This window comes from Peromyscus californicus, unplaced genomic scaffold (assembly GCF_007827085.1).
Source record: "Peromyscus californicus insignis strain IS unplaced genomic scaffold, ASM782708v3 Scaffold_22__1_contigs__length_63687245, whole genome shotgun sequence".
In the NCBI taxonomy this organism is placed as follows: domain Eukaryota; kingdom Metazoa; phylum Chordata; class Mammalia; order Rodentia; family Cricetidae; genus Peromyscus; species Peromyscus californicus.
The window spans coordinates 16774208-17013194 of record NW_026294525.1 but is presented as its reverse complement, the minus strand read 5'-3'; the positions used below and the strand labels follow the sequence as shown (position 1 = coordinate 17013194).

General features: G+C 42.6%; 7 protein-coding genes and 1 long non-coding RNA gene across 16 annotated transcripts; 2 read left to right on the top strand and 6 right to left on the bottom strand.

Moving 5' to 3' along the window:
* Positions 1–15913: 15913 nt before the first annotated feature.
* Positions 15914–49566, bottom strand: Ppil4 (peptidylprolyl isomerase like 4). 2 transcript variants are annotated; one of them, XM_052750989.1, is made up of 13 exons: positions 49434–49566; positions 45970–46037; positions 45820–45884; positions 44475–44592; positions 43836–43978; positions 42587–42683; positions 41548–41664; positions 37885–38009; positions 34920–34986; positions 30975–31086; positions 27919–28015; positions 24186–24333; positions 15914–17785 (listed from the first exon to the last, which is right to left on the bottom strand). In XM_052750989.1, the coding sequence occupies exons 1-13, from the start codon at positions 49501–49503 to the stop codon at positions 17534–17536; spliced, it is 1479 nt and encodes a 492-aa protein (XP_052606949.1). In that variant the 5' UTR covers positions 49504–49566; the 3' UTR covers positions 15914–17533. The 2 variants fall into 2 exon arrangements, with proteins under 2 accessions (XP_052606949.1, XP_052606950.1); XM_052750990.1 differs by lacking the exon at positions 49434–49566 and adding an exon at positions 47625–49203.
* Positions 49567–59367: 9801 nt separating this feature from the next.
* On the bottom strand, positions 59368–59995 carry LOC128118400 (uncharacterized). The gene is made up of 2 exons (XR_008221186.1): positions 59890–59995; positions 59368–59593 (listed from the first exon to the last, which is right to left on the bottom strand). It is a non-coding gene; the product is annotated as an uncharacterized LOC128118400 (long non-coding RNA).
* Ginm1 (glycosylated integral membrane protein 1) lies at positions 59890–75475 on the top strand. The gene is made up of 8 exons (XM_052750991.1): positions 59890–60035; positions 64145–64204; positions 65600–65696; positions 68277–68428; positions 69206–69362; positions 70500–70630; positions 72682–72845; positions 74806–75475. Exons 1-8 carry the CDS (start codon positions 59922–59924, stop codon positions 74915–74917), a joined length of 987 nt encoding a protein of 328 aa, XP_052606951.1. The 5' UTR covers positions 59890–59921; the 3' UTR covers positions 74918–75475.
* Positions 75476–76849: 1374 nt separating this feature from the next.
* Positions 76850–110586, bottom strand: Katna1 (katanin catalytic subunit A1). Its single transcript, XM_052750987.1, has 11 exons — positions 110394–110586; positions 101186–101360; positions 98751–98908; positions 96821–97001; positions 90615–90736; positions 87672–87777; positions 86052–86210; positions 80431–80557; positions 79151–79285; positions 78667–78793; positions 76850–77210 (listed from the first exon to the last, which is right to left on the bottom strand). The coding sequence occupies exons 2-11, from the start codon at positions 101351–101353 to the stop codon at positions 77012–77014; spliced, it is 1482 nt and encodes a 493-aa protein (XP_052606947.1). The 5' UTR covers positions 101354–101360; positions 110394–110586; the 3' UTR covers positions 76850–77011.
* Positions 110587–118681: 8095 nt separating this feature from the next.
* Positions 118682–154425, bottom strand: Lats1 (large tumor suppressor kinase 1). Of its 3 annotated transcripts, none has more exons than XM_052750979.1 (8): positions 154235–154401; positions 145671–146152; positions 137700–137847; positions 130898–132411; positions 127793–128375; positions 123304–123486; positions 122990–123096; positions 118682–120941 (listed from the first exon to the last, which is right to left on the bottom strand). In XM_052750979.1, the coding sequence occupies exons 2-8, from the start codon at positions 146016–146018 to the stop codon at positions 120432–120434; spliced, it is 3393 nt and encodes a 1130-aa protein (XP_052606939.1). In that variant the 5' UTR covers positions 146019–146152; positions 154235–154401; the 3' UTR covers positions 118682–120431. The 3 variants fall into 3 exon arrangements, 2 of the variants coding, with proteins under 2 accessions (XP_052606939.1, XP_052606940.1); XM_052750980.1 differs by lacking the exon at positions 154235–154401 and adding an exon at positions 153880–154228; XR_008221185.1 differs by lacking the exons at positions 118682–120941; positions 122990–123096; positions 123304–123486 and adding an exon at positions 129701–129763 and having other exon boundaries at positions 128315–128375; positions 154235–154425.
* A 2273-nt stretch (positions 154426–156698) lies between these two features.
* On the bottom strand, positions 156699–170729 carry Nup43 (nucleoporin 43). Of its 4 annotated transcripts, none has more exons than XM_052750984.1 (9): positions 169943–170729; positions 169032–169132; positions 166806–166928; positions 165597–165674; positions 163615–163795; positions 162099–162234; positions 160811–160962; positions 159221–159343; positions 156699–157026 (listed from the first exon to the last, which is right to left on the bottom strand). In XM_052750984.1, the coding sequence occupies exons 2-9, from the start codon at positions 169092–169094 to the stop codon at positions 156797–156799; spliced, it is 1086 nt and encodes a 361-aa protein (XP_052606944.1). In that variant the 5' UTR covers positions 169095–169132; positions 169943–170729; the 3' UTR covers positions 156699–156796. The 4 variants fall into 4 exon arrangements, with proteins under 4 accessions (XP_052606944.1, XP_052606942.1, XP_052606941.1 ...); XM_052750982.1 differs by having other exon boundaries at positions 170143–170729; XM_052750981.1 differs by having other exon boundaries at positions 170184–170729.
* A 395-nt stretch (positions 170730–171124) lies between these two features.
* Pcmt1 (protein-L-isoaspartate (D-aspartate) O-methyltransferase) lies at positions 171125–206374 on the top strand. Of its 2 annotated transcripts, none has more exons than XM_052750985.1 (8): positions 171125–171479; positions 185597–185701; positions 187111–187142; positions 192514–192618; positions 195850–195970; positions 196605–196690; positions 198304–198473; positions 203212–206374. In XM_052750985.1, exons 1-8 carry the CDS (start codon positions 171251–171253, stop codon positions 203222–203224), a joined length of 861 nt encoding a protein of 286 aa, XP_052606945.1. In that variant the 5' UTR covers positions 171125–171250; the 3' UTR covers positions 203225–206374. The 2 variants fall into 2 exon arrangements, with proteins under 2 accessions (XP_052606945.1, XP_052606946.1); XM_052750986.1 differs by having other exon boundaries at positions 198304–198520.
* A 3850-nt stretch (positions 206375–210224) lies between these two features.
* Positions 210225–238150, bottom strand: Lrp11 (LDL receptor related protein 11). 2 transcript variants are annotated; one of them, XM_052750977.1, is made up of 7 exons: positions 237473–238150; positions 231970–232127; positions 229801–229942; positions 226291–226416; positions 224418–224621; positions 219040–219135; positions 210225–212194 (listed from the first exon to the last, which is right to left on the bottom strand). In XM_052750977.1, the coding sequence occupies exons 1-7, from the start codon at positions 238029–238031 to the stop codon at positions 212040–212042; spliced, it is 1440 nt and encodes a 479-aa protein (XP_052606937.1). In that variant the 5' UTR covers positions 238032–238150; the 3' UTR covers positions 210225–212039. The 2 variants fall into 2 exon arrangements, with proteins under 2 accessions (XP_052606937.1, XP_052606938.1); XM_052750978.1 differs by lacking the exon at positions 219040–219135.
* Positions 238151–238987: the final 837 nt, after the last annotated feature.

The following is a 238987-nucleotide window of genomic DNA, read 5'->3' as shown; positions in this document are numbered from 1 at the left end:
AGGGGGAAATGGGAATATTCAGGACACCCTGGGTCTCTGTACTACTCACAAAAAAAACTTGACTTCGAAAATGTCTTAAAAGGTAGAAATAGGCCGGGCGGTGGTGGCGCACGCCTTTAATCCCAGCACTCGGGAGGCAGAGGCAGGCGGATCTCTGTGAGTTCGAGGCCAGCCTGGTCTACAGCGCGAGATCCAGGAAAGGCGCAAAGCTACACAGAGAAACCCTGTCTCGAAAAACCAAAAAAAAAAAAAAAGGTAGAAATAAACTTGAAGCCATAATTACTGTGAAAGATTCAAACAGTGCAGAAGTAGAGGGAAGGTACAACACACGGCCCACACCCCAGTGCCTCTTGTGCTGACCCTGTGTCTGCGTCTCTCCAGGGCTGTCTCTGTGCACCTACTTGCATATTAAAGGAGGATTGTTTCTGGTTTGTTTTTGCATACACGATGCCATGCTGGACGTATTGCTGGTCATCAGCTTGCTTTTCTCCTTTAAAACACATCTCGGGCATCTTTTTCAGGCAGTTTCCGGGATCTGCCCACTGTTTATCCAGCATCAAATTGGATGGCGAATGAATGAATGAATGAATGAATGAATGGTATTCTTTAGGGTTAACCATAGGCCAAATGGTAGAAATTTAGTTGTCTTCTATTTGTCTCTGTTAGAGATCCTGCTCACTGGAGATTCTTGCACATCTTCCTTTCACCCCACCCCCACTTCCCAATGCTGTGAATTCTTCACCTATAGATGCCATACTCCCGTATGAATCCCTTACAGCATGTGTGTTTCTGGGCTAGCCTCCCACCCTGACTTCACACACTTCCGCAGACCTTCCCATGCAAGGCGGGAAAACGGACAGAGCTAACAAGGCCAGAGCCCGCGGGGTGCAGAGCATTTCAAACACAACCTTCTAGACATGGAGGCCTCTGCTGCTTCCCCTTCCCCCCACCCCTCCGCCATGCTCACCTCCCACTCCGCCTCTGGCCAAGCTCATCTGGCTTGGACCCAGTCTTGTATTTTTAACACAAATCTGACCATATTTCCTCTGCTTAAAAGAACGCTCTACCACAGTCCTTAGAGACTACAGAAGAGATGTCAAGTTCCTGGGCATGCAGAAAAGGTGTGTCACCCTGCGACTCTGACCTCAGCCACCCCACCACCTACCAGTGCCTCACCTAGTCCTTAGAGCGAAATGAATCTCTTCCTCATGTCTAAATATTCCAGGATGCTCTCACACACATGCTTTTCTCCTTTGGGGGTTTGCCAAACTTTAAATTTCAATTCACACGCCACTCAGAGGGATCCTCCTGGAGTCTACAGACCTAAAGAGAGCTCGGTCATGCCACCTACCACAACACACCACCTTTGGGATCGTTGCACATGAATTATCATTTATTTTTCTCAAGAAACTCAAGTGTTTAACCTGTCTGCCTCAGGGCCACCATCACTTAGTGTGGTACCTGGTAGAGCTGAGGAGTTGGATAGATTTTTTTTTTTTTTAAGTGGACGGTCTAAGCTGGAGTTTTCCTCTTTTCCCATGTTTTTCCTTGAGTTTTAAGTCTTGAAGAGCAGCATCCTCCAGAGGCCCCAAAAGAGACATCCCATCATCCCCTTTGAGTCCGCACTTCCGTATCCAGTGGGTCGTTAGTTCCGTCTCCTGGACGTTTTGCACGCCCACCCTGCCCTTTACACTTACAGTGACATTGCTCCATCCTCTCTCTCACCCACTCCTCCATGGAGCAAACTTCCTGATTGCCTTCTTCACACTGGTTCCCCAGAAACCAAACAAACCACAATCTAATCTCGACTCGCTCATAATCTACTCTGGAGAACAGACCAAAAGAATGTCAAAAGTGATAAGTCATAAATCCCAAATAAGCCCAATTGGTTGCTTAGAGGTTTAGCTTTTTTGTTCTTTTTTATATTGTGTGTGTGTGTGTGTGTGTGTGTGTGTGTGTGTGTGTGCCCGAGTGCTCATGTGGCGGTCAGAGGACCACTTGTAAGATCCTATTCTCTCCTCCCACCAGCGTGGGTCCTGAGGATGGAACAGGATGCAGGCTCCCAGCAAGGTCTCTCACTTGCTGCATCATCTCACTAGCCCACAACGACTGTTTTGATTAGGAAAAAAAAAATGTGCTTTGGGAAGCTGGAAAGATGGCTCAATAGTTAAGAGCACTTGCTGTCCTTGTAAAGGACCTGAGTCGGGTTCCCAGCAGCCGCAGGGAGGCTCACAACCATCTGTAACTGCAGCTCCAGGCAATCCGGTGCCTTCTTCTGGCCTCTGCAGGCACCAGGCACACCACACTCAGTGCATAGACGTACATGCAGTTTGCCCCACCCCACCCAACTACACTAATGCCCAGCCACTGCTTAAAGACTCTTTAGCTGAGGAGTTTGATAGATTTTTTTTTTAATGGATAGTCTAAGGTCTAAGCTGGAGTTTTCCTCTTTTCTCCAAACTCCCCATCCCTCCGTCTTACACAGAGGAAGGGTCAAAACTCATCCACATGAGCGTCAGGGCCTCACGGTCAGCCCTGTTCTACCTCCCATCTCTTAACTACGAGTCCCTGGTCCAGCCTCACCGTCTCTCTGTGTCCACTGAGCAGTCCTCTCTCAGGACCTTTGTCCTCCAGGGCTGGGGTCCACCTTTGGAGCAAACTTCACATAGAAAGAGGGCACTCACCAGCCTGACGTGTCACCTCACACGGGGATGGGGGTGTCACTCACTGACCCACAAGACTCCTCCTCTACCTGAGACATCTGTTCCCTCCACAGGCTAAGCCTATTATATTTTCTGGAAGCTTCCAAATTGTGATGCTCCATCAGCACCCCACCCCTCACTGCTCATGCAAGCACCTCTACACTTATTTCGGGGTGGGGGTGGGGTGCTAAGAACAGAAAGATAGCAACAGAAATAAAAGCATACGTGTTCCCACTGTGGCTTTTCGTGGTTTCCATATCATTTTTATGAACTCCCCATTCAACTTCCTGTTTCTCTTGGTGGGAAGACAGTTTAGAGGTGCACATTCTCCTTTCAGGGTTGAGGAAAACTGAGGCTGCCTATCTAGTAAACGGCAGAGAGGGACTGACAGTCAGTACGTTCCAGAAATAACTTGCTATTTTTGAGTCATGTGCTCAGGCCGGGGGGGGGGGGGGGTGCCAGCATCTTACCATTGCAGAAATGGAACGGTTAAAATGTTAAAATTGTAGCCGAGTGGCTTCCCTTCCGTCTCAAAGGAACAGCTCTGTGAAGAGTCCCAAATTTATTTTACAACTGCTGCTGCCGGGTGAGACAAAAGCAAGAACGTCTGGAATGAGAAGACTTGCGTCCGAAGGGGTGAGTAGGCAGCTGGCCATGTGAGGGCCTTCCCTCAGGCTGCTTCTCTCCACGGAGTCAGCATGTCGTGGCCCAGAGAGCCTTTTCTGAGAAGACTCTCAGAAGGTATGTGTGCCACCAGACAGCTGTTTTTATACAAAACTAACGGAGAATTCACCTGCTTCAGAAAATAATTTCCCCTCGGGACCCTAACAGCAACTTTAGTTCCTTTTAAAACAAATGTCTTCTAAATAAGGGAGGAACCAGGGGTAGGGCCCTGCTCTCAGGAGGCACCCCTCCACTCCGATGGGACGATCTTCGTGCTGTTAACACCCGGCTGCTTAAGTGTGACCTTCCTATTTTTAAAACCTGAGAGTCTGAACGACCTCATCTCAGTTTTTCTTCCTCAACCTTGACTGGAAGTCACAGACAGCCCAGAAGATTAGTAACCAAATCTTCCAGATTTCATCATGAGACCTTGCGATGGTCAGCATCCATCTCTCCCTCAGGACTGAGGGTGGAGGCAACTACCCTGTGGGAAGACCCCTTCTAGAAGCAGCAAACCCAGGTTGAAGACCGCCAAGCCGAAGGCCTGTAGCCTCTGCTTGGAAGGGCATCTGGGGAGTGGAGGAGAGGAAGAGAAGAGAAGGTGAGGGGTAAAGACACCAGAGAAACAGCAGCCTCCACGTGCACAGAACTGTCTAACTATGAGGTGCTCCCCCCACACTGTCTGCAAGAGCCCCAACCTCCTTTTGAGGTGGGAAATGCTAGCCCATTCCTCATGTGGCAGTTTCTGTGTGGAAACTGAGGGAAAAGGCCTTTGGTGACTTGCCCAGGGTCCCAGAGTGACTCAGTGGGAGACCAGCCCGCCAAGGGAAGTGCTATTTGTCTCCCAGGCCACAGAGCACCCTCCAGTGGCCACCTGCAGCGCACACCCACAGCATGGAGCCCCCAAACTACTCCTTCAGCCCCCTGTCCTGACCCCCAAGGCCACTTGAATGGAATTTAAACCACAGTAGTGAGGAGAACGTCAGCCTGGCCCCAGCTCTCAACAACTTCGTGAAAAACTGTGGTGGGTCAGCGTCGGATCTCCAGGCCCTCGGTAGAACTAGCTGTCAGTCGGATTCTTTTTGTTTTGTGTGGTTTTTGTCAGTTAGAGTTTGAGGAAGTCATAGAGAACCTAAGATTTCGTCCCACAGGACTGATTTCTTCTTCCTTTTTCTTTTTTCTAACCTACGCACCTCTGACTTTTTAAAGAGAATTTGTAATTTAAAACATATACAGTTGAGTGGTGGCTGCTTGCCTGGCATGCACAAGGCCCTGTTTTAACCACTTCTAAGCTCACGGTCCTGTCCTGGTGAGTCGTTCACACGTTGGAGAACTGTTCACACCACCCATCTCTAGAGCTCTTCATCCTGCGAAATTCATTCTTCTCGCTGCCCCAGTTAGCAGCCGCCGTTCCACCAGAAGTGGAGTGTTCGAGGCCGTCCTCACTCACACACCACTCTCTAACATGCCCTTCTCCCATGCCCTTGACTGAAGTCTGTACTGTGCCTGCCACGTTAACCGATAGCAGGGCCCGCACACTCACCGGCAGGGTGTGTCCCTGCGGTTGGTTCTCACAGCAGACACTGCCCAGCAGCAGCCTTGAGCCTTCACATTGAAGGGGAGCGCTCAGTCCCTCAGGAGTTCCTGGAGTCCGAGGGGGACAGAAAACCCAGGCCACACCCCTGCTCGAAGCTGATCCATGCCTACGCTCCACTTCCTGCCCAAGTCACGTTCAGCTGCAAAAGGTACCTACACTTCATGTTAAAAATAAAAGAAAGAAAGCAGCCCGAGGTAGTAGGAAGTCAGCGCACCTCTGCCTGAGTCAACCAATCAAAGTGCAGCCGTCACGCAAAACAAACTCTTCTGAGGGCTGCAGCAGGAGCCTCCTCCTGGGAGAGCTGGGAGTCCCGGGAGAAAAAGGAGAATCTGAGGGTGTGCTAAGTTCCTATTCCTGGTGGCTAGGAATCCCATCTGCTTGAAGATGCTCCTAGGGGGAAGCAGGTGCTCCGTTAAAGGAGACCACAGCCTGCAAGAGGGAAGTGTTACCACAACGGAGAGAACAGAGATCGTTACCAGTTGCCCACGGAACTTGGGCTTGGAGAAGAATTCTGCCCTTGATTCACAAAGCCAGAAGTCCCAACAAGTAGTGAATTCCTTTGGGGTAGGGGGAGCAGGGGGCGTGGCTCTCTTCACCGCTGTCCTGCATGGAATGGATGACTGCTTCCCTAACTGGGGAGACGTCTGAGCCCAGACCTCTACAGCACAGCAGTCCGCTGCTCCGCAGCGAGCAGACGCCCCATTTTGTTTCCTGAATCTGGGGTGTTTCAGAGCAATGCAAGCAAACTGTACAGCAGCCCACCAGACGACATCCCTAACAGTGACGTTCAAGGACACAGCCAGGGAGACAAGCTGAGCTTAGAACACAAGAGCTGGTACTGGGGAAGTAAGGCGGCCTGTCTTTCACCCAAGTGAGTGATGGAGATTAGAACCCAGGTCCCCGATTTTGTACAGCAAACACCCTCACCCACGAGTCATCGCTCCAGCCCTTTATTTATAATGTTTTTTGAAATGCAGCCTTTGTATGTATCCGAGGTTGGCCTTGAACACGCTATGGCCAGGCTGGCCTTGAATTCAGTCCTTCTCCCTTGGCCTCCCCAGTGCTGAGATTAAAGGTGTGAAATACCTTGCCCAGCCTCGAAAGCTAATTATTCTCTTCAATACAAGACAACAGGTCATCGACGCTTTGGGGTGATTATCAAGATGGGCCCAGGATGTGGGATATAAAATCTTGGTTTGTGAGCCATTAAGACGGCTTAGCAGGTAAAGGCACCTGAGGCCGGGACTGATAACCTGAGTTTGACTCCTTCGACCCACATGTGGAAGGAGAGAACCCACTCCTGCAAGCCGTCCTCTGACCCCCACACTTGTGTCCTGACACATGTGTACCCACATACACCCATACACACATACACATGCACACACACACATATGCACATACACACAAATAAATAAGCAAAAGTAATAGACGTTTTAATAAGAAACCTGATTTGTGTCCATTCCTGAGTCAATAGCATTTCTGCAGAGGATGGGACCAAGTGAGAACCAAATTATTTCTCCAAAAAAAGATGGTTGTGGGTGACAAGATCGCTCAACAGGTATGCCAAGTTGATGACTTGAGTTCTATCCACAGGACCAACCAAATGGAAGGCGAGAACCGGCTCCTTCAAGCTGTCCTCTGACCCCCACACTTGTGTCCTGTCACGTGTGTACCCACATACACACATATACACATACACATGCACACACACACACAAACATATGCATGCACGTACACACACTACATTTTAATTTTTTTTTTGAGTGGACAGTGCCTGGGAAGGACACTAAGCTTATCTGACCTCCTCCACACGTGTATGTGCACACTCTCACACAGATGCACATACACGCACAAAAATGTTGGCGTCTGTTCAGTGGTCAGACTAGAATGTGATTGGTGGAGACTTCGGTGTCTTAATTCCTGGAGTCATCATAGAAAACTCGATTCTCAGTTGTCTTTGTTAAGGAGCCACCATCCTACGGTCCCTTTCCAGCATCTGATCTAGAGAAAGCTCGGCTGCGTTTGCCCACAGCGGCACATTTCAGCTGCCGTGACTGTAGGTAGGGCTGAGAAAGAAGTCGGTCTCGCTTAGGCGACTTGTTACCCACTGGAAGGAGAAACAGTTACAGTGTCACCCACTCCAAACTGAGTTCTGCCTAGAAGAGGAAGGGGCAGGGCAGCAGCTTGCGTGGGAAGAGGCCCCAGACTCCTTCTGCAGCCCCATAAGAACCTATCAAACAAGAAAAAAAGAGAGAGGACCGCAGTCTCGAAGTGGTCTGGAAGCCAACACCCCACAAATGCTCTTGAGTCCTGAGCAGAGCAGGGTGGCAAGGCCTCCTTCCTTTTCCTCTTCTGCCTGGTCTACCCCAAGGCTACTTCTGCCTTTTCAAAGCCTTTTTGGTGACACTGGGGTCTGTGCCATCAGGAAGTGGCCCAGAAGGGCGTAGGCGTGTGGGGATAGATCCTCACCACAGAGGGAGGACAACGTGCAGGTAGGTATCATGCACACGGAGCCCTCGAAGCGCAGGACGCTCGAGGGCCAGAAATGCTGCCTCCCTCCATCTACAGCACCAGCCAACACCAGTCTATGCCGATGTTTCCTGAGTGAGCTAAAACTGTATAGCGCAGTGGGGACAAAGTCATGCACCGACTTGGCCAGAAAGAGTTCCTCTCAGCCTTCCATTCATGTGTTCACCAGAGGCAGGCAGGTGTCCCCATTCTCCAGATCCTGCCAGCACGGGGGTTTCCGAGCCATTCTGCTTTTTGCCAAACCCATATGTAAGGCAGGGTTTGCCAAGGCCATTTCAGCTTTTTGCCCCGGGCTGCTAGGATTGCCCACACAGTGGCCCATTTTCCTATGGTGTTCCCTTTTCTTTTTGGTTTGTATTATCTTCCATGTATTGAGGCTTTGGGTGTTTTGTGTATGTCATAAGTATTTGTTCAATTTTATGTGTAACTTTTAACTTTGTTTATAATGTTTTGAGGTCCACAGACACTTATTTTTCAGTAATGTATTGGTTTTTCCTTCATAATCTATGCTGTTTGACTCTTGTTTAAAAAAACAACTCACTTTATCCTGGGGTTGAAAAGACATTTTCTCTCAAACTGTAATTTTTTAAAAAAAGATGTATTTATTTATTATGTATACAGTGTTCTTCCTGCATGTATGTCTCCACACCAGAAGAGGGCACCAGATCTCATTATAGATGGTTGTGAGCCACCATGTGGTTGCTGGGAATTGAACTCAGGACCTCTGAAAGAGTAGCCAGTGTACTTAACCTCTGAGCCATCTCTCTAGCCCCCTGTAATAGTTTTTACCATTACATTTTTGGGGTGTGTGTGTGTGTGTGTGTGTGTGTGTGTGTGTGTGTATGCATGCCAGAGTAACACCTATGGAAGTCAGAGGACAACTTGTAGAAACTCTTCTCTCCTACCACATGGGTCTCAGGATTCAAACTCACTCAGATGTCGGGCTCGGCAGCAGGCACGTTTACCAGCTGAGCCGTCCTCCTACCCCTGTTTTTTGTTATTTAAGTAAGACTTTTAGCCATAATCTAAAGTTTATTTTGATGAATGTTCTGAGGAAGAATCTGGCTCAACTTACGTAGTTTGGGGTCATGAACTTGAAGCCAGACAGACCCACTCTGCAATTTATCGGCTTTGTAACCTCAAGCCAATGAACTAACACCTATGCTTCGCTTTCCTTCCGTGTAAATGGAGCAGTAATCTGACCACCTAATGAAGACATCGGGAGAATGAATTAGCACATGCAGGGCTGGGGCTGCAGCTCAGTGGTAGAGTGCTAGCCTACCTGTGCAAGATCCCAGGTTCAATCCTTAGCGTCACACAATAAAGACGCTTTTAAACATGCTTTCAAAATAAACACGGGTACTTGCAACAGCATCTGATCTCTGTTCAACGCCCAGTCAATGGCTGTTATCATTTGACTACAAATTCGTTCATTCTTTTTGTGTGCATGTGGTTTGATAATCAAACCTCAGCCTCCCTCCCTTCCCAATTCAAAAGCTTTAACTGATTGACAGTCTCCCCATGTAGCTTAGACTAGCCTTGAACTCATGATCCTTGTGCTTCAACCCTGTGTTTTAATATTTATTACGTGTGTGTGTGTGTGTGTGTGTGTGTGTGTGTGTGTGTGTGTGTACATGCATGCCATGCCATGTGAGTGGGTCAGAGGATAACTTTTGGCCATCAGTTCTCTCCTTCCTCCTTGCTAAGGATCTTTTTTGTTGTTTCTGCTGTTTACTACATACGCCAGGCTAGCTGGCCAGCAATTCCAGGCTATTCTCCTGTCTCCGCCTCCCATCTCCACTGTAGGAGTGCTGGGATTACAGATGTGAGCCACCACATCTGGATTTTTATGAGGGCTCCAGGGATCAAACTCAGGTTGTCAGACTTGCATGGCAGGCCCTTTTCCCAGCAGCCCTCTTTTGGTTTTTTTTTTTTTTTTTTTTTTTTTTTTTTTTTTTTTTTTTTTTTTTTTGTGGTTTTTCGAGACAGGGTTTCTCTGTGTAGCTTTGCGCCTTTCCTGGAACTCGCTTTGGTGACCAGGCTGGCCTCGAACTCACAGAGATCCGCCTGGCTCTGCCTCCCGAGTGCTGGGATTAAAGGCATGCGCCACCACCGCCCGGCCCTCTTTTGGTTTTTTGAGATCTGTGTATCCCAGTCTGGTCCCCTCCTGCCTCAGCATCCTAGACCCAGAGACCGTGAGTGTCTGACACCACACCTGACTCAAATAGAACTTTTTAATGGAGACTGGATTACTCCTTCCAACTGCGGCAAAGCCCAACACCTAGAAAACACTGACAAGTTGCAGAGACATCAGAACAGGGTGTTATGGAACACACCTTTAAACCCAGCACTCAGGAGGCAGAGGCAGGAAGGAGACTGTGAGGCAGAGGCTGGTAGGTCTACATGTCGAGTTCCAGGCCAGCTAGTGCTACAAAGTAAGACCAGGTTTCTAAAGCAAAACGACTTTGCGGAGACTAGCAAAACTACTCTCCCAGTCAACAGTAGGAATGTGTGTGCTCATCACACACAGGTTGAGGCATAGGAGAGATGGCTGAGCTGTTTAGAGTAGCTGTTGCTTAGGCAGATGACCTGGGTTCAATTCCTACTGCCTGTATGGCAGCTCACACAATCTGATGCTCTTTTCTGACCCCCATGAGCACCAGACATGCACATACTGAACATACACACATACCTACCTACCTACATACATACATGCAGGCAAAACATTCAGACATATACAATAAAAAATTAATTCAATTATTAATTACTATGTACTGTCACACACAGGCTGTTTGGTTAAGGTTTAGAAAAATTTTTTTTTCTTTCTTCCCCACCCTTGAAGACAGAGTTTCTCTGTGTAGCCCTGGCTGTCCTGGAACTCACTATGTAGACCAGGTTGGCCTCAAACTCAGAGATCCTCCTGCCTCTGCCTCCTGAGGGAAGAAAATCATTTCTAGGCCATCATGAAGCCACAACTTGAGAAAACAAATGGCCTCTTCCAGTGAGGGACTGTTGGACAGACCCTAATGTGGGAAGGTCTGGCCTTCCAAAGATCAGCCAGCCTTTCTCAGGACTATAGGCCTCCTGAGCAAAATAGGGCAGAAGGGATGCTCCTCCAGGGCCCTCTCTACTTTCCCCTTTCTAAGATCTCAGCTACTGAATCCATGGTCCTACTGTACAGTGTCTGATGTACCCAGAGCTCACTCAGTGCCTTGTTTGGTCTTGCAGGCATTCTCCTCAAGAGATTGTGACTACGTAACCCAAATAAGTTAGCATTTGAGAACCATACCTACAGTGGGAGTAATGCATAGCTTTAACATACCGCTGTTGACTCTGGAAGTCCTGCCTTTCCCAGAAGCCATAGTTCTCAAAGAGCCCCAAGGGAAATGTGAGGTGACCCATGCCAGTACTCCATATATTCCTAGGAAAAGATGCTATGAACAAAAAGATACAAGGACTGTGGGCCACTAATACAGGAACTGAGATGAGCACAGAGAATTATGGGGGATGTTGCACATGCAACATGAAGCCTTGACAACCTGGACCAATGACATCGCCTAGTAAGTGGCCATATCTGAACACCGGCCACATTGTTTAGAAACATAGGCTCCAAGGCTCACCTCAGCATCCTTTGCTGATCTGATGGCCAAAATGCTACAGAAGCTCTTCTTGAGCTCCACACCACCTCACCCCACAAGAAGGTCCCAAGTTACCATGCCCCTCTCCCCCACCCCATCCCAAGACACATTCAAGTCCTAACTTCCTATATCTGTGAACACTATTTGGAAAGAGTCTTTGTAAGTCATCCAGGTAAGATGCTGCCATGTGGTCTTGAGTGGGCCCTGAATGCAATGGCCACCATCTTTATAAGAAAAGGGAGAGAGACTGGGTGGTGGTAGTGGTGCATGCCTTTAATCCCAGCACTCGGGAGGCATAGGCAGCTGGATCTCTCTGTAAGTTTGAAGCCAGTCTGGTCTACAGAGTGAGTTCCAGGCCAGCCAGGACTACACAAAGAAACCCTGTCTCGAAAAACAAACAAAAATAAAGAAAAGAAAGGAGAGAGGGAGATTCAGAGGTGCAGGGTAAAGGCCATGTGGAGACAGGCTGAGCTTAGAGTGATGCAGCCATTAAGCCAAGAACACACCAGAAGCCAGCAAGCAGCAAGGATCATTAGCACCTTCAAGGGAGCATGGCCCCAACTATACCTTGAAATCGGGACTTGTAGCCTACAGGACTGAGAGAAGAAGAAGTTTCTGTTCTTTTCAGTAGCCTACAGGACTGAGAGAGAAGTTTCTGTTCTTTTCAGTCATTTGGTTTGTAACCATGTGCTATGGCAGGTCTAGAAAGTGCACACACCTTTCAGTTCCCCAGAGAGCATCCCATGGCATTTACTCACCTCAGAGCAGCTCCCACTACAGATGGGAAGCCCTGTGCAGGCCTGTGGCGTGACTCCAGTGCCTGAAGCTTTAGCAGCTACTGTGTGTGTGTTGCAATACCACTTGTAGATGGTATGCATAGAGGCTGTGCAGTGGGCATGAGATTTAACACAGGCTCCACAACAAAGCTAGTTTCGTGGTAAAAACCATCACATTATTTCCCATAAGCATGTGGGGGGGAAAGGCTATGTATGAATCTGTGCTTTTGATTTGTGAGTGGTAGATAATTATCAATGTAATAGTGAAACATCCTTCATGAAGTTAAAAATATCTACTGCCATCTGATGAGATTACAGTAACAGCAAGGCTCTCTACCACATGCCATGTGTGTAGAGATGAGCTGGACAGGGTGACTGCCCCTAAGACAGTATGAGAGGTGATCCACTAAGGGAATGGAGACCACATTAACTAGGGGGCTCCATTGATCCTGCTCCCACCATATCAGAGAAGTTTTACCCAAACCACATCCATCTGTAGCCATTCCAGACACTTGAACTGTTCTCTGCAGTTAACAGTGGTTAAGTAGCAGGGTTTTTTACTGGTGGGATGCCCCTTCCGTGTTGGAGCACTCCTTCAACGTGGGTCTCAAATGCAGGCCTCCACTTATGTAGCACCTCCTCTGGGAAGGCTACTTGGATTAAATTTGCTTTGGGGTTGCATGTGGCACAGATATGGGGTGAATTACATTCAAAGGGCTGTGGTACCAACCCGCTGCAGAACCTATATCCAGCTCCCATTTTCCTCAGCTCTACTGTGCCGCTTTCTTCCTTAGAACATACTCGTGTTTTTCTACTGCCTGCAAATCAAATTCAGGCTTCCTGGCTCTTGGCTCTTCTCTTTACCATCCTCCGCTTTGGTCAGACCATCATCTTGTGCTTCCTTAGCTTTCTGCTCCTCCGATCGGCACAGGCCTTTGCTTCTGACTCAACCTTCCCGACTGGAAACCCAAGCCTGTCCACCACACCACGCACCAAGGAAACAGTCCAACACTGTTTTCAGGAACTGGGGGTCACTGTGGTTGTGTTCTGGAGTCCCAGCAGCCGAGCAGCATGCTCCAACTTCTCTTTTTGTACAAACTCTTGCTAGTATGTTACCTCATGTGAAATCCTTTGTGTCAGCTTCCCAGCAATCCAAAGTAAATACCAGCAATACAGGGTGAAAAAAAATCATTGCATTTATTTATTTATTTATTTATTTATTGTGTGTGTGTGTGTGTGTGTGTGTGTGTGTGTGTGTGTGTGTGTGGTTGCTCATGTGTCAGTGTGCTTATGGAAATCGGAGGACAACATGTGAGGCCCAGGGCTCAAATTCAGGCTTGGTGGCAAGTGCCTTTACCCGATGAGCCACTTGACAGCCCTAGGGATATCATTTTTAAATTGCACAATGAAAACACTCAACAGCTCACCCATCTGCCTACTCAGTGAACAAGGAATAGACAAGGAGGCAAAACATAAAATTGCTAACTCTTGGCAGTGCTCAGTCCTGGGTGGGTAAAACAGGTAGCAATAAAGATCGACCCATCAGCAAGAATAACTGGTGTTATTTGCTTTGAAAAGGAGAGAGTTTTAAAAATGAAGGGGATCTCCACATGCTCATCTAACAGGAAACACAAGCTTCTCTCAAATTTCCCATCAAAGCATGGTCTCCTAGCAACAGCCACTGAAAGGTAAAGCTTTCAAGATTTCGATTTTACTATCTGTTATGTATTCTTTGTGACTCAATCTTCAAGGGTATGAAATGTCAAACTTGAGATTAAATTTCCACTAACCGAAATGCAATTTATTAAAGGAATTTGTCCAATCGTTGAAACAACAAGAAGGTTCTCACTCAGTCTACTAAAGAACTATTAAAATTCTGGCCAAAATCTTTGAAAATTTAACTGGTAAAAGATTAAAAGCTGAAAGTGAAGTTACATTAATGAGCAATTTGGGGTTTAAAGTAACTATTTTAATACAAAATCTACTTGCTGATCAATCTTTTTTTTTTTCCTTGCAAACGTCAATGGAAATATCACCCAAGACTGGTTCGCCTACTGTGGTGAGAGGCGAAGGTTCTCAGCAGGCACAAGGCCCTCAGTTCAATGCCAGCATGAAAGGAAAACAGTTGAGTTCACCTAAAATCTACAGAAGCCAAGTCTGAGACAGGAAATATGGCCACTTCAGCTATATAAGTGGTAGTAACATAAACCCAAGCCTGCCAAGGTACTTCACAAATGCTGATCAGAAGTCACAATTAATTAAAACCACCTGGTGAGGCTGTGTGCAGCGGTGCACACCCTTAATGCTAGCACTCAGAAGGCAGAGACAGGCAGATCTCTATTAATTCAAGGCCAAAGGCCTGGTCTATAGTGAGTGCCAGGCCAGTCAAGGATACAAAGTAAGACTGTCTCAAACAAACAAACAAACAAAAATCACCTGGTGAAGTAGCTGGGAACTGGGCTCAGTTGGTAGAGGGCTTGCCACACAAAATGGGCATGGTGATACACATTTATAATCCCAGCTCTCTGGAGGTTGGCACAGGAGGATCAGTTATACTCAGCCATGCAGAGTTCAAAGCTAGGCTGGGTTACAAATGATTCTTGTCTCCATAAATTAAAAAAAAAAAAAGCTGGAGAGATAACTCAGCAGTTAAGAGCTGGCTGCTCTTCCAGAGGACCTGGGTTCAATTCCCAGCACCCACATGGCAGTTCACAACTGCCTGTACCTCCTGTTCCAGAGGATCTGACACCCTTACACAGACATACATGCAAGCAAAACACCAATGCATATAAAATAAAATTATTTAAAAATAACAATAAAAGTAATCACCTGGTGAAAACCACAGCTTCTCAAAGGAAATCCTTGTATATTATCTTTGGGAATGTGAATTATTACAGCCACTGCGGAACACAGCAGAGATTTTTGGGAGGAAACTCCTTGAAGATAGTACTGCTATGATCCAGCAATCTAACAGGTTTAAATTGGTATGCTGAAGGGCTGTCTGTGCTCCTAGCTTGCTGCCACATTAGTTACAACAGTTCAGACATAGATCTATTTAGCTAACACTATAACATACAGAGAAAATATGTCATATATACATAACAGGCCAATACTGTTTATCCTTTAGGAGGGAAACTCACTTGCAACAACATGGATGAATTGGGAAGACATTAACACTGAGTGATATAAGCCAGGCACAGAAAGATAAATTCTATGTGACCTCATTTTTATGGGAGGGGAGTCTATAAAAGTCGAATTCAAGAATGAAACGACTGGCAGGACAATGTGGTTTGAATAAAAATGGCCCCCATAGGCCCATAAGGAGTGGCACTATCAGGAAGTGTGGCCTTGTTGGAGGAAGTGTGTCACTGGGGGTGGGCTTTGAGGTCTCAGATGCTCAAGCCAGGCCCAGTGTAGCACTCTTTCTTCCTGCTGCCTGCTGATTCAGATGTAGAACTCTTGGTTCCTTCTCCAGCACCATGTCTACCTGCATGCCACCATGCTTCCCACCACGGCAATAATGGACTAAACCTCTGAATTGTACACCAGTTCTAATTAAATGCTTTCCATAATAAGAGTTGCCATGGGGGGGCTGGAGAGATGGCTCAGTGGTTAAGAGCACTGACTGCTCTTCCAGAGGTCCTGAGTTCAATTCCCAGCAACCACATGGTGGCTCACAACCACTTGCAGTTAGATCTGGTGCCCTCTTCTGGCCTGCAAGGACACATGCAGACAGAACACTGTATACATAATAAATAAATAAACGTTAAAAAAAAAAAAAAGAGTTGCCATGGTCACGGTATTTCTTCACAGCAACAGAACATTGACTAAGACAAGGAATAAAGGAGATTTGGGTCAAAGAGTGTGTGTTTTTTCCTAGATGAAAGGGAGAAATGTCTGAGAAGTACTGTAGAGAGTGCAAGCTACAGTTAATAATAATGGAGATTTCAAAATCCCTGAGAGCAGACTTTGGTCAGAGGAAAGAAAAAAAAAAAAAGTGAGCTAATAAATGTTTGTAAATGGATTTACTTGTCCCAGAATATGAACATATATAAAAACATATTACACACCCATAAGTATATAAAATTACTGTCAAATGTGTAGGAAAATAAAACAGCTTCTCATAATTTGCAATAAAGGATCTTTTTTCCTTGAAATGTTTGGTGCATACATTGTTACCATTTCAATATTCCAGAGCTATTAAATCAAGTCTCAGTTGTCAGTAGGTGACTTCACACTGTTCCCAGCTTGTCTTTTGCTCATTTTTCCAGATCACATTTTAGAATCATCTGTGAGCTGGGCAGTGGTGGCGCACGCCTTTAATCCCAGCACTCGGGAGGCAGAGGCAGGCAGATCTCTGTGAGTTCGAGGCCAGCCTGGTCTACAGAGTGAGTTCCAGGACAGGCTCCAAAACTACACAGAGAAACCCTGTCTCAAAAAACAAAACAAAACAAAAAACCAAAACCCAAAACCAAAACAAAACAACAAAGAATCATCTGTGCAAGCAATACTTACAGTTGTCTATAGAGGATAGCTCTGTTTATTCATCTCTGTGTTTATGTGCATGCACAATTTTGTACATGTATGTAGAGGTGAGAGGTCAAAGTCAGGTGTCTTCCTCAAGCATAGTTCTTGAGACAAGGTTTCTCACTAACCCTAGAGCTTCACCTGTTCTTGCCTCCCCAGTGCTGGGATCTAAGCATGCACTGTCGGCCTGGTTATGTGGTCCTGAGGATTTGAACTCAGTCTTATGCCTGTGAAGCAAACACTACCAATGGAGCCATCTCCCTGTCAGGATGCTAGCCTCTTATGTAACTAAGCCTCTTCTATTGGTGGTCAAGAATATGCACAACACTGAAGCAACAACCGCTTCAAGCTGCATATGGACCGATATTCTCTGGTGGCTACCCCTTCTCCCATACAAATCCACATACCAGGTAAATTAAGCAATTACAATTATAAATGCATTGAAAACTCAAACCATATGGCCAGACAGTGCCAGGCCCAGATGAAGATGTTTACAGTGGCATTGCTTAGATAGCAAAAAACAACAAACAACTCAAAAGCCCGTCAACAGAGCAACAGATCAACTGCATCATATTCATTAAAACTACGTAACAATACAAATGAATCAACTCTTTAAAAAGTCACAGAAATAAACATACATTGTGTCATTTATATAAAATTCAAAACCATATAAGATTAACAGCAGGGCAAACACAACTCAGAATGATAATCCCTGGAGGGAGAAAGGACACATGGAACTTCCACAGCAAGGGACACTTTATCTCTTACACTCTGGCGGGTGCACAACTATGTTTTATGTTTTATATACAAGTTTATGGACTTCTGTGGTATGAAATGCTTCATTTAAAAAGAGTGAAAATATGAAAGATGTTAAATATGAATACTACCGTGTATGCATAACAATAAAATTTGTATAAAAAGTACACACAGAAAACGCCCCGCTCTCTCTCAGTGCCCCACACCATCAGTGTTAACCTGAAGGCTAAACTGCTAACATGGAAACGCAGTTAGCTGTGCCAGCAGGAACTCTGAGAGCGTCTGTGAGTGCTCCAGTCAGGCAGGAGCAGACCTGCTAGCCATCTGCCTCCTCCTCTGCCCTGTTCATCTGTACTTAGATTTTTCTTTGTCTTTGGACTTCTTTGGACTTCTGCTTCGGTCTCTCTTTCTACTCCTTTCCCTTTCATAAGGATCTGTTTGGTACTTGGGTTTGTGGCTGTTACTATAGTGACCGTCCCTTTCTCGAGATCGGCTACGACTGCGGTTCTGACGTCGGTCTCTTTTTTCACTCTTCTGTTTCTCCCAACAGCTTTCTTCATCTTCATAGTGGCCAAAACCCATTTCCCTGTAGATATCCTGTCAAAGAAATGCAGTTTTAAAGTCAATCAGTAAAATAATCATCTATGAGCACTGTCAATTGATGAAGCCTAGAAAAATATGCCATTAGCAAGCCGATGAAACAACTCAGATTAATTTGATTTTTATTTTCTGTGCCCAGGTGTTTCATCTGTATGTATGTCTGTGAGAGTGTTAGATCTCCTGGAATTGGCGTTACAGTCACAGACAGTTGTGAGCAGCCATATGGTGCTAGAAATTGAGACCCACTTTGCCTACCCAACAGGCAAGCTGCAGTTAAATACTACTCAGCTTCCTGTAACCTAGTAAAACCCAAACTTCAACAATACAAAACCACCTATGGAATTAAGGTATAAGAGGAAAAAATTAAACAGATGATTCTCTGAACTGAATAGCAACAACGTGAAGAAGCCAGTTAGAGCACCTTAGGAAACTGGACTCTGCCAGCAAACAGCAGCACACAGGAACATCTGAGCTACACCCACAACCTAACCTGTGCTCAAGTTTCGGTTAGTAATTATGTCTTCAGACTAAAACAGAAAACATCCATGCTGAGCTTTCTTATAAAGAAGAAGAAATTAATACAGGTATACTGTCAAATCAAAATATAAAACCCAAAAAACTTACTTTAATGTCCTTATGGGGAAAAGGTTAGAAAATGATAATTCAGAATCTAACACTTTTATAGTTACAAACACTATTATTTTAAAACTTAAAGGGTGTGTGTGGGTGTCGGAGGACAACTGCCAGTAGCTGTTCTTTCCTCCACATTGCTGAGACGGAGTCTGCCCTCCTGTCACTTCTGCTAGGCTGGAGTAGTGTGTTCCCACACTGGTCCTTAAGCTTCTGGGAGACTTTCCTGTTTCTGCTTTCCATGTCAACACAGGGGTGAGGACATTACAGATATGTAGCCCCACAGCAAGTTTTTTCTTTTCTTTCTTTTTAAAGGGAGGTTCCCGGGACTGAACTCACGTCATTAGATTTGCATGGCAAGTGTTTTTTACCCGCTGAGCCATCTCCTCACCCCTTAAAATTCTTTTAAAACTGCTAACAGCATTTCTGCCTTTTTACTGCATGTCAAAAGAAAAAGACTGCCACTGTAAAGGTTTAAGTCACCAGAAAGTAGGGGATAGGGAGATGGCTCAGGATAAGGTGCCTACATACCATACAAGGGCCCGAGTTCAGATCCACAGCTCCCATATGAAAACTTAGACAAGGTGACCTGTGCCTGTAACCCCAGCACTGTGGGAGTAGTGACCAACAGATCCCTAGAGAGTCCTGGTCAGTGAGTTTAGCCAATCAGTGGGCTCTAAGCTCTGGTAGAGATGCTGTCTCAAAGAAAATAGTATGGAGGACAACAAACGAAGACACTTAACTAGAACCTCTGGCCTACACACACACACACACACACACACACACACACACACACACACACACACACACACTACACAGATATATACTTGCACACAAATATATGCACAAAAACATAAATACAAAATTTAAAATACCCCCCCCAAAGTAGGATAAAAAGGTTCCTAACACTGGGGAGGAGATGAGCTTAAAACATATCCAGTCTTTGCATTTCTTTAAACTTTAGGCTGAAGATGATACCCCAACATTGTGGTATCAGGTGACTGTCCAGGCAGCTGGCTGTTTCTGTCAACTCACATTTTTTTTGGAAGCCGCTTGCTTGCACTTCCTATTTTACTAGGCCATATTATTTCCTTCTTGGGTCTCTGAGGGAGTTGAAGATTAGATAAGATAGTTATAATTAGTTGAGATTAGATAGTTATAGTTTTCCTTGTTAAGAATTTCAGAGAAGAAACTCACTAAAGAGGTGTAAGTGTATAAATCTGAAAGACATTGTAAGACAGTTCTCTGTTAGTAATACAAGTTAGGATAAAAAGTGAATCAGGTACATTTTGGACTTACCAAAATAGGATAGATAATGGAATATTTTCTCTGAGTTGTCAAATGCAAATGGATTAGACACTGTTGAGGTATTTATTGCTTGTATATATTGTATATAGTTATTGTACTTATTGTATATAGTTTTTATATTAGTTATAACTTTTTCCTTTTTATTAGAATAAAAAGGGGAAATGTGGTGACACTTTATTTGTGCTCAAATGTGATATTTTATTTGTATGTTATTAAATAAAGTTGCCTGGAGATCATCTCAAACACAACATTTATCTCAGACCTGGATTCACAGAAGATCATAATCACAGGTTTGAACACCCATAGCTAAAAGCAACATGGGCTTTGAAGGCTTTAGTAGAAAACATGTTAAACATCCATAGGAATGTGATATGATGACTATTTTAAAAGACTGGGGTGATCTAGAACTAAATTAACAGAAATTAAAAGAAAGGAGGTAGGCTATGGAGATGGCTTAAAGGCAATGGCCTGTAAGCCTAGCAGTGTGGGATGGCAGAGACAGGAAGATTGCTCAGATTTGTTGGCTACCAGTCCAGCTGCAGGTCTGGAAAGAGGCCCTGACATAAAGGACTGGGTGGAGAGTGATGAAGCCTCCTTTAGCCTCCAGAGCATACACCCTGCGTACACACGCGTACAGGTACTAACACACACACACACACACACACACACACACACACACACACACACAGTAATTTTCGAGGGGGGAGGAGACACTCTGGTTAGATCACCTGGATACTGCATTACGGGTCAATCCTACTAGAACAACAACAGAATTAGGAGAAGAAGAGGAGGAGGAGGAGGAATGTGTCCCTGGTAAAAACAGCAGCAGCAGACTAGACAGGACGAACATGTGATCTACACTATGGCTCCACTTTTACTACACGTGTCAACTAGAGGTCAGTAACAAGCATCTTCCTTTATAATTTCTCCATTGTGAAATGGGGATAAAGAGCTTACCTCACATTTTAAGGACAAAAAAATAGATTTTATTGTTTTTATTTTTATTTATTCATGTGAGGAACATTTGAAAGAATGGACAAAGATACAGTTTAAAATCTGTAGCAGGAACCAGGTGGTGGTGGCCCACGCCTTTAATCCCAGCACTGGGGAGGCAGAGGTAGGGGGATCTCTGTGAGGACAGCCTGGTCTACAGAGTGAGCTCCAGGACAGCTGATCTATACAGAGAAACCTGTCTTGTAAAACCAAAAATAAAATAAAATCTGTAGCATGTGGTGGTTTTGTGTTCCCCAAAATATTGTGTACCTTAATAAACTTATCTGGGGTCAGAGAACAGAACAGCCACTAGATATAGAGGCTAGAAAATGGTGGCGCTCACGCCTTTAATCCTAGCATTCCAGAGACAGAAATCCCTCTGGATCTCTGTGAGTTCAAGGCCACATTGGAAACAGTAACTCACGCCTTTAATCCCAGAAAGCAGCCTTTAATCCCAGGGAGTGGTGGTGGAAAGCAGAAAGGTTTATAAGGCGTGAGGACCAGAAACTAGAAGCATTTGCCTGGTTAAGCATTTTGGCTGGTTAAGCATTCAGGCTTCGCCTCAGGTTTGATTTTATTAATAAGAACTTTTAAGATTCCTGCTACAGTAGCAGGACATGAATGATGACAATATTTAAAAGAGCTAACAGGCTATAAAAAGGAGAAAGATTATGCCTCTGTTAGATGACACTGAGGGGTAGGAATGTAGCTATTCAGGAGTATATATCAAATATATATTTACTAAAATATTTTTTAACTCTAGGAAGATACTGAGGACCTGTATTGAAATCTCCAGCATTCACACAAAAGCCGGGTATGAAGTATAACTCTGTAACTCCAGTGCTGGGGATGAGGAAACAGAAGGATTTTGAGAGCCCCTCTAGCTAGCCAGTCTAGCCAAATGGCAATACCAACTTCAGTGAGAGACTGTCTGGAAAATAAGGTAGAAAGCTTACACAGGCAAGTGTGCTTAGACATTCACGCTAACATCCTCCTACACACACAAAGAGAGAGAGAGAGAGAGAGAGAGAGAGAGAGAGAGAGAGAGAGAACACTATTAAATGAAGACAATACATCATCACCGCTGGGCGATGGTGGTGCATGCCTTTAATCCCAGCACTGAGGAGGGAGAGGCAGGTGGATCTCTGTGAGTTCGAGGCCAACCTGTTCTACAAAGTGAGTTCTAGGACAGGCTCCAAAACTACACAGAGAAACCCTGCCTCAAAAAACAAAACAAAACAAAACAACAACAACAACAACAAAATCACCTACAAGAGAAAGAAAAAAGGGGATGGGATGGGGTTCAAATTACACTTTGAATGTGGACTATTCTGTAGGTTTTTCCTTCAAAAACAGCCAAAACCTCAGAGCCTCACTATATTGCTCAGCCTGGCTTCAAACTCTTGGCCTTCCTGCTCAGACTCCCAAGCATTACAACTGTAGATGTGTGCCACCACAGTGTTGTTAGATTTTATTTTTGAACCTTATTGTTTTAAGAACTACAAACCATTTAATCTCAGCACTTGGGAGGCAGAAGCAAAGGCAGGTGAGTTTGAAGCCAGCCTGGTTTACATAATGAGTTCTAGGCCAGTTAGGGCTACACAGTGAGATCCTGTCTCAAAACAAAGCAAGCCACAAAATAAAACTATAAACCAGAAAAATGTTTTGCGCAATCCATTAACCTGAAATGGAAACCGAGACAACCTGCCTGCAGTAGGAACCGGCTCATGCCCTAGCCACAGGAGAGCTACCGTCAGTGACTGTACAGCAGCAGCACCTTGACAGCGCCAGTGGAAGCAATGAGACCAGCCAGAACAGAAAATGTTTGCACACTTGCCCACATTCATTGTAACAGCCTGTCCGTCTGGGAAGCATTATCTCCTTTGTCAAAGAAGGAAACTGTGACTCGAAGTTAACGTGCCAAGGTCACATCAACGGCAAGCAGTACAGAGATGTCCCTCTTAACCCTCGGAACGGCAGCGCCTTCACTCTGCTCACCCTAACCCGTCTCTCCATCTCTGTCTCTTGCTTTGCACGTTCACACCCCCGTGTTCCCTGCCTTCTCACCTCAGTCTACTGAAATCGTTCTCACTCACCAGGATCATCCCAAATGACCGACATGAGGTAAAATAAAAGCAGGGGCAATGATGGAATGGCTTTTTTTTTTTTTTTTAATTTAACAAAGAGCCAAAACAGGCTAGAAATCATTTCTTTTCATTACCATTGTTTTAGGAAATGTGCTGTTCAGGACAGTTTTGAGGTGATGTTTAATTATGAGTGCTATTTCTATTTTATATCTACAGTATAGACAGGACATAACCTCAGCCATAAAGTGTGATGTCCTATGTAGTAAATGGATGCAACCAGAAAGTCATATTCAGCAAATTAAGTCAGTCTCAGAAAGACAAACTGCGTAAGCTTTCTTTCATTTGTGGCTCTACATTTTATACAGTCATGTACATATAGATTAAATACAGGAGTGAAACTGTCTAGGCCCCAGGGGACACAGGGACTAATGGGAAAGGAGTGGAAGGAATATTCACAACAGAAAATATGTACATTTAAGAAGATTTAAATTGAAATTAAGAGGCTGGAGAGACTGTGCCTCAGATAGGAGTGCTGAGTGTACACTCAAAAGGAACTGTGTTCAAGTCCCCGGAACCACATAAAGGTCACAAGCCTGTAACCATGGCGCTATGAGGAACAGAGACAGGAGGACTGCTGGGGATTGTTGGCTGCCAGCCTAGCTCCAGGTTCAGTGAGACCCTGTCTCAAGGGAGTAAGATGGAGAGGGATACAACAGGACACCAAGTGTCCTCCTCTGACTTCCCTGCATGCATAGCCCATGTACATACACTACACATAAATATACATACACAGAGTTTTTTAACTTAAAGTTTTAAAGTGCTGAGGGGCTGACAGATGGCTCCGCATTGAAGAGCATTTACTGCTCTTTCAGGGGACCCATGTTCGGTTCCCATCACCCACATAACGCTGGCTCATAAGTGCCTGCAACTCCAGCTCCAGGAGATCCAATACTCTCTTCTGACCTCCAATGGCAAGCACTATGTATTTAACAGACATGCGTAAATTAAATAATAATAATAATAATAAACCTTTTAAAGTGTTGACAAATTAAGCTAGTAACTGAGAAGCAATTTTCAACATAGCCAAATTTGTTTTTTGTTTTATTTTTATGAAAATAAGTATCCATAGGTAAGGAGATCACTCTTGGTTAAAGTGTGGAAATACATAATAGCTGAAATTATTCTGAAAACACTATTGCCATCCTGTGGGATACATTCTTTAAAGTTAAAGCCCATTATCTTGGGTGCCCATTCTATAGCTCAGAGCAGGGAATTACTGTTCAAAACTACCCCTTACTCCTAAATTACACCACCAATATGCACTGTACAAAAGGACAGGATACTGATTTCTCCATGTGTAAGCCCGAGGTCAGAAATACCTGATTAGGATTTTTGATTGGCATGTATTCTTCATCTTCCTTTTCTTCAGAGCAGTGACGTGTTTTCTTTTTGTGTTTTTTACTTGCGTGTGAGTGGCTTGATTTAGAGTCTTCTGCCTGCTCATCTAGTATAAGATCATATTTTGCACTGAAGCATTAAATTAAGGAAAATAGAATAAATAATGGAAGCAACTTAAGAAATATGGTAAACAGAGGAGGCCATAAAGCCAACTGTAACTTAAAGCAAATAACATCCCAAAGCACAGAATACCTTTTTAAAAAATACATTTCTAAAACAAGTAACACAGTCTTCATTACAGTCAAGAGAAATGGAAGAGATCCTGGCATCAGCCAGCTAATAACCACCAGGCAAAAATTATAAGTAGGATAGAAATAAAAATATATTTGTTAATAGTATAAAACAACAACCTAATTTAGAAATTGAGGGATGTTATCAACTAGAAAAACTAAAGGTATCATGAGCCCCAATGGCAGACGCTCTTTAGATAGAAGGGACACCGCATGACTCTTCTCAGGTCAGTTAGGGAGAACCCAGCAGTAAACAGTCACGATGCGGAAAGCCTTGTAAGAATTCATAGCAACTAAAACGAAGTTCCATGAAAACAGATACACGTATTAGAACCATTTTTAATTATCAGAAAATGAGAACAATATTTAATAATATATAATAAAATACATTTTAGTATCATAGCATGATGTACTATAAAAGGAGTTACTAATAATTATTTTTAAAGGCTAGGAAGGCCTATATGAAAATTAAAAGTGAAAAAAAGCTTAAGTCAAAATACTGTATGGTTGATCCCAGGACTTAGGAGACAAAGCTGGCAGATTTCTGTGAGTTTGCGTATGTAGTAAATTCCAGGGCAGCAGAGCTACATAGTGAGACTCTGTCTCAAAACAAACAAGCAAACTAAACCACAGACAGGAGGGACGGCTCAGTAGTTCAGAGTCCTAGCTGCTCTTCTAGAGGACCTGTGTTCTGTCCCAGCACCCCTGTCAACTGGATTACAACTGCCTATAGCTCTAGCTCCAGAGATCCGACACCCTCTCTGGTCTCTTCAGGTACCCACGTTCACACATGCACATACCTATCCATAGCCACACACACATAACACATAATTTTAAAAAATAACTTTTAAAAAAAACTTCATAAACATTAATACTTGTAATCCCAGCTACTCAGAAAGCTGAGGCAAAGAAAGATTAGTCTGAGACTAGGCCAGGGTTCAAAGCAGGCCCTGCCTAGGGAAAGAGTGGGACCCTGCATACATAATAGAGTCATTTTAACTTCAAACTCTGTGAAAGATAAAGGCTTGAAAGGCAAAAATATAAAAAGCACCATTTGTGTATGTGACAGAAGTGAGCAAATCTTTTCTAATTTCATAAAAAATGGTACTTAAATTTTAATTTTAATTGGAGCCAAGGGTGTAGCTCTGCGGTAGCAAGCTTGCCATCATGCAGAAAGCCCTGGGTTTGATCCTAGCACAATAATAATAATAATAATAATAGTAATAATAATAATAACAATGTTTTAAATCAGAAATAATCAATTTCTCTAATGTAATATAAAGCTTTAGAATAAAAGAAAGCATAAACTGGGCATGGTGGCCCATGCCTTTAATCTGAGCACTTGGGAGGCAGAGGCAGGCAGATCTCTGTGAGTTTGAAACCACCTTGGTCTATATAGTAAGCTCTGGTCTATATAGTGAGCCCTAGGACAGCTATATAGTGAGACCCTGTCTCAAAAAATAAACTAAGAGAAGGCATAAACCTAGTGTACAAATAATCTCTAAACTGCTCTCTGAAGGTTGACTTCTGGAGTGTGGGGAATATGAGGAAGCCTAGCACAAAGTGTTATTTTAGTTACATCTGGGACTAGAGTCAACATGGACATGTCCTTTAAGGACCAGAATCTAATGTCTGTTTCCTTTTTTTAATGTTTGTTTTCATAGTGGCACAGCTTAGGCTTTCCCTGTACATATCCCACATACACATACAATCAAAAAGTTAACAATATCCTTTCTAGCTTTCCACAAGACAGCCAAAGATGGACCGCCAGTCCCGTTATTACTTCATTATCTACAATTTCTTTACTCTTTTATATTATGTCTGATTATTTCCAGTGTTCTTCAAACTAAAGGTCATAATTCAACGATGAGATGTAGAATTTATGGTTCATAACTCACAATTTTGGAAGTCACACAGAATAAGAAATAAAGAATAGCACCTTAAAAAATACTGTTAGTTGGGGTGTAGCCCAGTGGTAGAGAGATTGTCTCGTATGTGCAAAGTCCTGGTTCAATCCCCAGCACTGTCAGAAAAAAAAAGACAAAACTTGTGAGATCTTGTTTCTGTTGTGTGTGAGGGGCATGTGTATGAAAAGGAGGATATATGATTGCACTAGGTAAGATGTACACTTGATTTTTTTAAGATGAGGTTCTCTGTAAGTCACCAAGCCTAATCCTGAACTAGGCTCAAACAATCCTGTCTGAACTTCATGCATGCACCCCACCCTCCTAAACTTTCTAAATGATGGGTAAAGAAAATAGTAGCAAGGGTTGGAGTAAGCGCAATTAGTAGAGTGGTTGCCTAGCATTCATTAAAATATTTTGGTGCTACAAACTTTAAAATAATACATTGACTTCCTTATAGTCAGAACAACCTCCATGGTAAACACCTCTGCGCTCTGCTCTGTAGCTACATTTCCTTTATTTGTCCTCTACACTCCCCTTCTTAGTGGTTAGCCTAAACTTAACCTCACAGATGTCCAGGTAACATTTGCACATATTCATCTATGCCTTTTATGATTCTAAGCTTTAATCACATGCCTTCTAATATCCTTCTTTAAGGACCGACCTCAGCTTGTTGGTCTGGCTGCCTGCAAAGCCTCTTAGGTTGATGCTGTCAGCTCTCTTCAGACTCTAACACATCACAATGTTTTGTGCAGACAGGCAACACAATTTAAAGCATGAATATCTAAAGGCCAACCTGATACTCATCTCTGCTTGATGAATACTTGGAGAAGACATGCCTACGTAACACAGGAAAAGAGAACTCCTTTCCATCAACAGAAACTAGGAAACAAAGATGCCATTTACCAGACAGGATTGCCAAAGAAATGACCTTTGCAATGTGTAGAGTGATAGATTTATAATGGGAAAATCAGTCAAACAAATAAAAATGACATAATGCGAACAGTATGTTTCACTGCTTTTTAACTTGTCTCAACGTAAAACTTGGAAAAACCTGAATTACATGGTCAAGTCAATAGATTTGTTTTTAATCCTGTAAATGTCAACTCTTGCACTGAACAGGAAGGAGACGTAAACAAAGTTTTAGCAAATCTTTGTTGCTAAAATGACAAGGTATTATGCAGAAAAAAAAGCAATCTAATTATGTGACAAAGAACTACAAGATTTTGTTATCTAGCTAAGGAAATTAAACACAGGAGAAGGAATAACACAAAACATTAGTATATATAAAAATAACAAATTTACCTGAAGATCATTTGAGAACACTGGGTAAGTAGGAAGGTATTTAATGTAAGAGTAGGAGGTAAAATATTTAGGCTTAAGTTTCTTTCAAACCTAACTTTCTCCATAATACCAAGTATAATGAAAAAGCCAAGTCTACAGGAGACACTGGAAAGTTGTGACCTTCACAAATGATCCACACAGTGGAAGAATGTGCACACGATTCTTGTAAAGGATACTCCTGTTTGGGCTTTACTTTTTCTTTCAGAACCAAATTGGATGGTTTATCCTGTTCCTTTTCATACTCTTTGAAATCACTCTTGGTATATTTCCCACCTATTTATTAAGAGAGAAAAAGAATTAGTATCACATAAGAAACACTAACAAGCTTATAAATCACAAAGGGCTACACAAGGCACACATTGAGAAGCAGAAAAAGTGAAGAAGGACAAAAGAACACAGCAAACCTGTCTGCTGTTAGTTTAGTTCAAAGTGCATGTTCAATTTTCTCGGTGGTCATATGCTGCCATCTACAGACATATATGAATATTACAACATCCAAATCAAACACCCGTACTACACTGTTCAAGCAAACAGTGCATCAAGCCAGCAGCTAACACTACACCTAAACAGACATGTAATTTCCCCCATAAAACTGTAATTATAAGCCGGGCGGTGGTGGCGCACGCCTTTAATCCCAGCACTCGGGAGGCAGAGGCCGGCGGATCTCTGTGAGTTCGAGGCCAGCCTGGGCTACCAAGTGAGTTCCAGGAAAGGCGCAAAGCTACACAGAGAAACCCTGTCTCGAAAAACCAAAAAAAAAAAAAAAAAACTGTAATTATAATATGTAAAAAACACAAGCGGCCAGTCTGGCAAAGAATACAGGGATGGACACCATGCTAATTTCCACCATTACTTTATCAAGAGCAAGTCAAAAATCATTCTGGTGAGACTGGTGAGCCAAGCTGGAACAGGTTTCTCCTTCAACCGCAAGAGAAGCTGACTCTTCAGCATTACGATCCAACTGTGAACTAAAAAGTTCTCTTTGTGGAACAGAGGGAAGTCTATGCCCTCTAAGCAGTGGACTGAGAATGAATTTGATGTAGAAACGAGAAGACAAAGAGGGAGGCACTGGTTGGGAACCCTGCAGTGTATGCTGAGGAAACACAGCATGGCTTCTGGTGAGGTGAGGGCCGTTGCGAAAGTTCTTCATAGAGACCAGATATTTATCTGGGTTTTTATAGGCCTTAATAAAAAAAATCCAAAAACTCCATTCATTTTCACAAAGCACTCAAAAGAGCACCAAGCACGTATTTCACCAGCAGGGTGGGATCACAGGAGAAACGGAGAGCACAGGACCACGACCCAAGTCACTTCTCCTACCAGAGATCCCAGCTTCCAGGGGCCTTCCAGCTGCCAACTCAGGTAACTGATTTCTCCCTCTTCTAAAGCCTACCACCTGCCACCAAACAGTCCAACTTATTTCTTATTTTTAAAAGCAGTGAAATCATGGGAAACAAGTTACAAATGGTATAGAAAAAGTAATCTTGAGGCTGGAGTGATGGCTCCATGGTTAAGAGCACTGTTCTTGCAGAGGACCTGGGTTCAACTCCTAGAACCCCCACGATGGCTCATAACTCTCTGTAATTCCAGTTCCAGAAAATCTAATACTCTGGTCTCTGCTGGCACCAGGCATACACATGGTGCACATACATATGTACAGGCAAAATATTCAGACATATAAAATAGAAATAAATAAATCTTTTAACAAAGAAGAAAAGGTAATCTTCATTTGCCTGGTAAAATTTAGCATTACATGTGAATAACTACCAAAGGGAAACCTTTTTTATTGTTGCTGTTTTGTTTTTCTGAAACAGAGCCTTAACTATGTAGCCCTGGCTGGCCTGGAAGTGGCTATGTGAACTCATCTGGCCTCGAACTCACAAAGATCCACCTGCCTCTGCCTCCCCAACACTCAACTCTAAGTGAGATCTTTTAAAAACAGGGTTAAAAAATGATTTTTAAAACTCAGCTAGGAGCCGGGCGGTGGTGGCGCACGCCTTTAATCCCAGCACTCGGGAGGCAGAGGCAGGCGGATCTCTGTGAGTTCGAGGTCAGCCTGGTCTACAGAGTGAGATCCAGGAAAGGCGCAAAGCTACACAGAGAAACCTTGTCTTGAAAAACAAAAAACAAAAAACAAAACAAACAAAAAAAAAAACCTCAGCTAGGAATATAGTTCGACGACAGACACATACTTAACATCTGTGGGACTCCGATGCCCAATATTTGGCACATATGCACATGCACACACATACACAAAGTTCACAAGATAAAAACTTCACAGCTAGGGTGGGGAGTCAACACTTAGAATCTTAACTCAGAAGACTGAAGCAGAAGGACACTAAGTTTGAGGCAAACCTAGACTCCATAGCAAAACTATGTCTCAAAAAATTTTTAATTAAATTTAACTTAAAAATTTGAAACTAAAAAGATTTAATAATAAAATAAAAAATAAACTCTGATCCAGCATATAACAGATCCAAATTAAGTTTGGTATGCCTGTATCAGGGACTTACATGCAGATATACAGCAGATGTGAGAAATGCCACACATATATAGCCCATGGAGGAGCTCAGGCAGTAAATGACACACATTGAATGGAGGACTGAGCAGCCAATGAAAAGAGCAAACTAGCACATATACTCATATTAAATGAGCTCTGAAGATACATTATCAATGGGGACTCTAAGATACTGAGTAATGTAATCTGCATCCTTTGAACTCTCCTTTTTAAAATGAGGAGGAAAAAACATATGCATGTGTATACAAAGAATGGCTGTAGAAAGAACAGGCAACTGGTTACTTCTGGGAAGAGAAACTGGGTAGAAGAGGAGTGGAAGAGAATTTTATATAACAACAAAAACAAGAAACAAAACTTTTAAGAAGTTTGCATCTAAAAGAATCAAATTATCAAAAAAGTCATAATTATTTCAGAAATAGATCATGTCTTCAATGGGTAGTTTGAAATAGCTTACAATATAAGCAAATGCTAAAAAAAAAGATGTATTTTCATCCATCAACACATATATACACATTCTAGATAGTAGCTTTACAAAATCCTAAGTGACCTGAATTCTATTAACATTCCCCTTAATTAACAACACAAAATTAAAGCACTTATATGTACGTATACATACACACACACACACACACACACACACACACACACACACACACACACACACACAAATATCCCTGAGGCAGAATAGCAATAAAAGGAGATAAAACAACATACCTTTCCCTTTCCACTTAACCTTTGCAACAGACTGGCTAAAATCCACATGTATTCTCCTGTCATCTATAAGTACATTATCCATTTTGAAGAATGCTTTCTCACAATCTTCTTCCTATTAGTGATTACAAAAACTCAAGCATGAATGTTTACAGGAAAGATTTCTGCAACTAGAACAAATACTGTAAACACAAAAAGGCTGTTATTACTAAAATTAATATTCAAATATTTCTTATTTATCAGATATTAAATTCATTGCATCTACTATCTCAATTAACCTTGGTAATAACCTTTTGAAGCTCCATCTATTAATTATCTCCATTATCTCAATGAGAAAACAGAAGTTTAATGAGGTACAGTATAGAAGCAGCCAGTGGTCAGAACCATTATTTGAACTGAGGCAGTCTGACTGTAGTGGACACACATACATTTACCACCTGGGTGAAGCAAGTCTACAATGCTAGTTACTCAAAACTCAAAATTACTATACCCCCAAAGTGAACGTTGTCTTCATAAATTTGGTGTTAAAAGTAATTTAGCAGGGGTTGGGGATAGCTCAGAAGTAGGACACTTGCACAAAGAACAGGTAGGGGTGGGAGGGATCTCTAGAACCAAGCAAAAAACCTCTGGCAAGCCAGGCAGTGGTGGCACACACCTTTAATCCCTGCACTCGGGAGGCAGAAGCAAGTGGATCTCTGAGTCTGAGGCCAGCCTGGTCTACAGAGCTAGTTCCAGGACAGCTAGGGCTATACAGAGAAATCCTGTCTCGAAAAACCAGAAACCAAACCAAACCACAACCAAACCCTGGAAATTTGGCAGCAGTATCTGCACCTAATAGGGGACTATGACCATTCTCAAAATCAACTTAGCATGACTGGTCATTTGTTTCAATGCAGAAATATTTTTGTAATTGATTACAGAATGCTGGCCTAATGAAATACTCCATAATCAACAAACGGAATGTGAGTTCAAGCCAGCCAGGGCTACATAGTGAGACTCTATCTCAAAACAACAAAACCAACCAACCAACAAACAAAAAGTTAAAGGACTCACACTACAAGATGTCTAACATAAGCATGACACCAACACCTAGAACCAGACTTCAAACACATATGAATGAATGCCTGAACAAAAATGGTCCCACAGAGCTCTGGGAACAGGGAGACCTTTATGTTTAGTGGGGCTGAGTCACATGAGTAAGACAAATGAAATGCAGTGGAACACAGAGGGCACAGACAAATCACAGACCCCTACAGCAAACCCCTACCTCACAGCATGGTTTATGAAAACAGCAGAGAAGGACTGAAGAGACAGCTGGCTTAGTAGGTTCCCGCACTTGCTGCTTTTGTAGAGGACCTGTGTTTGGTTCCTAGCACCAATCAGCTCAGAATCACCCACAACTCCAGTTCCAGTGAGTCCAATGCCCTCTTCTGGCCTATAAGAACACTGGGCACACACGGTGCACATGCATACATACAGACAAAACACTCACATACATAAAACTAAATAAAGCTTAAAAAAGAGTATAGAGAATATCTTCAGGTCTTTAGAGTAAGCAGAATTTTTAGAGGCCATGTTGAGAAAATGTTGACAAATGAGGCTAAGTTAAAACTATTACTTTTGAGTTTATCAAATGACACCATTAAGAAAGGAAATGGCAGCCGGGCGGTGGTGGTGCACGCCTTTAATCCCAGCACTCGGGAGGCAGAGCCAGGCGGATCTTTGTGAGTTCGAGGCCAGCCTGATCTCCAAAGCGAGTTCCAGGAAAGGCGCAAAGCTACACAGAGAAACCCTGTCTCGAAAAACCAAAAAAAAAAAAAAAAAAAAAAAAAAAATTTATAAGAAAGGAAATGGCAGCCGGGCGGTGGTGGCGCACGTTTATTCCCAGCACTCGGGAGGCAGAGGCAGGTGGATCTTTGTGAGTTTGAGGCCAGCCTGGTCTACAGAGCGAGATCCAGGAAAAGGCGCAAAGCTACACAGAGAAACCCTGTCTCAAAAAACCAAAAACCAAAAAAAAAAAAAGAAAAAAAGAAAGGAAATGGCACACACACACAAGATAGGCCAGGCAGTGGTGGCACACACCTTTAATCCCAGTACTCAGGAGGCAGAGACAGGGGGATCTCTGAGTTCAAGGCCAGCAAGTTCCAGGATAGCCAGGGCTAGGCAGAGAAACCATGTCTCAGAAAAGAAAGAAAATGAGAAATCCACAGAACAAAAGATATGTATGTATGATATATTATATATATATAACATATTAAAAAGAGCTTGCATTCATAACATAAAGAGTTCCTGAAAGACAATAAAAGGCAAGATATGCAATAGGAAAGCAAGCAAGTTACCTTCTAATAAATAATCTTGATGGCACAAAAGTGGAGTGAAGGGCAGGCAAATCTTGCATATGTTCTTTGTTTTACGAGTACATTGGGCCAGTGAGATGGTTTAGCAGGTTAAAAGTGCTTGCCACACAAGCCTAACAACCCGAGTTTTATCCCTAGACCCCACAGAAAAAGCCCGATGTGGTGGCACTCATCTGTAATCCCAGCACCAATACAGCAAGATGGGAGGTAGAGGCAAGAGACTATTGGTAGCTTAGGGTCAGCTAGCCTCAAGTATGCAGCATGGCAGACAGAAATGAGACACCTTGCTTTAGAACAAGGTGGAAGACTAGAATCAACTCCCAAAAGTTGTCCTCTGACCTCCACATGCAGGCTGTGGTATGTGTGTATTCCCCCCCATACTAATATTAATAGCAACAACAATAAAATCTGGGATTTCAGATATTATTTTTTATATGTACATTTGTCTGACTGTATGTCTGTGCACTACTTGTGTAGAGTGACCGTTGAGGCCACAAGAGGGTGTTGGAGCTCCTTGGGTTGGAGTTACAGACAATTGTGAACTAAGATATAGGTGTTGGGAATCGAACCTAGATTCTTTGGAAGAACAACCAATGTTCTTAACCACTGAGCCATCTTTCCAGCTCCTAAAATTTGTTTTGTTTGTTTGTTTGAAGTATACATGAGCTGGGGAGATGTATCAGTGGATAAAAGCACTTGCTGAACAAGTATACAGGCCAGAGTTTGCCTCCTCAGCCATAGAAATGCCAGGTGGGTGTGGTGGACGACCTATCAGGAGGTGGAGATGGGCTCTCTGGAGCAAGCTAGTCCAGCCCAATCAGCAAGCCGTAGGCTTAGCAAGATCCTGCCCTAGTAAATGAAGTAGTGAGCAATCAGAGCAAGATACCCAGCATCAGCCTTCGGCTCCATACACACACACACACACACACACACACACACACACACACACACACACACACACACACACGCATATGCACACACATACAGAGGGACATCCAAATGGTAATGAACGTGAGGAGAGAACAAGTACTCAAGCAGGAAGTGTGAAACAAACCACAATAAAGCATTACTACAGAAGCTGGAGAGCAGGTCACCAGGGAGCTTCCTGCTTTTGCAGAGAACGGAGTTTGGTTGCCAGCACCCATGTTGGGTGTTCACTCTCTGCCCTAAAGCTGACCTGAACTATGTATCCATAGAAAATGACCTGCCTGCAGGAAATTGAAAGACAGAGCAGTCATCAGTCTCCATGCTACAAATGAAACATTACTTGTAAGCAATAATAATAGATGTCGATGAGAGAACAGTCAGATCGATGAAAAGTTTCCATTGTAAGCCCAAAGAAAAGCTCTCTTTTCTGCTGGCACCAATAAACCTTGACATAGAAAAGACCTTGCCTCAAAAAACAAACAAACAAACAAACAAAGACTACTCAAAAACAAAACAGCCAGGTGCAGTGGTGCACACCTCTAATCAGACACCCGGGAGGCTGAAGCAGTATGACATCAGCCAAGGCAGCACAACAAGAACCCATCCTCAGAAAATAAATAAACAAGAAAACAACAGAATCTGGTGTATTTCAACTATGACATACCTTTTCGAATTCAATAAAAGCATAACAGAGGGATTCTCCTGTTTTCCAATCTCGGATAACTTCACAACTGAAAAACAATTTTTTTTTTTGAAAAGTCACTTAAAAAAAAAAAAGAAACTATTTGCTCTAATTCTTTAGGCCAGAACAAAATAAGCCAGTTATTAAACTTAGGGATGGCTTCGAAGTTTTCAGTAACAACTCTATTTACACACACACACACACACACACACACACACACACACACACACACACACAGCTCATCCATCCAGTAAACTATTCCAAATACACAAACTAGGCTATAGTGGTGGAGGTGGGGGCAGGCTTCCTTTTAACAAGAATAAACTGCTAAGTTCTTTTAATTTTAAAATTATTTATTTTTACATTTCTGAGACAAGGTCTTCTTGTGTATCCCTGGTTGGCCCGGTACTCACTATAAAACCCAGGTAATCTCAAACTCACAGCCATCTTCCTGCCTCGACCCTCTATGTACTGAGATTAAAGGTGTACACTATCATGTCCAGAAAAATCTTTAAATCCTAAAGTCTTTTTTAGTCTAAACATAAAAGACTTAAAGAATGTTACATATATAAGTGCTTATTAGCTTACGCTTTTGAATTAGATACAAGGACCCACTATGTAGCCCTGGCTAGCCTGGAACTCATTATGTAGACCAGGCTGGCCTTGATCATAGAGATCTTCCTGCTGCTGTCTCCCAAGTGCTTAGATTAAAGGCATGAGTCACCACAATTTAGGCTTTGGGTTTTAAAGTAAACAAGGCTCAAACACTGTAAGTACAGTTATCATACAGAACTAATTCGTCAAACAATATCAAGGGAAAAAAATCAAGAAGGTAGAGTTGAAAGTGGCTGGCTTGTCTCTCCCCATGTATCATATGAACCATTTTTAGAAACATTAAATGAAAGGGCATCCTAAATGTAGAACATGTTAATCAGTTAGAAAATAGTCTCCTTTGACTAGCTTTGTATATTTTTGCATTAATAATACAGGAGAGGGGCCGTGAGATGGTTCAGAAAGTAAAGGCACTTGCTCCTGGAACTGATGACCTGAGTTCACTCCCTGGCACCCACATGGGAGAAGAGAACCATCTTAGCTGGGCAGTGGTGGCCCACACCTTTCATCTCAGCACTCGAGGGGCAGAGGCGGGTGGATCTCCAAGTTTGAGAACAGCCTGGTCTATAGATCAAGCTCCAGGACAGCCAAAGCTACACAGAGAAATCCTGTCTCAAAAAAAACGAAAGAAAGAGAGAGATTGAGAGAGAGAGAGAGAGAGAGAGAGAGAGAGAGAGAGAGAGAGAGAGAGAGAACCATCCCCTGCAAGCTGTATATATTTTCCAAAAAGCTAGTACTAGTTTATTTTTTAAATAATAATAATAACAACAATAATAATGGCTAGAGAGATGGCGCAATGGTTCAGAGCACTTGCCGCTCTGCCAGAGGCACCGAGCTCCCTCCCAGCACCACACTAGGTGAGACTCACAGCTATCTATAAGTCTACCTCCAGGATCTGTGCCCTCTTCTATCCTCCAAGGACACCTTTATACATGAGCATATATTCACACAGACACACACATACTTTTTAAAAATAATAATATTTTAAATTAAATACTCAATGATAAAAACTGATAATAATAACATAGGGGAAATTAACCAAAGAAAAAGATTTTAAGTGGGGTAGTCTGGTAGTTTATAAAGTGTTTGCCTTGAATGCATAGGGACCTGAGTGTGCAATGGTATGAGCTTGTAATCCCAGTACTAGAGAGGTGGAGACAGGAGACAGGTGGATCCCTAGGACTCAGTGTGGCCAGCCAGCGCAGCCTACTCGGTGAGCACCAGTCAGGAAGAAACACAGCCTCCAAAATAAAATTAAATAAATAAATAAATAAATAATAAATAATAGATAGATAAATGAATAAATAAGAATGTGGACAATGCTTGAGGAAAATACCCAAGGTTGTCCTCTGGCCTCTACACACCTACACATGCAAAATAAAAATAAAACCCACAACAAATCACAATTTTTTGCTTTTGAGGTGTGGTAATGTAAACTTGTAATCCCAACACTCATGAGTGTGGAAGATAGGCTTAAGGCCAGAGTAGGCTATGAGAGTGAACCCTGTCTTAAAAAACTTGTACACACACACACACACACACGGCTGGACACAAAGTGTACCTGATAAAGAGTTTGCCAAGTACACAAGAAGCCCTAGGCTCATTCCACAGAACCACAGAAATGGACTGTGGTAACCACCTATAATCCTAGTACTCAGAAGGTAGAGGCCGGAGGACCAGGAGTTCCATGTCATCCTTAGCTACATAATAAGTTTAGAAAATAAACACATAAAACTTGGAAATTTTAATACTGACATAGATTGCTAATAATTTTAGGAATTAATTTAAATAATATTTTAAATATTAAATAAGGCTGTTGAGAGTATTATACAAGTAGACAAATTGCTCAACTCATATTTTTTTGTGAAAACGTGTTAAGAATTGAAGAATCACTCAAACATTTAATTTGTGCGTATGTCTGAAAACACACTTTTCTTTCCTACTGTTGAAACACACATCTATAAAAATTACCAGTATGAGATTCACCAAAGGAGCTGCCTGAGGTTTTGCTTAACAGGCATGATGCCCTAGGTTTGATACTCAGCCCCACAAAAAAATAAAAACAAAAATTTTTAAGTTCACTCAAAATTGACAAACTCACCAAAAATGTGTAATTAGAAAACATCTGCTGAGTATGATGGCATGGGGCTTTAAGCCCCAGCACTGAGGAGGCAGAGGCAGGAGGATCTCTGTGAGTTCAAGTTCTGCATGGTCTATATAGAAATTGCTGGCCAGCCAGGTCTATAAATGAAACCCTGTTTCAAAAAGACAAAAAATAAAACAAACACCCACACCAATCAATTAATACCTAGATATTCCCAAATCCCGGGATTACCTTCTTATTGGTCCAAATCTTGAGAATATTATCTCCAGGTCCTCATCTGTGGTCACTGGATTCAATTTACACACAAACAACACATTTTCTGGAGGTTTAATATCTGCATCAGGTAGGTCTCCCACCTAAAGTTACAAAATAATCAAGCATACAAATCAATTCTTTTAGTTTCTATTCCAAATATTTTGTCCAAGTCCACAACACTGATTTCCTAGAACCATCTAAATTTACAACATGAACTATAGGTTCAGGGTTAAAAAAAAAAAAAATCTAAAAAACTTTCCAAGGGCTAGAAAGACGATTCATAGGGTAAAAGTGCCTGCCATCAGGCTCAATGACCTGCATTCAATTCCTAGGACTCAGATACGTTAGAATATGGTCCAAAAATGGAATGCATGAGATTTCTGAGTGTTTGTAAGAAAACTCCAAGAAACCAAAACAAGAGTCTTGTGACCTCAGTTTCTTCAAAAATGTGGAATTTGTTCTTGGATTGTACTCTCGTGCTCCTCCCAAGTGTAGTGGATAGGAGTGAGTTTACTTCAGATTATTCATTACAACTGGCTATTATTATTTGTTTATATGCCTACATGGAAAAACATAAGGCGGTGGTGGCGCACACCTTTAATCCTGATACTCAGAAGGCAGAGGCAGGCAGATCTCTGTGAGTTTGTGGCCAGCCTGGTCTACAGAGAGAGTTCCAGGACAATCATTGCTACACACAGAAACCCTGTCTCAAAAAAGGAAAGGAAAAAGAAAAACATGTTTTTGCTGCACATGCAGCTTGCCCTTGTAATTATACACCTTACTCTTGTGACTCCTCTTAACACTCAGAATATAAATTGTCTGATGCTCTGAATAAAGTTGACTTTATTCCACCTCATTTGCTGGCTCCATTCTCCAGGTTCTATCACCTTTAGAGAGGTAAACACTGATGGTGAAAAAAAACCAACTCCCAAAATTTGTCTCTTGACCTCCACATGCACATCATGACATGCATGTACACATACACAAAACACAAAACAAAATGTAATAATTTTTTTCAATTAAAGAAATCTGATATGATATTTTTCCTGGTATTAACAATACTAATAGCTAATGTTTTTACCTAACTTGATACTTACGAATCATTACTGCTAATTCTTCAAGCAATACCACAATTTCCATTCATTTATTTACTTTTCAAATTTATTTATATTTTAGACAGGATCTTACTGGAACTCAGATTGGACTCAAACTTGTGGTCCTCCTATCCCCACCTTCTGAGAACTGAGATTACAGGCCTGTACCACCATACCAAGCACAATTTCTACTTTAAAGGCAAGTACAGTGAAATCAAGAGTTACAGCTAGGATATGAATCCAGATCGATCCTGGCTTCAAAAGTCCCAAATTATCCCTATTTTCTCTTTTTTTAAGTATTTGATATATCATTTTTTAAAAAGATGTAAAGCATAAGTTCTGAAGCATAACAATACAAACCACTGGGGCTCAGTGGGTAAAAGCCCCTGCCACCCGATGAACTAAGTTGGATCCTCAGTGGAAGCAGAAAACCAACTCTGGCACATTGTCCTCTGACCCTCACACACACCCATACACAAAATAAAAACAATGCACTTTGAAATGAATGAATGAAATGAAATAAAAACTACCTGGCTAAGAACGAATGTACTCCCTGGTCCCGTTGTCCTTGCTTCTCTCACAAAGATCACTTTTTCTTTTTTTAAGATTTACTTATTTTTTGTTTACAGTGTTCTGCCTGCATATATGCTTGCAGGCCAGAAGAGGGCACCAGATCTCATTAAAGATGGTTGTGAGCCACCATGTGGTTGCTGGGAATTGAACTCAGGACCTCTGGAAGAGCAGCCAGTGCTCTTAACCTCTGAGCCATCTCACCAACCACACTCCCCCTTTTTTGTTTTTGTGGGGTTTTTTTGCTTTGTTTTGTTTTTTGAGACAGGGTTTCTCTGTGTAACAGCCCAGGCTGTCCTGGAACTCACAGAGCTCTGCCTGCCTCTGCCTTCCAAGTGCTGGAATTAAAGGTGTGTGCCACCAGCACCTGACAAGATCACCTTTTTTTTTTTTTCCTTTTTGGTTATTTCTTTTCATAGTCTAAGATGTTTACCACATACATCATTGAGCAATATATTATTTAGTTTCGTTTATTACTGAATTTTTGAAAAATATGATTATGTGGAATCTAGTCTTCGGTGATTTGTATACCTAATTTTTTTCATACTGCTTTTGAATATGGAACCACAATTTCTACATAGTTTTTTCCCTTAAAGTCCCAACCTATGCCTTTTTCTTTCTGCAAACTAAAGTCAAGGTCAAAGTCAGCTGCTGCACCACACAGAACACACTGTAGTGCACTTGCTGCACTTCCTACTAAAGAGCACAAAGGGCAGCAGTGAAGTAGAACCATGAGGATGGGAAATGTATTTCCCACAAGCACTTTGAGGGCAACAATATTCCCCTATATACATTTGAAAACCCTGAGATGATTATGTAAGAATTACCTACTGAATAAACACACCAAAAAGAAAATCTTGAAATGCAGAAACTGAAGAAGTTACAAAGCCATAAATCTGGACAACATTTCTGAAGCCTGTCAAAGGCAACAACAGTCTATTAACTACATCCAATGAGAAGTATCACAGTCAGGAATGGCGGCACACTCCGGGCTGGAGTCTATGCTACCTAGTAGGCTGATGAGCCTAGGAGACTGAGACTAGTCTGGGAAGCACAGTAAGACCCTGTTCAAAAAAAAAAAATCGTAACACAAAAGAGAAAAACCAAATCAATAAAAATCCATAAATGACAGAAAAACAAATAAGAAAGAAGTTAATGGGGAAAAACAGCTTGCAGGAGACTAGGGAGATGGCTCTGTGGTTAGGAACATGCACTGCTCTTTCAGAGAACCTAATTTTGGTTCCCAGAATGCACGTCAGGAGGCTCACAACCACCTGTAACTCCAGCTCCATGAACACTTGACACATCGGGCCTCCATGAGCACTTGTGCTAATACACACTCACATGCAAACACACATACACATAATTAACTGGGCTGATATAGCTAGCCAAAGAAATGTGATTCATTATAGGGAATTAAATGATTTATCAGCTCAAAATAAACTATTCTCTAATATACATAAAATGTAGTCTAATAAATAATGTTCAAAAATAATATAACTGAAATTCAATAAATATTTATAACTTAGATAGCCATCTCCTATTTTTTAAATTTCTATTTTTACATTTATTTGTGCACGTGTGTGTGTGTGAATGTGGGTGTGTGCATGCCATGGTGTACATACAGAGGTCAGAGGACAGCCTACAGAAGGTGGCTCCCTCCTTTCACCGTGTGTGTTCTGGTGATCCCACTAGGTTATCAGGCTTGTCAGCAAGCACCTTCAATTACCACCTCACCTAACCCCTCCCAGCTTTTAAAAAGACACTCAGTAATTTACGGAAAAACAACCAAACTGTTATTTTCATGTTATTGGGTCCTATCAAATGTAATCCAGGAAGAAAATCTCACTAAATTTTTACTAGTTTATTATCACAAAAGCAGATAAACTCCTAAGAATGTGTAATAGAAGTAACATAACATAAATGACGTAACGTGAGTTGCATAACAACTATTTGACCAAAATTATTATCTTACCATCTCTAGAAGAATAGCTTGAGTTTTAGCCTCTTTCTCGGCCTTTATTTCTTCGACTTCTTCAGCTGATCTTCCTTTGAAGTCATCAATTTCTTCATCTGCTCCTATTCGGCCACTCTGTAAAACAGAAGTTAAAGATCTGAGCATCACGGAAGATACCATGTTTTATTCTTAGCCTATCAAACATAACAGAATAGAAACTTATGAGCCTCTGGGAACTCATTTCAATTAATTCTAGAGTATTTGCCAGACTTGGCTTCTGACTGCAAAATCAAAAGAAATGTTTATATAAGTACTATTATCCAACTAAGTGTTCAGTAGAAAAGATACATAATTGTACAATTAAACACCAAACTCAACCATAAATTCAGCTTTAAGAAAGCCTTATGAACAACACCTTAAATTTATACTTTAAAATGCCTAAAAAACTATACAGTCCATATAAATGCCTGGGTCTAGCCTGGCTCCAGAATATCCCCACTTAAAAGGTATCTTATGGGGTTGGGGATTTAGCTCAGTGGTAGAACGCTTGCCTAGCAAGTGCAAGGCCCTGGGTTCGGTCCTCAGCTCTGGAAAAAAAAAAAAAAGTATCTTATAAGATGATCTTCAGTTTGACCTTGAGGCTATTCTCCTAGAGTTGGGTGATAGAAAACCTTCCCAAAGCACTGCTTATATGAGGTTTCAGAACTAAGACTTCTGGTAGAATAGAAACTAAAGACAGAAATTAAGGAAATAATGAAACAACTACAAAATAAGCATCTCTTTGGGCAAGAAAAGAATTCTACACTTGCTCTAGTATAATAGATAAACAAGATAAGGAATAGAAAGAAATGTTTAAATATACCTATACAAAAATGTGCTACTAGTTGGGTATGGTGAGAACTCCTTTAATCCCAGCATGTGGGAGGCAAAGGCTGTCGAATCTCTACGAACTTCAGGCCAACCTGGACTACACAGCAAAATACCAGGCCAGCCAAGGCTACATAGTGAGACTCTGTCTCAAAAGAAAGAAAACAAACAACACCAAGGTGCTACTTACATCTAATTGTTCCCTTGTAGGTTCTGGTGATCGATCAGGAATTAATAAATCAGGAGGGTCATCAAATGGATCATCTAAAATCACTGTATGATTTATCCTTACAAAACAAATTCAAGTCAAACGTTACATTTATTTTAGAATCCATACTTATTTTTTCACACATTTTAACATATAAGTACTTCTAATGTCCAAAGACTCAACGGTGAGTATTACTGACCTACAGTATAATTTTAAAATGAACTGCACTGTATTTCCTTCGATATTATTGCTCTGTATTACTTTATGACATAAATTAAGCTGGGCATGATGGCTGGCACCTGTAATCCCCAGAATTCAGGAGGTCAAGAGAAGAGAATCACAAGTCTGAGGCTAGCCTGAACTAGAAAGAAAGTTTCAGGTAAGCTGGGTTACAGAGTGAGACCCTGACTCAAAATACACACATGAAAAACTAAAGAGAGGAAAAAGAAAAAAATAAATTTCTAAAACTTGTTACTTGTGCCCGATTTTTTAATAATCCTCCTCTAAAAAAAAACTGAAACAAGGGCTGGAGAGATGGCCCAAGAGATTAAGAGCACTGGCCGAGGTCCTGAGTTCAATTCCCAGCAACCACATGGTGGCTCACAACCATCTGTAATTTGATCTGGTGCCCTCTTCTGGTGTGTAGGCAGAATACTGTATACATAATAAATAAATCTTTAAAAAAAAACAAAACTGAAACAAGAGTAATTCTTACCAATATAACAATCAGGACAAGAGAAAGAAAATAAAAGCTCCTTCTCACGAGGATTCTAATGATCTCATATTAATTCACACTTCAGAATTATTCTAGAACTAGTTGTGACAGTTAATTTCAATTGTCAACTTGACAGGATCTGACACCTGGAAAGGGAGTCTAGATTAAAGTGGTCTGTGGGAATGCCCGTGAGGGATTTTCTTTCTTTTTCTTTTTTTCTTTTTCTTCCGAGACAGGGTTTCTTTGTGTAGCCCTGGATGTCCTGGAACTCACTCTGTAGACCAGGCTGGCCTGGAACTCAGAGATCCACCTGGCTCTGCCTCCTGAGTGCTGAGATTAAAGGTGTGCCACCACCTCCAGGCTTTACGTTACTTTAGTCAAAGTATTTTATCACAAAAAAAATAGAAGAAACTAAGGTTTTAGTCCTATGTGGAGAAGTCTCATTCATGCCATTACATGATCAATATCACAGCGTTAAAACATTCTAATACGTTAAGATAGTAAAGGTAAACACACCTGATATCTTGATATGGTACAAAATCCTTGTCTACAAAGGTCTCATTGATTTTCTTAACTATGTCCATGCCTTCCGTCACTTCACCAAACACTGTATGAACACCATCAAGGTAATCTAGATTGTCTCCTGTAGTAATAAGAAACTAGACCGAAAGGCACATAATAAATATTTATATATATATATAACTCTGAAATCACGTATAACTCTAAGAACACACCAAGACTCTACATTTACTGTATCAATTCTTGCACACTTATTTCTAGAATTAAATAAAAAAGACTTTATATCGACAGGTGCACAGATGTCCCCTGATAAACAGAAGAGGTGTGGTGTGGCCCCATGTGCACAGTGCCTATGGAAGCCAGAAGAGGGCATCAGATGCCTTGGAACTGGCGTTTCAGAGCATTGTGGGTGCTAGGAATTGAACTGGGTCCTCTGGAAGAGCAGTTAGTGCTCTTAACCATTAAGCCATCTCTCTGGCCCCCCTTTTAATGTAGAAAAGAAATAATTTGGTATTTCCCCTAAAAAAATGTCCTTTAGTACATTCTCTCATTACTGAGTAACTTGAAAAGATAACTTCACAGGCTCCTTCCAGTTCTTCATGCCCAAGCAAAGCACATCTCCATCCAGGTCCTCACCTGAGATCCGTGCTGGTCGCTGCCATTGTTCACCATGGACACAGTGCCTTTCTTCTTGTGCTTGATCCTTGGCACTTTTTCTGCCTCAAAAAAGCTTGCTTGATCACCATACAGTTGTCTGAAAGTATACAATAGAGTTATAAAACTTACAAACTCTCAAAATGAAATGCAGATATTGTAACAGTGTAACTGTCTCTACAGATATCCCACTGTGATTCAAATACTCCTTTCTTCTTACAGGCATTCTGGGAACCTAGAGAACTACCTTAGAATATGAGCAATATTTTAACATGAAGATTGAACTACAGCAATTATACTTTGGTCTTATTTAAAAATAAAAGGTTGAGGCCAGGCGGTGGTGGTGCATGCATTTAATCCCAACACTCAGGAGGCAGAGGCAGGCAGATCTCTGTGAGTTCCAGGCCAGCCTGGTCTACATAGTGAGTTCGAGGCCAGCCTGGACTACAGAATGAGTTCTAGGATAGGCGCCAAAGCTACACAGAGAAACTTTGTCTCGGGGGGGGGGGGGGGGGGGGGGGGGGGAATCTTGAATCTGAGCCAAGACTAAGCTACATGGTGAGTTCCCTGCTACAGAATAAGACCCTATCTCAAAATCAATTTAGAAAATGGAGGCAAGAAGACCAGTTCAAGCCCATTCTCAGCTTGATAGAGATTGAGTTCAAGGTCAGCCTGGGCTACATGAAATCCTGTCTCTAAATACATACATATACACTGTCCTGGTTGGGGTTTTGTTCTGTTTTGTTTTATCAAGTTGACAGAAGCTAGAATTAAGAGTTATCAGGAAGAGGAACCTAAATTGAGAAAACAGCTCCATCAGATTGTCTGTAGGCAAGTGTATAGAACAGTTTCTTGATTAATGATGATGTCGGAGGGCCCAGCCCAGAGGGAGTCAGTGCCACCCCCAGCAAGTAGTTCCAGTTTGCATAGGAAAGCACACCAAGAAAGCTGTGAGGAACAAGCCAGTAAGAAGTGTTCCCTCAAGGCTTCTGCTTCAGTTCCCGCCGTAAGTTCCAGTCCTGACTTCCTTTACTAATGGAGAATTACGTGAGATAAATAAACCCTTTCCTTCCCAAGTTTGCTTTTTGATCATGGTGCTTTATCACAGCAATGGAAACTCTAACTAAAACATGTACAGCTGGAAATTGGTGGCGTACACCTTTAATTCCAGCACTCGGGAGGCAGAGGCAGGAGGATCTCTGTGAGTTGGAGGCCAGCAGGGCTACAGAGTGAGTTCCAGGAAAGGTGCAAAGCTACACGGAGAAATCCTGTCTCGAAAAACCAAAAAACCAAAAAAAAAAAAAAAACCATGTACATCAGAACTTACCCAAACACAGACTCTCCTCCACGGCCAGTTCCCGTAGGATCTCCTGTTTGTATGATAAAATCCCTCTATAACACACAGAATTATTTGTTAATTCACAGTTTGCTATACGTTTCCAATAACAAAGAGCATGACAAATATCTACCAACTCACCTGTACATTGTGAATAAGGCAATAATTGTAATACTTTATTTTGCACAACTTCAGAAAATTCAAGCAAGCTGAAAGAAAGTAAAAACTAAATTTATTATCAGAAAGCAAAGTTCAGTTTTAAACAAATTTGTAAAAGCACAATTAGTACAGTTTAATCTCTACATTCACATTTTTTTTTTTTTTTTTTTTTTTTTTTTTTGGTTTTTCGAGACAGGGTTTCTCTGTGTAGCTTTGCGCCTTTTCCTGGAACTCACTTGGTAGCCCAGGCTGGCCTCGAACTCACAGAGATCCGCCTGGCTCTGCCTCCCGAGTGCTGGGATTAAAGGCGTGCGCCACCACCGCCCGGCTACATTCACATTTTTATTAAAAGAAAAACAAAGGTTCTGGGGAGGCGGCTCACAGGTCAAGGTGCTTGCTGCCAAACCTGAAAACCTAAGTTCAGTTCCCAGAAACTACAGGTCAGAGAGAACAACTCCCAAAGTTGTCCTCTGACCTCTGTAAGCATGCTGTGGCACACACTCGTTTATATACAAACAATAAATAAATGTTAAAAGAAAAAGCCAAGTCCAAAGCCAAAAGAAGGGGCACTATGCCTTTATAAAAGTCAGCTTCTTTGAGGGTGTAGCTACTGGCATGTTTCCCATGCTGCAGTGGATGGTTCCACACCCATGCACATGTGGTAGTACCAGCTAGATATGAAGCTGGGAGGGGGACATATTAGAGGGATATGAAAGGAGTTGGAGAGGAAATGGGGATTTATATGCTCATATCTCACTGTATGGCATACATGGATGACAGTCAAAAACACAGAAAGAGTAACTAATACAGCCTTGGCAAGCTGTAAGCACACACATGTACAGAAAATAATAAGTAAAATGTATATTTTTTAAAAGATGAAAGAGAACTGGGCATGGTGGCACAGGCCTTTAACCCCAGCACTCAGGAGGCAAAGGCAGGCAGTTCTCTGAGTTTGAGGCTAACCTGGTCTACAGAGCGAGATCCAGGACAGCCAGGGCTACACAGGGAAACCCTGTCTTGAAAAACCAAAAAAGAAGGGGAAAAAAAGAGAAAGAAAGAAAGAAAGAAAGAAAGAAAGAAAGAAAGAAAGAAAGAAAGAGAGAGAGAGAAAGAGAGAGAGAAAAAGGAGAAGAAAAAAGAGAACTGGACTGGCAGAAAGTAAAAAAATGAGAAAGATGGGGGTGGGGGACATGCTCAGCGTCAGTGTTTAGCATGCAGGAGGGCCTGGGTTAGATTCTCAGACATGTACTACCATGCCTGGCCCCGGTAACACTTTTTTTCAGTTATTTTCTCTTATAGATACACACTAAAGTGATTTCAGATTAAATAAGTCCAGTCGGGGTAGGAGATCCTGTAAATGAAACAAACTTAGCTATGTGTTAACAACGAGTAATGAAGTTGTTCATGGGTACTTAAGATTTCATTTACTGATTATCTTCACTTTTGTTTGTTTAAATTCTTTTCTTTTCTTTTTTTAAGTCCCCCCTACCCTCAGCAGGGTTTCTCTGTATAGCCCTGGCTGTCCAGGAACTCACTCACTGGGATCAAAGATGTGCACCACCACGCCTGGCTTACTTAAAATTTTTCAGCAATTAAAAGTTTAAAAAAAATCAATCTGGACATGTGGATATGCTTACTATTGATTGATAAGTAAGTATACATGTAACTAGATGCCCAGTCACTCTTCTTCAAATATATACACACAAGTAGACATGTTTTTGGTGTCCCAAGCTTTCTTTGCAGAACTCCTGCGTGTTAACCATGTGTGATAACTCTGTCCCCTCTTCAGGAGTGCACAACTCTGGGGAAAGGGGTCCATTCATTATGTAAAGTGCCGCTCTACATGCAGAGTGTCAACGGAGCTCAAGGAAAAGAAAATGCAAAATCAAGAGACAAAATACAATTCCATAGAGCATCCTTGGAACCCTCAGATCCAGCCACCCTTACGCATCCAAGCTTATCACAGCAACAGAAGGCAACTGAGCACTTTGTTTAGGCTCTCTTGAGTTGAATTTCTATCTCTTGACTGAGTATTAAGTAAAAACAACACATTCCTATGCATTACTCACTGCACCAAACCACTAGTACATGTTCTCAGAGTGGCAGATAATGGAGATATTAAGGTACAGTTCCTACTCTCCTTGCGGCATATTACTGAAAGGAGACAGTCATGCACATAGTTCCAGGACAGTTAAGTATATGTTCTAATAAAATGAACACCATTGTGATTTATAAAACCATCGCAGGCAGAACAGTAGGAACAGATTAACTTTGATCTTCTGAGCGTTGCACAGAAGAGCTCGTGTTTTATCTGAGATCTGAAGAGTCAGGAAGTTCCCAGAAGGATAAGAGTGGGGAGCAACGTGGGCAGTGGCAACAGTAAGAAAATGGAAGACTGCAGGAGAAAGTGAAGTGTTTGTGGGTGGAGGGGAGAAACAGTTGAGCGTGGGAGAAGGTGTATGTGGCAGTTCCTTTCATTCTCTGCTAATCTCTGCATTCCGCAGGGGAAAGACAGTGATTGGAGCTAATCTCGCCTGGTTTCCCGATTCCCCCACTGAATACGGGCCCCACACAGCTGCCTATTATCATTCCAAGGCAAGTATATAATCCTTCAAATGCTGTGACCATCTGCAAGACACATAAGACTATTCAGGACCTGACCTACCAGTACCTAACCTGACTGGAAGTCGGTGGCAGCTGTTACATCCCACATACCAATTCATTCCAGCTATGCCAAATTTCTTGCTATTTCCAGAAAAATCTGCAAACTGCTAAGAAAACCTCAATTGCCACTCATCTCCGAAAAAGCTAGTTTTCTTCCTTGGCTTCTTCCCAACCCGACTAGGGAAGACTCGCTCACCTCTCTGTTTTCCATAGCAACGTACACATCCTCCTACTAGGACTCTTAAGTTAAAAGTGGAGCCCGCTTCGTTCTCCCTCCATGGAAAATCAGACTCTACAAGATGAGACGCCTAAACTCTAGCTGACCCCTGGCGCCTGGCTGGCTACCTACACCGGCAGACAGCAGGTGTCAAGTAACCAGGAGGGATGCCACGGCCACCCTCCCGAAAACCAGACGCACCCTGCCTGCTTTCATCATGACAAATGACACTCACTTAAATCAAGCCGTATTGAACTCTTTTCCGCTCAGGAGGAAAAAGAGAGCACAGCGGAGGGACGAGAGCCATGGGCATCACCCCACAAACCACAGTCCTTCGAGAAGGACCACAGGAAACGTACACACACACACACACACACACACACACACACACACACACACACACACACACACACACACACACACACACACACAATTTTTTTTGTTTTTTTTTTAGCCAAGGCCCGCTATGAAACAGAGCTCGAGCCCGAAACAGCGAAGGGAAGGGAACTTGGGCAGCGGGTTCGCGGCCCCGCCGCCGCCAGGGCGCGGAGGACGCAGGCCTCACCGCGCGGCCGCTCTTCGGTGTACAAGTCGATGACCACGTCGCCCAGAGTGGTCTCCAGAAGAACCGCCATGGCGCCGGCTTCTCCTCGCGAACAAACCCCCGGCAATGACAGGCGTAGCCAGCGCGCGGCTGCGCCTGACGTCACTAGCTGCGCGACGCGTGCGGCGTCATCCGCGAGCGCCGCCGCCCGTCTTGGAAGCGCAACTTCCGGCCACCAGCGGACCGCGTCGTTGCGCCCGGCTGCTGCCGGCTGCTGCCGGCTGTCGTCCGGCCTGCGGAGGCGTTTTGAAGGGTCTGCTTCGCCCTTGGTGACCCGTATAAAGGCCTGTCCCTCAAGAGGGCCATTCTATAGGGATATCGTATCCATCCGCGAGTAGGGAGGCCTCCAAACCCGCGGCGCGGCGCGGCGCGGTCTTCCCTCGCCCTTGTAAGAGGAGGGCCCGGGGGATTCCAGTCTCTAAGCTCTCCTTGCAAAACGCCAGGCCGCAGGCGACCTGTTGCTGCATGAAAAGGTGACTAACATGCTTTGGATTTTTTTTTTTAACCTACTCTTCTGTAGCTCAGGACTGTACATGGTTTAGCAGCACGGGGAGTTATTTTGGGCGACATATTAGAATGCAATAGGCATCTAATTTTTTTAAAGATTTATTTATTATGTTTACAGTGTTCTGCCTGCACCAGAAGAGGGCACCAGACCTCACTATAGATGGTTGTGAGCCACCATGTGGTTGCTGGGAATTGAATTCAGGACCTCTGGAAGAGCAGCCAGTGCTCTTAACCGCTGAGCCATCTCTCCAGCCCAGGCGTCAATTTTAAACTTTTTAATATTTACTTATAGAAAGGGTGCTTGTTCGAGAACATGAATGTGGTGGTCCTCTGACCACCGCCTTCCATCATGTGTTTCCTAGAAGTGGCTGTCAGATCATCAGGACCATCTGCCTAACCTTTAAATTTCTCCTTATTAATATTCTAACTAAGGAGACTTACCAGAACTAATGTTTTGGGACGCTGATAACATGCTTCCATAAGTTTATTACACTCTTTTCTACCCAAACATTTTTCACTTTTATGTCGTTTTAGTGTGTACTTGTGAAAATCAGAGACGTGATAAGATAGATCATAGGCATATCCAAGAAGGTGAGGAGAAAAGGCTTTTTAAAGGTAAACTTACAAAAATGCTTTTTAAAACAATTCCAGGACTAGAAGTTCACCAAGCGTGTGTATTTCCTTGGATTACAAGGAAATTAGGAAATAGAAGTAGCTAAAGAAAAATGAGTTTATTTACAGCCTGGTCCCATTTGGAAGGGTCTAATCCCAAACCCTGCACCTGTGTCCATTTTATAATTTAGAAAGTCATGGGAGAAGGGCTAGAACACATGTAGATTTAACTATGCAGGAGGTTAATCAGACACTGGATGTATTTATATATTCTGCTTATTAATGAAGTCATATTGAATAAATCTCTTTTCTCTGCTTTCACTATTATTTATCTCCTTCATTTAGTGTAATTTAGATGGATGATTGAGCCTTTCTTGTTTGAGCTGAAAGAAAACAGGCTTATTTTCTAATAGCAGTACAGCATTTGACTTGCATATGTGAGTCCTTTGTTTCAAACTCTTACCAAAACAGCTATTTAGATCTCTTTTGCACACACACACACACACACACACACACACACCATTGACTCCATAAGATGTCTAAAGCAAAATGAAAATACTGACATGTTAATGTCCTTTTCCTAAAGTCACAATGGATTCTTGGAACAACAGACCTTCTCAGAAGAGATACTCCTCAATGGAGGGCAATTATAGTAGCCAAGCCAACACAGGATAAAATTTTAAGAATAAGATTTAATTTTTCAGGCTTAGAAGATGATTCAGTTGCTAAAAACCTTGCCACCAAGGCTGACTACCTAAATTTGGACCTCTGAAACCCACAAGATAGAAGGAGAGAACTAACTCCCCAAATGCTACCCTCTGACCTCCATATACACATCATATCCACTCACACTCACATATATTTGTTTAAAGTGTCTTGGAGTCTGGAGAGATGATTTAATGCTTAGTAGCACTGGCTGCTCTTCCAAATGACCCAGTCCAACACCTAGCAAGAACATGGCTGCTTACAACCATCTGTAACTCCAGTCCAAGGGGTCGCACACCCACTTCTGGCCTCGAAGCATATTACATGCTCCTGGTTCACAGGCATACATGTAGGTGAAACACCCATACACATAAAATGAAAATAATTTTTAAAAAGTTTCTCAGGATGAAACATTAAGGACTTTATGGGGGAGGAGCTGGAGATGTAGCTCAGTTGATAGAATGCTTTCCTTGAGTGGATACAGGCCAGGGTAAGGTTTCTAGCACCATATAAACCAGGAATGATAATACATATCTGTAATCCTGGCACTCAAGTTGTGGAAGCAGGAGAATCAGTTCAAGATCATAGTCACTATGTAGCAAGTAGAAGCAAACCTTGGATGCATGAGGCCCCGCCTCAAAAACATTTGAATCAAATCTGCGCAGCATTCTGTGAGTGAAAACCTGGAAGGAACTAAAGTATACATAGGAACTTACATACAGACTCATATAGCAGCGTACAAGACGGCTACACAGAGGCAGGACCAACATTTGCAACCAGTGTCCTGAAGGAATTGGCAGAGGTGTGACAAGACCTGGGAATCCATCTGTGAAGCACTGCCCACGATTGATTGTCCTAAGGAAGACTCCCATTGCAGAGGAATGTCCAAGCTGTAAAACAGGATCCTAAGACTTGGGAATGGATTGCAAGAGAATCCAGATGACAGAGAGTCAATAATCAGGCCAGTCTTTTTATATTCCTAGATTTCAATCCAGCTTTCTCCCTCCACACCTACACTGTTTGATAGCCATGTCATTTCAGGATGCCAGCTCTGCCCCACTCTTTCTTGCCCTCACTCCTGCTCACATTTGTTCCTTATTTTCTTTTGCATTTATCCTCTCTCAATAGACATATTCTGGTCTGGTTTGCAGGGTGTCTGTTCCTCAGTCTCCAGAGAGACAGTGTTGTTTATGTTATCTGATAGCCTGTCTTTACCTCTTTCTTAGGTCTCCTTTTAGCCAAAAATCCTTGTCTTCCCCTGCTCTTTTTTTTTATTCTTAAAGATTTATTTATTTGGGGGCTGGAGAGATGGCTTAGTGGTTAAAAGCACCAGTTACTCTTTTATAGGACCCAGATTCGATTCCCAAGCACCCACATGGCAGTTCACAACTGTCTGTGATCTGGCACCCTTGCACAGACATACATGCAGGCAAAAATTTCAATGCACATAAAAAAATTTTTTAAATAAACCCCTTTTTTTAAAAAAAAAAAAAAAAAAGAGATTTAAGCTGGGTGGTGGTGGCGCACGCCTTTTATCCCAGCACTCAGGAGGCAGAGCCAGGCGGATATCTGTGAGTTTGAGGCCAGCCTGGGCTACTAAGTGAGTTCCAGGAAAAGGCACAAAGCTACACAGAGAAACCCTGTCTTGAAAAACCAAAAGAGAGAGAGAGAGAGAGAGAGAGAGAGAGAGAGAGAGAGAGAGAGAGAGAGAGAGAGAGAGAGAGATTTATTATGTATACAGTGTTCTGCCTGCATGCCAGAAGAGGGCACCAGATCTCATTACAGAGAATTGTGAGCCACCATGTGGTTGCTGGAAATTGAACTCAGGACCTCTGGAAGAACAGCCAGTGTTCTTAACTGCTGAGCCACCTCTCCAGCCCCCCCCCCCCACACTGCTCTTTTTTTTCCCTTGTAGTTCCCCCTACTATTTATGTTCTTTTCCTCTTCATTGTCTCTATCATCCCAATACTAATCACTAATCTTACTATATTTTTCTTTGTACTTTTTGCTCATACCTACGATAACTAATATGTTACTACACACAGTACTATCACTGTCTCTTTACTCCTTAAAATGATTAGTGCTTAAAGGATGATTGGTTTATACTTGACTATTTACCCCTCTGTTTTCATAGTGGGTCTACCCATGGATAGTGGTTGCTTTTGCATACAGCATTCTTTGTACAGAAGAGTACTGGGGACAGAGCCTGGTGCCGTGATTAACAGTCTAACAGTAGAAAACAACTTCTGAACTCTTCTACAACATCGTCTGCACCTGAACTACCTAACTGCTGATATTGCAAGTCTCTGTAGAGGGCACGAGGTTTTTGTGCTCACAGATAAGCACTAGGGAAACCAGGAATGTTAAGCTTGCATGCTCCTTTCTTCAATGGAAGGGATGTGTATACCTGTTTTTCACCCAGAAGGCTGTTAATAGCCTGGTGGTCTGTGCTATCTGTAGGGCCTGGCCACACAAAATCCCTCAGACTTGGTTTATCTCTCTTGCTAGACCTTTAGCTTTGTTTCTCAGTCAGGAGAACCCTCCTTAAGGGAGTTGGCACATGTGCTTTGTAGGCTGATGACCTCTACACATCTGTATGACTGAGACCAAATCAGATCCTAGGCACTTAAGCTGTAGAACCCATCTTTATGGTAGAGGTTGCATGTACTTTGCAAAAGAGTTTGAATGTAGTCACACCTTAAGTTTAGTGTACATGTGGACTTGAGATAATTGTTACCAGGAAACATTTTTCCCCAAGTTGCACTGTACTTAAAATATATTTAAAATAAACTGCCTGTTGTCAGACTCTAGAAATATGAACCAATGCCAGCTAACTAAGTCATGTTGAACCGGATTTCCTTGTCTCACTCAGTTTCTCTGCCAGCCATGGTGCTTGCAGAGACCTCCACAAGTCTCAGTGCAAAAACACAAGTAAAATAAAAAGACAGTATGACTTCTCTCAAATCTACCAATCGAGAATGTTCATATGCAATGGGAATGATTTAGTGGGAATTCTAAAGAACTCAATGGTGATGATACATGTGTTCACAGAAATGAATGAGGGCATGCATAATCTGAATGAATTCCAAGAGAATATATAGCTAAATGAGAAAAGGAAGTCACTGCAGGACATAAAAATGGAATTCGATTAAGAGAAATACTGAAAATGAGAAATTCAAGTCTTACCAATAAATGAATCACGGTGAAGACAGAATCAGCTTGTAGACAAGGTAGAGGAATTGGTATACTTATTCAAGGACAGCAATAAATATTTTTAAATGTATGAATGGCATATAAAAGGAAAAAATGGAAGCTATGAGTTACAGACATAAGAGAAATCCATCACAAAGATAATATAATTATATATATTTAATGTAATATATGTATAATAATTCAATATAATTATAGCAGAAAATTTCCCAAATCTAAGGAAAGAGACATAACCAAGCTCGAGGCTTACGGAACACCAAATAGAATCAGAAAAGAAATGACCACGTATTATGGTTAAAACACTGAATATACAAAACAAAGAAGGGGTATCAAGAGCCTATGAGAAAAAACCACCAGGGCACATATAAAAGCAAGCTCATTAGAATAATAGCTTAGTTTTCAACAGAAACATTAAAAGTCCAAAAGGTATGGAATGTATTTCAGGTTCTGAGAGACCATAGCTGCCAACCCAGACTACTATACCCAGGAAAACTATCTTATGGAGAACTATATAAAGAAGAAACAAGAACATTGCATGATAAAAGAAGACTAATGGAATTCACGACCACTAAGCCAGCTCTTCAGAGGATACTGAGAGAGAAACTCTTCAGTCTGTGTGGAATGATACACATTAAAGAGAAAACAGGAGGGAAAGTAAAAGATGCTACAGCAATAGATAAACAAATGAGGATTTTGGGAGCACACTTTATAAAGTCAGCTAAGTGACAGATTAATACGCTCCTGAACATTCATGGTTTCAGTTGCCCAATCAAAAAGACTAGCAGATGTGTATTTAAAAAAAAGAAAAAGGATCCCCTATATGCTGCCTCCAGGCACCACACCTCCATCAAGAATGGAGCTTATCTTAGGATGAAAGGACGAGGAAACGGTATTCAAAGCAAATGGAGTTAGGAAACAAGTAGACATTGCTATTCTAATATCTGACAAAATAAACTTTAAAACTATTTTTATAGTTTTAAAACTTGTCATCAAAGAGACAAAGGAAGTCACTTTGTACTGATTACAGGAACAATTGTTCTAGACATTACAGTTCTAAACAAATGCACTGAACACAGGTGAGCCCAAATTCATAAAGGGAACACTGCTAGATATAAACTCATAGACTATGAAAAACTGAGAAACATTGTGGTTATATGACATCATAGATCAAATGGGTTTAACAGATTAGAACATTCCATCCACATGATATAGGATGCACTTTCTCAGCAGCCTGTAGAACTTTCTCTTAAATAGAGAGGTCATATATTAGGGTACAAAGCAAGTTTGAACAAATACAGAAATATTGAAATAACTTTGTATTCTATTTGATTATAATGGAGTACAAGCTAGAAAGCAACAGAAACTACAGAAAATTTACAAAGTAGAAATGAAAACTATCCATTATGAGTGAGTGAGTTTCTGAAAAGAAAATTTTTAAAAATTTCTAATGTTGAATGAAAATGAGGATAGAACATACCAAAACCTATGGCATACAACAAAAGTAGCCTTAAGAGAACATCTGTTACTCCTGCAAGGCTCAGGACACTGGGGAGGAAGGGAACAGAAGGGATGTGAGAACTGGAGGAAGGAGTGAGGGAGCAGTGTGGAATGCTGTCTTCAGGCATGGCATGACCGTAGCATTGCTGAACTCACAGCAGCTGTGATTATTTGCTCGAGTTTGGGCCCATAAACACTGTCATAAAAGGGAAGGGTTCACAGGGCTCCTCCTTTCCCTGTGGATTTATCTATAGTTAATGATTGATGGGATAGACATTTTCTTCAGTAGTGTAACCAGTGGCAATGTCTCCATGCCCTTGTAAACAAACCCATGTTCATGTAAAAAACAAAACAAAAACCTAATAAAACTCATTGGAAAGAAAGAAACCAAGACAGTTCTTTTTAAAGTCTTGTTTTGTGTATGTCTGGGGGTCATTGTGTGCCATGACACACTTGTGTAGGCCAGGGGACAGTTTTGCAAAGACAGTTTGTTTCCTCCACCTTTTTTTTTTTTTTTTTTTTTTTTTTTTTTTTTTTTTTTTTTTTTTGGTTTTTCGAGACAGGGTTTCTCTGTGTAGCTTTGCGCCTTTCCTGGAACTCACTTTGGAGACCAGGCTGGCCTCGAACTCACAGAGATCCGCCTGGCTCTGCCTCCCGAGTGCTGGGATTAAAGGCGTGCGCCACCACCGCCCGGCGTTTCCTCCACCTTTACATGGATTCTGGGTACCAAACTCAAATCACCAGGCTTGGACAGCAAGTGCTTTGCCAGCTCAGCACTCTTGCTGGCCCTACAATATTATTTCTATTAGTCATTTATTTATGACTAATTTATGAATTAACAGGTTATCACGGGATCTAATAAAATTCACCTTTAATCTTAGCACTTGAGAGGCAGAGGCAAGCCAGCCTTGTCTACATAGAGAGTTCCAGGCCATCTAGAGCTACATAGTGAGACTCTCAAAAAACAAAAACTTTCATTTCTAAACAGTAAAAGCAGTTCTTAAATTACTCAGAAAAATGAAGTAAAATTTGTGGATAACTTTGAAAATTGTCTTAGATTGGGTTACTGTTGCTATGATGAAACACCATGACCAAAGCAAGTTGGAGAGGAAAGGCTTTTACTTGGCTTATGCTTCTGAAGCTATAGTCCGTTACTGAAGGGAGTTAGGGCAGGAATTCACACAGGGCAGGACCCTGGAGGCAAGAGCTGATGCAGAGGCCATGGAAGGGTACTGCTTACTGCCTTGCTCCTCATGGGCTGGGTCTTCCCCCATCAATCACTAAGAAAACTCCCTACAGACTTGACTACAGTCCCATCTTAGGGAATTATTTTCTTAAATGAGGTTCCCCCCTCTCAGTTGACTTTAGCTTGTGTCAAGTTGACATAATACTACCTCCCCCCACCAAAAAAAATTTTGCTTTCTTCCTTGTTTTCCCTCTTGGTCTCTCCTGGGAGTCTTTGGGACGTTCAAAACTATGTAGTTGGCTAACTCTGGAAAACACCAAGTAAAGTGTGTTGTATCAAAAGCCCTGTGACTCAGAAATTACAGTCAGACAGTAAGTCCCAGATTTCCCTTAGTTGTCAAGCTTGCTTTGCCTCACAGAAAATGATAGATTCAAATTTTGATTATGGAAATGGTGGGAACAACACTGAAATCAGTTGCTTAAGAAGCAGATGTATCCACATTTGGGTTGAAAGGGTATTATTAATTTTGGTCAAAGGGTATTATTAATGATCAATTAAAGATGTATTCTGTGTCTTACATACTTCGCTTTCTAAGCTATTAGATGTTTCAAATATTTTCTGCTTCAAAGATAAGAATGCATCAAATGTGCACAAAATCAGACTGGCTAGATAGTAGGTAAATTGAACCCTTGGAAGGGTTTTGTTCTCAAATAAATCCAGCTGACATGCGCTGACTCAGAAGAACAAAGTACATACTGCATTAATACTGATGGGTTCATTAGTAGTCATCTAAGCACTGCCACGTTAATTCTTGGTTTTGCATATTAATGTGAAGGTCAGGTGGATAGAGAGTGAGTAGAACTTTCAACAAGGTATGTTCAAAGTTGATGGGGTTGTTTGTTTTCTGGGGGGGATTGTTAACTCATAGTTGTGGTAGTTTTATTTTTTCAAATTATGTGATTTATATATGCATATAATAAAATGGGACCTAAAGGAAACCATGCCATAAAAATAGTCAAGTTGTTCGTTATCAAATAACACCTTTAATTATTAGGTCATTGTTTGTCCAAAGAATAGATGCCAGTTGAGAATCCCTGAGCTGGCTCCTTGCTTTAAAGTTTGGCTGCTCCTTCCTGGAGCTCATGCCACCAGTGGGGACAGTGAAAGAAAGAATGGACTGTCTAATAATAGGAAGAGCTCTGCTGCAGAACAGGCAGCCTTATCCCCTCTACTGCCTTGTCACACATGTGCTTTGGGACCTTTTGCATATATTCTACACCTCACATGTCTTTTTTCCGTGAACTCTGGATTCAGCCCCTCCCTGAAGTTCAGTGCGGTTAGGACAGAACTGTTTTCCGCCAAGCCTAGTGACCCGGCTTGGACCCCCATAGTCCACATGGAAGACGCTGAGACCCGGCCCCAGCATGTTGTCCTCTCACCTCCACAATGATAAAGGTAAAAAAAAATTTAGCTGGGCGGTGGTGGCGCACGCCTTTAATCCCAGCACTCGGGAGGCAGAGGCAGGCGGATCTCTGTGAGTTCGAGGCCAGCCTGGTCTACAGCGCGAGATCCAGGAAAGGCGCAAAGCTACACAGAGAAACCCTGTCTCGAAAAAACAAAAAAACAAAAAAAAAAAAATTTAAATATGGATTTGGAGAGATGGCTCGGCAGTTAAGACTTGCTGCTCTTACAGAAGACTCGGGTTTGATTTTTCAGCACCTACATGGTTGGTCACAACCCATTTACATAAAATTTTAAAAATTAACAGGTCCAAGAAAAGTCTACACCTTCATTTCATAGGTTAGGAAAATAATAGAGCGGGGTGTGGAGATATGTGCACTGGGCCTCAGTCGGGAGCATTTTCTGTCATCACCAACGGTACAGTGGACCATTTAAGGGGAGGGCCAGGTCCTCAATTCCGACCCACAACACGCCATCTGGAGGACTGAAATCTGTTTCCCAGCTCTAGTTCAAACTACTAATTAAGTGAGATACTTGGGAACATAAGGAGGCCCCCGTACTTCAAAACTATTTCAGAAATTCTTGTTTGTAGCCAAAGGTGGCAACCGCTAAATTAGCTTTTGGCTGTAATCTCAACACGCAGGAGGCAGAGGCAGGAGGATTATCGCAAGCTGGATGCCAGCCTGGTGTACATAACGAGTTCTAGGCCAGCCAGAATACCCCTTCCAAATGTTAAATGTTTTATTTTTCATTCATAACAGTTTATAACATACTACTTGTGTTTTCATTTTGTAAATATATGAACATACTGATGATACTAGTGAAAAAGTAACGGCGGGGTTGAGGAGGTGAGAGGGTGGCGCACTCCTGTAATTCCAGCACTCAGGAGGTGGTAGCAGCACGATCAGTAGTAGCACAAGGCCAGCCTAGGCTACATGAGATCCTGTTTCGAAAGAGAAAATAAGAACACCTCTTTACAAGTAATGGCACCGAAAAAAATCGCACTTGTTTTGTAGAATCACTTTCCAACGCCAAGCGTCCGAGAACTGTCCCCAAACTTGACTCCCGCTTTTGACGTGCAAAGGCGTGCGCAACTTCAGCAGCTCAGCGAGCCTTCCCCACTTGGCAGGAGTCCGCCCCCGCGGCCCCGCCCCTGACTCCGCCCCTGACTCCGCCCCTCCCTCCTCCGGCCCCGCCCCTGCCCGCGGCCCCGCCCCTCCCATTCCTCCACGCCCTCACCTCCCGCCGCCCGGCGCCCGGTGTTGTCCAAGATGGAGGGTGCCCTATCGGCGCCGCTGCCCGTCCGGCTGCTGCTGTTGGTGGCGCTGCCAGCCGTGGGGTGGCTGACCACCAGCGCGCCCAGGCCACCGTCCACAGCCCCGCAGGTAGGGCAGGGCGGGCGCAGCGGGACGCTCCTCCGCGGACCTCCGGGAGGCCGGTCGCGGTGGCGCTGTCCCCTCCCGTAGGCGGACAGGCCGGGGCCGGGCTGGACAGGGTCTGGGCACCCGGAGGCTAGAAGGGGAGGCTCTCCGGGATGCCGGGCGGGGTGGGCCGCCCGAAGGAGAACGCGAGGAAGGCGCGCAGGCGCCCTGGAGTGTGGGGCCAAGCCTACAGCCAGCGAACTTGAGATTCGTAGCGCTTCCCGAACTGTCGCGGTCCTGCCTGGCTTGGCTGCCGAAAGTTGCGCGATCGCCAGTGACCTCGGGTGTTTGTTATGGCTGCTTCCTGGGATAGAGCCCGGCCCTTGGGCCTGACGGCGTTTGTGCTGCCGGTTAGCAGCTTTCCTGGCCACCTGTGTCTGCTCCGCAGAGACCGGGAGGGGAGCGCCTTTCCCCGGCCGCCGGGCCACTCGGGCTGGCGATCGGGAGAGGCAGAAGACCTCGCGTTTCCCGGCGTGGCTTTTTATTGGATGTTAGTTGAGGGGTCCTCCCTGCGTCACGGGTCGGAGATGAGCCTCAGCATCCCCGGGGAACAGGATTCAGTCCCTCGGTGTCACAAGCCTTGCAGGTGACTGTACCTGGCTGACTCGGAGGACCATGGCACCCCATGTTTACTTTTGTTGCCGCGACATTTGCCTTTCTTCGTTTGTATAGTCGGAAGAAAGTTTGGAGAGTATAAAGTTCGAGTTTTCCCCAAATGACATGAAACTTACGAGTTTGAACACCTTACTATTTTGGTGGGAACACAGTAAATATAGAAGTGACTTACATGATAAATGCCACTTTTTATTTTTAAAAAATTTACTTGTTATGTGTGTATGATGTTGGATCGGGGACATATGCCACAGAAGTGGAGGTCAGAGGACAACCTTGTGGAGTCGGTGTTCCCCACGGTCATCCCGTTTTGCAATAAGTGCTTTTATAATAACCCTTGAGTCATCTGTCCAGTCCTTCATTTTACTTGTAATGTTTTAGAGTTATGCTATAACTCCTCTGGGTACAGAAATTTCAAACAAGCCTCAGGGTCAGTTTGGACACACTCTGGATATTTCGACTTAAACACACTTATATATGAGGTTGTACGTGAGCCACAGTTGCTTCTGGGTAAAAAGCAATGGTATGAACAAGCACCAGGAATAAATATGGGGTGGTTTTAAAGTTATGGAGGTATGGACTTACTTCCTCTCTTTGACAGTTTTGAAGATTCTTCATCATCACTTATGAACCTAAGAAGCATTTGGAACTTACCCACACAGTCAGAAAAAAAAAAAATCTTACCTGCAAGGTCAAGCCCACAGCATTGTGGGCTAGCTCCTAGTGACTTCACCATTTTCTCTCTCCCTTTCTAGGTCTTTCGGAAAGCAGGCAAAACACCCATGCACATAAAACAAAAATAAGGGTTAAAAAAACTTTTTTTAAGTTCTCAGAGGAAGAGCTGTGAGCTGGATCTGAATTTAATGTCAGATGAAAGTAAGAAATGGAATTCTCTTTTTTCAATGAAAGCATTCAAGAACATCAAAACAAATTGTGTGTATATGAATATATGCATATGAAATCATTCAAGAGTATCAAAAAAGATTGGTGTATGCATACATGCATTCATTCGTGCACAGATGCACCACACTCACAAGCGTATGCTTGTGTGTGTGCTAGAGATTGAGCCCAGGGTCTTGAACCTTCTTAGGCTCCACCATTGAGGTATGCCTCCATATCTGTAGGAAAAGAATTGAACTTGGTTTTTTTGAGGAAAAAAGCAAAGCAAAACACACCTGTGTCTTTCATCTTTTATAAACCATGATGTTGCTAAGCAAACGATAAGATATTTAATTCAGTAAGTAAATATACACTAAGTATGGTGTATATTTACTCTTGAAAAGCAGAAGCTGTAGAAGATTCTCAAACAAGGCTTTTTATGGGCTTGTAGAAGAATAATGGCTTCTGATTAGCAGATCCTCCCATGATGGGTGAGGGCACAGCCAGAGGAGCGGGAAGCACCTGGTAGAGCTCACCTGCGGTCAGGAAACAGGTGAAGACACAGGAAGAGGAGCGGGAAGCACCTGGTAGAGCACATCTGCATCAGGAAACAGGTGAAGACACAGGAAGAGTGGGAAGCACCTGGTAGAGCACACCTGCATCAGGAAACAGGTGAAGACACAGGAAGAGGAGCTGGAAGCACCTGGTAGAGCACACCTGCGGTCAGGAAACAGGTGAAGATACAGCCAGAGGAGTGGGAAGCACCTGGTAGAGCGCACCTGCATCAGGAAACAGGATAGCTGGTGTTCAGCTGGCTTTCTCCCAATTTATATTCAATCCAAAGTAGTCCATGATCTGGTCCTGCCCACACATTCAGGGTGGATCTTAAACCTCTGGAGATGCCCTTACAGACATACCCAGAGGTATGTCCCCCAGGCGGTTCTAAATCCAGTCAGCTTGACAGTGAAGATTAACTATCACATACTCTGTCTCAAAATAAATAGAAAAAGGGTTGGGGGAGGGGGGCAGTGTACGGTGGTGAGATGGCTCAGCCTTGTCATCATGCAGCCCCACTCCCAGATGAACTAGACCGATTGGCTACACCCCTACTCCTGATAGAAAAGCTTTCAGTTAACAGTGACAGGTCCCTGTGGACGGTAGTGCTTTCCTACAAAAATGCCATCAGTAGATTTAAGTATTTGGGTATTTGGGTAAATGGTTGTTGATCAGACCTTGAGCAAGAGCAAAAGTGCCAGCTGCAGACACTTACCCAAGAGGTGTGGCCAGGCGAGGTCAGAGTGGGTTCAATAAGAAAGCACGGGTATCCATGGGCAGTGGAATCCTTACATGGCCTTGTACATCAGTGACTGTTGCTGCACGCCTCTAGAGTGAGTGACTCTATTGCAAGATGAAGTCCCAGGTAAACTGTTCTGCTTCTGTAACGCCCAGAAAGAGATAAAGCTAAGCAGTGCATTGTTTAAAGAACACAGCCAATAAAACTGTAAAGGAAAGTGGGAAATAAGTAGTAGAAATCTTCTGTGGGGTAGGGGTAGTGGGCACGAGTAACATTCTCTGCCTAAACTCTCGCTCTCCGGGATCCAATGCCTTAAATAGCTGAGAGCGCCTGGACTCATATGCCCCACCACACCTAGTTTAAAGTAATAAAAATAAATTTAAAAATAATAACAGAAGAAATGGAAAAAGGACTGGTTATTCTCTGGGTGAAGGGCTCAGCAAGTAAAAGCACTGACCACTTGAGTTTGATCCCCAGAACCCAAAGGTGGAAGAAGAGAACCGACTTCCAAAAATTGTCCTCTGACCTCCATGCATAGACCGTGGCATATGTGTGCCTGCACTCGTGTGCACACATACAATAATAGCAATCAAATTTTTAAAGAACTGGGTTGTTGTTTTTGGTTGTCTTTACTCTTTTGGGGGGGGTCCGCCACCCAGTTTCCAAATGAATCACACACGGAGGCTTATTCTTACTTATGAATGCCTGGCCTTAGCTTGGCTTGTTTCTAGTCAGCTTTCCTTAACTTAAATTATCCCATCTACTTTGGGGGGGTGGTGGTTCAAGACAGGGTTTCTCTGTCCTGGAACTCACTCTGTAGACCAGGCTGGCCTCGAACTCACAGAGATCCACCTGCTTCTGCCTCTTGAGTCTGGGATTAAAGGTATGTGCCACCACCACCTGGCTCCTTCTACATTTTGCCTCTGGGCTTTTCCCATTCTCTTACTTCTGTAAATCTTACTCTTACTCTGTGGCTTGCTATGTAGGTGGGTGACTGGCCCCTGGAGTACTCTCCCTTCTCTGGCTACTTCTTTTTTCCTCCCAGATTTCTCCTTCTATATATTCTCTCTGCCTGCCAGCCCCACCTATCCTTTCTCCTGCCTTGCTATTGACTGTTCAGCGCTTTATTAGACCATCAGGTGTTTTAGACAGGCACAGTAACACAGCTTCACAGAGTTAAACAAATGCAACAGGAACAAAAGTATCACACCTTAAAATAATATTCTACAACAAGTTTATTTTCAATTTCTAAATGTGTATCTACCCAACCTATACATTTGTTTTGCAGGATGGCATCAGAATTAATGTAACTACCTTGAGAGACAATGGGGAGGTGTCTGAAGAACAGGTTTGTCTCCTTTTGACTATATTTTTAGTATAGCATTTAGCTAGGAATTTTTACTAATCGTATTGGTCCATTTTCTGTTATTACAGTGAAATGCCTGAAGAAATAGCTGTGCAAGGCTGTAACTGGCCTGGTTACCCACTTTGCTAATGAAGCTGGGAATGGCAGCTCATGCCTGTAATCCCAGCACTTTGGAGGCTGAGGCAGAGGCTTACCTCAAGTTAAAAATCAGCCCGGGCTTCTTAAGTAGTGAGACTGTCTTAAGAAACCAAAATCCAAGGACTGGGAAGATGACTCAGTGATTAAGAGCACTGGCTGCTCTTGCAGAGGACCTGTGTTTGATTCCCAGCACCCACATGGCAGCTCACAACTGTCTGTAATTCTTCAGTGATGGGGTCCTAAGGGGGATGAGAAGATAAAGAAGATAGAAGAGTTAGGGTCAGGAGGTCTTGCATAAGCTCTGTCTTATGCCAAGCAAGATTATTAAGAAGTACGGTATCTTGTATGTGGTTTTTAGGAGAGAAATGGGGCAATGTCTGCAAAAATCTCTGGGAAGAATCATCTGGAAGCTAATCAAGCAATGCTTCACAAGGGAACACAGGCTATTCAAGGGTGTCGGAGGGTGGGCCTGGGACTCATAACTGTAGCCCTTTGGGATAGGAAGAGTCGGGTTCTCGGACCGGAAGCCATAGATCTCACAAGGCCCTGGCCCCAGACCATTGCTAGGTCTGCCAAGCATGCTTGCAGTTTAGAGGAACACTGTTCCTTACATCTCCATACATCAGCCTAGCCTTCAACACAGAACTGCAGTTCCAGGGGACCTAGTACCCTCTTTGCCTCTTAGACACTACACACACACACACACACACACACACACATACTGTGCACAGACATACATGCAGGCAAAACATCCGTACAGATAAAATAAAAAGAAATAAATTTTTAAAAAGGAAACCAAGCAAAACCAAAGCCTGAGACAAAACCAAGAAGGCTCTTGTTGTTTGCTCTTCACTTAGTTGCAGAGGTTCAAGGGCATATTGCCGACATTGGTTTGTCTCTGGTCTCATGGCCAGTGGTGCCACAGTGATAGGAGCTCACACAAGAACAAAAGTGTGCATTCCAGATACAAAATGGGAGAGAGACTGGGGTCCCACGGGTCCTGTGAAGACACTGTCCCAGGGATTACATGTCTACCACTAAGGTTTGTATCTCAGAGATCCCCACCTGAACATCACCACACTGAGAGACCAAGCTTCCAATACACAAATCCTTGGGGACAAAAACTATCTAAACTATGACTCCTGCCACACACAGAGTTAGATAATATATTTTTGACATGAAGAGTTTGTTGTCGTTTATAAACCATTGGAATTAATGTATATGCTGCTTTATTTTAAGGTTGTTCTTAACATAACCTATGAGAATGGACAGGTATATATAAATGACTTACCTGTAAATAGTGGTGTAACCCGAATAAGCTGTCAGACTTTGATAGGTGAGTACTACTAATTGTTTCCAACATTGCTCTGTCTTTAATAATACTAAGTTAGTACTGGATGTGATAAAGTTCCTCTTTAAAGTAATAGATTATTTCTATAATAGTAACTAAGGCATTTAAACTATGTTGATTATTGATACACTGCTTGTTCCTTCATGAGACTGGCATATAGTTTCTGGTAGGTTAACAGTGTAAGAGTGGGCATAGATGTGGACTAGCAAGAGCTCAAATCCTGCAAATTCACAATTGCAGAAAATTAACAGATATTAATTGTATGTATGGGTCCTACTTTATTTCTTTTACTCATCTGTCAACAGAATGTTTCTTTTTTAAGATTCATTTATTTTTATGAGTATGGTGTTTTGTCTGCATGTATATCTGTGTACCACTTGTGTGCCTGGTGCCCAAGGAGGCCAGAAAGGGATGTTGGATCCCCTGGAACTGGAGTGCTAGGCAATTGTGAGCTGCCACGTGGGCCCTAAGAACTGATCCCAGGTCCACAGCAAGTGCTCTTAACTGCTAAGCTAGCTCTTCAGCCCTTTTTTCTTTTTAAACTTCAAGGCTTTTTTGTTATTTAAAAAATCAGATAATATTATGTTGGGATATACCGTTTTATTTGAATAAACTAAAGAATATGGGAGGTGTCAATGTTCTGTGGCTTGTGAGAAGCAGTGACTGGGCCCAGCTGGCGCTGAGGTGGGGAGTTAAGCGAGGGATTCATGCCTGGCAACAAGCATCATTGAGGGCATTCTTAGAAGGCTGACTACTGCCGGGAGGAAGTCAACATGGGGGGCTTTTGTTGTTTTTAATTTATTCAACATTAGCGATATGAGATTCGGGCACTAAAGAGTTACCACTCTGGTGTATTGAAAACTACACTTTTCCACTGTTGACTCTCTTATGTCCTAGGCTGTAGGCTTAGACATGCTGACCAGGCTGGGGCACCAGTGAGGAAACAGGCAATTGAAACACTGATTTATTAAACCAGGCACTATGGTAACCAAACTTGTGTTTCCCCAGTCCCAGCACTGGGGCGGCTGAAGTGGTAGAGTCACTGCGTCCTTGGGTTTGAAGCAGTCTGGACAACATAGTGAGGGAAGGTGCAAACCGCACGCCCCAGCTCAAAACATTTTTTAAGGTGCTGGAGCTATAGCTCTGTGGTAGGACATTTGCAGAGCAAGTAGACAGCCCTGGGTTCCACCCACAGCACCACAATAAGCATAATGAAACCAGTTAGACACTAAAACAGTATTTTAAAGTTATGAATGGTAAAGAACACGAGGGAGTTGCTCATGGTAAAGGAGTGGAGGCCATGATGAGGCGCCTCCCCGCAGGAGAGCTGTCTGCCAGTGCTGGAGCAGGGAGGGCATTAATCAGAGTTACACCACGGTGGCATATTCTGCGCTACTGTGAGCATGGTATGGCTGGAGCCTGAGGAGCAGACTATAACTGAGGATAGTTAAATGGCTAATGAATTGGGTATCAGCTGTTCTGGGGGAAAGGAATAGCCCTTTCGGGCTCACAATGAGTTTAAGCTACTGGATGTGCATTTAGAATGTATATCTGTGTGCTTCCTTGACAAATTAGTCCTTATATTTGAGAGGCAACAACTGCATGCTCATCTTGTAGCAAATTGATTGGTGTGTGTTGCTTTAAAAAAGTTTTAAAGGTTTATTTTATGTGTGTGCAGATGCCCGCAGAGGCTAGAAGGGAACATTTGTCCCCATTTGAGCCATGTTAAGCCACCTGCTGTGGGTGCTGGTTCTGAGCTCAGATCCTCTGATGGAGTAGTCAGCTCTTAATGGGTGCACCATCTCTCTAGCCCCTTCATATGCGTTTGTGGGACAGATTTGTTATGTGCTCAGGCTGGCCCCATGCTGCCGCAGCTGCCCAAGTGCTAGGATTATAGGCATGCACCACTATCCTGGCTGTTTTATTCTTTTAAATTTTGTCTTTAACTTTGAGACTTTCATCCATGTATACAATGAAATATGGTCATATTTTGCCCATCACCATGACGGAGGGATTGCAGACCCCTCTTACCCTCTTCCTACTCCTGTCCTCTCCAGCTGTAAAAAGTTACCCACTGGGTGCAAAGAATCAAGAACATTCCAAAAACAAAGAAAAGAAAACTCGAAAGTAAAGCCACACAGCTTGCATGGAGTCTTCTCTCCCTGGCTGGGTCTTAGGGGTGAATAAGTGACGCTGACTTATGTGAACGGGACTGACTGTCCTGTGGCTTGCTTTCCATCTGTGCTGTGTCGCTCTTCGCTGGCAGCCAACATGAAACCACAGCAGAGGCGCTGCCACGATAGCACGCGTGGCATATTCAGACCGCAGACCAGGAGGCATTTCCTTCTCTAATGAGTGGAAGCCACTGGACGGACTTGGCAGCTCATCCCTGCTTTTATAAACCTGAGACTGTTAAGGTCAAGGATGAAGGAAGCCAATAAAATGTGTTTGCTGCTGTCTTGTTCCAAGTAAATGTCATAGAAATGGTCAACTACAGTAACAGCTTTGGTGGTAACTTTGGTCCACAGTCTCACTGCTTTTTTTTTTTTTTTATTTTTTTAATAGTGAAGAGTGAAAATCTGGAAAATTTGGAAGAGAAAGAATATTTTGGAATTGTCACTGTAAGGATCTTAGTTCATGAGTGGCCTATGACGTCTGGTTCCAGTTCACAATTAATTGTTATTCAAGAAGAGGTGGTAGAGATTGATGGAAGACAAGTGAGACAATATGCTTGTTAATGGGGGTGAATTTGTGCTGTGTGTGCAGGTCTAAGTGGTTTTGTTTCTGACTTGATGAGGAAGAAGGTTCCTGTCTTAGGTACTTTTCTATTGCTGTGAAGAGACACTGTGACCAAGGCAACTTATAGAGGAAAACATTTAATTGGGTCTTGCTTAGTCAGTCCATTATCATCATGGTGGGGAGTGTGGCAGTAGGCAGACAGGCATGGTGCTGGAAAAGTAGGTGAGAGCTACACCCTGATCCGCAGGCAGAGAGAGAGAGAGAGACAGACAGACAAACAGACTGACTGACTGACTGACTGGGCCTCAGAGCTCACCCCCTGTGGCATACCTCCTTCAGCAAGGCCACACGTCCTAATCCTTCCCAAACAGTTCCACCAACTGGGGACCAATCATTCAAACAAATGAGCCTGTGGGGGCCATTCAAGCCACCACAGTGCCCTAGAATTGTCTGGATTTAATCATGTGGCATTTTTGTTGTTTTTGCATTTTACTTTCTTAAAAATCTCACATTCATATGTCACTTAAAATGTGATGAGCATCAGCACACAGAGAGAGTGAAGGGACTCGATTGTGTTCATGTTTCAGGGATGTGTGAATGAAGCTGCATTGAAGGTATAAATGCCTCACAGGGTGGGAGGGAGTAAGGAGCAACTGGCTGAATAGGACATGTCTTTTAGTTATGTCAAGGAGGAAGTTCACTTTTAAACTAGGGTGTTATTTAAAGTAAAAGGTACTTATTTTTTTTTCTCATAGGCTCAACAAAAGGATGTTACCGAAATTGACATTTTAGTTAAGAACCAGAGAATACTCAGACATTCAAACTTTTCCCTTCCTTTGGAAGAAAGCATGCTTTATTCTATTTCCCAAGACAGTGACATTTTGTTTACCCTTCCCAACTTTTCCAAAAAAGGTAATTTAAAAGACCATTATTTAAAATGTTAGTGAAATTATTTTGTCTTATATGCTTTTTCTTTTCTTTTTTTTTTTTTCAAGACAGGGTTTTTCTGTGTAGGCCTGGCTGTCTTGGAACTCACTCTGCAGACCAGGCTGGCCTGAAACTCAGAAAACCACCTGCCTCTGCCTCCTGAGTGCTGGTATTAAAGGTGTGCTCCAAGCTTACCTTATATACTTAAAAAATATTTTTATTTGTTTGTGTGTGTGTGTGTGTGTGTGTGTACACACCTCTGGAAGCCATAAAAGAGTCAGATCCCTGGAGCTAGAGTCACAAGATGGGTGCTGGGAACTGAACTCAGGTCCTCTGAAAGAGCGGCTGGCTCTCTTAACCAGGGCCAACCCTCCAGTCCTCTATGTGCTCTTAAGCATTTTTGTCATTACTTACAAATGCTGCTGTATATCTTTACTTATTTAATGTATTCAGATATAGGCTCCTTTAAGAAAGTACTTTGAGAGTGGGACCAAAGCTGAACTTTTACCTTTTTATTTTGTTGTGTTGTTTTTGAGATAGGGTTTCTCTGTAGCGCTGGCTGCTCAGGAACTCACTCTGTAGACCACTACACCTGGTAGAACTTCTACATTTTATTGTATTTCCCTCCTTCCTGTCTGTCTGTCTCTCTCCCTTTCTTTATTTCGACAGGGTCTTACCCTGTAGCCCAGCCTGGTCTGTAATGTGATAGGTAGACCAGGGTCGCCTTGAATTTGTGCTCCTCCTGCTTCACAAGTGCTGGGATTACAGGAGTGAGCACCATCCCTGGCAGAACTGAACACTTAGATTTTCTGTGTGACAGAACCATAACTTCTGTAGCCCTGTATAGTGGTCTGAGTACATTTCTTCTTCTGGTGTTAAATAAGTGAATAAGATTCTTGTTCTCTCATGGTGGAATATATGTTAGGATAGCAATCGCAGATATTATGGTGTGCTCTATTGTGAAATATATGTTAGGATAGCAATCGCAGATATTGTGGTGTGCTCTATTGGTGAAATATATGTTAGGATAGCAATCGCAGATATTATGGTGTGCTCTATTAGGGCTTGCAGAAGATGCCAGCATGCTGTTAGCATTTGATAACTTTGTTCCCTCTTCAATAGGAAGCATTAGTTCCTTGCAGACCACTAGCCATTACCTCATTGGGAATGTGGAAACCACTGTGGAGGGAAATGCTTTACCTGGCAAATTGCCCGAGACTCCCCTCAGAGCAGAGCCTCCATCTTCATACAAGGTAAATCTAATAATACTTAGTGCTATCTTTATGTGGTGTTACCATAGGAAGTTACGGTTATGGTGAAGAAGGTAAATGTCTCATTAAAATGAGGAGGAAACCATAAAGATTAAAATAGTGGACCACTTTCAATGATGGATGCATTACAGTTTTGTTTTTTGTTTGTTTGTTTTTCAGTTTGTAGCCTCGGCTGAGTTCAAACTCTTAATGATCTTCCTGTCTCCATCTCTGGGGTGCTGGTACTGTAGGTGTGAGTCACCACACCTGGCTCACTTGAGTTTTTTGGTTTTTTCTCTCTCTCTGTCGGTGTGCACCCACACTCACCAGAGGACAACCTTTGGGAGTTGGCCCCAGGAACCATACTCAGGTCATGAGGCTTGGCCACAAGTTACTCACTGAGCTACCTTGCTGGCCAGTATCTTAATCTTAATGTAGTATTCAAGGTGTTCCTATTTTCTTCTATAAACCTAATTTAATGATAGAGTCAGATCATGATTATCAAAGCCCAGGATTTCATTTGGTTGGGAGTCTTCAGTTCCACAGTTCATTCTCAAATCTCCATTCAGCTCCCACTTTGTAACACACAGGCGCAGTGTGCCCTCAAGATCCTCACAGTGATTGACTGTGGGTTAAATCTGATCTGCCGCTTACTAGTTATGTGACCTTGGGTCAGTTCTTAACCTCTAACCTATTTCTTAGGTTAACCTATGCTTAGGCTATCAGGTACTGTAAAATATTTCATCAAGGTGTTGTAAGGAATCAGATGGGTATTCCATGTGAAGCTACATTGATGTCTACTAAGAACATTTACATTACATCCATAGAAAGAGTTCTGAGAGTATCCTAATATGTCTGCTCCCAAATGTGCAAGGTGTGTGCAGGTAATTCTCACTGAAGGGCAGATTGCTGGTGTGGGGTTGCTGGAGTATGGATTAGTTGGGCACTTTGCACTGGGGTGCAGGGCGTTTACCCACCACCCCACAGCTCCCCAGAGATTTCGAGTGAGAGCAGCACTAAATATTCGATAGAAGAATTTAGATTGTGGAGATAAACAGATAGAAAATACAGGACAGCCTCCAGAGGGCCTGGAACCTATTCCAACAGGCCCTGACTGTCTCTGCCCCAGGGTATTTATAGAGATGCTAAGGGGCAGAGCAAAAAACCTCCCCCCAGCACAGCCAAGTGCAGACCATCTCAGACACTTGCACTCAGGCCTGTGGTCCAACCATGTGGACCTGCTGAGTAAAGCCTGCCACGGTGGACAGTGCTCACTAGTGTGTCAGCATTAATACTCCTTGACTGTAGACCTGCAGCAGTGGACAGTGCTCACTAGTGTGTCAGCATTGATACTCCCTTGACTTGTAGTTACACAGCCTGTGTCTTGGGAATATAATTTTTTTTTAAAGATTTATTTATTTATTATGTATACAGTGTTCTGTCTGCACATATCCCTACAGGCCAGAAGAGGGTGCCAGATCTCAATACGGATGGTTGTGAGCCACCATGTGGTTGCTGGGAATTGAACTCAGGAACTTTGGAAGAGCAAGCAGTGCTCTTAACCTCTGAGCCATCTCTCCAGCCCAGAATATAATTTTTTAAGATTGTAAAAAAATTTATTTCGGTACATTTTAAAATAAAATTTTGTTGTCATGTTATATGTGTCCTGTGGTCCCCCCACCCCATCACTGTAGAACTAGGGAAAGGCACTCCATTTTGAGCTTTTTACCCCAAACCAGGCTTCTTTGTTATTTACTTTTTTTCTTGAGTTAGCTTTGACACATACATAACACTGTTATAATAAAAACACATGTTGTTTCTGTCAACCCAAAGCCAAAACATTAAGAAATTCTACCAGGCATGGTGGCATACACCTTTAATCTCAGCACTTGGGAGGCAGAGACAGGCAGATTTCTAAGAGTTTGAGGCCAGCCTGGTCTACATAGTGAGTTCTAGGCAGCCAGGGCTCCATAGAGACCCCATCTCAAAAGCAAAGAGAAATTTTAAATTTTGTTTTATGGAACTGTCCTTTCTGATCCAAACCCTCCTTCCAGGTAATGTGCCAGTGGATGGAAAAGCTCCGGAAAGCTCTCTGTCGGTTCTGGGGCAGTGTGTTCCCAGTGTTCTTCATGTTTCTGAACGTCATGGTTGTCGGAGTTCTGGGAGCAACAGGAGTCATAACCGTGTTAAAGGTGCTTTTCCCAGTTTGTGAGAACAAGTAAGTATTTGGTTTTGAGACATTATTAATCTTAACTATTTAAAAGTAAGTTATAGCGCCAGGTGGTGGTGGTGCACGGCTTTAATCCCAGCACTCAGGAGGCAGGGGCAGGCAGATGTAGGTGAGTTCGAGGCCAAGCTTGGTCTATCTACAGAATGAGTTCTAGGACAGCCAAGGCTGCTACATAGATGGACTCTGTCTTGGGGTTAAAAAAAATTATATTCACTGTATTTTATAGTAGAAAGTATAAAATTAGGGTAAGACAGTGAAAGGAAAAAATAACTATTTTTAGCCCATTTTTCAATTTTAAGGGAATTAAAATACATCCATGTACTACTTGAGATCATAGTATTTTCAGAGATCCAACGATGACAAGGTGTGGCTAATTCTCCGTGGAGCAGAAATGACCAGGAACACTGGGAATACTGCTTGCATGGAGTCAGTAAAACCATTACCCACTGTCTCACCTCCAAAGCATCAGTTCAGTCAGTGTTAGGAGCCCAGCAGGGTCTTCACCACAGCACCACTCGGAACAGAGACAAAACACCAAATGCCCTCCCTCTGCTGCTTGTATGGGGCAGGGACTCATGCAGTCCAGGCTGGCCCCAAATTTGACCATGAAGCTGAGGATGGCTTTGGACTCCTGATCCTCCGACCTGCACGTCCCAAGTGCTGGGATTGCAGATGTGTGCCAGCAAGCCTGGGTGTCCTTGATTTCATTGGCTCTTTGTGGCCACTGGCAAACAGGTTCTTTCAGTCCACTCTACTCCTAATTATTCCTGACTCAGCTCTCACATGACAGGTCACAGAGTTAGTTTGCTGAATGGCCAGGGAAGGGTTAAAGTGGCCACAGAATTCTGAGGGCAAGAGGCAGAGAGCCTGTAGAGATGTGCTCACTGCCCACTGTCAGGTATTGGCACAGTCCATTAGCTGTTCAGACAATGGCTCTAGGCAGTGTCCTGGGAATAGCAGTGCCAGTAGGTCTTGTCGGTCAGGACCAGGAACATTGGTTACCTGTTAATCCTGATGGCCTGATGGCTGCTTAGTTTATGGGTGCTGCTATACTCCAGTCTTAAGTACCCGCTCTTTTTGTTGTTCAGCTTGGGTGTTTTAGATGGGTCTCCCTATATAGACCAGGCTGGCTTTGAACTCATGAATGACCCTCCAGCCTCTGCCTCCTGGGATTCTAGGTGTGTGCCACCGCCTCATACAGGACACAGGTGAGGGGATTGCGTCATCTGTGGATCTGGTGTGCTTGGTAACTGCACTGGCCTGGTGTCTCTAATGTCTGTAAGCCCATATGCTTCTCATTTGCTAAGTTAGGAGCTAGTCAACTTACTTCAGTCATTGGCCTTTGCCTCAAGCCTGTGCTCAAGGGCTGCTGGTGACTGAGTTGCAAGAGCAAGATGGAGTCAGTGTGTAAACAAGCTGTGGCATTATATAATAAAATGGCAGATGTTGTATACCATACAAAGTAACTGAGAGCAGCAGACAGTCTGAGCACCACTGTGCAGTCAGCTTGGTTTTAAGCCGAGCTCGGTTGCTGTTTTAATGGGAGAAACTTGGAAATGGTAATGGAAGATCTTGGGTTCACTATGAAAGCCTACTGTGTGGTCACAGATTTTAGTGACAAAAAGAAACATCTAAAGATTGAGGTTGTGCTTCAGTGGACAGCGACTAGAAAGGTGCCTGGGCTTTCCTCTTCACCAGCCTGTACCAGTCTAGGGTGATGACAGCTCTTGCCCTGAAGACTATGCTCTCCTTCCTGTAGGACCAGGCAGTGATCTCTTCCCTTCTAGTCCCTCAGTGTGTTTGGTTAAATAGAATTGGAGCCAAGAGTTGGTACAGCCTGTATAAACCATGAGAGGGAAGGTGGACTGTACTCTTGAAGTAGTGCTGTTATACACCAACCTTCTGGAGATGTGTGACCCTGGCAGTAACGACTTATCTTGTGTTGCAGAGGAATTCTTCAGGTGGATCAAATGAACGTTATGCCTGTAGCACCCATCATCTTATACCCAGAGGGCTCTGAGAAAACAGCAGAAAAACTCCAAGATAAAACATGTATTTAAAACGCCATCTCCAACCATGGACTCTGGATTGCTCTATTGTCTCCAGACTTGCCATTTGAATACCATTTTATTTAAATCATTAGTCAGTTTGTACATAGAAATTGCCAAATTCCTAAGACTGCCTGAAAACTGACCTTTACAGTGCCAAGTTAGAGTTCACCTCGCTCCACACACGAGCTGGCTGTTCAGAAGATGATTAAGGGAAAATTTAAGTGGAAAAGAAGATGTGACTGAAATAACCAGAAGGAAAAAAAACGGCGAGACCGAACACCACGTTGCCAGCAGCTCCAGGTGCCTTTGCTGCAGAAACTATTTGATTACTATTGTAAGGGTTGATAAGAAACACTTTATGAAAAATTCTACTTTAAAAGCTGAAGAACTTAACACTTTTTTTTTCTCAGTACAATGTGCCTTTATATCACACACAAGACTCAGTATGAAATCACCGAAGTGTATCATGGTCTGTGTCTGTGCCAAAACTGCTTACCCTGAATGCACCAGGACTTAAAAATAGTAGTGACATGTTCTCACTCTAAAATAAACTTTTTAAAAAAATAATTGCTTTATTTTTAATTAATGGGGGGGGGCAGCTATATGCATATGAGTACAAATGCCAGTTGAGGCCAAAAGAGGGCACTGGATCCTTACAGCTGGAGGTACAGAGTGGTGGTGAGCTGCCTGACATGGGCATTGGGAACCAAACTTAGGTGGTCTGCAAGAGCAGGAAGCATTTTAACCACAGTTACCTCTCCAGCCCTCCTTACCTTCCATTAATAAGATAAAAGTATAGCTGTTTGGGTTAAGTTTACCTAAGTGAGAATCACTCGCTATATAGTGGTGTGGTATAGCTCCTCTCATTCACATGACAAAGTGAAGCTCAGATCTTTCCAAGAAGCTATCATCATCATGGAATTAAAGAGTGTAGCCTCAGCCTTCTGGTTGTAAGGATAGTGCTGTTTATAAGCATGTTTCATCTCGTTATTGGTCACTCAGATTGGCCTATTTCAACGTTATCTAGTACACACATCTTACTCTGTGCGGTTTTTATTTTTTTTCCATTAAAAGTTTTGAAAGCCAGATATGGTAGAGCACATCTGTAATCCCAGTACTTAATGACAAGGAGGAAGATCTCGATAGGCCACATAGTGAGACTGTCTCAGGTTTTTGGTTATAACCCATTTTGGAAACATGGCCCAAGCTTGCTGTTTTGCTTTTTTTTTCTTCCTACAATAGTAGGGACTTGAACCAATAAACACCAGGAAAGCTCCAGGCCTACTGAGGAGAGAGAGGAGGCAGGAGGATGACAAGTGTGATAGTGAAGTTTAATCTTGCCTGGTTTTTGGTACTTTTTGTATGTAGTCCAGGCTGGTCTCAGACTCACCAAGTAGTTAAGCATGACCTCAATCTTGCATTCTCCTACATGCTGGAATTACAGGCAGGTAACACTATGCTTGGTTGTATGCAGAGCTGGAGATCAAACTTAAGGCTTAATGCATGCTAGGCAAGAACCCTAGCAATGAACTATATCCCTAGCCCTAGCTGGATTGTTTTAATTATGGGGTGTGTGTGTGTGTGTGTGTGTTTCTGGGTATGTGCACATCCATGCAAGTTCCAAGGATCCCAGAGGCACTGTATCCCCTTGAAACTACTCAACATGGGTGCTAGGAACTGAAATTAGGCTTTTGTGAGAACAGTATGCACTCCTAACCACTGAACCATCTCTCCAGCCCCAAGAGTCCTATTCTTACTCTGACAGAAAGGGAAAAGAAGCTACCAGGATACCGGATGAGAAGGAAGATACACTAGGTCTGGCTATGGTTTAGTTAGCTGCAAGTGTGTTTGCTAGCTTTCAGTTATTACCATACAACAGCAAAATGCAGTGGGGGAGAGGCTGTACTTAGCAGAAATCAGCAGTGCTAAATTAAAACAATGTGCAGCTGAAAAACATTGCCTTTATTCAGAACCAGAAAGAATTTAAAAATCACACCATTATGAAAGTTTAAAAAAATATAGCACTCAGTGCAATGAAATACTACATTTAATTATTTTTCAGTCTTAAGGCAGATTTCTCACAATTTACATGTGAGAAGTTAGTTAGCATGATCCAAACTCAACTATCCATTTCTCGTATCTTTCAATGTCTGCAGCTGATACTGACTTAGAAACTTTCTTTAAAGCCATCTCAAAATCCTCCATGGTGGTAGGCATATGCATTTCTTCTCTTGAAAGGTTTCGGATTTCTTCTGGAGTTAGACCCTCAATACGCCTTCTCATGGCCATCAAGGATGCATCCCTAGGTATTAAGTTTTTAAAAAGACCAAAGTGTTACTTTAATTGAATTTAAAAACTGTCAAATTCTCTAAGATCTTACCCACATTATATACATAACATTAATACTACATTGCAACTTACATTGGAAAACAAGGCCTGCTTTGAGTTGCTTTTTAGCATTGAAATCTTCCATAATGAAATAAGTATACTAATTAATTCAAGTAATAAATGGTGAATATACAGTTCAAGATAAAGTAAAAAGATATAATAAAGCAGCTTGCAATTGCATTTTCTTATGTGTTCAATAAAACACAGGTATTTGGGATCTGGAGAGATGGCTCAGAGGTTAAGAGCACTGGCTGTTCTTCCAGAGGTCCTGAGTTCAATTCCCCAGAACCACATGGTGGCTCATAACCATCTCTAGTGGGATCTGATGCCCTCTTCTGGCATAAAGTTGTACATTCAGATAGAGCACTTGCATTCTTAAAATAAATTAATCTTAAAAAAAAAAAATAGGTATTCACCATGAAGACAGAAAGGAATGTTAGCTAGAAAATTAAACATTTTCTCCATATAAGGGAAATCAGGCATGTTTTCCCTTTCCCTTCTATTACAGAAATTTAACATCAAGACAGTCTTTCATAAGCTGGGCAGTGGTGGCACACACATGGGAGGCAGAGGCAGGTAGATCTCTGAGTTCAAGGCCAGCCTGGTCTACAGAGTGAGTTCCAGGACAACCAGGGCTACACTCTTTGAGAAAAAGTTTCATGTAGCCCAGACTGACCTCAAACTGGCAGTGTAGCTAAGGATGATCTTGTACTTCTGATTGTCCTGCCTCCATGTCCTGAGTGCTAGGATTACAGTCCTGCACCACCACATCTAATGTGGTGCTGAGGACCAAGTCCAAGGCTTCGTGCAAGTCAAGAAAGTATTCTACCACCTAGGCCACACACCCAGCTCATGCAGTTTCTTACACATAATCTGACTCCCATAGTCGGAGTGATGTGCTCACTTCGAAATGTGGCAGCTAGTATAGTCAAGGCCCTGAGACTTAGATTAGGGCCATGCCTTGTTGAGCCAACTGGACAGAGTCTTACTCCAGTTACATTTAGGACATGGTGATTACATGTATGCATGACTACAAGACTACAGTATTACTGTGTCCTGTGAGTCATTTCCCATATAACACTGCAGGGAAGCAATGCTTCTTGAACGTAGAGCTTTCAAATAGACTGTGAATCATCAAATGCAAATATCTAGCCAACACCTGTTAACGCTAATTTAAAACCAACTTGTAACCATCAATATATTGCAGTGTAGAGTTGGGATTTTTGTAATGCCAGGGATCAAACTCAGGGCTTGCATGCTAGACCAACACTACAAATGAGCTCTATCTCCCAGCCAGGGTAGGTCATCTGCCTTAATATAAACACAACTGAAGTTTAGGCTTACAAAAACCGAGAGTGAGAGATACACACCTGCATACATTGGTAATGTCCGCCCCCGAGTAACCTTCCATGTTCTCTGCGATGCTTGCAAGGTTAACATCATCAGCCAGTTCCAGCTCTCGAAGACTTATTCTTAACAGTTCTTCCCTGCCTTTTGCTAATGGGAGAAACACAATTGAAAATTTACATTCAATGGGAACAGAATATTGTGTATTTTGCTCAAGCCTACTTTCTGGAACTTAGGCTGGCCTTGAATTCATCATCCTCCTGCCTCAGCCTAAAAGTACTAGGATTTAGGCATAAGCTACCATGTCCGCCTCAAGCCCACGAAGTATTAGAAATTGTTTTCCAATTCTTGGAGAAGCGTGCTTATCAAGTTTCCAAGGCTTCCAGGTTCTAGATGTAGCCAAACACATGAAAGAGCATGTATCTGCCTCCTCAAGGAAGGCTAGTATAAATTTTAAATTATAAAATCTACTTGATAACTGGAGCTCCCAGAAAAGAGTCATGATACCTGATGGTAAAGGAATGTAGATTCTTTTCTCAAGACGCCGTCTTAAAGCTTCATCTATATCCCAGGGAAAATTAGTAGCTGCCAGAACCATAACCATTTTGGAAGGGTCATCGTTTTCTGAAGCACCTCCAACACCTAAAAGGGTAGGGAGAATAAAAGTTACTGAGTGGGACTCATGAAATAAAGCTCAGTTCTTTTTTTTTTGTTTTTTTTTGTTTTTTTTGGTTTTCTGAGACAAGGTTTCTCTGTGTAGTTTTGGTGCCTGTCCTGAATCTCGCTCTGTAGACCAGGCTGACCTCGAACTCACAGAGATCCAACTGGCTCTGCCTCCCAAGTGCTGGGATTAAAGGAGTGCGCCACCACCCAGCAAAAGCTCAGTTCTGAACAGACTGAAATCTGTACATAATGATTCAGGGCAGTGCAGTCTCCCAGCCTCCCTAAGACTCATGTGAGTATGTGACCCAAGGAAAATGAAAGGTTTTGTAGTACACAAATATGTACAAATATGACCTACAAGAGATTTAATGAAAACACCAGCTCATTTAATCACTTAACAATTACTTAAAAAAGAAAAAGAAAAAAAAATCACTGGGCATGGGGGTGCATTCCTTAAATCTCAGCACTTGGAGGCAGAGGCAGGCAGATCTCTGTGAGTTTGAGGCCAGCCTGATCTATAGAGTCTCAGGACAGCCAAAACTCAGGGCAGCCAAAACTGTGTAGACACTGTCTCAAAAAAACAACAAAAACAAAAAACCCTATCAGGCTGGCGAGATACTTCAGTGGTTAAGAGCACTGGCTGCTTTTCCAGAGGACCTGAGTTCAATTCCCAGCACCACGTGGCAGCTCAATACTCCAGTTCCAGGGGTTGTGACACCCTTTTCTGGCCTCCTTTGGCACCAAGTATACACAAGACGCACAAACATACAATGAAAACAAACAGTCATATACATAAACTGTGAATACATTTTTAAAAAGTATTCCAAGTACATACATAACCTCTAAGGCCAATCTGTTTGCACTTTAAGTCCATTTGTTCTGTGGCTAAAAATAAAGAATTGATATACATGCCAAAGAGAGGTATGTGGATGCCATTATTTCTGACAGGTCACCCACTCAAGAATATCCATTGAATGCTACTGATCTCTATGCCCTGAACGCCTGCCCCTCATCCTTCTGGAGTTCTAACACGTACTGAATATGCTGGACTAGCACTACAAACAGCTTGACTGACTGGAAGAGCATACACAGCCAGCTCCCATCCCAAGTCGGTCTGTGCGTACCGTCCATTTGAACCAGCAGCTCAGCTTTCACCCTTCGGCTTGCCTCATGCTCTTCAGAAGTCCCTCGGCGACTACAAATGGAATCTATCTCATCAATAAATATGGTAGCTGGAGAGTAAAATCGAGCCTAAAGGAAGAAACCAAGCAATACCGGGTTTTAGCATTTTGATTTTTCTTATTTAAAAATAATATGAAGCTGGGATACACCCTAGTGATAGAGTGCTTACCTAGTATGCCTAAGGCCCAGTGTCACTGAAATAATCTATAGATTAGGAACTGGGAAACCTGAGGCTGAATGATGGCTTATGAGCACTTGCTGCTCTTGTAGTGAACCTGAGTTCAGTTTTCAGCTTGCAAATGGACAACTTACAACAACTCCTCTAACTCCAGTTACAGGGGATTTGACATCCTCTCTGGCCTTTCTGGCCAGCACACATGATACACAGGCATACACACAGGCACTCATACATACACAGAAAATAGAAAGAAACAAATCTACATACTACACCTTTCCTCTTGCCTAATGGAAGAAAGAAGGCATGGCATCCTATTTAAGTTAGTTTTAATTACATTTACTTGTGTGCGTGCACGTATGTATGGGTGTAGGTGAGCCTCAGAGCATATTTACATAAGGACAGCTTGCAGGTGTTCAATCTCTCTTTCCAGCACATGCGTCTCAGGGATCAAATTCAGGCCGACAGGCTTGGTGGCAAGCACCACTGAATCATCTTGCTGTCCCATCTTTTTTTCTTTTTTGGATACAGGAACTCATGATTCCCAGGTATCCCTGATTTGCTATCTAGCTGAAGATGACCTTAAGCCCATTTCTCCTGCTGGGATTTCAGATGCACACTGTCACAGGTCTAAAATATAGCTTCTAATGAAAACATAGACATCTTTTTCTCCAGTATAATTCTGGCTCCCTCTCAAAAAAAAAGTGTGCATGTGATAAATACAGTGTTATCCTGCACCCGAGTGATGATATGAACAACTGGTAGGTTCTAGGAAAAGCTTGGTTAAAACCATTCCCTTACATTACATTATAGTGTCTGACTAATAGAGAAATTCTAGTTAGATGGTTATTTTTTTTTTACATAAAAAAAATTCACGGGGCTGGAGAGATGGCTCAGTGGTTAAGAGCACTGACTGCTTTCCCAGAGGACCCAGGTTCAATTCCCAGCACCCACATGATAGTTCACAACTGTCTGTAACTCTAATTCCAGGGGATCTGATACCCTCACATAGATATACATGCAAGCAAAAACACTAACACACAAACACACAAAAAATAAAAACTAAAAAAAAATTTTTTTTAAAGGGGCTGGAGAGATGTCTCAACGGTTAAGAGCACTGGCTGTTCTTCTAGAAGACCTAAGTTCAATTCCCAGTACCTACATGGCAGCTTACAACTGCTTATAACTATCTCCAGGGTATTGGACATCCTCACACAGATATACATGCAGGCAAAACACCAATGCACATAAAAATAAAAATAAATAAGGTATCCAAAAAAAATTCACTTTTTACATGAAGTATATTTTAATGCTTCTAAGTAAACCATTAGAAGAGTCCATTTTTATTGTTGTGTTCTAAACACATCAATAAGAATTAGACTTCATTCTGTATGTTGTCACACCAAGCAAAAACCATCATTTCTGATTCTTCTCAAACACAGAGTCAAAGTGGTCTGCTTGAAGCAGAAGCCACAAGACACATGCCAAATTGGTTTTGCTTGGCTTGGGAGGACACTGTGAAGAAATTTTCGATGGACACCAACTGGTTGTGCCTTTTGGTAAGGGAAACCTCTGTCTGGTGTAATCACTGTTGGTAACATCCCACCATTACAAGAATCCAACCCAGGGACCATTCAGACACAGCTCATCACATCCCTCCTACTAACAGATGATGGCTTCAGGTACAAGCATGTGACTCAAGACCAAATGCTGATCCATGGACTTCTGCTTCAAGAACTGAAGTGAGGATGCATTTCTCTGGCTTATACGTCTTACCTCAGTCACCCCATGGGCCTGCCCAAAGTCAAAGCTAGCCACAGTGGAGTGCTGAGATCAGAAAGATCTCTAAGGATGTCTGAACTAAGGCTCTCAGTAGGCCTAATAACTTGGAAAGTAACTTTAAATAAGCCCTATAGAGCACACTTTCTGCTCAAGTTTAAAATAAAACAACAAACTAGACAATTACTTTTTTTTTTAATGTCATATGAAAAATCATGGACATTTTCATTAGACTTAAATGGTCTTATTTAAAATACAGGCCTTTAGGGGCTGAAGAGATGGCACAGCAGTTAGGAACGCTGGTTCTATTCAGTCACCCACAGGGCAGCTCACAACATTATCTACTCCAGTTCCGGGGATCTGATGGATTCTTCTTGCCTCGTTGGGCACCAGACATGCACATGGGTGCACATACACACTTGCAGGCAAAGCACCCATACACACAAAAGAAAAATATAGATTTTAACTTCCAGACAAATTCTCAACCAAAGAGAAGGAAAGTCTCACCCCACGCTCAGGAGTAGTTGGCCAACACCAATCGGACTCCATGTTTTTAGTGGCTTTCTTTTTTTTTTTTTAAAGAGAGAAAGAGGGAACTAGAGAGATGGATCAGTGGTTGAGGACACCGACTTTTCTTCTAGAAGACCTGGGTTCAATTCCTAGCACTTACATGGCTCAGAATAGTCTATAGCCCCAGTCCCAGGGAATGTGACATCCTCTTCTGGCCTCCTCAGGTACTGCATGCTCATGGTACATAGGACATGCATGCAGACAAAACACCCATAAAGGAGAAAATAGTTTAAGTTTTTTGAAATGAGAAAGAAAGAACACGAAATTGGGTGGGTGGGAAGGGGGGAAACCTAGAAATCTGGGAGGAGTTGGAAGACAGGAAAAAGTATAAAAATATACTGTATGAAAGCCTCAAAGAATAAATAATAGGCCTTGACTGAAGCATCAGAAGTTCAATGTCAGCCACCCAATGATACATGAGACCCTGTCTCAAAAAACTAAGTCAACTAATTAATTAGAACATAGGACTTAAGCACTGTACAACATTCACTCTGAGAGATTCTGGGGAAATGAGAACATGTTCAAAGAAGTACCATCTACCTGGCATGGTGGCACATGCCTATAATCTCATCATTCAGGAGATGAGGTAGGAGGATTGCTGTGAATTTTAAGCTAGCCAGAACAATATAGCCAAGACCCCATCTCTTAATACAAAATGAAGGAAAAAAACATCATCTCAAGCTGTAGGAGAGGCAGAAGTTTTAGGTTTTTGAGGAAGGGAGTCCATGTGAAATATGGTCCCTGACTCGGGATTACAAAAGAAGGAACTCCAAACTACAGGCACTGCCTTGTGACTCAGCCAATGTTCATTTGTCACTCAAGTAGCATACTCCTGTAGATGCAAAGGGATTTATTTAATGATGGTTAAGGTTCTCCCAGGCAGCTCCAGGAAGGCCAGTAAAGAACTGCTTTTTTGTATGCCTTTGTAAACCTCAGTAGGAAAACCACTGTGGGGCTACAAGTAGAGAGCAAACTCCAGGCCCTGGGTTTGGAGAAAAGAATGATGGAAGCCTCTTCCCACAGAATAAATTAGTTTACATCAGTAGAAAGCTCTATACTTAAAAGCATATCCAAAAGCTGGGAGGTGGTGACACATGCCTTTAATCTCAGCACCTGGGAGGCAGAGACTGATGGATTTCCGAGTTCAAGGCCAGCCTGGTCTACAAAGCGAGTTCCAGGACAGCCAGGACTACACAGAGAAATCCCGTCTCAGAGGGAAAAAATAAAATTAATTAAATATGTGTGTGTGTGTGTGTGTGTATGTATGTATGTATGTATGTATGTATGTGTCTCCCAATAATTTTTAAACAGATAATATCAAGCTCCAATGAGTTAAGATTTGTATTAAGCAACTTCCTTGTATCAGTTGACTTTCTGGTATCACAGAAGTGTGCATGTGTGCACGCGGGCATGAGTTTATGTGTGCAAAGGCATAAGTATGATAAATTTGGTGCCTCAGATGATTTGAGATGAGCAGGGCTATCCTCACTCTTCTGTAATCTCACTGCATTTTAATTTTTTAGTATTCACTTATTATTATTTATTATCTGGTGAGAGGATCTCACTATGTCACTCTGGTTTTTGTGGAATTCACTATGTAGACCAGGTTGGCCTCAAACTCATAGAGATCCATCTATTTCTGCCTCTTGAGTGCTAGGATTAAAGGCGTGCACCACCACACCTGGCTTCATAGTATTTTAAAGTAAGTATATGCCTTGATTTGTTGATGCATCGGGGGCCAACAGACATTGCAGAAATAAGAATTACCTCACAAATATAGAAGACAGCCTGTATCTCAAGGAAAAAATGGAATTTATCCAATGTGGAGACACGGAGTGATCACGGTGGCTGCTGTTTATCACCAGAGCAAAGAACTATCTTTATAATATCTTTAGATAAATGACTTTCAAAATGACAAATGAAAAGTGTATATTAGGCCAAGTGGTGGTGACACACGCCTTTAATCCCTGCACTCAGGAGGCAGAGGCAGAGAAATCTCTGAGATTGAGGCCAGCCTGGTCCAGGACAGCCAGGGCTACACAGAGAAAACCTGTCTCAAAAAACCAAAAAATAATAATAAAAAAAAATTGTACATTAAACAACCTTAATAAATACTCTGTCAAAAGAATGAAATATAGCAAAAAAAGAAAGAGAAAGAGAGGGTCTGGAGAGATGGCTCAGAGGTTAAGAGCACTGGCTGTTCTTCCAGAGGTCATGAGTTCAATTCCCAGCAACCACATGGTGGCTCACAACCATCTACAATGAGATCTGGCACCCTGTTCTGGTGCACAGGCAAAACACTGGTTAAGAGTTGTTACTGGACAACCGTTGTTAGACAATTGGAGTTTAGTTCCCTGAACCTACAAGAGGGCACTCCTAAAACAAACACCTGTAACTCAGCTACAGGAGATTCGGCACCCCTTCTGCCCTCCACACGCATCTGCACTCATGTACATAAACCCTCACACAGACAAACACAAATGCACACAATGAAAGTAAAATTAATCTTAAACTCAAGGTCATTGGCAGAGCAGACAGGTTGGAGGTGATCTAAGTTCCATGGCTGCTTAAGAGTCTATTTGGCTTGTTAAATATAGCACTTAATCAAGTCATAACTAAGCATGCTGTTTAACAAACGTAATTATGAAGCTGGCAAGATGGTTCCAGCAGATAAGAGCACTTGTTGCACAAGTGTGACCCTGGAACCCACATAAGGGTGGAGAGAACTACTCCACAAAACTGTCCTCTGATGTCCACTTGAGTGTGGTGGTATGCACTGTGGCCCATCACGAATATATGTGTGTGTGTGTGTGTGTGTGTGTATACAATAATAATAAAATTTAAAACAAACCAACTAACTAAAATTACTTTAGACTCTTACAGCACATTAGTAATGCTAACGCCATAGTGGACAGATGCTCAGGAACCAGCATATGTGGCTCCACCTCTGGAGGAAAGGAGATCAACGGAAACCCAAGTCACTCATATTTCCTATCTACGTAATGGAGAAAGCTCTGTGAGAGCTCTCTCAAACATTACCATTTCAAACAGAAGACGAACAAGCTTCTCAGACTCTCCTCTGTATTTGGAAGTCAGGGTTGATGAAGAGACATTGAAGAATGTTGTCTTGCATTCTGTAGCAACTGCTTTAGCAAGGAGGGTCTTTCCAGTGCCAGGTGGGCCAACCATCAGTACTCCCTGTAGGAGCGAACAGAGTACAATCAACAGCATAAGCAAAGACTTCACCGCCATTGCTACTTCCTCCCCGTTTTTGTCTTTTGAGGAGGATAAGCACAAACAGGGCCCTGACCTCCTGGGCTCCAGGCTCCTCCTGCTCTCCTCTGGAGTCGTGGGACTATCAGGGACACCTCCTGTCCTGTAGCTGCCCTTGTTCTAACAAATAATACTAAGTATCAAACTTCACTAAATTTATATGGGACACTGAGACAAAGAGCAAAGAGAAAAAGGAATGCTATTTCATAACAACGTTTTACTTATTTATTTTTTGATACAGGGTCTCATTCATTTAGCACTGGCTGGCCTGGAACTCACTATGTAGACCAGGCTGGCCTCACACTCACAGAGCTCCACCTATCTCTGTCTCCCAAGTGCTGGATTAAAAGTATATGCCAGGGGGTAGGCCGGAGAGGAAAGTGGTGGTGCGGAGTGGGAGGAGAGGAGGAGGGATGAGAAGAGGATCTGTGGTTGGTATGTAAAATGAATTTTAAAATGTTTTAAATAAAAACAGAAGTATGTGCCATCACTCCTGGCACAAAAGGGAAGACAGTCACAGTAAAAGTTTGGAATTTATTGGGCGATGGTGCCTCACGCCTTTAATCCTAGCCCTTGGGAGGCAGAGGCTGGCGGATCTCTGTGAGTTCGAGGCTAGCCTGGTCTACAGAGTTTCAGGACAGCCAGGGCTGTTACACAGAGAACCCTGTCTCGAAAAACCAAAAGTTTGGAACTCAGTTAAGAAAAAGGAAAACAAATAATTATTAATTTATTAATCATTACAAAAAGGTTAACTATTAATAATTCACATTTTAAAGAAGCAGATGTTTACTCTTAACCCACATTCTTTTAAACAGCTCCTTTTCATATCATCCCAGAATTTTCAAAAAATGCCATTATCAGATAAAAATATTTGTATGACAAATTATGCGATGCGACAAATGAAATGCGTTAGCCAGCTGGGTCATGTGTGCAAACAGAAGATCATTCTAAGTGTGCTATGTGTACTTTTTACTCTGAGAACCGTGCATTGGTTTGGTCAAAACAAAATTCTGAATAATACAACATAAACTTTTTCTTTTTTCCGAGATAGGGTCTTACTCTAATCCAGGTTGTCCTGGAACTCAGTATGTAGTCCAGGCTTACCTGCCTACATTTCCTGAGTGCTGGGATTACAGACTTGAGCTATTACACCTGGTTTAAAATTTTTCCTAGAGGCAGGTGGATCTTTGTGAGTTTGAGGCCAGCCTGGTCTACAGAGTGAGAACCAGGAAAGGCACAAAGCTACACAGAGAAACCCTTTCTCAAAAAACCAAAAGAAAAAAAAAATTTCTTTTCCTTATTCCACTTTTTCCAATATGAGTAAGTAATGGCTCATCATAGCAGCACTGCCATTTACTCAGACAATGCCTAAGGGTACAAACTTACTTTCCATGGTCTCCTAATGCCCTTAAAGAATTCTGGCATCCACATTGGTAACACCACTGCTTCCTTAAGCAACTTTTTAGCTTCTACTAAATCAGCAATATCATCCCTGAAAGAAAAGATACTTTATCAGCCAACCCTTAGATTATATATCCAATCCTATAATCATCACCCTGGAAACCATCATCTGCACAGGATTTTATGCCACAGACAAAATGCTCAGTCTTACACACCAATCAGTATACATAGAGGATAACCTTTGGTTTTAGTTCTTGGTAATAATGGTTTTCAGTTAAAATTAGGAGAGCATAGATCTCATTCATTCATTCTCTATGCTGCCAAGCTAGTGTAAAATTCGTGATGTGATATGACCTAAGTCAAGGTTAAAGCATTTCCTTAACTAAAAAGCTTGGAACCACACACATGTATGCTTGCATACACTTCACCACTTAAGCATTCTCTAATCCAAAATCCATTCAGATTAATTTCATCTAAAACTCACCAACTTTCTAAGAATAATGTATTTGCTTGCTTAAATAAATGTGGCTCAAGGCCCTAGTCTGGAAAAAAGAATGATGCAAGCCAGCACGTAGGAGGAAGCCTCTTCCCACAGAAGAAAGTCATTTAACTCTACACTTGAAAATATATCCAATAACCAGGCAGTAGTGGAGCACACCTTTAATCCTAGCACTCAAAGAGGCAGAGGCAGGTGGATCTCTGGGTTTGGTGCCATCCTGGTCTAAGAGCTAGTTCCACGACAGCCAGGGCTACACAAAGAAACCCTGTCTTGAAAAACAAAGGAAAACAATCAAACAAACAAAAATTAGAGGGGACTGGAGAAATGGGTCAGCAGTTAAGAGCATTGGCTGCTCTTCCAGAGGACCCAGGTTCAATTCCCAGCACCCACAAGGCAGCTCACAACTGTCTGTAACTCCAGTTCCAGGGAATCTGACACCCTCACATAGACACACATGCAGGCAAAACATCAACACACATAAAATAAAAGTAAATTATTTAAAAAAATGTGGATCTTGGTGAATTTTTGGATTTCTGATTTTTCATATTAGGGATGCTGAACATGCATTATCATTGACAGCAACTTATCGTATATCCCATAACTTGAATGGCTTAGAATGGCCATTAAAAAAAGAATACACAGGATATACAGCAAATACAGCTGCTATGCTTCCAACTTTACTAAGAGGCAGACACCAACGTTAAAAGAACATCAACAAGCCAGGTGGTGTTGGTGTAAGCCTTTAATCCCAGCACTCATGAGGCAGAGGCAGGTGGATCTCTGTGACTTCAAGGCCATCCTGGTCTATAGAGCAAGTTCCAGAACAGCCAGGGCTACACAGAAAAACCCAGTCTCGGAAAAACTAAATATATATATAACATCAACATCATTATGAAGTTCTCCCCAGTCACTAGAATACCTACCAGTACTACTAGTGTATGTAGCAATTTTATTATGAAAATATTTTTATTGATGAATATCAATTACAAGAAATTTTTAAATATTCTAAAAATACCTATTAATCATCTATATTTTAATTAAAAGTATGTGCCAGAATATAACTTGTGGAAAAGTGAGCTTTTATAACAAACTGTAAAAAGGTATACATCCTTTACTAGATATAAAGTTGAGAATATTGCACTAATAGCAAATAAAAGCAATATCTAACATAAGCTATAGACATAAACAAGACGTATTCATAAAAATCTCCACCTAGGGCTAGCCAGCTGGCTCAGTGTGTAAAGTGGTTACTGAACAGGACTGAGGACCTGATCCTCAGAACCCACAGAAACATGGGAGAGAACAGAGTTCACAAAGTTGTCCTCCGATCTCCAATCTGTGTGACAGCGCATGCTCCACCCCGTCACACACACACTATAATGATAGCTTTTTTGTTGGTGTTTTGGATTTTTTTGAGACAAGGTTTCTTTCTGTAGCCCTGGCTGTCCTGGAACTGCTCTATGGACCACACTGGCCTTGAACTCACAGAGCTCCACCTACCTCTGCTTCCTGGGTGCTGGGATTAGAGGCATGTGCCATCACCACCTAGCAATAATAAAAGTTTAAAACAACTAAATAAGCAACAAAAACAAAACCTCAACCTTTTCAACATTAGAAGAGAGCCCAAAAGATGAAATCTGTGTTCTTGGTCCCACTCTGTACATGACTTATTAATTTAAAATAATCTCAAGGAACTGGAGATATTCAGTTGGCAGAGAACTTGCCTCAAATTATGAGACCCTGTGTTCAATACCTAGTATCACACACACACACACACACACACACACACACACACACACACAGAGGCTGGAGAGATGGTTCAGTGGGTAAGGGCACTGGCTGCTCTCACAGAGTGCCAGGTTTGATTCCCAGCTGCCACAATGCAGCTCACAAGCATCTGTAACTCCTAGGAATATGATGCCTTCTTCTGTCCTTCAAAGTCACTGCACACATAGGGCACAGGCAAAACACCCATCCATATAAAATAATAAACTTAGAAATGCAAAATACAAATAAAAATACAAAAAACTCCAAACTAAAGTCTGGGTAATGTAGCTCAGTTGGTTTAATACTTGTCTAGCAAGCACAAGCCCTGGAGTCCTCACCATCACCATGTAAATTGGTCACGGTAATGTGTCTGTCATCTCAGAGCTCAGGTAAGAGAATGAAGTTCAATGCCATGATGGCTACACAGCCAGTTTGAAGCCAGTCTAATCTACAGGGAACCCTGTCTCACAACAAACAAAAATAAAAATCTCAAGACAACATACTGGTACAGCCTGAATGGAAATACAGTTGTTCATTGGATGTCTGCTTACACTGCATATCCTAGTCTGTCCTCAAAGCAGATCTTTAGCACATGCTCACATTTTCTCCATTTTCTGTTTCCAGAACTATCATCAGCTCAATTATCTTGTGATGTGACTTACCACCGAACATTGGGATTTTGAGAAATTATATCTCTTTCCAAAGCTTCCACTAAGTCCTTGTCATATCCAGTGCTATCAAATTTATTTGCCTCTGGTTCTGCAACTGCAGCAGGTGATTTGTTCTACATGAGGAGATAAAAAACATAAGAGCTTTTAATTGACCAAAAATTTATATTTTGTTTCTGTGAATCAGAAACAACAATCAGACCAAAGTGATTTTGTTTATTGAATGGTCTCCTGGTGTAAACCCAACATGAGTCAAACCTCTGAGCCTCCTGCTTCCCAAATCACGGGTATTACCACCACTAGCCAAGGAAAACCATCCTAATCAAAGTGGATTGTGGATTCCTTCCAGAAACCAAAGAGGCCACAAGGAAGTGATATAGCATTTTCTAAGTGCACAAAGAAAACCCAGAATCCTTCCAGCATAATATCCTCCAGAAATGAAGAAGATATCAAGGCATTCTCAGAAACAGGCACGGGAGCACATGCCTAGAATCCTAGCACTTGAGAATTAGAGACAAGGAGACTGTGAGATCACCTCACCAATTCAACCAAACCAAAACCACCTTCACTAAAACACAAAAACAAAAAACCAACCCTTAGATAAGAAAAAAACTAGTAGAACTTTATCAACCTTGAAACATGGACAAGTCAGGAAACAATACATGGAACTATGTAACTATGACAGGTTTTATTTCCCCTCGTTTTCTAATTACACTGGACAGCAAAAGCAAAAATTACAATAGTCTGATGTAGTTCTAAATTAATACAAAGAAATGTTTATAATTGTAAATAGGAAGAATAAAGAGATATAGAACACTTCTGTACTCAGAAGTCATAAAATGACTATCAGTAAATCACTTCACACACACACACACACACACACAAAATGTTAAAGAAAAAAAATCTCAAAGCATGTCCACTTAAAAAAAAATTACAGCTTCAAAAAGGGTTCAAACATGTGGCATATAAAGTAAGATAATCAATTCAGAACCTAAATAAGGAAATGGACAACATGATGAGAAATTCAATCAGGAATGTTCAACATGAAAATTGAGATTCTGAAAAAATAAATGTTAGAAATGAGTCATTTGTTAAAAACAACAAGCCAAATAGTAGTGGTGCATTCCTTTAATCCCAGTACTTGGGAGGCAGAGGCAGGTGGATCTCTGTGAGTTCAAGGCCAGTCTGATCTACAGCGTGAGATCCAGGGTAGCTACAGCTACACAGAGAGAACCTGTCTGGAAAAACAATACAAAACACACACACACACACACACACACACACACACACACACACACACACACACACATACACACACACACACACAAAAGCCACCACCAACAACCACTCACTGAAAGGAACACTCATAGATTAAATCAACCATAAGAATATCAGGGTAGAAGATAAAATGGATACTATTTTCAGACAACAACTACCACACACACAAAAATAAGCATGATCACAAGTTTGAAGAACTCTGGCACATGCTCAAAAACTAAAGGTAAAGACTCCATGGGACAGAATAAAAAGCTAAGCTAAGCTAAAGTGTAAGGTTATCTGGCTGAAGAGATGGTTTGTCCACTAATGGCTAAATCTCATTCATCACAAAAGTTAAAGGCATTGAAAAATCTCTTCAATGAAACTTCTCAGCACTAAGGAAAGATATGGCATTCAGAACCCCAAACAGATACGACCAGAAAGACTCTTTATAAGACATATTATTTACTATCTAAGCAAATATTTAAAACTACAGGACAAAGAAACAATATTAAAACGGGGGGGGGGGGGGGGGAGGCAGGAGAGGCAGAGGTGTTCCACCATACTTACAAAGGCAAACCCATCAGAACTCTCATCAGAAACCTAAAATGTAGGAAAGCATTGGACACACTTCAAGTACAGAAAACAACTGCCAGACCAAGATTATTATATCCACCACAGAGAGGTTTAAAATTTGATGGAGAAATAAAAATTTTCCATGATGAGTATGAATTAAAACAATTCGTGACCTCGAAGTCAGCATTACACAAAATACTTTAAGGAATCTTATACAGAGAGGAAGAAAAACAACCCCAACAGGAGCACAGGAAAGAGGGGTGCTGTGGAATATTATAACTAGGCAAAGATGTCTTACATTTATGCCGCAGAATATTACTTTAGCTGTGCAAAGGGGTGTTACTTTTCTTTATACTGCATTTGTTTAATTATGTAAAGAGGTGTTGCATCTGTTTCTCCTTGCCTGCCTAAGGCACCTGATTGGTCTAATAAAGAGCTGAACAGCCAATAGCTAGGCAGAGAAAGGATAGTCGAGGCTGGCAGGCAGAGAAAATAAATAGAAGGAGGAGTCTAGGCTTGAGAGAAAAAGGAACAAGAGAAGAAGAGAGAAAGAGAGGGAAAGGTCCAGTGCAAGAAGCCAGGCAGCCACCAGCCATCTACACACGAGAAGCAGTAAAAGTAAGATATTTAGAAGAAGGAAGAAAAGTAAAAAGCCCTGAGGCAAAAGATAGATAGATAAACTGTTGTGGAATATTAGTTGAAGATGTGTTACATTAGTTTATGCTGTGGAACATTTGTTTATTGATGTAAAGATGTGTTGCATTCTTTAATGTTGCATTGTTTAACTCTGTGAACCTGTGTTACTTTGCCTGTCTAAAACACCTGATGGTCTAATAAAGATCTGAATAGCTAATAGCTAGGCAGGAGAAAGGATAAGGCAGGGTTAGCAGACAGGGAGAATAAATAGGAGAAATCTGGGAAGAGAGATTGAAGAGTGAGAAAAGGAGGAGAGGAGACCACCAGGGTCCAGCCACCCAGCTACACAGCAAGCCATGGAGTAAGAAGTAAAGAGAGGTATACAGAATAGAGTAAGATAAAAGCCCAGAGGCAAAAGACAGGATAAATTTAAGTTAAGAAAAGCTGGCTAGAAACAAGCCAAGCTAAGGCCAGGCATTTATAAGTAAGAAAAAGTCTCTGTGTATTTATTTGGGATCTGGGTGGCAGGCCCCCCAAAAGAGTAAAGAGTAAAAAAAAACAACTACAAGAAACAGGTTAATTTAAGTTAAAAGAGCTAGTCAGAAACGAGCCTAAGCTAAGCTGAGTGTTCAAAAGTAATAAGAAATCTCTGTGTCATGATTTGGGAGCTGGCTGGTGGCCCAAAAAGAAAAAGCCTGGCACAGAATGAGTTTCACAAGGAACAGAATCAAATGTGTCTGTGATGGTCGATCTCCATAGTCGCCTGGATGGCACTTAGAATCGTCATGGAGACCACTTTCTGGGCATGCCTGTCTGGACTATGTTAATGAAGTGGGAAGGCCCACCCTACTGTGGGATAAAAAGAGACAGGGAGATGAGTGCTGGCACTCATCCTTCTCTGCTTCTGAGTGGTACACTCTAAACAGCAGCCTCACTCCTGCCTTCACGCCTTCCCCAATGATGGACCCTCCAAACTTCAAGCCAAAATAAAACACTTCTTCCCTTAAATTGCTTTTGTTACAACAAGGAAAGTAATTGACACAGGTACAGCTCTGTAAACCAGTGAACCGTAGGATGCATGGAGGTCAATATGAGCACTAACTGAATAAACCAGGAAGCAATCGACACAATGACAGCAATTGGCCAATATCTCAAAATAATGAATCTAAAAGTCAAGGGTTCCAGCTCTAATTAAAAGATGCAGACTAAGCCAGATGGTGCTGACACACACCTTTAATCCCAGCACTAAAAAGGCACAGACAGGCAGATCTCTGTGAGTTCGAGACCATCCTGGTCTACAGAGTGAGTTCCAGGACAGCCAGGGCTACACAGAGAAACCCTGTCTCAAAACAACAACAACAAAAAAGGATGCAGACTAGAAGACTGGATCAAAACACAAGATCCAACGACCTGTCTTCAAAAGATGCATGTCACTGGTAAAGACACACACACATACGGTAAGACACACACATACGGAAAGACACACACATACGGAAAGGCAAAGGTTAGAAACTATGAAGCAAGAAAGTGGAAGCAGAAAGCACTCAAGGGCAGAATTCTTGTCCTCAAAAAAGCAGACGTCAGAGAGAGAATGGTCATAAACTATTAATAAAGTGTAAAAAGATGGAATTAGAGACAGATATACATCAAATCCTAGCTTATCTATTTCATAAAAGAAACACTACTGAACATACAGGACCAGAGACACAGCAAGCGACTTCAATGCTTCACTCTCAGCAATGTACAGCTGAAGGAAAAAAAATAAAGAAACCTTAAAAAAAAAAAAAACCCTATGGTCACTGTGTGTATGTATGACATATTTGCATGTATGTCATGGTGTGCATGTGGAGGTCAAAGAACAATTCTGTTACGTCAGTTTTTTTCCTCCACCTTCTTATAGGTTCTGGGATCAAACTCAGGTTGTCAAGCTGTCAAGCTCTTCATCTGCTGAGCCATCTTTGCAGGCCCAAATAAAGAAATACTTTACATTTAGCTGGGTGTGGTAGTACACAGCTATAGCCCCAGCACTTGGGAGGTGGAGGCAGGAAGATCAGGAGTTCAAGGCCAGCCTAGGCTACATGAGACCCTTTCTCAATAACAAAACCACTACCACCACCAAAATCTTCATAGTTAAACTACATTGATCAAATGGTTAAACTACATTGATCTTAACAACAACAAGAAAACCACTCAACAACCGCAGCCTACAGAACTCTCAACAACACAGACACACTCCTGGCCGCAAGTCAAGTCATGACAATACAAGAGAATGAATACACTTCCTGTGTGTTCACAAATCGTAATGGAATAAAACAAGAGGTCAGTAACAAGAGAAACCACAGAAACTACAGATGGAAATCAAGCAATGCACCCCTAAGTGACCAGGGGGTCACTGAAGAAACCAAGGAGGAAATCCAAAAACTCCTGGAGGAACAGGGCGGTAAATGCACTTTAAGTCTAACAACTTGAGCTTGATTCCTTGGGATTCATGTGGAAGGAGAGAAGTGACTCTGACCTCTACATGTGTGCTACAGCACATGTACATGTACACACACACACACACACACACACACACACACACACACAATTTTTTTGAGAGGGAGTTCAGAGAGGGTCTCGTTATATAGTCTTGGCTGGCCTGAAACTCACTTTGTAGACCAGGCTGGCCTAGAACTCAGAAAGATCCACCAGCCTCTGCCTCCTGAGTGCTAGAATTAAAGGCATGTGCCACCATACCTGGCTTCAATTTTTTTTTAAAAGGACACACCCCCACACACAAAACCCAAATGACAACCAAATTTTTCCTGACTGGCGAAGGAAACCCAACATGTACAGCCAAGATTCTGTGGCAGCCACAGCAAACCAAGAAGCATGGTGTCCCCACTGTTTCAAATCCTGATTTCTAAGGTTAACAACTGACTCACTTAAAAACATTTTGTTTTGCCAGGCAGTGGAGGTGCACACCTTTGATCCCAACAGTCCAGAGGCAGGGGCAGGCAGATCTCTGTGAGTTCAAGGCCAGTCTGGTCTAAAAAGTGAGTTCCAGGACAGCAAGGACTGTTACACAGAGAAACCCTGTCTTGAAAAACAAAAACAAACAAACAAACAAACATTGTGTTTTGAGGGGGCTGGAGAGAACGCTCGGCAGTTAGGAGCACTGGCTTCTCTTCCAGAAGTTCTGAGCTCAATTCCCAGCACCCACATGGCCCTTACAACTGTAACTATAGTCCTATGGGATCCAGTGCTCTTTTCTGGTATGCAAATGAACATGCAGACAAAACATCCATATACATAAAACAATCTTCTAAAATTCTTGTCACTTGGGCTGGAGTGATGGCTCAGTGTTTAAGAGCACCGACTGCTTTTCCAAAGGACCTAGTTACATTCCCAGCACCCACATGGCAGCTCACAACTGTCTGTAACTCCAAGATCTTGACACCCTCACACAGACATACATGCAGGTAAAACACCAATGCAAACACAATAAAAATAAATAATTTTTAAAAAATTCTTGTCACTTTCTGTTGGTGTGCATGTGTTTATGTATGCCGCATGTGTTCAGCCGCCTGCAGAGACCAGAAGAGGGTGTGGGAGTCCCTGGAGATGGAGGTAGAGGAGGGTGTGAGCTCGCTGATGGAGGTGCTGGGAATCAAACTTAGGAAGAGCAGAACTTTAACCAGCAAGCCATCTCCCCAGCTCCAACTTTCACTTTTGAAGGCCATACCATTTACCTTTTCCTCTCTTCCTTTATTCTGCTCTTTCTTATCACGACTACGAACAGCTTTCCCCCGGTCATTGTGAAGATTCTGCGCAGATGGACGATGAGCTCTGACGACTGTGCCTGGCCGGTTACTTTGTGGTTTAGGGTCATTGTACTGAGTAGACTGGCGTTTCCGAGGTCCTGGTGAGGGTCTAAACAACACAAGGCCATGAAAACCTAAGGGAGCAGGGTACACGCCCAGCTAACGAAGAGAACTAAGGAAGTCAACACAGAAACTGAGCACATATCGGGATAACAAACTTCAGGATGCTGAAACCCAGGATCTACCATTTAAACCTGACATGGCTGCTATGGCCAATGACAAGAATGCAGTAATGTCGTATTTTAGAAACAACTAAGGAAGCAAAAGTCACTTATACTTAGGACATTACTGTACCACAAAGAGAATAAAAAAATTAAGCCTGATTGCTGGGAAGTGAAAAAAGAGCAGTTATCAGAGAACAGTGTTTTATCAGAAGAACCAAAACGCAGTGCAGATGCTAAGATTTCTTCTACCCAGAGCTACACATGCAATTCAGTGTGGTTTTACTTAGAATATATTATAATTCTTGTTGGTTAGCTGAAGGTTTTAATAATTTCCTCATTCTAAAAGACTAGGATGAAAGCTGGGTATGATGGTACATGCCCTTTAATCCCAGCATTTGAAAGACAGAGCATGTGGACCACTGTGAGTTAGAGGCCAGACATACATAGCAAGTCCAAGGGCAGGGCTACAAAGTAAGACCCTGTTCAAAAAAAAAAAAGAAAAGAAAATGAAAAAGAAAGAGAGAAAGAGAGAGGGAGTAAGAAAGAAAGAGGAAAGGAAAAGGTGGTGGTTGAAGAGATGGCTTAGCAGTTAAGAGCAGTTGCAGCAGCTCTTGTTGAGGACCTGGATTCTCAGTTCCCAGGATACACACAGCAGCTCACCACTGCCTGTGACTCCAGCTCCAGGATCCAATGCCCGCTTCTAGCCTCTGCAGGCACACAGGCACACATACACATACAGACAAAACATCCATACATACAAAATAGGTAAATAAAAATAAACCCCGGTGGAAATTACAAAAACTCATGGAAGGTGCCTCATGCTCATATGTAAGTAACTCCCTTGTTTCTTGATTTCAGTGGCAGAATTTAGACCTCCATATTTAGTGGCGCTTTATTTATGTGGATGAATAAAAGCATACAAAATCCAAAAAGAACAGAAGGAAAGGGCCTTATTCTTAAGTGCCTTAGGGTATACTTCAACACAAAGAAACTATGTTACCTAAAATCAATGCACCTTACTTGTTTGGTTTTTTTGTTTGTTTGCTTGTTGTTTTTGTTTTGTTTTGTTTTGTTGTTGTTTTCAAGATAGAGTTTCTCTGTGTAGCCCTGGCTGTCTTGGAACTCATTCTGTAGACCAGGCTGGCCTTGAACTCATGAGATCTGCCTGTCTCTGCCTCCCTAGTGCTGAGATTAAAGACACCACCACCACCTGGCACATTGTTGATTATTCATTTGCTGTCTATTGGTAGTAGAAAGCTGGGAGTAAATGCCAACGAGAGCCAAGCAGGCTCCAAAGCCTGCCAGTCTGAATCCCTCAATTTACATATGAAAAATCTGAGTTGCAAACAGCACACACAATTTTTCAGCAGCTACAAAGAGTGGGAAAGACTCCTGTTCCCAGATGTCCTCAGTATGTAAGCTGAGTCAGCTACTTTCAGCCCATGCACCCCTAGTTCTGACTAATTTCCACTTAAACATGATACACATTTAACAATTCTAAAAGGATATTTTAGTACAAACTTCCCGCACATCCCTCAACTGCACATCCCAGCAATCCATTCCATCTGATAGATATGGACCAAGGTTAAGGCTATCAGCTTCTGGGCTAGTCTTCTTAAAAAGTCTCCACTTACCTTCGTTCAACAGGTACAGGCAAGGACCACACTTCTCCTTCAGAAGCCGGAAGCTCGTGCTGTGCAGCTTTTAAAGGAGTGCTGTCCAGTTTAAAGCTCTCAAGTGTTTTCATGATATCCTTAACATGCTTAGCTTCCACATTTATTTCCTGCCAAACCTGGTTTCAAAGAAGAATATAACTGAGAATATGACTTAAAGAAAATTTTTTTAAATAATCACTGCCCAAACTAAATTTAGCAGCTTCCACTTTGATATGATAGTAAGAAAACTACATCAAACATCTTTATAAAATTACAATAATTAATTTTCTTGTTTCAATTGCAAAACTAACTCAAAGAATGATTAAAAATGGTAGCAAAGGGGCTGGAGAAGTGTCTCAGAGGGTAAGAGGCTGCTCTTCCAGGGGACCTGGGTTTCATTCTCAGAATCCACATGGCAGCTCACAGCCATATGTAACTCCAGTTCCAAGGGATCTGATGTCCTCTTCTGGCCTCCATGGGCAGTGAATTCACCTTGTGCACTGCCATACATGCAGGCAAAACACTTACACACATAAATAAAAATAAATATTTTAAAACAAATCCTGGCTAATTAAATTGATACCCACATAACTCTTATTCATACTGTATAACAACTGAAAGGTTAGCTGCAACTTTCAAGTTTAACAAAAACAAAACTTTTGCAAGTTGCCGTTTAATGATGGTTTTATGCTATTTAATTAACTGATTTTGGTGTTTTGTTTTGTTGGTTTTCCAAGACAAGGTTTCTCTAACAGTTCCGGATGTCCTGGAACTCGCTCTGTAGATGAGGCTGACCTCTGCCTCCCAACTGCTGGGATTAAAGGCCTGCACCACCACCACCCAGTAACTGATTTTGATTTTTAAACAAGGTTCCATTAGTATTGTACAGTGGCCTCAAAGTCACAATCCTCCTGCCTGAGCCTCCAACATGCTGGGATTTCAGGTGTGCATCACCATACTAGGCTTAGTTAACTTTTAAAACCACGATCAACTTCCATTATATGGGGTAATGGTCATCCAACACTCTGAATGCATTTAATACTACTGAGTGTTAACAGCATAAAGTTTTAATGTATTAAAATGTATTTTTAATGTATTAAAAACTTTATACTGAACTATACATTAAATGATATACATATATATGTGTGTGTGTGTATGTATGTATATTTTGTTTTTTGGGGTTTTTTTTTGTTTTGTTTTTTGAGACAGGGTTGCTCTGTATAACAGCTCTGGCTGTCCTGGAACTCACTCTGTAGACCAGGCTGGTCTCGAACTCACAGAGATCCGCCAGCCTCTGCCTCCCAAGTGCTGGGATTAAAGGCTTGATTTATATATTTTTAAAGTATGTTCCCCTCTTAGTAACATAAATATGGACAGTCAGATTTAAGGAAAAGTTCTTTTACAAAAAAAAGCTACTTCTCTCCAAGTGTTACAGAGAAATGTGGTACCGTATTAAAACAGCAGCCAGAAAGTAATATTTCACAACAAATTCAGTTCAAAGGACCACTAATTTCTGTAATGTTCTGTTATGACAGTTAAACTTTGGTAAATGCTGCCCTGGACTAGCTTTTATGAGTTCCATGGTTTCCAACTATATTTTCTTCCATCCTCAGTATCTAAAATTCTTTAAATGGGATTCAAATAGATCAGCTTTATGTAAAGTTTTATAGGAAATAAGGTTCTGCAAGAATTTGCTGTCATTTGCATTACAGCAATGTCATTATAAAATCAACTGCAGGGCTTGGGTTTAGTGCTGCAGGCATTATCCTAGGTCTGGACAGGTAGAGACAGGAGGATTGAGTATGAGGCCATCATAGTCCACACAGCAAATTCCAGGACAGCCAGGGCCACAGAGTTAGACCCTGTCTCCAAAAAAGGACAAAAGAAAAGAAAAGAAAAAGACTACTACTTAAGAACTATGCTTGAATTACAATAATGAATAATGAAGCAGAGGTCATAACCTTGTTGATGGTAAAAGAGCTGTTGCTCACAGTGATGGCTATTCTTGGATGTCAACTTGACTACATCTGGAGTTAACTAAAAACCAAGTCACTGGGCACACCTGTTGGGGACTTTTAGGTAACTGGATTATTTGAGGTGAGAAGACACACCCTAAATCTGGGCCGTACGTTCTTGTTGCAGCCTATATAAAGGACAAGGAAGAAAAGCTTTTGCTCTCGGCCTGCTTGGCCTTGGATCACTGGCATTAGAGCCTACTTACTCAGAACGCCAACGTATACTTTAGAACAGCTGTGAGTTTTGGCTCTAGCCTGGTCTACAGAGCTAGTTCTAGGACATCCAAGGCTATACAAAGAAACTTTGTCTCAAAAAAACCTATACTCTCTGATGCATGTACAGCACTCAAAGTCAACCTAAATTTTCTGAGTATTAAGCACAGCAGCCATGATTCTTACCTGTTGCCATTTCTGCTGGAGGTATGTATCTTTGACTGAGTACAGATACTTGTTCATTTGGTCAAGAACTCCCTGATAATAGACCATTGCAGAGTCATAGTTTCCCAGCAATGCATATTCACGAGCCAATTTTACATTCTCACTAATCATGAGAAGACTCATGCTCATATGTAAGCTAAGGAAAGAAACAAGAAACATTTTCATGTTATACATCTCTTCAAAGTTTCTTAAAAACATACTTCCCAGGACTCCTTTACTAAGGAAGTTTACAACAGCATCAGTGAGACCATTCAGTAGAAGACTGACCCAGCCTTAATCCAATGAACCCAAATAAAGGGGAAACAAGGAAACCAAGTCCACAAGGCTGTCCTGACCTCCATCTGCACATGTTCACACACCACAATGCACATCTGCCCCAACTCCGACAAAATAACAAACTTTTAATAATTCATTTATTTTATATGTATGAGTATTATGTCTGTATGTATGTCTATAAACCATATGTGTGCAGTGTGTGCAGAGACCAGAAGAAGGTGTTGATAGTCTGAGACTGGAGTTAGAGACAGTTGTGAGCCACATTGTGGGTGCTAAGAAATGAATCTAGGTCCTCTGGGAAAACAGCCAGTGCTCTTAACCACTGAGCCGTCTTTCCAGTCTGAACAAATAATTCTAAAAATTCAGTTTACAATAACACATGTGACATCATCTCCACATTGACTCCTACAGTTTCCATCCTTAAAGAAACATCTTGGGACTTGGAGATAATAGTTTAGCTCAGTGCTAGACTGCTTGCCTAGCATGCATAAGGCCCTTGGTTCAATGCTCAGTGCCACACAGATACATAAACAACAAAACAACTTGGGCTGGGGATAGAGTTTAGATGTAAAGCACACCCAAGGCAAGGCCTTGGCTTCAAATTACACTACCATCAAAAATAAAACTCATACGTACATACAAGCATGCATGATTTTAGTTCCCAAAGCTAAGACCCACCATAAAGGCTAGCTCAGACATTACTTCTTAGGTTGTCCACCTCAGCTCAAAATAAATGTTCACCATGTAGGCCCTCTGGCATTTTACTGGAATTTTCATCTCACGACAGTTATCTAGTTACTCTACATTTATCTCTACTAGACTAAGTTCTCTGAGAGCAAGATATACATGTGAAAGATGTAGAGCTGTATCTTCAGCACAGGACACATGTTTTCATAAACTCTGCACAAGTAATGCTCACTGCTAAGCATAGTTTTGGAAAAAATTACAAATAATCAGATAGCATATGTGTTTTGAAGTTAGAAAAACCTTGGTTAGAATTATTCCCCCCCCCCCCCACCCTGCCCCAAGACAGGGTTTTTCTGTGTAGCCCTAGCTGTCCTGGATCTCACTCTATAGACCAGGCTGGTCTCGAACTCAGAGATCCACCTGCCTCTGCCTCCTGAGTGAGTGCTGGGATTAAAGGTGTACACCACCACTACCCGGCTTCTTGTTCAAAATTCTAATTCTGCCATCTTGGTTAAGCCCTTAATATTTCTTCCAAGTCTCAATTGTTAAATTTTTAACTGGGATAGGAACTACTTCCAGGGGTTACAAAACTAATTAAAAAAATAAATAAATAACTAGGCAGGTGCGGTGGTGGATGCCTGTAATCCTAGTTACTTGGAAGCTGAAGCAGTAGCATCACAGGTTTGAAGGCAGCCTGGGATACACAGCAAGTTCAAAGTCAGCCTGATCAGCTCAGGTGGACCGTGGCTCTGAGCAAACATTGTAAAAAGGGAGTGGGTGCTGGGGATATAGCTCTACGGTGGAGCACGTGGCTAGCATGCAAGAGGTCCCGCACTCAATCCCCAGGACGAAATAAGTAAATAAAAATATGTAACTTGGTGCCTGCCAGGCATGACAGCTCAGGCTTCTAACTCCAGCACTTGGGGCACAAGCAAGGAGGACCCCGAGCTGGAAGCCTGGAATGGCTGGTCTTATTACTCAGCAGAAAAGTATGTCTTCAATAAAAGGTTCTGCACATGAGAACCCAAACTATCTGCATTTAGTACAATAGAGATATGTGGAGATGGACATAATTAAATCAGAAGTAGGCACTTGATAAATGTCAGCTTTGTTAATGGTGACAATGACCACTATTCTGTGAAGCACAGATAACAGTGAGGATGAATGCTGGAAGAATCTGCATGTTCTGAGAGGGCAATGATTTGGATGGGGGCAGTGGCCACAAGAACAGAGAAGCAAATCTGCACCACTGTGGGGAATGAGCAGCCGGCTGCTTGGGAGTCCCCTAGGCCACAGTGTCGGCACTTTAGGCTTGGGGGGACACAAAGGTGACCGTGAAGGAGAGGAGGAAAAGTGAGAGGAGGGAGAAGTAGGAGAAAAATGAAATGACTTTGTACTTCTTATGTACATCAGTAGAATATCCAAATGGAGCTCCCGGGCAGTAAAGGATAACTACAGGGTTAGAGCATGGCTCAGTGGGTAAGCACAGTGACTGACTGCTCTTGCACATGGTGGCTCACAACTGCCTCGAACTCCAGTTCAGGATTCCAACATCTTCTTGCCTCCATGGACACCTGCCTGCAGTGTATACATAAACTCACACAGGCACACACCTATATACATAAATAAAAATAAATTTATCTTTTTAAAAACATAAGCTGGGGGGTGGTAGCCCACGTCTAAAATCTCAGCACTCAGGAGACAGAGGGGGGCAGATCTCTGAATTTGAGGCCAGCCTGTTCTACAGAGTGAGTTCTAGGACAGCCAGGGCTACACCACAAAAAAACCCTGTCTTGAAAAACAAAAACAGCTGGGCATTGGTGGTACACGCCTTTAATCCCAGCACTTGGGAGGCAGAGCCAGGCAGATCTCTGTGAGTTCAAAGCCAGCCTGGTCTACATCTCAGAGATCCAGGACAGGCACCAAAACTACACAGAGAAACCCTGTCTTGAAAAACCAAAAGAAAAAAGAAAAACAAAAACAACAAAAAAGCAGGTTCAATAACACTAAACATGAGTATAGCTTTGAGGAGAGATGAACCCTCACAATTTGTGAGAATAAAGTTGCATACTCATTTTGGAGAACAATCAGGCAATACTTAGGGATTATCTTTTATATGTATAATGTATAATAGCCCTGTGTAGAAATGTTATAAAAGACTCCACAGAAAGCCTCACAAAGATTCATAAAGGGACTTGGTTCTGGATGTTAATGATAGAACTATTTGAATTATTAAGAAATTGGGAGGCAGGGAGAACATAATCAAAATATATTACGTGTATGTATGAAAATGTCAACCCGTATTATATATAATTCATATATTCAAATATAAAACACTATAAAAAAAAGTTGGAGACAATCTGTTCTGTTAGGAAACTATGGTAAAGAACATAGTAAATATATAGTACATGGGAGCAATGAACAACTTTATAAACAGCAACATGAATAGATCATCAAAAATAAAGGGCTGGGAAACAAAAATCTTAGACATAGAACAATGTCTAATTTGAATATCATTTGATTAAAGTAAAAATTACCTATGCTGCATAAACATTCATTTAAAAATATACATGCATAACTAAGAATGTATATGGAATGTACCAATCTAAAGAGGGTAAGGAGAGAAATGTGAATCGAAGAATCAGGTACGGGGGCACACACCTATAATCTAAAGAGGGTAAGGAGAGAAATGTGAATCGAAGAATCAGGTACAGGGGCACACACCTGTAATCTAAAGAGGGTAAGGAGAGAAATGTGAATCGAAGAATCAGGTACGGGGGCACACACCTGTAATCCTAGCACTTGGAAGGTCAAAGCCATTCTCAGTTGTATACTGAGCCTGAAGCCAGCCTAGGCTACATGAGACCTTAAATGTGTGCTTTTAAGTAAGCAAAATGATGCATCCTGGAATTAAACTGTGACTTCCATCCTACTCACCGTCTCTTGCTTATCTACTCAAAGGAAAACCAGCTATTAATTATGGGGCAAGGTCCTCTGTGAAGAGGCTCACACCACAAAGAAATGAGGGAGGTCCCAGAGCAGCAATTAGTGATGAACTGAGGTTCTCACACTAAGAACCCACATGGCCCTGAATCCAGTTAACAACCACATGAATTAGCTTGAATCCTCCTTTGGTTGTCTTGAGATGACTGCAGTCCTGGATGACATCTTCATTACAGCTTGGTGGAAGACTGAATCAGAGGCATCCACAAAGCCACACGTTCCTGACCCAGAGCAACTGTGAGGTAAGTGTGTGTTTTAACACTAAGCTATGCAGTAACTTATGAGTACATAACAATATAGGTTTGAATTGAGGTTAGGCCACCTAATCAGTAACTCAAGACCCAGCATCTAAGGTCCAAAAGAAAAAGAAAAAAATCCCACAACATAAATAACAACTGCTGGAAGTGGTAACCACTGACGTTTCACCTTAAGAAAACTCCATAGCAGAGACTCCACCTTTGTTACCTGCTATACCCTCAGCACCCAGGACATGCTTGGCACACAGATTTCAAAATACCTTTGAATATGATGACTGCTGCTAGTGTTGTCTTAACTACAAAACCCTTTTCCCTTGGTCTAGCTTCTGATCCCCAAGACTCACATTCCTTGACCCTCAGTTCAACCAACCAAGCTGGGACTACTATTTCATTCATTTTTTGAATTTTTATTTTATGTATTTGGGTGTTTTGCCTGGATGTATGTGCACCATGTGCATGCAGTGCCCACAGAGGACAGAGGAAGGCATGACAGTCCCTGACACGGAAGATGCAGAGGCTTGTAAGCAGCCATGTGGGTGTGGGAAATTGAACCTTGGGTCCTCTGGAAGAGTAGCCATCTCTCCAGGCAAATTTGATTCCTGCATGATTATTTCTGCTCTGAAACCATCTTTGCCCTACAGTGATGCCTAGTCTGGGCAGCAGCAGCAGAAGAGAGGAACCTGGCCTGCTCTGGAAGTGTGCAGCTGATCCCCATGGCCCTAGATAAGTCTCTCTGTTTGGGGGAGAGGGAGATCATGGTTCAGGGCTCAGTTACTCTTAGCCTTCTTCACCTGTATACTGTTTTGAATTTCTCTTTCTAGTCAGATAAAATTCCTTTCAAGCCAACTATTTTTCTTTCTTTTCCTAAGGGAGAGGGAGTGGCTGGGTTTCACACTAGCTCAGGTTGGCCTAGAACCCACATTAGTTCTCTTGCTCAGCCTCTCAAATGCTGAGATTACAGGTGTGAATTACCATGCCCAGCTTGATATTTTCTAACAGACAATAGAAAGTAAACCCAAGGCCACATTAACATATAATATGCAAAGTCCTTGGCTATCAAAGAAAACAATGTTTACACACATACTGCCAAAGCACCTTTATTTCACTAAATGTCAGACAAAAATCATCATTTTCTATTACTGCAGCAATGTCTAAGCCAGACTAGTTTTTGGTAATTTTTATATGCATTGGTGTTTTGCCTACATGTATGTCTGTGTGAGGATGTCAGATCCCCCTGGAATTGGAGTTAGAGACAGTTGTGAGCTGCCATGTGGGTTAGGAATTGAACTAACCCAGGTCCTCTGGAAGAGCAGTCAGTGCTCTTAACCACTGAGTCATCTCTCCAGCTCCCTAAGCCAGAATATTAACACTTGTATTTATGAAATTCTTCAATTTCCCTTATCATTGTTGAGATTCCACTGTAGGAGAAAAGAAACTGGGTTTATCTAGCAATAGTACCTGGCAGTATTTGAGGAGAAGAGTCTATGTAGAGGGAAAAAAGCTAATACACAACATTTTAATTAAATAGTTACTATTAATTGTAAATACTACCTACTGGTTCAAAAAAAAAAAGTTGCCTCAAGATTCACAATCTTAGTTGTTAGACAATCTGCTGTTTCCTCTCCCCTAAGCCCTTCCTTTAATTACCCAACATGCTCTGTTTTGTTTATAAGACTTGAGTATAACTGAGCCAATGACTAAATTCACTTATTCCAACTGAACAAGTTAAAACAGGAAATTTTAATTGAAGCATAAATTTAATTACATAAAAAAACTTAGTGCTGTTTTTAGGAAACTTAATATCTGACCGAGAACAGTTCCTCCACAGAGAGATAAAGTACTGTCTCATCCTCCCCCCCAACCCCCACACCCCCTACTTGTATGATTAGGAAAAAAAAAAAAAAAGGAAAGAAAGAAAGGAAAAAACAGCAACTAAAGAACTCCAGAAGATGCAACAAATCCAAACACTGAGCACTAAGATCTAGTCAACCAGCATGCAGCCATTTAATTTTTAGAGGTATGTTAGCCTGGGCTCTTCTGAGAACTGCCATTTTTACTGTAATGAACAAAGGTCAGTCATTCTAGAAACATTTAAGGAGCACCAGGTTGTAAGGAATCTCTTTGAAGATAAAGACAGAAGTAGACTGAATATCTGCAGTAGTGAATATAGAGGTCATCTATGGCTACAGAGCCAGCCTGGACTATATGACAGCCTGTTTCAAATATACACACAAAAATAAACAAATACTAACAAATACTAGCAATAAATTCTTTTTCAAAAATAAACAAAAACTAGAATAAAAAACTGAGTGCCACACACGTGTGGAGGTCAGAGGACAACCTTGTGGAGTGGATTCTCTTTTCACCCTTAGCTGGGTTCCAGGATTTGAACCCAGGTTGTCAGATTTGCCTGGCAAAGCATCCTCAAAGGCACTAGAGACAAACAAGCAATTTCAGGAAGTTTACCTCTGCATCCTGAGGCGTTAGTTATTGGCAGTGGATGGCTGCCAAAGAACTGTCATTAATAAAAACAACTGAGGATCTGAAGTTGGGGAGATGGGGGCACCAGGGGAAGCTGAGTTAGTGCTGGATGGGTATGACCAAAATACACTGTATAAATATATCGAATTTTTAAAGAATAAAAAAAATTTAAAAGAAAAAAGTGACCGAGTAACTGCCTGTAACTCCAGCTCCGTGGGATCTGATACCTTCTTCCTGACTCCTCAGGCACCTGTACTCATATGAGCCCATTCCCCAAGACACACACACATTTACACATAATTAAAAATAAAATCTTTTAAAAAGAAACAAATTAAAAATCAAAAACCTTATCCAGCATCCCTCTGAAGGCATTTGAATAAACCATGTAACTTTGTGTGTGTGTGTGTGTGTGTGTGTGTAACATGACTCGTGTGGAACTCAGAGGACAACCTTGGAGGCAATTCTCTCCTTCCACCCTTAGCTGGTTCCAGGCTTTGAACTCAGGTTGTAAGGCTTGCCTGACAAAGTACTTTCAAAGGTGCTACAGGCAGACAAGCAATTCCAGGAAGTTTCCGTCTGGAACATGAAAATAACTACATGATAATTTACATAGTCACTAATGACCATGAATAAGCACCAACACTGACAGACCCCGAAGAACAATTAAAGCATGGCATAGTTTTTTTAGCCTTTATAATCATCATATGATAACTACTCAAACATAATAAAGTTATCATTACTAAAATAAAAGACAAGCCTCTTCAGAAAAGAAAAATCCACTTTACAGGTATTGATACTTTCAGTTCATCATGAACAAAGTATAATAATTAGTAAGTGTAACAACTAAAATGTAACTTAAAAGCAACACTCAAGCCCTATCAAGAAACACCACAAACAAAATCCCTTCATCATATCATCTACATGGATCATACTGATTTGACATGCTAGCTTTTTTTCAGTCAAGTATAAAAACAAAACAAAAAAATATGCTGTATCAAACAGAAATACAATACAGTAAATTCAGCAAGATTCCCTAATCCTTCCTTAATATTTATCAGAATTTTGGTACCAGTTTCAAATTCAAATATAGAATACTTTGAGGATTTACACACACACACACACACACACACACACACACACACACACACACGTCTAACAGCTTTCTTGGATAATAAATGCCACAAAGGGTCACATAGCTTTTTGTGGTCTTTGAAGATTAAAAGTTGATCAACACTGACTTTTTTTTTTTAAGTATGATACAGATCACAAGTTGCCAGTGTCGGTAGGAGGCAGTTTCGCTCCTATTTCTTGGTATGAAAACTTACTAATTACTAAACCATCTGTTTCAGAAAAGACAACAGGATATTGAGACATTTAGGCCTCTAGTAACATGACAAGAATATTTCTTGACACCTGCTAGGTGCACACATTCTGAAATATCAATGTTTCCAGCAGGAACTAAATGGAAGGCACAAATGGGTACTTTCAAGAGGAAAGGGCATCACTGTTCTGTTGGGAGTTAATATAAAAGTACTAATGATTACTAAATAAAGGCTTGAATTGGGCGTGGTGAAGCTGACTGTAATCCCAGTACAAGGCAGAGGCATGGAGTATCAGTTTTGGCTACAAGAGACACTGTCTCAAAATAAACAAGGACTGGCAACAAGTCTATGTTTGTATGTAATTTTGCAGCCACATACTTAATGGAACAAATGTTTCGAGGGATACATTTTCTCTATAGCGCCAAACCCAAAAGGCCACAACCTCGTGAGAAGGGGATCTAAAATAAGAAATAACCAACTTCAAGCCTGGTGTGGTGGCGCACATTTTTAATCCCAGCACTAGGAGGCAGAAGGAGGTGGATGTATGAGTTCAAGCCAGTCTGGTCTACAGAGTTCTAGGACTGCCAGGGCTACAGAGAGAAACTGTCTCCAAATAAAAAATAAGTAAAAGAAAGATCTTTGTTTAGGTATCACACCTAAACAAAAAACAAATAACAACAACAACAACAACAAAACCGGTGAGTTAGCCCAGCTGGAAAAGGTTTGCCCAGCATGCCTGGCGACCGGAGTTCAACTCTGGGACCCCTGTAGGGGTGGATGGAAGGAACCGACTCCTCTCAGGCTGTCCTCGGACCTCCACTCGCGAGCCCACATCTACATCATACATACAGACTAGCAATACATTTTAAAACTAAAAATAAAGACAAACACAAAGGAGAAACTGAACAGAAATAAACAAACCACCAAAGATCAGTACAACACCCAACGTAACAAATGGTACGAAAAGAAGGTGAATCCCAACGTTCAAGCTCTGGAGATTTTACAGGGCGGAGGTTTCGGCGTGGGGGCGAGAAAGCTTCAAACGCGCTCCCCGGATCGGGTGGCGTCTGTACGGACAAGGGCCCGAGGTGGCATCACAAGGCTCCTGGGGCGGACCGGGCGCACTGCGGCCCGAGCACTCACCCGGGGCGGCCGAAGCTCCGGGACACGCTGCCCGCCGCGTGGCGGGGGACGAGGCCCGAGCCGCCGCGTCGCGCTCGCTCCTCGGTGCCGAGGCCCGCGGGCACCGCAGCTCCTGCTCGCGGCCAATTTGAAGTCAAGAGGCGGAAGGTCGGTCCACTTTCAGCGCCTGACCGCCTCTGTCAGTCCCGCACCCGCGGGGCCACGCCCCGGAAGTGAGGGCTCCACGGGCGTGCGCGCGCAGGCGGAACCTGAGAGGGGCGTGGCCGAGCACTGGGTGCGTCTGCGCAGTCTGCAGCAGCGCCGCCGCTAGGGAGGAGGAGTGGGCGTGGCGAAGGGCTTGGTGGGACCCCGCCTACTACAGAGCCTACCTTGTGGACCTTAGTATTTCTTCCCAGGGTTCGTTCACACGGTCTCCGCGTCGACTTTCACCAAGCTGCTCAGAGGTTAGGCAGTCAGGGGCTCTCTTACAGGTGAGTGTCAGTGGTCAAGCCATTCGCTTATGACAAGTCTTACTTTAGAACCCGGTACTTAGAATATGTAGGCTGGGACCCATGTCACCGTGGAACACGAATGTTCTCAAGACATGCTATGGGTGGAATTTTATTTCCTTGATTTTTTTTTTTTTTAGGGGGCTACCGTTTTAATATAATCATACAAATAAAGTTATGTTTCACGATTTGCAGATACATACATACTGGACAGTACTATGGGCAGAAAAAAACATGGACATATTTCCCTTTAGGGGTACATATAATTCACTTTCTAACATTAAAACATCCCAGCCAAGGGCCAGGAGTCGTGGTACATGACTTTCTTTCTTTCTTTCTTTCTTTTTTTTTTTTTTTTTTTTTTTGGTTTTTCGAGACAGGGTTTCTCTGTATAGCTTTGGTGCCTGTCCTTGATCTCGCTCTGTAGACCAGGCTGGCCTCGAACTCACAGAGATCCGCCTGGCTCTGCCTCCCGAGTGCTGGGACTAAAGGTGTGTGCCACCACTGCCCGGCTGTGTGTACATTTTTATACATAAAATGGGTGTTGTGATTTGCATTTATGTAAATTATACCTCAATGTTTTTTGTTGTTGTTTTGAGACAGGTCCCACTCTGTAGCCTAATCTAGCCTGAAACTTATTATGTAGCCCAAGTTGATCTCAGACTCATAGTTTCTCTGCTATCAGAGGCTCGATTAGAGGCGTGAACTTCCATGCCTGGCTTCAATGAAGATGTTTTGAATAGACAAACCACCAAAAATGGCTTGCAGTGATTACTTCTATTTATTTACTTGTACAAGTAAAAAAAAAAGAGTTATAGTTACTCTTAAATCACAGAGATTTCAAACTACTACTTCTCCTCCTCCTTCTCCTCCTCCTCCCTCTCCCTCCTCCTCCTCCTCCTTCTCCCTCTCCCTCCTCCTCCTCCCTCCTCTTCCTCCTCCCTCCTCCGTCCTCCTCCCTCCTCCTCCTCTCCCCTCCTCCTCCTCCTTCTCTTCCTCCCCCCTCCTCCTCCTCCCTCTCCCTCCTCCTGCTTCGGTAGGATCTCACTATTCAGCCCACGGTAACCTCAAACTCGATGGTAATCCTCTTTGCCTCAGCTTCCCTAGTGCTATCACACAATTTTCTTCTTACCTACTTTGTCCTTTGACCTTTGCAGTGCTGAGCCCAGCTCTGTACTGAGCTACATCCCTAGCTCTTCTTAGCTTCATCCAGATCACAGCTGGATGGATGCAATCACTGGATCCATGGAAGTAAAAAACAAAAAGTAAAGGGGATGTGTGTGTATCTTGTCTAGTTTTATGTCATCTTGACACAAGCTAGAGTCGTCTAAAAGGAGGGAACCTCAACTGAGAAAATGTGTCCATAGATCCATTTTCTTAATTAGTGATTGATGGGGAGGGCCCAGTCCATTGTGGTTGATGCTATCCCTGGGCTGGTGGTCCAGGGGTCTATAAGAAAGCAGGCTGAGAAAGCCATGGGGAACAAGCCAGTAAGCAGCACCCCTCCTTGTCCTGTGCATCAGCTCCTGTCTCCAGGTTCCTGCCCTGTTTGAGTTTCTGTCCTGACTTCCTTCAGTGATGGACTACAATGTGGAAGAGTAAACCAAATAAACCCTTTCCTCCCCAACTTGCTTTTGGTCATGGTGTTTCTTGACAGCAACAGTAACCCTAACTAGGACATGGGGTAGGGACATGGTGATGCAAAGGCTTTAATTCCAGCACTCTCAGGAGGCAGAGACAGAAGGATCCCTGTGAGTTGGAGGCCTGCCTGGTCTACATAGCAAGTTCCAGGACATCCAGGGTTATATAGAGATATGCTGTCTCAAAAAGTAGGAGGGAAAAAAAAAAGAAGGAAAAAAAAAAGAATTGCATAGCTTTTACCTAGATAGGATGTATGTCAGTTCTCTATGGTGATATATTGTGTACCCTAGTAAAACTGCCTGAAGATCAGAGGACAGAACAAGCCATTAGATTAAACATAGAAGCCAGGCAGTGGTGGAACACACCTTTAATCCCAGCACTGATGAGGATCTCTGTGAGTTCAAAGCCACCCTGGACTACATGAGATTGACTCAATCTAGGAGAGAAACAGAGACAGTCAGTGTTAGCACACATTTTTTTGTTTGTTTGTTTGTTTTTGTTTTTTCAAGACAGGGTTTCTCTGTGTAGTTTTGGTGCCTGTCCTGGATCTCATTCTGTAGACCAGGCTGGCCTCAAACTCACAGAGATCCCTGTGGCTCTGCCTCCCAAGTGCTGGGATTATAAATTTGGTAAATTTATGACTAAATTTCTTTTAAAATTAAAAAAGAAATAAACAGCCCTTGCTGATTTGGAACTCACTTTTTAGACCAGGCTAGCCTCAAACTCAGAGAGATCCTCCCGCCTCTGCCTCCTAAGTGCTGGTTTATTTCTTCACTTTGATGCACTATTATTCTACAGAGCAGAGAGGTGCATCAGCAAAGTTTAATAACTACTTAGATTTTGCTTTACTTTTTCTTTGCATTATAATTGTACAAGAAAGAACAAATGAATAAAATTCTTGTACTGCATAGTTATAAGCATGTTTTGGTTTTTTTTTTTTTTTTTTGGTTTTTTGAGACAGGGTTTCTCTGTGTAGCTTTGCGCCTTTTCCTGGATCTCGCTCTGTAGACCAGGCTGGCCTCATACTCACAAAGATCCACCTGCCTCTGCCTCCCGAGTGCTGGGATTAAAGGCGTGCGCCACCACCGCCTGGCTATAAGCATGGTTTTATTGCCTACCAACTCTAGATGTCAGTCAAGCTCACTGATTGTTTCTCCTCAGGAAGTCGTGTTTTATATTCCTGTATTTGTCAAGTAAGTTTAGGTTATACCATAGGAGTTGGAAATGTTATGTTGCAGAGATGTTATTTTTCTTTGATAAAGCAAGAAATTGACTTGGCCTGGCCCTTTCTGTCCTGGGCAGCACCTCAACTGCCAGTTCATCCCTTTTGTTCTTAAATGGGATAGTTGGGTTCTCCCTGTACATGTATGTGCTTCAAGAATCAGCCAGAAGTCAGGCATGGTGGTGCATGCTTGTACTCCTAGCACTTCTGCAACTGAGGCAGGAGAACTGAGTTTAGGCAAACATAGGCCAAATAGAATGACTGTCTTAAAAAAAAAAAAACTTTTACAGGTGAAGATGTCATCCGAATGGCCACTCATCGTGTGCCATTCATTTCCTCTAAGTGGCAGCTGGCCTGCAGAATCTGCTGGTCTTGGTTCTGACCCAGCATCTTCAGGTAGGTTTTCCCCCATGGAGTTTATAACTATCATGCATAACAGATGGATCTATTAGGAGCTGATGTGGTGATAACCAGAGACAAAGATCTGGAGTAATCTCTTACGCAGGCCATGTGGGTTATAAACTTGAAGGGCTAGAGTGAAGTCAGACTCGCTTGAGGTGGTTGTTAGTGACTCAGGAGCTGGCTGTGAGCTGGTGGAACGTGCCTAATCTCAGCATTCAGGAGGCTGAGGCAGCAGTATTACAAGTTTTCAACCAGCCTGCACCACTTCATAAGCTGCTATCTTTCAAAAAGAAAAACAAAATAAAGGCTGATAAGGGCTGTGGTGGTTTAACTGAGAATGGCCCCCATAGTCTCATACATTTGAATGTTTGCTTCCAGTTGGTGGATTGTTTGGGAAGGACTAGAAGGTGTGGCTATGTTGGAGGAGGTATGTCACAGGAGGTGGACTTTGGGGTTTCAAAAGCCCATGCCAGGCTCAGTCTCTCCTTTGCCTCCTGCCTGTGGATCAGGATGTAAGCTCTTAGCTACTGACCCAGCACCATGCCTACTTGCCTGCCACCTTCCTTCCATGATAGACATGGACTAACCCTCTGAAACTGTAAGCAAGACCCAATTAAATGCTTTTTTTCTAATAGTTGTCTTGTCATGGTGTCCCTTCACAGCAATAGAACAGTAAGACAAGGGCCTCAGTCATCTTAGTAACAATGAGGATGAAGATAATGAATTAGAGAAAATGAGATAAAAATAATTTATGATGAAATGCATGGGAGGGAGCCAGAGTACAAAATGTTCTTCTTAAATTGCTCTGCAAACTAGAGTATACACATTACGTGCTTTATTAGCTACAGTGTGGCTGGAATGGAATATGTATGTTATCTCTCATATAAAAGTTGATCAGCTCCCAGTAGACAACACTATTTCACACTATTTCTTAGGCTTTTGTTCATTTCATTCTACTCCTTGGTGATTTCATGGTTTTTATGGTTAAAGTAAACTCACCATTTTGTCCATGCTTCACCCTGTGGGAAGAGGGGAACAGCACGTAGAGAGTAGTGAATTTCAAACTTAGTGTGTAAAATCTGCTCACATAATGGTGGCCACATGTCACAAATATGTAAAAACAGAGCTTGTAGTGTGATAGCAGAGGCTATCTGTAAAAGCCAAATACTGGGAACAAGAAGAGCCTCTGTCATTATTGGCCTAAGATTGAGTCACTCATGAGTGTATTAGAATCCAGCTCAGACCTCCTCTCAGAGATACTGGCAGGCACCCTCCTGACACTCAATAAGCCCAGGGCTAGCAGACTTGCTGCACCAAGTACTACATTCAAGTACTGTTACATCAGTACCCACAGCTTCTTCCCTGACTACCTGAGAATCAGAGCCTGGCTTCAGGCTCTTGTTGTGAACTTCTCTGACCCTCAAAACATACAGGAGGCTCCATTTTCTTTGGAGACATCATGCTGTCTGTGGTATGGAGGCCTAAACTCTTCCTGGACTTCCATGCCATGCTTCTCCCCATCTGTCCATGGCCTAACTCCAATAAACTCCTTTATCCCCAGGAGTCTATCTCAGTGTTCTCTTGAACCCCCAGCTTCATTCAAAACCTAGCACAGAGGATCTTCTTATTCCTGTTGAGCAAACCAAACCCTCCCCAGTAGAAACATTCTAGAGTTACACCCAGATTGTGAATCCACGAAGATGTTGAGGATATCTGGGTATCAGAAAGAATGACGAAACACTGGATACTGGGGGCATGCCTCAAATAACCTGGCAACTTCTCTCACCCTTTCAGATATTGACAGATAGGAGAAAGAGAGTGTCACCAAAGGAAAGTATCTTCACAATGTGAAGTATGATGGGCCCACAAAGTACTAACACCAATCAGGAATATTGCATTTGGGCCAATCAGATGAATTTGGCCTCATGCATATCAAATACTAATTCATGAAGGGGTATAAACTAGTGGACAAAAGAAAACATCAATAATGGTAACAACTGAAATGTATCATGTTCAGCTGATTTGAGAGAACATCTAAGAATCTGATTAGTATTTCCTGTGATAAAGAATTATACTTTCACATTTAAAAATCTTAAAATGTATTTAAATGATACTAAAGGTAGAGTTTAATTAGGAAAAAGTTTTAGGATCTGGGTGAGGTGGCAAAAGTCTGTAATACTAGCACTCAGTAGGTGGAAACACGAAGATCAGAAGTTCAAAGCCATTCTGAGGTATATAAGTTCCAGACCAGCCTGAGTTGCATGAGAATTTGTCTCAAAACACCAAAAAGAACGGAAAAAAAAATTTAAATGGAATTACCAGGCTGGAAACTGGGTCAGAGGTTAAAAGCATTTGCTGCTGTTTCAGAGGACTGGAGTTGAGTTCCCAGCACCTGTAATCAGGCGGCTCAAAAACCACTTGTAACTCCAGCTCCAGGGGACCCAACACCCTTTTCTGGCCTCTCAGGGCACCCCTGAACATTGGAGGGTTAGAGGAAGGAAAAGGAGAAATGATAGATTGCAATTTCAAAAAATTTAAAATTATATAAACATAAAAAAGCTCTAAAAAAATTTAAAACATTAAAGATCGGGATGGTGAAACAGCTCAGCAGGAAGGGCCCTTGCCCCCAAGCCTGACAACCAATTCAGTCCTCAGGAAGCACATGGCTGGAGGAGGGAGCTGAGCTCAGCAAGTCCTCTGACCGCCACGTGAGTGCTGTGGCCTGCGCATACACACAACACACAAATGTTAAAGAAGAGAAAGGAAAGGAAAAGAGAAGGGAAAGGAAGCAGGGCTGGCAAGATTGCTTAGCGGGTAGTGGGTAAAGGCGCTCACCACCACGCCTGAAGACTGCTTAGCGGGTAGTGGGTAAAGGCGCTCACCACCACGCCTGAAGACACAGGTTAGATCTCAGCACCTACATGTCAAGAGAACTGACTCCTGAAACTTCTTGTCTTCTGCCCTCCATGTGTGCATCCACGCCCCCAACACACAATAAAATATAAGAGAAAATGAACATGATTTAGCTTCCACACATAATTGAAAGACTTGAATTTTGCTTTTTTTTTTTTATTATCCCAGCAAATGTTACACTAGTGGAAATGATTGGGAAAATACAAATAGATTCATTCAGACTGATTATTTGTTCTATTACATTCAGAAATATGCAAAACCGTTGTTATATTGCAAAGCTGTAATTCTTTTTTCTAGCAAAGAATTATTTATAAAATGGTAGTGTTGCCATTGATTCCACTTTAATACAAAATACTTATATACATAATACAATATAAAAGTAAACTGGGAAGTGCCCTCCACAAAGGAATATACTAAGGCACTTTATAAATATATCAATGTTGACCCAAATTACGTTTTATTTTAGATTAAAAAACAGACTGTTTCACTTTAAATATCAAAGGGATATTTTGTCTATTAAAGAAAAATTTCTAAAGTACCTTGGGTGACAGCAGCAGCATATCTAAAACTCCTCCCACTGTGTTTCTAATTTCTAACATATTATTAAGTCAGAATAAAACATTTCCACTCACAGTTTTGCACTTCTCAACAGCAGAAGGAAATAACTTTTTTAAAAAGTCAATCTCAAAGTGACTTCTTAGTCATACATTCTATAGTTTCTATTACAAATAGGAAGGTAGGTCAGATACAGCAACAGGGCCTGCCTCAGGACGTCACTGAATACACAACAGTATGTACAATACATAATTATAGAACGCATTTTATAAATACTATTGATCCACATTAAAGGGGCAAGTACAGAGACAGCCAGTTTTCTGGGACAGCATGGAGAACAGCGTCTTCACCTCACTGCAGTTGAGAGTGTCCAGGTTTTATACTGTTCTCATTGCTGCTCAGAAAGCACCAGCTTCTAGACTGGAAAAACTGGATGTAGTCAGGGAATAAAATAGCCAATATGAGTATCCAAAATATTAAAACTGTGGATAAAATACTAAAATCACAGATACCAATGCTTGTATACTACCTCCAGCAAACATTAGACGCTTATACTGTCAGAGACGTTCAGAAGGACACAGGATTTGTGGTCTTTATATTCTGAGGAAACATGGTCATGGAAGGGGAAAGACAGCACCTTTGTTTTCCTGCAGTATGAACATGATGAAGTTGATTTTCTACTGTATTGCACCATAATCCATAAGTAAAACCACTAAATGAAAATGTAAATCTGAGTGAGAAAGCCCAAAGAACAAAAGGGCTGTCTTACAAATGTGGGAACCAAGAAAAAATTCTTGAATAAGTATGTTTTGCATAGGAGTTTACAGATTATTCCAATGCCCATGATTTAAAGACTGTTTCATGATAGCACATTCTCTTACAACACCACCAGACATTTCAGTGCCCTCAAAAACAGTGTTTAGAACATGTCAGTGCTGTGCCAGCATTCACAGGGTCATCACATCGTGCTCTAGAAACCTTTCCAATGACAGATCATCATTGTTTTTACAAAATGTGCTCATCTGAGGACTGTGCAATAAATTAAGAGTTTTCAGTTTAATGTAGCAATTTACTTACAGGATGTAGGTCTTTAATCTGTTGTCTAAGGATTTTTTTTTTTTTTTAATCATATCCAGGGACCCCTGGAAGTGCATGCAACACTTTCTGTGTACGTGTTGATATGCACTTTTTCACTAGGGCTAGAGTTCACAAAGCCTCCATTTCAAAAGAACCAGGGACCCCAAAGGCTCACACTTACACTGCAACAGGTTCTAAACTGGACATGAAAGTGTAAGCTAATAACCTAATAATTTTTTCTTTCCTCAATTCAACCAAATAACTTTGACTTTAATTTTATTATACACATGGTTTCAAACAAATTATCTTTTACAAGAAAGCTAGATAGGTAAATATCATTCCTATCCACATTGAGTCTGATAAAGCAATTCATGTCAGTAAACTTAAAGAAAAGGAAATAATATACAAACTTTACTAGGGTCAGAATACAGCCCAATTCTTTCTAAAAGATGTTACTATGCATTTTGTTATGAAGCCACAATTCTTCCTTAGAACCTAAACATTATATAAATAGGCACATTAATCTTAAATAAATTAGGAAGTCTTCAATTTCTAAACCACTATGTATCTTCTTCTAATTAGGAATGGTCATCCCAATTAGGAGTTAATAATTCTTTTTTAACCAATTAATCTACTCTTAGGTATAATAGTGCCAATAGAAACATTTTCCTGTGCCAGTGACTTGCATTGTAGCACTGTTCTGAAAGAGGAAATCTACAGCATTGACGACACATCAAGATTAGTCGCTGTACAGCAAAGGTATGTCTGGGGGACAGCAGTGCTGGGGATTGAACCCAGGGCTTTGTGTATGTTAGGCAAGTGCTCTACCACTAAGTTATATCCCCAGCCCCTGTGAAAGTACTTTCTTAGTGAGTCCATACAAATAAACTCTAATCAACGTTTTACAAACTGAAACTAATTTCTTTGATTAGGAGATGGAAATTTTTCTTCTAATTTTAAGATAAAAATATTACAGATCTTAGTTTTCAGTATCTGAAAATTTGATTTATGGCAACTTTGTTCCCTTTTAAAACTGGAAGCAGCATTAATACCAATATGGAAACAAAACTAGTAGTGCCCTGACTTCTTTTAAAGTCCGTAACTGAGAGGAAATGCTAGGTTAAAGACTTTCGTGGAGGGAAGGGGTAAACTGCATTATTTCTAGTGAACTCATTTTTTTCTGCTCTGTATTTGTGATTCCAGGATATGACTTCCAGATTAGCATTAGCCTAGGTACACCTTCTGAAATGATAGCTTAATTTATTTAGCTTATTGTGAACTAAAACCAAAGTTACAGGGGAAATATGGATATGTTTCATATTTGGTTAAAGCAAGATAAAACTGTCTTTCAAAAACTCTTGAATTTTAAATTATTTAGCATATATACAAATAGATACCAGGCTTCTCTTTTTAGACAGAGCAGTATTTTTTAAGTACTTTAAGTACCAAGAACTGACTATAATACTCAGCTCATAATTTACTTTCCTTATAACAAAGTACCAAGAACTGACTATAATACTCAGCTCATAATTTACTTTCCTTATAACAATTTACTCTAAATTATTGAATTAAAAGGGTGGAATAAATTAACATTTTAAAACAATTTCCCATAATTTAGGAAAATAAAATATTGTACACAGAGCACACAAACTCTGTCACATTTGCATAATCTTCTCAAAACCTAAAAAACCCCTGCATTTCAGGTCTTTCTGCAAATTCTTACAATTATCTCCTAGTCTATTAAACATATACTAGATCATGGTTTTTTACATCTGAGCCTGCGTGTTGATCATCTTCATCAGACTGTTGCTCAGAGCCTTGTGAATTAATGTATTCATATTCAATAGGCTTTGGATAATTGTATGGGTAGCCATTGTCATCAAAAAACCTCCGAAAGGTAAACTCATAGAAAGCATGTTCGGGGTGCTTTCCGTTTTTATACCAGCCATTCAGAGTGTCATTGATATTTTCTTCCTCATTATCATCACTCCACAACTTATCAGGATCAACAGGGTCAAAATTGGACGTATCTGTTGGGTGTGTGATTTTGGGGATATAGGAAGCAGACTGCTGTCTCAGATCACTGGAGAAATCAATGGTTTTAAAGAATGGGTGAGCCTTTATTTCGTCAGCACCATTCTTGCCTAGGCGATCTTCTGGTCCTCGGCAGAGTTTGATGATGAGGTCAGAGGCTTCAGGACTCAGCTTAGCTTGAGGGGGAATGTGAAGAGAAGTTTGCCAGTTGATAACCTTTAGAGAAGAGTTTTTAAAAGTTAGGAAGGGAGAGATGAAAATCAACAATTGTCCCAAGTTTTATATCAAATATCTTACTGGACTACTTGTTTTTCTAAATAATTTTCATGATATTTTACCTTTTATAATAAATCACTGCTAGAAAATACACTTTCTCCTATCCTCACCTGTTGAGAAGACTCACAGTAAGGTTGTTTGTTTTGTTTTGTTTGAGTATTATTGTCTTTGTTTTTCGAGACAGGGTTTCTGTATGTAGCACTGGCTGTCCTAGAACTCACTCTGTAGACCAGGCCGACCTTGAAATCACACAGATCCGCCTGCCTCTGACTCCCAGTGCTGGGATTAAAGAAGGGTGCCACTAACACCTGGCTGTTTGTTTTATCTTTGATAAAAGGTCTCTCTAAGTAGCCTTGGCTATCCTGAAACTTGCTATGTATGATACTCTGAATGAAAACGGTCCCATAGACTCATAGGGACTGGCACTATTGGGAGGTGTGGCCTTGTTGGAGTAGGTGTGGTATTGTTGAAGAAAGTATGTCACTGGGAGTGGGCTTTGAGGTCTCAGAAGCTCAAGTCAAGCCTAGTGTCTCAGTCTCTTCCTGCTGCCTTTGGATCAAGATGTAGAACTCTCAGCCTCTCTCCAGCACCATGTCTGCGTGCATTCTGCCATGTTTCCCACCATGAAGATAATGGACTAAACCTCTAAACTGTAAGCCAGCCCCCAATTAAACATCTTCCTTTTTACAAGAGTTGCTTTGGTGATGGTGTCTCTTCACAGCAACAGAAACCCTAACTAAGGCACTATATAAACCAAGCTGACCTGGAACTCACAGAGATCTACCTCTGCTTCCCAAGTGTTGAGATTAAAGGTGTGTACCACCATGCTAAGTTTAAATAGGTTGACCATTCCTAATTCAAAAAATTCAAAATCTCAAATACTTTAAAACACAACATTTTGAGGGCTGGAGAGATGGTTCAGTGGTTAAGAGTACTGGCTGTTCTTCCAGAAGACTGGAGTCCAATTCCCAGCAACCACATGGCAGCTACAACTGTAACTACAAGAATCTAACACCTTTATATCAATGCACATAAGATAAAGTTAAATAAATTATTATTATTATTATTTTTTTTTTTTTGGTTTTTTCGAGACAGGGTTTCTCTGTGTGGTTTTGCGCCTTTCCTGGAACTCACTTGGTAGCCCAGGCTGGCCTCGAACTCACAGAGATCCGCCTGGCTCTGCCTCCCGAGTGCTGGGATTAAAGGCGTGCGCTACCACTGCCCAGCGTTAAATAAATTATTTAATAAAATAAATTAAAATAAAAACACAAAAACTCTTAGTGTTGATATGATGTTATAAGTAGAAAGCTCTACCCCGACCTGTGTTGATTGCACTCAAAAGGCATTCACAAGGAGCTGGGGATCCAACTCAGTGGAAGAGCACTAGTCTAGCCTATCAGAGGTCCTGGGCTTAAATCCTACCACTCCAAAAACAAACAAACAAAAACAAAAAAACCCAAAACAGACCAGGTGGTAGTGGCGCACACCTTTAATTCCAGCATTCGGGAGGCAGAGCCAGGTGGATCTCTGTGAGTTCGAGGCCAGCTTGGTCTACAGAGTGAGTTCCAAGACAATCTCCAAAGCTACACAGGGAAACCCTGTCTTGGAAAACAAAAACAAAAACAAACAAACAACAACAACAACAAAAAACCAGAACCATAAAGAAATAAAGGTACACTAAACTATTATATAAAATTACCTTCAGGCTGTTTGACATATAAATGAATTTCATGTTTAAACCTGTGATCTATTCCTATGAAATCTCAGTGTGTATATGCAGAGGCAGATATCTGAGGCCAGTTGGTCTACATGGCAAATTCTAGGCCAACTCAGGGCTACATATCAAGACCCTGTCTCAAACAAAATCTGACAGAATGTGAAATATTTCTTCCTCAAGTGTTTTGGACAAGATATATGAGTACTACAGCACATATAAAGATCTATGGTGTAAGAGCTGATGATTTTTTTGTGTAGGTCCTATAGCTTACCTTCATTTGTGTTTCTAATGGTGTTTGTGCCAAGAAAGGAGGTTGTCCCACCAACATTTCAAAAAGAATAACACCAACACTCCACCAATCACACAACTGTGTATATCCTAAGGGTACCAAAATTATATAGTTATTCACAAGAACACTTTTAAAAATGCTCAGAATACAAACAACATTAGCATTAAGTCAACAATTTATAGTATAAAATCAACCCTTTTATCTTAAACCTGAAAAGAAAGAAAGTATATGCTAGCGTAAATTTGGCTGATCTCAATGACTACTGAAATTATTTAGGAGACAAATAAATGCTTTACCTGTTCGTAGTAGTACTTCAGGTGCAATATAATTGGGAGTCCCAACCAAAGAATGTGCGAGACATCGCTGGTGCTGGCGTGCAGCTCTCCGTTCTAGTGGCTTTAGTCTGTCTCCACACCGACAGTTGGAGGGATCTCCCCATTCATTACTGAAATCCATGCTATCTTGCCGTGGATGATCCCCTGTACAATAAAAAGGAAAAAATTAAATGAAAGCAGCAAGGACAAAAGTAAACCTCAATCTGTTTAACCTCTGATATCATGATTAAGAGCTAATAATACTTTCCCTGGCCGGGTGGTGGTTGGTGCACACCTTTAGTTCCAGCACTCAGGAGGCAGAGCCAGGTGGATCTCTGTGAGTTCGAGACCAGCCTGGTCTACAGAGCGAGCTCCAGGACAGGCTCCAAAACTACACAGAGAAACCCTGTCTCGGAAGAAAAAAAAAAAAAAAAGAGAGAACACTTTCCCTGTAATAAATTAATGCACAAAAGATGCCAAGTCAATGGCAGCATTACTATTACTGACGAGGGCCTGTTTGCTGAGATATCCACAGGAGAAGATGTAAACTAAGAAACATTGAAGACTCAATAATTTACTCAACATTAAATGATAACAGTGTAAGTCATGAGTAGGTAGGAGACAGTATCACCTCATTCAAACTATTCTGTTATTTTTCTGAGGGTATTTTTAAATGCATCTGATCAATTTCATTCATTCAACAAAAGACAATAAATAAGATTCTTCACTCAGCTCCCACTCTGGCAGGGGAGAAGCACAACCGACATACACACATATACGAAACACAGTGATAATAAGGGTTGAGGTGCATCTCAGCTGTCAGGGTGCTTGCCGAGCCCTGGGCTCCATGGCCAGAACGGCAATGACTTGGATTGGTAGGATAGACCTGTAATCCCACCACAGCTTTGCTGGCCCCTTTTAATTATTCTTCTTTTTAAAATGTGTTCATTATGTGTACTCAGGTGGGCATGCGCACACGGCAAGTACAGAACCCGGCCCTGTCAGGTCTGCTCGGAGCTGGAGATGATACAGGCAGCTGTGATCCAGCTCGCATGGCTTCTGGAAACTGAACTCAGGTCCCGGCAAGAGCAGGCACCCTTGTCTCCAGCCTCCTTTCTTTCTTTCTTTTTTTTCTTTTTCAGACAGTGTCTCATTGTAACCCAGACTGGCCTTAAACTTGCTAGGTAGCAAGACTTTAATCCCAGCACTTGGGAGGCCTCTGTGAGTTCAAGGCCAGCCTGGTCTACACAGTGAGTTCCAGGACAACAGAGCTTGTCTCAAAACCAGAAGAGGACCCAGCAAGACAGCCAGTCCTCATGACCTGAGTTTAACCCCCAAGAACTATGTGAAGGGGAGAAGCAACTCCAGCAAGACCTCCGACTTCCACATACACAAAATAAGGGGCTGGTTTGGGTGTTTGTTGTTGTTTTTAAACCAAGAATTAAAAAAATTAAAGGGGGGGGGGTGTCCGCTCAGTTGGTAAAGTGACAGCTGTACAAGCTTAAGGACCTAACTTTGGATCCCTAACACCCCTGTAAAAGATAGGTGCTACAACCCTACCCCTGGGAAGGCAGAGACAGGTGGGTCCCTGGAACTAATGACTGACCAGCCAGCCTATCCAAATCCATGAGCTCCAGGTACAGTAAGAAACTTTGTCTCAAAAACAGGATTATTAAAAAAAATAAGATAAAATAAAATGGAGGGGCTGTTGAGATGCCTCAGATGGTAAAGGAGCTTGCCACTAAGCCTGATGACCTGATCTGGATCACTGGAACCTACATGGTAGAAGGATAGAACCAAGTCCCACAAGTTGTCCTCTGATCTTTAAACATCATGGCATGTACACACTGTGCCCACAGACACATATAATATATAAACATAAATGTAAAAATTAAACGATAGTAATCAAGGAAGACACCTTACACTGACCCATGCCCCTACATGTGCATATAACCACATGAACTGTACACACATCTGCCCACATACACATGAAAGAAAAAAATGATGATGATGATGATGATGGTACTGAGGGTGTACTTGGTGGTTGTCTCAGGGAGAGCACATGGTAAGCATGGAAGAGGCTCTGGGTGCCAGTCCCAAGCACCACACACACACAAAAGGAATGGCATGGATCTGCAGTCCCAGCTACACAGAAAGCAGAGGCAGGAAGATTACTTGAACCCAGGTATTCAAGACCAGTCTAGAGAACACAGGAAAGAAGACACGCTGACTATAGGACAGTCTCTATAGGTAAAGACAACAGAGGAGAGGACACAAGTGAGACGCAAGGGAAAACAATGAGAAAGTCACATTGCTAAAATAGAAATGGTTAAGACCTCAGTCCTATGAGAGTCAGGACAAGGCTTTCCACAAAGAAACAGCAACAGACGGCAGGCCAGGAGAGTCACTAAGGGAGAGATGCGAGGGCAACACACCGTTACAGTGAAAAGATATGGGAGAGTCTGAAGTAAGAGAACAAAACGACCTGATGAGATTAGAGAAAGCAGCTCCCACAGCCTGTGGGGCTGCAACAGGAGGAACGCTGCAGCTGTGCTCTGGAGAGCAGACTGCAGGACAACAGGAAGAGAGGCCAGCCAGGTGACTGCAGAAGCCTGGCTGAGCAGGCTAAGGATGCAGCTGCAGAGGGACTCAGCCACCTGGGCAGGTGCCAGTGCCACAGTGTTCCAGAGCTGAGGGTGGGATTAAGCTGACAGCTGTGGCATTCTCTGCTAAATTTCAACAGCTATCTGAAATCCATGTGGAAACAGAGAGGCCATTTCTAGAGAGACGTGAAATCATGAACATTTATAGGGTATTGAAAACTACTTACAGTACTGCAATTAACCTAACTGTAATAATCACCTGGGAAATTTCATTAAAATATAGTTCCCAATTTCCAGAGAACATTTTTTAATCAAGTCTGAACCAGAGCCTAGGAATTATACTTTTTAGGCGAGTCAAAGGTAATAAAGTTAAATGTGGGAGACCCTTAATTCCAGCCACTCAGTGTGCTGCTATACAAGAACATGCCTATAATCCCTGAACCTGGGAAGCTGAGGCAGGAGAACTGTGAGTTTGGAGTTCAAGACTGGCCTGTGTGCCAGGCGGATCTCTGTGGATTCAAGGCCAGTCTGGTTTACAAAGCAAGCCAGAGCTGTTACACAGAGAAACCCCCTTCTGGGGGGTGGGGTTGGGGGAGACTGGCCTGTGCTATATAGTGAAACCCTGCCTCAAAATTAAATAAATAGACAAGGAAGAAATCCATCTGTTTGTGTTCAGATACCCCAAAGGCTAACACTTACCTTAGAAGATGCTATAAGCACTAAATTAGAATATATGTAAAGCACCTTGGAGATAGTAAGTATTCAACAAACATTAGATGAACTTACACTTCCATTAGCGCTTGAAGGGCTCTTGGTGAGGCAGTGTGGTAGAAATAACATGGCCCTGTAATCAGACAAATCTGGGTTCAAAGCCTAGCCCTTACACTTAATTTCTGTCTGACCTTGGACAAGCTACTTCACCTAAGTCTCATATCTTCATTCGGCCTCACAGTGTCACATGATTAAATAGAATCATGTGCATGTGTTTAGGGTTAAATAGATTGTGGGACACTCATATATAGAACTCTAAATAGCAGTGAAAAATATATTCAGTAACATGGAGAAGTATATTTGTGAAAACAAATATATTCAGTAACATGGAGAAATCTCAAAAACAAAAGAAGTAAACAAAAAGAAAAAAGAGACACAAAAATACATATAGAATGATTAAAAAGTTTCAATAGTAGGAAAAATGAAGTAATATATTGTTGATGAATATAATACACAATGTATAGAATGTATCTATAGAATATGGTGTTCAGGCCTAGCAGTGTGGGCCGATAATCCCAGTACATAAGAAGCTGAAGGTTGAAGGATCCCAAGCTGAAGGCTTTCCTGAGCTACCACGTATAAGTTCCACTGAAGTCTGGGCAACCTAGTGAGATCTTGTTTCTGAATGAAAAGTACAAAATGGTGAGGCTCTAGGTCAGTGGTAGACTACGTGCCTGGCAGGCAGAGGCCTGGGAGACAGCAGCAGCAGCACCACCAAGAAAAGTGGAGGACGGACTCAAGTTCTAAATAATGGATGTCTCTGGAGGAAAGAAGGGAACAAACTACTAAGAGCATCTAACAACTACTGGTATCTTGGTGGACAGAGGCTTTAGTCAAAAATTAAAAACTGACACCTTTCAAAAGTGACAAAATTTTGTAATAGTTACTTTAAAAACTTTAATAATATTTAAAAATAAACTTTATATACTCTTTAACTTTATAGATGTAAGTATAAGAGATTTACCTAAATTTAATAAGAGAGATTAAAAACCAACCCATGTCTACTGGTCTCAACCAGGGTTGAAGCCATCTTAAGTTGTACTACATAAATAAATTGTATTATGGTGAGTTAAAATGGAATTTACACGCTCACTTACCACTCTGGTAGTACTTGGAATCATGTGTCCATCGGAAGCCAGTGCACAGACCAAAGTCAGTCAATTTAATATGGCCATCTCGGTCAATCAAAATGTTATCAGGTTTAATGTCTCTATGAATAAAACCCATTTTATGAACACTTTCAACTGCACAGGTAAGTTCTGCTATGTAGAATCGTGCCAGATTTTCTGGAAAAATGCCCATTCTAATTAATAGGCTCATCATATCACCCCCAGGAATGTAGTCCATCACAAAGTACAAATTGTCCTTATCCTGGAATGAGTAATACAAGCGAACCACCCATTCATTGTCAGCTTCAGCTAGAATATCTCTCTCGGCTTTAACGTGAGCAACTTGATTGCGAAGTAGAACGTCTTTCTTTCGCAGGGTTTTTGTTGCATACAAAGCTTTAGTGTCGACTTTTCTCGCTAGACAGACTTCACCAAACGCTCCTATTCCTAGTGTCTTTATCTTCACAAACATAGACTTGTCCATTTTAGCCCTTTTAAGACGAATATAGTTAGACTCTTTCTGGCAAAGCATCTTTCTCATTTGATCCTGGGCATCTTGAGACAATCCAACCTAGGTAAATAAACTAGAGGTTAAATAGGGAATTGTATTGAATAGTAAGAAATAGCTTAATAAAAAATTCAGGCATATTTTGAAAGTTAAATGCATAATGATTTTTAATAAAGCATGTTAGAATTCTAGAATGTATTTCAGAGAAAAATTAATGATCAAAGTCAAGCTTGAAAGCTAGTAAACAATACATGAGGTGAGTATGAGTGCACATTCAGCTGTGGAGAGCAAGTAGAAGAGGGTATCAACAGTCAGGCTTCTCTTCCTTCTAGAGCACTCACGGAACAGCTTCCCAATACACAATAAAGCAAATGTCTGTTAACATGCATTCTCAACTCTCTCCGTGCACAGTCCCAAATTATAGGACGAGACTGCCCTCACCAAATCATTTCTGTAGAATGTCTAGGCCTCAAATATCTTCCCCCTCATTTTATCTCTCTCAGAGAGAAATTTTTTCACTCCAGGTTCAATCATCCTTAAAAACAAACAGAAACAGATGGCTCAGCAGGTAAAGGCACCCGTGGCCAAGTCTTGATCCTTAGGACCCACAGGGTGGGTAGAACCAACCCGCCCATGTTGTCCTCTGACCTCTACATGTTCTCAGAGGCTTGTGCACACATGTGCACGAACACACACACACACACACACACACACACACACACACACACACACACACACACACACACACACAAATTAAAATGTAACTAAAAATTTTTTAAAGAAATAGACAAAAATCATGGTAATCTTTCTTTTTCTTTCTGACAGCATTAGCGAAAATGCAAAAGTGAATCTTTCAGATATTCTAAAATAGTTTTTAAAATTATTGTGATAAAGGGCATTATCCAAAAACAGATAGGGAACTAGAGAGATGGCTCAGCAGTTAGGAGCACTGACTGCTCTTCCAGAGGTCCTGAGTTCAATTCCCAGCAACCACATGGTAGCCCACAACCATCTTTAATGAGATCTGGTGCCCTCTTCTGGTGTACAGCAGAACACTATATACATAATAAATAAATAAATCTTACAAAAAACAAAACAAAACAAAACCAAAAAAAAAAAAAAAAACAGATAAACACAAAGCTCAGCTTCTAAGCAGCGACAGAATACCTGGACTTAGAAGGCAAGGAGTTTCTTTGGCTAATACAGAATTTACTAACTTTTAAAAGGACAAGACTTGGAAAAATAGAGGCTAATTTTAGAAATGCAAGACTAATCTCAATACAGCAACCTCATGCTTCTGTTAGGATGTGCACTTGCATGCAAAGTCTTTTCAGAGTGGTAGCATGCCAGATTTAGTACAGAACTCTTTCTCTTAAAATCTTACTTGCCTACACAGTAATGGAGGCTACAGAAGTCAGCAAAGCTTCCAACACCATGAAAGTTTAAGTCAGCTATTAGTGAAAGTGAAGAGGAAAAAGGAAAAATAAACTAAGAAAATACATAGACTTTAGTAAGAAATTCTAAGAACAATGTGAATAAAAGAATTTGTGGTATTTCTCATTTAACGTAATTATTTATAGTAAGAAAATACTGGTGGGGCAGTGGTGACACAAGCCTTTAACCCCAGCACTCAGAAGGCAGAGGCAGGTTGCTCTCTGTGAGTTCGAGGCCAGCCTGGTCTACAGAGTGAGTTCCAGGACAGTCAGGGCACAGAAAAACTGTCTCAAAACCTGCCCCCAGCCCCCCAAAAAGAAAATGTCCTACTGAACTAAAGTGAGACTTGGAAGTAATCATTTAAGAGCTCTTTCAGCATGAAAAGCAGCATAATCTTCTTACACTTTGAGCGGCAGATGTAAAAGGAGGGAGAATTTAAAGCTTTGCATTCCGAGCATATGATAAACCATGATAGTGAGGGCTCGACCATAGTACCTACCAACAATATCTATGTGGGATCTGAAGCGAGTGATCGGTACTCTGATCTCTCAAATGCATTCAACAATTTCAGCATATTTTCCTCAACATCATTAGAAGAGGAAAATAACTGCAAAGAGGTGATTTTGACACTTCCTTCTTTTACTTATTTTTTTTCTGGTGTGTGTGTGACATAGTCTTGCTACATAGCCTTGGCTGCCTTGGAACTAGCAATGCAGGCCTCTGCCTCCTGAGTGCTGGGATTAAAGGTGTGTGTCACCATACCTGGTGACTTTGACATTTTCTAATAATGTGTATATAAAGAATAAATATCAAATTCTCAGCTAAACAGCAATGATTTTTATGTGTACTGAAAACCCAGATATTTCTAGTTGACTTCTGTATGTTGTAAAATAATGTATAAAACCTAGAAATTAATTTATTTTAATTTCCATATCCAATATACTATAAATAATGTATTTTAAATTTACATAAGAACTTTATTATAGGAAATGCTGAACAAATCACTGAAATGCTACAATCAAAAACTTTCCCAAAGTTTACTCAAATTATTGGCAACACATTATATTTCTCTACAAGAATAATGGAGCATAATACTTGAAAATACCAAGGAAAGAGAAGATCAAGTATGAAAATCTTTTTACAAGTTTTACCCGCATCATTTCATTTTCTAACTGTTTCTTCCGATGCAGACGCTGCTGATGAGATTTCAGGACATTTTCCACGTGTTGCTCCATAAAGAATTTAAATGCCTGAGGGGAGTAACTCTGAATACGAGATTCTCTTCGTTCTTCATCTTTCTTGTTTTTCCTAACAGTGATAGGTGAAGTTGTAATCTGTTTCTTTTCTTTATCCCCACTATCAACATTTTCCAAACTTTTCTCATCATCATCGTCCTTGGGTAAGCTAGGCTGATCATCTTTGCATGGTTTACTTATTGACTCATATGGAGGGACAGATGGGTTTTGGTGTAGCAGATGTTTTGGATAAGGTGGTGGTGGACCTTGATAGCTTGGAGCTTCAGCAACGGGTGGAATGACAGGCACATTCGAAGCTGTACCCTCAGGAAAAGGGGTAGGCTGAACAGTCTGAATTGGCTGCGGCATCCAAGAAGGATGGGTAGGGGCTAAAGCAGTCTGCAGCTCTGGTTTCAAGACACGCATGCTTTTCACAGGCTGCTGAATAGGAGCTGGTGTGATCGCAGTGACTGTAGTGGCTGAAGGCTGAGAATTAGCAGAGTGACTTGGTCTACTTCCTAATGGGTTATTAAAAGAATTTGACCTCACTGGTATGTTAGGTTGCCATGTAGGAATTTCATGCCCACTGCTTGGGGATGATTGGACAGGAGCAGAAGACGACTGGGGCCAAGTTGTTGGTAGTCCAGGTACATTAATATTATAAAGCTCCATGTTATGACTGTTCCTGTTTGGCACCATCATTGATTGAGGAATATTTCCATTTGCATAGGATGGAGGAGCAGGAGATCCCCCTGTTTGTAAAGCAGAAGGGCTTTGTCCATTAGTTGAGGTGAGAGGGTATGGAGGTGGTGGCTGCCGATTCATAGCACCAGCAGGGACAACATTTTGGTGCATGATAAAATCGGTCTGACCACCACCATTCGGAACTCCAGGTCTCCCTGGTGGAAAGTTAAATTTGTTAGTACTTTGCATGATGATTGGTTGTCTGCCAACTGGAACAGAATTAATGCCTCTCTGTCCCTGGTTAGGAGGATTCATGGGAGAAGTGTTAAGAGGTGCTGGAGGGTAGCCCTCCTGCCATGCCCCAGGTGGAACAGGAGAGATTCGGGAGATTACATATTCCATGCTCCCAGAATAACGCTTTGTCTGAGAATTTGGTTCCCATGAGGGGGGAGGTGGAGTTGTGCCTCGTGGAGGGGGAGTCTGGCCTCTTGGAGGTGGTGGAGGAGTAACACTTCTAACTTGAGGTGGTGGTGGGGGATTCACTCTCTGTCCATTGCTTGGGTGAGCTTGAGTAAATGCTGTAATGCCGGATCCAGACAGGGGTCTTCCTACATCTGCCTGTGAGCTGGGGCTTTCAGAACGATAGACCACATTTTCTCCTAGAGGTGGGCCATGTCTCTGAGGAACTAAAGACTCTTTAGAACCTTTCCAGCTTTGTTTTCGATTAATTGAGTGTTGCACGTTTCCTATGATTATAAAAGAAAGAACAGTCATTTTTTAAACCTATCATTTTAAAATAATTTATCTCAGAATATTTATACTACTAAATGATACTCAAGTTTAAGAATTGTAAAAAAGGAGTAAGTCAAGAAATCAATCTTACACGTTGACTATAGTTGAAAACAATGTATTCTTGGGCCTGGAGAGATGGCTCAGTGGTTAAAAGTGCCCGCTGCTCTTACAGAGGACCTATGTTCAGTTATCACCACCCACAGGGCAGCTCACAATGGTAACTACAGCTCTAGGGGATCCAATACCCTCTTTTGAACTTCACAGGCACTAGATACATGGGTCCACATACATACATGCAAGTAAAACATTCATAACATAAATATAATAAAAACCCAAAACACTCTTGGGAACTGACCAAATAATTAATTGACTACCCAAAGGTTATGAATTAAAATTTCAGCAAGAGGTTTTACTTAAAAACATGTTTATTACTTTTTATTAATTTTATGTATGTACATGTGCCATAGCATGCATGTGTAAGCCAGAAAACAACTTGAGTCGGGGGCTGGTTCTCTTGCTCTTTTTTTTTTTTTTCTGAGAAGGAGAAGGCAGGGAGGAATGTTTTTGAGACATCCAGGCTGCAGGCTGACCTGGAACTTATAATGTACATACCAAGTTTGAGGCTAGCCAAGGCTACAGAGACCTTGTCTCTTTTTTTATTTTTTAACTTCATTTTTATATTAATCTTACCTTTTAAATTTATTATTATTACTATTATTAATTTTTTGAGACAGAGTTTCTCTGTATAGCCCTGGCTGCCATAGAACTCATTCTGTAGACCAAGCTGCCCTCTAACTCAGAGATCTGCCTGTCTCTGCCTCCTGAGTGCTGGGATTAAAGGTGTTCGTCACCACCTCCTGGCTATTTTTATTATTTTTAATTATATGTATGTGTCTGTGTACCTGAACGGAGATACCCTTGTAGGTCAGAGGCATCAAATCTACTGGAGCTGGACTTGTGAGCCACCTGACATGGGTGCTGGGAATTGAACTTGGGTCCTCTGCAAAAGCAGTACACAGTCCTTTTTTTCTTTTTCTAAAAATCTTGATATGGTAGTTTGAATGAAAATGGCCACCATCGGCTCATAAAAAGTGGTATTATTTTAAAGAATTAGGACATGTGGCCTTATTGGAGTAGGTGTGACCACAATGGAGGAAGTGTGTCCCTGGGGATGGGCTTTGAAATTTGAGAAGCTCAAGCCAGGCCCAGTGGCTCTCTCTTTTCCTTCTGCCTGCAGATGATGCAGATGTAGAACTCTTGGCTCCTTCTCCAGCACCATGTCTGCCTGTGTGCCGCCAAATTTCCTGCCATGTTTCCCGCCAAGACAATAATGAACTAAACCTCTGACCCTGTAAACCAGCTCAATTAAATTAAATGTTTCCTTTCTAAGAGTTGCCATGGTCATCGTGTCTCTTCACAGCAATAAGTCCTAACTAAGACACTCAACATGTTAATTTCTTTTTTATTCCTCCACCTCATAGTATACATTCTTAACCACTAGCCATCTCTCTAGCTGAAGACCTTATCTCAAAACAACAACAAAAAATTTTTAGGGGAGAAATCAAGTTTTGTTGCTGTTGTTCTTTTTTTTTTTTTTTTTTTTCCCCCCAAAACAAAACAAAACAAAAACCTGGGCCTCAAACTAGGGTTCTGTTTTGCTTTCAATTCCTTTTAAAAAGCTAGCTCTTCTGCAGTACTTCCTACCAACGGGGGCACATTTAGACTTTCTTATCTGATAAGTTCCTTCCTCTCCTCTTCCCTTCTTTCTCCTCCCAAATACTAGGGCCTGAACCCAGAGACTCACATTTTTTTGTTTTGCATTTTGAGACAAGGTCTTAAGAGGTGGCCTAAGTTAGCCTTGACTTTCACCAATCCTGCCTCTGTCTCTTGAGTGCTGGGATTCCAGACATGAGCCACCACGCTCAGCCTCATGCTGTCATTCATCTACAATTTCAGCATTAGATCTACCCTACGATGTCATCATCATATAATCTGAGCATCCATATGGATGAATATCCACTGCCTTCATCTCAGTTTCACCAACCCCAGAACTTTATAAATTATTAGGCTGATTGTGGTGGCACACATCTTTAATCCAAGTGCTTAGAAGCAGAGGCAGGTGGATCTCTATGAGTTCAAGGCCAACCTAGCCTACATACAGTTCCAGGCCAGCCAGGGCTACATGGTGAGACCCTGTGTCTCAATAATTCATGATTACCTAGATGGAAGAAACCTGAGTTCTTCCCCACAGACAGTTTGATTGGCACTGTTCTCATCAAGGTCCTCAGAAAAAGGACTGAGAGTTATGCACACTTTTGTTCCTCAGTCAGCTCCAGCTATAATTATGGATTACTTCAGGTGTTATGGGTCAAACTGTTAGGCCCTGCTCCACAATCACTGTGCTGAGGTCCTCCTGCTACTCCTGCCCCTGCCTATAACACACGGACATATTTTGCTAGAAAGATTAAATGAAAATTTTAGGTTAGGCTCCAAACAGTATCACCTGTGTCCTAAAAAGAGGAACTCTGAAGCTGGGGTAATGGTTTGTGCCTCTAATCCCAGCACTTGGGAAGCTAGAAGCTACTGCCAACTCGAGGCAGCCTGTGCTGTATACTGAGCTCTGGCCCAGCCTCAGCTACATAGCAAGATTATGTCTCAAAACAAGACAGCAAAATCAAACCAACCCCTTCCACACAGCCCCCACAAGGATCAGTTTCTTAGGGAGTTTTCCTCTGACCTTGATCTTCAACTTTTTCTTTTTTTCAAACAGGTTTGCTATGTAACATAGGCTGGCTTCCAGCTTATGAGTTGAGTCTCTGGGATTACAGATATGACCCACCATCCCCAGCTCTGATCTTTTTTTTTGTTGTTTTTGTTTTTGTTTTTTCGAGACAGGGTTTCTCTGTGTAGTTTTGGTGCCTGTTCTGGATCTCGTTCTGTAGACCGGGCTGGCCTCAAACTCACAGAGATCCACCTGGCTCTGCGTCCCGAGTGCTAGGATCAAATGCGTGCACTACCGCCACCCGGCCAGCTCTGATCTTGATTAAGGCAAAAATTCCTCTCGAAGGAGTCCAGTACCATGTAATTCTCCCCTCTTTACTCACATAACTATAATGCCATATGTATTGTGACTGTCTGCGCTATGATAGTAGAATATAAGTTTTATAAGTTGCCAGTAACACACTCAACTAACAGGAAAGTTCTCCAACAGTGGTTGATCAAAAACTGTGCTGAACAAAAGGAAAAATGAATAAAATCCTCTTATAACCCAATGGTAAAGAGAAATACATGATTGAAAACAATAAGTACAACATATATTTACTAGTATGTGCAAGGCCTCTAATTCAATTCCTAACAAAGAACCAACCTAAAAACCCCACAAAAACCATTGAACATGGGCTGAGGAGCCGGGGGTGGTGGTGGTGGTGGTGGTGGTGGTGGTGGTGGTGCACGCCTTTGATCCCAGCACTTAGGAGGCAGAGCCAGGTAAATCTCTGTGAGTTCGAGGCCAGCCTGGTCTACAGAGCAAGATCCAGGACAGGCACCAAAACTACACAGAGAAACCCTGTCTCGAAAAACAAAAAGAAAAGAAAAAAAATACAGATATTCTCACTGTAAAATGACAGAATACCACCCTTTTCTAGACAGCAGTATCTCTGAAAAACCTCAAAAATTGCCAAGTTCTTTGAAATTTACTGTTAGGAAGTTCAAAGCCTTAGATGCACAGGTTAAAAAAAGAAAAAAAAAAAAAAAAAAAGAGAGTGGGTACTTGGAGATACAGCACAGTGATAAATCATTTGCCTAGCATGCCTAAAGACCCGGGTTCAGTCTCTACCATCGGGCAGAAAAACAATGAAACAAGGAAATACCCCTGCAAGTGGGATAGTGGTTAAATAAATCATGCAGTGAGTCTCAATGGTGCTATTAAAATTTTGTAGGACTAGGAATGTAGCTCAGTGGTAGAATGAGTGCTTATCAAGTGTGAGGCCCTGGGTCCAACCCTTCCTAGCATCACTGAAATAATTTTTTTGTATACCATTTAGTAACAAAAAAAGTTATGCATTGTAGAATAAGTAAACAAGTAAGATTTAGTAAGAATGATGCTTTTTTTCTCTTTTCCTTTAAAAGTTTATTTCCTAAATAACAATCAACATATATACATATAGACCATTCAGATTTCCCATGGGAAGAAAATAATGTGGTTGAAAAAAAAAGATACTTATTTGCTTATTTATTTATCCTGATACAGGTTCTCACTATGTAGCGCTGGCTAGCCTGAAATTCCCACATACCATTATCCTAATTTGAGATTTGAAACTTCCCTTTATGGGACACTATGATGGCTAGTCTTGGTTGTTAACTTGACTACATCTGGAATCAACTAAAATGCAAGCAGCTGAGCACACCTGTGAGGGATTTTCTTGATTGGATCATTTGAGGTGGGAAGGCTCATCCTAAATTTGGGCCACACCTGGTGGCAGCTCACATATGAGGACATGGAAGAAGGAAGGTTTTGCTTTTTACCTGCTTGCCCTCAATCTTGCTGGCAAATTCATCTATTCTGTGGCAAAGGCATTCCTTTGCTATTAATAAAACCTACTTCTGTAGGACCCCAACAGAGACATGGACTGAACAACTACTGGATTCTTGGCCTTCCAATCAGGAGAGACAGCCAGACTTGTAAGCCACCCTAATTAATAAATACCATTCTAGGGGAACTAGAAAGATGGCTCAAGGGTTAAGAGTACTTGCTGATCTTGCAGAGGACCTGAGTTCAGTTCCCAGTACCCCATATGGTGGTTTACAATTGCCCCAGAGTCTAGACCTCACTGGGCACCAGGAATACATGCATAGTACACATACACATAAAAATAAAATTTAAATAAATCCCCTTTCATTCCTTTCAATTCTGTTCCTCTAGAAAACCTTTACTAACACAGATGCTAACAGCAGTGTCTGTCAGTCTCTCTCTCCATCATTCATTCTTTCTTCCTTCCTTCCTTGCTTCCTGTTTTTTGTTATGTTTGAGACAGGGCCTCCTGCAGTTCAAGCTGACTCTGAATTACTGATTCTTCAGCCTGCCTCCCTCTCCCAAACGGTGATATTACCAGGAGTACACCACCATGCCTGGCAATGTCAGCAATTTCTACGACCAAAGATTTGACATATTCAGGTGTTTTACAATATTCTGTAAAAGAAGAGACAAGAAACATACAAACAAAAAGCCCACACAATGAATCACCTGGTTTCATGCCGGCATTAATAGGTCTGGCAGCCGCTGCAGCCATCTGCTCTCGACGAGGATCTTGGTAACTCATCTTACTAATGAATTCAACAGCTGCTTCTATGCTTCTGTTATTAGTTTTCTGAAGAGCTTGAATAACCATGTCCTGATAAGAAATTTTATCAAAAAGAAACATAATATAAATATAATTAGCAGAAGGAAAGAATAGAGTAGTAAGCACAAGAGAAATTCCTAGTTATGAATAAAAGACAGTACCCCAAACCTAACAATTTTTTTCATTCTCATTTATTTTGTGTGCATGTGTGCACATGTGTGTGCACAAGAATGTTTATTTTTCTTTCTTTCTTTAAGACAGGAATTCACTATGTAACTCTGACTGGCCTAAAACTTGCTATGTAGACCAGGCTGGCCTAGAACTCATAGATCTGCCTGCCTCTGCCTCCTGAGTACTGGGATTAAAGGTGTGCACCACCACCACCTGGCTAAAGATTTTGTTTTTACTTTATTATTTTAAATTGTGTGTATATGTGTGTCTGAACGTGGATTTGTGCACATGAACGCAAGTGTCCTCTGAGGCTGGAAGAGGGAACTGGATTCCTCGGCACTGAAGTTATAGGTGGTTGTAAGCTACTTGATGTGTATGTGCTGAGAATCACACTTAGGTCCTCTGCAAAAGTGCTAGGACTAAAGGCTTTCACCATCATGTCTGGCAGATGTAACTTCTTAAGAGAATAAAAACTAGTAAGGAACTCCTTTACTGATTAGACATACTGGTAAAGGTACTTAATAAAACACTTTAATGATACAAAAGTCACTTCCAGAGTTTTAAAGTTTCAAATTATTTTTTTTTAATTGTTGTCTGGGTATGTGCATGATATGGGGGCAGGCATGTGCTATGACACACATGTGGAGGTCAGAGAACAACCTTGTGGATTCATTTTTCTCCTTTAAAAAAAGTTAAATAATTTATTTAAATTTATTTTATGTGTACTGGTGTGAAGGTGTCAGATCCCCTGGAACTGGAGTTACAGACAGTTGTGACCTGACATGTGGGTGCTGGGATTTGAACTCGGGTTCTCTGGAAGAACAGCCAGTGCTCTTAACCACTGAGCCATCTCTCCAGCCCTTCTCCTTTCTTTTTTTATGTGGGTTCTAGGGATTGAATTCAAGTTGCCAGGCCTGCATGGCAACACATTTATCTGCTTACCATCACTGGCCCATGTCCAGTATTTTTATTGCTTTTTTAAATATGATAATCCTTGTTTATGTAAGAATAAAAAATAATCAAAACCATATTGCTGGTTTTACTCCAAAAAAGTCCTACTAGAAGGAAGCAGCAGGTGTGCTACATAAAGATGAAAATATTAAGAAACATTTCTAAGATTTGAGGGTTTGTTTTGTTTCTTTAATAGTTTGAGATTTATGGGGCTATTATCACCAATTACAAAGAAGACACTAATAATAGGGTGTGGGGACTGACTAGCTGTCTCAGTAGGTAAAGGTGCCTGCTGACAAGCCTCATGACCTGATGACTCTCACCTCAAATAAAGGTGGGAACTGCTCCCTGCAAGTTGTCCTCTGACCGCCACACACTCCCCTTGGCATTCTTGTGCACACACACGCACACATGCACACAAAATAAATGAGAATGAAATATGACATCATTAGGTTTGGTAGAGACACAGCTCAGTGGTTAAGAGTACTGACTTCTAGAGAATTAGGGTTGGACTCCAAGTACCCACATGGTGGCTTACAGTTGTCTATAACGCAAGTCTCAAGGGAGTCCATGCCCCCTTCTGGCCTCCCCAGGCATTGCATGCATGTGGTACACAAACATATGTGCAAGCAAAACCATACACATAAACTAACAAATTTTTTAAATTAGGTTTACATTTTGAAGAAGTATATTTACAGGAAATATACAAATACTGGAAAAATGATAGAAAAAATATTTAGAGTAGCTATGATGAAGAATTTTAGGAGATTAGATACTAGCTGAAACAAATATACATTTATATTTTGTTGTTTTTTAATGTGTTTGTATGTCTGTGTACCACCTGTGTGCCTGGTGCCTGCAGAGGGCAGAAGAGGGTGTCAGATCCCCTGGAACTGGAGTTATAGATGGTTGTGAGCCCCCATGTGGGTGCAGGGAATCAAATCTGGGTTCTCTGGAGAGCAGCTAGTGCATTTAACCACTGAACCACCTCTCAATGATATTTGGAATCAGACTGGTCCAAGGTTGAGTTCCAGCAGCTCCCCTTCAGAATTGTGAGGACTTTTCTAAGTAGTTAATGCTTGAGAATCTCTACCTCCTCGAGTGTGACAGATTCATAGGACTGACCTAAGAGTTAAAAAAGAAAGCATGCAAAGGACGGGAGTGCAATGCCCGGGGCTCAGATGTTGGTAGTCCTCCTGCATTTCTTTAAAATTCACTATAAACATCAAGTATACACTAACATTCAGAAGGCATACAAAAGTACACTTTTCAAGAGGGAGGCAGCTACTTACCTGTTCTAAAATATTTAGTATTTCAAGTGAAAATAAAAATAGATTAGAGCCGGGCAGTGGTGGCACACGCCTTTAATCCCAGCACTCGGGAGGCAGAGGCAGGCAGATCTTTGTGATTTCGAGGCCAGCCTGGTCTATAGAGCGAGATCCAGGAAAGGCGCAAAGCTACACAGAGAAACCCTGTCTCGAAGAAAAAAAAAAAAAAAAAGATCAGAAAGATACTGGATGAACAGATTACTGATAGATGGTTTTCCCTTTTAGACTGGCTGGAAATGAATCTGAGCTAACCAAAGACAGGTGGTAGATACTTTTTAAAAAAAATTTATTTATAAATTATATTTTATGTATATGAGTGCATGAGTGCTCTGCATGTACACCTGCATGCCAGAAGAGAGCACCAGATCTCATTATAGATGGTTGTGAGCCATCATGTGGTTGCTGGGAATTGAACTCAGGACCTCTGGAAGAGCAGCAAGTGTTTTTAACCTCTGAGCCATCTCTCCAGCCCAGGTGAGAGATACTTGCTGCCCACCTGAGAGTAATCTCTCTTGAAAAGGGTACCAAGTTTTTCTTCCTTATTGGGAATTGTACCAAGAGCCTGATTCATTCTAGACAAGCACTCTTTTTTTTTTTTTTTTTTTTTTTTTTTTTTTTTTTTTTTTGGTTTTTCGAGACAGGGTTTCTCTGTGTAGTTTTGCGCCTTTCCTGGAACTCACTTGGTAGCCCAGGCTGGCCTCGAACTCACAGAGATCCGCCTGGCTCTGCCTCCCGAGTGCTGGGATTAAAGGCGTGCGCCACCACCGCCCGGCTAGACAAGCACTCTTAACACTAGGTGTCCCCAGTCCTCTTTTTACTTTTCTTTCTAGGGTGAGTTGAGAGTAACAGCTACAAACTCAAACTCACAGCAATCCTCTTGTCTAAGCTTCACAAGAACTGGGATTCAGGAATTCAGTTTTTCTTTTTCTTTTTTAACTTTTTGGGTCAGGCTTCAACAAGATGCCTAAGTTGGCTGTGAACATATTCTGTAGCCTGGCCCTGAACTTGTGATCATTCTATTTCAGCCTTCCAAGGTATGAGGATTACAGGCTTGTAAGTTACTGATCTTCATGGAGAATACGAGTTTCTGATATAAATCTGTTATGTGATTTGTGTACTGGTCCTTCTTGCATATTGATACCTAGGCATTAGAAGTGGTTCCTGTACTACAGCACACTGCCACCAAGTAAAACCCCAGGGACTCCTGAGAGTTCCAGGCTGACATCTTCAAGAGGTTGAGACAATGGCAATGATTTAAAATGAACCAGTTCTTTTAAAAAATTATCAATTACTTTATTTTCTGTGTATAGGTGTTTTGCCTGAATGTATGTATATGCACCAGTATGTGACTGGTGCCCCCAAAGCCCAGAAGAGGGTGTCAGAGCCCCTGCATCTGGAGTTACAGACCACTGTGAAGACCATGTAGGTGCTGGAAATTGAAACCAAATCCTCTGAAAGAGCAGCTAGCTCTTCTCTAACTGAGCTATCTCTCCACCCCAAATCACCATCATATTCAAAGCATTAATTGAATTTTATTGGATATTAATTGGGTTGAGCAACCAAGCTCAATCTCCAACTGAAACAAGGTATACTGTGGTCATGTTTTATGCCAGTCAGATTTTGCAAATTTGTAATGAGATACAAAGAAATTCTCTTACTTTAAATGAAAATTTAATTTATAAACTGGTTAAATCAAACAAACTGTAACTATGCTATTAACCATCATATTATGGTAGTACCATATCAGCTGGCAAGAAAACTGGCACCCAATATTGTGGGACTCCTATATTGTTAAATGTTCTAGAATTTCAGCCTATGGTTTTGGTGATTATTATCCTGACTTTTGTTTTTTTTTGTGAAAGGATCTCAAGTAGCCCATGGTAGCCTTAAACTGGATATAAACTGAGCATGACCTTGATCACCCCACTTCTACTACCCAAGTGCTGCCACCACAGGCACACATCCGACAGCCAGTTTTATTACACTGGTGAACAAAACAAGACTATTGCTGTGGTTTAAAAGACTGTCACAGAGTTGGGCAGCAGTGGTGTCATGTAGTGGGTACCCCACAAAGTAAACCTCCCTTTTAACTACGTGGAGTGGCCTTCATAATTTCACCAATAGTGCATGCCTTTAGTCTTTGCACTCAGGAGGCAGAGGCAGATAGATGGCTGTGAGTTCCAGGCCAGCCTGGTCTACAGAGCGAGTTCCTGGACTAGTTCCAAAGCTACACAGAGCAACCTTGTCTCGAAAAACCAAAATAAATAAATGAATGAATTCACATATGTAACAATGTCAGTATAGTGCTCAGTGCTGAAAATGGAGAATTAATGCCGGAGTGAAAAGAGGAGGCTGCTCTAACCGGCACCTTTAATACACATGCAATGTGATTTAACAAACAAACAAACAATCTCATAGCCGGGCGGTGGTGGCACACGCCTTTAATCCAGCACTTGGGAGATAAAGGCAGGCAGATCTCTGTGAGTTCGAGGCCAGCCTGGTTTACAAAGCAAGTTCCAAGACAGGCTCCAAAACTACAAAGAGAAACCCTGTCTCGAAAAAAAAAAAACCAAACCAAACCAAAACAAAACAAAACAAAATCATATAATTACGCTTCCATTTTCATGTTTGTAGGAAAAAATACTTTAGTGATTATATATTTATGTCCGCAAAATAAAATCAATACTATTTAACATTTACGCCTATCAAGAAATTAATATTGAAATATTTGAACTTTTAATTCAATAGTTACCAGAAACATTCTCAGAAAAGGAAGGAAGGAAGGGAGGGACGGAGGGAGGGAAATAGACGGATTGGGTATCATGGCACACACCTGTAATCCCATCACTTGGGAGACTGAGGCAAGAGTGATGAACCTGAGTTGAGGCTAGACTAAACAGAGTTCCACACTAACCTGAGCTTTACCAGACCCTGTCTAAAAACACAAAACTAAACAAACAAACAAACACAACAACTACAACAAAAACAGGCAACTAAACTGTGCTGGTTGGTTTTATGTCAACTTGACACAAGCTGAAGTAATTTGTGAAGAGGGGGAACCCCAAATGAAAAAATATTCCCACCAGATTGCCTGTGGCAAGCCTATGGGGCGTTTTCTTGATTGACATGAGAGGGCCTAGCTCACTGTAGGTGGTGTCACCCTTGAACAGATCCAGGGTGCTCTAAGAAAGCAAGCCGAGAAAGCTATGAGGAGCAAGTCAGTGAGCAGCACTCCTGCACAGCTTCTGTTCCAGTTCCTGCCCTGAGTTCCTGCCTTGGCTTTCTCAGTAATGGACTTATAAATTGTAAGACCCAGTAAGTTCTTTTCTACCCAAGTTGCTTTTAGTCGTGTCTTATCACAGCAAAAGAAACCCTAACTAAAATAGAAAATTGGTGCCAGGTTTGTGAGCTATTGCTGTGACAAGACCTGACCATGTTCTGGGGAGGACTGTGGGAAGACTGGAATTGTGGGTGAGAAAAGCCACTGAGTACTCAGAGCTTATGTACTGCTGTGGGAACCTGGAAGATAATGCTGGGGCTAAAAAAAAAAAAAAGAAATAGCTGTTCTTAAGAGACCAGCATTATTGAAGTAAAATGTTCTGGGCAGTGTTTCCTTGGGTAAGTACACAGAAGCTATGGTAGAGAGGGAGCCAAGGCTCTACCTTAGGCTTGCAGCCAAACTTGGTAATGTGTAAGTTTCCCAGGTAGTACTAGTTTTGAAGGCATGAAAAAGTGATGGAGATTAGCTGAGGCTTGGCACTGTGAGAAGGACCACTGCAAAGGCTCTAGGAGACCAGAGGATCATCTGGGATCCTACAAGCTAAGCACTTCTTTGTTTTTTTAATACTGCTCAACCTTGGTTTTGTTTTGATCTGACTGTAACTGTTCCCTGCCTCTTCTTTTTTGAAATAAAAAAGTATGTATCTTTGTTGTTGTTGCTGCTGTTTGCTTTCTGAGACAGCCTTTGCTGTCCTGGAATTCACTTTGTAGACCAGATTGGCCTCAGACTCATGGAGATCTGTCTGCCTCTGCCTCCTGAGTGCTGAGATTAAAGATGCACCACCACCACCCAGCTTATAACTTATTTTTTATTTTACAAGAGCTCACAGCTATCCCAGAACTTAAAACCCCAACTCAGTGTTCCTAGTGTTAGCATGAGTCACCATGCCTGGGTATGACTCTTGATTATTCACCATTAGTTACACTTTAAATAGCTGATTTTTAAAAATTTATTTATTTTATGTGTATGAGTATCTGGCACCGTGTATGTATCTGCACCATGTGCTTGAAGAGGCCAGAAAAGGGTATAGAATCCCCTTGAACTGGAGTTGTATAGATGGTTGTGAGCCCATGTGAGTGCTAGGAATCAAACATGGGTAGTGCTCTTAACCTGTGGGCCAAGTCTCCAGCTGTACATAGCTAATTTTTATCTAAAATGATTTCTGCTACCTAAAATATTCATTCACAAAGAATGTTGTTTTAGGAAACAATTTTTTTTAATAATCTAAACAAGGGGCTGGAGATGGTTTAGTGGTTAAAAGCACTGGCTGTTCTTCTAGAGGACCTGGGTTCAATACCCAGCACCCATATGGCAGCTCCCAACTATCTGTAACCCCAGTTCCAGGGAATCCAACAGCCTCACACAGACAAACATGCAGATAAAACACCAATGCACAAAAAATAAAAATAAATGTTAAAAAAATAATCTAAGCAAAATGTGATTAACTATGTTATGAAAAGGTCTCACAGGAGCTCTGGGATAGACAGTAAAGATTTGGCTTTGTAGTCAGGTGGTGGTGGCACATGTCTTTAATCCCAGTACTTGGGAAGCAGAGGCAGGCGGATCTGTGTGAGTTCAAGGCCACCGTGGTCTACAAAGCGAGTTCCAGGACAGACAGGGCTACACAGAGAAACCTTTCAAAACAAACAAGCAAAAACCAAAAGATTTGGCTTTGTTAGCCTTAACTAAAATTTAAAACTGGGCCTGAGTGACATGAATACACTACTTAGTTACTATAACTCTCTCTCCCTACAATGAATCTAGATTTCATAGACTTCCTTGGAGCTATCACTTTTCTAGCAAAAACTGAGATCACAATGTTCACATTTCAAACTACTCCCTTGCCTCTATCACTTGTGGCTTTCTTCAACTGTACCTCCACTCTGGCTTCACAACCTCATCTATAGAAATCCCAGGATTTAGGACTAGTGCAGAAGAAACTAAAGAAATAATTATACTGTTATATTAATCAGTAGGATTGTAAATATAGCATTCTTTGTTAATGGAACACACAAATTTGTATGCACAGTTGAGCCCTCTCAAAGGAAGACTTCCGTATGAGCTCTCCTGAAAGGTGTTTGCCTTACAGGGTAAGAAGAACCATTTGGTTGGTTTGTTTGTTTTTTGTCTTTAAACATTCTTACCTCATCAAAGCCAGCAGCCTGCAAATCCTGAAACATCTGTGGGTTGACTTCTGAAGGGCTCCGGGAAGAACTTGTTTCATTTGCGAATGGTAGCAGAGAGTTTCGAATTTCTTGCAAAGCTTTATGGTGTGTGCCAAATTTGGGTGGGTTTCTCACTTGCCTAGGATCTTCAGTCGACATCTTGTTCAGGTCATGCTCGGCCTTTGCAGCATCAGATGGTTTAGATAAATTCCTAAGGGATTCTCGGATCTCCTGCAGCATCTGTCGGCTGCTGCCAGGGTAGTTACTGGCAGGAAAGGTCTTAGGCCTCATCTGTCTGTACCCTTCTGGTTTTTCACCCCTCTTCATGAAAGCATCTATATGTGGTCCCCGTGAAGTACTTCTTCAGGAGCTAACCCACAGACTCAGAGATTCCTTCTGAGCAAAGGTGAAAGGGGACGTTCCCAGGAATGTTAAAGTCCTTTACAATCCAAGTGATGAACCTAAGAAAGAAAGTACATAAGTACAGCTACAGTGGTTGAGAAAGGAGCTCCTTGTATTTGGAGAAACCTCTGCTGCTATGAGAGCTGATAGCTCCCAGCTCAAGTTCAGACCTTGTAGGTCAAGGTCAAATCACTTCACTTCTCTGTGCCTATTTTCCTAGTTTCTAAAGTGGATTTACATTATTTCTTACTAGCAGTATTTGTGACCAATAAATAAATAAATAAATAAATCTTAAGACTGCTTTAATAAGTATAGAAAGCATATATAAATGTAAAGGATTACTAAGTGAACCTTAAACAACCTCCCTCTCCAATTTTAAGTCTTGGAAATTATTAGACTTTGGTGTAAGATTTACTTAGAAGAAAGGGTATCAGTGTTTTTAAAAGGTTTTCTATGACTTTTTCAGAAGATTTAAAACTTGTTTGAGTTTACTCCCCAAACTACAGGATGGGAATAAGGGTATCTATATATCCTAGAGATGAAACTCAGACCATCAAACCAGGCGGTGGTGGTGCATGACTGTAATCCCAACACTTCAGAGACAGAGGCAGGCAGATTTCTGGCATGTAGACGAGGCCAGGCTGGTCTACAGAGTGAGTTCCAGGACAGTTAGGTCTACACAGAGAAAACAAAACAAAAGAACAACCACCAAACCTCAGGCCATCAGGTTTGCGGTAACTGCCTTTACCTGCAGAGCTATTTTTCTGGCCCTTCGATTGTTTTTAATAAATGCATTGCAGCAGAGGTTGTATTCATGCACTACCTTCTGTCTTCCTGGGTAGCTCCAACCAAAGCCATGTCTCAGTTTTGAGCTAAGGCAGTTAAAGATTCAGATGCATTCCTTGCTTGAAGGATTTTAACAGGGTTCACTTTGAAATAGTGGGATTATAACATGGAGGAAAAGTGGGTCTCTAAATCACTACATTGAGTCCTAATGACTGCCACTGGACATGTGAATAAGACAGAAACCTCTGTTGGATTAAACCCTAAATATTCTCTTGTTACTAAAAAGCAGTATTGTTATAGCTTGAATATGACATGTCCCAGAGACTTCAGGAAGTGCATCCTAACTAAAGGAAGTAGGTCACTGGAGGTACATCCTTAAAGGACTATATTTTGTCTCAGATCCCTTTCTGACCTCCTTACTGACTGTCATGTGAGACGTTCTGCCATGCATGCCCACAACCTCCAAAACTATGAACCATAATAAGTTTTCCTACCTTAAATCATCTGAAGTAATTTGTTGCAGTGATCAAAAGTCTAAGAGAGGGGCTAGCCAGATGTCTCAGCAGGTAAAGATGTTTGTTGCCAAGCCTGATTACCTGGGTTCGATCTCTAGGATCCACTGTACAATAAGACAATCAATTCCCCAAAGTTGTCCTCTAACCTTCACATGTGTCATGGCATGTGTAAATGCACACATACACACAAATAAATGACATAGAAACATTTAAGTCTACTTACAATCGCTTCCGGGCCTTTTTGCTAAGATTACAGTATCTATCTTTCTAGATACTTACAGTATCTATCTGTCTTTATTAGTATAACATCTGACTCTTCCTCTGAGAACACTATTGCAGGTAGATTTTTGGAGCTGGGATATGGAACTGGCGCCGGATTCACACACCAACCTGATACTGCAGTCCCTCCAGGCAATCACCCCTTCAGGGGACTTCAAGACTCTTGTACTAAACACAATGGAGGCTCCCTTTGGAGCTAACACTCTTGAGGTCTTACTTTCTGTGTTGGAAGAGCATATATGCTGTGTAAGTAACCAAGAGTTTTTATACTCCACGAGCTGTTTTTTCCACCTGGGCTGTAAAGCACACACATACAAAAACCTACTTGTATGAAATTTAAAGTATTCTTAACATTTTTTTTTAATCTAACAGAAAAGTAGTATCAAAGAAGGGAGGTTATTGCTCTGACCAAATGGTTCAGAAACCTTTGGAATTGGTTTATAGGAAGAATTTTAAAAACTCTGGGGCTGTGGGCCAGAGGCTGCTGAATGATGCCTCTAGAACAGAGCTTCAATGGCAATTCTGGTGGGAGGGCAAAACCAAAACAGTAAGAGAAACACACGCAGGAACGGCTGTGCTCCGAGATTTCAGAATGGAACAGGAACTCTACTGAGAACTGAAGGAAAGGTCACCGTGTTGCACTCTGGCCAAGAACATGTCCTGAAGAATTTCCATTAAGCTGAACTGAAAGGTGATAGATAAATTTAAAGGAGAAAGTTTCCCTGGTACTCAGACTATGGCTTGGTTATTGCTGGCCGCCTTAACTGTGAACACTAGGAGGAAAAAGCAGAAGAGAAAATTTGAAAAAATGGGCAGTTTGGCCAGAAAAAGGAAATATTCAAAGTTTTAGACAAAGGATGGTATAGCTGTGAGAGAGCTGGCATTAAAAAGAAACCACTGAGCTAGGGACTGGTGGTGCACACCTTTAAACACCATGCTCAGGAGGCAGAGGCAGGCAGATCTCTGAGTACCAGGCCAGCCTGGTCTACAGAGTGAGTTCTAGGATAACCAAGCCTACACAAAGAAACTTTGTCTAAGGAAAGGAAAGGAAAGGCGAAAGGAAAGAGGAAATGAAAGGGAAAAGGAGAGGAAAAAAGGAAAGGAAAGGAGAGAGGAAGGAAGGAAGGAAAGAAAAGAAAAGAAAAGAAAAGAAAAGAAAAGAAAAGAAAAGAAAAGAAAAGAAAAGAAAAGAAAAAAGAAAGAGAGAAACCACAGGTCTGGAAAGATGAGTCAGTGGTCAAAAGCACCACTCTTCAGAGGACCAGTGTTCAATTCCCAGCATCCACTTGGCAGGTCACACTACCTGTAACTCCAGTTCCAGGGGATCCACTACCCACTTCTGGCCTTTGCCAGCAACAGGGATGCAAGTGGTACACAGACATACATACAAGGAGAATATCCAAACACATAAAGTATTTCTAAAAGAAAAAGAAATTACTGCTTTGGATCAGGATAGTAAGGAAGACGCTTTGAGAGCATCTCAGATACTGGCCAGACTCCACCCATCACAGGCTCAACATATGAAAGAGTAAGCTCATCTGATTTTCCATTAGGAAGACAGCACTTCTGGGGTGCTCTGCTTTCAGGGAGCAGCTTAGAAAGTTGTTTCCCTCAGACTCCTTTCACTGTTCTCAGTCACTCAGTCATTCACAGGCCTATGTAGCTATGTGCAGGATGGGCCCAGCTGGGAGTTGAGCTTGTAGAGGCCTTTGCAGCATTATTGAGAATTCAAGTTACAGGACTTTTAAAAGGAAAGCCTGAATATTAGGCAATGTGTTGCGGTGCCAAAGTTCTTGCAGGCAGCCTTTGAAAGAACAGTGCAAGAAATTGTTGAGGTGAAAGCCTAAACTACCAATTGGGATCCCAGGATGCTGGAAATGCCAGAAACATGGAACATATGTCAAGGAAAGCCAAAATCAGTAAATGAAGCTAGCCAAGAGATATTCCATGTCCAAATAGCAAAGCTATGGTGAAAGGGCTGTCTGCGCCCATGGTCACTCAACATTATGCTATCATGGACCCAGATGCCAGGGCTTAGTTTGGGGTCTTTGCTCCCAATCCTCCCTTTTGAAACAGATTTACTCTGGGTCACTATTAATTAGAAATATATAATTTGCTTTTTTATTTTCCAGGGGCTCACAATTATGAACTTGCCTTGAGCCTCAAGGAAGACTTTGGGTTTTTGAACAAGAGTAGAATTACTGGCACTATGAACATGCTTAGAAAACACAACTGACAGCATTTTGAAATGACCACAAGCCTTTGAGGCCTGGTGTGGGGAATGCCTCCAGAGGCTCACTTGTTAAAACCCAGGTGCCCAGTTGGTGACCCCTATTTTGGGAAGTTCCAGAAACATATGTAAAATAAGGACACTGGGCTGGGGATACACCTCAATGGTAGAGCAATTGCCTAGGATGCCCCAAACCCCAGGTTTGATCTACAATACCACAAAAAACCTGATTAAATTCTGATACTGTCAGCTCACCTTCCAGAAACGTACACCAATTTACAACTCCTTCAATGAAGTATGGCTAACATAGGCTGTATCAAATCTCAATTATCTTCATTACTATGACATATGAAAACTCAATAATCGTCAAAGAGAATTTTAAAAAGAACTCAAGGCAAAACAGCTTCCTACCCTAGAACTATCAAGGAACAATGGTGGCAGATTAGTCTTTCTAATGAACAGTCCATCATGTTACTTTCCTTTCCCACAGCCATCTACTGCTCCTTCCTTCAAGGACTCTTCCAACAGCTGTGGCTAAAGCAAAAGCTCTGGCAGCACACCGGTGGCCCAGGAGGAAGCTTAGCCCTCCCTCTGACCCCACTCCAGGGTCTCTGTGTAGCCCTGGCTGGCTGACCAGGCTAATTTCAAACTCAAAGATCTGCCTGTCTCGGCCTCCAGCTAGACTCTCAACTTTTAAACTGATTAGCAGTGTGACCCTGGGCAAGCTACTTAGTCTCTGTGCCTGTTTTTCATCTTCAAATGTAAGCAAAAATTGGATCCCTCTCATAGGGTTGTTACCGACATTAAATAAGCTCAATACCCATTTTCAACAACACCTGGCCAGCTCCCTTCAACAGCAGAGTCCTGAAAGCTGGGGGTCTTACTCTCACCTTTCTAAATCCACATTCCACCTATCCATCTCCAGACTTGTACCTCACAGTCTAACAAAGTCAACGATTGGCTCTCAGCTAACATACTTGGTGATTTTCTCCTTTAACATTCTTTCTCTCTTTTGTATTCTTGAGAGCCTCTGCCATACTTCTTCTAGAAATTATACTCGACTTCTAAGGCTTCATTCAAATGCCTCCCCTAACAGAAAAACTCTCCCAGAACCTGTTACTCCCTGAGCACAAGACACAGTTTTCCAAATATAATGTCTGTTCTTGTTATAGTCTTATTTTTCCTAGATCACAGATTCACAGAGGATTTGATGTCTTGACTTTATTTGTTTAATGGACAAAGAAACAAATCTAGAAGTAAAGTGCTCTGAATAAGATTGTCTTAATATTTATTTATTTATTTATTTATTATGTATACAGTGTTCTGTCAGCATTTTTGCCTGCATACCAGAAGAGGGCATCAGATTTCATTATAGATGGTTATGAGCTGATGCGTGGTTGCTGGGAATTGAAATCGGGACCTCTGGAAGAGCAGTCAATATTCTTAACCTCTGAGCCATCTCTCCAGTCCCAATAAGGTTATCTTGTAGTCAACTGGAGATAATGCTGGAATGGATCACACATACTCTAACCTAGCCCAAGGCACTTTTCATCACACCTATGTTTTAAGCTTTCTAGATCACACTCAAGCTTGAAAGGACAGTTAAAGTGCTTCAGAAGAAACAAAACTTCCATTAAAAAAAAATAAGGTGGGCGGTGGTGGCACATGCCTTGAATCCCAACACTCGGGAGGCAGAGGCAGGTGGATCTCTGTGAGTTCAAGGCCAGCCTGGTCTACGGAGTGAGTTCCAGGACAGCCAGGACTACACAGAGGAAACCCTGTCTTGAAAACAAAGCAAAACAAAAATTGGACCTTCTTCAAAAGTGTATTGTCTTGTCCATTAGGAAAAACAACAATAAAGAACAAAAAACAGATACAAATACACAGTAAGATTTCAAAGCTTTACATTGAAGCCAGATAAGGTGGCATACACCTTTAATCCTAGCACCCCAGAGGCCGATGAAGGAGGATCTCTGTGAATTCAAGGCCAGCCTAATCTACAGTGAGTTACAGGTCTGGCAGGGCTGTACAGTAAGAACCAGTCTCAGAAACAAACAAAATCCAAGTGTTAACTTGGGCTGGATAAAGTTTATAAAGACAACGCCTAAAACGCTTGTTGAATAAGGATATGTATTTTTCTTAGCAGCACAGTCTTTCTGCTTAGAGAGCTCTACTGACACATCCATCCACTGATATTACCTGATCAAAGGGCTAGGGAGACGGCTCAGTGGCTAAGAGCACTAGACAATCTTCCTGAGGACATGGGTTCCAATCCTAGCATCCATATTGGCAGACCATAATTGTCTGTAACCCAGTTACAAAGGATGCAACATCCTCTCCTGATCTCAGCAGACACTAGGCACAGACGGTGCACATACACACATGCAGGCAAAACATTCCCACACACATGAATACTTAGAAGAGGAGGAGGAGGAAGAAGAAAAGAGTTAACCGACCAAACGTGAAAACCCGGGGTAGGGGTGTAGGTTGGTTTGCAGAGCGCTGCTGGGCATGCACAAAGACAAGGGTTAGATACCCAGCACCACCTAAAACTAAGCTTGGTGTTATGATTGTAATCTCAGGAGAATCGTAAATTCAAGGACATCCTCAGCTACAGAGCAAATTCTAGGCCATCCTAGGCTACAGAGACCCTGTTTCAAAGACAAATAACAACAACAAAAAAAAAGGTGAAAACTGATGAGTGTGGTGACAAAAACCTAGGCAACCTAGTAAGATCCTGTCTCAAAGAAAAGAGGGTGGGGGTAGAGGGCCTCATAACCATCCATCTGTAAGTCCCTACAGACATACAGTGCTCGGTACCAGAAAAAAAATATGAAAAGAATCACATATTTGTACATTGATACTGAAAATGGTCACTTCTACTTTATAATATTATTAAACTTTTGTGGGGTAGAAAAGTCATCTAATCTAAATATCACATGTAAATGGAATTAAATAATCAGAGTAGGAAACATTCCAAGAGTATATGTATATAGAACAACAAAGACTAGCATGAAAAACAGAAACTTAAATGATGGAAATAAAGCCAGATATCATACACATAGCTTAGGAGAAGTTTTTTTTTTTTTTACTTTGAAGAGTCTCAAGACATATTCAGTCAATAATCAGGCACACAGAGAGAGTGCCTTTCCCAGCATGTGCCATGATCTAGGTTCTTGCAATAACAGCCTTTAAGAGAAACGCAAAGGCTCCTCTGACTGACTGCCTTAGGGAATCACCTGGCCCATATTACCTACCTGACTACTTAGTTAAGACAATGAAAACTGAAGGTGTCTTAGCAGTGAACCATACCTTTTTTTCCTCGTGGAGAAAAGCAAATTTAAAACATTCACGGGGCATGATGACACAGACTTTAATCCCAGAAGCAGGCAGGATCTTTTTGAGTTCAAGGTCAGCCTGATCTACATATCGAGTCTTAGGCTAATTAAGTACTTTATACTGTGACCCTGTCTTAAGAAAATTATGATAACCTTCAATAAATAATCCATGAACGTCTGTCAGCCTTCATGATGCCAGGCCTTCAGGCTAATTTCCAAACTTTGAGCGATACCATATTGTGTGAGCCTGTAACTTCTAGAGAATGCACATATTTTAAAAGTCACATTTACAGAAGTCGACAAATATTTTAACCTTGTTCCCTTAGAAAATAATCCTCATTTGCAGAAGTCGAAGTCGGGGTAAGTCACCTGCGAATCACTCTTTTCTTCGCTCCAAGCTCTCTTTTTCCCTCGATTGTCTTGCCTTCGTTTTCCACACTTATAAACACACACTGACTAAGTTGACACCGTCTCTCCCACCCCTTGCCACTAAGCGGTGACCTAACACATTGCAGCGGGCTGGAGCGAGTCCCAGGATTGCTTCCAGGTATACCCCGACCCCGAGGCCCGCTGCGAGGCAAAAGAAGCGTAGCCGGTCTGGTGCAACCTTCCGAGAAAAACAAAACAAAACACACCACCTTTCGCTTATCTGTCCTCTAAACCTGGGAGGGGCGAGGGGGGGTGGACAGCGTCGCCTCGGGCCCCCACCGGCCTCTTCCCAGCCGAACTCGCACCTCCGAGGCCGCAGTGCCCCGGGCTCTTCTTCCTGCGGCGCCGGGTGCGGCCAACCTTCATTTCCCCAGGGCAGGGCTCAGCTCGGGTCAGCGCAATCAGCCCAGTCAGGCCCGGACCCGGCCGGCTGAGCCCGCCGGTCCACAGCGGCCCCTGGACCCCCGCCAGCGGGGATGGGCGTGGGCCCCGACGGCCACCGCCCCGCCGACCAGGGCTCCGGAGAGGAGTGAGCCCCACCCGCAGCGCGGGCTCCGGACTTACCTGCAGGGGAGAGCGGGGCCCCTGGACAGCGGCCACGGGCCCGAGGGCCGGCGCCGCGGCGGCCCGGAGCCCTTCCCCGGAGGCCCCGAGGGTCGCCCGGGGTTCGGGATGGGGGCAGGGCGGGGACGCACGCCGGGGGAGCTGAGGCCGGCCAGCGCGGCCCGACGCGGGGTCGCGAGGACCTGGCTCTCCCCTCAGCACCAGGCCGTCGCCGCCGACGCCATTTTGCCTTCCACTCCGTGGAGCCGCCGCCGCCGCCGCCGCAGTCAGCCGCGGGTTTCCCGGATGTGGGCATTTCCCGGCGTCGCTTGCGCGGGGGCCGAGGACTGGGGGCTTCAGGCCGCCCCGCTGGGGCCGGGAGCGAGCGCGCCGGGCTCGTGGTCTCCCGCACGGCCGCTCGCCTGCTGCCCCGAGCCGGGGTGAGCGTCGCCTGCGGGCTCCAGTGGCCTGGAGAGTGGAGTCGGTCCCGGGACATGGCTCGGGCGCGACGCGGCGAGCGTGGGTTCCACCGGGAAAGGGCGGTGAGCGGCGCTCCGAGACCACGGACGTCTGGAGGCAAGAAGTGTGGGGCTTGAATAAAACCGGAGTCTTCGCGACCTTGGAGCGTTGTGTGTTTTTGGAATCAGCCAGATGGAGTTTTCTTGATACTGGACCTATGGATTAGCAGAGCTCGGTCACTCGGATCCGCTGGAGAGGTCGTTGTAGCCAGAAATGGAGTAACGGGGCCGTGTCAGAAGTTCTCTTATGAAATTGAATCTGCGGTCTGGGATGCATTAACTTTGGTCTTAGAATGTACTCTTCTCTTTTTGCAGGGATATGGTCCAGATAGGGGCTCTCTAGGCAATCTGGGATGGGCTGGAACTCGCATTCTCCTGCCTCACTTCCTTCCCGAGCATTGAGATTCTAAATGGTGCCAGCCAGCACTGACCCTTCTACCCCCTGTAAATACAAACACCTTCCCTAGTTCTGCCGCTAGGAAATACATGCAATTAGTATTTTTCAGATCATCTTTTGTGTGTTAAACTAAGAAGTAAAAACACTGACGTCCGTGCGTTGCCAGAAATCGAACAATGCTATCGATACAAGTGCCCTACCACTGAGCTGTCTTCACAACATTTTATAGTTTTCATTTTGAGACTGGGCCTCACTGAGTTATCCGGGCTAGCTTTGAACTCATGTTGTAGCCCAGACAAGCCTTTAAACTTGTGATCCCTCAGCTGCCTCCAGGGTAGCTGAGATAACAGGCCTGTTCCACAAAGCTCTGCTCTGCCTTTTTTCTGAGGTTAATTACTGGGTACTGTATCCAAAAGTTCAACTGTGAAACCTCAGATGATCAAATTTTGGAGGCCAGGGAAATGTTTAGTGTGGTTGCTGCCAATGCTTTAGATCTGTTGTCATAGTAAAATCCTTAGTGTGGCTTCAACCCCTGCAAATCGAGGTCCCCATTTTGTGCTTTGGTAGGTAGTTAAAATATTAAGAGGCACGTAAATTCAGTGGACCATGTCTGTTGATTTGAACGAACTATTAAAAAAAAATAAATAACCACGGAGCTGAAGCTGCTTCTTAAGAGGCTAAGTCACTGCTTTAAAGCAGAGTAGAGAGGCCCATAAAAAACCCTTGGGAAAGAAGCAGGGGAATGAGGAGTAGATGCCTGACCAAAGGCTGCAAAACCCAAACCACAGACCTCCAACCTGGAGTTGGAGCACATCATTACCAATTTTTTTTTTTTGCAATTTGATTATATGAAATTATTTCGTAAGTATTTTCAACCTTCAATTAATCAGAATAATTACCTTTGGAACACTTTCTATATTAGCACATTTTTTTAGATGTTAGAAAACTACGACTAAGTTTGAGAAATTGTAATTCTAGAATGTATATTGTTCACAATATATGATGTGAAAACATTTATTTTGGGCAGTAAATTTGGCTCATGTAAGCATGCATTGATAAGCTGGGGAATTCTTGGTATGTGATGCAGCTAGTTTTCAAGGGGAGAGGTCAACAGTTGACATCCTTTGAAATAGCTGAACCCCAAGCTGCCCTGTGTGCATAGCAACCCACCTTATCTGTTGGCTAGATAGTTTTTGAGTGTTTTCCTTGATTGTATATGCGGACGCTATGTGTCTGGCTCCTTCAGAAGTCAAAAGAGGATGACATCCCCTGGAACTGCAGTTAAAGATGGCTGAGTCACCATGTGGGTGCTGGGAATTGAACCTAGGTCCTCTGCAAGAGTATCAAGTGCTGTTACCCACTGAGCCATCTCTAGCTCTTGGCTACATGGTTAATTCACATACTTCTGCTTGGATTCTACATTGTTGTTTTTGTAGAACTGTTAAGTTAAATGAAGGCATGTGTTGAACCACACTGGTACCCCCTGATGTTCTACTTTCTGAAGATCAATCATTGATCAGAGTCTAATAGGCTTGGGGGAGGAGCCAGCCAATAAGCCAAAACTGGGCACTGCCCCATTAACAACAGTTTACTATTTCCTTGCAAATACCACACTTGCTTATGATAGAATTTACACACGATGGAATTGATAACTGGGTTTTTTCACTTTCATGAAAATAGTTGTCTGGTAACATAAATGGCTTCTGCATCAGTCCCACAAACAAGACAGGGACCTAAAACATCCAAACTGTTTACAGACAGAGTCCTGCTGGGAAGCAAGCTTGTGATTTCAATTCGGTCTTTGGCAGGATCTGTGCTGAGCCAGGAACTTATTAGAGACTGGTGAACACTGGCCTGGTTACTTATACTATGAGATAGGAAAGTACTGCTTCTTCCTCCTGTGAGAAGAAAAGAGGAAAAAAAACCATTAAGATGGCCTTATGAGACACCATGTCCAAGGCAACTTGTAATACAGAAATGTTTATTGGGGCTCAGGATCCACTGCGTTAGAATCCATGACTATCATGGAGGCATGGCACCAGGCAGGCAGAAATAGCCCTGAAGCATTAGCTGAATTTACATCCTGATGCACAGACAGTGACACTTGGGAATGGCCTTTGCTTTTGGAATCTCTGAGCCCACCCTCAGTGACATATCCTGTCCAACCAGGCCACACCTAATCTTTCCCAAACAGTTCTACCAACTGGGGACCAGTCATTCAAATACATGAGCCTATGGTGGCCATTCTCATTCAACCCACAAAGACTAACTTCCTATCACTAAACATAAAGCTTCTGTTGATACTACAAAAAGGTAGTAATTCCAATGAATCTAACTCCATTAAATCAGGGTTATGTGGGGACTGAATAAGCACAAGATGATAAAAAAAATTCTACTAATTCATCTTTTCTTGTTTTTTGTTCTTTGAGACGGGGTCTCTCTATATAGTCCTGGCTGTCCTGAACTACTTATGTAGACTAGGCTGGCCTCAAACGTTCAGAGATCTGCCTGAGTGCTGGGATTAAAGGAGTGCACCACCACACCCAGTTTCTATCAAGTCATCTTAAAATTTTTTATTACATTTATTATGTGTGCATGCATGATGCATGTAGCCACAACCAAAGGAGAAAGCAAAAGGAAAGATTTGTTTTAATTATGTGTATATGTATATAGATCATAGAGATCAGAAGGTATCTTGTAGGAATCTGTTCTCTCCTCCATCACATGGGTCCTGGGAATCAAACTCGGGTGTCAGTCTTGGTGGCAGTACCTTTACCACTAAGTCATTGCTCTAGCCACATGTCATCTTTTTGACTAAAAACTTATTCAGTGTTAGTAAATACTAAACATTTGAAGGGAAAATATGGATACCAAAGTTGTAGTCTTAAGTAAAACAAATTTAGTTGTTCCCCATTTTTCTGTTTATTATCTTAATGAAAAATCGCAGAGGGGTGCCATAAAGAACCAAAAATAAGGAAAAAAAAAGAACCCAAAGTGTACACAAAAATTTAAGTTCCTCACTTGGGAGGTGAAGGATCTCTGTGAGTTCAATGCCAGCCTGGGCTACATAGAGAGAACCAGTCTCAAAACCAACCAAACAAACAAAGGTAAAGTTCCTAGTTCAAATGAATGAATTTATAGGGGCCCAAGAGATGGCTCAGCTGTTAAGAACACATACTGTTCTTGATCTGGGTTCACTTCCCAGCACCTAAGACAGATGGCTCACAACCACCTATAACTCCAGCTTCAGGGGATCTGCATCCCTCTTCTGGTCTCTGCTGCCAGCTACACATATATACACATACATGAATGTAAACACACATAATATACAATTAAAACAAATCTTTCTTTTTGCTTTAGCCTTTGGTTATTTTATGTGTCTGGGTGTTTTGCCTGCATATATGTTGGTACACCATGTATGTGCCTGGTACATGGAGAAGAAGCCATTGGATCCCCTGGAATTACAGGGTCCTCTGGAAGAGCAGCCAGCGCTCTTAACTGCTGAATCCTCTCTTCAGCCTGCCCTCTTTGTTTTTTGTTTTTGTTTTGAGACAAGGTCCCATGTAGCCCAGGCTGGCCTCAAACTCAAGTCTGTAGCTTAGGATGGACTTAAACTGATCACCCTACCTGCCTCCACCTCTCAACTGCTGGGAGGTTCCACGAAGGCCTGTCTTGCCCTTTTCCTTGATCCTCCTGGTCTGCCTACCTCTCTACACAGAAAACTTTTGTGTATTTTTCAGAGTTGCTTTCTGTTTCATTCCACTGTGGTCAGTGCTTTTAACCAGCAAGACTATGCAAGCTAGAGAGATGGCCTCTGTGGGCACTGCACACATTGCAGATCCCCTGAAACTGGAATTACAGACATACATGCAGACAAAAGACTCATACATGTCAAATAAAAGTAAATCTAAAACACAAACAAAACAAGAGAATGTGAGCCAGTTTGGTGGCACATACCTTTGATTCTAGGACTCAGGAGGCAGAGGCAGGCAGATCTTTGTGAGTTTGAGGCCAGCCTGGTCTACAAAGCAAGAAAGATCCTGACTCAAGTTGAGATTTAAAAGATTCTGAAGCAGCACCCAGGAACTTTACCTTGGTGAAAGAGAGAAGACTTTTCGGGTCCATTTGTGGAGGCATCCCAATGCCAGAGGGATCCATCTTCAGAACAAGTAAACAGATGATCCGGGTTGGATGGGTGGAAGTGGACCTCCCACACTAAGAGACAGAGGGAATCGATTTTAATAGTCCATAAACGACTTAACAGTTACTCATATACAAGTACTGGCTTTTTTCCATCTGCACGTTATAGTCACCAAAAGATTACATTCTATCACTTTTTTACCTTTGAAGCCATTGATTTTCAACTGACTTAAAAGTTTATAGGCTCCCCAGCTCATTTGCACAGGAATAAGCTGCTCGATTTTTATCTATTAGTGTGATTCCAGCAGCTGGGAGACAGAGGTTTGCCTTGAACTCCTAATCCTGCTGCCTCTGCTTCCCAGCTGCTGGGATCACACATGCCTGGCTGACCATTTCTTAAACAGGGTCAAGCTGCAGTACTGGTTTGTTTCCTTTCTTGTATTTCTATTTGAGCAAAGGCCATAAGAGAGTGTCAGAACCTCTGGGACTAGAGTAATCATTAGAAGTTATAGCCGGGCAGCAGTGGTGCATGTCTTCAGTCCCAACACTCCGGAGGCAGAGCCAGAGGGATCTCTGTGAGTTTGAGGCCTGCCTGCTCTACAGAGCGAGATCCAGGACAGGCACTAAAACTACACAGAGAAACCCTGTCTCAAAAAAACAAAAAAGTTATGAGTCAGCATGTGGGTGCTGGGAATAGAACATGGGTTCTCTGGAAGAGTCATCTTTCCAACCCCTTGATTTTTTTGAATAATGAAATGATAAACAAAGAGTCCCGTTCTCAAAAAGCAAGTATGAAACAAAAGGATCAGTTGGAGCTTGGGATATAGCTCAGGGGCAGAGCAGAGCACTTTATGAGGTCCTGGCCAAGTCCCCAGTAATGAGGAGTGGGAATCTATTTTATCAGAGTGGTGGCTCATGGCTGTAATCTCAGCACTTAGGAAGCCGAGGCAGGAGGACTTGGTAAGGTGGAGTCCAGTCTGGGCTACACAGTAAGCACCAGGCTAACCTAACCTGGGTTACCCATCTCAAAACTCCACAAAACTAATTAATTAATGAGCAAATTAGCAAATGTGAAGTGATAATTTTATACAGAACAATCAGTAATCTGATAACATGCAATAGGACAGTTTGGCCCATTGATTCTATTTCTAAAAAAACAAACAAAAAAAAAACACTAAGAAAATCAGCTCAGTAAGATGGGTAGTAATAGTGCATGTGCCTTTAATCCCAGTGCTCAGGAGGCAGAGGCAGGCGGATCTCTGTGAGTTCAAGGCCAGTCTGGTTTACAGCGTGAGTTCTAGGACAGCCAGGGCTACACAAAGAAACCCTGTCTCAAAAAAACCAAAGGAGGGGAAAAAGCGCATGCAGTAATACTGCAGTTCTAGATATAAAACATTAAAGAGCTTAAACACAGAAAAGGAATACCTAGCTTATACCATGTAGATATTAAAAACTTTAATGTGAAATGATCCCTATGTATCATTATATGCTTATGTGAGTGACTCATCCAACAGAAACCTTCTGCATCTCCACAATACTTACTTTCAGCCTCATGAGCCTTAAGTAAAGATACGGGCATGGTGCCTTGTCTAACATCCCAAATACTCAACATCCCGTCCTGGCCACCAGTAGCTACAACATGCTGCTGGTTGGGATGTCTGTCAACACAGTGGAGCGGCACTCGGTCACCAGTCCTTTTAAAGAAGATAGGACAATATCAAAGATGTGCGAAAGGACAATTTATCTTTGCATAACAAGAAGCTTACTTTATGTGGCTGGAGATACTAAATCTTAGTGATGCCAAAAATTTTTAACTAAATTAAATATACTTATAAATAATAAAGTTTTAGAATTAAAGGCTACAATTACTCATTGTTCAATTTGGAAACACAGGAAGCAAAACAACAGAATGGTAAGATGTGTAAGAAAGATTTCCTTTGAAAAGTATGTGTCAAGCTGAAGAGCTGGCTCAGCAGTTACTCACAGGTGCTATCCAGAGACCTGAGTTCAATTCATTGCACCCGTATCACTGGCTCACAGTCACCTGGAACCCCAGCTCCAGCCCATAAACCTGTCCTTCGGGTACCTGCAATCATGTGTACATAGCCACACAGACACATACAGTTTAGCTAAAAATAAATTTAAAAATAAAAATATGTATAAATTACACCAACTGTTTTATGCCTATGCTCTTAATTTAAATTTTTAAAAAAGTCTGATACTGCATTTTAGTTTCTTGAGAGAGCAGCAAAGGTCACACATCTAGAAAGGGTGATTTCAGCTCTAAAAAAATTATCTTGAATTACATTTTCTTCTGAAATCACATCTACAGTGTATTTTACTCACTACCGATACAATCATTTGATAAACAGCAACAAGTTCTCTGTTCAACAGTATACACTTCAAATACATAAGGCTCTGAATCAATACAACAAACACTTGCTGAATTTAGGATGGCAGAATCAACTCCATCACGTTATCCTTGCTTTATCAAATGAATCATGCACCAGTGTCTCTGAAATGCATTGGAATGCAAAGCTGGGGGATGGGAACAAAATGGCTCAGCAGTTAAGAGCACAGGCTGCTCTTCAGAGGACTTGGGTTCAATTCCAGCACCCAGCAACACACAACCGTCTATAACTCCAGTGCCAGGGAGTCCAGTGCCCTCTTCTGGCCTCTGAGGCATGACATGCATGTGGTGTGCACATACACAAGCAAGACAAAACACCCATACACATAAAAATAAATTTAAAAAAATGCAAAGTTGACTGCAGCAACCAACCCAACATAACTCTGTATCACCCTACTGAAGTGACAAATCAAAACTTACAGTGATAGTATCTGACAGGGCTCACTTCCCTGCTGTCTGAAATCCCATATTTTTAGCTGTCCAATTGAGTTGACTGTAACGATCTCAGGAGTTCGAAGGAAGGTCACAGCATGCAGTGTACTGCTGTCCGCATTATCTGCACGTTTTAGAAATGGAAGCAGGTGTTAACAGGCCCCTTTTAGAACACTGGTTGAAACATTAGTTTCTAATGACTCAGCATACTTTTTAATGGAGAAATGTGGAGTAAAATACATGCCTAGATGTTCTCTTCCTCTCTCTGGTAGAGAGCATCACTCACAGGGCTGCTGTTTTCTAAATGCAGGGCTGATTTACCATTTTGTTTTTCTATTTCCTCTTAAGATTGCTATACTAAATTCTATCTTTTTTTTTTAATTTTATTTATTTATTTATTTATTTATTTATTTTTGCTTTTTCAAGACAGGGTTTCCTCTGTGTAGCTTTGGAGCCTGTCCTGGAACTCACTCTGTAGACCAGGCTGGCCTCAAACTCAGAGATCCACCTGGCTCTGCCTCCCAAGTGCTGGGATTAAAGGCGTGCACCACCACTGCCCAGCTTATTTTTTGGTTTTTCAAGACAGGGTTTCATTGTGTAACCTGGCTGTCCTGGAACTCAATCTGTAGACCAGGCTGGCCTTGAACTCACAGCCTCTGCCTCCTGGGTGCTGGGATTAAAAGCATGAGCCACCACAGCTTGGCTTTTTATAATGGTTTTTTTCTTGGATTTCCTGGAGTGTTTAGACCTGAGGCACACGATACATACTTCCAAACTTAACTTGTACCACTTCTGTACATTGCCAGCACGCAGCAGCCCTTAGCAATTAAGCAAGTGTTATAACTCAGAAATTAAACAATTAGAACAAAGAACACAAGAAACTGATGCCTGGGTGCAGTCCTTGGAGATTCTCATCTAAGAGGTCTAGAGTGGGACCAAGACTCTCCTCAGGCAAGTCTGAGGGAAGCAGCTAAGAACCAGACACCTCACTAGCCCAGGTCTAAACAGCCCCGGGAGTCTACCATTCCCTGCTGCTAAAGATACCTAACTTCTGTTGCTATGCATTCAACACTCTGCAATCTGATCCCAGTGTACCTTTCTAGCTTCACCTTTCACCTCTCCAATAACAAATATCTAATGTCAGCTCACCATATACTTTGTCATTTGCTATCTGGTTTATCCTGACTATCACCCTGACTATTACCATGCTATTCCCCCTTTTCTGGTGTATCATATTTTAGTATTGTTTATGGTACAGAATCAAGAATATATTAATTGCCACTTGCTCCACAATTATGTGATAATTCCTTCTAGCTAAAAACAAAACACCACCACTTAATAATATCTTTCTGCTCTTTTATCAGTTATTTACACTGGCCTTATCCACACACTGTCTTATAAAGGGACCCTGCCATGTGTATTTTCACACTCTTCAAACACTTAAAACCATGTTTACTTAGTCCAATTACTATGCAGTGGATAGAAGAAACAGGGTTGCTCTCACCTATCGTTCTTACGGCCTCCTTGTGATCGACTCTGAAGAGATTTATTCGCCCATCCTCTCCGACAGTGACAATCTCTGGGTTGTCACACACGATCCCTGTACATGGTGCACTGCCGTAGGAAGGACTGCCGGGACCTGTGTGGTGGTGAGCTGCCGGCCACTGCTGATTGACGGACAGGGTCTAGGCATCAGAGATGAGCACACTATTAACCAGAGCAAAGGTCTAAGGAATGAGCCCCTCTCCCCAGGAAGTTTTGTTTTTTTTTGAGACAGGACTTCCAAGTGTTTGGGATTATAAGTGAGCCACCATGCCTGCCTAATAACTATTTTTTGATTGTGTCTCATGTCCTTGTAGAAGAAAGAACAATTCTCCCTATTTCTTTGTATTTGAGCAAACTGATGTTTAGAAACTACTTCCATCAAATTTCTCTACATTCTAATTAGACTCACCACTTTATCGCAAACTAATGATTTTTGTTACCAGGTAGCAGAATGTTCAAATATTTTTTAAAAATTTATGGGGGCCGGGCGGTGATGGCGCACGCCTTTAATCCCAGCACTCGGGAGGCAGAGCCAGGCGGATCTCTGTGAGTTCGAGGCCAGCCTGGGCTACCAAGTGAGTTCCAGGAAAGGCGCAAAGCTACACAGAGAAACCCTGTCTCGAAAAACAAACAAACAAACAAACAAAAAAAAAAATTTATGGGAATAAAATAATATATAAGGGACTAACCTCTACATCTTTTTCTACATGTTTCCATTAAGAAAACGAATTACCCGGGCGTTGGTGCCACACGCCTTTAATCCCAGCACTCGGGAAGCAGAGGCAGAGGCAGGTGAATCCCTGTGAGTTCAAGGCCAGCCTGGTCTACAGAGTGAGTTCCATGACAGGCTCCAAACACTACACAGAGTAACCCTGTCTCAAAAAACCAAAGAGAGAAAATAAAAAAAAATAAAAAAAAAATAAAAAAAAAGGAAACGAATTAAAGCTGGGCATGATGGCACACACCTTTGATCCTTTGATCCCAACACTCAGGAAGCAGAGGCAGGTGGATCTCTTAGTTTAATGCCAGCCTGGTCTACATAGTGAATTCTAGACCAGCCTGATGTACATAGTGAGCTCCTGTCTCAAAAAACAAAAAAGCGCGCACGCCCCTGAATTTATGTGCACTACATATACGCAGATGCCTGCTCAGGCCAGAAGTGTACATTTGATTCTCTAGAGTTGGAGTTTTAAGCTATTGTAAGGCACCTGGTGTGGGTGCTGGGAATGGAACCAGAGTTCTCTCCAAGAGTAGTACAAAGTCTTAACTGCTGAGCTGCCTCCCCAGCAGCCACAAGAGAGAGGTCTTTAGGTAGTGGGTCCTCTCAAGACCTGGTTCTACCCATAAAAACAGCTGTCCCCACCCCCCTTTGTGGTTTTTAAGCTAGAAGCCGAGCATGCATACGTGCTTGCTTACTCACGTTCCCCATTCAACCCTGTAAAAGACCATCAGAGGTGCTGACAAAACACTAAGGAAAATTACCACCAGCAGATGTTAGAGTAATGAACACAGTTTATTTAAAGGATGTCCAATTTCCGTAGAAGCAAACGTAAGCATGATGCAGACTTCATCAAAAAGTAATATGGGGCTAGGGGTAAAGCTCAGTGTAAGAATGCATGCTTTGACCCTCACCAACCCCTAAAAAGTGGACAGTATCCTCTCCTATTGTGACTTTCTTTTAAGGTAAGGTTGTGCTGTGTTGTCCAGGCTAGTCTTGAGCTACTGTGATCAAAGAATTCATTTCTCTCAACCTCTGGAACCGTGGAAGCTCCAGGAGTGTGCCCATGACTGACTCCCTTCATGTTTAAACACTGTAAAACACTATGAACTCATTACACACAATCTTCTGTAAGCCTCCTCAGGAATAATTAAAATACAAATAAGTAAATAAAATACAAAAAGTAAACAAAAAAGTTCACTTTCCCAACGAAAGTTCTTTACCTGGTTATTTGGATGGTGAAGGAACACTGTTACACATCCCGTTGACGAAGCAGCTACAATTCTTTCCTGGTCAAAAAACTAAACAGAAAATTTCTGCATATTACTATAGATTTGGAAATATTAATGAGAAAAAAGTGCCTTACTTCAACTTGACTAACAGCAAATCCTGTAAGAATTTAAAGAAGCAAACAGCCTATAAACACTAAGCAAATGAGATGTGTTATATTTTTTATATAAATTAGGAGTATTTTCATGAAGGATGAATAGTTAAGTTTAAAATTCTACTCCATATTTTTAATTTTGGGCTGCAATGATAAAAGTTTAGAAATGTCTTATTCCTAAGCATAGGCAGCTTTTTACTGAGTAAAATGCATGGCATCTGAATTCATATAGAATTTCTTTTTGATGAGGGGGGAGGAGCTCTCTGTTGCCCACACACATTTTGAGCTCCTATTACTTCAGCTTCCTAAGGAACTGGGACTACAAGCATCTATCACCAGTCCAGCTTTGAAAATCTATTACTGGTCCTGAGATCTTTTTAAATAACGTAAGTTCTCTGAGTCTTAATAAACCTTGAACATGAAAACACTGATTTTTACTAAGTTGCTAAAGGAACCACAGAAGAACAATCCTGCACAGTATTTTTTATATATGTTCAAAAGATACCATTCTCATCTATCTGATAAGTGAGGTAGTGAACAGTACTTGAGGGCTGGGATACATACACTCACAGGTAGAGAGCACTTCCCTAGGACATGTGAGGTCCTGAGATCATCCTCATCACACACAACTCATGATAAAACGTGACTCACAGACATGTAATGCAAATTAACATACCTGTATAAAACTCACCAAACAGCGTTTGGCACGTAGATGGGCAAATACTATTGTCTTTGAGATAAGGTCTCACTACATAGCCCAGGCTGGCCTTGTGAGTCCCTCCTGCCTCTGCCTCCCATGGACTGGAATTAGAGGCTGGCACCCCCAGGCCAGGCTTGAGCAATTAATTTTAAAACTGAGTGACCTGAATTCACTTTCTTAGCCACACTTCTGTCACTAAGTGCCTGAACAATGATGTGGCAAATTACAATTCAGAGGTTAGTGTCCTGTGGACCAGGGGTGAGAGCAGACAAACTAGAAGGTGCTACATTACCTCTAAATGTATTCTCAAATTTCCAAAGTTAGCTTTGGGGGACAACTCAGATTTACCTGCAAATCCATGACATCACCATGATGTCTGATATCGCACAGCAATTGATGGTCTCCTTCAAACCCTCCGTCAGAATCCAAATTCCCAAAATCTCCAATAGACCATAGTGAGACGCAATTTTCCTGCAAAGCAGAAAGTTTTATCTTGGGGGTGACGAAAATGTCAACTCTAGGAAAGCAAAATTCAGACTGCCTTTCGGGCGACCTTGCTTCTTCAAAAGCATCTCAAGACAAACGACATGGTAAGAGCTGAAAAGATCAGAGATGTGGCCTGGTTCGGACGGTATGACTACACACTTGGGGGAGGGTTTAAAACCAGATCCGAGGCTCAGATACCCCACCAGGGCTCTCAGGTAAGCGGGCAGCCAAGCAGGAGACTGGCAAGCCAGAGGCTGCATTCGCGCGCCAGCGCGGGGGGCGTGGAGCAGAGCAGCCGCGGCCGCCCGGGACCGGGTACCTCATTGTCCCAAGAGCCCGTAGCGAAGGTCTCTGCGGTCTGCAGGCTCCCGGAAGGCACAGGCCGCCAGCGGGTTTTGCTAATTTTCTGAGACACGAACTTAGCATAAATTTCCTCCATGCTGAAATCTACTAGAAGGTTCAGCAGAAAGCGCACTGCGCGCTCCTCAGGTCCGCCCCTTCCTGCGCAGTTCTGATTGGATGAGAACTCACGGGGCAGACGGTGGCTGCAGGGAGCCAATTCTCGACAGCAGTAGGACGCGCCAGCCCCTGGACTGAAGGCGTCTGATGCTCAGTCTTTGCATCTGAACAAAGACCGGGCACCTAAAACCTTCAGCAATAAGACACACTTCTAAGGCGAAATCAGTCTAGGAACACTGACAATATACCATTTGTCCAATAACTGTGTAATAATGCTAGAAGTTTGTTTTATTTATTTTCTTCTTTATAAAAAACTTTATTATAAAAATGTTGCAAATAAAAAAATCATCACACACCAAAATTAACTTGACCCAAAGACTATACAATCTAATGAACTTCTATACATTTAGCGCAGCCATTCAGAAGCTGTGGAGCTTCATACTGGATTTTATACTTCCACTATCTAATTATATTTATTTTATTTTATTATCGAATATATTTTTATGCACTTATCCACCACCAACCCCCCAAAAAATCCATGACAGATTCAGAGATTGGAAAACGATTAGATTTATTATTCTTTTTGATAAATCTTTTTTTTTTTTTTTTTTTTTTTTTTAAAGATTTATTTATTTATTATGTATACAGAAGAGGGCGCCAGATCTCATTATAGATGGTTGTGAGCCACCATGTGGTTGCTGGGAATTGAACTCAGGACCTCTGGAAGAGCAGTCAGTGCTCTCAACCTCTGAGCCATCTCTCCAGCCCTGATAAATCTTTAAAAATATTTTTTAATTTTTTTTTTTTTCCGAGACAGGGTTTCTCCGTGTAGTTTTGGTGCCTGTCCTGGAACTTACTCTGTAGCCCCGGCTGGCCTCGAACTCACAGAGATCCGCCTGGCTCTTCCTCCTGAGTGCTGGGACTAAACCGCTGCCCAGCTTAATTTTTTAAAGAGACTTTTAAATTTTATGTGTGTGAATGTTTTGTTTCCATGTATGTTTGTGCCTATTGTGTGTATTCATGTCTGGTGGTAAGGCCTGAAGAGGGGGTTAGAGTCCCCGGAACTGGAGTTACAGAAGGTTGTGAACTGCCATATGGGTGCTAGGAAATGAACTCAGGTCCTCTGGAAGAACAATGTGTATTTTCAACTGCTGACCTATCTTTCCAGCCCCTAAAAATAACTTCATTTTTACTTTACTTCAAGTTATTCATATGTACATGTCTGCATGTGTATATGTGCATGTGAGGGCAGGCGCCTGAAGAGGCCCTGGATATCCTAAAGCTGGGGTTATTGGCAGGTGTGAGCCGTACCTATGTGGGAACTGAGAAGCCAACTCTAGGCCTCTGGAAGAACAGCAAATACTTTTAACTGCTGAGTCATCTCTCTAGTCTTGTCAGAGAAAAATCTAAGAGTAAAAATTTTTAAAAAAATTGCAGGAGGAAACGTACCAGCCACAAGCTCTTAGTTGAACTTCATTGCACATAGAAAATGTTTTCAAAAACCTTACGGCTGGAGAGCTTATTCAACAACTAGCAGCACTTGCTGTTCTTCTAGATGGCATGGGTTCAGTTCCCAGCACGTACATCACTGCTCACAGTTGTCCGTTGGTACACACGTGGCGTACATACCCACACGCAGACAAAACCATGTCCGGCAGATCTCTGTCCGTTTGAGGCCAGTCTGGTCTCCATAATGAGTTCCGAAACAGTCAGAGCGATATAGTGAGACCCTATCAAAAACAAAAACAAAACAAACCACTCATACACATAAAATAATCCTTAAAAAAAAATGTTGAACCCCCTAAGCTGGGACGGAGTGTGTAGCTCAGGATTAGGATTCCAGTCAGCCACCATGAGTGCCGGGAATTGAAGCCAGGTCCTCTGGAAGAGAAACCTGTGCTCTTAACTGCTGAGCCATCTCTCCAGGCCCTCTGGTTTTAGTTTTGATACCTCTTTTTCTTGCTCTGTAAATCTGGTCAGTTTACTTCTATATGAAATTAATGTGTTTGCTGAGAACTGTCACCAGGCCCTGAATCCTAGTTCTGTGCTGCCTCTGAGCTGCTGGTAACACCTATAATATCCCTCCACTCCTCGCTACTTCTCATAGCCCTGTCTGCCCTTCAAGGACCAATACCTCTGTGTACTTTTTTCTGATACCTCCAGCCCATGTTGTTCTAACTAGACCCAACACTACTAGCTAGAGATTCTAGATAGTTTTAATCCTAGATTTCATGACTAGAATGTAAATCCTACATAATTTGAGAGGAAGGACTTTTTGGTTTATCTATTCTCCCTTATACTATAGGAATTCAAAACTGCATTGGCAGTTTCTTTAAAAGGGGTCGTGATACATTATGAGAGTTATCAGATTGTGAAGAGCTCGAGTTTTTTGTTTTTCAGCATGAAGACTGTTACCCAACCTGACCATTTCTGCCCCCATACAATATGCCAGTCACTGAAATGGTAGGTTTTGCAAAAGACAGTTTATGAAGTGACCAATCATTCACAAACGTTGAAATCAAGTCTCCCAACGGCCTCACCTAAACTGAGGTTGGGTGGTAGTTACGGTCTGAGGAGTGGGAAAAGGTAACGATTAAAGTCAGCTATAACCATCATGACCCTCTTCCAGGCCATGCTACAGGAAAGCACAGTCAGATGAAGGTACCTAACAGCTAGAAGATTCTAGACTGAACTTTTACTCAAGACTCGAAGACAAGATAGTATTGGATAGGAAACTAACTAAAATTCGTTGCTTGATCCTTAAAGTTGAAGAACACTGACATTTATAGTTACAGGATCCATGAAAACAGATAATGATCATTTCAGATTGAAAGGATGTTGAGTGTTGCATTTGACGAAGTTTGGTAAGAACTGTAATTTGGACATTGCTCCTAAAGTCATAGCGCACCACAGATGTCTTGTTTCCTTCCTGAAAGTTTACTGGAGCAATGGCTGCGTCTCAATTTTAGTTAGCACACTCTGGATGCGGCAGGCAGTGTTTCCTGTCAACTTCTCAGAATCTAGCAGAGATGGAAAGAATAAAACTAGTGTCCAGTCTCAGGGTGTAATTTGTGAGGCTTCGTCAGTTGAAACTCACACTTGGGTAGGAAGAATAACACTTTCACCATAGGATACTTTGGTATTTTGTAACCAACTACAGCTCTCGGCCAGTCTTGCTCTCAACCAGAAAAACATCCCTACCCCCAAGTCCGTGTCACCGTATTCTTCCACCTTGATTTTGCTTTTTTAGAGCTGAAAACAAACCAGAGCCCGAAAGCCTCTGCTTAGCCAGCACCGTCTTTGTGACAGAGGCTGGTGGACTTAGAGCTGGAAGAGGGCCTTTGCCCTTGGGCTCGGTTCAAATGATTATTCTGGCCCCATCACACAAGCCTTGACTCCTCTACCAGCCTAAACGTTAGTGCACCGGGTTGGGTGAGGCAGGACGGAGGGTAGCCCAACCATCTAGCAATCTGCACAGCCATAGGAGCAGACCCGCCGCTCGCAACAGCTGACGGAGCGGCGACTGCGGAGCCCGAAGCGGCGACACACGTCGGACCCGCCATCCCGCCGCCGCGCTGGCTCAGCCGGAGCTGCAGCCAGGAACGAGTCCCACCGCGCAGGACGCCACCCCGCCGACGGCGGGACGGAATCGGACGCCAGCCTCAGCAAGGGGAACCCAGCAGCGTTGACTCGCCCGACCTCGACCTCGCCACGGTCACCCAGCACCGGCTGCCACCCACCGGCTACCGGCGTCTCTCCAGGCCTCCCCCCCCCCCCCCCCGCCTCCGGCCCCGCCCGGCCGCACCCGGGGCTGCGCGGCGTCACAGAGCGCATGCGTGCCGCGGGGGATGCCGGGAGCGCGCAGTGGCGGCAGCGGCAGCGACGGCAGTAACAGCGGCCGCTCGAGCGGGGACAGCAGCGGGGCGGTGACCGTGTGGGAGGTGGTCTCACTCCTGGGGAAATTGCTGGGGACCGTCGCCGCGCTGAAGGTGGTTCTGTACCTGCTCCGGGTGTGCTTCGCGATGGCCTGGAAATCCGGCGGCGCCAGCCACTCGGAGCTAATCCACAACCTCCGCAGTAAGTGCCACCCCCGCCCGGCGTGGGCCACGGAGAAGGGCCAGGCCTGGACGCTGTCCCCCCCCCCGCCCCCCCACACGCCCGCCTGACCGTCCGGAACGTTCGGTCTGCACCCCTGCGCCTGCTGGAGGGCGTCTGTGCGCGGTTGCACCGGGAGTCCCGGGCGGCGTGCGTTTGCGGTGTCCTCCCCCGGGACCCGTCACTCGGCGCCGTGGACGGGAAGGGGAGAGAAGCCTCAAGGGGGCTGCTGGCTGCGGGTGGGACGGGGCCGTCGCCTCTTGGCGGGCATGCGGGGACAGAGGGTGCGGCACAGGTGGCGGGGCTGTTGCTGGAGTCTGCCGTCCAACCGGCGAGGGGCGTGACTTCGGGATGGGGAAGTGCGGGCTTGTATTCCTGGTGACTGGGCTGGCACCGCGGGGACACCACCCTCACAGCCTGCGGGTTCTCTCACTGTCCTCCCCGGTCGATTATTCCCTGCGAGCTTTCTTCTGCCTCCCCCGCCCTCTGTTTTTTCCTTTGGAGGGAGATGCGGCTGTTTGATACCAGCAAGGGGAGGGAGAGGACGTTCTGAGTACTGCCGTTACGGGTGGGTGCTGGGAGCAGTCTCTCAGGCTGCTGTCCAGAGTATAGGCTCTTTGCGGGGGGCCAAGGGATTGATTGTCTGTTAAGGGCATGCTGTTCCTAAGAGACTCTGTTTGGAGCCTTTGGAGGTCCTGAATCCAGCCGACCATTGTGTCTATAAAATGTGCTAACTTTTTTTTTTCCAGGACCGTCCTTTGGCTTTTAAAAGCGTGTATGGAAAGTTTTAAAAAAGAATAGCATTCTCTGTAGTTATTGTATTCCTTCCTTTGATGATAGTTTTAGGATGGAATGAATGCTGTGTCACGTACCTTTTAAAATTGAAATGGAGCATTGTCTGGTTCAGAGACCAAGGCGAACTACAAGTTCATAGTTTCACTCTGGTCAGAATTCACAGTTCCTTCTGCCACCAATTAAAAAAAATAATCATAGTTTTTCAGGTGAAGTTCTTAATTTTCTTGTACTTTTTTTTTTTTTTTAAGAAAAGCTTTTCATGTGTCTTCCTTACCTCTTAACTCTATTCATAATCACCTCAAGGGCAGGAACCATAAAAAAAAAAATTGAATTTTCTCAGAGTCAGTACTTATCTTTTCCCCAGGAATGCCAATTCGGTGTCCGTTATATGCCAAGATCTTTATAGAGAGCAAAAGGGTGAGTGAGAGAAATAAGTAGGACTGTCAGGTACTTAATATATTCACCACTGCACTTTAAAAATAATACTTAAATAAAATAGACACTTAGGTTTTTGTGGTGCTTGAGTTTAAACCTGGGGTTTTAGACACACTGGACAAGTGCCCTCCCATAAGTGTCTTGCCAGCCTCTAAAATTTAGGGCATTTCATTGAGGTCTTAGAAATGTGATCATGCTGATATTGAAGTAAAGGGATCTGCAGATTGGAAGCTGGGGTTACGGTTTTAATTTTTTTTTTTTTTTTTTTTTTTACAAAGATGTGCTCATGGTTTGCTTAGGTTTAATATTGTAATTGATTGAAAGTATTTACTTTTTCTTTTGTATTTGAAGAAAGGAGTTGTTTGATTTCTAGTTGATACATCATTTGTTCTCTTTGAGACTGTAATGATAGATTCCTTGTCATTCATTGGCTTATGTTGTGGTAACTGTTCTTTGGTAAATTTGAACAGTTTCTCCAAAGCTTGAGTATGTCTTCCAGTCCTGGGTCATCTGCAGAGCTGGTTCAACTGCTGGGGCTGGAGACTGTGTAGCTAACAAATTCTTTTTTTTGTTGTTATTTTGTTTTGTTTGAGATAGGGTTTCTCTGTGTAGCCCTGACTGACATGGAACTCTGCAATATAGGCCAGGCTGGTTTGGAGCTCAGAGATCCACCTACCTCTGCCTCTAGAGTGCTGGGATTCAAGGTGATAACAAATTCTTAAGTTGTATGTGTGCAGCTGTAAACCCAGGGACTACATAGAGGCAGAGAACTGAAAATTACAAAGCTAAATTCTGCCACTGTTTTAGCTTTATCAGTTATATATTTTAAAATAAAGTTTTAGAAAAAGTCTATAGTTGAGCTTTTTAGAACTTTCTTCATGGCTGACTCAGTGCTCGGTGGTTGGTGATGGCAAACTTGTTTCTCTTGCAGGCGCTCTTGCCAGGGCAATTTGGGGTCCACCAGAGCCCTAATAAGTTGGGTTGCTGGAAGGTAGTGATCTTTTTGTGACTGGACCCCTTTCAGCAGTGTCTTCTTGGCTTGCAGAGCCTTCCCACCTGCTTTGATTTTATGAGGGACACTTGCTTCTTGCTTGGATTTCAGTGCCCCCCCCCCCCCAGGGTTTCTCTGTGTAACAGCTTTGGCTGTCCTGGATCTCGCTTTGTAGGCCAGGCTGGCCTCGAACTCACAGAGATCCACCTGCCTCTGCCTCCTGAGTGCTGGGATCAAAGGTGTGCGGCTCAGTGTCATCTCTTCACATTTAAAATGCTACACTGGCCACTTAAAACAAGATGAGCAACTCCTTCTCCTCCTCCTCTTCTCAACTTGTTTTTATTTGTAAAAAGAAAAAAAAAACTTCAATGCAATTCCTTAATGTATGGGTTATTTCTAATTTCTACTTATGTTTCCTTTGTATCCTTGACTGTTTCATTTTGCAAATATAATGTTTGTAGGATTACCAATCACCCATTGTATACTTGAATGCTTCAAATACAATGTTTGTAGGATTATCAATCATCAATGAATACTTGAATGCTTCCTCTTTATTGTTATTTGATTATTTTTATTTTATGTGCATTGGTGTTTTTCCTGCGTGTGTGTCTGTGTGAGGATGTTGGAAGCCCTGGAACTGGAGTTACAGTCTTGAGCTGCCAGGGGAGTGTTGGGAATTGAACCTCTAAAAGAGCAGCCATTGCTCTCAACACTGAGCCATTTCTTCAGCCCCATGCTTCCTCTTTGTTCTTTTATTTATAAAGATTTTCAGGACAATGTCTCCAAAGCTAGCCATGAATTTTGGAGTTCAATCATCCTTGTTCAACCTCTTGAGTAACTGGCTTACAGGCACTTGGCGTTGCATGCAGTGGAGTAACTTCTGTGTGCCAATCACTAGGGATAAAGGGAAGAGCAAAACAAATACCCACTCCTTTTTGTAGTTTTCTTCTACAGCAAGCAGCTAAGTAAAGTAAATAGTACCTCACAGGATGACCACTGTCAAAGCCTGGGACAGTGGGTTTGTAGTTGCAGGAGAGAATGCCTCACCAGAATATCCTTTGAGCAAAGGTTTGGTGAAGGGGCAGACCAGCCACGAGGATGGATAGAGCTGAGGTGTGAACAGCTCAGACAGAGGCAGTTGCAAGTGCTAGGTTTGGGTATGAGGTGTGGGAAAAAGACTGGGACAAGTCAAGTATAGGACCCCAGAGTTTAGGCTTGGCAGCTGGGATGGAGTTGGAAACAAGTGAGTGAATGAGTGAGTGAACAGCACATTTTATTTGGGGTTGGCTTTGCAGAGAGAGGAGCAGATCAGGAATTTATTTGGGAGAAAGAACAGATTTGATTCATATTTGAATATATAAGATTACGATAATTTATAGTTGTTGAGTCCTAAAAACATTTACTTTTTGTTGTTGTTGTTTCTGTTAGTTTAGTGTTTTGAAATGGTGGCTTTTGTAGCCTACATTGTCCTCAAACTTGTTGTGTAGTTGAGAATGCCATTGAACTTCTGATCCTCCTGTCTGTACTTCTGAAGTGCCAGCTTTTTCCTCCCTCGTCTGGGGATTGACTCTAGGGCCTCATGCATACTAAGCAAGTGCTGTACCCCTGGGCTGTATCCCTAGCACCCTTTTTTGAGTCAGGTTCTTGTGAACACACTGCAGGCTAGGATGCTCTCAGACTGAAGGTGCTTGCAAATATGCTTCCTGAGGACTGGGTTTACTGCTGTGTACCACCATGCTGGCTCTACCGGGTTTACTTTTGCAAAGAAAATGATTTTCTTTTTCTTTCTTTCTTTCTTTCTTTCTTTCTTTCTTTCTTTCTTTCTTTCTTTCTTTCTTTCTTTCCCTTTCCCCTTCCCCTCCCTCTTCTTCCCCTCCCTCTTCTTCCCCTTCCTCTTCTCCCCCTTCCCCTTGCTTCCTTCTCCCTCCCTCTCTCCCTTTCTTCCTTTCTTTTGGCTTCTCAAGATAGGGTTTCTCTGTGCAACTGCCCTAGCTAGCTGTCCTGGGCTTCAATTTGTAGATCAGGCTGGCCTTGAACTCATAGAGATCCTCCTACCTCTGCCTTCCAAGTGCTGGAATCAAAGATGTGCGACAACACACCCCACTAAAATGGTTCTCTTACCCCACTCACAGCATCTGTGCTTAGTTAGTAGTGTACCTAGTGGAAATGAGCATTTTGTCTTAATAGCCCTTTACTCGTTACATGCACATTAGATAAACATGACCAGCTCATAAGAGCCTAAGAAATTGGATCTCTCTCTCTCTCTCTCTCTCTCTCTCTCTCTCTCTCTCTCTCTGTGTGTGTGTGTGTGTGTGTGTGTGTGTGTGTGTGTGTGTACATGTGGAGGTCAGAGGACAACTTTACAGAGTCAGTTCTCTCCTTCCACTTTACATGGGTTCCAGGCATCAAATTCAGGTCATCAGGCATGTCAGTAAGCACGTTTACCCACTGAGCCATCTCGGGGTAGTTTTACTGACAGATAGTAACTCATGGTGTGTACATAGGACACTATTTCATTTTTATGATTTAAAATTTTGATATTAGGTGACCTGGGGATGTTGCTCAATGGTAGTTCTTATCTGGCATGCATGAGGTCAGGATTTAGTTTCCTGTACCATACCAAGGGGGGAAAAATCAATGTGTATCTACTTACATTTAACTTAAGTAAAAACTACATTGAATTTTCAGTTCTGCCATGCTTCAAGGCCTTGGTAGCTTTATGAAGTTAGTGGCTACCCTGCTGAAAAATACAGTTATACAATATACCCTCTGTCACAGGAAGTTCTGTTGGATCTAGATGATTGGCTCGTTTACATGCTACTTACAGTGGAATTAAGCTGTAGGAAGAGAAAGTTACATTGGATTGTTACATGTACTTGTACTAGTATTGGTGTCTTCTGACTGAGGTGCTTGAGGGGTCACAGTGAAAACCAAGGACCATTGTGTGATGGAGAGCAAAAGAGTTGGCATATTAGATGATACTTTGATGGGACTGAAGTGCCCAGTTTAGCATAGCGAAGGTTTTAGGGAATAATAAAACACTTGAAATATGTAGAAGAGGGTAAAGCAGGTGGCAGATGTGACTCATTATAAGGAAGAACTCAACAGAGCCTACCCTAACAATCAAAAGTTTGCTTTGAAGTTAGGTGGTGGTGGTGTATGCTTTTAATCCCAGCACTCAGGAGGCAGAGGCAGGCAGAGTTCTGAGTTCTGTTCCAAACTGGTCTACAGAGTGAGTTCCAGGATAGCCAGGGCTACACAGAGAAACCTGTCTCAAAAAAGAAAAAAAAATTGTTTTGAAAAGTGATGCTTTCTGTCACTAGGTATACTAAAGCAGAGGATGGCTGACTATTTCACTGTAAGGGACGATACAGAGGGATTTGTTATCATATTTGAATATATACTAGTTCTAAGAGGAACATTCCAAATCCAAGATTGTGTGATTTTAAAATAGCATTAAAGATTGCATAATGCTTATGGAGTATGTATGTTTCAGGGGCCAGGCAAAGAAGCAAACATTTTAACATTAACTGCCAATGTTACCTACTTTTACATATGGATGAAAAGGCACCTAAAAAACATAGCCTTCTCCTTTGGGAAGTAACGTTGAAACAGTTTACTTTTACAGACCAACTAAAACCGACATGTGTAGAGGACAACAATGTACATTTGAATAACACCTGGTACTTAGATGACACACTTTGTCTTTGCTTGCTGTTATGTAAGCTACTTCTTTGATTATAGTGCAGTTTTAAATCTAGTTTCTTTTAGACTTTATATCCTCAGTGTGTGTGTTGAGTCTACCTCATTTAATCATTCTGGATGAGAAGTAAAAGGTGAAAAATTTATTTGTTTGTTGATACTTGAGAAGAAATGCAAGATAAATCATATTAACTCTTATAAACTAATAAAATGGGATAGTACTTCTTTTATTGAGACACCCCCCACCCCTCACCCCCACCCCCCAACCCCCACGCGTGCGACACTTCCCCACCCCCTTCATCTTTTGGCACTGGGAATCAAATTCAAGGCTTTCACATACTAGGTAAGTACTCTACCACTGAGCTACATCCTCAGCCCTTGAGATGAATCTTTATAATGAGTTTGGGGAAAGTTTTACCAGAGTTTAAATCCGTCTAATTTACACCTACACTGGTCCTCCTCATTTCTCCAATGTTTATTTGTATCCCATGAAACTATTTCCATGCCACCCCACCCCCAGCAGTCCTTCCATAGCCACCGCTTTTGCTGTATTGTCATTGTTAGGTTTCCAGCACTGTTATCGGTTCCTTGAGATAACCAGTTGTAAAGAGGAAAGGTTCCTTGGGGATGGTTATGGAGGTCTCAGTCTGACTGGTTGGCCCTGTTGCTTTGGGTTTGTGTTAAGGTAGCACATCATGGCCAAATAGAACCCTCAGTTCATGGCCAGGTAGTGAGAGATGGAGAGGAGACCAGGGTACCAATGACCTGAAGACTTCTCACTGATCACCACTTCTGAGGCTTCTACCACTTCCCACTGTTGCCTAGCTGGGACCAAGATTTGGGGGGAAATTGCAGACTCAAACTATGACATTCTGCTCCTGGCTCCTTGAGGCCCATGTCCACCTCACAAAATAAAATACATGGGCTGCAGAGATGGCTCAGAGGTTAAGAGCACTGACTGCTCTTCCAGAGGTCCTGAGTTCAATTTCCAGCAACCACATGGTGGTTCACAACCATCTGTAATGAGATCCGGTGCCCTCCTGTGGCCTACAGGCATACATGCCATACGCATAATAAATAAATAAATAAGTAAGTAAGTAAGTAAGTAAAAATAAATAAATACCAAAAAAAAAAGATTTAAAAAAAAATGCCAGGCGGTGGTGGCGCACGCCTTTAATCCCAGCACTCGGGAGGAAGAGGCAGGCAGATCTCTGTGAGTTCAAGGCCAGCCTGGTCTACAAAGCGAGTTCTAGGAAAGGCACAAAGCTACACAGAGAAACCCTGTCTTGAAACCCCCCCCAAAATAATAATAAAAAATAATAAAATAAAATACATTTTAGTCCTCCAAGAGTTCCCGGTCTTCATTGTTCTGGTGATGCTCAGTAGTCCAAAGTCTCTGAGACTGAAGGCAGAATTAGCTGTGATTCCCTGTAAGAAACCAAAAATGCATATCCCATTCTTCTAAAATAGAGTGGTGGGACAAGCAATGGCATACATTTACATCCCAAGAGGGAGTAATTGGAGAATAGAAAGATGGGATCAGACAAACCCAAGGCAACGCCCCAGCAGGGCAAACATAAAATCCTTTCTGTATCCGGTATTCAGGATGTTCGCTAACAGACGTGAACACTCAGGGTTTGGGTGACCCCACCTGCAGGTTTTTGTTTTAACACTCGTTCAGCCTCTTACAGATGTGTACACTGCCTGTCGTTTTCTTTGGCAGGTGTTCCATGTTCCTAGTAATTCTGACTTTCTGGAATCTTCCTGCAGCCTACACTTCACTCCCTCAGCTTCATTATTTTTGCGTAGTTCAGGACTCCTTACAGGGGCCCCCAACTCTGCCATAGGTTGTCTGGCTTTTCCTTTGTATTCTTAGGGGATATCTCTACCGTTACATAATTTTAATTAAAAAAAGATTTATTTATTTAATGTCTGTGAGTGTTTTGTGTGCATATATGTATGGGCACCATAGTGTGCCTGTGCTTATGTAATCGAGAAGAGGATTTCAAATCTTCTGTTACAAAAGCTACAGGCATTGTAAGATGCCACTGGGTGCTGGGAACCATACCTCCATCCTCTGCAGGAGCAGTAAATGCTAGTAACTACTGAGCCATCCCTCCAGGCCCATAACTGGGCCTTCTCAATGCCTGGAAAACTATCATAAGGATAACGCCAAGGTCTACCTCCATGTACAGTGGAACCAACTGATGTCCATCCCTGGGTGGTCTTGCCACAGGTCCAAAAAAATAGGGCAAATCAAACATGGATTGAAGTCTTCAAAACTGTGAACCAGAATATACCTGAACATAAATTACCTTAGGTACTTATTGTGACGAGAGAAAACTGACTAATAGAAAGTGGTGTTACATTGTAGGGCCGCTGACTACAGCTATACCTGAAACAGTGCAATGCAGTCCCGGGAGCTTGTTCATGGGAAGAATCTGGAAAAGGTAGAAGAAGCAAGCTAGGAAAAGCTTAAGATGCTGAAAGCACAGTTTAGCAGGTGATTCTGGTAGAGACTGGGAGGACTAGAATACAGATTAGAATGCAGACAGTAAATACTGTGCAGATGAGGTTCCCATGGAAACGATCCTGGTGGCAATTGGACTAAGTGTCACCTCACCCTGTTAACCTTTTGGGAAACAGTAGGACTACATTTTATCCATGCCCGAGACTGGGAGCCTGAGCTTAAATCAACAGACCAGTTTATCTTGTAGAGGAAATTTCAGAGCAAAAACAGTGTTCAGGCTGTGGCATGAATATTACCAGCTAAATGCTTTTAGCCAAATTTATAGCGAGAAGTAGGAGTAAAAAGAACAGAGCAGAATGATTGGCGAAGCTTGTAGTTTGGCCAGAAAAATACCTACAAAAAGTATACCTAAAAAAGAAATACTGATGAGCTGTTAAAAAAAAGATGAGTGCCATTAAAAATAAGCCAAATGCTTTGCATCAGAACAATATGCATCTCAGGACCTTACTCCTTACAATAGAAATTTTATTTCAAAAACTGTCCGTGCAGGGCTGGAGCAAAAAAAGAAAATATATTAATGCCCATGGATCTAGGAAGGTAGCTCAGTTGGCAAGGTGCCTGTCTTACAAGCACAAGGGACTGAGCCCAATCCCCAGAGCCCAAGTTTAAAATATAAAAATAAAAAATAAAAAAAGCCAAGCATGGTGATATATACTTGTAATCCCACAGGATGGATCCCTGTGACCAGTGGCCAACCGACCTAGCCCACTTGGTGACTTCCAGGCCAGTGATGGATCAAGAGTGACACTGTCTCAGAAAAAAAAAAGGTGGACATTGTCTAAAGAAGAACACCCAAGGTGGTCCTCTGGTCTCCTTTTTTAAGTTGGCAGAACAGACTTACTCACCTTTCAGAATAAAATATATTATCAACTTTAGTAAACATAGCAACATAGCCCTAAGAACAGGCTGTCCTCAAACTCACAGAGATCAGCCTGCCTCTGCCTCCTGAGTGCTGGCATTAAAGGCATATCCCACCATGCCCAGCCTCTTGTGTAATATTTTTGTGGGTTTTTTTCCCCTTAAATTTGATTTACCCTCTGTCCCTTTCTACATCCCAAATTGGAAGGAAAAATGTATCCATTCTTAATATAGCCCTTAGTTTTTCTGACTTTTTAAAATTTGGCTTATAATTTAAATTCTGTTAAAACCCTAATAAGTTCTGATTTGGATCTGCTACATATTTGGACTCATAATAGCCATTTTTATAGTTAATTAATTAGGGTCCCGGTACCCTAAGGTTGCAAGCAGATTGAGTATGGGTGGCTCCAAAGCTGCTCACTATTTCAGGTAGACTAACGGTGATTGGACGTGTAGCCTCTAATTAGGCCATACATGCAAAGCAAAACAGCACATTACCTTTTTGGCACATCTAAAGATAAATCAGTTATATTTGAAAGAAATATTCCTTCACAGTGGTGGTTATAGATGACATAGATTGCCAAAAATAAGAAAATCATTTAATGCAGCTTGGTTTAGCATCTGATGTGGGTACTGATAATTGAACTAGGGTTCTTTGGAAGAGCAGCTGGTGCTCTTAACTGCTCTCCATCTCTTCAGCCCCTTTTGCATTGTCAGAAACATTTTTTATTTGCCCCCCCTTTTTTATTTTTAATCTTCACAGTTATAGGGTTGTGACCTATAGTTTAAGAAGCTAGGCTCAGGCTGGAGAGATGGTCAGCCATTAAAAGCTAGGCTCCCAACCAAAAATATAAGAAGCTAGGCTCTAGAAGGACCCACAGGAAGGGTTGTGTTGTGTGCACCCCTAAATTCTTGAAACAGTGGTAACTCCTTATTGCCGTTTTTCTTCTGAGCTTCTTGAAAACTGCTTCATTCTTGCTTTGCTTTGAATGGTCTCTAAAAAACCTCATGTTACCTCCTGCTTTTAACCTGCCTTGAGGTTCTAATTCTTTTCTTTTTTCTTTAAAATGGATCAGTTTTCCAGAATTTGTTTTAAAGTTGATTATTCCTGGATTGCTTACTTTCTGGGGAGCTTCAGATCATCTGTGTAGTCATCCATCGAAGCGCTTTGATCTTCCTTTTCTTTTTAGAGTAGCCTTGACTGAGGCCAGCTTAGTTTTCCTTTGTCTCTGGTGTGGGGAGGGCTTCAGGCCACCCCCAGGAGCTCTGTGATTGACAGGGTTGCAATAGGTGATGATGTCGGTGGTGGAGGTGAAAAATGGGAGGGAGAAAGAGATGCTGCTGCGTTCATCAGATTCTTCTTGCCTTTCCGTTTCCTGCGCTCTGTCACGTCTTGCCCCAAGGCACTCCCTCTTCCCTGTTGAACAGTGCCTGCTTGCTGCCTGCCTGTTCAAGTGTTTTCTTCCTTACACAGCTTTACTGTGGTAAATCCCATGCAGTATAATTTATCCATTTAAATCGTGTCATTCAAGGGTTTTGCTGTGTTTACAGAGATGTCCATCCGCTGCTGTGGTCACATTAACATTTTCATTATCTAGAAAGGCACCTGTCTCACATTCCTAGTTTTCCAACATCCTCAACTTTTAGCAACTACTAATCTATTTTTAATGTATGGATTTACCGATTTTGGATATTTTATTTAAAATTCATACAATATAAAGCAATTTATAACTGACCTCTTCCATAATTTTTTTCAGGTTCATCTGCATTTTATGAATTAATACTTCATCCTGTTTTGTGATTAAGTGATGTTCCATTGCACAGATACACCACATTTTACACAATTCATCCTTTGATGAACATTTGGATTGTTTCTGTCTTCTTTTTGACTGACTATTCTAAATAGTGCTGTGAGCATTTGTGTGTATGTTTATAGGTAGTTACAAGTTTTCATTTCTTTTGGAAATATACCTAGGAGTGGAATTACTCATCATTTGGTAACTTCATGTTTAGCCACTCTAAACTGGCTGTACCATTTTTTTTATTCCCATTAGATGTACACAAGGATTCTAATTTCTCACATCCTTATAATACTTATTATCATCTGACTTTTTTTTTGAAGGAGTCACGATCTTACTGTGTTGTCCAGGCTGGCCTCAAATTCCTGAGACTACAAACTGACTTTGGCTTCTTATGTTACTTTTAGTCATCTTAGTGAGTAACAAATGGTGTTTCATGGTGGTTAAAATTTGTATTTTTCTGATGACTAATGATGGTTGGCACATTTTCATGTATTAGGGATCAATTGTGTATCTTTGGAGAAATGTCTAGTTAGATTTTTGCACATTTTAAAATCAGGTCTTTTTTTTCTAACTTTTTTTAGAATTAAGTTTTTTAAAATTATGTTGTATAGAAGATGCAGGTGCTGGGAATCAAATGGGGGCCCTCTGCGATAGTAGTATTTGCTCTTAACCGTGGAGCTGTCTTCCCAGTCCCCGAGCAATCTTGAAAACTTTCTGGGTTGTATTTTTGGTAGATCAGAGACTGATCCCAGGGCCTTGAGGCATGCTAGACAAGTTCCCTGCTACTGAGTGCAGTCCCCAGCTCTAGCTGACTGTAGAGTCCTAAGTCACTAGACTTCCTCTAGGGTCTCATGTCATCCTGCTGGCATGCTCAAGTTCACTGTGCAGGGGCAGATGACCTTGAACTTGTTATCCTTCTGCCTCCACCTCCCACGTGCCACCACACCTAGCCAAGACTTCTCAGGTGAATGATTCATAGTGTCAAGCCTTTGGAAACACTATTGCTTTTCAGTTTGGATGCTTTTGTTGTAATATCTAAGAATCCATTGTCAGATCTAAAATTTTGAATACTTAGCCAACATTTTCTTTTTAAACATTTTCTTTTTTTAGATTTATTTTATGTGTTTGAGTATTTTACCTGCATATATGTGCACCATGTGCATGCCTGCTGCATCAGATTCTCATGGAACCCAACCATGTGAGTGCTAGGAATAGAACTGGTTTTCTGCAGGAACAGCCAGTGATCTGAACCACTGAGCCATCTCTCTAGCCCCTCATCATCTTTTCTTCGATGAAGGTTTTCATGTGGCTCTTATATTTAGGTGTGAGTTTTTGTTTTGTTTTGGTTTTGGTTTTTTGAGACAGGGTTTCTCTGTGTAACTTTGGCTGTCCTGGAACTCACTTTGTAGACCAAGTTGGCCTCTAACTCATTGAGATCTGCCTGCCTCTGCCTCTCAAGTGCTAGGATTAAAGGCATGTCCCACCACCACCCAGCAGATATTTAGTTTTTTTTTTTTTTAATCTGCCTTTTTTATCTATGGCACAGGGAAGGGTTAAAACCTTTTGCCTGTGGCTCTCTGGTTGTCTCAGCATCATTTATTTAAGTCCTCTTTTATCATTGGATGGTCTTGGAACCCTTGGCCTAACGACTTGTAAGACTTTCCTTGAGCCAGTGCTGTGATCTTCCAAAGCCTGGACATGTGTTGAAGGGGCAGAGGAGGGGATAGAGTGTGTGTGTGTGTATGTGTGTGTGTGTGTGTGTGTGTGTGTGTGTGTGTGTGTGTGTGTGTGTTGGGGGGGCAGGAATGCAGTTTGATTCAACAGGACTCTGTAGCCAGTGTTGGTTCAAACTTCGGGAGTCAGTCTAACCTTGAGTCGTTTATTTTAGATCTATTTAAGCACTGCATAATTTGGTAAAAATTATTCTGGTGATAATGAACTCAATCCAGCATGCACAAGAAAGCATACATGAATCTCCTTGAGGAACAAAGTAAGCTAAATACAAGTCAGACATGGCTACATCAAAACTCTTTGTAAAGTCCATAAAGATAGGTTCATAGTCCATAAAGATTGACTGAGAAAAACAAGCTTACAGTAAAGGTCTGGAGGAGGGTCAGGTGCTAGAAGAGTCTCTGGCCACAAAGATAGCGCAAAGGTCACCAGAGTAGAGAAGGCACATCGGCTTCAGGCTTCTGGGTGGATAACAGGTATAACATTCCTTCCCTTGAAGGATTCCAGGTCCCCTTGGTGCTTCTCTGTGAGCACAAGGCCTCTGTGCCTCCCACAGTACTTAGCACTGTACTTCCTTTTGGGGGAATGACTTTGTATTCTCTTTCTGGGAGAGTGATGCTATAGGTCATTTTGGTTTTGTTTCTGCCCTTTCTTGATCTCAGGTTTAGGGTTTTATTGTATTGTCTTTTTTGAACAGCTGTATGACCATCATTAGTTTTCCAAAATTGAAAGTTCCACAATTGATGAATAAATGACATTAGTTTGGATAAATAGTTAAGCTACTCATGTTGCTTTAACTGAAGTCTCATTTTTTTAAAGTAGCTATTTATAGACTGGGTAGTGGTGGTGCATGCCTTTAATCCCAGCATAATTTCTAACTCAGGACTCTCCTGAACCTCAGCTTGTCTTGACTGCTGAATGCTCCTGCTTGTGTGACCATAGCTCTCGATTACTCCTGATTCCTTTCCAGGCTTTCTCATATCATCAAGTGACTGTCCCCTCACCTGTTACCCCACTTCGAGTCCGGTCCAGTCATTGAGTCGGCTCAGTATACGTTACTGAATGTAACTGAAACCTCCTCGTTTCTCCACCCTGACTGCTGTCATTAGAGCCAAGTGACCGCTGCCTGCATCGTGGCGGCGGCGGCGACTTCTGGTCTTACCCGTTTCAGTCTGTACTCTGCAGTGCAGCCAGAGTGATTCTGAAATACATCTGATGTCACATCTGCTTCAAATAGCTGTCTCATTCATTTCAGAGAATGGAATCATCAAGACAGATAAAGTATTTGAAGTGATGCTGGCTACAGACCGCTCCCACTATGCAAAATCAAACCCTTACATGGATTCTCCACAGTCAATAGGTAAGCTTGATATTTCTCAGAAGTTGCATTTTCTTCAGTGACTCTGTAATTTTATGAGTAGGAAAAGAGCGGTATACCGATATGCCTTAGAACCCCAGTAATTGAAATTTTCTCACTCAATTTTATAATCCCAACCTACCCTTTGTAACAAAATGCATCTTCTTATATGTCTTTAAAAATATATTTTGTGAATCAGGAAGTTTGGGGATTTTTTAAGGAAAAACAAAACTTTATAGAAAATTAAGAGTTTTAGCTGAATGCTAAGTTTGAGGATCCTTCTTTTGAATTTGCATATTGGCATTGATTTTTCAAATCAGCATTTAAAGGGAATAAGTAAGTCATTATTGGCTTTTCTGTTTTACTGGCCCTGATGCTTTGGCTTTCCTTTGTCTTTAGAAAGTTCCATATTTAACTCCTTGTCCTGAAGCAGGTTTTGCTGAGCTGCTGAGCCTTGGCAGTGGGCGCCTTTGAGGCTTAGAAGTGCCTCAGGGTTCTGTGGGCCAGCTGCCATGTCTTCTTTTGAAGCACTGTGACAGTCAGCAAGAAGATCCTGGGGAGCTTCTGAACCCCAAGGCACCTGCTACCACCGCTCAGTGAAGACTGCTTCCGAGGCAGAAGCAGGTAAATAAGTCTTGAGATTCTAACACCGGAAGGAAGAAAGACAGGGGCTGAAAACTAGCACCAGACAGTGATTGAGCACTGGACGGCAACAGAGGAGCACACTGAAGTGCTCACTCGTCTCTAGCTGGTCGTCTGACTTTTTAAAGTGTTGTCCGAAGTGTGAGACTAATTTTGTTAAGATTTTGCATGCTTACTCTACTGAAGCAAGTTTTTCTTTTCATAAATCTGAAGAAATAAGTGAAAAATAATCTATCAATTCTCAGTGTATTGAAATCCTTCCTGGTGCAAGCCTGTAATCCCAGCTACTTGGGAGACTAAGGCAGGATGAGGCTGAGCTCAGGGCCTGCCTGGGCTCCTTTGGAGATCCTTTCAAAAAGAGAGGAAGAAAGCAGCAGAAGACCCAAGCTGGCACATGCTTGTAAACTGAGCCCCTGGGAGGTGAAGGCAGGAGGATCAGGTGTCCAGGGCTGGTCGGACTAACCTCGGCTAGGTGAGACCTTGTCTCAAACAATGGTGGTGCTGGGGGTATCTCTCCTTTGTTAGCCAGCCATGCAGAAGGCATCTTTAGAAGTAGAGGAGTTGGTTTACTAGATGGGCACATTACCCTTTGATGTGATTGTATTTTATAACTTCACCTTATGTCAATTTTCTAACAAATTTTGCTTTAAGATCATAAAAACTGAAAAAGATTGTGAAAAACAATGTGTGGCTGTTACAAAAGGAGCTACGTGCATTAAATGGTGTGTTCTCGTAGCTGAGTGTGTAAATATTCTCTTCTTGTTTTGTAGGGTTCCAAGCTACAATTAGCGCTCCTCACATGGTGAGTGAACTTTTTTTACTTGATCATACGCAGGTCATGTTTTACTGGAGTGATAAACTTACTATTTTTTTCTTTTTTGAGACAGTTTCTCATTATGTAGATCAGGCTGGCTTCAAACTCACAGAAGAGTAACTACCTCTGCTTCTATCTCCCAAGTGCTGGGATTAAAGATGTGCACGATTATGCCTGGCCAAACATCTTATTTCATACTGGGTATTTAGAGGAACTCTTCTTGTTAGAAGCTGCCATTATTAAAGGTTTCAGGGTCTGTTGTTAGCACCTGTGACAGAAAAGTTGAACATGGCAAAGTTTAGTAAAGGAGAGAGTATTTCCATAATTCAGAGGCTTGCCCTGTGTGATTCTTCCTGGGATGATGTGAACACCGTGTCTGTTCTCTGCAGTTAGGCACCAGCAGCAGACCAAAAAACAGTTCCAACCAGAGAGCTTATTGGGGTTCCTTAGAGACTCAGAGGGGCTCAGTGACTCAAAGGCCACTGCGTCACTGCAAGAGCCACCCAGCATGGGTCATAATGCTCAGAGGCCACATGTAGGAGCCCTGCATGGTCTTCAGGCAGTTCTGTGGGAATCTTCACCTGGAATTGTTCACAGACCATACAGCTTTGAGCAGAGGCAAGCGGTCCATTATTTTTCTGAGCTCCCAGAGCTTTCAGAGCCTTCCTCTCCCCTCCAGTGGGAGTGTTCCTGACTCAGAGGAAGTAGCTGCAGCAGCATGCTGTGGGAGTCTCCAGCTTTCACAGTTGATTTGGAAAGTCTTTAGGGAAAAGTGATGGACAGCAGGTGTTAAGATACGTGACTTTAGAAAGACCTGTTTAAGATCTGGTGTTTTTGATCTATTGGAAATTTTCTTGAGTTTTTAAATATCATTTTCTTGAATTGGTACTATATTGGATTTTGGTAAAAAAAAAAAATAGTAGCTCTCTGATTCTTTTTAAGTATTTGGGTAGAAAAAGCTCATGTGTAAGCTTACTCCTAAATAAATTCTGTTAATACATATGTATTTATAATGTACTGAAAATACTAGAAGAAAAAAATACTTACAAAAATTGAATATAAAACATAACAAAAATATAGAAGCCAAATAAACAGAAAATCATGATATATCTTTTTACAAAATGTTTTTATTATTTCGTTCTCTTTGGTGTATAGAAGGGCATGTGTGTGGGGGAACAAGGACAAGTTTTATAGATCTTATCTCCTCCACTGTATAGGTCTTGGGGATTGAATTCAGGTTGCCAGGCTTGGGCAGTAAGCACCTTTACCTGCTGAGCCATCTTGCCTGCCCTCAATAAGTCTTATAATTCAAAAACAGAACTTTTAGAGTTGGCTATGGTAGTATATACCCTTGGGTGGTTGGGGCAGGAGGATTGTGAGTTTGATGCCAGCCTTAGCTACATAGTGACAAGGTATCTTAGTGTTTCTATTGCTGTGAACACCATGACCATAGCAACTCTTATAAGGAAAACATTTAATTGGGGTGGCTCCCTTACAGTTTCAGAGGTTCAGTCCATTATCACCATGGTGGGGAGCATGGCAGCTGGAAGTATGACAGCGTGCAGGCAGACAAGGTGCTGAGAATTCTTTTTTTTTTCCCCTGGTTTTTTCGAGGCAGGGTTTCTCTGTGTAGTTTTGGTGCCTGTCCTGGATCTCATTCTGTAGACCTGGCTGCCCTCAAACTCACAGAGCTCCTCCTGGCTCTGCCTCCCGAGTGCTGGGATTAAAGGCGTGTACCACCACTGCCCAGCAGTGCTAAGAATTCTTACATCTTGATAAGTAGGCAATAGGAAGCGGTCTATCTCAGTTGGCATGGCTTGAGCATATATGAGACCTCAAAGCCTGCCTCCACAGTGACATGCTTCCTCCAACAAGACCATACCTTTTAGTAGTGCCACTGCCTTTGAGGGCTGTTTTCTTTCAAACCACCACACAAGGTCATCCTGAGCTCTGTAGTATGACTAACTCAAAAGGGGGGGTGGGTTGTAGAGAAAAATGTTAGAAGCTAACTAAAGGGAGAAAAACTGAGAAATATTTACAATATGTATGACAAAACAGGAAAATTTTCAATAAATGTGCATAACAAATACATTTTTATGTGCATTCTTGAAATTAACTAGTAAAAGACCAGTAAGTCCCACAGAAAAGTAGATAAAGAACAAGACTGATAGTTTATTGAGAAAGAAATGCAGTATTATTGACTAATAAATAAAGAAAAAGTTATCATCGTCATGGAAATTTAGTATATTTCAAATTAATGTTAGTAAAGGGCCATTTTTCATCTGTCAGGTCACTAGAGATCAAAATCTTATTAATATTTCACATTGGAAAGAGGAAGTTGGTAGTCATAGTCGTGTGTGTGTGTGTGTGTGTGTTTGTGTGTGTGTGTGTGTGTGTGTGTGTGTTGTGACAGTAAAATTGCGTTTGGAAGGCTGTATATATATATATTTGTCTTAGTTATTTTTTTAAAAAAATATTTTTATTTTATGTGTATGTGTAAGTGCCTGCGTGTGTGTATGTATGTGTGCCATGTGTATACCTGGTGCCCATTGAGGTCAGAACTGGACTCTGGGGTGGTTGTGAACCACCATGTGGGGTACTTGGAACTGAACCCAGGTCTCCTGTAAGAGCAGTAAGTGTTCACCCTCTGAGTCATCTCTTTAGCTCCTTAGTTACTGTTCTATTGTCAGGCTGTTTATAAAAGAAAGCATTTAATTTGGGTCTCATGGTTCCAGAGGGTTAGAGTCTGTGATTCCTAGTGGGGAGCTTGGCCACAGACATAGGGATGGTACTGGAGCAGTAACTGAGAGCTTACATCTGAGCCACAAGAATGGGGATGAGGAGGAGAGACTTGATGGGTTAACTGGGAATGGCCTGGGCTTCTGACACACCTGCTCCAGCAAGGCCACACCTCCTAATCCTTCCCAGACAGCTCCACCAGCTGGAAGCCATTATCATTCAAACCACCACAGTACTATAAACATAATATGATTTTATCCATTTAATTTTACTCTTAAGAATTTAACATACAGATAATTTTTTTTTCTTTTTCTTTTTTCTTGAGACAGGGTTTCTCTGTGTAACAATCCTGGCTGTCCTTGAACTTGCCTTGTAGACCAGACTGGCCTCGAACTCACAGAGATCTTCCCTGCCTCTGCCTCCTAAATCCTGGGATTAAAGGCATTTGACACTCCTGAGGAGCCAGATAATTCTTTATAAGATTTTTTTTGGCAAAGCCTGTGGATAGTTCGCTGTATAGTCCTGGGCATGACCCGGGAACATACGTGCTACCTGCTGTCCTTGCTTTCACTATAGTAGCCATATTGCTGGCTACCTTTAGTTTCACTTTCTCAGTCATGGATAAAATAGCTATTACAAAGGGAAAACTTCCCTCTGAAGACTCCTCTGAGTGAGCCAGAGGAAGTGTTATTAAAAGTATATAGTGGGCCGGGCGGTGGTGGCGCACGCCTTTAATCCCAGCACTCGGGAGGCAGAGCCAGGCGGATCTCTGTGAGTTCGAGGCCAGCCTGGTCTCCAAAGCGAGTTCCAGGAAAGGCGCAAAGCTACACAGAGAAACCCTGTCTCGAAAAACCAAAAAAAAAAAAAAAGTATATAGTGGACCTGATTCAGTCCCTAAACCTTTGATGTTTCAAGTGTGACTATGAATTCAGGCTTCTTAAGAACAGACTGTTGCCCCTCCAGCGTACCCTGTGACTAGCCTGAAAGAGTCACAGTAGTTCATGAAATTTAGTGTTACATATTTGCATAACTGTTCTGGAGAGAATGATTTTAGCCACAAGAGTCTAGGAGAAATGCAAATCAATAGATGATATCAGGAGTTAATGGGAACAGTCTAGAGACGGGATGAAGCAGAATCAGAGAAGCCCACAGTTCTCTCATAGCTGTGCCAGTACCCTAAGAAGTTGAGAGGAGGGGTTGGGGATTTAGCTCAGTGGTAGAGCGCTTGCCTAGCAAGCGCAAGGCCCTGGGTTCGGTCCTCAGTTCCGGTTAAAAAAAAGAAGTTGAGAGGCGAACATAAGAACAAGGGATAAACAGTGCCAACCATTAAGAGTAAGTTTCTAAGATAAGTTGCTGATCTTAGATATTTGGAAAAACCTGGTATATCCCCAGAGGAGATGGACTGGTACAGAGTGTAGAACGAATTGATCCAGCTTCGGCTGGTGAGTTAGTTGATTGTGGGAGCCCCGACCTTACCAGATGTAAATATTAACCACTGGAGATGAAACTGTCTCTCACCCCACATAACGCTGTACCACAAATGCTGCCAACTGGGCACACTGTTCTACCTGTAGGTGTACCTAGCTAGAAAACTTCCTTTGTTGCTTGCAATGCTGCTTATGCTTCTAACATTAGAGCTATGGATCAGATGGGTAATGGTTACCAGTAGAAAAGTCAGGATGGAAGGGGGAAGAAGCAAAGAAACAAACTGGTAATCATTGTAACCATTTTTAGAAACGTAAAGGAACAAATCTGATTGTAAAACTTCATGCAAACCATTGAAATTGTATAAATAAAAATGGCCCAGGCTATCCGGGGCCACTTGTTTGAAACATGTGGTCACAGTTTCTTCATTGCGTCAACTTCACACATCCGTCCCACGTCATTGGACCCTTCTGGAAGTAGGCTTCCAGCAACAGGGTCTTCCTATGTAGCCCTGGCTGGCCTGGCCTGGAACTTCCTATGTAGACCAGGTTGGCTTCTGCCTCCTGAGTGCTAGGAATAAGGCATGCAGCACCACACCCAGCACTTTATACAACTCTTAGGAAGAGTGTTATTATCTGACATCTATGTTTGATAACATTATTACATTTTTTGTTACAGAAGATTGCAGCTAATTTAAATCTCTTCAATATTGATATTTGTTATAATGCATTCATATCTGAATGTAGTCTAAGGTATAAAAAAGAACACCTGTTTACTATACCTCTTTATTGAATTTTCCTTTAAAATGAAATAAGCGAAACAATATTTGCTTGTTCATACACAGTGAATATTTTTCCAGAAAAATTACAAGAAACTGGCAACATTGATTGCCTTCAGGGAATGAAACTGGACGCTTGGGAAGGGGTTGAGGGCTTTTCACTGAAAATCTCCTTTTTCAGTTTTTTGACTTTGACTTTAATTTATATAGTAGTTATCTAAAATTACAGGAAAACTATAAATGTAGGAGGTCTAATGCACTAGAACTACCTTAGGTCATCACTGTGGTGTTAGACTATTCCGTTGTCTGCGTAGGTGATGGTAGCAGTAACTTGGGTAGAAAGTCGCCAGCTCTTCATATGAAGTGATGTATGGACTTCAAGAAGAAATGAGTGTTTGGTTCATTTTCTTTTGGCAGCATGCATACGCACTAGAACTTCTCTTTGACCAGCTGCATGAAGGTGCTAAAGCCCTTGATGTCGGGTCTGGAAGCGGAATCCTCACCGCGTGTTTTGCACGGATGGTAAGAACATTCATCTCCCGTGTGAGCCTAAGAGACATGTAGTATGTGATTTAGCTATGGTTTCTTCTTACTGGTAGTTTTAAGTTTGTTTGTTTTTGTTCTGTTAATATGATAATTTTAGCCAGGTGGTGGTGGCACACAGCTTTAGTCCTAGCACCCAGGAAGCAGAGACAGGCAGATCTCTGAATTCAGGCCAGCCTGGACTACAGAGTGAGTTCCAGGACTACACAGAGAAACCTGTCTCAAAAAAACAAACAAAAAGATGATAATTTTAATATGTATCATTTAGGATTATAGTTGCAAGTGACAGAACATTTAAACCCAAAACGGTAGAACGCAAAGAGAATTTATTTAGCTTGTCTAATGGAAAAGCCTACAGGCTTCCCTGGCTTGTTATGCAGCTGGATTTAGAAAGCCAAGCTTTATTTTATTTATTTTGACTTTTTGAGGGACAGGTCTTTGTATAGTTCTGGCTGTCCTGGAACTCACTAAGTAGACCAGGCTTGTCCAGTGCTTCTGCCTCCCTAGTGCTGGGATTAAAGGCCACCATGCCCGGCTAGGGTAGGTTTTATTACTGATTTGCTGTGGGATGGTCTTTCTGTATGCTGTGAATATGTGTTGCTCCATTGGTTGATAAATAATAAGCTACTTTGGCCCATGGCAAGGCAGCTTAGAGGCAGGTGGGAAATCCAAGCAGATACAGGGAGGAGAAAGGCAGGATCGGAGGAGATGCCCAGGGAAGCAAGACATAATGCAACACAGGTAAAGCCACAAAACATGTGGCAATACATTGATTAATAGAAATGGGTTAATTTAAGATGTAAGAGCTAGGCCGGGCGGTGGTGGTGCACGCCTTTAATCCCAGCACTCGGGAAGCAGAGCCAGGTGGATCTCTGTGAGTTCGAGGCCAGCCTGGTCTACAGAGCGAGATCCAGGAAAGGCACAAAGCTACACAGAGAAACCCTGTCTCGAAAAACCAAAACAAAAAAACAAACAAATAAACAAAAAAAGATGTAAGAGCTAGCTAGTAAGAAGCCTGAGCCATAGACCAAACAATTAGTAATTAATATATAAGCCTCTGATCCCGGGCGGGACCGAGAAACTTCCCCTACACTGATTGGTTTCTCTCTGGGTGTTGATTGTCTTGACTTCTTTCTGCACGTCAGCTTCATGATTACACAGGCTCTCTGTGATCCCAACATGGCAGCCCGTGACTCAAACTGCATTCTGCTGGAAATAGTATTTCATTAGAAAGCTGTTCTCTAGGTTTGCTGGTTACTGGTTTTAAAGGAATATTCACTTTAAAAATATCATCGGGTCTTGACAAGATGGCTCACTGGGTAAAGGCACTTGCTGCCAGTCCTGTGGTAGGAGAGAACAGCCTCCCACAAGTTTTCCTGGGACCTCTCCACATGTGCCATGGCACATGCCCCTACACACAAAATAAGCAAGGAAATGAAAAAAAATAGGTTTCTGAGTTATCTTTGAAAAATGATTTACCTGTGCGTATTCAGTGTTCTGTGTGCTTATCATGTGTTCTTTCCTTTCTCATATCCTCTGTGTGGTATAGGCCCCCATTTCTTCTTATTTTGTAGTTGAGAAACCTGACTTAGAGAATGAAGGGTTTGCATGCCTAATGTCAGGCAACTGTGAGTGCCGAAGTTCAGGAGGACCCAGGAGTTTGTTCAGGCCTGTATTCTGTTAACGCTTTTGTACTCAGTATTGATACCAACTATGAGTGGCGAAGTTCAGGTAGAACCCAGGAGTTTGTTCAGGCCTGTATTCTGTTAACGTTTTTGTACTCAGTATTGATACCAACTGTGAGTGGGGAAGTTCAGGTAGGACCTAGGAGTTTGTTCAGGCCTGTATTCTGTTAACGTTTTTGTACTCAGTATTGATACTTCAGCCCTTTTTATGTATTTATGCATTTCCTTTTTTTGAGACAGGGTCTCACTGTGTAGCCCTGGCTGCCCTGGAAATTGCTATATAGACCAGGCTGGCTTCTAATTCAGAGACTGACTTGCCTCTGCCTCCTGAGTGCTGGGATAAAAGGCATATACCACCACACTTGGCTTCTGTATTTATGTATTTTTCATATTTTTCACTAATAGCGGTAGAGTTGGATATAAAAAATTCCACCTCACCTTTTTTTTTTTTTTTTTAATAAGACCTCATAATACAACCCAGGATTGCTTCAAATTCACTGTGTAGTCAGACTGGTCATTTCCTGTCTCAGCCCCCCAAATTATGGGATGATAGGTGACTATCATAGTGCCTGGCTTCTAAAATTTTTTTATATAATATCTGATTTTTTAAAATTTAATTTATTTTATCTTTTGAAGACAAAGTCTAGCTGTGTCGCCTTCTCTGGCCTCAGACACATAGAGATCTGTAAAACTTAAATCTTAAACTCATGTACCACCATGCCTGGATCAATATTTGAGTAGTTTTTAAATTATCCTTTTACTAGAGTTCATACAAAGTAATTATTGTTAGTTAAATCCTACCTCAAAGTTCTGGGAAAAAAATATTGGTTTTGTTTGTTTGTTTGTTTGTTTTTTCAAGACAGGGTTTCACTGTGGAGTCCTGATTGGCTTGGAACTCACTATGTAGACCAGGCTGGCCTCGAATTCACAGAAATCCGCTTGCCTTTGCTTTCCAATTGCTGGGATTAAAGATGTGTGCCACCACCACCTGGCAAAAATCTATAGGTTTTTTTAGACAGATCTCATCATATAATTGTGGCTGGAACTCACTGTGTAGAATAGGCTGGCCTTGAACTCACTGATCCACCTGCCACTGCTGCTCAAGTGTAAGGACTAAAGGCATTTGCCATCTACCACACCTGAGTAAGTTCTGGATTTAAAAATTAGAAATCTAGGCTGGGTTAATCTCAGCACATCTCTGAGTTTGAGGCCAGCCTGCTACAGAGTGAGTTCCAGGACAGCCAGGGATGCACAGAAATTAGAAGTCTAAAAAGGATACAATTTTCTTAGTATTGTAAAGTTTTGTAACTTATTGTAACTTTATAATTGCTTAAATAAAATTATTCAAAAAGTTGAAAAAGCTGAATATAGTAATTATGAAAAACTGAGAGTTTAGATTAATGACTTAAACTGTTTATTTTATTTCTCATTGCAGAATATGGTTTTAATTAAGGAAACATTTTAAAGGCACTCCAGAAAAGCAAATTTAGCCCTGCAAGCTCTTGAACTACTTTTTGTTTTCCAGGTTGGACAAAATGGAAAAGTCATAGGAATTGATCACATTAAAGAACTAGTAGATGACTCAATAAATAATGTGAAAAAGGACGACCCAATGCTTCTGACCTCGGGGCGAGTCCGGCTGGTTGGTGAGTAGGAGAAAACTGAGTGTTTCTTTTTAAGTGGGTTTTCATTTGTAGAAGTATGCAAGCTGAGCAATTCGTACAGCTAGAGTTGTACCCTTCACCTTCATTGAAATACAGAGTATAAAAAACAGCTGATTTTTGTCCATTTTAACGAACACACAGCATTGCATTGCTTATGATCGCAACTCCTGCTCATTGTTGGGGTGAATTTGTTTTCATATTTGCCCATTTGGATTTCCCTCTTGTGAGGTAACTGTTCAGACATCCCGTTGTGTGTATTTATCTTTGATGTAGGTGTTCTAGAGGTTAGTCTTTTGTTACTTTCAGACATTTTCCCCCCTTGGTGGTATGCATTTTCATTTTATTGTTACCTTACTCTTTTTTGTGCTGCTCTTGATCAAACCTTCCCACATGTTAGGTAGGTGCTGTACCACTGAGCTATATCCCAGCCCTTGTGCTAAATAGAAATTCTTAATTTTAGTGTAGTTAGGCTAACCATTCTTCCCCCAGTGCCTTCTATGTCTTAAGGATTTATGAAGTCATGCAAATCTCTTCTCCCACTCCATTTCCAGCTTCCTGTGAGAATTCTTCACAAAGTTTGGTTGGACAGGTTTTCAAAGTGTAACTTCTTTTTCAGTGGGTGATGGAAGAATGGGATATGCTGAAGAAGCCCCATACGACGCTATTCATGTAGGAGCTGCAGCCCCAGTTGTGCCTCAGGCAGTGAGTTGGGATTTTATTTTTTTGTATTTGTGTGTTTTAGTCCTAAAACTTAAAATATTTATGTATCAATGTAGCGATGAGTTTCAGATGAAGTTCAGAATATACTTAGATTTTCATACATTCTTGTTAATACTAAATGTTGATAGTCCATTAGATAGGAAAGAAAATGTCTATGTGAGAGAATTTTGCAAGTAGTCAAGGAGGCATATGATGATGGAACTTGAACTGGGTGTGAGAGTCATTGGAGCCTCCAGCTCAGAACTCAGGCTGTCTTCATACAGTCTTAGTTCAGTGTGGATTTGTACAAGTTATGATTGTTTGGCTTGGGGACAGGAGGAGTCTACATATTAAGAGCTCAGTCCTTATTTAGATTTGAAGTATAAAAGTGATGCTAAGAAGATGTAGAAGACGCTTTGGGAGCAAGCCTAGGGGTGGAGGAAGATGTCTCCTATTTTTCATTAGAACTGTTAGAACTCAGGAAAATAAGTCAAGGGCAACTCAATGATCAAGTGTTCCTTAAAAAAAAATAAAATGGAAAAAAATAAGATCTGGTGACCAAATTTTAACTGAAGGCAACCTTTTCTAGGGCAGTACTATCCTATCTAAAGTCAGGTTTCTTTCTTGCTGGTTTTGAATAACATAAAGTCACGTTTCTTTCTTGCTGGTTTTGAATAACATAAAGTCAGGTTTCTTTCTTGCTGGTTTTGAATAACATAAGGTTATATTATTCAAAGGGTAGCATATGATTTAACCATTTTCAGACCGGAAGGGTAGTCTGGTTCTGTGTTCATTGGATTGTCCTCATCATAATACCAAAGGAGCCCAGCCCTACCTTCCCACTCTCCTGGTGCCAGGAGTCCTAAATGCAGTCATGGCATTTGGATTCCCTTACCATTGTCTCAGTGATGCCCTAGATTCCACGGTAATAGGATAGCAGTTCCTTGTTAATTTTCTGTACTTTTCCCTTCTCTGTCTGCCCTTCTACAAAGATCTGGAACACACTACACTGCCATTTAGGAGTCTCTGTTGAAGTTAGTTCTGCCCAAACATATTGAGCTCTTAGTTGTACCAGGTGTCTCGGTCAGATGCTATGAGGACAGAGATAAGTACAGCATAGTCTGTCATCAGATAACTTGTAGCTTAGTAGAGGAGGCTGAGAGATAAATGGGTAAGTGGGAGTTGGTTACTACGTTCAACCAAGAGGGACTGGAAAATATTTCTTTTTGGATGGGGGGAGGTCCATAAAATTGAAAGAGCAGCATTTAAGTTTGCTGAACTGAGTACTATGCTGAGTCCATGCAGTGGAGGGATGCACAGGGCCTCCGTTAGTAATACTAGTAACCTAGAGATGACTCAAATGTGGGTGGGTGTGCAGAGTGTTTTATATGCAAGTACTGTGCCACTTTTGTAAGGGACTTGAGCCACTGTGGGTTTTGTTATGCCGGAGGGATCCTGGAAGCAAGCCCTAAGGACACTAAGAAGTGACCACACTCCTCAGTGTGTTTCTGCTTCTGCCCGTGGACATGGAGCATTGTTTAGAATACTGTTGAGTGACTGTGGCTGCTTCACTTCTGTAATTTGGTGTGTATGTGGGGGTTTCTTTTTTCTTCTAGCTAATAGACCAGTTAAAGCCTGGTGGAAGATTGATATTGCCAGTCGGTCCTGCAGGAGGAAACCAAATGTTGGAGCAGTATGATAAACTCCACGACGGCAGTGTCAAAATGAAGCCTCTGATGGGGGTGATATATGTGCCTTTAACAGATAAAGAAAAGCAGTGGTCCAGGTGGAAGTGATTTTCTCTTCTGCTCTTTCTTCTTCCACACATTCAAGGTGAAAGGGTGTGGACTTTAAGACATTAGACTGCAGGGGCTGACTTTGGTGGCTTCCTTCATGCTACTCCATTAAAGCATCAGAAACTCATCACATGAAATGTGTGACAAGTGTTGCATGGTCTGTTTTTCTTTTGGTTTGACTCGTACCTTTAGAAAAGGGAGGGTGAAAAGCTGAGTCATGGTGGCGCATGCCTTTAATCCTAGCACTCAGGAGGCAGAGGCAGGCGATCTCTGTGAGTTTGAGGCTAACCTGGTCTTCAGAGTGGTTCCAGGACAGCCAAGGCTACCAGAGAAACCCTGTCTCAAAAAACAACAACAAAAAACAACAAAAGGCGGAAGGCGGGGAGACACTATTTTCCTGCATATTTATAAGTCATGCTTATAGTTGCTATAATAGGTATAGAAATAAATGCTTTGATCTGGAAACGAGGCCATCATTTTTGCCTTGTTCACTCTTAATACTACTCTGACAAGGAGAAAGAAAAATTTGGAAAGGGGGAAGATGTCTGTCCCTGTTTTTAGAAAATGTCATAGTCCAGGAGAGGGCGGTCTGGCTTTTGGGTTGATTTCTTTGGGTCAGATCCTAGATGTGTGCCATGGTTTTAGAGCTGCTGTAAGAAGTAAATGTGTCAGCATGCTATAGATCAGGCCAGACCATTTGAGTTCTTCTGGCTAAGTCTGGGGAGGAGAGGGATTCCAGAGGCTGTCCAGTGAGCTCCCACGTCTACAGCCTGCCTGGAGGACCTGCCGCACAGCACTGTTCTCACACTGCATTGCATGGCCCCTTAGAAAGAAAGCAACTGCCTGCTTCTGCTCAGCATCGCAGTATCACCTGAATGTTTCCTTTGAAGCTAACATTTCTTCTCCTCCCCATGGAGAGAAGGGAGGACAGCATGTCGGAGCACTGTGGCTAGATGCTTGAAGCTGGTGCCCAAATAAAGATGGTCTGACAGTGTCTTTGCCTTAGACTCCTTTCTAGTTGACAACCTTCTTATTTCAAGAGGGTTTTGTTTTGTTTTTTTAAATAAGTGGCAATTGTAAGTACAACAGAACTCTTTAATTTTGCTTTCTGTAAAGAGGACAGGCACCTTTTAATGATTTTTAAAAATTTCTGTGTGTGTGTGTGTGTGTGTGTGTGTGTGTCACAGCATGGGTGTGGAGCTCCAAGAACAACTTGGAGAAGTCAGTTCTCTCCTTCTATGTGGGACCCAGGCATTGAGCTCAGATTCTTTTTTTTTTTTTTTTTTAAGATTTATTGATTTATTATATATACAGTGTTCTGCCTGCATGTATGTCTGCACACTAGAAGAGGGCACCAGATCTCATTATAGATGGTTGTGAGCCACCATGTGGTTGCTGGGAATTGAACTCAGGACCTCTGAAAGAGCAGCCAGTGTTCTTAACCTCTGAACTATCTCTCCAGCCCTGAGTCCAGATTCTTAGGCCGTGTATGCACTAAGTGAGCCATCTCACTGACCCTTGAGTGAGTATTTAATTGCAAAAGTTATAATCTAATTCAATTTACTTAAAACAGTATTGGGTTTGTGGCTATCCATGAATATGTTAGACTAATTGGGCCACACCCTTAAAAACAAAAACAAAACAAACAAACTTTCAACCTCCCACACCTATTTAACAGTATCCCGCTTTTCTTCTCCACACTGGGATTTGTCTGGCTTGAGGTGGTGCACTGCTTTGTGCATGCTGTCATTAGTCTCTGTGAGTTCCTATGTGTAACTCAGCTGCCCTGTTGTATCAGCAGAACAGTTTCTTTGTAGCCATCCACTGCCTTACAGTCTTTCCAGACCATTTCTGCAATGATCCCTGAGTTTTGGGGTGGGGGTGTCATATCCCATTTAGGCCTGAGTATTCCACAGTCACTCATTCTCTGCATGTTGATTAGTTGCGGGTCTCTGTGTTAATTGTCATCTACTGCAAAAGGAGCTTCTTTGATGGATGAGGTTTGAAAGCTACACTAACCTATGGGTGTAATGAGATGTCATTAGGCATCTATTTAATACTGTGTTATATTAGCAGAGTAACAGTAGTAGATTCTCCCCTAGGCCCTATGATGTGTCTGACCACAGGTTCCTGGCCTGATGAAGGTACCAGGTCTGGGTTCCCTCTTGTGCAGGGGTCTTCAGTTGAATCAGAAAAGGCTTGGTCACTCCCGTGACGTTCCTGCCACTGTTGGAATGTGGGCATGCCAGGCGGTCATTATTGTCAAGACAGACAATTCCTTCTCTCCTTCAAGTTCTGTAGACAACGTTTTGCAGTGCTGTGAAAGCCAGCCAGTAGGGATGGATCTTCCAATTAATACCAGCTTGAGTTCCCATGGTCTGCAGCTCAAGTGTGCAATGCCTTCAGGAACAGGGTCTTCCTGACAGCTTCTGGAAAGTAACCAAGAGCAATGGCCCCAGCCCTCAGCAAGGAACCCTTCCCCCACTTCTTCATAAAAAGAGTCCCTTCCTTCCAATTATACAAGCTTTAGAATCCCTGTCCCCGAAACAAAACCAAAAACCCTGCATCTTCCTGGTTCAGATTATTGTGTATTTACAACATTAGAAAGTCTATTAAACTGTTTAAACATATGTGGATTTGAGTTATTTCCTGGTAGTACATCTAATTTGTTCTTTTTTTTTTTTTAATTTTTATTGCTTTTGTGTTTGAGTGTTTTGCTTACATGTATGTATGTACAACACATGTGTGTCTGGTGCCAAGAGGCTAGAAGAGGTCATCAGATCCTCTGGAACTGGAGTTACAAATGCTTGTGAGTGGCCATGTGTGGGCGCTGAGAACTGAACCTGGGTCCTCTGCAAGAATAGCAAATGCGGGCTGGAGAGATGGCTCAGTGGTTCAAAGCACTGCCTGCTCTTCCAGAGGTCCTGAGTTCAGTTCCCAGCAACCACATGGTGGCTCACAACCACTTGCAATTAGATCTGGTGCCCTCTTCTGGCCTGCAAGGACACATGCAGGCAGAACATTGTATACATAATAAATAAATAAACCTTAAAAAAAAAAAAGAATAGCAGATGCTCTTAATCACTGAGCCATCTCTCTGCTTCTCATTCATTCTTAAATTACAATATCTATGATTCAGTATTACTAACATGGAACTTTAAAACTTTTTGTTTGTTTGTTTTTTGAGACAGGGTTTCTCTGTGTAGTTTTGGAGCCTATCCTGGAACTCACTCTGTAGACTAGGCTGGCCTCAAACTCACAGAGATCCACCTGGCTCTGCCTCCGGAGTGCTGGGATTAAAGGCGTGCGCCACCACCGCCCGGCCTGGCCAAAACTCTTAAAGGAGCCGAATCCCTTTTTTGTTGTTTAGCTTTCTCAGGCTCTACATGGAAGCATGGCCCACATTGGAATGCCAAAATGTTGTTGGGATTTTCTTCTACTCTTTTGGGGGGCTCGCCACCTAGCTCCCAAATAAATTCACACACGGAGTCTTATTCTTAATTATGAATGCCAGGCCTTAGCTTGGCTTAGTTTCTAGTTAGCTTTTCATAAATTACCCTGTCTACCTTTGGCCTCTGGGTTTTTCCCATTCTCTTACTTCTGTAAATCTTACTCTTACTCTGTGACTTGCTGTGTAGCTGGGTGGCTAGTCCCTGGAGTCTTTCTCCTTCTCTGGCTCCTAGATCTTCACTCCTACATCTCTTCCCTTTTTCCTCCCAGATTTCTCCTATATATCCTCTCTGCCCACCTTTCTCTCTCTCTCCTGCGTCACTATTGGCCGGTCAGTTCTTTATTAGACCAGTCAGGTGGTTTACACAGGCACAGTAACACAGCTTCACAGAGTTCAACAACTGCAGCATAAACAAAAGTAACACACCTTCCAGTAATGTTCTACAACACTTCTGCCCATCACCAGTTACTGTCTCCCTGTTTGCTGCTCACACTTTCTACACATAAGTATGTCATACTTTCCTCTGAATCACTTGTGAATTAATTGCAAAATCATACTGAGTGTTTAGTGATGTTTTTGTCACTTAAGTTACCTTCAGATGAGACTTTCGGGCTATCTGATGCTTTTCTTTATTTTTTCACACTTAATGATTTCATTGGGGTAGACTGAAATGGGCCGTTTCCTTTAGACTGCATTTTTATTCCTCCCTCCTCTCACTGGCAGTTGCCGGTCCAGTGCTGCATGTGACTGAGCGAATGATTTCTTTGGAGCTGATAAGGCTGCCTTAATGAAATCAGCTAACAAGTAGAGGATTCCTACAGACAGCTTTTTTCCAGAGGGTTCGGGCTGCAGTTGACCTGGTCTGCCAGGGCTAACAGACTCTTCACCCAGTTTTGTGAATAGAACTATTAAAAAAAGAATTTGAACTCTAAATGTGTAAACTGTCATCTTAGAAGAAATAAGTAGATCAGCAAGATGATCCTTGGCAGAAGTCATAATTTTTCTGAATTTTTTGCCTCCAAGGAAGAAGTTTTACCTTTAGGTTTAAAATCACTTTGGGCTTTGTGGTTTCCTGCTGTGCTGTGGAGTAGCATGGAAGATGCTTGGGGTGGCTGATGTCCAGTTTTGCTTTGGCTTAGAGTTATATGTGCTTTCGTTTCTCTTATTGTATTGCTTGGAATCTGCATATTTTACTGACTTCAGCGTTGTGTCTAAATGGTTTGAGTGCCAGTTCACAGCATGTAACTCCTAACTGCATTTTTCTCTTTTCTCCCCAGGGATGAACTGTAAAAGCAACATGAGCTTGACCAGTCTATAACATTGCAGTGGATTGCTCATCTCGGTCCTTAAAGCATTTGAAAACCAACAGCATCACAGCTTGTTTTGGACTTCGTTACACTCTTATTTTCAGCATGAAAATGTGTGGTTTTGTAGGACTTCCTAATTCAGAGAGGCGCAGAGCCAAGGTTGCAGAGAGGGCAGCAAAGTATAACTTTGTGTGTTGTTTTAACACGCCCACATTTTACTTCAAAAATATTAAAAGAAAGTTCTCCACATGGAGAGCTAAGTTTGTGAATTAGTTTTGAGGAGTGGCTTTGCTTTTCTTGAACACTTAATTCTGTTCCAATATTAATTTATCAGATTTCTTTTGTGCATCAGATAACACCACCATTCACAAGTTTAGGTTTCTTGGTAGCCAATGTCTGTTAGATGCTACTAAGAAAATAGAGATGAGCTTTCTTTTTAAAGCTTTTGATGTGGTGTCATAGGATAGCATGTTGTAGATACAATCAGCTGCTGTTACCTTAAAACTAGGTGTTTGTAAATACTGAAACTTAAGACGGCGACAGCGAAGACGGCAGGTGGAGTCCCGTAAACTTTACTCAGCTGTTCAGATTGGACATCTCCGATGTAATTTTCCTCCCTCTCAAAGTGATAGGAGGTTGTAGCTCAGTATCGTTTTCTGTTTCTAGTCTGCCGCTGATTCTGTATCTGCGCCTAACCCTGTGTGAACTGTGCTAGCCTCTGCACAGTTTCCGCAGCGCTGCTTTGCCAAATAAACTTAAAAGCAAAAGAAGCGTTGGTGGCGTTTGAATCTACAAGAACAGAGGTCTGCCAGGTCCAGATGCTGCCCACAGCCATGAGGGAAACTGGCTCTTCTGCTGCTGCGTTTTTGTTGTGAATCCTAGGAGGTAAATATGCAGAGCATTAGTCCCCAGTACATGGCTGCATTTCTTCAGGACAGAGACTGTGCATTCATTGTTTCTCACTGCCTTCCCAGCCCAGGGCTTGCTGTATAGTAGCTCTGTATTAAATGCCCAGTGAGTGAGTGGCTGAATTTAGTATTGGGGAAGAATGTGATTGAGAATAAACATACCAAAACCTATGTTTCGTCTGTAAATAGACTCATTAATAACTGTAAAGTGTGTGTCTGTGAAGGCAAAGGCACTTTGAGGATCTTATTTAAATATGGTTTTATATTTTCTAAGAAGACTTTAGTTTTTATGAAGATTCTAGAACTTGACGGAAGATTACAGCTTCTGATGGGTGGGACTAGCATCCCCAGCAGAACCTTCCTCCCAGGTGAAAGGCACATGATTCTTAGTGTGTGAGAAATCCTTCCCTACTCTTCAAGTCTTATATCACTAATTTAGAAGTTGTGCAGACATCATCTCACAAGTGTCTTCTTGGCTAAGGTCTCAGTCACAGGAAACTAGCAGTCTGTGGTCCTGCAGACTGGAAAATCTTAACCAGCTTCGGATTGCTGCTGGTTGTTGCTTTGGAATCAGTGAACTCTGGTGTCCAGGATGCATGGTCATTTGAAGTATGTGTAAGATCAAATGTTCTTTCAGACTTGAAAGCAAATGAATTCTTAAACGTACCCACTAGTCTGGATCCTTGATAGGGTGACTACACCTTATTACATGTAGATCTCTACACTAGGTTTTGGAATAGAAAAAGGCATTTCCACCCCAGTAGTTTTCAGATTAGTTGAGGAGATAGTTAATAAATAAGCATCATAAATTACTACCCAATTTGTATAGAAAATGCTCTGCCCAAATGTTGTTCTTGTGCTTTACACTTTTAGGAGATGAAATTTTAGGATACCAGATAAACAGCCAATTTTAATAGAGCATCATTAAGTGGGTAGAGATGAAAATAATAATTTTAATGAAGTCTGAGCCTTTAAAAATAATTGAATTTATGTATTTGTATAGGAGAGATAAGAAATGTCTGATATTTAGTATATATAATTTCTGAAGCATTTTATTTTTCCTTAATAGAAATTATGCCTGTATGTAACATAAAGGGCAGTGAAGACATTTCAGGAAGTTCTAGGCTAGTATGATCTTGTGAAATAAATTTTCCTATAGATTTGATCTTACGAAAAGCCAAACCTGGCTATCAAACTTTGGTGGCAATAAGCTTATGTCAGGGTTCAGTTTCTATTAAGGGTTGCTGCTCTTTCTCAGCCAGGAACCGTACAAAACTACATCTGGGGAAAATCGTTCATCACCACTTTCCATGTGAATACTTACACCTCATTCCCCTACTAACTGCCATTGTTTTTTGCTTTTTGGTGGGGGGTGGGGAGGCTTGCTGCCAAGCCTGAGGACCTGAGTTTCAACCCCAAGACCCACATGGTAGAAGGAGAAAACTGACCCCTGCAGATTGTTCTCTGACCTTCACACACGTTGTGGCGGAGGTGGGAGGATCACAAGTCTTCCTCAGCTGCACAGCAAGTTGGAGGCCAGCATGGACTCCATGAGGCCTGCCTTTGAAAAAGAGAACAGAAAGTTCCCACAGTGCGTCTCTTTACTAATACACCTTAAAATTCAGTGGGAGTCTAAAAGAGTAAGTTTTTAGTAATAACTTTGTAAACTCTTCAAGGGATTCTTTGTGTGTGTTTACCACCCAGGAAGTGTAATTCCTTGGAGTTTGTAAGGCCTTTTTTTCTGTAGAAGAGGCAGGCTTTCCTAGTTTCTAGTTTAGTGTGCCACTAAAGGAGCTCATGCCAGTGTGGTAACCTAGCCCTAATAAACAGATAGCAAGCCTGGGTCATTATATAAATTGTTCTGGAATTCAACCAGCTAATAACTTATTTTAGGTAAGTGCTAAAATTCTTGCAGCATCTAAGTCATTTCTTACAGCTTACTGTGTTCCTGATGACCTAATAGCTTACTGTGTTCCTGATGACCTAATAGCTTACTGTGTTCCTGATGACCTAATAGCTTACTGTGTTCCTGATGACCTACTAGCGTACTGTGTTCTCTAGTGAAGAGCTCTGACTGGAGTTTGGTTGCATCTCTGGATCTCTCCTGCTCTTTTTCAGAAAGATGGCAGTATTTTGTCCTTCGTGTACTAAAGGCTGTCAGTAAAAGGATCCAAGGAAGCCTGTGACTGTGCATTGTCATATAATAAAATGGAAATGAAGCCTAATAGTCTGTTCATCTTGAATTATTTTAATCTCCTTTTTACAGGAGTTGGTGGCTCCCCATCCCCACCAGCCCCGGGTCTTCATCTTTCTAACTGGTATTGTGCTTGCATCAGTATTCTGGGAAACTCCCTTCTTGCTTGTGGGGAAGAAAACAGAATGATTGATAGATTGATAGTACTCACAGGGTGGTGCTGAACGGGGTTGCTGAACCCTGGGAGCCTCTGGTATCTGTCTCGCTTTCCACTGTTCCAGTACCAACAGGATGCGCATGACACACGTGACAATTGTCAAAAGGCTGGGTGACGGCAGTACGAAGGACAGTTGTGAGCTATGTCTTCCAAAACAAGCTTCCAGAAGCTGGGCTTTCTTTCTCTTTCCTCCATTTTTTTCCCCTTTTCCCCCTGTCACTATTGCTTTAGGCATTTTCCCCATTCTCATTATTTTACAAGGATTTTTACCTAAAAGCTGTGTAGGGATGGAGAGAGCTCGGTTGGTAAGTGCAGCGTGAAGCCACAGCTTTGCTCCACAGCACACCGCGTTACCATCTTGGCTCTCGTGAACAGTTAGGGGCCGGGCAAGAGAGTTGAGGAAAGCAGCCAGGAAATTACGGGTGGTTTTATGGAAAGTCTGACTATGCAGCCTGGCAAAATAAAAGCTGGAGACATCATGGCCTCAGATTGGGCCATTCATCGTGCTGATTTATTCTCTGCACAGACCTCTGTGTGACAGCACATTTAGAGAGAGCAGTCTAGTTTTATCAGTAGAACTATTTAAGAACACCACCCTTTACTTAGAATTTGAGGCTTTTCAGTCATATAAAATGATGACAGTGTAAATGAACACTTTAAGAAGCTTTTTATTTTTTTATTTTTTTTTTTTTTTTTATTTTGGAGACAGGGTTTCTCTATAAAAAGCTCTGGCTGTCCTGGAACTCTTTGTAGACCAGGCTGGCCCAGAACTCAGAGATACCCCCTGCCTCTGCCTAGCTGCTGGGATTACAGGCATGTGCCACCACCACCCAGCTCTTTAAGAAACTTTTATACCCAAGTTTTTCCTAAGCTGTTTCATGTATTTGTGTGGTGATATTGTGTTCCCCAATATATTGCACCCTAATAAACATCTGGGATCAGAGAACAGAACAGCCACTAGATAGACATAGAGGCCAGAAAATGGTGGCACACCTTTTTTTTTTTTTTTTTTTTTTTTGGTTTTTCGAGACAGGGTTTCTCTGTGTAGCTTTGCGCCTTTCCTGGAACTCGCTTTGGAGACCAGGCTGGCCTTGAACTCACAGAGATCCGCCTGCCTCTGCCTCCCGAGTGCTGGGATTAAAGGCGTGCGCCACCACCGCCCGGCGGCACTCACACCTTTAATCCTATCACTTGGGAGGCAGAGATCCATCTGGATCTCTGTGAGTTCAATGTCACACTGGAAACAGCCAGGCATGGTGACACACGCCTTTAATCCCAGGAAGTGATGGCAGGAAGCAGAAAGGTATAAAAGGCGTGAAAACCAGGGACTAGAGCCTGGTTAAGCTTTTAGGCTTTTGAGCAGCAGTTCAGCTGAGATTCATTCTAGATGAGGACTGAGAGGCACCCAGTCTGAGGAAACAGGATCAGCTGAGGAACTGGCGAGGTGAGGAAGCTGTGGCTTGTTCTGCTTCTCTGATCTTCCAGCATTCACCCCAATACCTGGTTCCAGGTTTGTTTTATTAACAAGACTATTGAAGATTCTTCTACATCTGGCACCCAAGGTTCATGGTACGAATTCACAAAAAAGCCGCCTGCCTGTGTCCTTGTGGGCCCCGGCTCAGGCCTGAGCTATACTCGGCTGGTTGTGGTGGCACACTGGTAGGATTTATTGAAGGAGGCAGAGGCAGGAGGATCCCGAGTTCGAGGCCAGCCTAGGAGGCTTGCTAAGGAGAAGCTTTAGACGGGGCTTTTTGCCACAAACAGTGGTGGGACTATGGAGGCAGTGGCTGCTGCTCTGAGTTGCTGGCTCCTCATCATGTTGGTGACTGTGGTGATGCTGCTACCTGGGATGAAGGGTTTACTGCTGCTTGTTCAGAGAAGATTTGCCAGGACCATCGTGTTACAAGAAAGCATCGGCAAAGGTCAGTTTGGAAAAGACAAATGGTGGGGAGAAATTGCTGTGAAGATTTTCTCTTCTAGGGAAGAACATTGGTGGTTCCAAGAGACAGAGATTTATCAGATTTATCAGATTGCTCCAAACCACAGAGGAGGCACCAAAAAAAAAAAAAAAAAAAAAAAAAAAAAAATCTGCAGGAACCATGACCATGCCTAACAGCAACTTTGAAATTTTCAAAAAGATGACAGGACCCCATAATGACGATTCCACATGAACTATGGTAAAGTCATTAAGCTGATAAACACCAGAGAAAGATACATATTTGTTTTCATATTAAAATTTGATTTGTTGTTTTATTTGCTCATACACAGGGTCTCACTGTGTCATTCTGGGTAGCCTGGATCTTCCTGCCTCTGCTTCATGGGTGTTGGATTAATGGAGTACACCACAACACCTGACTTAAAGTTTGTTGAGAAATTCCATAAATTTAGAAATAACTGTAAAAATGTCTTTAAACTGAGTGGTGTAATATGGAATATGATTTGAGAATTAAACAAGGCCGCAACCATGTATGGACCTTGATGTCCCGATGTCACGGGAGGCCACTCTGACTTCAGTTCATAGTCTGAGACACTAGCTTTGGGTCTAACTTTATTTCTTTCCTACTTAGCCGAGGACTCTTAACAATGTTTAGCTACTAAAGCCACTGTAACTCTGCCCCCTTTAGCCACACAGTACTAACTCACATAGGGTAAGAACTAGGAGAATAAAGCCACGAGGCAAGAAGTTTGAAGCACTGGCTTAAAAGGCCAGCTTCATGGGGTCATTTGTGGTATATAGCTAGAGCGGTTCCTTGTTTGGAATTCTCATTGAGGTTAAGAAACAAAACAAAAAACTGTACAAAACTTGGGGTCCAAAAAGCATGATTTGAGTAGTTGTGCTAGGAAGTGGTGTAACCTAAACAGAAATGAAACCTAGTCACCAAGTGTTCGAGGGTGGTCAGTTACAGCCACCCCAAGTCACAGAAGCTCAGGGTCAATGCTCATGTTAAGAGCATCCCTGGGATGATTCTGAAGGAGTACATGAAGGACTCAATCTGTGGTGTTCAGATGAGAAATCCAGTCACAGCCACCAACAGGGTCTGCCCTGGATAGCCAGCTTGAGGGGCCAAGAGAATTAGGAACCTCTGTTTGCAATGAGGGGAAATACGGAAAAGAGCAAAATCAGCAAGGGAAAGGTGTTAGTGTGACAGAGAGTAAGGCGCCAAACAAGTTCTCGGCTGTTACGAGGAAGAGGTGGGAAAAGCTCGTACTGAGGACACCATATTTGGGACATGAATGGCATCAAACATCCAAGTTGCTTATGGAAGGTGGGGAGTCCCTGCTGTCACCTGTCCTGACAGCCAAGTCGACAGTCAGTTTTAAGCTGCTGGGTAGGCCTAAGGAAAAGCTGTGAAAGAGCATGTTTAAGATGTAAACTATGGCCACTGTGCCCCTTTAAATAGTTTCTGAGTCGCAGAGGAAGAATTTGAGTTAGTCGCTGAGAAGTTGGCTCTTCAAGGTGTCACCGAGGCTTTAGATGAGCAATACTAGGTAGGGCTTGACCTTCTTCTCCAGCCCTTCATGTGGCTTGGGGCGACTCCCTTTTCTACAACCCTCTGTTTCCCTCTTTGTGAAAACAGTTGGTATGATTAAATCCAAATAATACAGTAACAATTTGGGCAAATTTAGTAACCTGCAATTTATAATAAAGGAGTTTTTAAAAGCATAAGAATAAAATAGTTTATTAAAGGAATAGTACATACAAGACATCTTTTCTCAAGTACTTCAAAACAATAGCAATACTAGATCGTAGTTAATTTCTTTGTATATAAAAGAAGTGCAGAAAGAAACATGCCTTATTAGTTTCTATCTTACTGGGTATGGCTGTAGGTGACGTCCTCTATAAAAATGAGCCGCACAGCATCAGCGTACAGATAAGTTCACTCACACAGTTCATCTCTCAGGCTACCAGTGTAACATTTACACCATTGCTCAGCTCTAAACATTCAGCAAAAGGCTAGACTTGGAGTCTCAAGAGACAAAAGCAAACACTTGTTTTTCTAGAACTACCCGTTTATTAATGCATTTTGATAGATTATATTCCCTCACCAAAATCAAGCCCCCTGTTAAAGGAACCACCTACTTTACATTCAGTCTAAAACGAATGAGACTACAGTATTTTTTTTCCAATGTTTGCCACTTATAGTAAAGAAAAGAGGAACATCATGATTATAATTGGGCACCACACAATGTAGTCCCCTCAGAATAATCTCTAGAGTGTATAACCCAACATTGAGTGATGAGGGAAAATCTGCCTTTATTACCTACAAATTTAAAAGATGCTAAGCTGGACACTAATTTCCTGTAATGGGGAGTTTGTGCAAAAGTGCTTTCCACCCTGGAAATACATCCTGACATTAGCTGATTGTACATTATAACATTTTTTTTTTGTTTTGGTTTTGAGACAGGGTTTCTCTGTGTAGTTTTGATGCCTGTCCTGGATCTCGCTCTATAGACCAGGCTGGCCTTGAACTCGAGATCCGCCTAGCTCTGCCTCACAGTGCTGGGATTAAAGGCGTGTGTCAACGCCGCCCGTTCATTATAACATTTTAATAACATAAAAGAGGGTGAAGGCAAGGTGTAGCTCAGTGGTAGAGCCCTTGCCTAGCACAAACAGCCTCCTGGATTCCACCGCCAGCCCTGTAAAACATCACAAGGGGAAGCATCTGGCTCATTCCATTGATGGCCTGTGATACTTAAACATGGCGACATCTTTACAAACACCGTACCCAGACATCAATGTTTTGATTGATAATTCGCACTTTTTCATCAGAAAGGCTCATGTTGAAATCCAGTGCATATATAAACCAGTCACTGTGCTCCACACTGTGGAGCAGCATTGAGCAGATGACACATTAATGTCCTCACTCACTTACCCCACGGCTATGCCTCTATTTGCCTTCTAGGTCCTCTGCTGACACTTTGATCTCATTTCATACCCACCTAGAGTTGCCCCTAACCAAAAGATGTTCTTCCAAAGTCAGCCAAACATGGCAGCTACCACCATGGCCTGATGTCAGAAGCATGGGGTGGGGTGGAGAACCCATATTCCTCTCCTGTGGGACTTTGCTGATCTATTCAGAATGCTTATAACATACAGACTTGCTATTCGTATCATCTCACTGAGTGTAATTCACTTAGGATGCCTTTTCAAAGCTATTTGGCAGAGAGAAAATGGAGCTCATGAGAACTCAGTGGAGAAGAGGGCTGGAAGACAAGGGGAAGCTGTGGGGGCCCAGCACTTGGCACCTCTCATGGCATAGTGACTTTCTGTCTCAGCATACTATACACTTCAATCTCATGAATTCCTCTCTACCTTTCAAGACATTTACTTCCCAGGAAAAATGATTTCATAATAAAACAAGGTTTATAACCGCACTGTCTTCTAGCACAATTTAAAGCAACAGGTCTTAAGGATAGAACCCAAGGGACAAATTGTAAGTGAAGCCCATCCTCGCCCGCAGCTGCTTAAAAATCTTCATTACAGATACATCCCATTGATGAGGTAGTCAGATTCCTCAGACGTAATGGGACGGGCTTTCTTCAGTTTCTGCTTCACCAGTCGGAGTCGGCAAGTCACCATGAGAAGTAACAAAGCAGTGATGGCCAGACCCAGTGCCAGGGGTAACACTGCACCTATGCAAGGTTTGGGGGGGGGGTTGGGAGAAGCACTGGTTAGCAGTTGGCAACAGTGGCAGCTACTGGTTACTATATGATGAGCACCCGGCATGCATTATTTTACCCATCTGAACATCTCCAGTTGGTACTGGTACTACTGCTGCTTTTCTGACAAAGGTACAGAGAGGTTGATTCCCCTGTGTAGTTATGTACTGTAGGTCTAGTCTTAAACCCAGCCCACTTAAAAACCAAATTCTCTACCAGGTTGTTGCAAAAGTTGCCTGGCATCAGGAGTAAAAACACCACAATGAGACCACCCTTATCTCCAACTATCCTAGAGACTGAAACCGCGAGAAATGTTCTCATTATAGTCTTGTGACATTTATGGATTCACACATGAGCGTCTTCTGATTAGCTATCGTCTAACTCTTGATTTCTGGTTCTGGTAGGGCTTAAGATATTAATTTCCAGGACTTGAAAGACGGTACCATGGTTAAGACACTTACTGCTCTTCCAGAGTACCCAGCTTCAATTCCTAGCACCCACAAGTCGGCTCACAACCAACTGTAACTCTAGTTCCAGGGGATCTGATGTCCTCTTCTGGCCTCCATAGGCACCAGGCACTCACGTGGTACATAGACATACATACAGGTAAAACACCCACATACAGAAAATTAATTTTTTTTAAATCCAAGGATCCTACTATCTTCTAGTAGACCATATTGAAAAGTGTCATCAAATATGCTGGTGTACTTGGTCAGCCCTAAAAACAAATGCATATGGGCAACACTGAACAGATTCAGCAGGTTGTATTTGTGTGTGTGTGTGTGTGTCTGTCTGTCTGTAACAATAATAAAAAGGGGCCATGTATTTTTGGGGGAGAAGGGAGCACAGGAGAAGTTAGAGAAAAGGGAGGAGGAAGTAATGTTATGTTTTAATTAAAGCTAAAATTGTAAAAATATGCTGGTGTAACTTTGGCCATTGGTTTTTCCTTTGGAGCTGGACCTGGGCAGCAGACCAGAGTAGCTTGTAGTTTTCCAGAGTCTGGAAGCGGCATGGGAGATGTGTCTCCAGTCAAACTCAGCAGACGCTATTCTTAGCCCCTCTACACTGGAGTAGGGGCAGGTCTGGGATGATCGTGAGGCTATTTTTAGCTGCACCTTCCTGCAGCTGGACAAACTAAAGGAGCCAACATCTCCATGTGTAGCTTGGTTCTGAAACATTTTGCTTTGCTTATTTACTCTGTGTTGATTAATATCTTTCAATGTGCCGAACACTGGCCTAAGAGCTAGTAATCAAAGATAAGCCATTGTTTGTTTGTTGCTCACAAAAAATACCCCAAGGATAAGCTAATACTAAATGCCAGCTTTATAGCTGAGTAACTGAATGCTCACAACCACGTGAGCTGGTACTAACATTATAGCCGTTTTACAAACGATGGAAATGGGGGCATCTAATACTGTGTCATATGTCCTGGAGCACCCCCACCCATTCAGGACAGAGCCTGTGGTCTAGTCCTTACAGTGCCCATTTCTCCAAGACGGATGTGAGAACATGTCTGGATAACTTCAACCCGAGAAGATAGGCGTTTACTAGAAAGGCTGCAAAGAAATGTTAATATTGCAACAACAGAATTGTATTTAAAATCTAATGATGGGAAGAAGTATCTGGCTGGTAAGATTTTGGCTAGAGTGATTTGGATCTTATGTGGGAGCTCAGTTTGAGGGAGGGAAGAAGGTAAGTTTGCTACATATGTTTGTTCTTGAATATATGTATATACTGTGGAGCATTTTCTGATTAACATGCCTGTAGGGCTGTAGTTCTCATCCTTCCTAACGCTGCGACTCTTTAATACAATTCTGAATATTCATCTGTGAGCATATCTGCATGCTGGGGATGGATAGAGGAGCAGTCTCACATATTCCCAATGGTCTCAGGTGACCCTTTCATTTAACCTCAAAAGGGTCATGACCCACAGGTTGAGAACTACAGCTGTAGGGGCTCCAGGTGGAATGTCCCCCTAGGCTCTTTGATTATCTGGTCTAGATACCTCGGAGCTGTTAGCATACTGATAGTAGCTGCTACAGTGAAAGTGAGATCAATAGATAGAAAGAAAGAAGGGACAGGGGCAGGCTCCAGAGGGCAAGAGTCAGAGGGCAGAGATGCGGAAAGCCAACAGAAGGGAAAGGCACCACAGGGAGTGGTTCCCATGAACGGGATGCCCCAAAGGGCACGGGGTAGAGCCTGGGGAGTCCACTAGATTAGCAAATGGAAATTTATTTACAGGACTGGGCTATTTTCTTCTTTGTGCACTGAAAGAGACCTGGTTGCTTGCAGCCACAGAGGGTGTGAACCAATGGAGATTAAGAGATGGTGGCAAATGCCACTGGGGAAATGGCTACATCAAGACTCAGGAGCGGTGGCCTTGCAGAGGTAGGAAAGGAAGAGAGCGTGGGGCAAACACACAGGTCTGTTTGAGGGTAGGAAGCTAAGGAAGTTCTTTCCAGACAGCCTTAACTTTAGGCACTTACAACTGGCCCCAGGTGTAGCTGGCCTCACCTTGACATGACCTCAAGATGATTTCACACTAGGGGCTTCTCAAACTCTATGTTAGTATCCGAATACCCAGGACTGTCCTGTGTCTGGAACGTGAGGAAAGGATTTGGAAGTTGCTTTAGTGTCTACGGATATCAAATTTTAGGGTAAGGCCAGTGCTCCCTTATAGAATTGTGAAAGAAAAACCTGAGGAAATGCACAGCCTAGAAACTGGTTCTAGAGCCACCCATCCCACAGCCTGCAGTCTGGAAGCATCCAGAACCCCTGCTTCTCCTTGCATTGAGGTTTTAGTGGCCACTACCGGCTCCTAGTGCCATCCTGATGAAAGATGTTTTCCAAGGGCTAAGTGGCCCGCAAGTGTCAGGACCGAGACAAAGGAAGGCTTTGTTCCCCTCCCACAGGAGCTCAGAGACCCCCTCAACCACTTCAGCTTGGAATACAACAGCCCCAGTTTCGCCTCCGAGTCTGGCTTGATCAAAGATGAAAAGCAGTGTTTAGGATAAAGGCGGGGAGCAAACTTTGGGTGGACATCTCAATCCTGTGGCTCAGGCGGGGAGCAAACTTTGGGTGGACATCTCAATCCTGTGGCTCAGGCCCACCTAGGGTGACAAAACAAAATTCATGAAAATCTCTGTTTCCCAAATCAGGTATGAGGTTGCGAATTCCTGTTTAGGGCTCTGTGTCTCTCCCTGGGTCTGTCTTTGTGAAGTGTGTGGGTGTGTCACACACACACACACACACACACAAACATCTATAATGTAGTATTTGCCAGAATACTGAAACATATTCTTCTCTTTTTAAACTGAGTTGTGTGTATGTGCACTTGTGTGTGTGTGTATGCTCACAGGTGTGTGTGTGTGTGTGTGTGTGTGTGTGTGTGTGTGTGTGTGTGTGTGTATGCTCAGGGCAGAGGTTGATGCTGGGTGTCCTCTTTAGTTGCTCCCCATCTTAGTCTTTGAGACAGGTCTCTCACTGAACCTAGAGCTCGCCTGGCTACACTGGCTGGCTAGTGAGCCCCTGAGATCCTCCTGTCCATCCTCAAAGTGCTGGTGTTACAGACATGTGCCACCACATCTGGGCTTTTCCCTGGGCACTGGGGACCTGAACTCAGGTACTCATGCTTGCACAGCAAATATTTTACACACTGAGTCATCTCCCTATTGCCGCCCCCCCCCCCCCCCCCCCCCCCCGAGACAGAGTCTCACTCCATAGCCCAGGAAACTCACTATGTAGCCCAGGCTGGCCTTGACTTTATGGCAATCTTCCTGTTTCAGCCTCCTGAGTTACAGAGCCACCTCACCCAGCTTGCCTTTTTATTTTTTAGATCATGTAGAGAATGTGGATGTCTGTGTATGTGTGTGTGTGTGTGTGTGTGTGTGTGTGTACATGGGCTTGCCAGTGCATGTACATATGTATGGAGGTCAGAGGTTGACACTGAATATCTTTCACTATCACTCCATCTTATCGTTTGAGACAAGGTCTCTCACTGAACCCAGAGCTCATCTATTGGCTAGAATAGCTGCCCGGTGAGCTCCAGGGACCTACCCATTCCCATTTCTCCAGGGCTGAGGTTACAGATCTATGTGACCATGCCCAGCTCCTAGGTGGTTGCCACAGACCCAAAATTACGTTCATGCTCTTGTATAGCAAGCACTTTACTGGCTATGGCGGTTTGCAAGAAAATGCCTGTTAGGATCCTGCCCTCACTCCCGCACATGCACAGCTCGGGGTCTTACATCTTACATCATCAGGGGGCGCTGGTGACTATGTACGCACAGTGGGGCCACACAGTCTGCACCTTAAAAGCCGGATGCAGACTCTATCTTCTCTCTTTCTCTGCTCTCTTCCTGCTCTGCTCTGCTCCCCTCTTCCCCCACCCCACCATCTTTCTCTCTTACCAGGTCTGGTCCCCTTCCCTCCTTTTCCCTCCTAATAAAGCTCTGAAAACTAACACTGGGTTCTGTGTGACCGTGACCTTTCCACGTGGTAACCAGCACTGCCACTAGTGATGTTTATCATCCTTTCAATGCCCCTCAAAGGAAGTGGCAGTATTAGGAGTTGTGGCCTTGTTGGAGTAGGTGTGGTCTTGTTGGAGGAAGTGTCACTGTGGAGGTGGGCTTTGAGGTCTCAAATATGTTCAAGATACTGCCCAGTATCTAAGTTTACTTCCTATTGCTTACATATCAAGCCAGCACCATGTCTGCCTGCCCATTGCTTTGCTCCCAGCCGTGATGATAATGGACTGAACCTCTGAAACTGTAAGTCGCCATCTCAATTAAATGTTTTCCTTGTAAGAGTTGCTGTGGGGACTGAAGAGATGGCTCAGTGGTTAAGAGCACTGACTGCTCTTGCAGAGGACCTGGGTTCAATTTCCAGCACGCACATAGAAGCTCACAATCGTCTGTAATTCCAGTTCCAGGGGACCCAACACCCATAGCAAAACACCAATGCACATAAAATAAAAATAAATTAATTAAAAAAACCCTACAATTAAGAGTTTCTGTGGTCATGGTGTCTCTTCACGCAACAGGAATCCTAACTAAGACACTAGCTGAGCCGTCTTCCCAGCCCCTTGCCTCTTTGAAACAGGATTTTGCTATGTAGATCATGCTGGTCTCACACTTGTGAGCCACTCTCCTGCCTCTGCCTCCCAAGGCTGTGCCTAAGGGGTTACAGGCATGTCCACCACATAGTACTTGTGTGTGTGTGTGTGTGTGTGTGTGTGTGTGTGTGTGTGCGTGCACACACATTGGTGTTTTTGCCTGCATGTGAGTTTGTATGAGGTGCAGATCCCTTGGAGCTGGAGTTACAGACAATTGTAAACTGCCATGTGGGTGCTGGGAACTGAACTTGGGTCCTCTGGAAGAGCAGTCAGTGCTCTTCACTGCTGAGCCATCTCTCCAGCCCCACCACACAGCATTCACTCTTTGCTGTTTAATCCTTAGTTGACATAGTTTCCTGAATACTTTCAGTTTGGGCAATTTGAAATTATTTTCTCTCCAACTCCTTCTAAACTATCTGTTTGTAACTATCTAAAGTGAAGTCTCTCTCTTTCATACCCATGCTTAAAAATGTATTAAAATGGCTTAATACATTCCAACTCTGTACCATAAAAAAAACTAAGAGGATGAATTATCTATTCTGCTTGTATGAGTAGGAATGATATTCAAGCCATCTTAACAACTAGAATAAGGAGCGTTCCATTAGAACTGAGCCTCTAGGGACATGTGACCATGGGCTCCAGACAGGCTGGCTTCTCTCTCCATGCTGACAGGTGACAGGGAGTCATTCTAACATTCAGAGACAAGCCACATTCAATGGGCCAGCAGACTGCAGTGGATACAGACAGCTGTTGATATCTGCGTTATGCTCAGACATCATTTGTTTAAAAATTATATTTGGTATTATCCAGCCAAGAAAAGGAAATGACCACTGTTGTACAGATACTACAAAGAATAGTCTAGGGGGAAAAGAAAGCTTTGTCCATGTTTAGATCGATAATTTAGGGATTATGTTTTGTTCCCCTAGGTCTTTCTGCTGACTTAGTGAGAGGGATTCAGGGCTAAAACCTTTCTACAGGATCTACACCATCAGTGTGCTCTTTCCTATTAAAAACAACCCAAATGATGAAACTGACCTTCCACATGTCAGTGTCCTACCTGCCTCCTGTACTTCCCATGTTCCTGGAATGTTCCATCATTAAGAGCACACTCTCTTCCTCACTTTTCTACCTCACACGTAACTCCATCTTAACAGCCATAATTTACAACCAAACCATGCAGTATACACGAAACACTGTGGCGTTCACCCTCCACAGTCACCCTGTGAGGTAGGATGAGTTATTGCTGTCACCTCCCATGAAGTCACTAGAATCCAGAGATAAGGACCTGGCTATGGTTGTGGAGTTGAGTGAAAGAGCCGGAATTTGAACTATGGTGTCTGATCTGTCCTGGATCTCACTCTGTACACCAGGCTGGCCTCGAAATCAGAGATCCACCTGCCTCTGCCTCCCGAGTATGGGGACTAAAGGCGTGCGCCACCATGCCTCGCTGAGCCTGTATTCTTATGTGGCTTTTCCCACAGAGTGATCCCTGGAAGGATGTGGGAAAGACAGAGTGAGAGCCAAAGACAGTAGGCTGCTGTCAAGGGCACCATTTGCACGTGACCTTGAAGATGAGAAGACAGTTCCGGTCCCCAGAGCACTGCTTCAACCTGAACTCTCACAGCCCCACCTGACACGCAGCCAGGGCTCGGGTGGTTCTGTGGACCTCACTGCTCTGCAGCGTGTTTCCAAGGCATACACTGACCTGCTTCTGGGGCTGGGTGGTCCCCTCGTGCGTGATCACTCTTGGACTTGAAAATGTAACTTCCCTCTTCTTGGTTCTTTCCTGAGGAATTACTGTCTGTGGGAAGTGAGCAGATAGATGTTAAAGGGACATTAAAGACTTCCGGAAGTAGGCATGGAATTACAAGTTTACTTTTTTTTTTTTTTTTTTTTTTTTTTGGTTTTTCGAGACAGGGTTTCTCTGTGTAGCTTTGCGCCTTTCCTGGAACTCGCTTTGGAGACCAGGCTGGCCTCAAACTCACAGAGATCCGCCTGGCTCTGCCTCCCGAGTGCTGGGATTAAAGGCGTGCGCCACCACCGCCCGGCACAAGTTTACTTTTTAATTTAGGTATATGTCTGTCTGTCTGAGTGTATGACATGTATATGGGTACCCACAGAGGCCACTTGTGAATCCCCTGATGTGGGTGCTGGGGTTCAAACTCATCTTCTCTGGTTAACCACCAAGGAATCTCTCCAGTTCCTTATTTAAGGTTTTTGTTTGTTTGTTTGTTCAGAGAAGAAAGCCAAGAGGTCAGAGCTAAGATCCTCACCCTTCCTGCTTCAGGGATCCTCTTCAGCCAAGAGAGCTCTCCGAAAAGGAGCTACTTCCTGTGTGTTTGTCTTTATAGCCTTTCTGTTCTGCCTTCTCATTGGTTGTAAACCCAAACATGTGACTGCCTCGTCACTGCCTGTATGTACAGACTTCCAGGTCTTCTATGGTTGGGATTGAGATTAAAGGCGTGTGTCTCCAATGCTGGCTGTATCCTTGAACACACAGAGATCTACCTAGCTCTGTCTACCAAGTGCTGGGATTAAAGGCGTGCGCCACCACCGCCATGCTCTTGCTATGGCTCTAATAGCTCTGACCCCTGGGCAACTTTATTTATTAACATACAATTAAAATCACATTTCAGTACAAGTAAATACCACCACAGTTTGTTGTTGTTTTTCAAGACAGGGTTTCTCTATGTTATAGCTCTGACTGTCCTGGAACTAACTCTGTAGACCAGGCTAGACTTGAATTCAAAGAGATCTGCCTGCCTCTACCTCTGCCTCCTAAGTGCTGGGATTAAAGGCCTGTGCCACCATGCCTGGCTCCCTTATTTACTTTTTAAAAGATAAACTTAGAGAAAGGAATGGCAGGGTTTATTTTTGAATAAACATAGGCCGGTTGGGCATGGTGGCTCATGCCTTTAGTCTCAGCACTTGGGAAGCAAAGGAAGATGGATCTCTGTCAGAGACCCTGCAAGCCTCATGGCTCAGAGTGAGATGATCTGCTCAAGGTGAAGAATGACTTGGCACGACATCATGCGAACTTCCAGAATCTGACCTTGTTTATTCTTCTTACACATTTAAACACAGTAAAGCTGGGAAAGGTGTCCACGTGGCACACACGGAACAGAACTCAGGGGGTGGCTAATGCTCCACCACGGAGCTATGTCCTGGCACCCTTTGCTCATTTACAAATGAGGGACCAGTACGCTTGGAAAGGGCTCTCTCCAAATTGGTCTAGAAGTAATTGAAACAACCTTAAGTTGATTATCATGTTTTTTTCCCACCAATGAAGGAAGGATACTAACACCACAGGGGCTAGGGTTGCAGTGAGGTGCTCAGAGCTATGTTAACATGCATCAGGCTCTGCCTGGCTTAAGTCCCTAGAGTCCAAACCTTACTCCCCTAATCACTGCTTATGAATAGTCAAATATTTCCCCATAGGGTAGTGTTCTAAGATCACCATCTCTCCCTGTGCCCAAATGGAGGATATGTAAAGGAATCTGCTGATTGTCTTAAATGACATTTTCCACAGAAGTAAACAAGTCAAGGAAAGAGGGCCTACTCCTCTCAAAATTTCAGGGAAATAATCCTTGATTATCCTTATTTGTGTTAGGTTTAGATGAGGGGTAGGTGGGTCAAGAGGACACTGAGATGGGCTATTGAAGACTAAGGAGTTTCTTAGAGGAGGAGTTACTAATGCCAGGGACAGACAGACAGACAGACAGAGAGACAATAGTAGAGGTTCCAAGGAGACTGCAGTCTCCAATACCAGAGATGGCAAGTCCCTGAAGAGGATCAGGGACTTTGTGGCATAAGAGCCTCTTAGGACTCTTCAAGGCTGGGGGACTTCACAGCCAGGGCTGGAAGCCAGGCTCTCTCCTTGTCAGACGGAAGGCAAGGAGGTGGGTGGGGAGCAGGATGTACATTCTGCCAATGCCTTAACAGTGATACCATCTGAAGGAACGCACTTCCTGGAGGAGGAGTCCTATCTTTACTGACCCAGTAGGGTGATATACTGGAGGAGGACATTCTAACATTACGTTCTTGGGGTTTGTGATAAATGAACCTCCTCACACTGGATATTTTGAGATGGATTCCCAGCACCATCTTGGAAGGACACAAGCTTTTACAGCTGTTCCATAGACCACACTTCCACAGATCCAAACTACCTTTCTGGAACTGTGATCATATAGATTCCGATCAGTTGCCCCGTAACATGAAATGTGAGAATTCTAGACAAGAACATGAGGAAGGAAACCTTTAAAACAAGTCTAATTTAAGGCTTTTGTTTTGTTTTGTTTTTTCGAGACAGGGTTTCTCTGTGTAGCTTTGCACCTTTCCTGGAACTCACTCTGTAGCCCAGGTTAGCCTTGAACTCACAGAGATCCATCTGGCTCTGCCTCCCACCGAAGTGCTGGGATTAAAGGCGTACGCCACCACCGCCTGGCCTTTAAGGCTTTTTTTTTTTTTGTGGCACCTTCTAGGAAGTTGGCCATTCAAGATGAAGCTGAATATCTCCTTTCCAGGCACCAGCTGTCAGAAACTCATTGAAGTGGATGATAAACAAAAGCTTTGTATGTTCTGTGAGAAGCACAAGGTCACAGAAGTAGCTGCTGATGCTCTGGGTGAAAAGTGGAAGGTTATGTGGGAACCACAGACAAGGTTTTCCCATGAAGCAAGATGCCTTGACCCATGACAGAGTCCCCCTGCTGTTGAGTATGGGGCAATCTTGTCATAGATCAATGAGAACTGGGTAGAGGAAATGCAAGTCTGTTCAAGGATGCAGTGTGGATACCATCTCTATGTTTTCAATGTATATTTTTGATTATTATAAAAAGGGGTGAGGGGGAGGATATTCCCAACTGACAGATACTACTGTGCCTCAATAGTTGGTGCCCAAAAGAGCTAGCAGTACCTGAAGGTTTTCAATCTCTCTAAAGATGATGTCCACCAATGTTTCTAGAAAGCCCTTAAACAAAGAAGGTAAGAAGCCCAGGACCAAAGTGAGGGAGACCAGCCTCCTCTTTTTCCCCCAGGGTACTCTTGAGGAGGGATAAGTGAGAAGTATGTAGATAGAAATATAGAGGAGAGAGACAGTTAGAAACACAGGATAGCTCGGGAGGGCCTGGGTCCAAACCCATTAGCACCTTCTGTCTCTTCTAAAGGGCTTTTAAATGAATGCCAATGGGTGGAGCAAAAGACCTCCCTCCAGCACAGCCAAGCACAGACCATCCCAGACACCTGGTGACCATGCGTGTGGTCAAGCCATCCGCTAGTGCAGCCCTGCTGGGTAAAGCAAGCTCAGATCTCACTAGGAAGCTTATGTGGGCTCCCACACCAAAGCACCCAAGAGTCAGCGTCTATTATTCTGCATGTCCTGAAACTCGATATTGCTCTAAAGAAACAATGCACTAAGAAAAGCAAAGAGGAGGCTGCAGAATGTGCTAAACTTATGGCCAAGAGGATGAAGGGAGCCAAAGAAAAACACCCGGAACAGACTGCCAAGAGATGTAGGCTGTCCTCGGTGAGCGCTTCTACTTCTGAGTTCAGTCCAAAACAAGTCTTGAAGAGTAACAAGTAAATGATCAAACTTGACTCTCAAAAGAAATAATGAAGTCCCTAAAACTGATAGAGTAGCTTACAATGAATGAGACCCTCAATTTGACTCCCAGCCATATAGAAATAAATAAGTGAACGAATGCCCTTAAAACAAAGACCTTTTATATAACTATTACCTGAAAGATAAGCTAAGGTTCAAGGTTTTGGTGTATTTAGTAGAGGAAGAACCACACCCGTATGCAGAAAAGGTTTGGGTTTCTGTTCATGTTTCAGCCCAGTTCCTTGAAGGACTTGGCTGATCTGCTACACTACCCACAAATTCCTAAGTTCCCAATAAACAGAGCCCATGTAAACTGGTACACAGCACTGCTTTATACCACTCTGCAGGCCTGGAAACCGGCTTTCCTTCCTCCCAGGTAGACTGGATGCAAGAAGACAGCCTTGTTAATGGTGACTTGGACCACACAGAGAACCGGCCCCACAGCTGCAACCACATTCAACGACAATCCAGCCATTGTGCCAGGAGACGCTGAGCAAACACAGACAGCATCTGTGCTACCAAGCGCCAGGGGCGCAGGACATTCTGAGCACGCATTCACCGTGTAACCAAACATTTATACATGCCCTATACAATCTTAAAAAAGACTGTGTTTGAGGTTGAGGGTGTATTTCAATGGTTCAGTGAGTGTTTTGCATATATAAAGCACTGAGTTTAGTCCTCAGCATGCACAAAAAATGGTGCCTGCATTGAACACATACAGAGACTTATCATTAGTCCCTAAAAAATACAGTATAAGAACTATTTATTTAGTACTTATACTATATAAGGAATTACATGTAATTTGGGGATGGTTCGCAGCATACAGAAGGATGTGTGTATAGGTCACATGCAAATATAATGTAATGTTATTTTTTTTTTTACATTTAGTTATTTTGTATGTATGTGGGCGGGGCATGCATGTATGCCATGGCCCTTGTGTGGAGATCAGGGGATAGATAACCTGCATGATTGGGTTCTCTCCATCCATCAGGTGAATCCTTGGGGCTGGAACTCAGGTCGTTAGGTTCTGCAGTAAGGCCCTGGACTCACTGAGCTGTCTCCATGCCCCACAGTGCTACTTTTATAGATGGTACTTGAGCGTCTTTGAACTTTGGTGCTCACGGGCCCTGGAATGGATCCCTCAGGGATATCAAGACATCAATGGAGGACTGTTTTTACTAGACGTTCCTTTCCATAAACCAACACTTGGTTTCTTTTCAGTGCTGGAGATCAAATTGAGGGACTCTGGATGCTAGACAAGCTTCCATTGACCTACAGCTCCAGAGCTCCTTCGCTGTATTAGGACAAATGTCAGGGTTGCTTTCTGTTTTATTTTGTTTTGGCCAAGTTCTTCATTTCAATTTGTAAATCATTCTATTTTGGAGTACATTTCCTTGATGGTCTTCAAGCATGAAATATAACTCTGTTAGCCATACTAACAACAGAAAACAAAGACTATTCATGGAGAACTCATTTTGAGTCCTTACCTGGCATGACAGGACTGATTTGACTCTCTGGCGCCCTCTGGGTGGAGTGAATCCTCTTCTCTGTGTGGGATACAGTAGCTGGTTGGTTGTGGGGACTGGCTTTCTGGGGCTTCTCAAACCGGGGGTCTCCTTCACTCAGTCCTGTGGTTCCTGGCTGGGCAGAAGTAGCCGCTGTGTATGTCTCCATCTTGCGGTCAAGGCCCACTGTGGAAGAACTCCATTACTTGCTGGGTTTCTTTTCTCTCTCCTCTCTCTCTCTTTGTGTGTAAGTGTGTGTGTGTGCCATACTGCATGTGGCAGCCTGAGGACAACACTGTTGTTCCTTAGGAGCCATCCACCTCTGTTTTTGAGACAGATTCTCTTCTTTGTGGCTTGGAACCCGGAACTTATCAAGCAGGCCAGGCTGTAACCAGCAGGCTCCTGGGATCCTCCTGTCTCTGCTGCCTCTGTCCTGGGATCACTACCACAGACCTCCACATTTACCTTTTTTACACGGATGCTGAAGAACTCTCACCTCCTCTGCCTTGCATTTCTTTTCTGAACTTTAACTGAGACTATTGTATCTGCAGTTGATTTAAAATCATGGCTCCTGGAGACTAATATCCCAATCATGCAGGGAGACATGCAGAGCCCAATAAAATCTATTGCTTATTTTTGAAATGGGCAATGTGTTCTTTCCTCTTTCAGTAGCTTTCCTAACATGGACAAAGACAAAAGACAAATTCAACTGTGTGTGTGTGTGTGTGTGTGTGTGTGTGTGTGTGTGTGTCTGTCTGTCTGTCTGTCTGTCTGTCTGTTTCAGTCTCTCTACTTTGATAGCAATGGGGGTTGAGCCTTGGACCTCATGCACATGAGGCAAACACTAAACCACTGAGCTACTTCTCGGCTCCTCAACTTTATGTTCTGGGACGTTTTTTCCCTCTTCCTTACTCTAGCACTTTATTAGAACATTTTCTACAGCTCTTCTTTCTTATGGTGCACTTTTAACTACACGTGCTTACAAAACTGGTTTATAGTTCTAACTTAGCCACACCCCAGTGTGTCATGAATAGTCCTTAAAAAGTAGAAAAGCAGTGCCAAGCACGGTGGAAGGAAGCACACGCCTATAATCTCTGAACTTGGAAGGCTAGAGGATTGTGAGTGTGAGGTCAGCCTGGGCTACATGGCAAGTCTGTATCACCCAATAAATAAATAAATAAAATAAAAAATAAAATCAATGCAAAATGTTAATGTATTTCAGTTTTTTTTAAAAGTGTGTTACACACTGGGTGGTGGTGGTGCATGCCTTTGATCCCAGCAATCAGGAGGCAGAGGCAGGGGGCAGAACTCTGTGAGTTCAAGGCTAGCCTGGTTTACAAGGCAAGTTCCAGGACAGCTAGGGCTACATAGTGAAACCCTGTCTCAAAACAAAAAAGCCAAAACAGCAACAAAAAGGTGTATTACACCACACGGAGGAGGTCAGAGGACAACTTGTCAGTCAGTTCCCTCCCCACCATGTGGGTCCTGGGGTTAGACTCGGGTCATGAGGCTCCAGCAAGCTCCTTTACTCAGTCAGTCATCTTGCCAGCCATGCTTCAGGCTTTTTTTTTTTTCTTTCTTTTTCTTTTTTCAAGTGTATGTTATGCAATACTTTAAAGATAGTCCAAAGAAAATCTTTGGAAAGTTGAAAAAAATCATATGCAATACCAAAAACCTGTCATCTGCAACTCAGACTATAGCCTCAGTGAGTTCTGAAGCATAGCTTTTCCGTGGAAAGTTATTCCTGGAACCAGCAGTGGAAGGACACCGGGTTCCCGTTTTATCGCAAGAACACAGACAAGCCTCTGCCGCCCCTTCCAGATCCCCGCCCGATAAGGCCAGGCAACTGACTCACAGTTTTGACAGAAGTCTTCGTCAGACCCATCTGGACACTGCCTCACTCCATCACAAGCCAAGGTGATGTCGATGCAGCAGCCGTTCTCACAGAAGAAATGGTATCGCGAGCACACGCTGGAGCATCCTGTTTGCGAACAAGTCTCAGGTTGCAGGGTTGCAGAGAGAGTTAGCATCCCTGTCAGGATGACTGGGGAAAGGGAACTCCAAGCAGGGTAAAGTGACAGGGATGATGAGGAAGACACACAGAGCTGGAGCAGCAGATTAGCGGGTCCCTCCATCACCCACCCGCCCGCGAACTCTCAGGGCTGCCCCAGAGCTCTATGTCTGGAAGTTGTTCTCCAAGCCTTTATTGCTCGGGCTCCTTTGCCTGCTGCTCATTTTGCATCCATTCCCTCATTTATCCATCACAGGCCCCGCGTCAGGTGGGTCACCTGATGCTATCCCAGCCCTTTGTGGACCATGTTTCAGTAGCAACACCATTTTATATAGTCTGTGTCTTGAATTCTTTTTTTTTTTTTTTTTTTTTTTTTTTTAAAGATTTATTTATTTATTATGTATACAGAAGAGGGCGCCAGATCTCATTACAGATGGTTGTGAGCCACCATGTGGTTGCTGGGAATTGAACTCAGGACCTCTGGAAGAGCAGTCGGTGCTCTTAACCTCTGAGCCATCTCTCCAGCCCGAATTCTTTTTTTAAGTAAGACATTTTTTCTTGAGATTACCTTTCTGCTGCTGACTTTTACATGTAGATGACCAGATCGCCAGTGTTGTGGAGGACAATCTGTATGTAGCTACTGGCTGGTGTGGATATACTTTTGTGAAATAATGGCATTTTTTTTCCTCTTGGAGCTTTCAGTCTGCAGTGAAATGCATAGAAGCTACAGATGTGGTTTTGAAAGGCATTTTTCTCTCCTCTTGATTAAGCCAACTTTGCTAAGTAAGAATCAGGCGGGGGCTGGAGAGATGGCTCAGCCATTAAGAGCACTGGCTGATCTTCCAAAGGACCTGGGTTCAATTCCCAGCACCCATATGGCAGCTCACAACAGTCTGTAACTCCAGTTCCAAGGAATCCAACACCCCCACACAGACATATATGCAGATAAAACACCAATGCACATAAAAGTTAAAAATAAATAAATTTAATTAAAAAAGAGGTAACTCTCGAATAATAGATATGAAAGACATCCAGCTAGAATCAGGTCTTAACGGGTCCTATGATTTGATGGTGACTGGATGAACTAAAAGGTTCTTTCGGGAACATGGGTGGCAAATTATGATAGTCCACTAACAGCAAAAGCTAAGCATTGTTGATACGCACAGACGAGATTGAAACTAATTTTGTTGAAAAGCAGTCAACGAAAAGACTAGAAAGTGAGTCTATTTGGGTGCGAGGAGATTAGAAGACAGTTTGATCCCAAAGAAGAAGTAAAGAAAGGACATAATGCAGACAGAGGCCTGCAGAGTCAGCGACCGCCACCAGGGGGAGCAGACGGGACCGAGGAGGCTGTAACCAAGCAACCCTACACATGTGACAGGAAAACCCCCGGAATTGCAGGGCTGTCCTTACTTCTGTGTAGTTTTAGAAACAGAGCTGCATTTATAACTTATATTTTTATGGAAGAGTCGTCTTCAGACTTTTTAAACTGTCTTACTAAACATCTGAAATTCATTCATAAATAATATGCATGTGCTCGTGTTTTGAGATGCGGTACCCGAGAGGGACTGCAGGGCTGAGTGGGCGAAGGTGCCTGTCACCAAGCCTGAACACATGAGGTCAATCCCAGAACCCCACATGCTGGAAAGAGAGAACCAGCGCCCTACAAGTTGTCCTCTGACTGTCACCCATGCCTGTGTGAGTGCAGGCACACAACACACGCTGCATGTACACACATGCACACACAGAGCGTAAGACATCATACACCGTATCCCATAAACTGAAAATTCCCAGAAGATTGAAAATTAATAAAAATAAAAGTTCAAGTCCTGGTCTACAGAGTGAGATCCAGGAAAGGCGCAAAGCTACACAGAGAAACCCTGTCTTGAAAAACTAAAAAAAATAAAAGTTCAAGTGTCTCATTTTCCTGCCCTAAAAATGCCTTCAGCATCAGGTGGGGTTTGTTCCTATTTGCAATCACTGTTCTAGCTCATTCTGAAATGCTCTCAAGCCTGCTATCTGAATATGCGCTCTCCCCCAGCATTTAAAGGTGTTAGAAGTGTCAAGATACTCAAAAACTGAACCAGGTCACAGTGTGTGTTTGTGTGTGTGTGTGTGTGTGTGTGTGTGTGTGTGTGTGTGTGTGTGTGTGTGTGTGTGTGCGCGCGCGCACTAAAGGAGACAGAAACATCGGTCTATGTCCCCACCTCTGTTTTCCACTGTTCATACATGGTATTTCTTCATACATGACGTCATGGTTCTAATTGAACCAGTAAGTGCTCAGATGGGAACAGCACCATGCTGACTGCTTTCTATGATTGTTTTTGTCCATTTGTTTATTCAAGGCAGCGTTTCTCTGTGTAGCCTTGGCTGTCCTGGAACTCACAGAGATCCGCCTGCCTCTGCCTTCTGAGTGCTGGGATTAAAGGCGTGCGCCACCATACCCGGCTTCTGTGAAATTTTTTGAGTGGGGCTTTTCAACTCGCTCATGTACCTTGCATATTTTAGTCTAACTGTACTCATGAGCCACACATTTTTTCTACCTTACATTTTTAAAATGATTTATTATATGAACTACTGATACAGTCATGTCTCCATTCTATCCTACGATATGCTTTCCCTCCTTGCACCCCATATTTTATTTTTAATGGATGGACAATAATAGTATATAGTTATATGCTATAGAACAGTATGTTTTGATATATGTACATATTGCAGAAAGACTAAATCAAGTCAGTTCATAAATCTATCACCTTACCTACTAATTTTTGTGGGAAGAACATTTAAGCTTGGTCTTTTGGCAATTTTGGAATGTACATTACTATCAGGCGTAGTCACCATGTCGTGCAGCAAAGGTCCCTAAAACACACTCCTCTGTTTAACTGGAATTTTGACAAGCATTTCCTACACAAATGACCCCAGCTTTTAGCAAGCACCATCCTGCCCTCTGCTTCCATTGGCTGGACTGTTTAAACTGTAGTCTTTAGTTGCACACTTCAAACACACATACGAGAAAGACCCTCTGTCTTTACACAAAACCCTCCTAGAAAAGCCGGGCACTGTCTTTGACAAGGTCAAAGGGGAAAGGTGGAAGGTCAGCTCATAGGACCCACTAGCCCATGGACTATGCTCTGAGAATGTTCTCTATACCCTAACCGGTGGGGCCAAATTGTCCTACATATAGAGCCCATGTTTGCTAATTATATTTTTAGCAAAAACTTCAAGCACCAAAAATAAGATGAAGAGCTTGTGAAATGTGTCACCAGGATGTAAAATCCCACAGACACCATCCTTCCCTGAACAGCTGGGCTTTGGCTGGCTGTGGGGAACTCAATGGAAGGACTTCCTTCTCACCTCCGGTGGAGTGGATCCTGGGAAGCACGCTCACAGACACGTTGTCGGAGCTTCTCTGGCCCATGGTGTCAGTCACAGTCAGCTGGAAGATGTATGCTCCTTCCTTCAGGTGGGACAGCTCCAGGGTTCCTGGCTGAGGCACCTGTCATACAGACATGTTTAGGGAAGAGAGCTGACCGAGCACAGGCCCAGGAACACACATGAACATGTACACTGCTCCCCCACCCCTCGCCCCACAATAAGCCATCAGCTCCTCCTTTCTCCTTAGAAATGACACATAAATAACCTTGAAACAGAAATAATAATGAATGATAGATGGCACTCAAAGTTAGAAATTACTTCTGAAGAGGGGTGGTGATGACGCACGCCTTTAATCCCAGCACTCAGGAGGCAGAGGCAGGCGGATCTCTGAGTTTGAAACCAGCCTGGTCTACAGAATGAGGACAGCCAGAACTATACAGAGAAGCCTTGTCTGGGAAAAAGAAAAGAAAAGAAAAAAAAGAAATGACTTCTGATGTACAAATTAACCAAGAAGCTGAGGTGTAAGGAAGACAAACAGGAAGGTGGCCCTGCACAAGTTCAGTCACTCACTCAAACACAGGAGAGGGATGCCATGATGGCAGTCACATGGAAAGATGAGCAGGTGGCAGGAGCCCTTGCTGACAGAAGACTCAGTGAGAACCTATTGTATAACCCAGCTGCTAAAACAGTTCATGCAATTAGCTTCATTAACAGGTGTTGAGACAAATGTTCGGATCACAGGAGGGAGCATTGGGTCAGAAGGAGCCATAGCACATGGGGGGAATTCTGTTAGGAGTTTCAGAGTTTATGAAGGATACACACCTAAGAAAATCCAGATCAGGCTAGAAGGTAGATGGTCTGAAAACCAGTACAAAGAGCTTTTATACAGAGTAAAAGGATGCGATCAGCATTTTCCGAAGGGAAGAGCTTGTGCCAATACATAGTGAGGTACAGACTCTTTGGGCTGACTAACAATACGCTAGGCCACTTGTTCTCAACCTGTGGGTCGATACCCCTTTGGATTTCAGATATCCTGCATATCAGTTATTTACATTAAGATTCTTAACACTAGCAAAATTACAGTTATGAAGTAGCAACAAAATAATTTTATGGTTGGGGTCATCACAACATGAGGAACTAAGCCAGGCAGTGATGGCATATGCCTTTAACCCCAGCACTTGGAAGGCAGACTCAGGTGGAATTCTGTGAGTTCAAGGCTAGCCTCATTTACAGAGCAAGTTCCAGGACAGCCAAGGCTATACAGAGAAACCCTGTCTCAAAAAAAAACAAAGGAGGAGGAGAAGAATTATTCTTTGCACGATAACAATTCTATTATTAGCTCACCTCTTTTTTTTTTTAAGATTTTATTTATTTATGTATATGAGTGCTTTATCTTTATCAACTTTATGCCAGAAGCAGGCATAAGATCCCACTAGAGATGGTTATGAGCCACCATGTGGTTGCTGGTGGCTCAGCACCTCTGGAACTCAGGACCTCTGGAAGAGCAAGCAGGCAGTGCTCTTAACCACTGAGCCATCTCTCCAGCCCCTCACCTCTTTATATTCATTTCTGTCATACTTCCTAGCCAGATTTTTAACTGAGGGTAGCTAGGAACTTGTGATATAGTCCAGCCTGGCCTTGAACTTGTGATCTTCCTGCCTCAACCCCTTGAGCACAAGCATGTGACATCACTCTTGGATACTACCCAAATCTTATACTAAGAAAGATAACCTTTTTAAGAATAATCAGAATTATTGAAACATGGTATAAGTCGTTCCCTTTGAGCTGAAGGAGCAGGACCCTGGCAATCTTCAAAGCAAACAATCAAGACTGTTTATTTAAGCACAAAAGGGAGTTTATAGAATAACCATTTTTAGGATAATTGATTTTATAATTTCTCCATTTTATGCAAGCTCTGCCTGTTTACAGGCATTCAGGGACTATGAAGGACATTATAGAATCCACCTCCCAAGACAGGCGGTAGTGGCACACGCCTTTAATCCCAGCACTCGGGAGTCAGAGGCAGGCTGATCTCTGTGAGTTCGAGGCCAGCCTGGTCTACAGAGCAAGTTCCATGACAATCAGAGCTGTTACACAGAGAAACCCTGTTTTGAAAAACAAAACAACAAAAAGAATGACATGAATCACCTTCATGTCCACTGATGGATCACCCTGCTTCAACGTCCACTCATAATGGACGATGGCGTGGTCATCTGTGCTTTCTCGGCCATCCAGAATCACCCCGTCTGTGGGCAGATGCAAAACCACATCCTTCCCGGCCTTGCTAAGTGGAGGCTCATCCTCACCTGTGAAAGACAACAGACCTCAGAGGCATGACTCCCTGATTTCCCAACCCACGAAGAGCAGTTATCTTGTTTGCCAAACAGATTAGTCCATCAAAAAGAATAAATATCAACTAAAATCTACCTTCCCATTAGCTTTCATTATGTTCCCTTTATACACCAAACAATAAACCAGCAATCTATTCTGACGTGAAATTTTAGCAAGTGGAAGTGGAAGTATGGAGGTCCAGCTCTTCACAGTAGCTATAGAAAACTAATAATATATTTAAATTTTTTTAATGATTTATTTTCACTCTATGTGCATTGGTGTTTTGTCTGCATGTGTATGTCTGTGAGGGTGTCAGATCCCCTGGAACTGGAGTTACAGACAGTTGAGCTGCCATATGGGTGATGGGAATTGAACCTGGGTCCTCTGGATGATCAGCTGGTGCTCTTAACTGCTGAGTCATCTCTCCAGCCCCCAATAATATTTTTAAAAAACCTTCAAAAGTTTTATGTGGAGGGGTCAGGAAAGCACTGAAATATCTTGCCTGTCATGAAACAAGATTGCCTCCCCTGAAGGAAAGTCAGGATGTCACTGACTTGTGTTTAAGCGGGCCATAGATGTGATTTCTGAACCCAGGGATACCCTCCCATCCCAACCTGACCTCTGATGACCTCTGAGATAACAATTCCTCCTCAGTTCCAATGCAGGCCAATTATACTGTAAAATGTACTTTGAAACAAACCAGAGCTCATCTACACAGAAACAGTCCCGGGAGCAACAAAGGACAGCAGTTACCAAGAGCAAGAAAAATGTAATTTTGAATTTTCATTATAAAAATGTCATCGACCATGTTAGCACTATGGAAACATTGACTTCTCTTGGAAAGTAAACACAGCAGGTAAGACAGAGGTGAATTAAGACTCACACCAATCAAGCCTGAGTGTTTCAAAGTGGGATGTAATCTAGAGGACGATGTCAGCTGACCTCATTCACAACACACTGCCGTGAATGGAACCTTCCTGGTAAGACCTTCTGAATCTGTGCCAACTGGTGCAAAGGATACAGATTGGCTGAGAAATAAAAATATGACTGCAGGATGAGGAACTGAGGTGGGGCCAGAGAAGGGAAGAGAGGTAAATACAGAGGAACACTGTAGTGCATTTTATTTGTTTTTCTCTCCTAGGCTGCAGAGTCCATCATTTATTTCTTAAATTGCATCATTCCAGAAAAAAAAGAAAGAAAACATATCCACAATTCCAGTATGATTCTCATTCTATCTAATATGTACAGTCCAGTTTTTCCCATAAGATACTGATGATCAAACACAATCATATTTACGTAATTATAACTTAGGGTGAGCTCTTTGTACCACGAAGCATGCTGGGTGCTCTACAGGCGCCACCTCACTTGGCACCCACTGTCAGTCTGAAGTGGGCATCATGAGTGGCAGACATGGGCTCAGAGAAGCTGAGTCAGGCGACTGACATCACACGCAAGTGGTGAACCTACATCCGATCCTTCTAAATCACAGGCTGCTTCCACTGTATTTCTTGTTATCTTAATAATTTATAGAGTTGGATCCATTAATGTATTGCTCTATTCCACCCGTTAATATTTATTCAGACATTTTGGCAATGTCAATGAAACTACATAGACTCCACGACTTCCATTTTGACTTCTTCTTTTGGGTTTCTAGGGATGAAAGTCAGAGCCTGTGTACACTGGGCATGTGTCCTACCACAGAGCCACACTTCCTGCACCCATTTCTCTCTCTCTCTCTCTCTCTCTCTCTCTCTCTCTCTCTCTCTCTCGTTTTTTTTTTTTTCCGAGACAGGGTTTCTTTGTGTAGTTTTAGTCCCTTCCTGGAACTCAGTCTGTAGACCAGGCTGGCTCCAAACTTACAGAGATCTACCTGGCTGTGCCTCCTGAATGCTGGGATTAAAGGCGTGAGCCACCACTGCCTGACCCATTTTTATTTCTTAACCCTTAAAATTGGACATTTATTTTTCATCAACTTTATCACTATAAACAATGCCACAATAAACATATTTTTGCTCATACTGTTTCTCTAGCACAGATCATTCTCCTTAAAAAGAAAAATTCCAGAAGAGTGGTTCTCAACCTGTAGGTCACAACCCCTTCAACAAACCTCTATCTCAAAAATATTTGCCTTACGATTCATAACAGTAGCAAAATTAAAAGTTTTGAAGTAGCAACAAAATAATTTTATGGTGGGGGGGCGTCACCACAGCATAAGGAACTGTATTAAAGGGTCACAGCCTTAGGAAGGTTGAGAACCACTGATCTAGAAGAATGGATATTTTAAATCTCCAATAAATTATTTCCTAGTTGGTTTCCAAGAGATTGGTACTAATTTACACTGTCAATGACCTTGAGTATATAGTTTCCCACATGCCTGCCAAGTTTAAAAAATGTATTTTTGTTTTTTTGCAATTTAGTAAGTGTAAGCTGACATTTACATTTGATCCCCCCCCTCCTTTTTAGGTGGTACTGGGAATTGAAACTAGGCCCTCTCCTATGCTAGCTAAGTGCACTGCTGAAAAGCTATATGCCAGCCTCTAACTGTCATTAACTTTGGACACTTCCCATGTTTATCAACTCTATTTCCTCTCCAGGGAATTGTCTACTTGAATCCTTGGTTCATTTACTTTTGTTAAACCAACCCTCAGCTCTATTAATATTTTAAGATATTTCCTAGACTCTTGTTCATAATTCCTTATTTACTGACATGAAGTTTTTGTGAATTTGAATAAAATCTATCTTTCCTTTATGATCTACTTAACTGATCTGAAGACATCTTCCTTCCAGATAGGTAACAGTGAATTTAGCTTTCAGTTTTCCTATCTAGGGAGTAGACTGTGGCTTAATTTGAGAATACATGTGTATATAGGGCCAGATCAGTAAATAAGGGCACTCGACGACAAGTTTAATGACTTGAATTTGACCTCCAAGACTTACACAGTGTAAGGAGAGAACCAATTTCCTGCAAATTTGTTTCTGTCTTCCACATATATGCTATGGCAGGCATGACCATAAACACGCCTGGTAAATAAATGATGTGAAAATAAATAAATGTACATCTGGGATTTGTATGTGGTCAGAGTCGTAAGTCTCAATTTTCTCCAACATTGCCAACAAATAATCTTAGTACTATTTATGAACTGTAAGTGTTTACTCCTAAGGCAAAAGAGAGAGGATGAAAATGTGAGCCAGATCCTTGGAGATGAGTCAGCTGCCTGCGGAGGGATCAGCCCTGAACAGGAAGGTCAGTCCTTGCTTTGTATTTGAAGACAGGCAGCCGAGGGAGGTCTGTTTGGAAGACAGAAGAATTCCACCTTACGGCTTTGGTTTTTCTAACATGGAAAAGGGTTGCCTTTCCAAGCTCTACCCAGAGAGTCTGGGTTTCAGGCTAGTCAATCCAAACAGCACAAAGGTTCTGGTCCCCGAATGCTGGAAGATTATATTTTCAACTCCTTCAAGATCCCAAGGACTTCATCCTCCACACCACAGCCCTCTTTTTTAGATCTTTCCAGTCAGTCACATCAACCAACCAAGTAAATAACTATACCACAGACACCTGTACCACCTTGATAACTCACAAGAAACATCTATGCTTGGTCATTATGACAATCTAAGCTAGAACACAAGCAAAGCACAAAGCAAGTCCCAAGATAATTATCTTGGGATGAGAGAAGCCTGGACTCAAACCCCGGGACTCAGGAGTTCAAGCATTCTCCTTTCATCAGATGTTCTAGCAGGTAGGTTCTGTCTCATCAAGATATCTCCCCCTCATTCCTATATTCTCCCACCATCCCTGACGGCTACCTCATTATCCCAGCTGTGGGTGACAGACCTTCAGGGACTGCTAGAGAAAGCACTGAGCTACTCGGTGGCTCAGGTCAGCAAACTACTCGCTGAGAGGACCTCAAGCAACTTGCTTTCCAGGTCAGCCTTCCACACAACAGGATTTGACCTTTGAGCTGTTCTGAGGACAGAGTGACTTCATGTGTGTAAAGAGCTCAAAATAGATTTTAACATCAAACTCAATGAGCATGGCCAATATACTGGCTAATGGGCAATGCTATAAATCTATTCTAGCCTATCCCATCCAGCCCTCCCCCATGTCTTCTTGAGCCTTTTAACTCACCCCAAATGGACCAGTCACAACTCCCTACAAGGAACCTTGCTAAATCACTTTGACTCATTTAGCCTCTAACTCCACATGCTCACAAGAGTCACAAGAAATGGGGGGAAGAAATAATAATAACCCAGAAAGGAAAACTGAAGTAGTCTTAGACACATAAAGAACTCAAAAGGTTCTGTAAAACACCCTTTGCCCTCCGTGCAGGGGCCCACAAACGCAGCCTGTGGGCATAGGCTGCACCTTCAGCACCCCATGTTGCTGAAGACCTGAAGAAGTCTGGGCACGTCAGTGCTCCCCAGAGAGGAGGCCATGCCAGTGGTCATGGCAAGCTCCCTCTAGAGAAGGGAAGGACAAAGGGAGAGGAGAAAAACCACTGTTGTTTCTGGCCTTACTCTTAACTCTGCTGACTTTTCTTTCCCCAGCTTTACAGAAAGCTCCCGTGGCAATGCCAGTTTCTTCCAGATGAGCACAAAGAACCCGGGGCAGGGATTTTATTTCTCTGCTACTTTTTTCCTTCATTGTCTTGGCTCCTCTGGAGCACCTGCATTTAAAACCACAGGATCGACAAGCTGTTTAGGTCTTTTAAAGAGACACACTTTTTAACACAGTATCCACTGTGTATCCAGTGCTGAACCCAGTAGGCCCCAAGACAGAGTTCCTAACCCCTCAGCACACGGCTAGCCCTGTTTAAACTCAGGTCAAAACCAAAAGGGTCATGAATGTGGAAACATTTCTAGGGAAGGGGTGGGAGAGAAGAGTGGAGGCAGGGTGACAAGTTTTCCTTCATATTTTCCGTCTGAAGGAAGTACGTACAGGCAGAGAGCCAAACCAGGAAGCAGTAGGCAGGTGCTAGGGACAATTTGGCATCTAATCAAATCTTGTCCTTGCTATTTCCTGCCGTAAAACACTCTTTATAAAACACACGAGACGAAATAAAACTAATCATTATTGGAGAAAGGAGGCTCTGAGATATCCTCTTAAATAGAATTTCCGCTAGTCCTCTCTAATCAGCCCTGCAGAGGCAGCCCACCACACCTGTCTCTCTGCCCCATCTACTGGACTTTCTCAGCACCCATCCCTAAGTCTGAGAAATGTGACCCACTTTTCCGATTATCCGCAGCTACAGTCCTTTGGAAGCAGAGGACATTGCATGCTTGGTAGCAAATGCCCGGACGGCGGGACACTCGCAGCGCTTACCCGGCCCGGGCGAGGCCCCGGCGGTGTCCCCGGCGCGGCTGAGAGTGTAAGTACGGTAGCCCCGGAGCGGCGCGAACTTGCAGACGCTGCGGCCCCGCGCCGTGCAGTTGAACAAGTAGCAGCGGGGCGCGGGCATGGGAGCGGGCGCGCTGGGCCCCCGGGGCAGCTGCACCACCGCCACGGTGCAGCGCGGCTCGGAGCAGCAGGCCGCCACGCACTGCCGCCAGCCCCGCACGGTCCCGGGTGCGCGCAGGAAGCTGGCTCCGGCCGCGATGGAGTCTTGGGTGCGGATGATGGTATCGGGCACGGCCCGGTAGACCGCCGTACCGCCCGCGCCCGGGCAATCCTCCCGCGGGCCGCCGAGCAGCTCCGGTTCTAGCTCCTCGCGCGGCCGTGCCCGCTGCAGCTGCCGGCGGAAGTCCTGGAGCAGCCGATCGACCCCCGACGGCGGGGCGCCGGGCTCTCCGGGCCGGCCGCTCGGCAGCCAGAGGCAGAGCAGCAGCAGCCCGAGCAGCGCGCGGTGCCGGGAGCCCGGGCCCGGTCCTCCCGGGGCGGCCATGGCACGAGCGCGGCCTCAGAGCACGGCAGCCCCGGGGCCTGGCTGCTGCACGGAGGCGGCGGGCGTGCGGGCTTCGAGAGGCATCGTGCGCCGAGCCGGGCAGGGCCTGGCACCGCCCGGGCCCCACCTGGCTGCGGGCTTTGGGCGCCTCTAGCTTCGCTCCCGCCGCGGAAGCGCACCGGGGCAACGAGCGGCCTCTGCGTGGATCAGCACCGGCGTGCGGACAGCGGCTGCGGCGGGGGCGGGGCGGAGCCTGGGGGCGGGCCCGGGGGCGGGACTTCCGCGGGCCGGCGATTTCACCAGCGGTGCGGAAGAGAAGGAGGAGACTCCCTGTACTGCCGGGCTGCTCCGTGGAGTGATCTCACCCTGTGGATGTTGGGCCTAGCAGGCCTCATTAACCAACCAGACTCGTGGAAGGCCGTAGCTCGCAGGATAAGGCTCTCGGGGATGGAGGGGCGAGTCAGTCCACCAGTCTGAAGTCAGGGGCTACTCCAGCGAGCTACAGGCACAGCCAGGGAATCACAGACAACTTTGCCAGCCTTTTACACCCAACTTCTTTGCATTGTGCTTTATTAAAGAGATTTGGACTATGGTAGGTGATAAAGGAAACCAAACGTTTACCTTCAAATTCTAAATTTGACTTTCAGTTTCGTTTAGAGAGCTTAAACATCGGAAAGTTAGCAATGGAAAGCTGAACGTGTAAGTGAGGAGACAAAGGCCAAGGGGCATGAAAAAAATACCCTTTTTTGTAAGGGTGAGGGTTAAGCGGATTGAGATCGGCACATCAGTTTGCTGGGAGTTGAAATGGATGGCACTGGACTTAGTCTGGACTGATAGAACACAATACTGTTTGAACACAAATAGATGCCGTTTAAGATCAAGGTAACATCGTATCCATTTCGCAAATCAATGACAGTCCTCACAGGGTATCCTCACAGGGTAGAAGGCGCTTCCTA

Coding starts and splice junctions, on each gene's coding strand:
- Ppil4 (XM_052750989.1), bottom strand. CDS start 49,503: ATGGCGGTTCTTCTGGAGACCACTCTGGGCGACGTGGTCATCGACTTG. Junction 44,593..45,819: donor GGAGGAGAGTCTGTGTTTGG/GTAAGTTCTGAT, acceptor GTATACTTTCAG/ACAACTGTATGGTGATCAAG. Junction 42,684..43,835: donor GTACCATATCAAGATATCAG/GTGTGTTTACCT, acceptor TTGTTTTGTAAG/GATAAATCATACAGTGATTT.
- Ginm1 (XM_052750991.1), top strand. CDS start 59,922: ATGGAGGGTGCCCTATCGGCGCCGCTGCCCGTCCGGCTGCTGCTGTTG. Junction 60,036..64,144: donor CACCGTCCACAGCCCCGCAG/GTAGGGCAGGGC, acceptor TTTGTTTTGCAG/GATGGCATCAGAATTAATGT. Junction 64,205..65,599: donor GGGAGGTGTCTGAAGAACAG/GTTTGTCTCCTT, acceptor CTTTATTTTAAG/GTTGTTCTTAACATAACCTA.
- Katna1 (XM_052750987.1), bottom strand. CDS start 101,353: ATGAGCATGAGTCTTCTCATGATTAGTGAGAATGTAAAATTGGCTCGT. Junction 98,909..101,185: donor TCCAGCAGAAATGGCAACAG/GTAAGAATCATG, acceptor CTTTGAAACCAG/GTTTGGCAGGAAATAAATGT. Junction 80,558..86,051: donor TTCGTCTTCTGTTTGAAATG/GTAATGTTTGAG, acceptor TTCTTCCTTTAG/GCTCGATTTTACTCTCCAGC.
- Lats1 (XM_052750979.1), bottom strand. CDS start 146,018: ATGAAGAGGGGTGAAAAACCAGAAGGGTACAGACAGATGAGGCCTAAG. Junction 132,412..137,699: donor TAATGCCGGCATGAAACCAG/GTGATTCATTGT, acceptor TTATAATCATAG/GAAACGTGCAACACTCAATT. Junction 123,097..123,303: donor TGAAGTACTACTACGAACAG/GTAAAGCATTTA, acceptor TGGTACCCTTAG/GATATACACAGTTGTGTGAT.
- Nup43 (XM_052750981.1), bottom strand. CDS start 170,253: ATGCAACACTCAACATCCTTTCAATCTGAAATGATCATTATCTGTTTT. Junction 165,675..166,805: donor GTGATGTCATGGATTTGCAG/GTAAATCTGAGT, acceptor TTTTCTGTTTAG/TTTTTTGACCAGGAAAGAAT. Junction 162,235..163,614: donor GGAGGCCGTAAGAACGATAG/GTGAGAGCAACC, acceptor TAAAACGTGCAG/ATAATGCGGACAGCAGTACA.
- Pcmt1 (XM_052750985.1), top strand. CDS start 171,251: ATGCCGGGAGCGCGCAGTGGCGGCAGCGGCAGCGACGGCAGTAACAGC. Junction 187,143..192,513: donor CAATTAGCGCTCCTCACATG/GTGAGTGAACTT, acceptor TTCTTTTGGCAG/CATGCATACGCACTAGAACT. Junction 195,971..196,604: donor GGGGCGAGTCCGGCTGGTTG/GTGAGTAGGAGA, acceptor CTTCTTTTTCAG/TGGGTGATGGAAGAATGGGA.
- Lrp11 (XM_052750977.1), bottom strand. CDS start 238,031: ATGGCCGCCCCGGGAGGACCGGGCCCGGGCTCCCGGCACCGCGCGCTG. Junction 224,622..226,290: donor CGAAGACTTCTGTCAAAACT/GTGAGTCAGTTG, acceptor GTTCTTCCACAG/TGGGCCTTGACCGCAAGATG. Junction 219,136..224,417: donor AATCAGTCCTGTCATGCCAG/GTAAGGACTCAA, acceptor CACTTCCCACAG/ACAGTAATTCCTCAGGAAAG.